This window comes from Haliotis rufescens, unplaced genomic scaffold (assembly GCF_023055435.1).
Source record: "Haliotis rufescens isolate VD_foot unplaced genomic scaffold, xgHalRufe1.0.p SCAF_10, whole genome shotgun sequence".
Classification (NCBI taxonomy): Eukaryota; Metazoa; Mollusca; class Gastropoda; order Lepetellida; family Haliotidae; genus Haliotis; species Haliotis rufescens.
Window position 1 is genome coordinate 22,618,510 of NW_025963780.1, and position 288,358 is coordinate 22,906,867.

At 40.4% G+C, this 288,358-nt stretch overlaps 15 protein-coding genes and 1 long non-coding RNA gene across 23 annotated transcripts in view; 9 read left to right on the plus strand and 7 right to left on the minus strand.

Moving 5' to 3' along the window:
• Nucleotides 1-916: 916 nt before the first annotated feature.
• LOC124130864 (coiled-coil domain-containing protein 177-like) lies at nt 917-33,873 on the minus strand. Its single transcript, XM_046493902.2, has 17 exons — nt 33,742-33,873; nt 32,299-32,414; nt 31,708-31,822; nt 28,260-28,361; nt 26,024-26,120; nt 24,695-24,784; nt 23,101-23,260; nt 21,669-21,854; nt 18,499-18,618; nt 16,431-16,484; nt 14,735-14,860; nt 13,784-13,857; nt 11,862-11,969; nt 9,663-9,765; nt 8,089-8,198; nt 5,271-5,379; nt 917-2,661 (listed from the first exon to the last, which is right to left on the minus strand). The coding sequence occupies exons 1-17, from the start codon at nt 33,788-33,790 to the stop codon at nt 2,497-2,499; spliced, it is 1,884 nt and encodes a 627-aa protein (XP_046349858.2). The 5' UTR covers nt 33,791-33,873; the 3' UTR covers nt 917-2,496.
• A 200-nt stretch (nt 33,874-34,073) lies between these two features.
• On the plus strand, nt 34,074-39,648 carry LOC124130874 (protein LSM12 homolog A-like). The gene is made up of 5 exons (XM_046493919.2): nt 34,074-34,226; nt 34,573-34,706; nt 36,020-36,129; nt 37,979-38,114; nt 39,107-39,648. Exons 1-5 carry the CDS (start codon nt 34,106-34,108, stop codon nt 39,194-39,196), a joined length of 591 nt encoding a protein of 196 aa, XP_046349875.1. The 5' UTR covers nt 34,074-34,105; the 3' UTR covers nt 39,197-39,648.
• Nucleotides 39,649-43,908: 4,260 nt separating this feature from the next.
• LOC125374615 lies at nt 43,909-44,562 on the plus strand. The gene has a single exon (XM_048385569.1). The coding sequence runs from the start codon at nt 43,909-43,911 to the stop codon at nt 44,560-44,562; it is 654 nt and encodes a 217-aa protein (XP_048241526.1).
• A 2,735-nt stretch (nt 44,563-47,297) lies between these two features.
• Nucleotides 47,298-82,987, plus strand: LOC124130841 (zinc finger protein 91-like). Its single transcript, XM_046493858.2, has 8 exons — nt 47,298-47,443; nt 52,832-53,941; nt 55,595-56,690; nt 73,345-73,384; nt 74,424-75,544; nt 77,634-77,799; nt 79,881-80,023; nt 81,099-82,987. Exons 2-8 carry the CDS (start codon nt 52,834-52,836, stop codon nt 82,159-82,161), a joined length of 4,737 nt encoding a protein of 1,578 aa, XP_046349814.2. The 5' UTR covers nt 47,298-47,443; nt 52,832-52,833; the 3' UTR covers nt 82,162-82,987.
• A 133-nt stretch (nt 82,988-83,120) lies between these two features.
• Nucleotides 83,121-86,831, plus strand: LOC124130882 (zinc finger protein 90-like). Of its 3 annotated transcripts, none has more exons than XM_048388261.1 (2): nt 83,121-84,394; nt 85,336-86,831. In XM_048388261.1, the coding sequence occupies exon 2, from the start codon at nt 85,453-85,455 to the stop codon at nt 86,491-86,493; it is 1,041 nt and encodes a 346-aa protein (XP_048244218.1). In that variant the 5' UTR covers nt 83,121-84,394; nt 85,336-85,452; the 3' UTR covers nt 86,494-86,831. The 3 variants fall into 3 exon arrangements, with proteins under 3 accessions (XP_048244218.1, XP_048244226.1, XP_048244225.1); XM_048388269.1 differs by having other exon boundaries at nt 83,121-84,274; XM_048388268.1 differs by having other exon boundaries at nt 83,121-84,270.
• Nucleotides 86,832-90,881: 4,050 nt separating this feature from the next.
• Nucleotides 90,882-95,415, minus strand: LOC124130843. Its single transcript, XR_006860578.1, has 2 exons — nt 95,304-95,415; nt 90,882-91,015 (listed from the first exon to the last, which is right to left on the minus strand). It is a non-coding gene; the product is annotated as an uncharacterized LOC124130843 (long non-coding RNA).
• Nucleotides 95,416-104,264: 8,849 nt separating this feature from the next.
• Nucleotides 104,265-128,310, minus strand: LOC124130847 (polypeptide N-acetylgalactosaminyltransferase 11-like). 3 transcript variants are annotated; one of them, XM_048388280.1, is made up of 13 exons: nt 128,166-128,310; nt 125,413-125,710; nt 122,285-122,366; nt 119,915-120,081; nt 118,358-118,485; nt 116,926-117,170; nt 115,168-115,285; nt 113,843-113,992; nt 112,862-112,993; nt 111,131-111,223; nt 110,092-110,202; nt 108,448-108,594; nt 104,265-105,549 (listed from the first exon to the last, which is right to left on the minus strand). In XM_048388280.1, exons 2-13 carry the CDS (start codon nt 125,669-125,671, stop codon nt 105,415-105,417), a joined length of 1,767 nt encoding a protein of 588 aa, XP_048244237.1. In that variant the 5' UTR covers nt 125,672-125,710; nt 128,166-128,310; the 3' UTR covers nt 104,265-105,414. The 3 variants fall into 3 exon arrangements, with proteins under 3 accessions (XP_048244237.1, XP_048244231.1, XP_048244238.1); XM_048388274.1 differs by lacking the exon at nt 104,265-105,549 and adding an exon at nt 105,582-107,445; XM_048388281.1 differs by lacking the exons at nt 104,265-105,549; nt 108,448-108,594; nt 110,092-110,202 and adding an exon at nt 110,611-110,670.
• A 436-nt stretch (nt 128,311-128,746) lies between these two features.
• LOC124130875 (polypeptide N-acetylgalactosaminyltransferase 11-like) lies at nt 128,747-153,228 on the plus strand. Of its 3 annotated transcripts, none has more exons than XM_048388291.1 (13): nt 128,747-129,052; nt 131,552-131,872; nt 135,092-135,173; nt 135,896-136,062; nt 137,274-137,398; nt 142,337-142,581; nt 143,001-143,118; nt 144,686-144,838; nt 146,292-146,423; nt 148,508-148,600; nt 149,706-149,813; nt 151,087-151,239; nt 151,690-153,228. In XM_048388291.1, exons 2-13 carry the CDS (start codon nt 131,602-131,604, stop codon nt 151,819-151,821), a joined length of 1,779 nt encoding a protein of 592 aa, XP_048244248.1. In that variant the 5' UTR covers nt 128,747-129,052; nt 131,552-131,601; the 3' UTR covers nt 151,822-153,228. The 3 variants fall into 3 exon arrangements, with proteins under 3 accessions (XP_048244248.1, XP_048244239.1, XP_048244244.1); XM_048388282.1 differs by having other exon boundaries at nt 128,747-128,859; XM_048388287.1 differs by having other exon boundaries at nt 128,747-128,845.
• An 8,116-nt stretch (nt 153,229-161,344) lies between these two features.
• Nucleotides 161,345-176,061, plus strand: LOC124130836 (vesicular, overexpressed in cancer, prosurvival protein 1-like). Its single transcript, XM_046493844.2, has 5 exons — nt 161,345-161,437; nt 167,586-167,614; nt 169,641-169,718; nt 172,953-173,085; nt 174,499-176,061. Exons 1-5 carry the CDS (start codon nt 161,384-161,386, stop codon nt 174,688-174,690), a joined length of 486 nt encoding a protein of 161 aa, XP_046349800.1. The 5' UTR covers nt 161,345-161,383; the 3' UTR covers nt 174,691-176,061.
• Nucleotides 176,062-187,172: 11,111 nt separating this feature from the next.
• Nucleotides 187,173-197,690, minus strand: LOC124130835. The gene is made up of 5 exons (XM_046493843.2): nt 197,506-197,690; nt 194,836-194,944; nt 192,743-192,856; nt 190,990-191,068; nt 187,173-189,151 (listed from the first exon to the last, which is right to left on the minus strand). Exons 1-5 carry the CDS (start codon nt 197,598-197,600, stop codon nt 189,060-189,062), a joined length of 489 nt encoding a protein of 162 aa, XP_046349799.2. The 5' UTR covers nt 197,601-197,690; the 3' UTR covers nt 187,173-189,059.
• A 1,942-nt stretch (nt 197,691-199,632) lies between these two features.
• On the minus strand, nt 199,633-206,778 carry LOC124130878. Its single transcript, XM_046493928.2, has 5 exons — nt 206,617-206,778; nt 204,728-204,836; nt 202,933-203,046; nt 201,097-201,175; nt 199,633-199,747 (listed from the first exon to the last, which is right to left on the minus strand). Exons 1-5 carry the CDS (start codon nt 206,718-206,720, stop codon nt 199,656-199,658), a joined length of 498 nt encoding a protein of 165 aa, XP_046349884.1. The 5' UTR covers nt 206,721-206,778; the 3' UTR covers nt 199,633-199,655.
• A 6,374-nt stretch (nt 206,779-213,152) lies between these two features.
• On the plus strand, nt 213,153-236,870 carry LOC124130889 (ATP-binding cassette sub-family F member 2-like). The gene is made up of 15 exons (XM_046493940.2): nt 213,153-213,289; nt 214,437-214,573; nt 218,655-218,870; nt 221,699-221,887; nt 222,483-222,607; nt 224,503-224,645; nt 226,017-226,119; nt 227,355-227,450; nt 228,563-228,682; nt 229,677-229,766; nt 230,279-230,389; nt 231,473-231,535; nt 232,393-232,521; nt 232,977-233,180; nt 234,412-236,870. The coding sequence occupies exons 2-15, from the start codon at nt 214,459-214,461 to the stop codon at nt 234,550-234,552; spliced, it is 1,845 nt and encodes a 614-aa protein (XP_046349896.1). The 5' UTR covers nt 213,153-213,289; nt 214,437-214,458; the 3' UTR covers nt 234,553-236,870.
• A 6,122-nt stretch (nt 236,871-242,992) lies between these two features.
• Nucleotides 242,993-257,652, minus strand: LOC124130851 (co-chaperone protein daf-41-like). Its single transcript, XM_046493884.2, has 8 exons — nt 257,530-257,652; nt 253,886-254,005; nt 251,861-251,930; nt 250,911-251,012; nt 250,027-250,113; nt 248,113-248,169; nt 247,341-247,371; nt 242,993-244,002 (listed from the first exon to the last, which is right to left on the minus strand). Exons 1-8 carry the CDS (start codon nt 257,577-257,579, stop codon nt 243,983-243,985), a joined length of 537 nt encoding a protein of 178 aa, XP_046349840.1. The 5' UTR covers nt 257,580-257,652; the 3' UTR covers nt 242,993-243,982.
• A 945-nt stretch (nt 257,653-258,597) lies between these two features.
• LOC124130883 (uncharacterized PE-PGRS family protein PE_PGRS10-like) lies at nt 258,598-259,692 on the plus strand. Its single transcript, XM_046493934.2, has one exon. It carries the CDS (start codon nt 258,598-258,600, stop codon nt 259,690-259,692), a length of 1,095 nt encoding a protein of 364 aa, XP_046349890.2.
• A 9,545-nt stretch (nt 259,693-269,237) lies between these two features.
• On the minus strand, nt 269,238-270,963 carry LOC124130873. Its single transcript, XM_046493917.2, has 2 exons — nt 269,771-270,963; nt 269,238-269,734 (listed from the first exon to the last, which is right to left on the minus strand). The coding sequence occupies exons 1-2, from the start codon at nt 270,944-270,946 to the stop codon at nt 269,342-269,344; spliced, it is 1,569 nt and encodes a 522-aa protein (XP_046349873.2). The 5' UTR covers nt 270,947-270,963; the 3' UTR covers nt 269,238-269,341.
• Nucleotides 270,964-282,004: 11,041 nt separating this feature from the next.
• The window catches only part of LOC124130877 (hornerin-like), a 13,945-nt gene continuing 7,591 nt past the window's right edge, over nt 282,005-288,358 (plus strand). For both annotated transcript variants that reach the window (XM_046493925.2, XM_046493926.2), the window contains exon 1: nt 282,005-282,795. In XM_046493925.2, coding sequence (XP_046349881.2) covers nt 282,027-282,795 — 769 coding nt within the window. In that variant the 5' untranslated portion in view covers nt 282,005-282,026. The remainder of the gene's footprint in view (nt 282,796-288,358) is intronic.

The following is a 288,358-nucleotide window of genomic DNA, read 5'->3' on the forward strand; positions in this document are numbered from 1 at the left end:
GTTTTGATGTTTTTTCCCCCCATGGAAAGACATTACCGTGAGCATGTAACACCGGAAATACCATGTCAACAAATCCATACTGAAGTACGCAAATTATTCACGTAATTACACTGTCTGGCTATAAAAAGTGTTCTTTGTATATCTGGACTTATATTTGTAACTTATTTCATTAATTTTATTCAAAATTCCTTTTAATATTGTTTTAATTAATTTCGGCGAAATCGTGTGTGAAACGATCGGAAGATCGCAAAACTCACCGTTATTAACAGCAACCACGGTCAGATTACCGCTATTGACGCCTTGAAAAGAACTTTAGTTGACAGAGAATGGATACATATATCATAAATGCCATACTTTGAATCGTTAAAAGTCATATTTGTTTTTGTTGGACGATTCTATGTCAACACGTAATTCTCGCGATCACGCGATCACGTGCACGGGAGCCTTGACGGTGAATGGTCAGACTGGTTCCATGTAAAAAATAATACCCGGCAATAACGATCAGCTGCTTCGCTTAGGGTTATTATTATTTTAAATATGTTCAGTAAAAGCTGCATCTAAATTAACAAGATATTGGAATATATTATTCCTGATAAAAAAAGAGTTTCAGATACAATTTTTACCGATCCTTGCATTAAAAATACTGTAAAGTTATATCATTGGGTGTGTCTTGACCAAATCACCGGTAGATTCCAAGAAAACATGTGTACAGCTGATTGCTGTGTCCGGCTTAGTTTACGAGAAAATACACAAAGTAATCTTAATCCCTGGATGTAAAACAATGCCTAGTAGAACAAGAAATACAATTTAAACGGTAAATCAACATGTCTGGTGATTTTTTATCTCAAATTTCGAATTTGTACTGACAAAGTTTCTCATCACCCGTTCGTTTGCCGGACTTTGCTGAAGGGGTACGGTGTAAAAAATTTCTGCGCCTAATATTCAAATTTCTTTTTTTTCAAAATCTTGACTCCGCTTGAGGGGGGTGCGCATTCAACATGGGTGCGCACTATACTCAAGAAAATACGGTAATTATTTGCTGGGCCTCTATGGGGTTAATTTGCCTTGATTGTGTAAAAGGGGAAACACTTTAAAATTATGTTTTAAACTTTCTCTCTGCTTCCAGTCGCCTTTTCAATGCTATATATTCGTGAGTTCACCGAGTTTTCAAAAACTGTAAAAAGAATATTCAAGTTTACCCAGATTTCTTAAGTTATCTCAAAACTGAATTTGTCCTTGTATTTGCATGTTTAACTTATTTGCTTTAGTCGAGGATATAATAACACAAGATACAAATCACCCAGGCAAAATACGACTATAATTTCAACAGTTCATCATAATGGAAACCTAACGATGACAGTAGGGCTGGGACGGGTAACTCGGATACTCGCGTCGGGTGGGTACTGAGTGAGTAGGACCCGGGTACCCATTGGACTACCCGGACCCGTGGTTAGTCACGTGATATATTGTTTAAAGACAAAAATTATCTTGAACTGTATGCTTAAACTACAAGTCACTGATGTTCGCAGTTCTGACTACTACGCCCATTCCTTCTGACCTTTTTTATGTTTGAATAAAAACAAAACTTAAACTTCAGTGTATACACCAGATCATTTCATACGTGTATCTAAACACATTATGCCAGGACTAAGTCAAACTTTTCTGAATCAGACAGTTTGAGACCTTGAGACCTCTTGAGACCTACTCCGGGTACCCAGGTAGGGTTGGGTTATACGGGGGTGGGTGCCCAGGTAGTAAACATGGACTCGTCCCAGCCCTAGATGACAGACACAATAAAAGTATGCAAACAATTTTGCTGCACAACCATAAATTGATTATTATCACAGATAATGTTTTCACAACAACTATCACTATGAATGTAAAACAAAATGAGTAAAACTATGTACAAACATCACTTAAAATAACAAATGACAACAAAACACATACATTAATATTTCTGAGGGGCATATTTTTCTGTATCAGCTAATCAGTAAAGAACGTATTCATATCAACAGATCAATGTATAAATTGTGTAAATGGAAAATAAATAGTTTCATCTTTTGTTTAACTTAACTTGTGTAAGCTGGAATGTACTCAAAGGCAAAAATCAAGCAAATATATAAAAGGAGGATATGGATTATCGGTACCTGATTGATATCAGTACACAGCCTGTTGTCAAGACAACAGTCATGTGATGACATTTAAATGAGTATTGGCATTAAATAGAAAGTCAAATCTCAAATTGTAGCTCTTATTTGGAATTAAAGCAAAAATATATCAAATTGGTATAAATTTCAATTTCAAAACTTAAAATCTTTAGAAAAGCCTAAAGGTGCATCTTCAGCTGAATTAAACATAAGTTCACTTTAAATTTTCACAGAAAGGAGTTTTAGATCACAAAATGATCAACATTCAACATTAATTTGGCCTTTAAGTATATTCTCTACAAGATCCTCAGCAGGAGTGATATATAATCAGCATTAGAGACTAAAGGCTTCATCCAAATCGAAAACTTGAGGAATTTTTAACTGCAGACACAACACCGCTCCCAATCTTGGAATACAGTTCAGCTTGAAGAGCTTTCTGACCGATTGTTTCATTGTCATACTTGTGCCGAACCTCATCTCTCAGCTTCTGCGTTGCCTCAGCTACTGCTCTTGTCTGAAAATGACAGTTATCACTATTACCGTATTCGACGTTATAAGCGCCAAGGGGGTTTTCAAATTAAGAAATAGGGGGCTTTTATTAGAATATTTTTTTGAGTTGAAAGATCGTAAATTTCGTGGTTTATGCTGAAAACCTGAAATGTTTATATACGACAGAAATACTTTTCCAGGATTTGATTGCCCATAATTAAGGGTGCATATGACATACGAGTGCGTATTATACACGAATAAATAAGCCTTGTGTACAGTTGGAAGGGGTGATTATTGAGATTGTTCACTAGCCAATAAATTAGCAAATTTCGCTGTAGGCACTTATTATGGGCGCTTAGTGCGGTATTTTGTATTTTAGATCAATCACAATTATGGAGTTTCCTTTGAACACATGCAAGATCATGCATAACTTGCTTAGATCATGCATACACATGTTTAGATCATGTATAGGCTACAGTAACACATGCTTAGATAATGCATAAGATGCTTAGCCCCTACATACTCATGCTTAGATCATGTATAGGCTACACATGCTTAGATCATGTATAGGCTACACATGCTTAGATCATGTATAGGCTACACATGCTTAGATCATGTATAGGCTACACATGCTTAGATCATGTATAGATCATGTATACACATGCTTAGATAATATATAGTACACATACTTAGATCATGAATAGGCTACACATGCTAAGATCATGTACAGGCTACACATGCTTAGATTATGTATAGGCTACACATGCTAAGATCACGTACATGATACACATGCTTAGATTATGTATAGATCATGTATACACATGCTTAGATCATGAATAGGATACACATGCTTAGATCATGTACAGGCTACACATGCTTAGATCATATATAGTACACATGCTTAGATTATGAATAGGATATACATGCTTAGATCATGTATAGATCATGTATACACATGCTTAGATCATGAATAGGATACACATGCTTAGATCATGTATAGGCTACACATGCTTAGATCATATATAGTACACATGCTTAGATTATGCATAGGATATACATTCTTAGATCATGTATAGATCATAAATACACATGCTTAGATCATGTATAGTACACATGATTAGATTATGTATAGGCTATACATGCTTAGATCATGTATAGATCATGTATACACATGCTTAGATCATGTATAGGATACACATGCTTAGATCATGTATAGATCATAAATACACATGCTTAGATCATGTATAGTACACATGATTAGATTATGTATAGGCTATACATGCTTAGATCATGTATAGATCATGTATACACATGCTTAGATCATGTATAGGATACACATGCTTAGATCATGTATAGATCATAAATACACATGCTTAGATCATGTATAGTACACATGATTAGATTATGTATAGGCTATACATGCTTAGATCATGTATAGATCATGTATACACATGCTTAGATCATGTATAGGATACACATGCTTAGATCATGTATAGATCATAAATACACATGCTTAGATCATGTATAGTACACATGATTAGATTATGTATAGGCTATACATGCTTAGATCATGTATAGATCATGTATACACATGCTTAGATCATGTATAGGATATACATGCTTAGATCATGTACAGGATACACATGCTAAGATCATATATAGTACACATGATTAGATTATGTATAGGCTATACATGCTTAGATCATGTATAGATCATGTATACACATGCTTAGATCATGTATAGGATATACATGCTTAGATCATGTACAGGATACACATGCTTAGATCATGTACAGATCATAAATACACATGCTTAGATCATGTATAGGACTAAGTAGATGTAGGCGGAACCTCTATGTCAGATTAATTAATGTGGGAGAAAAGCACAAAGTGACGCAGGTAACAGGAAAAATATGTCAAACCACCTGCAACACACTAGTGAATGAATGGACGTTGTTTTATGTCCAGTCAGCAATATTCCAGCTATATCAAGACACCCTGCTGTTTGCATGTTGTTTTACGCTGCAGTCAGCAACATCACAGGAAAGTGATGGTAGCCTGTAATATGTGAGTCTGGACCAGACAAACTAGTGGTTGACATCATGAGCACTGACCCACAGTTTGAAGACATGCAATCAAGTCACCAAATGTGAGATCTGATCCACGTAGTTGTTTCTTTGTGACCAGCCAAGGTTGCTGGGAACTTTGGAGATGTTTGTTTGTTTGTTTATTTACAAAATAGACACCCACTAAACATCCGTGGGGACATGGTCTCAGTTAAGACTAGGCCCCCATCTATCCAGTTTCACATGAATAATAGAATACAAATGAATCAGGTCAAGGGCCATAATTGTTTTCTTTGTTGTTTCACTATCAGCTATATGACCGCTGCCTGTAAAGAATCAAGTCAAACCAGACAAACCAGTGATTGATATTATGAGCAACGATCCATGTCATCAGGGTATGTTGACACGCCATCAACAAAGTCACCGTGACTGACCACCCAATCAATTAGGTCGCTTCTTACAACCAGTAAAGTTTGGCAAGGACCAATTCTAACCCGGAATCCCCACGGGGTAGGGTTTTACATTAAGCCCGCAAGCCTTCCATACAGACATTGGGACGTAGATCTACCTGCAAGATGGTGGCATCCTTCTCTTCCTGCAACATCTGGGACTTCTTGTCCTTCAGTTGGATCTCCGACCTCAGACCTTGCTCCCACTTCTGGAGCTCCTTATGCACCCTGCAACACACATATTGTCTCTGAACCACACATACTGGTTATATGACAGTGAATCAAAACATGACACAGATAAAATACAGGGAAACATCTTCACCTGAAACATATGCCTTCCATAACAGTCATAGCATGTAAGCACACTCCCTAGGCAATTCCATCTACCCTCAGGATACCCGAGACCAGATGACCCAGGATGCAGGCTAGTGCCAAGTTGCATCACTGAATATAATAATGTTACCATCATTCTGCCTAAACAATCATCTGATTTAATGGCTAAAACATTTATAAATTCTTTAGTAAGGCTTAAAAAAATAAAAGAATTAGTGCTCAGGCTAGGACTTTTGAAAATATCGTGCAGGCAGGTGGCGTTATTTTGGTGGGTTTTTTTGCTTGACACAAATAATATACAGGGAATCATCTTCACCTGAAACATGCCTTCCCTAATAGTGATAACAAGTAAGGACACTCCCTAGGCAGACTGTAATTCCATCTACCCTCAGGATACCATCTTCCCGAGGCAAGAAAGTTAACTGACTTTAAATGTCCAGTTTTCGCCCTCCCGAACTAGGCTGGAATTCCTGGGCTTGATCGTAGCGCCACCAGTGGCTATTACGAGTTATGTCCCTTCTAAGCCTCTCCTATGGACCAATCAAATTCCATCTCTCATTTCACTTTCATTTGTTTTAAACAAATTGGGGCTCCCAGTCAGGACGATCTGGTCAATGATCAAGATCCATATTGTGATAAAACAGGTCTTACATCGCAAAATGCATCAAATCACGTGAGCACCGTGTTTAAAGACATGAAAAGATTTGGAAAATATCTGTTGACAACGAGTTGGTGGTGCACATGTTTTGCAAATCCTGCAATCAACCAAAATCTGAATGACAGTTTACGAACCGGAATTTCGATTTCGTTGCGCGATGTTGATTGGACTATGCACAGACTCGTTAGTCCACCCAAAATGTAACTCCATTATACCAACCTAGTTCGGCAAGGGTGGAAACTGGACTTTCATAGTCAGTTAACTCTCTTGCGTCGGGAAGATGTCAGGATACCCGAGACCAGACAACTCAGGATGCAGGCTAGTGCAAAGTTGCATCACTGAATATGATAATGTTACAATCATTCTGCCTAAACAATCATCTGATTTAATGGCTAAAACATTTATAAATTCATTTAGTAAGGCTTAAAAAAATAAAAGGTGAGGTGAAATGGGGTTTAACATAGCATATAAGATTATTGCACTTATATAGCGACGTGCATGCACGTGTGTGTGTGGCTGCTTGTACTAGTCCGGACTCATGCCGATTTATAGTGCTAGCTCACTGAGATACCAGTTTAACATGAATACCCCACTCAAACACAGTATACTGACTCCGAGCCGACCAATCCTTGTTGCCTTAATGCCGAGCGCAAGACAGGGTAACAACAAGTACCATCTTTTTAACGTCTTTTGGTATGACGCGGTATGACCACAGAGGCGGTCTAAAAAAAAATCAAAATAAAAAAAATCAAAAGAATTAGTGCTCAGGCTATGACTTTTGAAAATTTCCTCCAGACAGGCGGCGTTTTTTGGGGTATTTTTGTTTGTTCAAACTAGTATGTAACCAAATATACAGTTGTGTACCATCAACCTGGGAAAGGGCCTCCCTACATAAACAAGCATACAAACTCCTATTGCTGCCATGACCATAACATAAGATGTGCAGTAAAGCAGTGCACATATATAGGGAAGTAACTGCATGCTATATTGGATCGCATTGTTTGTAAGTATTAGGATTTTCATATTTTGGGGGAAAATGGAAATAAAAACATGTGCAGCAGACTTTAGGATGTTGTGGGCAGTGCCTGAGAACCAATATATTTTATATATTTTTTAGCCTAAAATGACTAACCCTTGTTGAAATGACTAAACATTCCAGCCATTAGGCTAACAGCCTCGACTGAAAGTCCTTCACTTGACAAGAACATCAGGCAATCTGAATTATGCCTTGCTCCAAATGCTTTCACTTTTCCTAATTGACATTACGATATTTCCAATAACAACTCAGCACTGGAAGGCTGTGGTTTGGAGGCTTCTCACTCTGATTACACGCAGGCACAGCTAATGTCTCTGCTAGGAATGCTTAGGCAACAAAATCATGGGCATAAACTGAACTGTACCACGAATCACTTCAGGTGAAAAACTTGTCATTTTTAAATATCCATGAAGCAAACAGCTGCAGATAGGATTTGAGATGCACAAATGACTAATTTGACTGAGAAGTCAAGCTGTGGACATCACACAATCAGGCTGCAGAGGACGCATCTGTTGTCCATGGTTGCATCAGCCATTGTTGGTGATGGTAACCTTGGTTACAACTAGGATGTGTTTGGATGAGGTGTTTTTTAAAGCTGGAAACTTGTTTTAGGAACAGTTGCACACAATAATCAAAGAAGAAGGATGAAATGCAGTGTAAGATAGGATAAGTTTTAAATATTATAAATACTACTCAAAAAGAAGTTAAGAACACCCACTACACTTCTTTCATATTACTTAAGTTTATCTATCATGAGTTCACAAGATTTTCAGGTGTTATTTTGTATTCTGTTTACCATTTAAAACCTGCCACTTAGACTGTTCTAAGTGGATTTTCCGGGCATTGAAAACTTAAAAAACACTCGCAAACTTAAAACACATGTTTATATCCAGATTTTAAAACTACTAACTTCTTAATGTTGACTCTGTGCTCCTTCTCCTTGACCTTGCGTTCCTCCTGGAGCCTCCGTGACGTCTCTTGTCGCCGTCGCTCCACACTCGCACTAGCCTTCCTTTCCAGCTACAACATCATTAATAGATTGCAAGTGAGTCAGTGGCATTTGTGGGGCTGTCCAAGCCGTGTTTTTCACATAAACCAAAAAGAAATCAATAGGCCATTCCCACTAACAGACTGCTGCTTCTTGATTGGCTGATATTTGTATTAATGATTAAATATGCAGTCTGTGAAGCTTGTATTGTTGACGTACTTATTTGTAAGAATTGACTTCAAAAATGTTTTTGCCTTTCTGGAGGTATGAACGTAGCCTAAGTGTGCACTCTTTGCAGGTATACACAGTTTGCACACTGAATGTTCAATATATACCACCATAAACATTGGGGGCATGGGTGGCCCAGTCGTCTAAGGCGCCACGATTCGCTGTGCAGAATTGCGTTCCTTGGGCATACCAGAAACCTATGATTGTGGGTTCGAATCCCGGTTCGCCCCGATTATGTTTCTAGGTTTGTCAGCACCATAACCATGCTCATGGGTGTCACCGAAGTGATAAACGTCTAAGACCTGCATCACTTTGGGCTTTCCTCCCACATTAAGCTGACACGCAATGATATAAGTGGTATACTGTTAAAAGCGGCGTTAAACCCAACTCACTCACTCCATAAACATAATATATTTTCAAGTCAATTCTTAAACCAATTGTTTCAAACAGACATTTTCTCTATGAAATCGGATAATCATTAATTCTTTGATAAGTATACACACAAACAATGAGGTCTGCTCGGACTGCCGGACTCGGACTGCTCAAGTCTAGACCCCCGATAATCTTATTTCAATTTCTGAAGTCTGCTGATTTATTTGTTGATTACCACTACATTCACCAATATCCCAGCCATATCACAAACAAAGGTTACTTGGGACCTATTCTAAACCAGAATCAAGAAGGGGTCTGAAGTTATCTGAAACAAGAGTTAACCACTAACGAGGCTATATCCCCCGCCCCTGTTGCAGAATTTATGACATAATTAAATCTAAACAAACCCTAAACTTTTTTAACCGAGGTGGAACTTATCATGGAAATTGTTTAAAAAAGAAGAGTTTGGAACCTTAGTCCATCTTGCTGCCATGGAAACGTAAAAAATAAAAATTTCTAAAATTTCTAAATAGCAAAAGGCACCAGTTCAGCATGTACCTGACAAACCTGCAAAGTTTCATGGAAAAATATTGAACGGTTTATGAGTTATGCTCCAGAAACGAACCCTACCCTCACAGAACCTAAGTCCATATTGTTGCCATGGAAACGTAAAAAATAAAAATTTCTAAAATTTCTAAATAGCAAACATGGCAAAAGGCACCAGTTCAGCATGTACCTGAAAGACCTGCAAAGTTTCATGAAAAAATATTGAACGGTTCCTGAGTTATGCTCCGGAAACGAAACGTGACGGACGGATGGACGGAGCCCGTTTCTATATCCCTATAACACCCCTAAAGCCAGACATCACGATGAAGGATGAGGATTCAGCTTGTCACCTGTTTTCTGCGATGCACCAGATCCTGTCTCCATGCCTCCATCTCACTGTCCATCTTCTCCTGGGACTGTCGAGCGAAATCCTGCCGTTTCTCACGTTTACTCCTGTAAAGTTAGTACAATTCTATATTAAACATTTCCTATACATACTAGATAACCATAAATACATTCTTGGGGACATGAGCTCTGTTTGAAGTTGGCACAATCTATCCAGCTTGACATAAATCATAAAATACAAATGAATCAGGTCAAGGGCCATATTTATTTGTTGTTAAATGCCACAATCAGCAATATTGCAGCTATATGACAGCAGGCTGTAAATAATCAAGTCATGAACCACATAAACCAACGATTAATTTTTTGAGCAACTTCTCACATTGTCAGGGTACAATGACACACAATCATCTAAGTCCCTGAAATAAACACCCGATCCATTTAGTCTCGTAACTAATACATAGCTTGATTGGGACCTATTATAAACTGGGACCTCCATAGGATCAAGAGCCACTATAGCAAAGTAATACAAAGCAACATTCAAGTTATCATGACAACCTACAAATTATATCCCCAGCGTGTGATAGTGTGAACAAAAACTACATCATCTGTAGGTTGGTTGGTTGGTTATTTAACGTAACACTCAGCAATATTCCAGCTATATGACAGCGGTCTGTAAATACTTAAGGCTGGACCAGACAATCCAGTGATTAATATCATGTCCATCGATCCACGCATTTGGGATCGATGACATGCATCAACCAAGTCAGCAGGACTGAACACCAGATCCTGTTAGTCACCTCCTACGACAAAGCATAGTCGCCTACGGCATGCATGGGTTGCTGAAGATCTATTCTAACTCAGATCCTCATCATCTGTAGGTACTTCTTAAGTGACTATGAAGTGGAACCTGTCAAATTCGAACTCACACTAAAATCATAATGTGGATCTCTACAACTAAACCAAATTTATTGCATTAACTTGTCACTAAACTCAAATAATCACTTCCTTTACTCTGTTCTTAAGCCTAAAACTTTGACACAAAGGAGATACTTTTTACATAAGCAACCTTAGAAATTAATGCTAGCCCGTTAGCCCAAGACCAGTAAATTGTGCTGGGACAAGTAAAGATCCAAGGATGGCAGTAGTCCACACTGACCATGAGCATTTGCAGGCCATAGTTCTGAACCAGTTCTCAATGCTTCAATCTTGCTACAAATTTGAACTGAATAGGACTGACAGAATATGTAAACATAGCAACCGTTTTTTGTCTTTTTCAAGCAGGACTAACTACAAACTCTGAGGTCCACTGAAATAAGGTTTATTCTGGTCCTCTGGACTTGTCTTATAAATTTCTAACGCATGCAGGTGCAGGTGATGCTCCCTGATCCAAATTACCATTTCCTACGTGTCACTTCCACTACCAGGATCATCAATAAGCCTCCATCAATAGGGGGTAATGGCATAATAATATGCATAGAGCAGCAGCAGTAGACAACGCCATGTATAGGTTAGCACCCTCTTCCAGGGTAATATGGACTACAATGCATGAGGCGTCACTCCATATAACCCACTGAGATAGAGATAGCCAATTCATAGGTTAGGTTATGTTTGTTGTTTACGCCGCAATATTCCAGCTATATGACGCGGTCTGTGAATAATCAAACATGGACAAGACAATCCAGTGATTGACATCATCTACGCAATTGAGATACGATGACATTCTTCAACCAAGTCAGCAAGCCTGACCACCCGATCCTGTTAGTCGCCTCTTACAACAAGCATAGTCGCCTTTTACGGCAAGCATGGGTTGCTGAAGACCTATTCTACCCCGGATCTTCACGGGTCAGGCCAATTCATACCATGAGCACGATGCACTATACGCAAGGATGCAAATACAATGAACCAAGGCTTGCTCCCCTCTCGTCTGAATTGAATCGTCAAACCTATATTAATATTCGTGACGATATGGTTGCAAGACGAGGACATTTTATTTTAAGGATTAAAGGATACTTCTTTCAATTGATTTAACTGGTGTGTAAACATCAACAGGCAACAGACAGCTACAATATTTAATAAATATTGATTCACATGTGCCTTTAGTATTGAATTGTTATGGGGCCTATTCTTGCTATAATCTACCCCAGACCTCTGTCCAAACTGGACATTCAGTCCCACACCCCGGTAAAGACAGGATCTATACTCACTGGTTGAGCATCATCTCGTGATATTTCTGCTGCAACATCTTTTCAAAGTTTGACCTGGCCGACAAATGCTTCATGTCCACAGAGGAACACAAATGGTTACTTTTCTCTCTGAAACAGAAAGAAAACATTATTTTGCTAGACTGAAAATCAGTTTCCGACACAAACCACATCAGTATAAAGACCTTATTTGACTGCAGTTCTTTTGCACAAAGGAAATTCTTACACCCCAAATAAAATTTCAAAAACATAGCCTCTTAATGGTACTTAATACCATCGATGCAGGGGAGACAACTCTCACTTGAAGTTGTACTTATACTCTCCCTGTGATGTAGATCAATGTTGTAGTCCATGACATATCAGCATGCAGTCTTTAGAATTGCTAGGTCCTTTTTAGCAATCAACCTTCTTAGATATTTCATATGTTTTGAGGGAAAAAATAAATGCTAACTCTTTTTGACTTTTTAGTGCTGGACTATATTTACAGTAACGTGTATACACATGGAGTTAGTCATTTCAGAGACCATGATTAAGTATTAAACACATATGGTTGCAGTGGCTAGAGCCTATATGAAAATGCATTTAGTTATGATAACATTCACAATGCTAATAGTTACACTTTGCGAGTATTTTTTAGTAATTTTATCTTTCCTTTATCTATCTTGTCTACTCTATCAAAGATAGAAGTTGAGCAAACAAAAATAACTATAAATTCTTTTGTTTCATTTTCCAATCGTGGATTTTGGCTGCGGACAGGAATATTCGTAAACAAAACAAAAAGGGTTGCTTAAAGTTATCCTGTTGACAGAATCCTATAGTGTTTGTTTGTTTGTTTGTGTGTTTGTTAATCGCCACACTCAGCAATATTCCAGCTATATGACGGCGGTCTGTAAATGATCAAGTCTGGACCAGACAATCCAGTGATTGACATCATGAGCATCGATCCATGCAATTGGGATACGATGTCATGCATCAACCAAGTCAGCGAGCCTTTTACGGCAAGCATGGGTTGCTGAAGACCTATTCTACCCCAGATCTTCACAAGACAGAATCCCATAGTGAATCATGTAGTGAGTGTGTGAGTGAGTTTGATTTACTATTTACATATATCACAAGGTATCAGCTGTGTGAAGGAGGAAATCCCTAAGTGATGCAGGTCTTAGACTTTTATCACTTTCACAAAACCTACAAGCATGGGTATGGTGCTGACAAACCTGGCAACATAATGGGGCAAATCTGGTTTTGAAACCCATGATCATGAGTTTCTGGCTCAAAAAAGCACACGGCTTCTGGTGCCGGGAAAACTGGGCCATCAGTGCCCCCAACCCTTGTATAATGCAAAGCTCCTCACAGTGATATCCCGTTTGTGGAGCTCTATATATATATATATATTATCACTGCCACCAGTCAAAACTCCCCACAGTGATAGATGACCACAACCATGCTTGGAGTTGAACTCGCAACCGAATGACCATTATGTTTACAAACAAGTGACAACTGTCGTGACGCCAAATACACTTACCCCTGCTAAATTATTTTCTTTGTTTATCAATTTGAATTTCTATTTCATTCAAACTATAATGCAATTGTTATAGTAAGAATGTAAGAGAGAAGTTGATTGATTTTCCGTCTGTCTATCAGTGTATCTCGAACCAATCTGTTTATACAAACAACAAAGTAAATTTATCTGAAAAACATGGTCAGTCGTTAACCTTTTCAAAATTCACTATGATGGCATTCCCAAAGACATAAACAAAAGTATAAACGTTACTACATTTGGGGTTAGAGGGCAAATTTCAAGATTCTTGTAATGGCCGCGCCCACACAGGTGGCAGCGATGTTACCAAGAGTGTGACGAAGGTGTCACACGCTGGGAAGGAGCTTGGTATAATGCAAGGTTACCACTCACTAAACCTTCATCCTACCTGTTCAGTCTCTCAACTTGTTGTCTATTCTTTTCAAATATTTCTCTTTCCTTATGATTTTCCAGCATCTTTTTCTGAAAAAAAAGACAACAAATAGATATCATCCTGCTTCTTGAGCATCAACATCACAGAGTACATGGGTATGCTACAAATAGATTAGGAGATATTTTAAAATGCTTCACTGAAATAACACAGTATCACACATTTTCTAGCTTTAGTCCTGAAAAGCATGCAAATGTTGCTAATTGATACTGTGTGCTTGAGCCATGCAACGGCAGATATCCATGCATGTGACAGTGACAGGTTTATGGTGCTAGCCCACTGAGATACCATGCAGTTAACATGGATACCCCACTCAGACACATTATACTGTCTCCCAAGTCGACCAGTCCTTGTTTTATCACCTTAATGCCGAGTGTTAAGCAGGGTAACAACAAGCACCATCATTTAACGCTGTTTGATACGACACAGCCGGGGATCAAACCACTGACATCTCTGGGCAAACAGTCTATCCACTTTACTGTGGAGGCGGTCTGTCTCTTAATAAGCAAGAGGTGCACTGATCCTTTATTCAGTTTTAGTATTTTATGTTCACATATTGTTAGAAAAGATTTCTGGGCTTGTCAAAATATCAATTTTTTAAAATAAATGTTAAGTTTTAAAACAAGACAAAATGAAGTACGGTATTCCTTTCTGTACAATATTCACAAAACAATCAGTGAGTTTTACAACACAGGACACCAATATGTGTTACACATTGTACACACATGTGGCATCAAACCCAGACCATCGGAAGGAGGAGCAAGCACTGTCTAGGTGATCCAACTTCCCCAACCGACCATCAGAGCAAATGAGCAAAATAACAAGTCAAAATAATATTTGTGGATTTCCATGTTTTAGAAATAAATTATACTGAGATTTCATTCTTTGGCCACATGTGACCACACTGACCATCCTCTCGGCGTGGGCTCGCATCTCTTTCTTCTGTTCTGCATTGCGGATCTCAGCCTCCAGCCTCTGTTGAACAAGTTGTCCCACAGCCTCACGTTCCGTGGCACTCCGCTTCAAACTCAGATCCTGTATAAAGCAAGCCATTGTGCTTCAGGCTATTGATGGATTATTCTTATTATTGGAAATGTTTGTTTGTATATTACAACCGAGGTGCTGAGAGACAGAATGATATCACAAACTTAAAAATGCTTTTGTTTTTGTTTCTTTGTTGTTTAACGCCGCACTCAGCAATACTGCAGCTACATGACGCGGTCTGTAAATAATCGAGTCTGGACCAGACAATCCAGTGATTGACAGCATGAGCATCGGTCCACGCAATTGGGATCGATGACATGTATCAACCAAGTCAGCGAGCCTGACCACCAAATCCCGTTAGTCGCCTTTTACGACAAGCATAGTTGCCTTTTACGGCAAGTATGGGTTGCTGAAGACTTATTCTACCCCGGAATCTTCACGGGTCTAAAAATACTTTTATCACTCTAAAATGATAAAGAGCACCAGTCAATACATTTAAAAAATTAGCATCAAATAATTCTGTGTCATGAGTGAATGAGTTGGGTTTAACGCTGCTTTTAACAGTATTCCAGTTATATCATGGCATGTCAGCTTAATGTGGGAGGAAAGGCAGAAGTGATGCACGTCTCAGACGTTTACCACTTCGGTGAAACCTATGAGCACGGGTATTGTGCTGACAAACCTAGGAACATAATCGGGGCGAACCGGGATTCGAACCCACAATCATAGGTTCATGGCGTGCCCAAGTGACGCAACTCTGCACAGCGAATCGTGGCGCCTTAGACGACTGGACCACCCGTGCCCCTATTTCTGTGCAGAAATAATTACTTATGATATGGTCATTAAAAACAAACTGTCTAAATATATCCTGATTTGTGTTTATGCCTTTATTGTGTTTATGCCTTTATCGTGTTTATGCAGCTAAGAACTAAATACGGATGTATTTGTAAATATACTTTATGTCTGTTGCTGTTACATTATCCTATTTCTCATTCAAATTTTGTTTTGGGTACTGAAACTGCATTCTGTGAGACTGATGAAGATCCGGGGTAGAATAGGTCTTCAGCAACCCATGTTTGTCGTAAGAGGTGACTAACAGGATTGGGGGAACAGGCTTGCTGTCTTGGCTGATGCATGTCATCGTATCCCAATTGCGTGGATCGATGCTCATGATGTCAATCCCTGTATTTCTGGTCCAGACTCTATGATTAACACACCATCGTCACACAGCTAGAATATTGCTGAGTGTGGAGTTAAACAACACACAAAGCATACTGTGAGGTTAATTTTCTGTGTATATAATTGTGTTCTTGTTGTCTGAGGCCTTTTTAAAAATCATATCTCATTTTTCTCTCAAGTTGCATTTATATTACATAATGGTCAGCAACTTGAGACAGAAAGGAGAGATGATTTTTAATGAAGGTCTCAGACAATTAGAACAACGTTGCATTCATATTACATATTTGTGATGGGTACTTGAGTACTTGGTCATGATTATTTCCCTGACCCGAGTACCCGACCAGGGGAGATAACTCACATCTTCACTTCTTTAACACGTGATGCAAACATGGAAGTGACAGTGTCTGGGCATGTTTTGACTTAGATGATGCTATTAACCTACCTGCATGCTCTTCCTCAGTTTTTCTCTCTCTTGCTTCTCAACTAGTTGCTGTTCCTGCAAAAAACATGTTTCATCTCATATCAATTAACCCATTATGATACTTTGCCAACTACAAACATGATAACACCTATCTGGATGCAGGAATGATAACACCCATGTGGATCCAGGAATGATAACACCCATGTGGATCCAGGAATGATAACACCCATGTGAATCCAGGAATGATAACACCCACGTGGATCCAGGAATGATAACACCCATGTGGATCCAGAAATGATAACACCCATGTGGATCCAGGAATGATAACACCCATGTGGATCCAGGAATGATAACACCCATGTGAATCCAGGAATGATAACACCCATGTGGATCCAGGAATGATAACACCCATGTGGATCCAGGAATGATAACACCCATGTGGATCCAGGAATGATAACACCCATGTGGATCCAGGAATGATAACACCCATGTGGATCCAGGAATGATAATACCCAAGTGGATCCAGGAATGATAACACCCATGTGGATCCAGGAATGATAACACCCATGTGGATCCAGGAATGATAATACCCATGTGGATCCAGGAATGATAAAACCCAAGTGGATCCAGGAATGATAACACCCACGTGGATCCAGGAATGATAACACCCATGTGGATCCAGGAATGATAATACCCATGTGGATCCAGGAAAGATAATACCCATGTGGATCCAGGAAAGATAACACCCAAGTGGATCCAGGAATGATAACACCCACGTGGATCCAGGAATGATAACACCCACGTGGATCCAGGAATGATAACTGCCATGTGGATCCAGGAATGATAACACCCATGTGGATCCAGGAATGATAACACCCATGTGGATCCAGGAATGATAACACCCATGTGGATCCAGGAATGATAACACCCATGTGGATCCAGGAATGATAACACCCAAGTGGATCCAGGAATGATAACACCCATGTGGATCCAGGAATGATAACACCCATGTGGATCCAGGAATGATAATACCCATGTGGATCCAGGTATGATAATACCCATGTGGATCCAGGAATGATAACACCCAAGTGGATCCAGGAATGATAACACCCATGTGGATCCAGGAATGATAACACCCATGTGGATCCAGGAATGATAACACCCATGTGGATCCAGGAATGATAACACCCATGTGGATCCAGGAATGATAACACCCATGTGGATCCAGGAATGATAACACCCAAGTGGATCCAGGAATGATAACACCCATGTGGATCCAGGAATGATAACACCCATGTGGATCCAGGAATGATAACACCCATGTGGATCCAGGAATGATAACACCCATGTGGATCCAGGAATGATAAAACCCAAGTGGATCCAGGAATGATAACACCCACGTGGATCCAGGAATGATAACACCCATGTGGATCCAGGAATGATAATACCCATGTGGATCCAGGAATGATAATACCCATGTGGATCCAGGAATGATAACACCCATGTGGATCCAGGAAAGGCATAAAAGTCACTATGATTGTTGTAAGAGGCAGCGTTAGAAATTGGCACTAGTCCTGTAGTCCTTACCAAACTGCCCAATAGTGAAGGTATCCTAAGGACTAGTAGAAATTGGCCCATTTTAAGGGGTTTTGCTATATGTTGACATTATAAGGACTAGTGGAAAAAAAACCTCTTAGTTTCTAACCCTGAGAGGCAGTGTAAAAGAAAAGGAAGAAAGTCCAAAATCTGAAAATATTTGATGATGACAGCTTATTGATGAACATAACTACAGTAAACTACGGTTATAACCAACACGCTTATAACGAACTGACGGATATAACAAACTTACTTTTTGGGTCCCGACTATTTGCTTTCGTTATGCTGTATATATACTTATAACAAACTACGGTTATTACAAACTAAAATTAGTAGTCCCTTTGAGTTCGTTATAACCGTACTATACTGTATTCAGATTTCTTAATTTGATAAAAGCTGTTTCCAAGCATGACACTCCCCCATCTCTTGAAAATGACCCATATGGTTCTTCATCATGAGTTACAACCGCCACCATCTTTGACTAAGCACTGACCCTCATCTGCAGCTGCTTGTGTAGACTGTCCTCCCACTGTCTGCTGGACTCCAGGACAGACAACTCCTTCCCCCGTCTCAGTTCTTCCTCTGTCTTCCTCTTCCTCTTATCCGCTGATTGCTGAAATACCATCAACACCAGTGTCACTCTGTTCCCAAAACTGTGCCTACCTGCCCGCAATTGCCTCTAGCCATTAATTTCAGTTGTTTTTAGTGTTAATACTTAGAGGATATTAAATGAGGGTTCATGTAATACACAGTACCTAAATACCGGAATTTAGGCACGAGTGTCTTGAACATTGTATGACATGAACACAAATATATTGGTTGGTTGGTTTGTTGTTTAACGCCGTACTCAGCAATATTCCAGCAATATGACGGCGGTCTGTAAATAATCGAGTCTGGACCAGACAATCCAGTGATTAATATAATGAGCATTGATCCACCGATTGGGAACAAATATAATCTTCTATTTATTACCGAAGAAGATGTCTACATACAGAGACAAATTTTAGTGTTTACCTAAGGACAGCAAGTCACAACAGCAGTAGAACCACAATTTGTCGAATGACATCAACAATCTTCAGCTATGAAGTATCTAGTATGACATCATTCCAACCTCACGTCACAAAAAGATTTGAATGACATCAACAATGACGTCCGGATGACGGAAACAATACACTATTGTCTCGTGACTTGATATGACCCAAGGGCACATGTGTTTTTTTATTAACCTTGATATTTTTGCTCTCGTAGGTAATAAATATATATGCACTATCATTAGCTGGAAGTACAATGACAAAATGTTGTTTTCCAAACTCGGTCTTCGGACTCATGTCTAAGGTTACAGACAAATGTTACTGCATACAAAACCAGTGGTGGACAAGAACCCTTCACTTATACAAGAATCAAGAACCTATATATATGAAAAGGCAGTAGTTGCCTGGTCAGCTTAATGCAAGCGGAATGCCCAAAATGACAGAGGTTTAAGATGTTCTACGTCAGTATTGCACCGTCAAACTAAGAATCAAATCAGATCAAATCCATGAACATCAGTATTGCACCGTCAAGCTGAGAATCAAATCACATGAAATCCATGAACATCGTTATTGCACTGTCAAACTAAGAATCACAATCACATCACTTCCATGAACATCAGTATTGCACCGTCAAACTAAGAATCAAATCAGATCAAATCCATGAACATTGATATTGCTCTGTCAAACTAAGAATCAAATCACATCAAATCCATGAACATTGATATTGCACTGTCAAACTAAGAATCAAATCCAAGAACATTGGTATTGCACTGTCAAACTAAGAATCAAATCAGATCAGATCAAATCCATGAACATTGATATTGCACTGTCAAACTAAGAATTAAATCAGATCAAAATCCATGAACATCTGTATTGCAATGTCAAACTAAGAATCAAATCAGATCAAATCCATGAACATCGGTATTGCACTGACAAACTAAGAATCAAATCAGATGAAATCCATTAACATTGATATTGCACTGTCAAACTAAGAATCAAATCAGATGAAATCCATGAACTTTGATATTGCACTGTCAAACTAAGAATCAAATCAGATCAAATTCATGAACATTGATATTGCACTGTCAAACTAACAATCACAATCACATCAAATCTATGATCAAAGACCACAGCTCATGACATTAAGGGACATTCCTGTTGTTGGTTGTTTGTTTGTTGTATAACTCCGCACTCAGCAATATTCCACCTAGATGACGGCATTCTGTAAATAATCCAGTCTGGACCAGTGATTGATATAATGAGCATCGATCTACACAATTGGGATCGATGACATGCATCAACCAAGTCAGCGAGCCTGACCACCCGATCCCACCTTTTAGTCGCCTTTTATGACAAGCATAGTCGCCATTTATGTCCCCTACACAATAAGATAACAAACTGTGCTGTGTTCAGTTAACGAAGTTTTCTAAGCCCACACCATGTATAGCTGGAATATTGCTGAGTGCGCCGTTAAACAACAAACAAACAACCATGTATAAACAATCCTTTATAATCAAGGTAATAGATGTAAATCTTAGGATGTAAATCAGAAGAAGATGAAGCTGTTGTCTCTGCCAGGAGTAAGTACTTGCAAACAGTGTATGTCAGGGTTTGATATTGGCTCACAAGGCATTGACTAATTATTATCTGAAATGACCATAGGACGGACTCCTTCAAAACGTGGACCGCCTGTCTTCCCAGAGAGCTCTATCAGATTCAGGTCACGGGTGAAAATTAAACTGCGGCATGGCATCTCAGGGGCTAGCACTATAAAACTGCCATAAGTCTGGACTAGTACAACTAGCAGACACACAAGTGCATTCACATCACTTTATACTGAAAGTGCAATAATACAGAAAACATCCATGCACACTCACACATGCATGCACATCGCCATACATGTGCAGTAATGTTGATTGCAGTGTTAAACCCGATTTCACCTTTAAAATTGTCTTTTAACCAAAAACAGGTGTATATATCAAAGCCGACAAAAATGACGACATTGATAAACATTCCAGATGTAAGAATACATACTGTGGCGTGACATGAATCAGGTGATTGGCAAGAGGCAAGAAGAAGTGCAACAGTCAGACTCTAACGAACCGGGAGAAGGCGGCTGTTTCAAATGACATGGTCAGTTACCGCCAGATTCAAACACTAGTTCCCTGAGAACAGGAAGACACTGTTGGAAAAGATTGAGAAATGAAACCCGAAGACATGAAAGTTGTGGAACCGAGGCAAGCGGGGGAACAACAGGCGAACGAGTCTGCACGTTTGCTGTTTCATTCCTTCACTGCCTTCGGTCTCAAAGGGTTTTGTGGACAATGAATATGCATGAATGTCGCTAAATGTCCTGTGCATGACTATCGATACTCTTAAGCAGAAAGGGAATTCCCTCGAATGTAAGTTTGGGATTCCCCGACATTCCGTAGTAACGAAAGTAGTCTGCCTAGGTGGGCGTGGCTTAATTGTTTTACATTCATTGGGAAATGAATGCAATAACATGTGACAAATTCAGCTAATCAGAATGCAGGAATATCAATGAACACAACAAATATTTAATTATTGTACGTTGAAACAACATGGTAAAGATCTGAGATCTACTCCCCCCCTGGAACATCTTTCCCTTTACCTTCTTCATATGTCGGACTCTGTTCTCCTCCGCTAACAGAAGTCTCCTCTGTGTCTCGGCGTGGTCACGGATCTGCAGCTCCTCCCGTCTCTCATCGTCCCAGGCCACCCTCGCCTTCTCACGCTGGGCATACAGCTTCCTCTCAGTGATGCGCTTCTTCTTCATCAACTCCACAATCCGTTTATCCTGTGTAAGAAAAGTAGGAACCTTTCAACATAAACGATGCAATTGAAAAAGTTATCAATGTTTATGAAAGTCTTACATTTAGACAGAATTTTTCAGTTCAGAATAAGCAGCCTTTTGACAAGTATATACACTCCTAACAAAATCAACACTGAAAACCATGCAGCAACTGAAATATATGGAGTGGTTGAGTGAGTGAGTAGTTGAGAGGTTGCGTGGTTGGTTGGTGGAGTAAAGTAAAGAAACATTTTTTTTAAATGTTCGGGTTATATTATGAAAGTTGAGTGAGTGAGTGAGTGAGTGAGTGAGTGAGTGAGTGAGTGAGTGAGTGAGTGAGTGAAAAAGTCAAGTTTCCACCCTTGGCTAGATTTCCATAGTTAGTAACAGTTTGACTGGACTAACAAGTCTATTTATAGTCCAATCAAAATCTTGTATCAAGTAGGCATCTACAGACATTTTGAAAAACGTTTCATGTTTTAATCAAGGTGCTCAAGTTTTATTACAATATAGATCTTGATTATGAATCAGATTGTCTTGACTGCGTGTAGTTTGAAGCAACTGCAAGTGATACGAGAGCTGGAATCTGACTGGACAGTAGGAAGGACATAGAAGGGACCTAGCATATAATAGCCACTGGTGGCACTACGATCGAACCTGGAAATTCCAGCCTAGTTTGCCAAGGGTAGAAACTGGACTTTCAAAGTCAGTTAACGCCCCTGCCTCGGGGCGATGGTGAGTACCATGCATGGGTCAAAAAACAAAATCATACTAACAAACAACTTGACACTACAATCACACTTCACTGACATTTGTCTAGTGTCCAACACTACATCGGTTCTTCACAAAGAATCAAAAGGACAAGAAGTGATGACTGATGGACCTTTTAGGTCCATAGAATCTCGTCCTTTAAGGAATATATAAAACTTTCAGAAATCATCATGAATGTTATCAGATGCGTTCATGTGAATGAGAACTAGACGTTCATATCAACGCTTGTGTTGACATGAGAAACACTTTGCCCAGAGCTTATTTTCTTATATGTAGAGGGTACAAACATTTGGTAGAATAATTCATTCTTTTGGACTTGTCAGGACTTGCTTAAATATAGATTCCTGAAAAATTAAATCAATGCTATTTTTCAACGTTCTGACCAATTCTAGCTTAAAATTTTGACATTTCAAGAGGGTCAAAACAGCCCTCGTATCCTCCCACATCCATTCCCTTTCATTCAAAACAGCTGACATCTTACAGTTTCTGGTATTTTCACAGGTGATCTGCTTGTGTTGATCTTTGACCTTGTTGACCTTGTGGATGTGTTACTCCTGGTAGATGTGTTCCGTGATGACCTGGGAATGCTGGTTGCCGAGGTGTTTCTGGTTGGAGAGGTGTTTCTTGAAGCACTGCGATTTCTAAGAACAAAATTTGTTGAAACAGTGACTTTGCAAGAGACAAATGGCAATAGAATTTACCAACTATTGATATGGCATTCAGTACCATTAACAAATTTGAATGGTTAATGTTACTGAAAAAAACGTTTTGGATAAAAATCAGTAAATGTCCAAGAAAATGAACTGATCTCAAACCTGGTTGACACTGAAGCAAACATGTCATTTTCAACAACGATATTTTAGGAATAGAACTACCAATCATCCACTACAAGGGGTTATTGTTATAGATTCAACAAACCAATACAGCGTTTGACACTAACACTGGTCCGAGTCTAGAATATGAGGACCAGTAAAATTAAACAAATGCTGGTCCGATAGTTTCGGGGTTTTTTTATGAACAAGTTTATACGACTTTTGAAATCAGTCACAGATCAATCTCGTTGAAATCAAATCTTAGTTCAATGATAAGTTCGCGCTACCGCTTAACAAAGATCTGAAGACATCTCATTAGGGGTCACGTCAGGACCACCTTTCATCCGACCAATCAGAGCGTCGCTTACCAGATCATGAAAGTGACAGTCAGAATGTGATTTTTTATCATGCAACCTCGAAAACTTTAACACGGGTATTCTGAACAACATTACGGGCTAAAAAACTGAATCTATACAATCTAGACCATCCATTAGCCATTCCAGAATGTTCTTTTGTTAAGGTTTCAAATTTTTAATTGAGAATTTGTCAAAATATGTTTCTAGGCGTAGTCACCAATTTTAAATTAACGCCGAAAAGCACGAGAAAGCTGCCTTCTGATTGGCTAATGTCGACTTCTTGTCAGTCATTCCATTGGATGGTTAAAGTTCGCACAAGGTCGATCTGATGTGATTGTTTAACAGTAGTGAGAACTAAGATCTGATTTTTATGAGATTGGTGACAGATTGACCCTAAACTCTACGCAAGACCTGCAACCTGAACAACCCTGTGTGGTGCAAGGGTTACCTTCTTGCCAGGTTTCTCATGCTAATTGCAGGAGTACAACCTTCTAAAACTGTTTTAGATCAGGACCACTGTGCCCAGTAGAGACCCAACAGGACTAGTAGAGTTCCTTTGAGCTTGTCCTTTGCACAACAGACATATTTTGGCCAGTATCAAGCACTGCTATACATCATGTACTTGCCACTCGTGACTGAGACTGTCAAATATTTATAAGATCTGGTCTTCATCGAATTCAGCAACTGGTCTTCAGCAACCGATGCTTGTCATAAGAGGTGACTAATGGGATCAGGTGGTCAGACTAGCCGACTTGGTTGATGTATGTCATTGTATCTCAATTGTGTACATCAATGCTCATCATGCCAATCACTGGATTGTCTGGTCCAGACTCGATTAATTACAGACTGCTGTCATATAGCTGAAGTATTGCTGAGTGTGGTGCCAACCAAACAACAATGTACTTGCCTAACTGCTTTTGACTTGCTGGCTCGACCTTCTTTCCTAGAGAGCAGCTCATGCTTGAGTTTAAGGCTTTCATGGTGCAGTTCTTCAGCTCTGTAACCATGGTAGCAAAAGATTAACATCTCAGCAAATAACTTGATCTGCACAAACAACTTAAACAAAGTCAAAACTAGGTCACACTCCCCCTTTCGCAGCAGGAAGAAAACGTGAAAGCAACCACGGCAGCATAGATTAGGAAAGGAAAGGTACATTCAGACAATGTTCTGGTCTGTGTAAGTGACTTAAGTGGTGGTAGAATCTGTAGCAAACATATTCGTAGTAATTGTCAGTGGTGAAATTGGGTTTAATGTTGCGTCCAAGATTATTGCACTTATATAGCGACGTGCAAGCATGTATGTGTGGCTGCTTGTACTGATGCCGATTTATAGTGCTAGCCGACTGAGATATCATGCTGCAGTTTAACATGAATACCCTACTCCGAGCCGACCAGTTTTAGCCCCTTCATGTCCAGCGCCGCCGCCAGACAGGGTAACAACAAGTACCATCTTTTAATGTCTTTTGGTATGACGCGGCCAGGGATCAAACCCCGGACCTTCAGCTCTCCGGGCGGCGCTCTATCTCTATACCACAGAGGCGGTAATTGTAAGTGGCAGAAAATGATTTAACTACATGTACCAGTCAACAATATCAATATGTACCAGTCAACAATATCAATATGTATCAGTCAACAATATCAACATGTATCAGTCAACAATATCAATATGTACCTGGTACCAGTCAACAATATCAACATATATCAGTCAACAATATCAACATGTACCAGTCAACAATTTCAACATGTACCAGTCAACAATATCACCATGTACCAGTCAACAATATCAACATGTACCAGTCAACAATATCAACATGTACCAGTCAACAATATCAACATGTACCAGTCAACAATATCAACATGTACCAGTCAACAATATCAACATGTACCAGTCATCAATATCAACATGTACCAGTCAACAATATCAACATGTACTAGTCAACAATATCAACATGTACCAGTCATCAATATCAACATGTACCAGTCAACAATATCAACATGTACCAGTCAACAGTCAACTGCAGAGAACATGGAGAATGGAGGCTACTTGTGTGGATTTGCACGAAAACAAAGAGTTGCGCACATGAACATAGCAGGATTGATTGTTCTGGAGTTTCTGGGTTGGGACAGTTTCTATAAGGCTAGCTGTACCTGTATAAGAGTGATGAGGGCAAATCATGACATTTTCAAACTTTTCAAGGATATGGCTACAGCAAGCCATTACATCTCCATGACCTCACCTGTTCTGGACATCCTTGGTCGTGAGTCTCTTGTGGCCAACTGATGTTGCCCAGGCTGTCCTCTGTCTCTGTAGCGAGCCCTTGTCAAAACCAACACCTAGAATTGGGCAAGATTACAACAATATTTCTTAGATTGATTTCATGGAAAACATTGTTTGATCTGGTGATACATCTTGCTGATTTCATGGTTTCAGATATTTGACTAACACAATAACTTTTGTAGGCTGAAATAGAATGATATGCCAATATAAAGAAAAAAATGGGAGTGCTAAAAATATATGATAATTTTATGATAATGTAGGTTGATTACAATTACGTTCACTCACAATCAGGTTGCGATGTGTGAAAACAATGATGAAGTTTAGGGAAGATATAAACTGAACAGTCTCAGACCTGCTCTGGAATGAACCCAACCTATATTATGGCCATAACCATGTAACTGTGTCTAACTGGATCATCCGCTGATGCCATGAAATTGCCAAATATCGAATACTCAATCAATACTCCACAAACAACGAGGAGGCCCCCTTCAAGGAGACCTCAGGCTTAAGTCTTGTACATGTTAACAGGGTATGAAACTCCCAAAAATTTCAGCCAGACCACAGGACTGGCTAGCTGAAATACTTGCCAGCCCTGACCAAAACCTGCCTGCCCACTATAATCATATGTTTCTCAGGATAAGCTAACGGGGTTTCTTTTTGGTTACATTTTATCATTCATCTTTACATGTGAATTAATGATTATCATCGGGAAATATTTAGAATATTGTCACATATGAAATATAACCCGACCGTCGGGCAGGGGGATTTGAAAATCTGGCAGCCCGAGTTGAAATCAACCCGTCTCGGACGGTCGGGCAGGCAGGTATTTCGAACACTGATGTTAATCATGTTGGGAAAATCCAAAAACACAGGTATAGTTACTACCATGACTACAGGCTTAAACAAAATCAGGAACTCAACCAAATGAACAACAGATCCTAACAAATCATGAAAACAACACACAACACTCTACAGAGAATTCCAGCACTTTCAATCACTAGCAGGATGCATTCAAGATTATAGATTACTAGTACAGAGCTAGAGATAAGCTGCGTATTTGCATAAAATACCCCCCAAAACTATTCAAAACCCAATTACTTTCAATTCAAATGGAAAACTAAATTGTTTAAAAACAGCACGCGTAAAAATCCAATGAAACTTTTTCAGCATGTGTACAACGAGCTAATTTCCGAAACACAATTACAAACTAATTTACTTTCCGAGTCAAGCCTATATTTAGAACTATTATATACATCTAAAACATTATTCCATTTTTTTAAAATCTCAAAAAGCTTCCTCATTTTGGGAAAAACCCAATAGAGTGATGAAAAGATGAATGGAAAAATATTGTTTACCATATGAAAAATGTAATAACCCAATTAAAACAGAAACCTTCAAGTAAAATCTCAATTGCTCAAAAAGTTATCTGGAGTTCCGCTTGTATTCATAACTCAAACCACAGCAACTTTCTATGGTAAGACCAGCATCAGCGAATCCCCTCGTCATCAAACCTCGCAGTATTTCTCAGCAAAACCAAAACAGAGCATTATAGGGAGTATTCCATACCTGAAGTTCATGAGAATGTAAGCGAACTGGGTTTATGAAACTTCGATCAGTATTCGATTCCGTATCCGACGTAATAAATTCCCTGCTATGATAAGCGCCCACAGCGATATTTGCCAATATATTGGCTAATGAACAATCCCAATTAGCACCCTACTGATTGATCAATGTACACAAGACTTATTTATTTGTGTATAATACGCACTCGTGTGTCATATGCACCCTTAAGTATGGGGAATTAAATACTGGAAAAATATATCATGTATAATACATGTAATACGCACAGGCTTTTCTTTTGTATCATTTCAAGCTGTCAGCATAAACCATAAAATTTAACTCTTTAACCAATTTATATTCTAATAGGAGCCCCCTATTTCTAATTTGAGAGAGCTGGATGCTAATCATGCTTATTACATCTAATACAGTAGATCACTATCAGCTTGATGCTGGAGGAAAGCCTAAAGTGATGCAGGTCTTCGACATTTACCACTTTGGCGAAATCCAAGAGTGTGTGTATGAAACACAGTCGGGGTGACCCAGGATATGAAGCCACAGTCCTAGGCATGCCCAAGGGACACAACCCTGCACATTTATGAAGCAAGGGAGGTAATCACTACAAACACGTGACTCACCCGTGTTGATCCTGACTGTGTTTTTGTTTGTCCCTGTAGTGTTGTAATGTGGCTCTGTAGCGATGATCCGGTACCTTTCCTCCCGACACAGCTGAAGCTTGCCTGCAATAGGGAGACCACAAACACATCAATGAAGAAATGTTACATGTTCTGGTTATCTGGTACAGAATGAGCAAAATATACTGTCCTTAGACCAACCTCACCCCAACCCCAATAAATGACCAGTCCCTTAGTTCATTTCAACACATGTACGATGTTTGATACCTAACAACATGCATACCTTAAGCATGTAACTAAAGCAACTAAAATGTGTCAAAATGGCTGTTAAAATTTGTTAAATATTTAAATATTTGAAACATGAGGAAATGTAGATAAACATGATAAAGACAGTACAAAAATATGGCCCAAAAATTCATCTTCCATCACAAACTTGCTCAGAGATTTTCTGTTGAAGTTAACAAAATTGACCCATTCCGCTCATTTTAACATAGCCACAATATAACTGGAATACAGTTAAAAGCGGTGTTAAACCCAACTCACTCACTGTATACAGGTGTACTTAAAGTAAGGCTGGGACAAATCCAAAGTTACTACCCGGGTACACATCACCCTATTACCCAACCCTACCCGGGTACTCACTATAGATATTTAGAGATAGGTACAAACTGTCCGATTTGGAAAAGTTTGACCGAAGCCCTGGCAAAATGTGTTTACTTAGATACACATGTAAAACGATCTGGTCATGCATACACTGAAGTTTACTGCATGAAGTTTTATCTTTATTCAAACATATAGAAGTCAGAAGGAATGGGATGATCATTGACTTATAGTGTATGCCTAGAGGTTTAGTTAATTTTTTGTCATTAAACATCATGTGACTAACCACGGGTCCGGGTAGTCCTGTGGGTACCCGATCCTATTCAGGACCCGACCAACCCAAGTTACCCATCCCAGCCCTAACTTAAAGGGGCACTGATCTAACGCAATTCCCCGGACTGGTTGTTGCCTTTGTTATTGTTTTTTCCCCTTGAGTACCCGGATGATACGCAACGCAACTGAGCGTGACCAGAGACTGGGCTACCATCTGCAAGGACAGCTGAATAAACTTGGAGGCTGGAGGCAATATTTGTTTTACGCATTTTTGCATAAACACTGATTGGTTAACTGTGATCTATAAAGATTCCGACACAGGGCGCATGTTAATTAATTCCTTCAGCCTAAACAAACAGACAAAAAGAACGGCGGAGTTCATCGGATGTCCTCATTTGGAAATATCCCAGATGGTTATAGTTTAATACTTTAAAAAAGTATCCATGCAGTAAGAGGATTTTCGGATTTCGGATTGCGTCGATAATATGATTACTACTCCCTTGTTGTCATCCACGTTTTCTCGTATAACCCTACACTTGTGTATTTGTCGTCATTCACTTGATGCTCAGTTAATGAATTTATTACAGGTACAATTAGTGGTAGCACCACTTAGATTACCTGACAAAGGTTCACATTTGGCATTTATTGTGTCTGGGGTAATTATTCAATCTAAATCCAGGTTTGAAGTGAGGTGAAATGTGTGTTATGTAATATGCACGTGGCAGCCCAGCAAGAGATGAATGATCAGTTGATTTACTTTTTTTTGTAGTCATCAAAGGATTAACAGAAAATATGTTGATTGATTAATCACTGTTATCTTGCACAGTGGATATGTCAAAAGTGAGTGTTTACATGTGTAGGTTTACTAAAACAAAGGGAATACACTCATATCATGACGCGAAGTGCCGATGTAAAAACAACATACTTTGTTCAAAGGGTTAACTGATAATACGTTGATTGATTGATCATTGTTATCTATCACTCAATGGATTTTTTAGGAACCGTGGACGTTATGAAAATAGTTGTCACGTGGGCTTTCTCAGCCGACCCTTGAGACTTGACACCTATGTGAAACACCTGAAACAATCCAAGTGATCAGTTGAGAAACGATAACGGGTTATAATATCCCGAAACGATATATATCTTTTAAAATATTTGATTGTTACAGAGACACGTGACATCGAATAAGTTTCTTTGTACAGCTGCAGACGAGTGGGATATTGTTCCTTTGTGTGGATATTCACGGATACATTCCTCAAACAAGGAAGCTGCCTAAAATTTATACACATAAATTTGGTAGGTTGTAATTATGGTATTTGCATTTTGTTTTCCTTCATTTGAGCCGATTCGTTCTTGTTTCTCTAAGTCTTGGTTGGGAAATTCTTCAATGCGCGATAGACGTTGTTTTCACAGGTCTTTTCCTTTGTAAGCGTGTATATATTACCTTAAATTTGTAAAATGTGATTCTCTCAGGCAATTTATAAAATATGTAAATATTTCAGCCATTTTGACTAAAAAATCTGTCCAGATTGATTAAGACGATCAAAAGGGCATACAAACATCACAACAGATTATTATGTAGGATTAAAAGCCAAACAACATAGAAATGTACTTTTCAACGGAACATTTTCAGTCTCTTGGTGATGACATTAAACATCAAAATGTTTGGAATTCGTTATCATAATAATACAGATGGAAATGTTTTTCAGTCACTTTGTAAAATAACTGAATATTTATACGTTTAATAAATTTGTTACACATTTTGACAGTAAAAAAAATATACACACTATAAAAAAAGCAATGCTCAGGTGAAATATTTACTTTGTGTTGCAAGTCAAAATAGTGTAAACGAAAATCGCAAAATTACCACGCAAGTGACTTATCAAAACTTCGTCACCATTACCGATGCTACCCACAAAGATACCTACATTTCCTTATTATCTCGAAAACTGTATTTCATTTTGTTGATCAATGTGACCATACGCCCTTATTACTACCCATAAAAGTGACTAATGCGATTACGAATGGCGCAGCAGAGATCGCGAACTAGTCTAGATTTCTGCTATACATCCGGGTACTCACTGGAAAAAAACAATAACAAAGGCAACAACCAGTCCCGGGGAATTGCGTTAGATCAGTGCCCCTTTAAAGGTGCCAGAAGTTAAAAAATTGCAGTTGTGGACATGTAAGAAAGATAAAGGCTAGTTGTAAACCATTTGAGTGAGTTGGGGTTGACGCCGCTTTCAACAGTATTCCAGTTATATCATGGCGTGTCAGCTTAATGTGGGAGGAAAGCCCGAAGTGATGCAGGTCTTAGACGTTAACCACTTCGATGAAACTCCAAGCACAGGTATGGTTCTGACAAACCTAGAAACCTAATCGGGGTGAACCGGGATTCGAACCCACAATCATAGGTTTCTGGCATGCCCAAGGGACGCAACTCTGCACAGAGAATCATGGCGCCTTAGACTGGGCTACTCGTGCCCCCGACAACCATTTGAACATTTCTGAGATTTTCAGATTTGTCCTTTGCAAAATGTTCCTACATAAGCATGACAAGCAGCTTGTCTCTACTTACGGACTCTGGCCTGCTCGTGTTCATCGTAGATGTTGTAGATGGTACGGAGGGGGATGTCCTGGGGTAGCAGCTCCTCCTGGAACTCTGCCAGCGGCTTGTACAGCAGGTCCACTGGCTGGGGAATGAGAAGACGAGGCTTACCTTACAGTAAATACATCATGTTATTTCTTATCAAATGCCTTCAGGAATCAATACATCAATATAGCTATAAATGATCACACCTCTACACAAACTGCCAACACACCTTGAGAAGTATGTTACATGCATGATAACCTCAAGACAGGCATCATCTTCTATAATTTGCACTTGATAACCCAAGTCAGTTTTACCAATGTTAAAGGTATCCCAAGGGATAGTATATATTGACGCTGTTTAAGGTGTTTTCTCCTATATTATCACTATTTGTCATGGTAAAACTATTGAGGTTAAAGTACATCCCTGAGAGTGACTTTATTATAGTTTGGGTTGCAAATTGAATGAGAATGATGAATGTTTCTTCGTTTGCAGCAGAGCAAACCTAACTATCAAAATACCTAATACCTGACTGTCAAAAAACAGTACGGCAACTGTTAAAAAACGAAACCAGCTTACCTTTACTGAGAACCGTGAGCAAGCCTCAAGCGACCTTGGACTTGACAGCACATACTTGCTGTCTTCAAATTGAGGGTCTTCAAAGTTATTAAGATCAACCTTAATGGGCAGGTAAGCTGGAAAAACAACCAATGACAGTTTCTTCATGAACAAAATCACCTACATGACAAGCAACCTCACAGTTGTATTTGCTCAAAAGAAAATTATTATTTGAACACTATTAAGAGGCCCGTCATTTATTATAGGGGGGTTGCCGGTGAGATTGGAGATTGGAATTGTAAGCAAAATATGATGCAGTTCTAACTTATCTAAGACCACCCCCACATATAAATAAATGAATAGTCTCCCCTAACATGCATCTGATTGTGAAGTTAATGTATTAAAACAACTTCAGGGTTGGCTACTGTTGCTAAGTAAGCTTCAGAACGGTTGACATACTGACCCTCAAAAACTCCAAAAGGTAATTGAAAGGTGGAAATATATTCACAAAATATGTGAATTTCTCATGTCATAACATACTTTTGAGTGTTTTATGGTCAAATCAGCAGCTTTGTTGAGGTCATACCTCCCTTTATGATATAATGCGATAAATCATGACTCTATATTATCGCTTTTACTGGTAGATCTCGTAATCCACACCCCCTGTCAACTGTTTACAAATGTAAATCTAAGCACAATATTTCATTGCTTGGTCGCATACAGGACTTGTTGCGGTATGTCACGGCTACTCAGAAGTATACATGTTAACTTTTTATGATAGTTTCTGGAAAGATTTTGAAGTGGAATTGCCCCTACCTCCATTGTAAATATTTAGGAAAGAACTCATTTTTTTTTACCAAAACTGTGTCGTACACATACTGATTATGCAAAATCCCAAACAGGAAGTGGTGTAAACCACATAATCCACACATATCACACAACAAAAAAAGAGTTGCTCGTCCTTGAGTCAGTGATGACAGGTACCAAACGGATAAAGAAAATCAGCATGATCAGCATCGGTCAATCCTAATTGATGTGTCATAAAAGTTGGACAAAGAACAAGAAACATTTTCCGAATGACATAATTAATAGGTTAGAAAGCTTGCGCCAGTACGGTCCACTATAAATTAACTACCGCAATAACATAGTCTAGCGTACCATCCTGAATAGAATCTATGGCTTCAGTTTTATAACATATACAGGCCGGGTATGATTAAATTCTCATCATCCACAAGACCGTGCATCTAAAGTTCATAACATTCTGAAGTTTTCTTAACATGCTTAAAGCTATCGTAAAAAGTCTGCCATTTATATCCACAAAAGTTATGAGTTCTTCAAACGTTTTCTAATTTGCCGCCGAGAAAGAAAAGCATGCAGGTGCTTGCACTGGTCAAAATGTAAATATATCCATGAGATAGCTAAATAATAAGGTAATGCATTATACTAATCAACTATTATAGTTACCATTGTCATATCCCGATGTTTCTGACGTAATACTTATCCTCGTTGTCATCTTGTTTATGGAAAATGTGCCTAAAACAGCATCCAAAGCGTCATTCGACACACATAACAACCGAACGCCACCTTACGGTAGAGTAACGGGTTGAGTAAAAGGTGTAACGAGATTTTCTGGAAAAGAGAAAAAGCAAAATATAATGGAAACGCCTTAGCACACTCAAGACTCTGATATATATGGAAAATACAACAAAACTTGTGTATCTGAATATAGCACTAAGTGTTAATAGCAACGATATAATATGCTATTTACTTTGTGTTCGTTTGAAATATTCCTGAATTTAGTTAATGCAAGCCGGAAGTCGCATGAGAAATGAGAATGGCAGCCGAATACTTCAGTATCGGAAGTTCTGTTGCTATCACAACATGCCACAACATAGAATATAGAGGAGAAGTTCTTGCATTTGACTGGACGTCCAAAGTCCTTGCTATCAGTATCCTTTTTTATGTAACATTTATCATACTGTTTCTCAAAAAATGCGAACGAATACGTCACGGTGACTGCGTTCAGTTTTCGATCACTATGGTTACTCTAGATCATCTGAGCAGACATGTGTTTTGTGTTTGACCCCAGATCGTATATGTTTATTCATTTAAAGACATTTGTTATTTAGTCCGTTACCTGTGAGTTTTTCATAAGAATATTGTTTATTTTGTAGTTATATGTTGACTTGTGGTTGATTTCAGTGACAGATATGCCATGTCGAAGTTTAGATGTCAAGCAACATAACATGTGTCAATATATTCACATAATGTTTATATTTCTTTAACCTCTAAAAGAGTCTGACCCTACTAATGGAGCCAGGGGTCAAAGTGATGTCAAGCTCATCAACTTGGCCCTGGTCAGTGATGTGAAGGTCCTGAAAGAAGCTGATGATCCACCACAAGCCCTCACAAATCTCAATCTACCCAGAGTAAGATTATTATTGTGAAAGGAAGCCTAGTGTATTATGACAGAAGCTGCGACATCATAGCTTTGCATTGTGTACTGCTCTACTTTTGCTGTCCAAGATATATTGGTTGCTAAATCATAGAAACAAATTTTTCACACAGTATCATTTTGTTATGGAAGACAAATGCTGATTTTTTCATCAGTCTCAATGCTTGAGCGATTAATCTAGAACTGAGGCGAGTATTTTGTCCCCAAATCTGCACCTAATGTTAAAGTTGCCAAATTTTCATTAATAATCTCTGTATTTCATTGATATACAATGTGAAAGAGGTTTTGACACTTAATTGTACATTACTGAATGCAATTTGAATTTAAGAAACTAAGTACTTTGAATATAAGATATCCCAGTTTTGAACAAAATAGCGATGTTTTTCCTAATTTGCCTGCCAAGGGCACTTAGTTTGAAATGCCAGATAAATCTCTGCCATTGCACACAAATTGTGTTCAAATGCACGTTTGACATGTTGAAGAATATCATGGAAATAGGTATCACCCCCATCCAGTTCATCATGTTCATATACCTTTTTTGTACACCAAATAGCAAGGCCATTGATTGTGCCAGACTTTTGGGACTCCCATCTGAAAATATTTCAGTCAATGAGGGTATTGTCAAAATAAGAAAATAGTCCAATCCTGAAGAATTTCTTTTAAAATTTAAAAACATGTATATGCAAAACACTCCAAATGGTCTATCCCTTGAAGTACATTGATGTGGTAGCCTTGTAAGGTTGATCAACTATATATTCTGTCACGAACATTACCCAATGACTGATCATTTTGTATTACGGACAGTTACAGATACTAGAAGTCACATTGTTTTGATTTGTGAATTAAGTGTTTGTCATACTGATGTATTAAGTCTAAATAAAAGCAAAGGAATCTGAAGAAGTGATAAAAGGCAATGAAATTTTTAACCTGTTTTGCTCTCAAACAGTACCATCTGTCATGTCGTATTCAATGAAAATATGGTTTTACATAGATGAGTACTAAAATGAGCAGTGGGGGTAATTCAAGGTGTTTATGCATGGTGTATATTACCAGATCATCATGTTTGCTAATAGACCAATGAGGGGCGGTCGGGTAGCCTAGTGGTTAAAGCATTCACTCGTCACGCTGAAGACCCGGGTTCGATTCCCGACATGGGTACAATGTGTGAAGCCCATTTCTGGTGTCCCCCGCCGTGATATTGCTGGAATATTGCTAAAAGTGGTGTAAAATCAAACTCACTCACTCTCTCACTCACTCATTAATAGACTAATGAAATTGTTTTGACAGATAAAGAACCGATTGAGAGATAGTCTAGATGAGAAGCGGAGACAAGTTAACTATGTTGGAGTCGGTGTACCACCAGAAGGACAGAAGATCTTCTTTGCAATAACAAAAACGTAAGTAAATTTCCTTTCTTTCACCCCCAGTAGTGATTCCTGGATGACCATGACATGCTTCGATCTCATTAAATTCAGATCTTTGACTCTTTGGCGTGAAGATCTGACAATGACGTCCTCTCCATATAATGTTCTTGTTAACCAATCAGCATCGAGGCATCACAATTCTTGGTACGGATGGGCAAAGCATCCAGACGAGCACATCCGATTTCTGTATCTCAAAAGAATCTAAGCAACCATTCTGAATGCAGATAAAAAGGCTGTGCCTGCATTCACCATCAGAGATCTGGTCAGGTTACTGGGATATTTGTTATCATTAACATATATCTAAGATACCGAAAATTTGTGTCTAACAGATGCAACGTTTGAGACACAGATTGCAAAGCAATTTACTGAGGACACTAGCAGGATCAGGACTACATCTATACTTGGAGACATTTGTGGCTTCAAGTATTTCACCAAATTTAAGACAGTTGGATTGGGTCTAATTACTCTGAATATGTTTTTTAGCTGTGTTGCACATCAGACTGCATTTTTATTATGAAAATGTAAATACCAGGAAGAATCTAAGTAAACGTGATGTCTCATTCCTTTTGATAAATGGCAATTACTTTAGCGGGCAGACCAATGGATTGCCATGAAAAACAATTACCAGTACTGACCGTTATTTGGTGCTTACCTGAAATATTCATGTGTAGGCAATTGTCTTAATGTTGATATGGTAGCTATGCCACTGGCGAAGAAACAAGTTTCAATTGGAACTGTATTGACTGTTTTGTCACTGTTTCAACTGCCGAAGGGCAATTAAACTTTAAAATTCTACTTACCCAGCATAAGCTAAGGGGAGATGTGCAGAATAGAAATGACTAGTCTGCAGTTGAAAATTTATGATGCATCTTCGATTGAGACTTGTTATACTGGAGGCCTGGCAAAAAGTATTTAGGCAAACAGAGCTCCAGATAAGCTTTTGGTGTTGTGGGTATTTTACCCACGCATTTTAAAATCATTGGGTATCAGTAATTCTATCTGCGTATTCAAATTTCTGTTACCCACTAGTTTTTACACATGTGGGTATTTAAGTTAATATTTAAAAACACTATTCATCTAGTCCCTGCAAACTGGTGTCGTGTGGGTTCGAGGGCACAAGAAAGTGTGATGGCAAATGATCATGATGTAACTGTCATCGTGAAGTTTGGCAAGGTTGACGGAATGCCCGTTTATAATTTCAAAATAAGTTGCTGATTTGCTAATCGAATACGCGGGGTTACTTCACAATATTTTGATGATACGCACAAGTTTTATTTTTGTAGCTTATCTGTAATGTTTGTTGCGTATTTGATACGCTTGGATTTTATTTTACTGCATATTTCTGCATTTCTGATGCGTATTTTACGCAGATACGCAGCTTATCTGGAGCTCTGGATAAACATATGAAACAACCTTGTCATGCATACACTGAAGTTGACTGAAGCTTTATCTTTATTCAAACGTATATAAGTCAAGAAATGGGAACATTAGAGACATGTAGTGAATTTTTGTCATTACACAAGATCACATGACTAACCAGGGGTTCGGGTAGTCCTGTGGGTACCGGGTCCTAATCAGTACCCATCCACCTCGAGTACACAAGGTACCCATCCCTACTCCACCATATATTTCGTGATTGTGTGATGTCTTCGTTATGGCTCGTGTGTTTTGGGAGGACACCACAGCAAAAGGCACTGCTTGCAATTTTGCTTCAATTTTTTTGGCCCAGTCAGCAGTGTATTTGAACCAGGAATATTTGTGTGTTTGTTATGTTGAACATATTGAGTCTTTATTTTATTATGTGTGTGCCTCTGTGTGTCAGTATCAGTGATGTGCGGTGGGACGGCAGTAACATCATCGTCATGGACGAAGTGGTCATCAAACCCCCCTACAGATATGAAGACTGCAGCGCACGCAAGTCTGAGTCGTCACAAGCACTACAACACGTCAGAAAAATAGTAAGTTCAGTTCTACATTCATGTTGCTGATGGCAAGAGATTTTTCATGCCAGAAACCTGTGATTGTGGGTTCGAATCCTGTTTCGCCCTGATTATGTTTCTAGGTTTGTCAGCACCATACCCGTGCTCGTGGGTTTCACCAAAGTGGTAAACGTCTGAGACCTGCATCACTTCGGGCTTTCCTCCCACATTAAGCTGAAACGCCGTGATATTACTGGAATACTGTTAAAAGCGGCGTCAAACCCAACTCACTCAAATGGTTGACAAATAGCCTTTATCTTTCTTACATGCTCACAACTGCCATTTTTTAACTCACTCAAGTGCAGGATGTTTAGTATTTTGACTTACGAACTGAATAAACTTGTACACGAGGAGACTGAAGGTCAAGTGGTGTACATGAACATTCAACTTTTACAATCCTCTACGCCCTGGTAGTGACACACAAGTACAGAGGCCTATTTTCGGTGAAATATGTTTGTGTGACAATATCAGACATGCCTTACAACAGCCTGAGGATTTTGTTAAAGCGTGTTAGTTATAAACATAGTTTACTGAGTGATTAGTTAGAAGAGTGATTTTGGATGATAATGGAATCTCTTTCAAGTGTCTTTTCATATTGAATATATCAACACGTTGATAGAATTTTTAGACTCTCAGGCTTGTCTTTCATTACCTTGGTTTGAGATTCATAAACAAACGCATCACAAAACAGCCATATATATTCACAGGTGATCTTGTTCACTCGTCACACTGAAGACCAGGGTTCAATTCCCAACATGGGTACAATGTGTGAAGCCCATTTCTGGTGTCCCCCGCTGTGATATTGCTGGAATGTTGCTAAAAGCGGTGTAAAACAATACTCACTCACTCACTCACTCACTCACTCACTCACTCACTCAGAGGTGATCATGGTGATGGAAGAACTTAGCGTATACAAACCCTTGAAATATTGACGATGTTTCAGTGATGACAAAACTCCTTCTCTCTCACAGGTATCAAAGTTTCTCCAGGAGGAGAGCAGTCAGGCAGAAAGGAAATCCATGTCGCCATCACCTGCCCCTTCATCATCCTCATCAACATAGTAATCATCATTATCGTTGTCATGGATACCATAACATTGTGAGAGTGAAGAAACAAATATCACTTTACTCATGTGATGTTTTATCAAGGCAGTGGACAATACTTCAGTTAGTTGATTATTTACAAACACTGCATATACCAAGCTCCTCACAGCAATAGCCACCGTGGAGCTCTCCATATTATCGCTGCCACCAGTCACAGCTCCCCACTGTGCTAGGTGGCTGCATGGAGTTGAACTCGCTAAGACTGACCAGTATGTTTCAACAAGTGATGATTGTTGTGAACTGATATCTCACTTCTCTCCCCACCACACCCACCCCTTAATTGTTGTTTGTAAAAAAATACCATATTCGACGTAATAAGCGCCCAGGGTGCATTTAAAATTAGAAATAGGGGGCTCTTATTAGAATATTATTTTGGTGAAAAAAACAGAGTTAAAGGATAAATTTGGTGGTTCATGCTGACAGCCTGAAAGTTTATATGCAACAGATATATTTTTCCAGAATTTAATTGCCCATAATTAAGGGTGCATATAACACACGAGTACACAATATACGTGAATAAATAAGTCTTGTTTACATTGATCAATCCATTGGGTGCTAATTTGGATTGTTGACTAGCCAATATATTAGCAAATATCGCCGTGGGCGCTTGTTAGAGCGGGGCGCTTATTACGAATACGGTAGTCACTTATGGTTTCCAATATCATGTAATTTGTATAGTGAGACTGTACGGAGGATGTGTTTCTGTTGGTCTGCTATCTCGAACTAATATGATGAAACAAACTGACCTGAATTCACCTCAGAAGTAGTAAGTCAGTCTTCGACATTTTACGATTCACAATGATCCTGATAATGATTATCTTGGACAAACACAAAAATATGCATGTCATATCATTTCTTGTTGGAGGGAAAATGTTCAAGATTCTAGTAAAGACACTTCCACACTGGTGGCAGCGATGATACCGGAAGAGTTATGAAAGTGTTGCGCTCGAATGGACCTTGTGCGTTTAAGATCCAAGGGAGATAATCTGTTCGACCTTCCTTGTTGAAGACTCAAGGACTCGCATAGTATTGTGTTGTCCTCCAGTGTTCTACTGATTAATGACGCAGTCTGGTTAAGTTCTGTTCTTGGGGAGAGTGGAAAGTCTGCCAGAGTCCTAAACTGTTAAGTTGTATTTATTTTAGACAATTGTGATGTATGCCTGTGGTAAGACTATATATTCAGTATTGAGTTCATATGGCACAGTGATGGAATGCTTTAGCTCTTGTAAATAAGGAAATTGAATACTGGTCAAAGCAAAATTAGAAAGTCACCACTGTTTGGCTGTTATAGGTCATACTAAGTGTTTGGCAGATATTAAAAAAAGCATTGTAATGTGGTATTAATTTAATAGAATTACAATATTCCTGAATCAGGTTACGTGGAAAGAACTTTGGTGATATACTGATGTAAGTCTTCCAGTGAGTATTATTCCTGAAATAAATAAGAAATAAACAGAACGAGCCCTCTTCACAATATCAATAAGCTCATTTTTTGTTGTTATTTATTCCCTTACTGAAACAGAAGTTACAATTTGATGAAGTTACCAAGTTACAAGATTGAAAAGCGGCCTATTCATAATGTTAGTTCCTATGATGCATTATTGATGCATCTGGTGAGGATCTTTGTAAAAAAGGTATTGTGCATTGATTCAAAGACCTGACAAGCATTTTCTTTGTAATATGAGTTTATTTAAACTTTCAGTGCATTCTGAGTTTTTGATATTGGTAATGCATTTTTGACCATGTTGACTGATTATTCAAGGAAAAGGAAGACTTTCGTGTCATTAACTGTGTTGCAGTATTGTTGAATTGAGTAACTGATTGACTGGCATTCTCAAAGTTGACAAGTAAATCAGAAAACAGGCCACGTATTTGATAACAACTTCTAGTTTATTGCATTGAGCGACGTTCAGATGTAGATTCATATACCATTATCAAGCTCATCACCAATTTTTTTATCCATAAAGTTGTATCTTTTCTGATTGTTGAGCATGTCAAGTTTCTGTTCTCATAGCAGGAAACTAATAGTGGTGCCAATCATGTCAAGACAGTTCAGAGACGACCATATATGGCAGTGGTCATGAGATTATGTACCTCCTACTTTTGTCATCTCCTGTCTCTGTACACGTTCCCAGTTGTCTTAGGCGCCGCAACTAGGTGTGCAGACCATATATGGCAGTGGTCATGAGATACTGTACCTCCTACTTTTGTCATCTCCTGTCTCTGTACACACGTTCCCAGTTGTCTTAGGTGCATGGGTTCGAATACTAGATCCCCCTTGGGGTTTGCAAGCATCATACCCTTGCTGCTGGGGTCCATCAAAGGGGTAAATGCCTTGGACCTATATCATTAAGGGCTTTCCTCCCAGACTGAGCTCACACTGACATGCTGTGATATATAACTGAAATACTGTTCAAATGGCATCAAACCAAACCACAGGACTTTAAAGTTCTCAGTTCCTCATGAGCATGGAATCGACAAACAGTCCAAATGTCTCTTCTGAACGCTGTGACAAAGATCAACATTGAAAATCATGGTCTGTTACAAGCCCTCACTATATCCTACTAAAAAAAAGTTAGGACCCTCGATTCGCTCATATTACTTTAGTTACTGTCCTGCCATGACTCGCAGGATTTGCTATGAATGAATGCCGTGTAAAAATGTTTTCCTGTATTAAGAGGGGTAGGGAAGTCCTTAAGCTAGAAGACTTCCAAGTTGTATTGGAAATGGCACCAACAAGACAGGCAGAGAACTGGCATTTGATTGAATGGCTATTTTTAACTGTGTTGCAATCAAACTGACTCAACTGAAGCTGAGGTGTCGAAGGGGGATATAATGGATATGATATTTTGTATTATTGTGAATGGTGGTTATTTGACCGCAGTGGTCACCTAGGTGTTTGTAGACCTTGATGGATGAGCATCTTGCATCAGTTCTTGATATGTGGAGTATTTCTCTCTTTCTATGATAAAAAATATATCCATATGCATTGTCTTGCTTCATGTGCAGAAATATTGCCATTGTACTTTTAACAACATAATTTAAGAGAGTATACATTCATGTTTCTGTGAGTATAGCTCAAAATATTTTATATTGTCACAGCATGTATGTATCCAAAAGTAATGAAGGTATATTTTCTTACACTGGTAAGTTCAGAGAAAGTCAATTATGTCTTAAAATAGGTATTCCACAAACTCAGAATATTCTACAATTGGAATTTTCAAATCAACACATATTTCCTTTAAATACATATTTGTCAGTTCTCACTCCTTGCAAAAATTGTGTTTTTACCATATTAAGTGGTCCAACCTAATGTAACCTCCCTCTGTGAAGGGGGGAGTCCTGTCAACACCATGGGAGTGAATCTCCTTGCCAATTCACAATAAAACATTGCTTTTAAAAATGCTCCTGTCCCGAGTCCTGTGTTAATTCTTTTCTCCAGCAGAATCCCTGTGAGTCGAGATAGGTCCCTGGTCTCCATGGTAGCACGTGTGTTGATTTATGATGATCAATAGTCAGTCTCATTTCAATGAGACCTTTTACTCCATAACATATCGCCCGTGAATATCTGAGGACACCTCTATAGGACACCTTCAGTCATAATGATAAATGTGTGGCTTCTGGAGGTAACGGGTGGCACGGGTGGCCCAGTTGTCTAAGGCGCCGCGATTCGCTTTGCAGAGTTGCATCCCTTGGGCACGCCAGAAACCTATGATTGTGGGTACGAATCCCGGTTCGCCCCGATTTTGTTTCTAGGTTTGGTCAGCACCATACCCATGCTCATGGGTTTCACCGAAGTGGTAAACGTCTGAGACCTGCATCACTTCAGGCTTTCCTCCCACATTAAGCTGACACACGGTGATATAACTGTAATAATGTTAAAAGCGGCTTTAAACCCAACTCACTCACTCACTCACTGAAGGTAATTTGATGTCGGCTTTCTAAAACTATTCGGCTTCATCTATTAACCAGCTGGACTCCGTGATATGATCTTAGCCCAAAAAAACACACACAGAACACAAATTCAATGGTATACCAAACAAGAGGATGTATAAAATATCCACAACAATATAACAGGGCAGCTTTATTTACATTCATACATATTTACAAGACTGGTGGGTTCAGGATAACAGGGTTTGACTATGTTTTGTTTGTTTCTTTGTTGTTTAATGCCGCACTCATCATATTCCAGCTATATGACGGCTGTCTGTAAATAATCGAGTCTGGACCAGACAATCCAGTGATTGATATCATGAGCATCAATCCACGCAGTTGGGATCGATGACATGCATCGACCATTAGAAATGCTGTATATTTGGATAAAAATATTATACACTGAGCAAAATACTGGAAATGAAAAATGTTACATTGATACAAAAGTAAATATATGTGTTTATATACGAGGGGTTATCAAAAAGTTTTGAGCCTCACACAGTATTCCTGGTCGAATGGTACAATGCGCTACACCTGATGTACATGAATGTCTTAGCTACTGATGCTATGTAGAAACATATTGCTGGCTGCAATTATTTTGTCACAACACTTTGTGGTAGAGACCTACCTCTAGTGAATTGGCAAAATGGACAAATCTGAGTACAGAGCGGTGATAAAGTTCCTTGTCCTAGAGGGTCAATCTGCCAAACAGGTGGAAGAGCGATTGACTGCAGTTTATGGAGAGTTTTCCCCCATCGTCTGCAACTGTCAAACGGTGGGTGAAGGAATTTCAGCGTGGCAGAGAGAGCTTTGAAGATGATGCCCGGTCCGGACGGCCATCAACCAGTACCAGTCCTGAAAACATTGACACTGTACACAAACTAGTGATGGAAAACCGCCGTATTACTATCCATGAGCTAGAAGAAACAACAGGCCTATCATATGGATCCATACATAATATAATTCATGGCAAACTCCACATATCCAAAGTGTGTGGCAGATGGGTCCCGAGAATGCTTACAGATGACATGAAGCTAACTCGGTACAACGCCAACCCAGGTGATTTTTATTTTAGGATTGTAACCAGTGATGAAACCTGGGTTTATCATTATGATCCGGAGAGCAAACGGGAGTCGATGAAATGGAAACACGCCACTTCTCCAAAGACAAAGAAGTTCAAAGCCACCAGATCCACCAAGAAGGTTATGATGACAATCTTCTGGGACAGCAAAGGAGTGATTCACATCGACTACCTGCCCCATGGCACCACAATGAATGGGGAGTATTACGCCAAGTTATTGAACCAGGTGCGCCAATCCATCAAGATGAAACGCCGTGGAAAAATCCGTCGTGGGATTCTGCTTCACCAGGACAACGCACCAGTATACTAGAGCCGTGTTGCAATGACAGCTGTGCAGGAACGTGGCTACGAACTCCTCCCTCACCCACCCTATCCTCCAGACCTAGCCCCCAGTGACTTCCACCTCTTTCCCAGGCTGAAAAAACACCTCCGGGGCCGGAGATTTGAAGATGACGATGAGCTAACTGCTGCTGTGGAGGGTTGGTTAGGGGACCAGAATGTTGACTTCTACCGATCGGGCATCAGTGACTGGCAAACTAGGTGGAACAAGTGTGTGGAGTTGGGAGGGGACTATGTTGAAAAATAAAGTAGTAACAATCCAATTCTTTTACTTTTTCTGTGTGAGGCTGAAAACCTTTTTGATATCCCCTCGTATATACTCACCAAAAGAAACGCGAACCTGAGAAACAGAGGTATGTAACTTATATATATGTATGTATATATAAACAAGTGATTTCATCAGGTGATAAAGTATTAAATATATTTTTTAAAAACAGTCCAGATATTTGTGCTTGTAAAACGACAGAGAGGAGTGTGTACTTCAAGAACAGATGTTTCCAATGTGCACCACTAACGACAAAACTATCCATCAAGTGTTTCCACCGAGTGTCTTCCTTATTCCACACTTAACAGGCTAATCCTGCACAGGCAAATGGTGCATCGCGACTCATGGATCTATGACGTCACATGTGATGCGTTCCTGAGCGACGGTGCACAAAACTTAACAGGAAGGTCGTTTGTGCATCGAACTAATCTAATATCTCTTATATGAGTAATTCTTCATTTATTAACCAACATGTATGTTATTCACGCTGTTTTGGCGGTTAGTATAAAAATATATATAGATATAGTTATTGATATGATATAAATGTCATATCTATATTAGCACAAACAGTGCATGTACATATTTTTGCGAATCCATTTGGATAATGTATAGTTATTTGTTTGTGTCCGACCCTAACCTGAGCTATCCCCAACCACGACCCTCGCCCCCACCCACACGTCTGCACATCTATTTCTTGGATGGCTTCTTCCTCTACGACCGCCTCCGTGGTCAGTGGTAGAGCGTCCGCCCGGAGAGCGGAAGGTCCGTGGTTCGATCCCCGGCCACGTCATACCAAAAGACGTTAAAAGATGGTACTTGTTGTTACCCTGTCTGGCGCTCGGCATTAAAGGGCTAAAATAAGGACCGGTCGGCTTGGAGTCAGTATACTGTGTCTGAGTGGGGTATTCATGTTAAACTGCGGCATGGTATATATCTCAGTGAGCTAGCACTATAAATCGGCATCAGTCCGGACTAGTACAAGCAGCAACACACACATGTGCATGCACGTCGCTATAAGTGCAATAATCTTGGACACGACGTTAAACCCAATTTCACCTCACCTTCTTCCTCTACACCGCCCGCTCTTCATCCAGTATCTTTAATTTCTCCTCCCTCATCTGGAGCTGGCGACGTTTCTTCTCGTCTTTCACAGCTTTGGGATGCATTTCTCTGGCCAACTGTTGCCTCTGAACTTGCTTGCAAGAGATGATTGTAATTGGGACATGTCAATCAAATCGAACGAATGCACATAAGCATGTCAGTATCAGCGTTAATGAAGCGTTAGGTTTCATCATATAGTCTCACTTAAAGATCACAGATCATAATATTTAATAATAGGACTGTCTCCCTAGAAAAAGGTCGACCCGTGAAGATCCGGGGTAGAATAGGTCTTCAGCACCCATGCTTGCCGTAAAACGCGACTATGCTTGTCGTAAGGGGCGACTAACGGGATCGGGTGGTCAGGCTCGCCGACTTGGTTGATGCATATCATCGTATACCAATTGCGTGGATCGATGCTCATGGTGTCAGACACTGGATTGTCTGGTCCAGACTCGATTATTTACAGACCACAGTCATATATAACTGGATTATTGATGAGTGCGGCGTTAAACAACAAACAAACAAACTAGAAAAGGGTCATCTGTGACCCGAGAGATTGAGTCTCGCAATGGTTCGACTAGGCTGCTTTTCTTGATAAAATGCACCCTCATATATTATTCTGTTTAGGTATCCATTCTTCATGAATAACACCTGTCGACAGTTACACAGATGCCTTGAACAGTTTTTTTTAAAGCAGAATTAAACAAATTATAATGCAACCTGCCGCATTATTGAAAAGAAATGGAAAAAAAATCTAACAGTTAACACAGACAGCTATTTCGCAGCATAGTTGTATTGCTGAAATAACATTATCTTTTGTTGCAGTTAAAATGCCCGTAAAATGAAGTTACATGTAAAATATTTGAACTTCAAATTGTTCTCTGAAGGAACATAAAGGTGTATTTTATATGAATGCAAATATATCTTCGGATCATAGGTTTTCGCACGGCCACGTTTATCGCGATTACTCGCGCTATAACGGGGGATGTAGCATCACACAAATATTGTAAATACTCAGATGACGGCTTGTGTTTTTAGAGAAAGTTGTCTTTAATAAGTGAATGAGATGTTTTACAGTTATTCAGGTGATTAGAGTGAAAGCTACGAATGTTTCTTAAGTGTCCGAAGACCCATAACAAGGGCATATATTTACAAATCCTATATTCTAGATATAATTGGAGGTTGTTGAAAATATTCCTAAATACGTTTGTATGACTATCACATATATATTAACTTCGCGTACATAAAGAACAAGATCAGAGTGAAGGATTCGTGTGAATCCTCAACGCGGCCATTAGTGGTATTCCAAAGAAAAATAGGCTTACCTCCCTTAGAAAAAATATTCAGATGGATGGACTGACGTTCAGAATCATATTCAACAGGTCTGTGTCGATTATTGGAGGAATTCTATTGGCTCACCACATTCCCCCTTCCAGGGTAGAATGGTAAAAGTGTCATTTTATATTAATCTAACAACAATCAAATGGTAATTACAGTGAAGTAAATAACGCAGTACCTTTTCTCCTCTCTGGTTCGGCGCACTGTAGGAGCATGCCGACCTAAATTTTAATGCCAAGCGAAGTTGCACATGCGTATTAGACACCACTGTACCTGTTGGCTTTTTGTAACGTGTTCTGCGCCACAGAGTTAAGAAACCAGTTAAGTAAATGTCATGCGTGACCAAATAATTTCAACGCTTTGTTTAGTTGCTGACACAAGACGACTGTTGTTAGACTTATTAACTGCCACGCCCACTCCTATTCCATTTGATATCTGTGCAAGGTAACTTAGGCTTCTGGGCCACAGGTAGGCATCACTACATGCATGTGCACGACTCAACCCAAGCAGTTGTGATGCACACAAAACATCAGTCCTTGATGCACATGTTGTTTATCCACATGCAGTGTAATGTGTAATGGTTTAAACTCTGACGCCGCGATTCGTTGTGCAGAGTTGCGTCCCTTGGGCACGGCAGAAATCTATGATTGTGGTTTCGAATCCTGGTTCGCCCGATTCTGTTTCTAAGTTTGTCAGCACCATACCCGTGCTCGTGGGTTTCACCGAAGTGGTAACCGTCTAAGACCTGCATCACTCTGGGCTTTCCTCCGAGATTAAGCTGACACGCCGTGATATAACTGGAATAATGTTAAAAGCGCCGTTAAACCCAACTCACTCACTCACTCACTTTAAACTCTGAAATGTGTTTACATTTAAAAAACACTTTCATTCACATAGTATGATACAATACATGCCTCAAATAATCTTCACTTTATTGTTGACATTCACTAATTCAACTGAATAATTGAATCACAAGAATTTGTAACTTTACTGTTCACCGACCAGTTACCACCATTTTTGTCATGTTATTCGGACATATCCCGTGTTCTGTTGACTGTACTAATAACTTTAACTTTTGTGAAACTATGAGCAAGAGTGCTTATTTCTGTCCAGGAAATAAGATTCAGTTCATTTCTGTTATAATGATATGATAGGGAAACAAAACAGTGGAAATAGAACTTTCCAGTGGACTTACTGTACCAGTTATCGCCATCGTCTTTACAGCACGTGCCCCATGATCACGAGCACCGCTTCAGTTATACAAATTACATGTATTTTTTATTAAAATGACTAAGAAATGCTATTATCAATTTATCGTCTGCAAACTGACAAAAAAATATTCCCCAAATTCGATCTACACATGCTTATCCCTAACACTATGTACTATGGATTTCATGATATATACAGGTTATGCAGTTTTGGAAATATAACTCTAATAGGCTTCAGAATTGTATTTTCGGGATAGCAACAAATGACTCAATCTCATTAAAATCAGATCTTTGTTCTCGCTATCGCTAAACAAAGATCTGAGGACATACCATTTAGGGTCATGTCAGAACGACCTTTCATCCAACCAATCAGAGCGTCGCTTACTAGATCATGAAAGTGACAGTCGTAATGTGTTTTCTAATTTATGCAAACACAAAATATTTAACACAGGGTATTAACAACGCGTTGGTCTGACATTGATTAATGAACAATTTGCATACTCGTATATGCAAGAGGCCTACGTATGGTTCTCAGTAGGAAGTGACAACTTGGAGACGATGACTTGCGGTATATACAGTTTTACTTCATACATGTAGATATATACATACAAAAGACACTTTGTGCCAGGTCAGCACATAGTGGTTGTGGTTGTTGTCTTGGTGTCTGGAGCACCCAGCCAAACCTAGCTAGGCTAAGGGTAAGACCTTTCTTTCTCTCCTCACTGGACTAAGGCTTATATAGCCAAGGTCACCTGACATTTAGTAAGTAATAAATATAAATGTAAACAGTAAATCATCAGTGACATACTTGCACATCTCGTTCTGGATGACAGGCGGTCGATGTACACAAAAATGGGGATTAACAAATAGGATTAGCATCTTATAAATAACAGCAATTAAGTGTTTCAAGGCATAAAGATGTCATGGCTCCAGGGTAATGAGCTTTTGCAATTAAATGTTCTTCAGACAATGGGTGTCGTAAATCAGTTGCTATGACAGTATTCCAAACAACAGTTACAGATTTTATGATTATATCCATACAATCTAGGCCATCTATAAGCCATTTAAGAGTGTTCTTCTGATCAGTTTTAATTTTTTAATCGAGAATACGTCAAAATATGTTTCGAAGCTTAGTCGCCAGTTTGAAACTAGTGTCGTAATGCTCGAGAAAGCTGCCATCTGATTGGCTAATGTTGATTTCTTGTCAGTCATTTCATTGGTCGGTCAAAATTTGCGAAAGGTCATTCTGACGTGACCTGTAATGAGATGTCCTCAGATCTTTGTTTAGTGGTAGTGAAAACTAAGATTTGATTTTAATGAGATTGCAAATAACTGAAAGTTCATTGTCATGTTGTTTGATTTATATTTTCGCGTGAATTAGACACGTGACCGCCCATGTGCCTTTTCTTAAGTTGTATTTGAGCAAGGTGATAATGGTGGGATTTTTTTCAAATATTTCCTCACAAGAGCCTGTTTTGTTAATCATTTTTGGATAAATAGTTCTCTTTTCTAATGAAAACAAGCAATAGTAAAATGGAGATGCGATCATGTGTGCGTTTTAACAGGGAGTTAGGCGATAATTGCTCCTTGGCGATAACTGGTCGCTAGCCAGTACACATATATAAAGATTAATTTATGTATTAACCATGTGAAGGAGGGTACATAAGTTGTAACTAATAATATTTTTATTTGTGTATAGCCAGAAACCATAAGTCATACACAAGTCATAAAATAAGTCTCTGGTATAGCTGATATTTCATGTGGGTTTTTGCATTAGAGATGCAGTGTGACGCATGTTTGTGCATTGCGTCCCTGTTTGGTTGTCAAGGTAGGCCCCTAGTAACCTATGCTTGTCATAAGAGGCGATTACGGTAAATGGATCGGGCAGTCAGGCTCAGTGACTTGGCTGATTGTATGTCATCGTACTCTACTGACATTGATACATTTCTCATAAAACAACCACTGCGTTAGGCCCGTTGTCTGACCCAAGTCATGGTATTGTCATAGCAACCGATTTGGGACAACCATTGTCTGAATGAACATTTACTTTCAAATATAGGAAAGTCTCGCCCTCAGCCTAGCTAAGGTTAGGCTAGGTGCTCAGGGGCACCAACAAAACAACCACTACCACTTTGTGCTGACCTGGCACATAGTGCTTCTTGTATATATCTACTTGTGTAAGTAACATTTGTACCCACATGCTACCTGACTTGCCACTTCCTATCTACAATCATACACAGACCCCTGCATATAGGAATGTGCAAATTATCAAATTACTAACATTACATGTGTCTTATGCATCCAGCCAATGAGTTGTTAATATTGTTGACTGCATAATTAAACAACAAACAAATTCTACATAACATAATACAACATTTTAATATGTAACAATATTTATTTACAAATAGGTGTTAAGAAGTGTTGTAATTCTTTCTCATCAATGTCAATATTTCATATGTCCACAACATATCCCAGCTCCCAATCAGTAGATACTCTCTTCCCTGGATGCCATATACCCTAATCAGTAGATACTATCCTCACTGAATGCCATGTACCCTAATCAGTAGATACTCTCTTCACTGAATGCCACATCCCCCAATTAGTAGATACTCTCTTCCATGGATGCCATATACCCTAATCAGTAGATACTATCTTCAGTGGATGCCATATCCCCCAATTAGTAGATACGTTCTTCCATGGATGCCATATACCCTAATCAGTAGATACTATCTTCACTTGATGCCATATACCCTAATCAGTAGATATCCTCATCCATGGATGCCATATCCCCCAGTCAGTTGATACTCTCTCCACTGAATGCCATATCCCCCAATTAGTAGATACTCTCTTCCATGGATGCCATATACCCTAATCAGTAGATACTATCTTCACTGGATGCAATATCCCCCAATCAGTAGATATCCTCTTCACTGGAAGCCATGTACCCTAATCAGTAGATACTATCTTCACTTGATGCCATATCCCCCAATCAGTAGATATCCTCTTCCATGGATGCCATATACCCTAATCAGTAGATACTCTCTTCACTGAATGCTATATCCCCCAATTAGTAGATACGTTCTTCCATGGATGCCATATACCCTAATCAGTAGATACTATCTTCACTGGATGCCATATCCCCCAATCAGTAGATATCCTCTTCCATGGATGCCATATACCCTAATCAGTAGTTATCCTCTTCCATGGATACCATATACCCCCAGTCAGTTGATACTCTTTTCACTGGATGCCATATACCCTAATCAGTAGATACTCTCTTCACTGAATGCCATATCCCCCAATTAGTAGATACGTTCTTCCATGGATGCCATATACCCTAATCAGTAGATAGTCTCTTCACTGGATGCCATATCCCCCAATCAGTAGATATCCTCTTCCCTGGATGCCATATACCCTAATCACTAGATAGTCTCTTCAATGGATGCCATATCCCCCAATTAGTAGATACGTTCTTCCATGGATGCCATATACCCTAATCAGTAGATAGTCTCTTCACTGAATGCCATATCCCCCAATTAGTAGATACATTCTTCCATGGATGCCATATACCCTAATCAGTAGATAGTCTCTTCACTGGATGCCATATACCCTAATCAGTAGATACTCTCTTCACTGAATGCCATATACCCTAATCAGTAGATACTCTCTTCACTGGATGCCATATACCCTAATCAGTAGATACTCTCTTCACTTGATGCCATTTACCCCAATCAGTAGATATTCTCTTCACTGGATGCCATTTCCTCCAATCAGTAGATACTCTCTTCACTGGATGCCATTTACCCCAATCAGTAGATATTCTCTTCACTGGATGCCATTTCCGCCAATCAGTAGATACTCTCTTCACTGGATGCCATTTACCCCAATCAGTAGATACGCCAATCAGTAGATACGTTCTTCACTGGATGCCATGTACTCCAATCAGTAGATTCCTGGAAGACATAATATCTTTTTTCCAATCATTATTTTTTTAAATTTTGTTCTTTTTATTTTTGAAGAAAATATTTGCCTATCAAAGTGCTATGTTGTTAAGCTCTCTTTTGTTTGATGTTTTAAACTGTAAACCAGATAAGATACAGAATGCTTGACATTTTTTCTTTATTGGAACTAACCCAGTCCCCATGGTTATTTCGTGTTCGAATAGGTCCCCAGCAACCTGTGCTGTTCATGAGAGGCGACCAAATGGATCAGGTCGTCAGGGTTGATTTCGTTCATCGTACCCTGATATTATGGATCGATGCTTACAATATCGATCACTAGATCATAAAATGAATAAGTGTGGACCTATTTTCTTTCTTTTGTTACAGATATGGCCACTGACCAAGCAGTGTGCTCAGAAGATGAAACGCTGCAGGAAACAGAGGATGCAGACAAGGAAACCTCCAGTGATAATAAAATACCCAATGATAAAACAAGCAGGAAGAAATTATCTATGGACAGTAGAGAGAAAATCAGGGCTCTCCTTCAAGAAGGTTTAACTCAGCGACAGATTGCCAAGCACATGAATGTTTCTTCCTCAGTGATTTGGAGGTTTGAGAAACGATTGAAAGAAACAGGCGGAGTTGAAGACAGGCACAAGGGACGTAGACCTAAAAAGATACGCGACCCTACCGAACACTGGATAGAAATTGGAGGAGAAAGGAAGTATCAGTGTACACATTGTCAAAAAACTTTCGTGCACTTTTCACAAATTCATGAACATGTAAGAGTTCACACAGGGGAAAGACCATTTAAATGTGACCAGTGTTTCAAAGGATTTGCCCAGTCAAGCGCTCTGAAACGTCATTTGATCTGCCACTCAGATGAGAGACCATTTATGTGCGATTTCTGTGCGAAGTGTTTTGCGGATCCAGCGTCCCTTCGCCTTCATGTCCGCACCCATACAGGAGAAAAGCCGTACAAGTGTAGATTCTGTGACCGACGTTGCACGACAGCTGGGAACCTCAATGCCCACATGAGGGTCCATCGAGACCAATATGACAACGAGAGCAGGACCCACATCAGGATGACAGAAGGGAATTTGACTCAAATCAAGATGGCCGAAAGAAAGGAAGTGATGTTTGATAATGAATGGGGGATGAAACAAGGGAGGGATGAAGACAGTATGGCCAACGAGGAAGATGCTGTAGGCAGTGAGGATGAAGGCATAGATGATGAGGATGAAGGCATGAATGCATGTGTAGGTAGGAAAGAAGGCGTGATTAGTGCACTGAGGGAGGAAGATGGAATGGATAGTGTAGGTAGGGAGGAAGAAGGCACAGCTGCACATGTAGGCCGGGAAGAAGGGATGCACAATAGTGGCTATGAGATGGCATCCACAGGGATCAATGAAGGTTCACAGCAGTATTTAGGCAAGGAAAGGGAGACAGTCAGTATGATGAGAGAAGATGGGTGTCCGATTAAACAAGAACCACAAGGTATGCATTGTATAATCATAAACAGACATGTGTAAGTTACCGGGTATTTGTCTAATTTGCACATCAAAAACAAATTACCTGAAATATATGAAGCGTTTGCACACTAACTGTGCCCATTATTAGATGACCAAAAAGAATTCAAACACCAGAAAATAATTAATGTACTTCACCTGTGATAGAACTTAAATGAATTTGTATGCAATGGTCGAAGAATTGTATCTGAAATTATTGTTTTATCAGGAATAATATATTCCAATCTCATGTTACTTTAGTTGCAGCTTTTACTCTATATGTATTTAAAATTATAAAAACCACAAGCGTAGCATTTTGGTACTGGTGATTGCTGTTGCAGGATATTTTTACGTATGGAACAATTTGACCAGTCACCGTAGGGACTTCCCGCGCGACAGGTATTTCGATTGCGAAAATGTTATGTTGAAATATATTAGCCAAGTTGCCACAAATATGACTTTTAACGAGTCAAAGTATGTCATTTTTAATATATGTATCCATTCTTTAGCAACTAAAGTTCGTTTCAATGCGTCAAAAGCGATAATCTGACTGGTTGCTGTATCTCTTCACACACGATTTCACCTAACTTAATGAAAACAATATTAAATGAAGGTTTGAATAAAATTAATAAAATATATTACAAACACATGTCCAGATATACAATGAACACGTTGTAATAGGAAGATGGTATAATGATGGTATTGAATTGCGTACTTCAGTTCGGTTTTGCTGACTGGTATTTCCGGTGTTATTTGCTTGCGATGATCAGCTGATAATGTTTTTTGAGATGGGGAAAAACATCTATCAGTGTAAAACCTGAGCTTATCAGAAATGTAAGTACGTTTTGGGGAGCCATGCATTACTGCGCGCTATAACTAAGTTAGCGGTTTATTGAAAGGCACAATAGCGAGGAAAAGCTGTACTTGAGATTTGCGTTCCGTATCGTGGCATATCGATAAATGGGCCCACGTTTATCGTATATCGTACCATGGGTCAAGTTTCGCGATGCATCGGAATATCGGTGTATCGTTTCACCCTTATTAAATTGTACTCATCCTGGTCGTAAGTTGAACTGGAACCCGATGGGATAGTTTAAAACTTAACTACCAGATGCCCCTGGATGAATACAGTCAAGTTTCGTTAATCCGACACTCGTTAATCCGACAATCGGCTTTATTCGACACTAATGATGGGAACCAATCAGCGCTATTTAGACCCGTTAATCGGACAGTCTTGCACTCCGACTCCGACACAGCTAATTTGCAACAAATTACCAAAATCACTCATCAATCAGTCTTGTTAATCCGACACAGTGATCAGCGTACTCTGTGGTCATCTGCCCGCGAGTACACAGCCTGTGTTTTGATGTGAGACGAGTCGGCTGGTTGCTGCATATTACAAAGCTGCAGAGTATAAACTTTGCTTAACAATAAACAAGTAATGCTTTAGATAAAGAAAACAGGATTAATCACATGCTTAGATTACCTCAATCTCATTAAAATCAGATACAGGTTCTCCATATCGCATACTATCGATATACTCGTTAATCCGACATAATCATATGCAACCAGCCATGTCAGATTAACGGGAGTTGACTGTATATTGGACTTGAAAATGCTTTGCTATTCCTGTCTGTTTCAGAGATGAGCACAGACCATTCAATGTCTGAAGACGAAGGCCATGAAGTCCTCCTGAAGGAACCAGAGGTAACATTCTCTGTGCTACCAGAACCATCGAAAACACCAGGCGTCAAAGCAAGCAGGAGAAGACTCTCCATGGATGACAGAGAAAAGGTCCGCGCTCTCCTACAGAATGGTACATCCCGACAACAGATTTCTCGGATCATGGATGTATCCTTCTCAGTCATCTGGAGGTTTGAGAAACGGTTGCGAGATACAGGCAGTGTGAAGGACCGCCACAAGGGAGGGCGACCTAAAGCTGTTTATGAACCATCCGAGCATTGGACGGAAATCGAGGGAGAACGCAAGTTTCAATGTAATCACTGTCGAAAAACATTTGTTCACTTTGCGCAAATTCATGAACATATTCGAGTACACACAGGGGAAAGGCCATTTAAATGTGACCAGTGTTTTAAAGAGTTCGCCCAGTCAAGCTCTCTGAAACGTCACTTGATCTGCCATTCAGATGAGAGACCTTTTATGTGCGATTTCTGTGCGAAGTGTTTTGCAGATCCAGCATCCCTTCGTCTTCATGTCCGCACCCATACAGGAGAAAAGCCATATAAGTGTAGATTCTGTGATCGTCGTTGCACGACAGCTGGAAATCTTAATGCACATACGAGGGTACATCGAGATCAAATCAACGAGGAGAACATGGCTCGGATGATTATGGCTCAGATGATGATGACAGAGGAGAGCGTTGCCAAGATGGATGAAGTGAAGGCTTCAGCAGCTGATGATGATGAAGTCAAACAGGAAGATGGAAAGGAAGAGGGAAGGAAGGAAGTTGATCTTGTAAGTGAGGACGAAAATAGATGCCCGGAGGAAGGAGGAAGAGGTACTGCAGACGAAAGCATGGGCAAGGAAGAACATGTTGGCAAGGGAGAGAGTTTTTGTAATGAGACAGGAAGTGAGAGTTGTGAAAGTGACATTGAAGTCGAAGACAGAACCCAGTCAAGGGTGAAAGGTCAAGGAATCGATGGCGAGGCCTCAGTCGTCGAGATAAAGCAGGAACCCCCTGATTCAGAGTGTGTGACCGAGCAGTATTCGCATGATCAGTAACAGACACACAGATAAAAATGAACATTATTTATTATTTGTGCTGTGCACAAGCTTATAAGTTAGCACCTGCTATAGTCAGAACCACAATTCTAAACAGTTTAGCCAGTGTTAGAATTATATTTTTAGATCATCTGGCCTGCAAGGCCATCTGAGCTTATGTTGTTGCAAGTCATCCGTTTTGTGTGGATGTTTGTTCCTCTAAGGGAGGGGAGAATCAAGTTTGTTCAAAGCATCAAAATTGGGATTTCAGTATGGTCACCAGGTAGCCATCCTTGACTTGAAACAAGCAAATTTAAAATTCCTTTTCTTAATAACTTAAAAAGCAAGAGGCGTGAAACTCAGAGTCAGATTTTGCTGCCAGTGGCAATACAACGAAAGTCATGAGTTTGTCAGCGTCTCATCAGAAACCACTGGACCAATGAAGCTGAAACTTCACATACGTGTTTCCACCAATGATTACAGCCCAGTTTGTTTATATAGTATTTATGTGACGAGAAAGAAATCAATATTGTATTCAAGAAAAGCACGAGTATTTTGGACTGAAATGTCATGTAATCTGCGATAAATTCATTAGTTGATACGCGATATTCTCTCATCGGTTTTGCAAAAACATGAATGAAAATTATTTCTTACGGTGAACAACTTTCCTTTAACTTGTTGGATGGCTGCCAGTCATCATTTCCGCAAAGATAAATCGACCGGAACAACGATGAAAACTGTTAGATTTAATGCATCGGAAACGCATTCGAGGACACAGCAATGCTCCGATGCCATTTTGACAGCTTGCGGGTATAGCCTCGTTTTGGAGTTTAACCTCGTGGTCACGCATAAATAATGAGTCGGCTATTACACCCCAGTTTGTTCAAGAGGTACAGCAGGTCATTGCTCAATCATTCAGTATATGCATCGTTAGTAGTGGGGTTTAACATGTATATTGCAGGGTCTTTTTTAACACTATATTCAATTTTGAGCTTGATTTGACCTTTGCACTGAAACTTATAATGGCCTTCACTCAGTAATTTTGTTTTAATATCTATTGATATTTGGTATATGTGTAGTTGGTAGTGGGGCTGACGATATATCTTTCATTTTTAGCAATAGTTTGAAATTCTACCTTCGAACTTTGGAAGATGCTCTTTAATCCTCTGAAAGGGCATTTCCTCACACTGTAAACATCATCTCCTCAGAAGCCACTGGACCAGTGAAGCGGAATCTTCCTATGCTGGTTCCCACCAATAATGACAACACAATTTTTATCTTGAGGTTTGAATAAAATTTTCAATATGGCCACCACGGCCGCTACATTGAAAAACACTTATTATGGCCACTGCTTTTCCATTTCTGCTCAAGATGTACTGTAATGCTTTTAAATTCCCTCAAAATGCTTCTGCTTTTTGCTTCTGGAAACATCTCTTAGATTGTCAGACTGAGGAAGCAGCACCTTAGCATGTATGGTTCACCTAATAATGACATCATATTTTGTTAAAATCATTGGGATTTTACTGTTTTTGTGAATTAATTGTATGACATTAGAAAAGATTCTCTTTAGAAGGTACAGGCTCACACAAGAGTTGTAACTTTGTATGACCTTAACCACGGACGTACATCTATATACGTCTTTGCCTAAACTCAATTGTTGTGTATTGCAACAGTGTTGTACAGTAGTACATATTTACGTACCACTGCTTGTTATATGTTTGTTCTCAGCAACTTTTTCATATTAAATATTTGGCACGGGTGGCCCAGTCATCTGAGGCGCTGTGATTCGCTGTGCAGAGTTGCGTCCCTTAGGCACACTAGAAACCTATGATTGTAGGTTCGAATCCTGGTCCCCCGATTATGTTTCTAGGTTTGTCAGCACCATACCCGTGTTTGTGGGTTTCACCGAAGTGGTAAACGTCGAAACCTGCATCACTTCGGGCTTTCCATCCACATTAAGCTGACACGCTGCGATATAACTGGAATACTGTTAAAAGCAGCGTTAAACCCAACTCACTCACGCAAATGAAACAAAGATATCCTGGTGAGCTACAGTGACGTGGCAATCACAAGTTAGGTGTGCCCTTTGAAATTTACATGTGCCTAACTTAATTCAATATTTGGGGTTCTAGCTTGAAGACTTGTCACACGCAGCTCCAGCACTTGCTTGCTCATTTCACTAATTTAGTAGGGACGGTCGGGTAGCCTAGTGGTTAAAGTGTTCGCTCGTCATGCCGGACCCGGGTTCGATTCCCGACATGGATACAATGTGTGAAGCCCATTTCTGGTGTCCCCCGCCGTGATATTGCTGGAATATTGCTAAAAGCGGCGTAAAACCATACTCACTCACTCACTAATTTAGTTTTTTTCTGTCATATCAAGTTTTTTTTCAAAATTATTTGAAAACTGGTTAGTTGTTGGGCAAAACAATGATAAACCAATCATAAAGACTTCAAGAACTGACCTCAACTTTTGATATGGTCACCATGGCGACATTGTAACATGCAGAAGCTAATATCATACAATGGAACCTTGCTAGACTACCTGTATTATTATGTATTGACACATATGCTGAAGGTGGTTAATTGGAATAAATGTATATCAGTACATGATAAAACAAATTTCTTGTGTATTTTCATCTTTGAGAACACATTTGGTCTGCAGGAGGCAATGCAAGATTTAGAGAATAAGTTTCAAGCTTCAAGAAATTACCACAAAATATATGAATAATCTTATTATTGGCAAGAGATGTTTAACATTGATCATTTGATATCTGGTAGTTCAGGTTGCAAGCAATCTCATTACCGCGAGAACTAAGATCTGATTTTAATGAGATTGGGTTGCAAGTAGGTTGTAAATTTATTACCCATAGTCTTAGGGCTGGGACGAGTCCAAATTTACTACCCGGGTACCCGCTGTTGGTCTCAAGAGATAGGTCCAATTGTCCGCAATGGAATAGTTTGGCTGTAGCCCTGGCAAAATGTAGTTAGATACACGTATAAAACGATCTAGTTATACATACACTGAAGTTGACTGAAGTTTTATCTTTATGCAAACATATGAAGTCAGGAGGAATGCAAGCATAAGTCACTTATAGTGTAAACATATAGTTCTAGATAATTTTTGGCATTAAACAATATATCACGTGATTAACCACGGGTCCGGATAGTCCTGTGGGTACCCGGTTCCTACTCAGTACCCACCCGACCCGAGTACCCGAGTTATAGTAGTAAGAAATGGGGAAAAGCCCGGAAAACTATGGCTTTGTGAAATGATGAGGTCAGCATTCAGGTTTTTGTAAAACGTTTTATCCTTGTTTGTTTCCTAGACATGCTCTGACCTCTACAGACATGACACTCAATATTAAAGATTAAATACAAATCCTACCATGTCACAATCATATCTACACCGCCTCCATGGTCTAGTGGTAGAGCGTCCACTGGAGAGCGGAAGGTCCGGGGTTCGATCCCATACCAAAAGACGTTAAAAGATGGTACTTGTTGTTACCCTGTCTGGCGCTCGGCATTAAGTGGGGCTAAAACAAGGACTGACTGAAAGATAAGATGCCACATCAAGCGTCCATCTTGTGAGCATGGAACCCACTGACAAAGCTGGCCCCAGGAAACTATTCATGACCAACTCGTCCCTTTCTGGGACAAGCCGAATGTAAAGGTTACGGAAATATGCCAGTGGTGACGAATGCCCAGGAGACATTATGGCTCTCACAGTTGACTGGGGTTGCGTGTAGTCCTCCTTCAGATCAACCTCCACAGAGTGGGAGTCAGTGTTTGTTTGTTGATTAACGCCACACTCAGCAATATTCCAGCTGTATGCAGCGATCTGTCAATAATCAAGTCTGGACCACCCATTCCAGTGATTGATATCATGAGCATCGATCTAGGCAATTGGGATACGATGACATGCATCAACCAAGTCAGCGACCCTGACCACCCGATCCTGTTAGTCACCTCTTACAAGCATTGTCGCCTTTTACAGTAAGCATGGGTAGCTGAAGACCATTCTTCCCTGGATCTTCACGGGTCATTGGCGTGGATGGAGTCAGTGATGGAGAGGGACACAGAGGTGCACACAGGGTGGAGTGTGAGGGACGGGCAGTTGGGGCAGGGGTTCAGAGATTTCATGTGCCTCCCAGTAGAACGTGAATCGGAATGTCAGGAGTCATACATAAATAGTGATGAAGATGATGAATCTCATGGAATGTACGGTACTGATGTTAGTTAATCAAGAAGGTGATGCAGGCTAACGTTTATCAAAAAGGCAGTGGCAGTGAGATAAAGTGGACTGTCCGGTGCATGACAGGTTGATGTAGGCAGTGCATGTACTTACTATACGTGTACTTTCTGCAATAGCATTATTACCATTTTGACAAGTATGTGAAACTAAATGTGGAAAAAAGAAAGAAATTAGAATGGTATACTTCATTTTGACATTGACATTGTTCTCTAAACCTATATTTTGTTACGTGTCGATTCCTAAAAGGAAACAATAGGTTAACCCAGAAATCTGTTCTTAAAAAAATTAGTGTGAAACCAACAAACAACCAGCAAGTGGTAAACAATCAACAGTGTATTACAGAATTAACTAGGTTTATAAATCAGTGCAAATTACTGCACAGCAATTACAATGGCAGTACATAATAGAGTGGTAGTACAATATTCAGTGACAGTATATAATATGATGGCAGTGGTCAATATCAAATACAAAAATACAGTGGTGATAGCAAAAGTCAGTGATAATAATATATTCACAGCTACAGTGGTCAGGCTTCCGAGAAAGGCCAAGGCAGGGAAACAGGGGTGATGAGTGATCATCACACGAAAGCTGGTCTTGATGTAATGAAATGTGTGAGAGAGATTGTCCTCTTATATACAGTCTTACCAGCTACTGGAAATTTCCACACAATGCCGTCACAACACATTGCATCTAAATAAAGTAACTTCCTCAAAACTGCATAAACTGTACTACATTCCTAACAACTTATCACTGTCCAAATACAATGCAATGAGCTTCTACGGAATCTGAACAGAAACAATGTAATACAGTTACAATCATTGTTTAACAATAAAATACACTGTAATATAACAAGTTAAACTTTAGCTAATACTTAATGTGCCAAACCCACTTCCTAAAGCAATCTCAAAACACTACATTATTACCCTGGTCAAAATATCAGTGTCAAATAGATTTTTCATTCTCAGCTCCCTGTGGAGTATACAACCCAAGCTGCGCTAGAAAATTAACAGTCCATCTCATTTACCGGGTACCCATTCACTGCTAGCACTAGCACTTGACTATAAGAAAATATTTGGTGTGAAGCTGCCGAAGACGTCCCCCAACTAACTGCTCTCCAACTACTTCATCTGATTTGTGACCTGTGCCCTTTACACGGGTCCAAGTGTCGCCATTTATTTTACAACAAGCGTAAGAAGTGATTCAGCATCATTGGCATTGTATTTGGTGAACTACAAATTGTTCAGAAAAACAAAGGATATTCTTTGTAATTTATGTTCTGTGAAAATATATACATACATTTTTATCTCACTTGGTAATGATAGAAAATGACCACTATGACATATTCATAGCCAGTTAACTCTCTTGCCTTGGGAGACCCGTGAAGATCCGGGGAAGAATAGATCTTCAGCAACCTATGCTTGCCGTGAAAGGCGACTATGCTTGTCGTAAAGGCGACTAACGGGATCGGGTGGTCAGGCTCGCTGACTTGGTTGATGCATGTCATCGATCCCAATTGCGTGGATAGATGCTCATGATATTAAGCACTGGATTTCTGGTCCAGACTCGATTATTTACAGACCGCCGTCATATAGCTGGAATATTGCTGAGAGCGGCGTTAAACAACAAACAAACAAACTCTTGCCTCGGGAAGATGTATCAAAGAAGTTGACATCCAAACAACAAACAAACAAACAAACATCCATGAACTCTCTTCCGAAAAAGAAAAAAGTCGGGACGTTTGAAATAGTTCGTTATAACCGTTAGTATGTTATATTCTTGTTTGTTTGGGTTTGGGTTTTTTCAAAACAACGTTCTACTGTAGATCAAGGACTTCCTGATTTAGGCAAAATAAAAACACACCAAGAAACCCACTAAAATGTTAACACTGAACAGAAATATTCTAAGAATATGTATTATTTGGCGACTCACGTGTCAGTTTATTTTTTCCCATCCCTTCCTGTTATATTTTTCAGTTGTCGACGGTAAAACTGGATAACCAACAACTATTCTAACAAGAAAATAGTGATGCGGTGCATCAAAACCAATCTCATTGAAATCAGATCTTAAATTTAGTTCTGGCTATCGCTAAACAAAGATCTGAGGACATCCCATTACCGGTCACGTCAGAACGACCTTTCATCCGACCAATCAAAGCGTCGCTTACCAGATCATGAAAGTGACAGTCGGAATGTGTTTTCTAACCATGCAACCTCGAAAACGTTAAAACGGGGTATTCCGAACGACAGTAACGGCCCGTACGACTGATTCTGTCAGTTATCGTCTGTCTCTCGCTTCCGTGGGATAAACAATTGAACGGAGGAGGCACAGTACGTGGGAAGTACTGCCATACAATCGCAACCATATATTAGACATTCCGGAATGTTGGTTTGTTCAGTTTTCAAAATTTTAATCGAGAACTGTGTCAACATATTTTTCAAGCGTAGTGTGAAATGGAAGTCGCCAGGTTGAAACGAGTGCCATAAAGCTCGAGAAAGCTGCTTTCCCATTGGCTGATATCGACTTCTTGTCATCCGTTTCAGTGGTCGGTCAAAGCTCGCGAAAGATTTACTTGTTTGTTTGTTTGTTTGTCTGCTGTTTTACGCCGCACTCAGCAATATTCCAGCTATATGACGGTTGTTGGAAATAATCAAGTCTGGACCAGACAATCCAGTGACTGACATCATGGGCATCGACCTACGCAATTTGGATATGATGGGATGCATCAACCAAGTGACCAACTCTGACCACCCGATCCCGTTCGTCGCTCCTGACGACAAGCGTGGGTTGTATATAGCTTAGTGCGGCGATTCAACAATGCTGAATGTCACAACAGGTCATTACGACCAGATTATCAAGTACATTGCCCTACAATTAAACGCCGGGTTTCCAGACTTGGATGAGCCGGGGACATAGCTGGGAATATGCTGTAGACCCGGCGTTAATTCCTTAATCACACAATGTGCAAATGAAAACAAGCAAACAAACCTACTTAACAAGCCGGTCATTAAGCTTTTACTGCACGTGCATGTGGTGGGAATGGATGGACCGGCCCCTTTGACAGCATTTTCTAGACCAATGAACAAAGGGAGACCACTCTTGTCACACTATTTTCGCGGGTGTATGAGTGGAGATTTCCTAGAGAATTTCGCTGGCTGTCCTTCCGCAACAATATGTGCAGCAGTCCCGGTAATCGTAAACGCACATCACGTGCGACACACCAGCAAATAGTTCCCATTTAACATGAACGGTCTCTACCAGCAATTGAATAGCCAGTTAGCCAGTTCATACTCGGGCTCAAAACACTGAAACTGCACTTCTTTTTATCACCGACGGAAACCATGACAACGGCCGCCACACCAGCATCTTCTTCGTTTTGTTGAGTCGTTTGCTATTGCGCCGAAAGTGAAGTCTTTAAATTTCCCGAGTGTCCATGGAATGTCTCCACTGAATGTGGCAACAAATGGCTCCGTCCTCAGGTGCTGGCATCTTCCTGTATTTCGCCATCATGTAAGTTGCATATAAACCCGACATTGAACTGCCAGTCATACCCCAGACCCTAACTTAAAGATTGCCACTTCTGTTGTTTCTGTGGTAAAGTTAGGAAATAGCGATAAATTTTGCTATAAACGTCAGTATTCCTGACTGAAAATGAATGCTTAATCATACTTATTGGTAGTAATATTAGCACGGATTTGGAAAGTGATTATTGGGGCTAACAACGAACAGAGGCGTGGTGAACTATTATATTTTTGGCGTTTGAAACATCGAGTCCGGAGTGTTTAGCCCCATGACGTGCAGTTAAAGCTGGCCGTTTGGTCTTGCCGGAAATGGACGATGACGCCTCGTTTTGACATGTTCTCCGTAACGTAGTTACCGTTGTTGTGGCCAACGTCCCCTCTGTTTCTAACAGATTCACTATCGCTCTTGCTCGCTATCGCTCTGCAATTCGTTGACTACAGCGTCGTTTCGAGTATTTCTACTGACAAGATGTTTACTAGGCTGCATATGCAAGGTATTTAAGAAGGCGGTAATTGTATTTAAAAGTGTTTAGTACGTAAATTAGTACTGAAAATGGCAGTAATTTGACAGCAGTATCGGTGGTGATGACATGGCCGCCATTTGCAATTTTCAAAATTCACAAATATGCATCTTTTTAACGTCTTTTCTGCTGCTGAAATGACTGTTGTCCATTTATTGATATGAAGGATAATGTTGTTTAATCATTATAGATGAAATCTATGTATATGAGATCTAGTTTTTGGTATTCATTGATTGGTAAACAGCTCTTTCAAACGTACGGCATTAAATAAATGGCCATTTGAATTCTTTCTCTAACGCCTTCACGCCTGAGCGTGTGTCCGTCCGTCCGTCTGTTCCAACATTTAAATACAGAGCAGTAAATAAGAACTGTACAACTTTCTGTAAAGGTGTGCAGTGTGTATTATATTTTTTGCCATCAAATATTCACTTGTGTTCAGATCTTTTCACGTTAACTTGCATTGAGACCTTTGTCAACCTTTTTGGAATGTTTCTTAACGACACATTCATGTTTATCGTTTTATTAGATTTAACTTGTCAATTAATATTCTAAACGGATCGTCTGTTTTGTCAGAACTGATGATCTGAGGCTGATAATTTTCTAGGAGATAAATGGTCCAGTGGTCGTTGCCTACCCTCAGATTTAAATTTGGATTCACTGATTAATTCTGGAATGGAGTTGATAAAACAATAGGACAGCCCAGCGCAACTTGCCGTAAAAGGCGACTATGCTTGTCGTAAGAGGCGACTAACGGGATCGGGTGGTCAGGCTCGCTGACTTGGTTGATGCATGTCATCGTATCCCAATTGCGTGGATCGATACTCATGACGTCAATCACTGGATTGTCTTGTCCAGACTCGATTATTTACAGACCACCGTCATATAGCTGAAATATTGCTGAGTGCGGCGTAAAACAACAAACACAAACATTGATTCCCTTTCCAATTCAAAAGGGTTTAGTTATATTAACAGTTACTTTTGTGGATCTAGGCCTTTTTGTGAATATTGTGGTTTGCTCCCAGATTTTTGGAAAAGTTAGTTTTCTGTCAGCTTATTTTCGACCTTAGATATATCTTGTATGCCTTTAATCAATGAGGTATTGGTTTTCCAGTGCTGTATGGCGCTGTAATAGAATCGATTCGCCAACCAATAAGTGATCAATAGTATCATAAAAACTCGATATATCCCAATCTCAAGAAAAATAATTTAGTATATTCGATCTTAGTTGTGTTAGGGTTAGTGTGGGTGGTCACGAACTCTGTCCCTAGCCCTAGGATCCTTGAATGAAAATAGTGGCGAACATATTCTATAGCAAGGTAATGGATGTTGGTTTCTACTATTTTAATAATTGTTCAAAACGTATACACAATCGATTGCCCCAGCTCCTGAAATTAAGCATTGTTCTGGGATCCATATGGATTTTATTGTTTATTTTGTAATGATATTTTTTCAAATAAGATTTATTGTTTATTTCTGTGACTAGATCTAAATGTTACTCAAGGATATCATTCTTTGAAAGATCTGAAATTGGTGTGTCTTCTAACTACGATTTTTGATATCTTAGGAGTAACTTAGATCTGAAGAAAGTTCCCCCTTTGTCTATTATAAGCATGGGGTTCTCTTAGTGAGAAAGGAACCTTTAAAACCATATAGATCAGAATTATTCAGAGCTCCAGATAAGCTTTTGGTGTTGTGGGTATTTTGCCCATGCATTTTAAAATCATTGGGTATCAGTAATTCTATCTGAGTATTCAAATTTCTGTTACCCACTAGTTTTTGCACATGTGGGTATTTAAGTTAAATATCTAAAAACACCATTCATCTAGTCCCTGAAACCTGGTGTCTTGTGGGTTCGAGAGCTTTGTAGGACTCAAAAATACCACGATACTTCCACAAGAAAGTGTGATGGCAAATGATCATGATGTAACTGTCATCGTGGAATTTGGCAAGGTTGAGGGAATGCCCGTTTATAATTTCAAAATAAGTTGCCAATTTGCGAATCGAATACGCAGGGTTACTTCACAATATTGTGATGATACGCACAAGTTTTATTTTTGTAGTGTATCTGTAATGTTCGTTGCGTATTTGAGTATTTCTGATGCGTATTTTACGCAGATACGCAGCTTATCTGGAGCTCTGGGAATATTTCCAACTATCTGACCCAGAAGGGGCCACCAGCCACGGTTTTAATATCGTAACAGCTCCTATAGAACATTGGGATAAGCAATCGATGTCTAAAACAACTGTACGAATGTTCACATGTTTCACATGTCTTATTCTGAAAATGTACAAAGTATGACCACTCGAAAGTTGTACTCACCAGGGGCAGAACAAGTTATTCTGCTGAGCATCACCAAACACAGACCACATTTAAGTTATTAAAACTACTACATACAAGCCTGGCCTGTATCATATATTACACTGGAGAAAGTGCAGAATGGTTTGGGCGAGTGGCAGACATTGTCCCTGCTCACTGGCAAAGGTGTATAAAAAAACTAAATGGAACTAAGCTTGTTTAGTTCTATATGTCTAAACATAGACTGTTTTCTTTTGTTGAATAAAGCTAATTACAATTACATCACTGCTTTCTGAACACATGACAGTACTTTAGTCCAGTATACACCAATACACTGCTTTCATCCCAACCTTTAGCAATGTTAATTGACAGGTGTAGTGCAATCTCATTAAAATCAGAGCTTAGTTCTCGCTATCGCTAAACAAAGATCTGAGGACATCCCATTAAGGGTCATGTCAGAACGACCTTTCATCCAAACAATCAGAGCGTCGCTTACCAGATCATGAAAGTGACAGTTGGAATGTGTTTTCTAATCATGCAACCACGAAATATTTAACACGGGGTATTCCGAACGACAGTTACGGGTGTTATGATTATATCCATAGAAGCTAGGCCATCTATAAGCCATTCCAGAATGTTCTTCGAATGTAATCGAGAATACGTCAAAATATGTTTCGAAGCGTAGTCGCCAGTTTGAAACTCGTGACGTAAAGAACGAGAAAGCTGCCTTCTGATTGGCTAATGTCGATTTCTGGTCAGTCATTTCATTAGTCGGTCAAAATTCGCGAAAGGTCGTTCTGACGTGACCCGTAATCATCAGGATCAACGGGATCACGGTAAAACGTTTTCGACCTCCTGTATACTGTCCAGTTGATCCTGTGTCAATTATCCTTATTTAAGACTCCCATTCCTTCTTTCCTGACAGCTGCTGACCTCGTGATCAGGTTCCCCTTGAACTTTGACATCTGGGCCCCTCCTCGCCAAGTGCGTGTTTTAGGGAATCAGTAATGTACTAAAGTTATTGTAAAACTGAGAGTGTGTCTTTTGTTTCACGAGTGTATCAGCTTAACCAATTAATCTGTTGCATACGTAGTAACGCCAAACCAACACATACATTATTGATTTGGAAACTATTATGGTATATATGTGCAGTACTAACCACGTTTCCTAATCCCTGAGGTTCTTCTAACATTATTATCTCTTAATCAATCAATTTAACAACTAATCTCTTTCTCTACTTCCATCTTCTGTCACTCCCTACATGTCCTTCTCTCCCTCCCTGTCAGCGTCCTACTGGAAGATATATGACCATCCTTGAACCCCTGTCCGTGCTGCCCGCCCCTCCCACCTCCACCCCAGCCCCTCTCTCTGCCTCCGTCCTCCGTGATGCCCCTCACTTCGTCGATATCGACCTCCATGATGACGACACCCCAACCCAGTCCTCAGTTCGAGTCTTCCTGTCACGTGTGTCTGGATTCTTGAGGAGAGTGTTCCGTGTCAAGATGGACGCTTAGAGTGACATCTTGCTACCTTTTGGACCGTGTGTCACATAATAATTAACCACCATGTGCGTTTGACATTTTTCGACATTTCGGCCCTTTTTTTATATTTTACCTTTCGGCCATTATTTGCTTTTGGATTTGTATCATAAAGAAACGTATATTTAGAAACGTATATTTTGAGTTGCATATTTTGGCCCTTTCGGACAAGGTTTTATCTTTCATTATGTGATCATTAAAGCGATCACCACCTATTAAATACTGTCTTTCTAGCTCCTTTGTTTTATCTTTTGTTACATAACACACGACTTTTGTTTCTTATCAGACGCCTTGACAAATAATACAGCAGCGCGTTCCGTGCTGAGATTACACATAACGTTTATATCATCATCTATATGGACCATTGAGACTCATCACTGGGAGATAGCTATGGGTTCCAGCCCATTTCTTTGCATCTGTCTCAACATGTTTGATAGAGAGTTAGTTCCACCTACAATATTCTGTCTTTTAACATAGCCTTACCAAACTTGTAGCACTAAGATGAATATGTGCATACAGTCCCTGAAGCCTGTTTGCTACACCACAAGCGAAGATCAATTCGAAATCTTGTGGCCCTCAGTCAGTCAAAGATTAGTTCTGTCCTGGTACTGCTGGAAAATGGATTATGATCAAACCGAAACGACAGTCGTGATTTTCAAGTTGCACAACCGAGTGAGTGAGTTGAGTTCAATACATCTTTAAACAGTGTTACGAGTCGATTTCCAAATTGAAACAATACGGTAATCCAGAAATTTGTACCAATAACTATTTAGTGTGAAGCACCAAAGAAACAACAAATGGCATACATTCAACAATTGTATTCCAAAATTAACTTGGCTTACAAATCAATACAAATTACTGCACGGCAATTACAATGGCAGTACACAATAGATTGGTAGTACAATATTCAATGGCAGTATAAAATGTGAGAGCAATGCAAATGACAATGACAAGAATAATTATCACCTCGCCGCAACAGTGGCCAAGCTTCCGAGATAGGCCTGGGCTGAACATCAGGGTGAAAAGTGATCTTCACACGAAAGCTGGTCTTGATGTGATGTCAGATGAAATGTGATCTTCACACGAAAGCTGGTCTTGATGTGATGTCAGATGAAATGAGAGATGAAACAGGCACGTACCCGCTCCACTTATATCGTCTAACTAGCTTCCATCACTTTCCACACAGTGTTAGACCAGTCCAGTGTCATTAGAGTGAGTGAGTGAGTGAGTTTATGCTTTGCGTCACATTGGCAATATTTCAGCCATATCGTGACGAGTGTCATTAGAACATCACAGAATAGTCTATGTTTCTATTACGCTTACACATCACTCTAGCGTCTAAATATAGTAACTTTCTCTCCACTGCTATCATTAAATGGTACTTCATTCCTGACAACTAATCATTGTCTAAATACAATGCAATGAACTCCAGAATCTCAACAGAAACAATTAATACAGTTACAATCATTTATTAGCACTGTTTACACTGCCAAATAACAAAAATATATACTGCGTGTCGGATTAATGTAACAGGAAAATGACACAGGCCTGCACGTTTGCCAATATGGGGAACTCACAATCATTGGTATGGTGCTGACAGAACAAGAGTGAAATTTAGATTCGAACCCAGGATGGTCGGGACCTGACACGGCGCAACTGCACAGCTACCAAACACCCCCTTGGTCACTCATGCCCTGTTGCATCACCGACATGTAATGCCCATTTTTTCTTCAACAGAGAATACTTAGTCACTATGATGCACGCATAAAACTGCTGCCTAGTTGTGTACTTTGTTTCAAATGTATCTGTAAGCATATAAGTATTGTTCTTGATATTTGTTAAGGGTGTATTACACATCGTTCGTAGTTGGGTTCAGAACAATCAGCCACCCCCTTAGGTTGCTTAGGAGCATAAGTAAGGGGTAAGTACATCTTCCCGAGGCAAAACCGTTAACTGACTTTAAAAGTCCAGTTTCCACCCTTGCCGAACAAGCCCGACATTACTGGGCTCGATCGTAGCGCCACCAGTGGCTATTACCAGTTATGTCCCTTCTAAGCCTCTCCTAAGACCAATCAGATTCCACCTCTCGTATCACTTGCGTTTGCTTCACACAAAATGGTTGCGCCCGGTCAGGACGATCTGATCGATAATCAAGATCTATATTGTGATAAAACGGGTCTTACATCGCGAAATGCATCAAATCACGTGTGCACCTTGATTAAAAACATGAGAAGATTTGGAAAATATCTGCTGACGAGTTGGTGGTGCACATGCTTTGCAAATCCTGCAATCGACCGAAATCTGCTTGACAGTTTACGAACCGGATTTCAATTTCGGTGCGCGATTTTGATTGGACTATGCATAGACTCGTTAGTCCAGCCAAAATTAACTCCACAATACCAGCCTAGTTCGGCAAGGGTGGAAACTGGACTTTTATAGTCAGTTAACTCTCTTGCCTCGGGAAGTATAGGTTAATAAGTGTGGAAAACAACGCCTAACAAATGCACTTTTTATATCAGACAAGCATTTAGTTATACTGTAGCAATAGTCAGTGTCAGTGTCTGTACATGTGCTATCTACTCAAGATTGTGTCACAGTAAAGTTATTCATAATTTCCGTCTGTTCACACGTAGCCCTCCTCTCGCTATGTACCAGTGAGTAACCTTCGTCATCAGCTGATGTGTATCGCGCCTGTTATAAACACGTACCAGTGAAATGTAATAAAATCCTACAGTGAAAGCTAAACTTGTGTGTGCTTCTTCATAGCTTTGTTCAAACAGCTTAGGTGTAAATCACTTGTATGAGTGAGTGAATTGGGTCGAACGCCGCATTTGCCAGTCTCTCCGTTTGACAGCTTTGTATGGGAGCAAGTCCTGAAGTGATGCAGGTCTTCGATGTTAAGAACTTTAGTGAAACCCACGAGCACGGGTATGGTGCTGACAAACCAAGAATCATACTCAGAGCGAATCCAGGATTCGAACCTATAGTCGTGGGATGCCGGCAAGCCATAGGTTCTCTTGGAAGAATTTTCCAGCATGCAAAGCAAAACCTCTGGACAAATTCATTTCTTCTGTCATTGTTTGGAACGACCGCCTCCGTCAGTGGTCTAGTGGTAGAGCGTCCGCCCGGAGAGCGCAAGGTCCGGGGTTCGATCCCCGGCCGCGTCATACCAAAAGACGTTAAAAGATGGTACTTGTTGTTACCCTGCCTGGCGCTCGGCATTAAGGGGCTAAAACAAGAACTGGTCGGCTCCGAGTCAGTATACTGTGTCGGAGTGGGGTATTCATGTTAAACTGCGGCATGGTATCTCAGTGGGCTAGCACTATAACTCGCCATCAGTCCGGAATAGTACAGGCAGCCACACAAACACACACACGTACATGCACGTCGCTTTATAAGTGCAATAATCTTGGACGGGACGTTAACCCCAATTTTACCTCACCTCACACTGTTGGGAACGCAACAGATTTTCATTTTAACCTCATATTTATTCACCACTGCTTCGTTTTGAGCCGGATTCGAATGACCGGATGTTAAAAAATTAGCCGTCCAATCGAATTACACTCATGAGCGAGTAAGAGACTGCAAAGCATCAAAATATCGCCGCAAATAGACATCAGTATATAATATATTATATGGTGCTAAAAAAACGTTTGGAAAAGCAAACAGATTGAAACAGTCCCTTAATTTTGGATCACACTGTTCTCAAAATGTACCATTTCAGTTGTCTTGTTTGACCAGAGTTTCACAACTTCACAATTCACCTAATTTCCACGTGAGTCGACTTGCTTGGGAAAAGCAAAAGATGAAAGCTTAACAAATCCGGATTAACAAAGATCTCTTTACTTATTTTGTTTGTTTGTTGTTTAACGCCGCACGAAGTTATATTCCAGCTACATTGTATATGGTTGCGGTCTGGACCACACAATCAAGTGATTGACATCGTGAGCATCGATCTACGATGACAAGCATCAATCAAGTCAGCGAGCCTGACCACCCGAACCCGTTAGTCGCCTCATACGACAAGCATATATAGTCCTCTTACGACAATAGAAGCGTGGATTGCTGAGACGTATTCTAACCCGGAACTATAAAGATAAACACTCTACTCAGGTAGTGTATATCCTTAAAATATAAAAGATATTAGGCTTCAGTAAAAAACGCAGCAATGCACAGTCTCTTTAGCTGTGGTGCCATATTCAAAGACAAACTCGTCGATGGCCTCAAAATATCTAGATTCAGTTTGGAGAAACGTTGGAAACGTAAGGAGTATTTTATCAGAAATTAATAGCCACGTTTTCATTTGAGGTTCACTAAATTCCACTGGTAAATGCTGACTGGTCTCTTGCCTCCTTAGGCGCGTAAAGGCGCATGAGCGAACTGTGAAACCAGTTTAAGGTCTTTGGTCATCATATTTTTTAGTGGTACTCCAAAATAGCGAATATATCGGGATAACCTCCCTTCGAAATTGACGCTATCTATTACCCCAACAACAATGATTCTTCACAGACAGGTCATATTGACAGTATTAACTTATTTCAAAGTTTGGTGGCAACAGAAGAACCAGAGCAGCCCACTGATCAGGTGACCTCTCCCTCTCGGTCCACTCTTTGTGTGGCAAAAATGCTTTTTATTTATTTTACCACAGTGACACTGATCTTGATACTTCACAAGAATCGAAATGTCGAATGTGAGTAAGCATATATGCAGGTCGTGTGGCTTTATACCTGTATGGTGTTGTTATGGTAACTAGGTATTCGTCACCTCAACTGATACTCGTAAATTACGCCTCATGCGGTCCATTCAGCACTAGCTCATGCAGGTAACGACTTGGTAACAGCTGGGAGTTTCTCATACTTAGCCCTTTGATCCTCTTTCCTTGGAAGTGAGCACCCCTATCAAACACCCCCTTACCATAGGGTCATGTCTTGACTGGGGTACCGCCTTCGTGGTCTAGTGGTAGAGTGTCCGCGCGGAGAGCGGAAGGTCGGGGGTTCGATATCCGGCAGCGTCATACCAATAGACATTAAAAGATGGTACTTGTTGTTTGCCTGTCTGGTGCAGTGAGGGACTGGACTTCTTACATAACTACACAGACATGTTTATGAGACTATTTTCTCCCTTCTTTCCACAGTAACATCGGGGGCACGGGTGGCCCAGTCATGTAGGGCGCTGCAATTCGCTGTGCAGAGTTGCGTCCTTTGGGCAAGCCAGAAACCTATGATTGTGGGTTCGAATCCCGGTTTGCCCCGATTATGTTTCTAGGTTTGTCAGCACCATACCCGTGCTCGTGGGTTTCACCGAAATGGTAAACGCCTGAGACCTGCATCACTTCGGGCTTTCCTCCCACATTAAGCTGACACTTAAACCCAACTCACTCACTCACACCACAGTAAGATCAGTAACTCTGATTCAAAATGATTAAATCTAACTGTCCCACCTTTTTGTCACTAGATGTTCATATGCATACATGACACTTTTGTATGGATAACAACTTCTTTATCAAGAGGTTATTTAAGGATGTCAGCTTCTATATTATGAGGAACACAACATTTTGAAGTATGTGCTTTCTCCTTCTTTCCAGATAATGAAGAGCCTGAAATGTCATGAAATCATACAATAGATTCCAGTGTTAAGACCACAAGCCACTGCCCATCTGGTGCAATATATCAATCCTAAAAGAATGCCAAGTCAAAAAACTATAAAGCATACATCTAGCCCTAAAAATGAAACTTGTAGTGATGAAGCTAGAATACCAAGTCCAGAAACTGAAAAGCCTATTGAGAAAAAGTGCAGGAGAAGAATGTCGGTGGAAAATAGAGAGAAAATCAAGGCACTTCTCCACGATGGTACATCTCGAAGGCAGATTTCCAAAATCATGAATGTTGCTCCCTCAGTTATTTCAAGGTTTGCAATACGACTGAAAGAAACGGGTGGAATTGAAGACCGACACAAGATAGGGCGACCTAAGAAATATCATGACCCTACAGAACATTGGACTGACATAGGAGGCGAACGCAAGTATCAGTGCAAACATTGTCAAAAAACTTTTGTACACTTTGTACAAATTCAGGAACATATTCGTGTGCACACAGGAGAGAAGCCATTCAAATGTGACCAGTGTTTCAGGGGGTTTGCCAGATCAAGCACTCTGAAACGCCACCTCATCTGTCACTCCAATGAGAGACTTTACATGTGTGACTTTTGTGCTAAGTGTTTTGCAGAAGCTTCATCACTAAGGGTTCATGTCCGCACCCACACTGGAGAAAAGCCGTACAGATGTCGATTCTGTGACAAAGGCTGCACGACTGGGGGGAACCTCAATGCCCACATGAGGGTACATCGAGATAAAATCAACAAACAGAGAGGGATACGTATCAAGAAGCCTGAAGAGACCATTATTCGAAGAAAAATCATTGAAAATAAGGAGACACGAATCAAAGAGGCTGAGGAAAATATGACTCATATCGATATTTCTGAAATGATTGAAAAGGCAATAAGACAGGAAGAGCAAGAAAAAAAAGGTCATGTCACCAAGGAAGAAGATGTGAACACTGGAGAAGAAAGAAGAGACGATGCAGAAGATTGTCATGGCAGTGCCGAGGTTCAGAGAGAAAGGAATAGCTGTGAACGCAAAATGGTGGATACTTGTGCAGAGAACACGCAACAGGAGAGTTATCCTGAAGATGTGTACCAAGTTGAAATAAAACAGGAACCAGAAAATACGATGGAGGAATGTAAATAGTTTATTTGCATCTTCCCGAGGCAAGCGAGTTAACTGACTATAAAAGTGCAGTTTCCACCCTTGCCGAACTAGGCTGGAATTCCTTGGCTTGATCGTAGCCCCACCAGTGGCTATTACGAGTAATTTCCTTTCTATGCCTCTCCTATGGACCAATCAGATTCCACCTCTCGTATCGCTTGCATTTGCTTCAAACAAAACGGTGGCTCCCAGTCAAGACGATCAGATCGATAATCAAGATCTAAATATTGTGATAAAACGAGTCTTACATTGCGAAGTGCATCAAATCACGTGAGCACCTTGATTAAACACATGAAAAGATTTAGAAAATATCTGTTGACAATGAGTTAGCGGTGCACATGCTTTGCAAATCCTGCAATCCACCGAAATCTGCATGACAGTTTACGAACCGGATTTCAATTTCGGAGCGCAATTTTGATTGGACTATGCATAGACTCGTTAGTCCAGCCAAAAGGTAACTTCATAATACCAGCCTTGTTCGGCAAGGGTGGAAACTGGACTTTCATAGTCAGTTCACTCACTTGCCTCAGGAAGATGGTTTAGTTGATATTTCAGTGTAAAGCAGTATCACTCAGATGGAACAAATATTAACCAAATGCATGTTGGACCAAACAATGAAGCTATCATCACCTGTCAATCAAACAACATGATTGTCACATTGTTTCAAGAGACAGTTTGAGAGTTTCAAGTGACACAGAGTCCACAGTTTTGCCCCACAACTTTAAATCTATGACTGTATTTATAACAATCGGTGTTACGTCAACTTTCATGAATGTTTTTCTGTACAGTACAATGGTTATATACATCTAAAACATTATTTCATATTTCATATTTTAAAATGTTCACTCTTTGGGGGAAAAACCCAATAGAGTTATGAATAGATGAGTGAAAACATATTGGTTGCCCATGAAAAATGTAATAACCCAATTAAAATAGAAACCCTAGACTAAAAACTCCAATGCTCAAAAGGTTATCTCGATCTCAGTATTGTTGTTTATTTTAATTTCATAACAAATTCTATCCATTTTAGCTATATTGACGGTAACACTATTTTTCAGGGCATTATTATTTGCAGAAGCCCTCGGTCCACAGTTATTGGAAGACCTTGGGCTTCTGCAAATGATAATGCCCTGAAAAATAGCGTTACCCTCTGTCTTTTCAACTGCCCTCCTTCGTCAGGGAGTTAATGGAAGACCTCGGGCTTCTGCAAATGATAATTCCCTGAAAAATAGCGTTACCCTTATTTTATTGATACACGTAATGATGGGTAAAATGTGTCCAACATGGTCGGTCACACTGTGGACCACATCATTATCTCTGGCAACGTAACATGTTAAGTATACAGTTGAAACAGACATATACGCAGATGACTAATTCTCACCTGAAAGTTGGGAAGAGTAATAAAGAATGTTAAGTGTGTAAATGGTACACAAAGCATTGTGGTGCAGTATTATTGTTGAAGAAAGCGCTTGATCTCACCCAAGCAATGTCTCTAGTTTTGGGTGATACATTTTCTTTCATCCTTGTTTGTTCATGATGTTAGCTGGATCCAGTGTTATCATGGTTATTAGCTTGGTGAGAGGGACAGTAGAAATAAGCTGTTGTCTTCAACTATATTTATTGTTCAACAAAAAAAATCAAGGACCTACCTCATGTGAGACAGCTGGCCATGAATGAGATGCTGACTCCCTTGTCTTGTATGTATAGACATACATAACGAGTCATTGAAATAAATGTGTGAACCTACATTCTTAATCATGTTAAATGTGTTGAGTGTATAAACAAAGAAATGAAAGAATGACATGATGATTATCAAGTAGTATCAAACTTAAAATGTCTCAAGCAGACTACACACAGCAGGCTGATTCAAACAGACTGAAGACCCCTGCATCAAACAGGCTGCCGACCCCCTGCGAGAAACTGGCTGCAGATACCCTGCGTCAAACAGGCTGCTGACCCCCTGCGTCAAACAGGCTGCTGACCCCCAGCGTCAAACAGGCTGCAAATCCCTGTTTCAAACAGGCTGCAGACCTCAGTGTCAAACAAACTGCATACCCCTGCTTCAAACAGCCTACAGACACCCCGAGTCAAACAGCCTGCCGACCCCCTGCTTCAAACAGGCTTCAAGGAGACAATACACGGATGGCTGCTTCAGACAGACTGCAGACCCCCTGCTTCAAACAAATTGCAGAACCCTGCTTCAAACAGGCTTCAAGCAGACTATACACTGATGGCTGCAAGCTTCAAGCAGACTACACACTAATGACTCTGTTTTAAGTAGCCTGGTTAAGTCAGTATGGCCACACACATTGGTCAAAATGGCCTCAAAAGAAGTCTAAATGGCCACAGACCCCTAGTCAAAATGACCACATAAAAAATGCCCAAATGGGCGCATTCTTAATGTATAAACAGAGACCTATACACAAAGAAAAAAGTTAAGCACATCCCTATTTCTGAACCATGACAAATGGCAAAAATCATGGCATGGGATGACTGACCACAGGAGTTGGGCGATACCAATGTCATCGGATAGAACGAACATTTGACAACAAATAAAGAAGATATTGGTGAGTTGTGATTGATATTTGCTAACAAAAACATCATGGTAACACAGATACTGTTTTTGACCTTAGACAATACCTAAAAAAAGTATGGAGCTGCAGGATTAAGTAAACGAGTTACGTTTGATGTTTCATGTGAAAATGTTCCTTAAAGTCTCTACTTGACATGACACGTGAAACAGATCAGAAGCGGGTATAACGGCCACGTGCCCGGATGACACATTCCACCCTACGTCTCATGCCTCCAGTCAGACGTTGGATCTGTTGATGGCGTAAATCTTGTACAGGAGGATCTCTTGCCTGTATGCGCCGCCCCAGAATATCCCAACATGTTCAAAGGGGTTCAGATCTGTGCTCATTGCTGGCCAGGGTAGAGTTGTTATTGCATTGGCCCTCATGTAATCCGCGACTGCATGCGAACGCTGAGGCCTGGCATTGTCATCCATGTCCTGAGGTCGAGTAGCAAGAAGGTGGTTGTCAACGGCGACTGGCCTCAAAACGTACCGGATGTTTTGAGCGCCTGTTAAGTTGCCCCTTATGGTGACCAAATCCTGCCTGCAATCATGAGTGAAACACCCCCAAACCATTACCGAGCCCCCGCCGTATGCAACAGTCGTGTTCCGGTGCCCTCGTTCTTCCATCAGTGACCTGGAGCAGACAGCGACTTTCGTCTGACCAATGGATCCGTTCTCAGATTCCAGTTCTGTCGCGTAATACACCATGCTAAACGAGCACCTTTGTGGTGATCTGTCAACAAGGGACGCTTTATGACTCGCCTTGCCCGCAGTCCTGCTGCTTTCAGTCGGTTCCTGGCGGTTCTGGTGCTGAAACGACAATTGGGCAACCATAGCTGTTTCAGACAAGTACTAGTTAAAAAGTGTTCTCGGCGTATGAGACGAAGAAGGTCTCTGGTATAAATAAACATTTCACACACAGACACTTTGACACAATCTTTGGAAACGTGGATGGATTGGGGTTTTTTATCAGACACTAGGTTGCATCTTTCTTGTGGGATTCGTTAGGGGACGGGTTTTTTTCTTTATTATTGTGGGTGGTTGTGGTCTTTCTTTCTCTTGTACATTTCTTTTCTTACCCTTCCAAATACTAGTGTTTTATTTTTTTATTATGACCCTCCCCTTGTGACTATAATATTTATTTAGTGACCCTCCCGTTTTTCCCTCTGACCCTCCCCTATTATAAATGACCGGTCCCTAACTACCTCAGCCTGAAATCCACAAGTAAATATTGACAGGGCGCCTGTCTACCAAAACGTGTAAAATCGTTAAATGTGCAGCGCGAACGTGTAAAATCGCGAGAAATTATCGAAGCGTACGTAAACATTATTTTAGTGGTATCCAAACTGTAGAACATTTCTGGATAACCTCCCTTATGCCTCTTTTTCCAGATCGGTGAATTTTCTCAGACATCCTATGTGGTGCACAGGCATTATACCCGACAAATAACGCCTTGAATTAAATACTTTCGTAAGTAAGTGTAATTCTTAGTTGATGAATATACTATATGTTTGTTGCAACGTGACCCCGACGGATATCACTGACGAGGTTACGACGCACCATTATCAGCTGATTATGTTTATCAGTGTTCATGGTAGCCTACTTCTTTTTTCGAAGGTGATGACCAATTTCCGATGTTTATGAATATTGCTTTGATATTCAAGTTCGATGTTTAATTTATTAAACCAAAGAAATGCAATCGTAGTCATTTGTTCTGCGTATTTTGGGCTTTATCGCCCCAGTTTGCAAATAGTAACGAAGTCGCGTCAGCGTGTGGCACAATTATAAACGAACATGGCGGACAGCACTCGCCTACCCAGAGTTCCATGCCACCAGCACAGAACCACTGCCGGAGTGTGGGCGGACAGGTGCCTGCAGTGTACCGGTACCTGCTTTGGCATTATTGCTAATAAATACGTATGTGTATCGTCTATGTAGTGTTTGCTTTAAGGCAACCACATTGTTGGATATGTATCAAAATATGCCCAAAAATAAAGGTGAAAAAAGTTGTAGTGACATCACATATCATGTTTATCCAAAGAGATATAGATACGTCTTTGGTTTATCAAATGTACGTAATGAAGTCATTGTGATTATATGACCGCCTTTATGAATGTGAAACATCCTCAAATACATTTAAAGTAATGTTCAACTTAGCAACTTTATGTAACCAGTCCTTCAAAAGCCCAATATTAAATACAATTTTGAAAAACTGCTAGAATAAAGAAACAGATACCTTCTTCTGTATTTGTAAGGAATGTGCACGAGCTGCAGGGTTAGAACTAAACTCAAAAGCTTCACTAGCCCTGGTAAAGATAAAATGAGTTTGTTATGTTAAAACAATGGGGAAATTTGGAAATTTGTACTAGCCTGAATGAATTTGTACTAGCCTCGGGCTAGCGGGCTAGTGTTAATTTCTAACCCTGAGCTGCTTCCTCAGTAACATTTTCTCATTTTTGTCCCCACCATATTTTGCTGTATACATGCATTACATCACGAACACAACTTAAACTAAATGCTTTACTTAAGTTATCTTTAGTTAAGATTATTTTTTATACTTATTATGTAAGAAACATTGTTTACTAAATAACAAGATTCAGTCATTTAACAGGGTTTTAGTATGTCTGCCGGTCACTATTCAGTGTGTCTACCTTTTGCTAAGCGTAAGATCAGTAATTTTGATTCAAAATGATTAAATCTAACTGTTCAACCTTTTTGTCACTAGATGTTCATATGCATACATGACACTTTTTTTATAGATAACTTCTTTATTAAGAGAGTGTTTAAGGATGTCTATATTATGAGGAACACAACATTTTGAAGTATATGCTTTCTCCTTTCCAGATAATGAAGAACTGATGGTGAAACCAAAGACTGAAATGCCATGAAATCATACAATAAGTTCCAGTGTTAAGACCACAAGCCATAGTCAGTCTGCTACAATATATCAACCCTTAAAGAATGCCAAGTCATAAAACTGTGAAACATACATCTAGTCCTAAAAATGAAACTTGTAGAGATGAAACTAGAACACCAAGTCCGGAAACTGATGAGCCTATTGAGAAAAAGCATTTGAAAAGACTGTCGATAGAAAAAAGAGAGAAAGTCAAGGCACTTCTCCAAGATGGTACATCTCGAAGGCAGATTTCCAAAATCATGAATGTTGCTCCCTCAACTATTTCAAGGTTTGCAATACGACTGAAAGAAACGGGTGGAATAAAAGACCGACACAAGACAGGGCGACCTAAGAAATATCATGACCCTACAGAACATTGGACTGACATAGGAGGTGAACGCAAGTATCAGTGCAAACATTGTCAAAAAGCTTTTGAACACTTTGTACAAATTCAGGAACATATTCGTGTGCACACAGGAGAGAAGCCATTCAAATGTGACCAGTGTTTTAGGGGGTTTGCCAGATCAGGCACTCTGAAACGCCACCTCATCTGTCATTCCAATGAGAGACTTTACATGTGTGACTTTTGTGCTAAGTGTTTCGCAGAAGCTTCATCACTAAAGGTTCATGTCCGCACCCACACTGGAGAAAAGCCGTACAGATGTCGATTCTGTGACAAAGGCTGCACGTCTGCGGGGAATCTCAATGCCCACATGAGGGTACATCGAGATAAAATCAACGGAAGGAGTGGGATACGTATCAAGAAGTCTGAAGAGACCATTAATCAAAGTACAATCCTTGAAGAGAATGTAACTCGTATCAAAGAGGCTGAGGAAAATATGGCTCATATCGATATTTCTGAAAAGATTGAAAAGGCAAAAAGACAGGAAGAGCAAGAAAAAAAAGGTCATGTCACCAAGGAAGAAGATGTGAACACTGGAGAAGAAAGAAGAGACGATGAAGAAGATTGTCATGGCAGTGCCGAGGTTCAGAGAGACATGAATAGCTGTGAACGCAAAATGGTGGATACTTGTGCAGAGAACACGCAACAGGAGAGTTATCCTGGAGATGTGTACCAAGTTGAAATAAAACAGGAACCAGAAGATACGATGGAGGAATGTCAATAGTTGAAGGGTCACAGACATAAAGTTTATTTGATGATATAACAGTGTAAGAGTAAAAACGCAATTGCTCAAAAATTTATCAGGAGCTCTGTATTGTTGTTTATTTTTATTTGATATAAAATTCTTTCCATTTTAGCTATATTGACGGTAACACCATTTTTCAGGGCATTATTATTTGCAGAAGCCCTCGGTCCACAGTTAGTGGAAGACTCTGGGCTTCTGCAAATGATAATGCCCTGAAAAATAGCATTACCCTTATTTTATTGATACACGTAATGATGGGTAAAATGTGTCTGTCATGGTCGCTCACACTGTGGAACACATTAATATCTCTGGCAACGCAACATGTTAAGTGTACAGTTGAAACAGACATATATGCAGATGACTAATTCTCACCTGAGAGTTGGGAACAGTAATAAAGAATGTTAAGTGTGTAAATGGTACAGCTGACCAGCTTCAGTGGCAGAAAGATTAGTTATGTCATTTGATAATGACGTCATGGTAACCAGTGACGGTCTGCAAAGCATTGTAGTGCAATATTATTTGTAGAAGATAGCGCTTGATCTTGCCCAAGCAATATCTCTAGTTTTTGGTGATACATTTTCTTTCATCCTTGTTTGTTCATGATGTTAGCTGGATCCAGTGTTTGTAGCTTGGTGAGAGAGACAGTAGAAATAAGCTGTTGTCTTCAACTATATTTATTGTTCAACAAAAATAATCAAGGACCTACCTCATGAGAGACAGCTGGCCATGAATGAGATGCTGACTCCCTTGTCTTGTATGTATAGACATACATAACGAGTCATTGAAATAAATGTGTGAACCTACATTCTTAATCATGTTAAATGTGTTGAGTGTATAAACAAAGAAATGAAAGAATGACATGATTATTGAGTAGCATCAAACTTAAAATGTCTCAAGCAGACAACACAGGCTGCAGACCTCCTGCTTCAAACAGGCTTCAAGCTAACTATACACTGATGGCTGCAAGCTTGAAGCAGACTACACACTGCAGACTGCTTCAAACAGACTGCAGACCCCTGCATCAAACAGCCTGCAGACCCCCTGCTTCAAACAGCCTGCAGACCCCCTGCTTCAAGCAAACTATACACTGATGGCTGCAAGCTTGAAGCAGACTACACACTGCAGACTGCTTCAAACAGACTGCAGACCCCTGCATCAAACAGCCTGCAGACCCCTGCTTCAAACAGAGTTCAAGTAGGCTACACACTGCAGACTGCTTCAAACAGACTGCAGACCCCTGCATCAAACAGCCTGCAGACCCCCTGCTTCAAACAGCCTCAGACCCCCTGCTTCAAGCAAACTATACACTGATGGCTGCAAGCTTCAAGCAGACTAGACACTAATGACTGTTTCAAGTAGCCTGGTTAAGGGTTAAAGTCAATATGGCCACACACATTGGTCAAACTGGCCTCAAAAGAAGTCAAAATATCCACAGACCCCTAGTCCAAATGACCACATAAAAAAATCCCAAATGGCCACATTCTTAATGTATAAACAGACCTATTTTATGGTCTCTGGTATAAATAAACATTTCACACGCAGACACTTTGACACAATCATTGGAAACGTGGATGGATTGGTTGTTTTTTTATCAGACACTAGGTTGCATCTTTCTTGTGGGATTCGTTGGGGGACGGGTTTTTTCTTTATTATTGTGGGTGGTTGTGGTCTTTCTTTCTCTTGTACATTTCTTTTCTTACCCTTCCAAATACTCGTGTTTTATTTTTTTTAATATGACCTTCCCCTTGTGACTATAATATTTATTTGGTGACCCTCCCGTTTTTCCCTCTGACCCACTCCTATCATAAATGACCGATCCCTAACTACCTCAGCCTGAAATGCACAAGTAAATATTGACAGGGCGCCTGTCTACCATAACGTGTATAATCGTTAAATGTGCAGCGCGAACGTGTAAAATCGCGAGAAATTATCGAAGCGTACGTAAACATTATTTTAGTGGTATCCAAACTGTAGAACATTCCTGGATAACCCCCCTTATGCCATTTTCCAGATCGGTAAATGTTCTGACACCCAATGTGGTGCACAGGCATTATACCCCACAAATAACGCCTTCAATTAAATACTTTCGTAAGTAAATGTAATTCTTAGTTGACGAATATACTACATGTTTGTTGCAACGTGGCCACGACGGATGTCACTGCCGAGGTTACCACGCACCATTATCAGCTGATTATGTTTATCAGTGTTTATGGTACGTCTATTTTCGAAGTTGATGACCAATTTCCGATGTTTATGAATTGCTTCGATATTCAAGTTCGATGTTTAATTGTATTTAAGCATAGAAATGCAAGCGTAGTCGTTTGCTCTGCTTATTTTGAGCTTTATCGCCCAAGTTTGCAAATAGTAACGACGTCAGCGCGTGGCACTATTATCAAACAAACATGGCGCCCAGGTGCCTGCAGTGTACCGGTACCTGCTTTGGCATTATTGCTAATAAATACGTATGTGTATTGTCTATGTAGAGTGTTTGCTTTAAGGCAACCACATTCTTGGATATGTATCAAAATTTGCCCAAAAATAAAGGTGAAAAAAGCTGTAGTGACATCACATGTGATGTTTATCCAAAGACATTTATAGATACGTCTTTGGTTTATCAAATCTATGTAATGAAGTCATTATGATTATATGACCGTCTTTATGAATGTGAAACATCCTCAAATGCATTTGAAGTAATGTTCAACTTATCAACGTTATGTGAAAGTCCTTCAAAAGCCTAATATAAATACAGTTAATAACAGTTTCTCATTTTCTCATGCATTACATCCCAAACACAACTTCAATTAAATGCTTTACTTAATTAAAAATAATTATGTATGTTTTTAGTTAATATTTCATTTTGGACATTTTATGTAAGAAAAAATGTTTGTTTATAACAAGTTTCAGTCAAAAGGGTTTTAGGATGTCTACTGGTCTCTATTCAGTGTGTCTACGTTTTGCTAAAAGTAAGATCAGTAATTTTGATTCAAAATGATTAAATCTAACTGTCCCACCTTTGTGTCACTAGATGTTTATATGCATACATGACACTTTTTTTATGCATAACTTCTTTAATAAGAGAGTATTTAAGGATGTCAGCTTCTTTATTATGAGGAACACAACATTTTGAAGTATATGCTTTCTCCTTCTTTCCAGATAATGAAGAGCTGATGGTGAAACCAAAGACTGAAATGTCATGAAATCATACAATAAGTTCCAGTGTTAAGACCACAAGCCATAGTCAGTCTGCTACAATATATCAACCCTTAAAGAATGCCAAGTCATAAAACTATAAAACATACATTTAGTCCTAAAAATGAAACTTGTAGTGATGAAACTAGAACACCAAGTCCAGAAACTGAAAAGCCTATTGAGAAAAAGCACTTGAGGAGACTGTCGATAGAAAAAAGAGAGAAAATCAAGGCACTTCTTGAAGATGGTACATCTCGAAGGCAGATTTCCAAAATCATGAATGTTGCTCCCTCAGTTATTTCTAGGTTTGCAACACGACTGAAAGAAACGGGTGGAATTGAAGACCGACACAAGATAGGGCGACCTAAGAAATATCATGACCCTACAGAACATTGGACTGACATAGGAGGCGAACGCAAGTATCAGTGCCAACATTGTCAAAAAACTTTTGTACACTTTGTACAAATTCAGGAACATATTCGTGTGCACACAGGAGAGAGGCCATTCAAATGTGACCAGTGTTTCAGGGGGTTTGCCAGATCAAGCACACTGAAACGCCACCTCATCTGTCACTCCAATGAGAGACTTTACATGTGTGACATTTGTGCTAAGTGTTTTGCAGAAGCTTCATCACTAAGGGTTCATGTCCGCACCCACACCGGAGAAAAGCCGTACAGATGTCGATTCTGTGACAAAGGCTGCACTACTGCAGGGAATCTCAATGCCCACATGAGGGTACATCGAGATAAAATCAACGAACAACCTAAAGAGACCATTAATCAAAGCAAGATCCTTGAAGAGAATGTAACTCGTATCAAAGAGGCTGAGGAAAATATGACCCATATCGATATTTCTGAAAAGATTGAAAAGGCAATAAGACAGGAAGAGCGTGAAGAAAAAGGTTATGGCACCGAGGAAGAAGATGTGAACACTGGAGAAGAAAGAAGAGACAATGCAGAAGATTGTCACGGCAGTGCAGAGGTTCAGAGAGAAATGAATAGCTGTGAGTGCAAAATGGTGGATACTTGTGCAGAGAACACGCAACAGGAGAGTTATCCTGGAGATGTGTACCAAGTTGAAATAAAACAGGAACCAGAAGATACGATGGAGGAATGTCAATAGTTGAAGGGTCACAGACATAAAGTTTATTTGATGTTATTACAGTGTAAAGCAGTATCATTCAGATGGAACAAATATTAACCAAATGCATGTTGCTCGGGTGATAGTCTAGCTTTTTTGTTTGTTGTTTAATGTATTTGTTTATCAGCAGTATTCCAACTGTATGATGGTGGCCTGTAAATAATCTATACTGAACCAAACAGTCCAGAGAATGATGTTGTGAGCAATGATCCATGCCATCAGCATACAAGGACATGCTATCAACCAAGTCACAAACCCTGACCATCCGATCCATTTGGTCGCCTCACATCACCCACATGTACTGCTGGGGGCACGGGTGGCCCAGTCGCCTAAGGCGCTGCGATTAACTGTGCAGAGTTGCGTCCTTTGGGCACGCCGGAAACCTATGATCGTGGGTTCGAATCTCTGTTTGCCCTGATTATGTTTCTAGGTTTGTCAGCACCATACCCGTGCTCGTGGGTTTCACCGAAGTGGTAAACGTCTGAGACCTGCATTACTTTGGGCTTTCCTCCCACATAAAGCAGACACGCCGCGATATAACTGGAATACTGTTAAAAGCGGCGTTAAACCCAAGTCACTCGCTCACTCACTCACATGTACTGCTGGGGTTCTGTTCTTACCACACGGGAAGGTTTATTGAGGGGGATGGTGTCTTTTGTTCTGTATATGTCAAGCCAAGCATGGCTTTTTGGTTGTCACTGACGTAATGTTAAGCTTGTCAAATTAGGTGTCTTCTGTTAATTACTTGAAATACAGATCTGCCATATTATGCAATTTACATTCTGAGAACAGACTTCTTATATATTTGTATCTTCCAGCATTATCAGTAGATTATCTTTGCCTCTTGTGAGAGCCGACTTAACTAAAGATCAGAAGACCTGGCTCTGTGACTTGGTTGATAGTGAGTGCTTCAATGATGTACATTGTCAATTGACACACGGGTGATATTTTATATTTTCATTCTTCCAACTATTTCAGTTTGTCAGCGGTAAGAAAGAGTGCCTTGTGTGTAAATGGCACAGCTGACCTGCTTTAGAGTCGGGGAGATTTGTGATATTATTTGGTTATGACGTCATGGTAACCAATCATGTCACAATGGTCTGCAAAGCACTGTGATGCAATGTTATTGTAGGTGATATTGCTTGATCTCACCCAGGCAATATCTCCTTCATCACTATTTGATACCAGGATTCAGTGTCTGTAGTGGACAGTAGCTGTTGTCTTCAACTATATTTATGTTTCAACAAAGATAATCAAGGACCTACCTCATCTGAGACAGCTGACAGCTGGCAATGAATGTGATGAATGTGACTCATTGAAATAAATGTGATTGAACCTATATATATTCTTAATCATGTTAATTGTGTTGAGTCAATATACAAAGACATGACAAAATGACAAGACAATTGTCAAGTAACATGAAATTTAAATGTCTCAAGCATACTACAGACTGTAGGACACCTGCTTCAAGTGAACTACAGACTGCCTGCTTCAAAGAGACTACACACTGCAGGTTACATGCTTCAAGCAGACTACACACTGCAGACTGCCTCCCTCACGCAGACTGCCTCCCTCACGCAGACTACACACTGCAGACTGCCTGCTTCAAGCTGACTACACACTGCAGACTGCCTCCCTCACGCAGACTACACACTGCAGACTGCTCCCTCAAGCAGACTACACACTGCAGACTGCCTCCCTCACGCAGACTGCCTCCCTCACGCAGACTACACACTGCAGACTGCTCCCTCAAGCAGACTACACACTGCAGACTACCTCCCTCAAGCAGACTACACACTGCAGACTGCTCCCTCAAGCAGACTACACACTGCAGACTACCTCCCTCAAGCAGACTACACACTGCAGACTACCTCCCTCAAGCAGACTACACACTGCAGGACACCTGCTTCAAGCAGTCTATACACTGCAGACTGCCTCTGAAGCAGACTACACACTGCAAGACACCTGCTTCAAGCAGTCTATACACTGCAGACTGCCTCCCTGAAGCAGACCACACACTGGAGGACACCTGCTTCAAGCAGTCTCTACACTGCAGACTGCCTCCCTCACGCAGACTAAACACTGGAGGACACCTGCTTCAAGAAGACTACACACTGCAGACTGCCTCTGAAGCAGACTACACACTGCAAGACACCTGCTTCAAGCAGTCCATACACTGCAGACTGCCTCCCTGAAGCAGACCACACACTGCAGACTGCCTCCCTGAAGCAGACTACACACTGCAGACTGCCTCCCGGAAGCAGACTACACACTGGAGGACACCTGCTTCAAGAAGACTACACACTGCAGACTGCCTCCCTGAAGCAGACTACACACTGCAAGACATCTGCTTGAAGAAGACTACACACTGGAGGACACCCGCTTCAAGCAGACTGCACACTGAAGGACACCTGCTTCAAGAAGACTACACACTGGAGGACACCTGCTTCAAGCAGACTACACACTGCAGACTGCCTACCTCAAGCAGACTACACACTGGAGGACACCTGCTTCAAGTAGACTACACACTGGAGGACACCTGCTTCAAGCAGACTACACTCTGCAAGACACCTGCTTCAAGCAGACGACACTCTGCAAGACACCTGCTTCAAGAAGACTACACACTGAAGGACACCTGCTTCAAGCAGACCACACACTGGAGGACACCTGCTTCAAGCAGACTACACACTGCAGACTGCCGACCTCAAGCAGACTACACACTGGAGGACACCTGCTTCCAGTAGACTACACACTGCAAGACACCTGCTTCAAACAGACAATGGAGGACACCTGCATCAAGTAAACTACACAATGGAGGACACCTGCATCAAGGAGACAACACAATCTCACGTTCGGCTATTTCCATCAAGCTGAAGAACAAATATATCCATGGAATTTGAAACAAAGATGGACAATCATTGGCAAGGCTGGCACAGGATTAAAATGGTCTCATCAGAGTCTCTCTTAAGGAGAACTGGAACAGTTCCGATTAGTCTATCGATCTACGGTCAGAAATGTGTTTGACAATAAGAATTTCATAACCAAACCGACCTGTATATCGATGTAAAGGCAAGGCTCATGTTGAAATTTCTATTTTTTAATGTTTGCGTTTCCATGGCAACACGTCGGACTATACGTTTAAATGAGCGTAGGGTTCATTTCCGGAGTTAAACTCGTAAGCTGCTGTGAAACGTTGCATAAAATTCAGACAAGACTGCAGAAATTCAATTTGCTATTCATTTTTATTTCATACATTTCGCGTTCACGAGAATTGGACTTCGTTCGAATGTATAGGGTTCGCTTCTGGACTATTACTCGGATATAAACGGATCACTATATTTCCAAACACTGTACATATTTATATGCAACTGCTAAATTGGTGTCTTTTGCTATTCCAATTCAGAATTTGTTTGTAAATGTTTAGGTATTTTTTACCAATTCACTTTCCACCAATTAAGAACCTCTTATATGAAGGTTCCACTTTTGTATGTTGTAGTTGTATGCCTTCCAGACATCCATCTTTTGGACAGACTCGCTTATTTTTCTTAGCACTTCAGATGAATTGTGAACGTGTCAGTCAATTTCTTGTGAACAGGTCTGTGAAAAAAACCTTTTATGATAGTGTTTTATTCTTGGTAAGTGTTTTGTTCTAAACAACCCTTACAGAATGGTACTTTGCCACCACTGCTACTGTTTTAGCATGTATAAAACACGATGAAAGAGTAGAGACGAATGTTAGGATCTTCCCACAAAACACTCATCAAGAGGATGATACACAACACTTCCAACTGTTTCATGAGCGGTCGGGTAGCCTAGTGGTTAAAGCGTTCTCTCGTCACGCCGAAGACCCGGGTTCGATTCCCGACATGGGTACAATGTGTGAAGCCCATTTCTGGTGTCCCGCGTCGTGAAATTGCTGGAATATTGCTAAAAGCGCCGTAAAGCCATATCCTATCACTTCAACTGTTCATACCTTTGGGTCTGTCCGCACCACACCAGTGCTGGCGGGTTTAACCAAAGCGATAAGCGCCTAAGGCCTGCGTCACTTCAGGCGTTCCTCCCAATCAAGCTGACACGCTGTGATATAACTGGAATACTGTTAAGAGCGACATTAAATTACTGTAAAATCCAACTCACTCACTCACTCACTTATTCATAGATTTGGCATGCCGGAGTCCCATGACCATATGTTCGAATACCAGATTCGCTGTGATTATGTTTCTTGGCTTATCATCTCCTAAGCATCTAAGCATCTAAGACCTAAGGATTTTCTCCCACACAAAGCTAACACAAACACACTGTCGAGAGAGGCTTTCGACCCAATTCACTCGCCAAAGCATTCTTGAACAGAGCTCTGAAGAACACAACAGTTCACTGTAGGATTTTATTACATTTCACTGATACGTGTTTATTACAGGCGCGATGGACTATCATTCACATCAGCTGAAGACGAAGGCTACTATCTGGTACATCTCCAGCGAGGGGAGGGCTACCTGTCTACTACCTGTGAACAGACAGAAATTATGAATAACTTTAACTGTGACACAATCCTGAGTAGATAGCAATCCTACTGACAGCTTTCTCAAAAGTCTGATTATTGCTACAGTATAATCAGATGCGAACTTACCTCCAAAATGTTCATATTCTAACTGCCCCCAACGTGGGGATTCCGGGATAGAATTTGTCCCCAGCAACCTATGTGGGGTGGCTGAAATGTTCTGAACTTAACTACGGAGTATGTGTGGTACTCAAATAACACTTTGCACGTATTAACAGCAGGCGGTATATTTATGCTAGGTATGGGTCCGATCCCATATCAGGACCTGGGTCCCATCCTGGATCCGAATCTTAAGTTCACTCATGTCATGTCAGCACCAGACCCGTGCTCGTGGGTGTCACCTGCATCACTTTGGACCTTCCTGTTACATTCACCCGCCGTTATATACAGGGACAGTATGGATAACTCAGTGCTACTAGTATTGTACGTCTATGTTAAAGGACAGAATATTAGAGTTGGACCTGGCACCCTATCAAATATGTTGTGACACATGCAACGAAATGTGGTAGAATCCACGGCTGTTATATTTCTCACAGTTGTAATGAGTGAGTGAGTAACCTCCCCGTAGTGTGAGAACAGGACCCCGGCAGTACATGTGAGTGAGTGAGTGAGTGAGTTGGGTTTAACGCCGCTTTTACCATTATTCCTGTTATATCACGGCGTGTCAGCTTAATGTGGGAGGAAAGCCCGAAGTGATGCAGGTCTCAGACGTTTACCACTTCGGTGAAACCGACGAGCATGGGTATAGTGCTGACAAACCTAGAAACATAACCGGGGCGAACCGGGATTCGAACCCACAATCACAGGTTTCTGAACAGCGAATCGCGACGCCTTGGACGACTGGGCCACCCACCCGTGACCCCCAGTTGTAATGAATCATAGATGATGATAAAGATCGTATATGCAACTTCTTGGTTTCAAGATACAAAAACAAATGTCGTGTGTTATATACAACAAAGATAAGACAAAGGAGCTTGGAAGACAAGACAGTATTTAATAGTTAATACTGACTTGTAATCGATTTAATAAAATAATAACTAACGTTAAACCATGTCCGAAAGGGCCAAAATGTAAAACTCAATATACGTCCAAATATACGTTTCTCAACGTATAATACAAATCCAAAAGTATCAAATGTCCGAAAGTTTAAAAAAAACGTCCGAAATGTCCCAAAATGGCACAAGCATGTTGTAATAGAGAGGTAGCACGATGTCACTCTACACGTCCAACTTGACACGGAACACTCTCCTCAAGAATCCAGACACACGTGACAGAAAGATTCGAACTGAGGACCGGGTTGGGGTGTCGTCATCATCAAGGCTGATATCGACGAAGTGAGGGAGGGAGAGAAGGACATGTAGAGAGTGACAGAAGATGGAAGTAGAGAAAGAGATTAGTTGTTAAATTGACTGATTAATAGATGATTATGTTAGAAGAACCTTAGAGATTAGGACACGTGGTTACTGCATATATATACCATAACAGTTTCAAAATCAATAGTGTAAGTGTTGGTATGGCCATGTGTTCGTAACAGATTGATTGGCGAAGTCCATATACACACGTGAAATACAAGACACTGTTTTACAATAACTCTAGTACATTACTGATTCCCTGAAACACGCACTTGGCGAGGAGGGGCCCAGATGTCAAAGTTCAAAGGGAACCTGATCACAAGGTCAACAGCTGTAGGGAAAGAAGGAATGAGAGTCTTAAATAAGGATAATTGACACAGGATCAACTGGACAGTATACAGGAGGTCGAAAACGTTTTAAAGTGATCCCGTTGATCCTGATGATCACCTGTCAATTAACATACACATTTAAACGTGAATGGGATGATTATATCACCGGATCAAGTCTGAACACCCTATAGAAATAGGACTGATCATCACCAATACCAACTTCTAAGTAATGTTTTGAAGATTAGTACATGCAGGTTGTTGTAGATATAAATTACACTATCAATGATGATGTAATATAACATCAAATCACACAAACCTTTGATGGATAATCTACACTGTATTAATAGGCAAACTGCTTTGGAACATGTAGAGTTGCATTAGAATTATGTACGATATTTGATGACATAAATATATGAGTGGACTGCTCACTAAAGGTTGGGCTGAATGCAGAAATGTATATAGAATATTGCTGTAGACTGAACGTACAAGCATAAAGCAGTTACGCTAATGTAATTATTTTTGTTCAACAAAAGAAAGTGTTCTTCAGATTTATGCTACTCCTAAGATTTAATCATAATTAGGCCTAGCAGACACAACTTTTTCTTTTCTTTGTTGTTTAACGCTGCTCTCAGCAATATTCAAAATATATTACGACGGTCTGTAAATAAGTGAGTTTGGACCAGACAATCTTGTGATTGACATCATGAGCATCGATCCACGCAATATGGGATACGATGACTAGCATCAACCAAGTCAGCCAGCCTGACAACCCGATCCGTTAGTCGCCTCTTACCACAAGAATGGGTTAGCAGACACAATAGTTTCACAAATTCACACCTCTGATGCTATCAATGGAAGGTTACGCAAAATAGAATGTTACCCTTGTCTAACATCTAGTCCAAAAAATAAATAATAAATTCTAACTAAAAATATATATTTACAAAATAAAATTCAAGTGGAGCCCAGCACAATCTAGACTTGGGTTGGATTTATTGCTTAATGTACTCGCTAGGGTCTGGGAAACTATGAATACATATGGTTTGTTTGTTGCAAAATAACTGTTTATAATAAGACTAAACAGGACAGGCAAACGAATCACTATGAGTTTAGGAAATTATATTGTGTATTGTACTGGTGTATTGTCCTGCTTAATCAAATCACTAACATTTTAGAGAGTTAAAATTTACATCTGACGCTAACCAAGGATCACAAAACCATTCATTTCCGAGAAAATAATCCGCCTTAGACTATCAGTCCTGACAGAACTCAACTGACAAGTCGTTTAGAATACTCAAATTAAAAAAATAACTTTAATACAACGATAAAACATGAATTTGTTGTTTAGTAATAGACGGAAAAGGTCTTAATGAAAGTTAAAAAGATCTTAACATGGGACAAATGTCATATTTGATGGCAGTATACTCGGACCCCATGGTACCGCGGCATTCATCGTATCGCGGCATTTGTGATTTCCGATAGTTCACGCGGGACACGCCTCTTGGCAGCTGTCTATTAATGCAAATCAGTAACCAGGAAGTGCACACTTCGTAAACAATTTCAAATTCCTCGGAATGTTCCGTCTGCTGTAAGTTAGGAGTTATTAATGCGTTGATACATATTTCTGGCATCTTTTGTAATATTGCCTTACCCCCATCTATCAATGGCCAACGATATAACCCGTAGTTCCCAAAGTAAACTTTCTCTATTGACCCGAACTAGATCATCTGCATATTCATGGCGACTAATGAGGTAACGGAAGTTACGTAGTCCGCACAATTTTTCCCGCTCTGTGCCCAGAAACTATTGGGAGATCATAAGGGCCATAATGCCAAACTTAGAAATACGTTCTTCACTAGTAACCAAAAGATAAATACATACTTTGGGCATACTAGGAGTGCTTTTTAAATATTTATTGTTGACTTTTAACATTTTTCCAATTTGTGACAAATTATTGTCATCCAATTTTTTTTAAACAATCTTAAAATGTCATTTCTGATATTTTGATGTTGACTTATAAAAATATTTTTCTCTTACTTTTCGGTAAACACGCATTGAATACCTATTGCTGATAACACATTTAGAATTTGACTTGTGCTGTCTTTGCACTTGTCTGGACAAATCACTGATGTCTGGCATGATCATACCAAGTGGTTGGTAGAATTATGTCCTCTTTTTGTCCAATTCGGACCTCCATACACAACTTTTCTCTGTACCGCGATACGATGGAGTTCTCTCCCTTGTCAAACTGAGCGCGAGGCCCGGCTTTTACTCGGAGCTACTAATGTAAATAATGAACTTTTATCAGTAAAATATGCATTGTTTGATAACATGAATGATATCTGATACAGAGAACACGAATAAACATAAAGGTTAGTGAGTGCATTTTGTTCCGTTTAGCATACATGACAAGTACCGCGATACCCCGAGGTTGCAGGCTATATTCTGGAAGTTTCTTTTCCAAAGGCTTCTCCAGATTTAAATTGTAAATATACTGGAAAGGTCATAAAAGAAAGGGGGAAAAAAGAAATAACTTATTTAGAAACAAAGATATACCTTGGGAGTATGCGCTCATGGTGTTCACAAGCGAAGATGAGCAAAACAGGAGGCAAATAGCAGCAGGAAAGTAGCAGTGTGATAGCAGTATGATAATCACAACAATGGCGATATCAGTAGTGAAACTGTCGTCATGACGACGTCATAAATCTCGCGTGACTGTCATAGCATCACGTGACGTTAACAGTCCGACGGGTTGTCTTCCTGCTCTACGCAAGTCAGGATCCCAGTCATGTTTCCAGTTGTAGGGTGGGTCAATTTTGTTTGTTTCTTGTTTACGCCGCAGTCTGCAATATTTCAGCTGTATGACGGCGGTCAGTAAATAATGGAGTGTGGACCAGACAATCCAGTGATTGACATCACTAGCATCGATCCAAGCAACTGGGATACGATGACATGCAATGAACCAAGTCAGTGAGCCTAACCACCCGATCCATGCATTAAAGTCTCGTAACTTGCAAGTGTCCAATGTTTTACGCTAGTTCGAAACGAGGGAGTTAAATAGAATGTCTGCATATCAGACAAAAAAATAATCTCTCTGAGCATCAAAATCTAATCGCAAATATGCACCAGTATGACGTTAAAAATGTTTGTAACAGAAAAAAAACAAATTAATAAATTGAAACAGTCATTTTGACTACACTGTGTACTCTCCGGTGTATATGTGTGTAAAACTCGACCTTCGTATTAGAAGTTGTGAATTTGAAGGTGGAGTGAACTTGGTAAAACACCCAAACAGAATGAAGCACCTTTTATTATAGTCAGTTAATTCCTTTGCCTCGGGAAGATGCCTTCCGAAGTATCAAGCAAGCCCCATATGCTTATTCGAGGATTTATTTAGTTTGAGTGAGGACACTATCTCATTAAAATCAGATCTTTGTTTTTCGCCATCGCTAAACAAAGATCTGAGGACATCCCATTACGGGTCACGTCAGACCGACCTTGTACGACCTTTGACCGACCAATGGAATGACCAATCAGAAGGCAGCTTTCTCGTGCTTTACGGCACCAATTTCAAATTGGCGACTACGCTTCGAAACATATTTTGACAAATTCACGATTACAAATTTGAAACCTGAACAAAAAACATTCTGGAATGGCTAATCGATGGTCTAGATTGTAAGGATTCACTGATTGGTCGGATGAAAGGTCGTTCTGACGTGACCCTTAATGGGATGTCTTCATATCTTTGCTTAGCGGTAGCGAGAACTAAGGTCTGATTTTAATGAGGTTGAGTGAGGACGCTGCCATTAACAAACACAGGCCATGACGTGCTCAACTGTTTGACCAAGCTAAACCCTCTAATGAGGCCTTTACACAGGGTGGCGACCTTTGTGCCTCGCGTGTGCGACCATAAAATTTGCCAGGTCGTCGTTGGAGGCTCAGAGGAGGCAGAATGGTTGCCTAGGTCGTTCCAAGGTGGTACACAGGAGGTTCAGACATCGCCATTGATGCCATGGTCGCCGTGAACTTTTGAACATGTTCAAAACAGTCGCACAAAGGTCGCTGAGGAGGTTGGTTGCTCAAAGGAGGCAGAAGGGGACACGTGCATTGCCGTTGTTGCAGAATGAAGGTACAGTGGTCGCCCAATGGTCGCCAGGTAATAGATGCGCTCTGCAGCCAATTTTTCCGTTAGTCCTGGGCAGTGCTTCTGCCTCCCTTGTGCCTCCTTTGGGCGACCAACAGCGTGCATTGAACGATGACTGGCGACCGCCGTGCCTCCATTCGGCGACCACGGCAACCCTGGCAATGCCTCTTTTTTGCCTCCTTTGAGCTACCTGTAGTGCCTCCTCAGCCTGCCTATGAATAGAGAGCTTGTACCTGCAGTGTTTCATTGTGGTTACAGACGCTGAACAACTCGAGCAGTTACTGCAAAACAACTGCTGGACCAGTTACATAGATACAAGATTTTCTGGGTTCAGGCGACCATTGAGCGTCCTGGCCAGTTTTTGATCGTTCAAAGGTAGCTTTTAATATGTTTCAGGGTGTAAAATACATGATTTTCCATTGACGAAACAAAACGTCTCAGACCCGTAGCGTGTGTTCGTCTCTTGCACATTCACTGCTCTGCTACAATAAGGCAAACATAATATATCAGGGAAGTGCTCAACTGATGTCCTTTTCTAGTCAGGATATTGGTTCAAACTTGGCGTTTCCGGGGCAAAGAAATTCGACCTTGTTCAAATGTTATCAGGGTTCGTTTTGGAACATTATCCATTAACGGTTCATAACTAGTGATGCTTTATTAAAACCAATGTTGAACCTTGTGTTTTTCTGGATTTTTTTAACGGTTTTGCACTACGCTGGCAGACATTTCAAGTGAGAGTAGGTTTATGTCCAGTGCCGAACTGATAAACGTTTTTAGTGTTTTTTTAGTGATATGAATCAATTATTTCATTGTGAGAACTGTGTCTTGTTTCAACAACTTTCTGTATTGCGTCAGCCGGATTTGCACACACGTCATGGCGCATTTCGCATAGATATCCACCTTGTGTATGAGGTGGTTGCTACTGTTTGGGTAATATTAACAAATTCACTTAACATTCCACCGATTTTGACAGCCTCTTATATGTTTGTTTGTTTTACGCCGCACTCAGCAATATTCCAGCTATATGACGGCGGTCTGTAAATAATCGAGTCTGGACCAGACAATTCAGTGATTGACAACATGAACATCGATTTACGCAATTGGGATCGATGACATGCATCAACCAAGTCAGCCAGCCTGACCATCCGATCCCGTTAGTCGCCTCTTACGACAAGCATAGTCGCCTGTTATTGGCAAGCATGGGTTGCTGAAGACCTGTTCTAACCAGGATCTTCATGGGCCGCCTCTTAGATGAACGTCCAGTGATATTAAGCTACCTAACAGTGTTGTCCAAAATGAAGGGACTGTTCCCATTATGTTTATTGGTTTATTTCATTTGTGGGGCTTTCGTAATTTTGCCGTGGTTTTATATCAACGCACAAGAGTAAATTGTTAACATTAGAGTTTATAAGATTCGTTTACGTTTGTGTTCAATGTGGAATACTGCGTACAACCATCGCGGTATACAGACAACGTCTAACAAGGCGCTTGACTATGATAATTATAGTTCGGTTTCTATGTTTCAGTATAAAGAGACCGCCTCTGTGGTCTAGTGGAAGAGCGTGCGCCCGGAGTGCACAAGGTCCGGGTTCGATCACCGGCCAAAAGACGTTAAAAGATGGTACTTCTTGTTACCCTGTCTTATGTTCAGCATTAAGGGGCTAAAACTAGGACTGGTCGGCTTGGAGTCAGTATACTGTCTGAGTGGGGAATTCATGTTAAACTGCGGCATGGTATATCAGCGGGCAGCTGGAGGCGGTTTGATGCTAACAGACCAAACATGTCACAACATGGGCGAATTTTGATCAAACTTAAGGGACGCAACTCCGCACAGCACATTTCGGTGTTTTCATCCTGTTTCGGATCGTTGACGTGTGATTCCTGTTACGTTTGTTGGCATATGCAAGTAACCAGAATGTGTCACCGTTGAGTGAGTGAGTGAGTGAGTGAGTGAGTTGGGTTTAACGCCGCTTTTAACAGTATTCCAGTCATATCACGGCGTGTCAGCTTAATGTGGGAGGAAAGCCCGAAGTGATGCAGGTCTCAGACGTTTACCACTTCGGTGAAACCCACGAGCACGGGTATGATGCTGACAAACCTAGAAACATAATCGGGGCAAACCGGGATTCGAACCCACAATCATAGGTTTCTGGCGTGCCTAAGGGACGCAACTCTGCACAGCGAATCGCGTCGCCTTAGACGACTGGGCCACCCGTGCCCCGTGTCACCGTGGAGGGCACGTGCAGTGTGATAAGTCTGAGCCAGTTTGAGACACCTTCAGTAACTGTCTTGTGCAACAAAACTGGCCATTTCATTCTTATAGCCAAAATGATAGGGGCTCCCTAAAATATTGTTCCTCCAACATAATAATCATTCCTATTGGATTCACTGGGGACGAGTAATAAAAACGAGTAAGTCAATGCTATAAAATAGTTTATTCCCTATTATATACAGCAATTATATACCCTGCGGCTACATAGCACCTTATGCTGAGGTGAGTGACACAGTGATAGGCACACCAACACCTCAGAATACACCCCATACATCAAAGACAACAGTTCATTCACACGATGAACCCTTACTGGTTCCCATAACAAGGTGTTCATATATCACGGCAAACATATTGTAATTAACATATACGGAAGACCTTTTTTTTATCTGGATTATAGATTTGTCAGGGTAGACTGAAATTGGAATATATTTTTGCCCCAACATGTAGAAATAAAGAAACATTTCATAGTTCTTGGAATGACAAGTAGTGAGTTTCTTCCCCTCTGACATTAACCTACTTTGAAGCATTTATATTACAGAAATATTTTAAAACACTTGATAAAAACCTCTCCCTAAAATGATAATTAGATTCCGCATTTCCGAAAACTTGGTTTGGCAGATCTGTAGACCAATTAATAAAGAAATAGTGCAATACCTTAACAAACAATGAACTGTGAGGCTCTCCAAGGCTGCATAAAAAATGTTTCTTGGGCACATTTAAAAAATGAAAGAGAGGGAAAAACACTCTTTACTTTTCCCCCACCAAGAATATCAACACACACACTAGGCAAGAATGGAAAACAGCATCTGTTTAATTTGATTCAGGAAATTTGAATTTATTGTCAATAAGGACTGACCCGCATGCTGATGCCCAATAAACATTTGTTATTTTTTTAGCCTATAGTGAATAAAAGCATAAAATCACAAGGGTGCGCTAATCCGTAAGTCCGATGTGGTAGGAGTTGTCTTTGAAAACCAACATGAAAATAGTGTGCACAGAAACTGGTACATCGCAAGCATCAGATCCTGTCTACAACTTCATTCTAACATTGGGGCACCATGGCCTGTTTGGTCTTCGTGGTAACAGATGTCCATAGATTGTTGTTTAACACCACACTCAGCAATATTCGAGCTACATGACATTGAGGCTGTTAATCGAGTCTGGACGAAGACAACCCAGTGATTGACATCATGGGCAACCATCCATGCAATTGGGATAGATACGATCCAAATCAGAGAGTTTGACCACCCGATCCCGTTAGTCGCCTCTTATGACAAGCATGGGTTGCTGAAGACCAATTCTAACCTGGATCTTCAGCAAAATATCTCCACACTGACCTCTGAATTTAAAAACTACAAATTATGTATCAAATGCAAGAGGAATTAGTTACATGTACAAGTCATAAAATCAGTCTTTCATCTTCAAGCTACTGCCTCATAATACTTTTGATAGAGTAAGTGAGTTCAGCTTCATGCTGCTTTGAACAGTATTCCAGTTATATCACAGCATGTCAGCGTTATGTGGGAGGGAAGCCAGAAGTGATGTAGGTCTCAGATGCTTACCACTTTTGGGAAACCCACGAGCACGAGTACGGTGCTGACAAACCAAGAACCTGGATTTTAACCCAAGATCATAGGTTTCTAGCATGCCCATGAGGCAACTCTGCACAGTGAATTGGACAGCATCTTAGACAACCGGGTTTAAAACTGGTTTGAAATGTGTTCCAGTTATATCACGTCATGTCAGCTAAATGTGGGAGGAAAGCCCGAAGTGATGCAGGTCTCAGACATATACCACTTTGGTGAAACCCACGAGCACTGGTATGGTACTGACGACCTTGAAACAGAATCCGGGATTCAAACCCCATTCTCAATCTGAAACCTACGGCACATGTAGGTATATTGAAAAGCAGGGATACTGCTGACAACACAATGAAAATATCTGACAAAGTGGTTACAGAATCTCACATTCCTATCTATATCACAGAGATACAGACCCCAAGTTGAGGCCAAAGGAACAGCTAGGACAATTGGGCTCTTACACTGGCATTTAAAAAAGAAAGTGGCAATCACTAGTATCATGATTGCAAGTTTGGTATCTTTTGAACGCACGAATGATTAAAATAGTGAAATTGTTTGCCATTTTTTTCCACTTTCAAACATCCAGATACAAAACTTCCGATTCCTTTGATTGCATTTTATCACACAGCACTTAAAAATGTTAGACTAAAATAATTGAGTCTACATGTGTCAATACCCATTGTCTAAATTATTGCCGATAATCTTTTCACAAAATTTGCAATATAATTCAAGTGTTTGTATGGACAGAATTTGATTCAAAATATGACTCCGCCAAATTGCCATCTCGAGTAATAGCAAAGGTTGGACCTGTGCCAGACCAGTCCCTCGGAGTGATCCTTAACTTCTTTTGAGTAGCATATGTAATCAGCTGCCAGGGGTGTGGCTGAGGCAGGGTTCAAGTATAGGCAACTTGTGATGCTAATGGGTTCTCATGGAGTACACTTGTACAGTAAAGAAATTACAGTTGATTTAAAGAGGGTTATTTTCTGTGACTTTTCTACAGAAACCATGGTAACGGAAATATCACACATAAAATGTATCGGCATTAATACTGATTGCACTCATGCACTACGATATCATCTACGGTAACTTCTAAACTACAATTGAGTGAGTGAGTGAGTTGGGTTTAACGCCGCTTTTAACAGTATTCCAGTTATATCACAGCGTGTCAGCTTAATGTGGGAGGAAAGCCCAAAGTGATGCAGGTCTCAGACATTTACCACTTTGGTGAAATCCACGAGCATGGGTATGGTGCTGACAAACCTAGAAACATAATCAGGGTGAACTTGGATTCGAACCCCCAATCATAGGTTTCTGGCATGCCCAAGGGACGCAACTTTGCCCACCCTTGCACCCTCTCAACTAAAACTTGCCTGGGACTAGCTTTCACCAGCGATTTATTTATGGTCTCTGCTTTCACACAATCATTTACTACCAACTCTCCCTCATTATTTGATTTGATGAAGACTTCCATATCACATATATTTGAAAGAAATCTTTGAACAATCATTTGAAGAAGATATTTACAGAACAAAGGTTCAAGCTTCATGTCAGACAAGCTATTATTGTCTCTGTTTACAAAAACTAAAATCAAAACATTCCTTTCGTAAAATCGGCCAAAATGCACCGCATAAAGTATTAACACACATATAAGAAAATGTACACGGGAATGTTATCTGTGGCCAACATAAACATGACACGTCACAGTCTCCACCACTAAGCATGCCTCATGAGACACCTCCACAGGGTTGGTTTGTTGTTTTACGCCGCACTCAGCAATATTCCACCTATATGACAGCGGTCTGTAAATAATCGAGTCTGGACCAGACAATCCAGTGATTGACATCATGAGCATCGATCCACGCAATTGGGATTGATGACATGCTTCAACCAAGTCAGCGAGTCTGACCACCCGATCCCGTTAGTCGCCTCTTACGACAAGCATAGTCGCCTTTTATGACAAGCATGGGTTGCTGAAGATCTATTCTACCCCGGATCTTCACGGGTCACCTCCATAGGTAGAAGTCCATAGTGGAACTGATTTCATTGTAAAAATAACACAACAAAACACACCGCTGGCCACTAAAACACAATATGATAGTGAGGGAAAAAGTTGGGTTTAACACCTCTTTGAACAGTCTTTCTAACTACATCCTGGTGTGGTGGGCGGTCGGGTGGCCTAGTGGTTAAAGCGTTCGCTCGTCACGCCGAAGACGCGGGTTCGATTCCCGACATGGGTACAATGTGTGAAGCCCATTTCTGGTGTCCCCCGCCGTGATGTTGCTGGAATATTGCTAAAAGCAGCTTAAAATCATACTCACTCACTCACTCACATCCTGGTGTGTCAGCTTGATGTGACTGACTGAGTATGGTATACGCCGTTTTTACCAATATTCCAGCAATATCATGGCGGAGTACACCAGAAATGGGCTTCGCACATTGTACCCATGTCAGGAATTGAACCTGGGTCTTCGGCGTGACAAGCGGACGCTTTAACCACTAGGCTACCCGACCGCCCCCAGCTTGATGTGGGAGGAAACTTCGATTTGATGCAGGTCAAGACGGTTACCTCTTTGATGAAACCCACACAAACCTGTAATCGGCATGAACGGAGATTAGATCCTAAGTTCATAGATCATAGGTTTCTGGTGTGTCAAAGGGACGCAACTCTGCACAGTGAAACGCGGTGCCTTAGAAGACCCATGAATTTGCCCCATTCTCTGTCATGAGTGAGTGAGTGAGTGAGTTGGGTTTAACGCCGCTTTTAACAGTATTCCAGTTATATCACGGCGTGTCAGCTTACTGTGGGAGGACAGCACGAAGTGATGCAGGTCTCAGATGTTTACCACTTCGGTGAAACCCACGAGCACGGGTATGGTGCTGACAAACCTAGAAACATAATTGGGGCGAACCCACAATCATAGGTTTCTGGCGTGCCCAAGGGACGCAACTCTGCACAGCGAATCGCGGCACCTTAGACGACTGGGCCACCCATGCCCCCCTCTCTGTCATGATGAGTTGGAGATGCATTAGAGAGGTGACACAATACAAACATTATTATTGCAAGTACAAGTTTGACCTGTTCCAAAGTCTTACTGGTATTCTAATTTCTAGTTACACAATATTACAGTCAGTGTTTCAAATAAGTTTTAAGCTGTAAGAACCAGCCAGGTGAGCAAGATAGGATAGGCAACATCGTTCGACACTCTTGTCATTCAGTAATTGTGATCATAATAGAAATTTGGAAATTCAGAAAGTTTGTAAATGTGAATTAAAGTACCATCGTAATTGTTGTTTGTAATTGTTGCTTTAAACCAAAATAAAACTTTTGTAAATGATTTAGTGTTCTTTGCCTGCCTATTGCACTGGTAGTGTTTCTGCTGACCATAGCGGCGGTCGGGTAGCCTAGTGGTTAAAGCGTTTGCTCATCACGCCGAAGACCCGGGTTCGATTCCCGACATGGGTACAATGTGTGAAGCCCATTTGTGGTGTCCCCCGCTGTGATATTGCTGGAATATTGCTAAAAGCAGCGTAAAACCATACTCACTCACTCACTCACTCACTCTGCTGACCATAATCATGAATTGCCTGTCAATGAATACAACTTTCTAAATCTATGGTTAAACGTAAAACGCTAAACGTACAGTAAAATGACTGTATAGACTGTAATAACTTTAACTCGTTATTCTAGGTTAGAGTTAACAACTTAGGTGAAAACCACACTTAATGTAATGAGTGAGTGAGTAAGGTCTTACGCTGCTTTTAGCAATATTCCAGCAATATCACGGCGGGGGACACCAGAAATCGGCTTCACACATTGTACCCATCCGGGAATCGAACCCGGGTCTTGGGCGTGACGAGCAAACGCTGTAACCACTAGGCTACCCGACTCCCCCCACACTCAATATGAAGAATATTCTGATGTTTCACTAAGTCAGAAGTAAAAGGTTATGTTCATAACACTGGCAGATCCTGTAGAAGCATGCAATGGCTGTGCTCCTCAAGAAAGATCTGGCATTCTGTTACATATATCATTTTGCCTACTTTATCTTGACCCACTGACCAAGGCCGTGTTCTACAAAGCAATCATAGCGCTATGACTGTCAAGAGTACGTGAAAGTATAGGAGTTCTGATCATCTTAGCGCTATGACTGTGGTAAGTCTATGTGAAAGTATAGGAGTTCCGATCATCTTAGCGCTATGACTATCGTAATTCTGCGTGAAAGTATAGGAGTTACGATCATCTTAGCGCTATGACTGTTGTAAGTCTATATGAAAGTATGGGACTTAGATTCATTTGTGGACCAGGGCCTTGGAAAATCCAAAAGACAAGCAAGGACATTCAATCAACACTAACTTATTGCTTTGTAAACAAAAAGCTATTCCTCAAACGATTCAGTTCTAATTATCTTCTTAATTATTCCATTACTTTGTCCCTTTGTCAGTAAAATACATAACCCTTGTTGAGGTATATGCAATAAGTTACTAATTATCATCATCTGAAATTTCAGCTTTTTTAATGATATTCACTGCAGACTTGGTGCTAAATATCGTCCTCTGAGAACGTCTGGATGAATCACTTATGTGAGCTGCTAATCCACGACTAGACTGATTTCAGGGGATGATGATGTTGAGCTTGGTAGGTGTGACGTGACTTCTTGTCATCGAAGTCTACTCTGTCACAAGATCAAAATTGAGCAGCGGATGGTCAGAGCAGATGACGAGCTTGAGGAAGGAGTTGGGTTCTATCCCCGTGGCAGACAAACACTTCCCACTACCGGGGTTGTACAGCTGGGACTTCCCTGACTGAAAGGTAGAGAGACGTATGAGTGAGTGAGTGAGTTGGGTTCTATCCCCGTGGCAGACAAACACTTCTCACTACCGGGGTTGTACAGCTGGGACTTCCCTGACTGAAAGGTAGAGATGTGTGAGTGAGTGAGTGAGTGAGTGAGTGAGTGAGTGAGTGAGTGAGTTGGGTTCTATCCCCGTGGCAGACAAACACTTCCCACTACTGGGGTTGTACAGCTTGGACTTCCCTGACTGAAAGGTAGAGACGTATGAGTGAGTGAGTGAGTTGGGTTCTATCCCCGTGGCAGACAAACACTTCCCACTACCGGGGTTGTACAGCTGGGACTTCCCTGACTGAAAGGTAGAGACGTATGAGTGAGTGAGTGAGTGAGTTGGGTTCTATCCCCGTGGCAGACAAACACTTCCCACTACCGGGGTTGTACAGCTGGGACTTCCCTGACTGAAAGGTAGAGACGTATGAGTGAGTGAGTGAGTGAGTCGGGTTCTATCCCCGTGGCAGACAAACACTTCCCACTACCGGGGTTGTACAGCTGGGACTTCCCTGACTGAAAGGTAGAGAGACGTATGAGTGAGTGAGTTGGGTTCTATTCCCGTGGCAGACAAACACTTCCCACTACTGGGGTTGTACAGCTGGGACTTCCCTGACTGAAAGGTAGAGACGTATGAGTGAGTGAGTGAGAGAGTTGGGTTCTATCCCCTTTGCAGACAAACACTTCCCACTACCGGGGTTGTACAGCTGGGACTTCCCTGACTGAAAGGTAGAGACGTATGAGTGAGTGAGTGAGTTGGGTTCTATCCCCGTGGCAGACAAACACTTCCCACTACCGGGGTTGTACAGCTTGGACTTCCCTGACTGAAAGGTAGAGACGTATGAGTGAGTGAGTGAGTTGGGTTCCATCCCCGTGGCAGACAAACACTTCCCACTACTGGGGTTGTACAGCTTGGACTTCCCTGACTGAAAGGTAGAGACGTATGAGTGAGTGAGTGAGTTGGGTTCTATCCCCGTGGCAGACAAACACTTCCCACTACCGGGGTTGTACAGCTGGGACTTCCCTGACTGAAAGGTAGAGACGTATGAGTGAGTGAGCGAGTTGGGTTCTATCCCCGTGGCAGACAAACACTTCCCACTACCGGGGTTGTACAGCTGGGACTTCCCTGACTGAAAGGTAGAGACGTATGAGTGAGTGAGTGAGTGAGTTGGGTTCTATCCCCGTGGCAGACAAACACTTCCCACTACCGGGGTTGTACAGCTGGGACTTCCCTGACTGAAAGGTAGAGACGTATGAGTGAGTGAGTGAGTTGGGTTCTATCCCCGTGGCAGACAAACACTTCCCACTACCGGGGTTGTACAGCTGGGACTTCCCTGACTGAAAGTTAGAGATTTGTGAGTGAGTGAGTGAGTTGGGTTCTATCCCCGTGGCAGACAAACACTTCCCACTACCGGGGTTGTACAGCTGGGACTTCCCTGACTGAAAGGTAGAGAGACGTATGAGTGAGTGAGTGAGTGAGTTGGGTTCTATCCCCGTGGCAGACAAACACTTCCCACTACCGGGGTTGTACAGCTGGGACTTCCCTGACTGAAAGGTAGAGACGTATGAGTGAGTGAGTGAGTTGGGTTCTATCCCCGTGGCAGACAAACACTTCCCACTACTGGGGTTGTACAGCTGGGACTTCCCTGACTGAAAGGTAGAGACGTATGAGTGAGTGAGTGAGTGAGTTGGGTTCTATCCCCGTGGCAGACAAACACTTCCCACTACCGGGGTTGTACAGCTGGGACTTCCCTGACTGAAAAGTAGAGAGATGTATGAGTGAGTGAGTGAGTGAGTTGGGTTCTATCCCCGTGGCAGACAAACACTTCCCACTACCGGGGTTGTACAGCTGGGACTTCCCTGACTGAAAGGTAGAGAGACGTATGAGTGAGTGAGTGAGTTGGGTTCTATCCCATTAGGGGTCACATCAGAACAACCTTTCGTCCGACCAATCAGTGCGTCGCTTACCAGATTATGAAAGTGACAGTCGGAATGTGATTTCTAAACATGCAATCTCGAAAACATTAACATGGGGGTATTCCGAAAGATAGTTACGACTGAATCCTTACAATCTAGACCATCTATTAGCCATTCCAGAATGTTTTTTTTGTTCAGGTTTCAAATTTGTAATCAAGAATTTGTAAAAATATGTTTCGAAGCGTAGTCGCCAATTTAAAATTTGTGCCGTCAAGCACGAGAAAGCTGCCTTCTGATTGGTCATTCCATTGGTCGGTCAAAGTTGTTCACTCAAGGTCAGTCTGATGTGACCCGCAATGGGATGTCCTCAGATCTTTGTTTAGCGGTTTCGAGAACTAAGATCTGATTTTAATGAGATTGTCATCCAGTTCTGAATGAAAATGATAAAGGCCATCCATTATATTGTTGTGGATACGTCACAGACTCTGTTCTTGCCACACCCAAAAGGGAGTACCATCAAAGGAATAGTTGTGTTCGGTGTGGGCATTCTGTTCTTAAAATCAAAACTTCCAAATTGAGGTGGCAAATAAATGAAGCTAGAAAGCTCATGTTTTAGAAAGCTAACATCTGATTGTCTCATGAACCCACACATCCTTTTTTTAGACTGGGCAAAGTTTGCTCAGGGTTTTGTCCTCAAATCTTCACACTGAGGGGGATTGTGTCAGAGTAAAAGAGCTGAATTTAATGATAAGTACAGGGCAACATATCTTCTTTAGGTTGAGAGGCAAAGAACAGGGGGAAAGCAAATAGGAAAATTAAAATAGCGTTCATCTGATGCAGGAAAAACAAAGTAAAACTTCTCCCAGCTTCTGTGAAAGTCATGATTTTCTTAAACTGACACAGAGTCGCCTGTATTTAGAACAATCTTGTTCCCCATGTCATCCCCCACCTGCTTGCTCCACACCCATTGCTGAGAGGAGAAACCGCCACATTTCATAATCCGTCCATAGATGGCGCCACCATTCCCCTTGTCTTCAACATCCAGGCACAGCAAGTTAGCCAGACGGAAGTCCTTGTCCACCGTCTCAAACCAAACCTGTAACACGCAGAACTCAGCTGAGTTATACAACACTGGAGATGTCTCAGATCTATCCCATCATCTTTAACTGCATAAACCTCTCCATCAACCTCCATGACTAAAAGAAAACTAACAGAAGCAGTTCTCATTCATCACAAGCCATCAATCAACAGAGATCAAGGCTATTTCATTCCATCCGCCTACAATAAACTCATTCAGGAGATAAACATACTGTGTTTTTAATGTAGAGCTAGGTTACCTGTAGATTTAACCTCGCTAAATTGAATTTGGAACCGAACACACAGCGTGAGGTTTCAAATGTTCAATTGCGGCATGGGTTGAGTCCAGTGTTTTTAGTGGGTTATCGATCTGAATTACGGATTCACCGAAAAAATAGGGTGCTGTATATACTCAAGCAGTTTGTTTACACCGAATTACTTTACTCAAACATATGACATGCATTGAAAGCATATAAGCACGGCAGCTTGGTAAGCTAACATGAGGTGGGCATCCCTAAAGAAAACAAAGCAAGATTTGCAAGGCTTTTGCTCTACATTGCACATCACCATTATGACATCATATTGCTCTTTGTGACGCAAATGAATGACGTCACAGTCGTATATAGAAAAGCGCCAAAATTCCAAGCTCTCTATTGTCTCCAAAACGTAAATACACTCCGTTAGTAGATTTCTATCGTGCTTCCTGCATAAAATGTATTGCCACACATCCTTTGAATATTGTAGTAACTGCATCTGTGCATTTTGTAACCTGTAATTGTAGATATATTTATTTAAATATATGGTAGAATAAGCAATAATCACCCCATCTTTGAATTAGCTTCCTCCTCATGTGTTTCCTGTCTAGCATGTTGGTACAGTGCTATCCTTCTGTTGTTATCATCTGACCAACTCATGTTTATGTGTCTTATGTTTGCAAATTGTCAGTACTGTTAATCCTCCACCTACCACATTAATTCTGTACCATGTTCATTATTAGACTTGCTTGACAACGGTATAAGGATCTATACAAAATGTCGCTATTACAGTAAAATAAAGAAGTCTACTTTATCATGAACCACACAGTCACTGTTTGTTAGTTTATGTGTAGTCTGCTTTCTGTCATGTAAAACAGGATCATTATCATGGCAGGGTGAGACTTGAACACCAGCCCGCTAGTGTGTGGCTTGTACAAATTCCTGCGAACTAGTACCAATTTCCAAATTTCGCCATTGTTTTAACGTTACAAGGGCATTTTATCTTTACAGGGACTAGTAAAGCTTAAGTTCAAACCCTGTCATGGTATTCATCACCATCAGGTTTACAATTACTTCAACAATTTAAAGTTAGTCAGGTGAAAGCATGGTATATCACAGCTGCCTGTAAATGTCACACATTTAGCAAGGTCACACATTGTAGCTACTTGATTCTTATTTTGGTCTGCTCTAACAAGAACTGGGTCCTATTCTGCCATCATCATCATCATCATCATCATCATCATCCTAGTGAAGCTACCTACCTGATCTTTACTCTCTGCGGTGGACCTACACACAGCCAGGTGCAGGAGAGACTTCTTGTTGAATACTTCTTCCTCCGACTCCACACACAGACCCGAGGCCATGTGCTTCAACTGGGGGATAAATGTCAGATTTGTCACTCTCTTTCCCACAACCAATAAAACACACAGATCTGAGACCATGTGCTTCAACTGGGGGATAAATGTCAGATTTGTCACTCTCTTTCCCACAACCAATAAAACACACAGATCTGAGACCATGTGCTTCAACTGGGGGATAAATGTCAGATTTGTCACTCTCTTTCCCACAACCAATAAAACACACAGATCTGAGACCATGTGCTGCAACTGGGGGATAAATGTCTACTTTGTCACTCTCTTTCACAGAACCAATCACACACACTGACCTGAGGCCATGTGCTTCAACTGGGGGATAAATGTCTACTTTGCCACTCTCTTACACAGAACCAATCAAACGCACAGATCTGAGGCCATGTGCTTCAACTGGGAAATAAATGTCAGATTTGTCACTCTCTTTCACAGAACCAACCACACACACAGACCTGAGGCCATGTGCTTCAACTGGGAAATAAATGTCACATTTGTCACTCTCTTACACAGAACCAATCACACACACAGACCTGAGGCCATGTGTTTCAACTGGGGAATAAATGTCAGATTTGTCCGTCCCTTTCACAGAACCAATCACACACACAGACCTTAGACTTTGTGCTTCAACTGAGAAATAAATGACAGATGTGTTACTCTCTTACACAGAACCAATCACACACACAGACCTGATTCCATGTGCTTCAGCTGGGGGATTAATGTCAGATTTGTCACTTTCTTTCACAGTACCAATCACACACACTGACCTTAGACCATGTGCTTCAACTTGGGAATGAATGACAGATTTGTCCGTCCCTTTCACAGGAACAATCACATACACAGATTAACATACTCTGGGCTAAACACGGAACAAATGCTTCATGGAGTGGGTCAGAAGCTGTCTACCGGACTGCTTGTTCCCCATCACGCTTACCATTCCAGATCTCTTGGTCTTCGGCTGCTGGAATGTCCCAAGTTTGTGCTTATTGAAAAACACCTGGTTTCCACTGTGTTGACTTGGCAATGACTGTCAACACAGACATTCACATTTACCAGAAAACAATATACAAGCCTGAACTTAGTTAATCATTTGACAGGTTTCCAGGAATCAATATTCATCGCGATGATTGTTTTTTTCACCTGTTGTACTTGCATTGTACAGCATATGCAATTAGTGACTGACTATAGTTTTACACCACTCATAGCAATATTCCGTAAATATCATGACAGGGGACATCAGAAATGGGCTTCACACATTGTAGGATGGTACACCATATTATCAAGGTAGTTAATTTATAATGGATTGTCATGGCGCATGCTTTCATACACAAAATGTTTGTTGTTCTTTGTTCAACTTTTATGATACCACTCTACCCCACACCGCTCTACCCCACACCGCTCTACCCCACACCGCTCTACCCAACACCACTCTACCCCACACCACTCTACCCAACACCACTCTACCCCACACCGCTCTACCCAACACCACTCTACCCCACACCACTCTACCCAACACCACTCTACCCCACACCGCTCTACCCAACACCGCTCTACCCCACACCGCTCAACCCAACACCACTCTACCCAACACCGCTCTATCCAACACCGCTCTACCCCACACCGCTCTACCCCACACCGCTCTACCCAACACCGCTCTACCCCACACCACTCTACCCAACACCACTCTACCCAACATTGCTCTACCCAACACCACTCTACCCCACACCGCTCTACCCAACACCGCTCTACCCAACACCGCTCTACCCAACACCGCTCTACCCAACACCGCTCTACCCCACACCGCTCTACCCCACACCACTCTCCCCAACACCGCTCTACCCCACACCGCTCTACCCAACACCTCTCTACCCAACACCGCTCTACCCTTCACCGCTCTACCCAACACCGCTCTACCCAACACCGCTCTACCCAACACCGCTCTACCCTTCACCGCTCTACCCAACACCGCTCTACCCAACACCGCTCTACCCAACACCGCTCTACCCTTCACCGCTCTACCCAACACCACTCTACCCAACACCGCTCTACCCCACACCGCTCTACCCAACACCTCTCTACCCAACACCGCTCTACCCTTCACCGCTCTACCCAACACCGCTCTACCCTTCACCGCTCTACCCAACACCGCTCTACCCAACACCGCTCTACCCTTCACCGCTCTACCCAACACCACTCTACCCAACACCACTCTACCCAACACCGCTCTACCCAACACTGCTCTACCCAGCACTGCTCTACCCCACACTTTTGGTTGGCTGAGAGCGGAAACGCACACATTGTGTCATTGCTCTGACAAACCTACCAGCTGTGGGTAGACTCTACCCAACACCGCTCTACCCAACACCACTCTACCCAACACCACTCTACGCAACACCACTGTACCCCACACTTTTGGTTGGCTGAAAGCCGAAACGCACACATTGTGTCATTGCCCTGACAAACCTACCAGCTGTGGGTAGACTCTACCTAACACCACTGTACCCCACACTTTTGGTTGGTTGAAAGCGGAAACGCACACATTGTGTCATTGCCCTGACAAACCTACCAGCTGTGGGTAGACTCTACCTAACACCACTGTACCCCACACTTTTGGTTGGTTGAAAGCGGAAACGCACACATTGTGTCATTGCCCTGACAAACCTACCAGCTGTGGGTAGACTGTGTCCAGGTACCACTTGAAGGATTTACAGTTCAGCTGCTTCCTCAGAGCTTTGCGGTCTGAGACGTCGCCGGCATCAACATCTTTGGCACCAGGACTGATCTTGTAGTAATATTTCTGAAAGACATGATTTATTGTGACATTCGTGTAGGTGTGACAGCTTCACCATTGCAGTAACACTGCCATGGTGTGAGAGTACCTGTCTCACAATGCTATGAGTGATGGACTTGGCGTTACATTGTTATGACAATAGTTATATCACAGTATGGCAGCTTGTTGTGGGAGCAAAGCCAATTATGGTGCAATCTGTAGAAGTTTATCACCTTGTAGACTAATAATATAGCTCATGTTTAGTCACTTAAATGAAAATATTAAAAGATATAAGAGTGTGTTAAATTGTCTTTTAATATGTAGCAGAAAGGAGCAGAAGGATTCTATTCATGAAACTGAAGAAATCAACACTTGCCAAAATATTGTAGACTTGCTTCAGAGTGCTAGGATTTTTTTAAGGGTTTGTATGAGAGACTCATTGTTTTGGTGCAACTGAGAGTGAGTTCTTGGTGAAACTATCAACTTATATACTGCCTTTGTTGTCTGCTTACACCAGACGTCGGTGACGTCACTTACGATATAGTCATCCATCCACACCAGGGCCACTTGGAGGGAGTTCTTGGTGAAACTATCAACTTATATACTGCCTTTGTTGTCTGCTTACACCAGACGTTGGTGACATCACTTACGATATAGTCATCCATCCACACCAGGGCCACTTGGAGGGAGTTCTTGGTGAAACTATCAACTTATATACTGCCTTTGATGTCTGCTTACACCAGACGTCGGTGACATCACTTACGATATAGTCATCCATCCACACCAGGGCCACTCGGAGGGAGTTCTTGGTGAAACTATCAACTTATATACTGCCTTTGATGTCTGCTTACACCAGACGTCGGTGACATCACTTACGATATAGTCATCCATCCACACCAGGGCCACTCGGAGGGAGTTCTTGGTGAAACTGTCTCCTCCTGGTCCGCTGTATGGCCGCCGCTTGCGGAAGATGTGCCCGACACGCGAACACGGGATGATCTCTAGCTGCCCGCCACACATCCAGATCTGACAACATCACGTCATTAGACAATCTCATTAAAATCAGAGCTTAGTTCTCGCTACCGCTAAACAAAGATCTGGGGACATCCCATTACGGGTCACGTCAGCACGACCTTTCATCCAACCAATCAGAGCCTCGCTTACGAGATCATGAAAGTGACAGTCAGAATGTATTTTCTAATCATGCAACCTCGAAATATTTAACAGAGGGTATTCCTAATGACAGTTACGGGTTTTATGATTATATCCATACAATCTAGGCCACCTATGTCATTCCAGAATGTTGTTTTGGTCGGTTTTATATTTTTTAATCGAGAATACGTCAAAATATGTTTCGAAGCGTAGTCGCCTGTTTGAAACTAGTGCCGTAAAGCTCGAGATAGCCGCCTTCTGATTGGCAAATGTCGATTTCTTGTCAGTCATTTCATTGGTCAGTCAATATTCGCAAAAGGTTGTTCTGACGTGACCTGTAATGGGATGTCCTCAGATCTTTGGTTAGCAGTAGCGAAAACTAAGATTTGGTTTCATTAGACAGGTTAAAGTTAATTATCCCTTGGAGCTTTGCTACTTTAATCATCCGATGTTGTTGTTGTTGTTGTTATTTTTATTTTTATCATATACCGCATGTATCCAGGTACTACTCAAATGCGGTTTTATTTGTTCCCCGACCAGTGGATCCGTTTGCATGAATACCCCACTCAGACACAGTTTATGACTCCGAGCCGACCAGTCCTTGTTTTAGCACCTTAATGCCGAGCGCCAGACAGGGTAACAACAAGTACCATCTTTTAATATATTTTGGTACAACACGGACGGGGATTGAAGCCCAGACCTTCCGCTCTCCGGGCAGACATGCTACCCCTAGAGGTAAGCTTCAACTGGTGTTGGCATCTCTGTGGGCTATCATAAAATTTTGTGAAAACTGTTGGAAAATCAATACAGAATAAAAAAATGGATACATGGGTAGTTGTATCATGTATCATAGTGGCAGGTGAACATTTGTGATGTATTGGTACAATGGTGAATCTTGACAGGTCAAATACATAAATATATAAATAAAACAGAAATAAATATTTTGAACAGACCAGTAACAATATGTATTTTTGGATATTTTGAATTGTTTTCACATCATTTGACTTTGTCATGCTTTGTTCTCTCCTGCTGTTACCATGGTTACTCACCCTGAAGGAAATCTCGAGATTCTCTCCACCCCACACATCCATCCCCGAGTCGTACTCTCCCATCTGGTGGAAGTACATTCTGTCTATGGCAAACAGGCCTCCCGCCATCGTGGGGGACCTGGAGGGTGAGACAAGCTTCTACACATGACTGAACACTTGACTGAACACGTGACTGAACACATGACTGAACACTTGACTGAACATGAGATTGAACACTTGACTGAACACGTGACTGAACACGTGACTGAACATGAGATTGAACACTTGACTGATCAGGTGACTGAACACATGACTGAACACTTGACTGAACACATGACTGAACACTTGACCGAACACTTTAATGAACACATGACTGAAAACTTGACTGAACACTTGACTGATCAGGTGACTGAATACATGACTGAACACTTGACTGAACACTTGACTGATCAGGTGACTGAACACATGACTGAACACTTGACTGAACACATGACTGAACACTTGACCGAACACTTTAATGAACACATGACTGAAAACTTGACTGAACACTTGACTGATCAGGTGACTGAATACATGACTGAACACTTGACTGAACACTTGACTGATCAGGTGACTGAACACATGACTGAACATGTGACTGAACATTATGAGGACAATCACTTGTTGCAGGAATATATATGGATTATTCTGATATGACTTAAGCATGTAAGCAAGGGGATAAAGTGTCAAAGCATGTACTTGGTATTATGATGTAAAAACGTTGTGATGTGAGTGTGAGTTGGGTTAACAATGCTTTGAACAGCATATAATGGCGTGTCAGGTTAATGTTGGAGAAGGCCTGAAGTGATGCACGTCTAAGACATTTTCCACTTTGTGAAACCCACGAGCACGGGTATGGTGCTGACAAACATTATCAGGGCGAATCTGGGATTTAAACATACAACATAGGTTCCTGGCACACCTAAGAGAGAAAACTCTGCATAATGAACTGCTGTGCTGAAGACCACTGGAACAGCCACTCCCCCTTCCTGATATTGGATCAGTACGCCATAAAATAATAATAACCATTTTGGCAAAACCAATGTCACTGACAGACCAAAGGATCATAATAAAGGGACAATCTGGGCTTCAAACTCATAAAAAGCACCTTAGACCACTTGGCTACCATGCCTCATTAATAGTTACATTTTGTTTGTTTGATGTTTAACGCCGCAATCAGCAATATTCCAGCTATATGATGGTGATCTGTCTGGACCAGACAATCCAGTGATTGATATCATGAGCATCCATCTAAGGACTTGGGATACGATGACATGCATCAACCGAGTCAGCGAGCCTGACCACCCGATCCCGTTAGTTCCCCCTATGACAAGTATAGTCACCTTTTACGGCAAGCATGGGTTCTTGAAGACTTATTCTAACCCAGATCTTTATGGGTCATTAATAGTTAGTGAGTGAGTGAGTTGGGTTAAACTCCGCTTTTAACAGTATTCCAGTTATATCACGGCGTGTCAGCTTAATGTAGGAGGAAAGCCCCAAGTGATGCAGGTCTCAGACGTTTACCACTTCGGTGAAACCCACGAGCACGGGTATGGTGCTGACAAACCTAGAAACATAATCGGGGCGAACCGAGATTCGAACCCACAATCATAGGTTTCTGGCGTGCCCAAGGGACGCATCTCTGCACAGCGAATCGCGTTGACTTTGAAGACTGGGCCACCCGTGCCCCCAGTTATAATAAGACAAACACACACTCTGGCTGTGAATTTCTCCACATACTTCATTGGTTTGCTGTTTGTAGCTTGGTTGTCCACGACACTCTGAGGAAGTTGGTCCCAGCGGAAGTGCATCCCCCAGTTGAAGCCTCCGCGCACCAGCGGCGAGGCCTCGTAGGCGAAGGTGTCGGGGCTGATGATGTCGATTATGGGGATGACAACGTTGTGCTCACTCTCTGCTACCCGCTCCAACAGCGGCTCCAGCCAGTTGACATTCACCTCACAGTGACTGTCCAGGAACACCAACACCTGGCGAGAGTGAGTGAGTGAGTGAGTGAGTGAGTGAGTGAGTGAGTGAGTGAGTTAGTTCGGTTTAGCGCTGCTTTAAACAGCATTTCTGTTATCTAACAGTGTGACAGTTTTACGTGGAAGCCGAGTGAGTGAGTGAGTGAGTGAGTGAGTGAGTGAGTGAGTGAGTGAGTTGGGTTTAGCGCTGTTAAACAGCATTTCTGTTATCTAACAGTGTGACAGTTTAATGAGTAAGCTGAGTGAGTGAGTGAATGAGCGAGGGAGTGAATAAGTGAGTGAGTAAGTGAGTTGGGTTTAGCGCTGCTTTAAACAGCATTTCTGTTATCTAACAGTGTGACAGTTTAATGTGGAAGCCGAGTGAGTGAGTGAGTGAGTGAGTGAGTGAGTGAATGAGCGAGGGAGTGAGTGAGTTGGGTTTAGCGCTGCTTTAAACAGCATTTCTGTTATCTAACAGTGTGACAGTTTAATGTGGAAGCCGAGTGAGTGAGTGAGTGAGTGAGTGAGTGAGTGAATGAGCGAGTGAGTGAGTGAGTTGGGTTTAGCGCTGCTTTAAACAGCATTTCTGTTATCTAACAGTGTGACAGTTTAATGTGGAAGCCGAGTGAGTGAGTGAGTGAGTGAGTGAATGAGCGAGTGAGTGAGTGAGTTGGGTTTAGCGCTGCTTTAAACAGCATTTCTGTTATCTAACAGTGTGACAGTTTAATGTGGAAGCCGAGTGAGTGAGTGAGTGAGTGAATGAGCGAGTGAGTGAGTGAGTTGGGTTTAGCGCTGCTTTAAACAGCATTTCTGTTATCTAACAGTGTGACAGTTTAATGTGGAAGCCGAGTGAGTGAGTGAGTGAGTGAGTGAGTGAGTGAGTGAGTGAGCAAGCGTGCGTGCGTGCGTGCTTGCGTCATGGCATGACAGCTTCATGTGGAAGCGCCAATGTCCTAGATGTTTGCCACTTGATCATGAATTGAAACCAACGTGTGAGTGAGTGAGTGAGTGAGTGAGTTGGGTTTAGCGCTGCTTTAAACTTTAATGTGGATGCCTCAAGTTATGGAGTGAGTGAGTGAGTGAGTGAGGTGAAATGGGTAAACTGGGGTTTTGTGTCATGTAACAAAGTAATGCCAAAAAAACCACTTATAATGCTAACAAATATCTGACATATGTTCATCCGCTTATTTACAAGCTCAACTTCATCCTACCTCTCCTCGGGCCTTCTTAGCTCCAAACATCCGAGCCCGAATCAACCCTGACCTCTCCTCCATCCGGTACACCTTTACTTGCGGCAGGTTGATGTGGATATAGTTAAGGAAGTCTCCCCTCAGTTCATCTGTCAAACAGGTGAGGCGAAACGAGGTTTAACGTCACCACCAAGATGACTGCACTTATATCGTGACATGCATGCATGTGTGTGTAGGGCTGCTTGTACTAGTCCGGACTGATGCCGATTTATAGTGCTAGCCAACTGAGATACCATGCCACAGTTTAACATGAATACCCCACTCAGACACAATATACTGACTCCAAGCTGACCAGTCCTTGTTTTTGCCCCTCAATGCTGAGTGCCAGGCAGGGTAACAACAAGTACCATCTTTTAACGTCTTTTGGTATGACGCGGATGTTGATCGAACCCCAGACTGTATGCCTACTCAGTCTTTGTCAACTAGTCCTTCACTTTGTTTGTTGATTAACGCCACACTCAGCAATATCCAAGCTATATGACGGCAGTCAGGTGTGAACCAGACAATCCAGTGATTGACATCATGAGCATTGATTTGGGATATGGTGACAGCATCATAGACCCTCCCATCCCGTTAGTTGCCTCTTAAGAGAAGCATAGGTCGTTGATGACCAATTCAAACATGGATCTTCATGGGGGCAGTCCTTTACCTAGTACACCTGACTAGGTCACTGTAGTCATTGATCAGTATAATCTCATTGAGAAGGTGTTCCGGTGATCGGGCTATCACAGTGTGGATTGTACACCTACCTAGGTCACTGTAGTCATTGATCAGTATAATCTCATTGAGAAGGTGTTCCGGTGATCGGGCTATCACAGTGTGGATTGTACACCTACCTAGGTCACTGTAGTCATTGATCAGTATAATCTCATTGAGAAGGTGTTCCGTTGATCGGGCTATCACAGTTTAACTGTACACCTACCTAGGTGACAGTAATCATCGATCAGTGTAATCTCATTGAGAAGGTGTTCCAGTGATCAGGCTATCACAGTTTAACTGTACACCTACCTAGGTGACTGTAATCATCGATCAGTATAATCTCATTGAGAAGGTGTTCTGGTGACCGGGCTATCACAGTGTGGACTGTACACCTACCTAGGTCACTGTAATCATCGATCAGTATAATCTCATTGAGAAGGTGTTCTGGGGTCCGGGCTATCACAGTTTAACTGTACACCTACCTAGGTCACTGTAATCATCGATCAGTATAATCTCATTGAGATGGTGTTCCGGTGACCAGGCTATCACAGTGTGGACTGTACACCTTCCTAGGTCACTGTAATCATTGATCAGTATAATCTCATTGAGGTGTTCTGGGGTCCGGGCTATCACAGTTTAACTGTACACCTACCAAGGTCACAGTAATCATCGATCAGTATAATCTCATTGAGGTGTTCTGGGGTCCGGGCTATCACAGTTTAACTGTACACCTACCTAGGTCACTGAAATCATCGAGAAGTATAATCTCATTGAAGTGTTCTGGGGTCCGGGCTATCACAGTGTGGATTGTGCACCTACCTAGGTCACTGAAATCATCGATCAGTATAATCTCATTGAGAAGGTGTTCCGGTGACCGGGCTATCACAGTGTGGATTGTGCGCAGCAAGGCAGATCTGGCTTCGTTGATGTAGCAGATGATAACGCTAGCTGTCGGCAGGTTACTGGAGAACACACTGTCCCTGCACCTGAAACAGGAAGAAGAGTCTCAGTCTGAAAGTCAGGAACAGGAATTTACCTGGGTCTATTAATTTGTGAGCCCATGGAACTTTCAGTAAAAACACCAGGGGTCATACGCATGGAAATGTGGGTTTCAAGTGACCATTGTACTGACAACAAATACAGCGTAAACATTTATGAAGCCTTCATCTTCCTGAGGCAAACGTGTCCACTAGCCTATATCAAAGCCTAGTTTCTACCCTTGCCACATCAAGGCCACTTTTCTTTGCTCCACCCTGGCGCCACCTCATAATGTGCCCTGAGTAATGAAAACCCGATATCCAATCAGTTCGCTGTTCTTATCTTGAGTAGCTTCACAAAGGTGGTGACAACCATAGGCGACGACCTAGTCGATCAGGTAACAAAAACATTTACAATTTCATCCCTGAAACAAAAACATAGACATTAACATGAAAATGACATATTCGTGTCAACAAAGACAGGCAGCAATAAATCACTTTCAGACGAAGGTGTACTAGTCGTGGATGTTGATTTTGTGAAACACTCTCTGATTGGACTATCGATATGTATGATAGTCCAATCGTACTTTTCACAGGAAAGTGGGCTTGATGTGGCAAGGGTGGAAACAAGACTTTGATAAAAAGGCTAGTGGACGCTCTTGCCTCGGGAGTGAGTGATTGAGTATGGTTTTACGCCGCTTTTAGCAATATTCCAGCAATATCACGGCGGGGGACACCAGAAATGGGCTTCACACATTGTACCCATGTGGGGAATCGAACCCGGGTCTTCGGCGTGATGAGCGAACGCTTTAACCACTAGGCTACCCGACCGCCCCTCTTGCCTCGGGAAGATGTGAAGTATTATGATTATTACTGAAATGGATTTCCTCTTATGGACCCATACTTGACAGTGTCTGTGAGTTGGGATTAACATGGCTTTGAACAGTATTCAGTTAGTTGTGTTTGACACGACTGGGACACCCATGCCACCTTGTTGAAATAAACAGTTTGAATATTGATAATGTTTTGTTTCTGAATAGATATGTGCATGAACATAAATTTTACATGTTTGTCTTTTCTTGTAATAGGTGGAAGGTGAAATGGGGTTTACACCTGGTTCAAGATTATTGCCCTTCATTAAACACAACAATCTTCCCCAGGCAAGCCTGTCAAATAGCCCATATCAAGACTAGTTTTCTTCCTGGCCATTTTAAGCCTACCTTTCTATGCTAACAGAGACATGATCGGGATTGGACAATCGCACATATCGACAGTCCAATCAGAGAACGTTTTACAAAATCAGTATCCAGGTTCAATGTGTCAAATTTGCTCTGAAATCATTCAAACAACAAATATTCTAGAAGGCATCTCAAGTTATCAATCAGCAGGCCCATGCAGTTAGTGCCTTTTATATATTTGTGTGCAAACTTCATTGTATTTGAACGACTAAATGCTTATCGCAGTGACTGAGATGCAATGCTATTTTTAGACCACCCATACTGCCACCCTTTTCATGTAACTGCAATGTGCTGTGTTACGTGATAATATGGAGTCTGTGAGTCTCCATTATCGGCAGAACAAAATCTGACATTTTGTTTGTTTTACAGGGATCAAATCTGGAATTTGTTCATTATCTGATCGACCAAAATATTCAAAACAAGAACAGCAAACTGATTGGATATCACATTTTCATCACAAGGGGTACAACTTGTGTTTGGGTACAACTACTGAGCCAAGAAAAAGTAGGCTTGAAATGGCATGAGCAAGACTTTGAAATAGGCTAATGGACACTCATGCCTCATCTTTCAACGTCTTTTGGTACGACACGGCCGGTGATCGAAACCCAGACCTTCCACTTTTTGGGCGGACACTTTACCATTAAACATATCTTTAACATATTTGGTATGATGCAGCCGGGGATCAAATCTTCTGCCGTACAGGCGGACACTGAATCCACCAGACCAACATGTCTGTCACATGTTTGACCAGAAATGTAGACAGCCATAACACATCTGCTGAGGGTCAAATGAAAACATTTTTTGGCTCTTCCTTTCAGAAAAATTACATGTCTTGAAGAAGTGACCCAAAAAATATATTGTCTGAGAAATATGAGGTGCTGAGGACAAATTCAGACCCAGTATGTCGGAATTCAGGAGTCCACGATGGAATCAGTGGACAACACGGCCATGGCACTGTGTTCGTGTATACGTACTGCGGGTTCCTCGTGTCGGGGATAGGTCGTACATAATCAAGTCTGTCGCTGATGAGGATGTTGAAGGCATGGCGGTGGTAACCTGAAACAGTCATTGACAACAGCCTTGTCAAGAACATCGTCAGGATACGCATGGTATTACCACAGACATGTTTCTATACAAAACTTAATGCCATACAGTCAAAGAATCCAATGTTTAGCTGCTGTCATCCGTCATGCCAGGTGAACTTTCTTATCACTCAATCAGACCCGAGGCAACTAAAGTCTTTGCATGAGTGAGTGAAGCATCCAGACAATTTGATTTCTGTATCTCAAAAATGAATATAATTGGGGAGTTCAAATGCAAAAAAATAAAGCCATGATAATATACCTTTGCAGCTATTTATTACATCCTGCTGTTTCCGAGTGCCAGGGCATCTTCATACAAAGGGTGTACTACAAAGGGCATATCTGTGTTTATATGGGGTTTTCTGAATTCTGAATAAAGGTGATAAAAAAATTAGGCTGAATTGATTTAGAAAGCTGAATTCTGACTGGCGCATGAATCCATGAATCTTTTGCCTATTTGGATTAGGTTGTCAATTTTCCCTGAGATACAGCCTCCTATGGAGATGTTGTCTGATATTACAGGCAGAGCAGTGTCCAAAACAGCTGCCTACTGCTTTCCCATGGATGGTTACATTTCTGTTGCGACAGGTAAAAAAAATTGCAGTAATCATTGTATTTATTTTTACTGTTTGTGTAGATTTTGTAATTATTTTTACTATTTCTTAAGATTTACTGTGTTTAATAACATTTGCTTTACTGCAAATCACGACTGAACTTTCTCCTGAGTCGTGTCAACACTGACTGGTTACAAACTCATCAAGCATGCATCTGATTGTGAAGTGGAACCTGACCACCCAATGTTCTGGTTGCCTCTTATAACCCACATAGGTTGCTGGGCCTGAGATGAGTCCAAATTTACTACCCGGCAACCCCCACCCCCCTATTACCCAACCCTACCCGGGTACCCACTGTAGGTCTCAGATGTCTCAAAATGTCCGATTAGGAACATTTTTAACATAGCCCTGGCAAAACATATTTTGATACATGTATTTAACAATCTGGTCATTCATACACTGAGTGAGTGAGTGAGTGAGTGAGTGAGTGAGTGAGTGAGAATACTGCTTAACGCCGCATCAGCAATTTTGCAGCTATTTGCGGCAATCATACACTGAAGTTCAATCAAGTTATATCTTTATTCAACCATATGAAAAATCAGAAGGAATGGTTGCATAGTCAGAAAGAAATGCGAACATTAGTGACTTGTAGTGTAACAATAGAGTTCTAGATAATTTTTGTCATTCAACAATATATCAAGTGACTAACCACAGGTCCGGGTAGTCCTTTAATATCACAGCAGAGGACATCAGGACTGGGCTTTATACACTGTAACCTTGCACAACAAGGAGTGAGATTGTACCCTGGTCTTTGGTGTGACTAGACAGGGATGTATCTAGACCTGCTCAGAGGCCGATATTTGGTCTCACGTCTGCAAAATGTCTGTATCGATTTTCAAATTGGATGTAAAAATTTCTTAACCAAATGAATTACTCTTCTTGCCAGGAGAAATTTAGAACTGATCATCTACTTTTTGCCAGTTGACCATGATTTCAGTTTTCCAGGGGCAACTGCGATGGGGGACATTTTCCAGGGGCGATCGTACAGGGCACACATTTCCTGGGGCAGTTGTACAGGGGGCACTTTTTTTGGGCAATTGTATAGGGGGCACTTTTCCAGGGGGCACATTTCCTGGGGCAGTTGTATAGGGGGCACATTTCCTGGGGCAATTGTACAGGGGGCACTTTTCCTTGGGCAGTTGTATAGGGGGCACTTTTCCAGGGGGCACATTTCCTGGGGCAGTTGTACAGGGGGCACTTTTCCTTGGGCAATTGTATAGGGGGCACTTTTCCAGGGGGCACATTTCCTGGGGCAGTTGTATAGGGGGCACATTTCCTGGGGCAATTGTACAGGGGGCACTTTTCCTTGGGCAGTTGTCTAGGGGGCACTTTTCCAGGGGGCACATTTCCTGGGGCAGTTGTACAGGGGGCACTTTTCCTTGGGCAATTGTATAGGGGGCACTTCTCCAGGGGGCACATTTCCTGGGGCAGTTGTATAGGGGGCACATTTCCTGGGGCAATTGTACAGGGGGCACTTTTCCTTGGGCAGTTGTATAGGGGGCACTTTTCCAGGGGGCACATTTCCTGAGGCAGTTGTATAGGGGGCACTTTTCCTGGGGCAGTTGTATAGGGGGCACTTTTCCAGGGGGCACTTTTCCTGGGGCAATTGTATAGGGGGCACTTTTCTTGGGCAATTGTATAGAGGGCACATTTCCTTGGGCAATTGTACAGGGGGCACTTTTCGTTGGGCAATTGTACAGGGGGCACTTTTCGTTGGGCAATTGTACAGGGGGCACTTTTCCTGGGGCTGTTGTATAGGGGGCACATTTCCTGGGGCAATTGTACAGGGGGCACTTTTCCTTGGGCAATTGTACAGGGGGCACTTTTCCTTGGGCAATTGTATAGAGGGCACATTTCCTGGGGCAGTTGTGCAGAGGGCACTTTTCCTGGGGCAGTTGTACAGGGGGCACATTTCCTGGGGCAATTGTATAGAGGGCACTTTTCCTGGGGCAGTTGTGCAGGGGGCATATTTCCTGGGGCAATTGTATAGAGGGCACTTTTCCAGGGGCAGTTGTGCAGGGGGCACTTTTCCTTGGGCAGTTGTGCAGGGGGCATATTTCCTGGGGCAATTGTATAGAGGACACTTTTCTGGGGGCAGTTGTGCAGGGGGCACTTTTCCTAGGGCAATGGTACAGGGGGCACATTTCCTGGGGCAGTTGTCCAGGGGCACTTTTAATTGGGCAATTGTATAGGGACACTTTTCCTGAGGAGTTGTACAGGGCGCACATTTCCTGGGGAGTTGTACAAGGGGCAATTTTACAGGGAGGCAGATGCCTTCAAATCAAGAATGTTATTTTGGGCATAAACATGACAAACACACGGTAGAGGGGAGTCAATCTTAACACCATGACCTACTTTGGTGCAGACGAACATTTGAAGAGTACATTATCTTCTTCGTTTTCTTACCTTGGTCATGTTTACGCTGGTCGTCTGGTGTCTCAATCCTCCCTATGTCATGGAGATGCCCGAGACTGTACTTGGATAGTTTCCCATTATCCGCCACATCATCAGGGGGCAAGGGCATAGGAACTCCCTTGTGGGGCCGTGGTCGGAAAAGTCTCGGGTGTCTGTTGATGTCGCTGGCATAATGGTGTAACAGGAAGTAGATGAGGCAGAAACCGATGATGACGACCACAGGCAGCTTGATCTGACGAAGACGGGGCATCACCACGTCACAACACAACTGTCAGGACTCAGTCATTATCTGTAACAATTGTGGGTTGTATTATAAGTGCTCCACAACTCCAGATAAGCTGGGTATTTGCGTAAAATATGCAAAACAAATCACAATTACCCAATAAATTTGATTTGTTGTTGGTTTGTTGTTTAAGTCGTACTCAGCAATATTCCAGCTATATGACTGCGGTCTGTAAATAATCGAGTCTGGACCAGACAATCCAGTGATTAATATCATGAGCATCAATCCACGCAATTGGGATCGATGACATGCACACATCAACCAAGTCAGCGAGCCTGACCACCCGATCCCGTTAGTCGCCTTTTACGACAAGCATAGTCGCCTTTTACGGCAAGCATGGGTTGCTGAAGATCTATTTTACCCAGGATCTTCACGGGTACAATAAATTTGAAGTTGCGTACAAACATACATGAAAAGTTTCAGAAACATAACAATATAACAGTCTTCATAATTACCCAATGTTTCCTTCACAACTTACGACCTGTGAAGTCCCCAATGAAAGTCCAGTTTCCACCCTTGACGAATTATGGAGTAATATTTTGGCTTAACTAACAAGTCTATGCATAGTCCAATCAAAATCATATATAAATATTGACACTCGGCAGATTTTGGTTGATTGCAGGATTTGCAAAGCATGTGTACCGCCAACTTGGTGTCAACAAATTTACCCAAATCGATCAGATCGCCTTGACTGGGCGCCGCCATTTTGTTTAAAGCAAACACAAGTGACATGACAGGTGGAATCTGATTGGTCAATAGGAGGGACATAGAAGGGACATAACCCGTAATAGCCACTGGTGGCGCTACGATCGAACCCAGAGATTCAAGCCAAGTTCAGCAAGGGTGGAAACTGGACTTTTATAGACAGTTACCGGTAACCCCCTTGCCTATAGGGAAGATGCATCTCCTCAGAAAATCAGCCTGGGTCAAACGTTCAAGGATTTGCTCATAATGAAATATTTGAAAATGACTTCCTGAAAAACCTCTAACCTCAGCCTTTTTGACACATTTTAGCCTTACCTATACATTCAGTGCTGCTGTAAGACCCAAAATGCAATGTTAACTCGACAAGTCAAATTCTCACTCTTATGAACACATCTCATAACTTTCAAAATGATCTTTTAACTATGCATATCTCATGGGTCCCTATCATACATTGACCTTTCACCAAATTACCTGTATACAACCTGCAACATCGCCAGAACAGCAGACATGAAAAAATTGTTTATTGAACATCAATATCAACAAGATGGTGAAGGATAACTACCAACTCTGTGTTTTGAACAAGCAGTAACAGACTGAATCAGACAATACAAAATCAATGCAATTATTGCAGCTGTTCCCAAGTTCAATGTTTATTTCTAAACAAGCCAAGGAACTGGGGTCACCTGGTGCTGTTAGCATTGATCAACATGTAGGCTTGCAGGGATTCACATGATGCATAATTCCTGCTTATTTGAACCAATAATTTTCCTGCAAATACTCGCAAACATTTTTGAATACAAGTCCTAATTGACACAATAAAAATTTGCGGAGGAAATCTAAATATTTTTTTAAAGTAATGACGACTAATCCACTAGTTATTGAAAATAAAACAAATGTTCAAACTTTCAGAATTAAATGAGACCAAATAACTATCAAAAAAAGAGAAATTTGGAATTTCCACTGTGTATATATAGAGCACTGTTGCACTGCATTACTGCTATGACTACACACCAGCCAATCAACTGTGTGTGTTTCTATCTAGCATTTACTACAGTCACAGTGTATTTGACAGCAAACAAGTATAGCCAGGCCAAAAACAGAGGGGTCTCATATTGTTTGCATCAGTGTAAAGAAAATAATGACTCCCAAATTCAAAAAATGAACCCAGCTCTCCCCCCTCCCCTCAACCCCCTAAAAAAATACATTATGAAATTTTTAAAAATTGAAAAGTAGTGAGTCATCATCACTCCAATTCTTACAAGGTTATGTGTAAAACCCTGAATTTGTGAAACCATATTCCTTCAGTTCTTGATGTTCTTGTGATGTGGCCCTCAATGACAAGAATATGAGATATGCGTACAACTAAAAATCACTCTGAACATACAGATATTCAAAAAGTAGTTGAAATAGACAGATAGGACCAAGGACATCTATTAAACATCCGTGATTTAAATAAGGTATTGTTGTTTTAACACAGTACTTAACTGCTCAGTGATGTTTATTTTATATAGATACACACCTTTATATCAGCAAGTGATGCAATAGGTGATCTGAGGCACCAACACATAACTTTTTATAAGGAAAGCATTTGGGAATCGAACCCATAGGTCTATGGTATGATGAACAAACACCTTTACCACTGAGCTTACCAACAAACACTTGAAACAGCAATCGTGTCGCAATTGTTCGCAGTTAGTTGAGCAAATTATAATCACATTAATGTTTTCTTCAGGTTGATATTCAAATTCATACTCACACGTCTTCTGAACCATCAAACACTTGTTGAAACGTACTGCAATACATTACTGTTCAGATATTTCCACTTCCAATGCCAAACATCACATAGACTGGTCTCGCCACTCTGCGTTTCCTTATAGTTGCCACTTTCATAGACAGAACTCAGTTTGGAATGTGTGTTCGTTAAGATAAACTTGTAGAGCTAGTAACTGATGAGTTTTAAAATAGTGAATATATTTGAATTTATCGCAGTTTCAATATAATCGATATATTATCAGAGAGAAATACATTTTCGGATATTACGTAGTCTTTTTCAGAACATCCAGGACCTATTTCTTTAATGTATATTGAAAACATGAATTGTTAACGGATCAGATTGGTTAACCAAACGGAAAAGACAACGTACCTTGTTTGCCACTTATATCATACTTAAAAACTAGTTTTTGGCTATATTTACAAAAGAGGTTGATATTCATTCTTTTTTCATCTTCTTATTCTGTTATCTGTATATCTCATTTGTCGCACCTTATGTCTGATGTTAGTATATGCCTGTGAATATCTTACGGATGTTGTCAGCGACTACACGTGTGATATCCGGTCGTTACTTCCGTCAACAAAAGCACATGGGATCCAGCCCACCCGCAAGAGAAACATGCTCTTGTTGACTTACTTCAGACGAAGGATGCTATGCTTTGACATGTAAGGCATTAAAAGTAAGACGATACGAAGGATGCCACGCTTGTATTTGAGACATTTTTCAAGAGAAGAAAGCTACACAGCGTCAAAAAGGCCGTCACCATGAGGAAGCGACATCTGGCATGACGAAAATGAAACCTTGAAATGTCGTAGTAGAATTACCGTGTGTAGGGTTTTGTGTTTTTGAACGTAAACCATCGACATCTTTTAGTGAGCATACGTTCTCGTTTATAAATAATGTCAAGTAACATATAACTGTCACCAGCTGTCTAAAAGACAGATCAGAAATACGTTGCCTAACGATCCTTATATTTCAGTGAACATGGTGAATGACACACCAGGTCATCAGCAACTTGGGTGCAGGCTAAAACGTCACCGATTTCTCTGGCGAAAACGGCTACTATGTGTCGGGCGAAAACGGCACCTCTATTTTTAATAATGATAAATGTAGTAATATATATGGTATATACATGGTCAGCACCATGTTAGGACTCTTAAAAACAGTTTCCATTTAAATTGAGTAAAGGTACTTAAAACTTAAAGCGTAAAGTGTTTTCACATTAAGTTAACTGAGCCTCCCAATCAGTCGGCGAGTAAATTGGAGTATGGGTCTAATTTCTTACTTGTTTTATTTCACAATTTCACAATTATTTGTGTTTGTAAGAGACGACGTGAGTTTAATTTCTATTATTTTTCTTCAAAGCATGTCATGTTTTCACGATAAGTTGTGCTGCGTATAAGCTAAGTTGGATTATAGTTGGAGTAGAGGCTAATTTCTAATGTAAACTTGTTTTAGCATCTCACAATTATTGGTGTTTGCAAGTTACCATATAAGTTTAATAGCACATATTTGACCAAGGTACAAAAAAAATAAGGTGTAAATAAAATAATAGTAGCCGTTTTCGCTTGAGTCAAGGTGCCGTTTTCGCCAATCGGTGACGTTTTGCTGAGGTGCTGTTTTCGCTATAACCCAGCAACTTGAACCATTCTGATACCATGGTATATTTCAGTCAATTTTTGTGTTGTTTTGTTGAGCATATAGTTTGCTTGTTACTAATCCTGTTTTCTATCACTGTCTATAATTGTGGATGTAAAGTATGCTTTTAAAAAATAAAATGTTCCAAGAGACAATCTATACAGTTGCAGTATTAACCGATTCAAACTAGGACATACATTAAAGGTCTTGCTTAGACCAGTATGTAATGCAGGTTTATTTTACAAGAAGTGGGTAATTTATGATTCAACAGTATGTAGTTCATTTACCTAACTATGAATAGCCAGAAGTCTGCTTATAAGTTATTAAGAGACCAGGGCCCACTTGCAATCTTAGCACTAAGATTATAGTAAGCCTATGTTAAAGTATGGGAGTTACATTCATCTAAGCGCTAAGATTGTTTTGTGCAATTGGGCCCTGGTCATGAAATTATGCATGGACTTCACAACCTGTCACAGTGTTTCAGGAATATTTATTACCCTAGCTTCATCAAGTTGTTTGTTGTTTAACGCTGCACTCAGCAATATTCCACACTATATGGCAGTCATCTATAAGTCCGTATAGTAAGTCTGGACCAGACAATCCGGTGATTGACACCATTAGCATCAATCTGGGTTATAGCTAAAACGGCACGTCAGCAAAACATCACCTGGCGAAAACGGCACCGATTGGCGAAAAACGACACCTTGCCTCAAGCGAAACGGTTACAATTGCCTTGCGAAAACGGCACCCTATTTTTTTTTTTACCTTGGTAATATAAATGAAATTAAACTTACATGGTCGCTTGCAAACACCAATAATTGTGAAAAGTTCAAACAAGTTTACATTAGAAATTAGCCCCCTGAGTCAGCTACTATCACAATGCTCGGTGGTACATGGGCCGATATTGTAAACTGTGATGAAGATGAAAACTGAAGAACTGTATATATGTGAATGTATGTAGTTATCTGTGAACAACTGGAAAACAGGAAATAACATGTAAATACATCAAATAATATGTAACAAATAACATAAATTGGATATACTACTTAAGAAATCGTTATTAGAAATAGAGGTGCCGTTTTCACCCATCACATAGCAGCCATTTTCGCCAAATGCAGTGCCGTTTTCGCCAGAGAAATCGGTGACGTTTTGCTGAGGTGACGTTTTAGCCTGCACCCCATCAATCGCAATTGGGATCCAATAACATGTATCAACCAAGTCAGCAAGCCTGACTACCCGATCCTGTTTGTTGCCTCTTAAGACAAGCATGGGTTTTCTGAAGACTAATTCTAACCTGGATCTTCATGAGATGCTTCATCAAGTGAATGATAGAGCTATTGCATGTTTTAAAAAATATACGGTCAGATTATGTTTACAAAGGATAGGAATAACATATAAAGAACACAAGAAAGTCATGATAACGATAACTATAATTATAATAATTACCCAATGTAGCCTTCTCAGCTTGCGACCCTGTATGTTACTACAGATCTTTATTTACTAATCAAATGCAGGCTTCACCTATTCATAAACTCTACTGCAGTGAATAATGTAAATAAGTGTAATGTATCACTGTTGTGAGCTTGTGTTGTATTTGATATACTAGGGGCCATTCATCACCACTCGCCCCTTTCTGTAGCCTGCAAGAAGACTCTTGCACCCTTAATTACGGGCAATTAGTTAAGTCGAATACAGCATGTGTGTGTGTAATATGATTTTCTGTTTCTATTCAGGTGAACTGGATAAGACATATACCCCCTGTGAAACATTTCTATAAATAAAAATGTTGTGGCGACTCTGCTATCAAGCTGGAATAGTTTGTATCGTGGCATATTTGACTTTAAAACTGATCCAGACAGAACAGTTCGAAACCTTTTCAAATAAGGTTCTGATTCCGAAGTTAAATGCAGTGTTGAATATATTTGAGACCACAAGGAATGAACATTTGGCAGACACACATCAAGTCAAAGCTGTCTGGACCAAAGAAGATGACAGAGAACTATTTAAAGTTGGTATGGTGAGAAACAAAACGGATGAAATAACATTAGCTGAAGGTAAGTCCCCAAGTCATTTGTTCAATCTTATTCAAATCAGATCTTAGTTCTCACTATCGCTTAACAAAGATCTGAGGACATCCCAGATCTCGTCAGAACGACCTTTCATTTGACCAATCAAAGCATCGCTTGCTAGATCATGAAATTTCAGTTGGAATGTGTTCTCTAATCATGCAACCTCGAAAACTTTAACACGGGGGATTCCGAACGGCAGTAATGGCCCGTACGACTGATTTTGTCGAAATTATTGTCTGTTTCTCGCTTCCGTGGGATAAACATTTGAATGGAAGAGGCGTGGCACAGTATGTGGGAAGCACTGCTATACAATCTCATCCATATACTAGTATAAGACATGTTTGTTTGTTCAGTTTTCAAAATTTTAATCAATTTTAATTAATTTTAAATGCGTGCACATATTTTTCAAGCGTAGTCTGAAATTGAAGTCGCCAGGTTGAAACGAGTGCTTGAAAAAGCTGCTTTCTCATTGGCTGATGTCGAATTCTTGTTAGTCATTTCAGTGGTCGGTCAAAGTTCGCAAAAGGTCGTTCTGACGTGACCCTGATGGGATGTCCTCAGGTCTTAGTTTAGTGGCAGCAAAAAACTTAGATCTGATTTAATGACATTGGTCATTTGTTATATCTTGCGTTAACTATTAATATTAATAGTAATTGTGGTTTTGGTTTTCATTAACAAAGTATGATTGAATCTTTGGAAATTTTGTTGATGTCATGGATTGAGAAGTTTATAGTTTGGCCAAAATAAATCGGTTATTGTGTTTTCATTCCTGCCTGCCTCATATAATTTTGTTGTCCTCAATTACCTTCTGACGAAGAAAATCTCTACGTGTGCTCCTCCTTCACTTGGTGGAATAGTCGACCCAAACATTCATGCTTCATGTAGATCTTAGCAGTTGAGGATTTTCATAGATGCCTTAAACAGTTTGTTTATAATATCTAACAAATATGCAATGCCTCCCACCTCATACCCTTCAAAATTTTGGATGAAAATCCATTAAAGGGCAAGTTCACACGGAAATGAACCTATTTTTCTTGTACTTTTTCCACATTTAAAGTGTTAACATAGAAGTGTCATAGACAAAAATATAAAAATATCACAATTAATTAACATATTTTTCGCATTAAAACGATTTATATTTTTCACATTTACCAAGTGTTCTATTTCCACAACAAAAACACCATGGCTTATGCCCCTTGCAATATGACGTCATTGGTGCCAATTGATAAACATTATGACGTCATCATGCTTTGTTAGAGCCGCTTCACGTGGTGTAGGTCCAGGTGTGTGATTCTAGCGTCTCAGATGCCAGCCAGCATAGTGTTATGCTGAGTCACCACTGCTCCGGAGTGTGTCGTAGGCCATGTTGTTTTACCGCAAACTGGTACTTGATATCTTTTGCGTTGAGAATAGACAGGGACCCAGTTGAATTGGCACCAATTACGTCATAATCTAAGGGGGATAACTCAGGCCTGTTTAGCTCGAAAAACGAAGGCCTCATAACGGCATATCATTTTCATACTATTGTGAGCTTCCTACGTTCACTGTGAAAAAAAAGAGTGTATATTTTCAAACACAGATACTAATTAATTCTAAAATTGCGTTTTGTTTAGAAAAAGAAAGAAAGTGATTTTTGCGTGTACACTTCCCCTTTAAGGTATCATTGTTTATTGTGGCCTCAGATCGAAATGTAAACAAAGTTGTTTGCCTGTACACACCACATTAATCATGATAATTGCTGACTTAAATTATTTTTTTAACCTATTTTTGACTACAACAGTCGTTGATCACAAAAACAGAATTTGGACTATCGATAAAATGAAAATTATCAACAAAACTGTTAAACTTTGAGTATGTTTAGAATAGGGCTGGGATGGGTATTTCGGCTACTCGGGTCGGGTGGATACTGAGTAGGACCCGCCGGATCCGTGGTTAGTCACGTGATATATTGTTTCATGACAAAAATTCACTATATAACTCATGGTTACACGACAATTTTAAGTCTCAAATTTTTGCATTTCTTCATGACTATGATCAAGTTCCTTCTGACTTATATATGTTTGAACAAAGCTAAAACTTCAGTCAACTTCAGTGGATGCATGACCATGATGTTTTATACGTATATCTAAATACATTCTGCCAGGGCTACTGTCAAACTATTCCCAATTGGCCATTTTGTACCTATCTCTTGACACCAACAGCGGGTACCCGGGTAGGGTTGGGTAATAGGTGTGTGGTAGGGCTTGGACGGTTCCAAATTTACTACCCGGGTATCCACCACCCTATTACCTGACCCTACCCGGGTACCGGCTGTAGATGTTTAGAGATAGGTACAAACTGTCCACTGAAGTTTAATGCATGAAGTTTTATCTTTATTCAAACATATAAAAGTCAGAAGGAATGGGTGCATTGTCAGAAAGCAATGGGATATCAGTGACTTATAGTGTAACCATTGAGTTTTAGATAATTTTTGTCATCAAACAATATAGATCACATGACTAACCACGGGTCCGGGTAGTCCTGTGGGTACCCGGGTCCTACTCAGGAACCACCCGAACCGGGTACCCGAGGTACCAATCCCAGCCCTAGTGTGTGGGTACCCTGGTAGTAAATTTGGACTCGTCCCAGCCCTAGTTTAGAACTATGTTGGGATATATATTGATTTGTCAACAGGATCAGTCATGTCTATAGTCACCTTTGTGTCAAACTAATAACCTGAAGAAAAAGTTTGACTTAAACAAGTGTTAGTCAAAAGAGTAAGTCAAACTTGTCATACAAGTGTTTGGTTATTCATTAAAGGATTATTATAGAAACAATGAATTTGTGTTTTGGCATCGAAGGCAATTTTGTATTTGTCATTTGGGACCCCAAAAGTTCAACAAAACTGGAAATTTGAACCTCCGATTGGACATCTCAGAAGTCCAATAATAATAAAATTAGCTAGGACAGAATTATCACCTTTACATATATAAGAGTTCAACACAGCAGTGGACCACTGTATATGGTTGGACTTATTGTTTTGAAGGTTTTTGTTTCAAAACACTGTGTTCGGAATGTTCAGTAAATTTTCAATAAAATTTGTTCAATAAATTGATCAAATGATCATTTATATGACAGATATTGATTCAAAGATTCTAAATTGCATCTCTATTCAGAATGAATTATTTCACAAGAACTTCCCACTGTATTCATTGTTTCCGACAGGAATGGCTCGCCATGGTTTTAATGAGCTGCTCAGTGAGAGGCTTGGAGAGATCAGACCAATCAAAGACTCCAGGAATAAATTGTGAGTTCTATGCCAAGAAGGCGGCATTGTTGGGAATAAAACAAGATCTTGGTGTCGGAGTCTCTGTTGACCTCATGATCCAACAAACAGATCCAGGATTTGACAATAAAGTGGTGCATGCTGTATTCCAAAGTCTTGAAGTGAACTAAACACAACTGATAGGTTGGCATGTTATTTGAAAGGGGAACTGCCAGTGATGTACATCATTATTGTTTATTTGTTTGTTTTCATGATGATAATTTGTATTTATACTGAAAATGAGGGTAGTGCTCGTTTCTGGAGCAGAACTCCAAAACCGTTGAATATTCTTTGATTAAACTTGCAATGCAGATCAGTCTAGTGGGGAACTGTGCCTTTTGATGATTTGGGATTTTGAAAAATACTGAACAGCAGTATTTTTTTTCTTCATTGGACTGAAGGTATCCAATGGCAATGAACCAATAGTGCTCTGCTCATTTCTGGAGCAGAAATCCAAAACTGTTGAATATTCTTTGATTAAACTTGCTATACAGATCAGTCTAGTGGGGAACTGTGCCTTTTGATGATTTGGGATTTTGAAAAATACTGAACAGCAGTATTTGTTTTCTTCACTGAACTGAAGGTATCCAATGGCAACGAACCAAAAGTAGGGTACAAGTAGCCACACTCCATTTCCAAATTGCAGCAGACCGGGATGATATGTCATGTTGTGATGACGCTTGTATAATAATGTCTGCTGTCAGGTGTCGGGAACAGCAGTACCCCCAGGACCTCCCCGAGGCCAGCGTGGTGATGTGTTTCTACAACGAAGCCTGGTCAACCCTCATCAGATCCATACAGACGATACTGACACGGACCCCCGCAGTGTACCTGCATGAGATCGTACTGGTGGATGACGCAAGCACACTTGGTTAGTCAGAGTTCTGTATTTTTTTTGCTTGTTTGTTCCTTTGTTGTTTATGCCCCACTCAGCAATATTCCAACAATATGACTGTCGTCTGTAAATAGTCGAGTCTGGACCAGACAATCCAGTGATTGGCATCATGAACATCGATCCACACAATTGGACCACCTGATCCCATTAGTCGCCTCTACGACAAGCACAGTCGCCTTGTACGGCAAGCATGAGTTGCTGAAGACCTATTCTCTACCTGGATTTTCACAGGTCTCTGTATTTTGTAATCTGATCGATGGTAAATGGATAAACATCTAATTAAATGAAGTGAGTGAGTTAGTTGGGTTTTATCAAATACTGTTGGAAAATCAGGCATATGTCCTATTGTTGACAAAGTTTACATAAGTGACAAGTCAAAACTAAAATTCAGAAATTAGGAACTGATTCATGTGATCAGAAAATGTGTAATTGGAAAAGGGAAACCAGTCGCAACAAACTTCTTGTATATGCTACGACTCAGTAAAACATGTGGGTTATTTTTATTTAGGTTCAGAACAAAGAATGCATGCAATATATTGTGGTACGTACCGCCATACATGGATGATTAATGCAATATGAAAGTCAGGTCAGAACCCATCACTACTATGTGTACATGGTCATCTTCCCGAGGAAAGGGAGTTAACTGACTATAAAAGTCCAGTTTCCACCCTTGCCGAACTAGGCTGGTATTATGGAGTTACATTTTGGCTGGACTAACAAGTTTATGCATAGTCCAATCAAAATCGCACACCGAAATCCGTTTCATAAACTGTCGTGCAGATTTCGGTCGATTGCAGGAATTGCAAACCATGTGCACCGCCAACTCGTCAGCAGATATTTTCCAAATCTTTTCAGGTTTTTAATCAAGGTGCTCACGTAGTATGATGCATTTGGCGATGTAAGACACGTTTTATCACAATATAGATCTTGATTATCGATCAGATTGTCCTGACTCGGCGCCACTATTTTGTGTGAAGCAAACACAAGTGGTACGAGAGATGGAATCTGATTGGTCCATAGGAGAGAATTAAAAGGACATAACTGGTAATAGCCACTGGTGGCGCTACGATCGAGCCCAGTAATTCCAGCCTAGTTCGGCAAGGATGGAAACTGGACTTTTAAAGTCAGTTAACTCTCTTGCCTCGGGAAGATGGTACATGGTGTGAAGAATGATACGTCTGTTGCAGACCACCTCAAGGCTCGTCTGTCCAAGTATATACACGGTCTGTCGAAGGTGAAACTTGTGCGCAGTACAGAGAGGCTGGGACTGATTCGAGCCAGAATACTGGGGGCAAGACAAGCCACTGGACAGGTGGGACAATTCAGTGGAAAAGGGAAACTTTAGAACATTTAAAATCTGTTAGAGTTAGGGGAATAAAAAATAGAATTATTTGTAAGATGTTAAATGAACATGAACATACAGAAGACCCATGAAACTAGAATAGATTCTGGCAATGTCTTGCATCAGTCAGTGTTTTTATACTCTGTAGGAGGACTGGCAGGCCCAGTCATCTATTCTCTGTTGTGTCCTTCATGAATTGGTCGTGCAATGATCTTTGGTTTGAATCCCAGGTTCCCATATTTTGCTGTCTCACGTTGATGTAGATCAGCATACTGCTGAATATGGCATTTCACTCACTCTCACTCACTCACTCACTCACTCACTCACTCACTCACCCACCCACCCACTCACACACTCACTCACTCTCTCACTCACTGTAGAAAGGTTGAAATGACTTTCATAAAAATAACCTGAATATTTAAAAAAAATGTTTCTTTACTTTATGTAAAGCAGAGTAAAGTTATTTTTCGTTGGAATTTGAAACTTCTTCCAAAATGTTGTGGTACCCCACCAATGGACTTAACAGGTATCCATGAGAGAAATCAAACCCAGGACCTTGGCATGACAAGCAAACTCTTTAATCACTAGACTACCTCACTGCCCCCTAAAAACAATAATGAAATAAAGCCATGGTTTATGGTGACTAACAGCTATCAGTGTTCAAATTTGTGTGGGTCCTAAACTAACATTTAATCTCTGAAATCTTATATTACACAATATCCTTCTTGACTCTAAAAACTTAAAAAAAGAATTCCCTATGCTGATTGTGGAATAGAGCTCACAGTAAGCTGCAGTTTTTTTTAATTGAGGCCTGAAGACTTTAGTCAGGGCCTGCAGCTTCTATATTCTATGGGTCCTGATGTCTGTCTGGCATGTGTTTTACTGTCAAACACTGACAGCAATATATATATATATATTAAAACAAAATGGAATTATTGAAACAACACAGTCAAGTATGTTTATAACAAACGCTTATAACGAACTGATGGATAAAACAAACTGGTCTTTTTGGTCCCGGCCATATGCTGTATAAACGTTGCATATATGCTTATAACGAACTGATGGATATAACAAACTGGTCTTTTTGGTCCCGGCCATATGCTGTATAAACGTTGCATATATGCTTATAATGAACTGATGGATATAACAAACTGGTCTTTTTGGTCCCGGCCATATGCTGTATAAACGTTGCATATATGCTTATAATGAACTGATGGATATAACAAACTGGTCTTTTTGGTCCCGGCCATATGCTGTATATATGTTGCATATATGCTTGTAACGAACTGATGGATATAACAAACTGGTCTTTTTGGTCCCGGCCATATGCTGTATAAACGTTGCATATATGCTTATAACGAACTGATGGATATAACAAACTGGTCTTTTTGGTCCCGGCCATATGCTGTATATATGTTGCATATATGCTTGTAACGAACTGATGGATATAACAAACTGGTCTTTTTGGTCCCGGCCATATGCTGTATATATGTTGCATATATGCTTATAATGAACTGATGGATATAACAAACTGGTCTTTTTGGTCCCGGCCATATGCTGTATAAACGTTGCATATATGCTTATAATGAACTGATGGATATAACAAACTGGTCTTTTTGGTCCCGGCCATATGCTGTATATATGTTGCATATATGCTTGTAACGAACTGATGGATATAACAAACTGGTCTTTTTGGTCCCGGCCATATGCTGTATAAACGTTGCATATATGCTTATAATGAACTGATGGATATAACAAACTGGTCTTTTTGGTCCCGGCCATATGCTGTATATATGTTGCATATATGCTTATAATGAACTGATGGATATAACAAACTGGTCTTTTTGGTCCCGGCCATATGCTGTATATATGTTGCATATATGCTTATAACGAACTGATGGATATAACAAACTGGTGTTTTTGGTCCCGGCCATATGCTGTATATACGTTGCATATATGCTTATAATGAACTGATGGATATAACAAACTGGTCTTTTTGGTCCCGGCCATATGCTGTATAAACGTTGCATATATGCTTATAATGAACTGATGGATATAACAAACTGGTCTTTTTGGTCCCGGCCATATGCTGTATAAACGTTGCATATATGCTTATAATGAACTGATGGATATAACAAACTGGTCTTTTTGGTCCCGGCCATATGCTGTATATATGTTGCATATATGCTTATAATGAACTGATGGATATAACAAACTGGTCTTTTTGGTCCCGGCCATATGCTGTATATATGTTGCATATATGCTTATAATGAACTGATGGATATAACAAACTGGTCTTTTTGGTCCTGGCCATATGCTGTATATACGTTGCATATATGCTTATAATGAACTGATGGATATAACAAACTGGTCTTTTTGGTCCCGGCCATATGCTGTATATATGTTGCATATATGCTTATAATGAACTGATGGATATAACAAACTGGTCTTTTTGGTCCTGGCCATATGCTGTATATACGTTGCATATATGCTTGTAACGAACTGATGGATATAACAAACTGGTCTTTTTGGTCCTGGCCATATGCTGTATATACGTTGCATATATGCTTATAATGAACTGATGGATATAACAAACTGGTCTTTTTGGTCCCGGCCATATGCTGTATAAACGTTGCATATATGCTTATAATGAACTGATGGATATAACAAACTGGTCTTTTTGGTCCCGGCCATATGCTGTATATATGTTGCATATATGCTTATAATGAACTGATGGATATAACAAACTGGTCTTTTTGGTCCCGGCCATATGCTGTATATATGTTGCATATATGCTTATAATGAACTGATGGATATAACAAACTGGTCTTTTTGGTCCTGGCCATATGCTGTATATACGTTGCATATATGCTTATAATGAACTGATGGATATAACAAACTGGTCTTTTTGGTCCCGGCCATATGCTGTATATATGTTGCATATATGCTTATAATGAACTGATGGATATAACAAACTGGTCTTTTTGGTCCTGGCCATATGCTGTATATACGTTGCATATATGCTTATAATGAACTGATGGATATAACAAACTGGTCTTTTTGGTCCCGGCCATATGCTATATATATTCTGCATATATGCTTATAACGAACTGATGGATATAACAAACTGGTCTTTTTGGTCCTGGCCATATGCTGTATATACGTTGCATATATGCTTATAACGAACTGATGGATATAACAAACTGGTCTTTTTGGTCCCGGCCATATGCTGTATAAACGTTGCATATATGCTTATAATGAACTGATGGATATAACAAACTGGTCTTTTTGGTCCCGGCCATATGCTGTATATACGTTGCATATATGCTTATAACGAACTGATGGATATAACAAACTGGTCTTTTTGGTCCTGGCAATATGCTGTATATACGTTGCATATATGCTTATAACGAACTGATGGATACAACAAACTGGTCTTTTGGTCCCGGCCATATGCTGTATAAACGTTGCATATATGCTTATGATGAACAATGGTTATAATGAATTAAAATAAGCCGTCCCTTGTAGTTCGTTACAACTGTAGTTTACAGTACTTTGAAAAAAAAATTTCTTAACATGCTCAACAATAAGACTTGACAACCAGTTGGACACAACTGAGAATCAGAGTTCATCACAATAGTGTTCAACTGTATGTACGGAAGCTTGAAGGATGACTCTATGTGTTCGGAGTTTAATATGCATTAGTGAGTGAGTTGGGTTTAACACTGCTATGGACAGAATTCATGTTATATAACAGCATGTTGGGTTAATCATGTTAATGTAGGCGGAAAACCCTAAGTGATGCAGGTCTGAGATGTTTACCATATGGTGAAATCCTCGAGCACGGGTACTTTGCTAACAAACCTAGAAACATCATCAGGATGAAATGGGACACAACTCTTCACAGCAAATTACGGTTCCTTAGACAACTAGTCAACCTGTGCCTCCTTAACATGCAATACCGTATTCGATGTAATAATCGCCTAGGGCGCTCTCAAAATTACAGGGGCGGTCGGGTAGCCTAGTGGTTAAAGCGTTCGCTCGTCACGCCGAAGACCCGGGTTCGATTCCCGACATGGGTACAATGTGTGAAGCCCATTTCTGGTGTCCCCCGCCGTGATATTGCTGGAATATTGCTAAAAGCGGCGTAAAACCATACTCACTCACTCACTCACTCAAAATTACAAATAAGGGGCTCTTATTAGAATATAATTTTGGTGACAAAAAAAACCAGAGTTGAAAGATCGTAAATGTCGTGGTTTATGCTGACACCCTGAAATGATACACGAGACCGCCTCCGTGGTCTAGTGGTAGAGCGTCCGCCCGGAGAGCGGAAGGTTCGGGGTTCGATCCCCGGCCGCGTCATACCAAAAGACGTTAAAAGATGGTACTTGTTGTTACCCTGTCTGGCGCCTCGGCATTGAGGGTCTAAAACAAGGACTGGTCGGCTCGGAGTCAGTATACTGTGTCTGAGTGGGGTATTCATGTTAAACTGCGGCATGGTATCTCGGTGGGCTAGCACTATAAATCGGCATCAGTCCGGACTAGTACAAGCAGCCACACAAACACACACACGTACATGCACGTCGCTATATAAGTGCAATAATCTTGGACGCGACGTTAAACCCAATTTCACCTCACCTTATTATACACGACAGATATATTTTCCAGAATTTAATTGCCCATAATTAAGGGTGCATATAATACACGAGTGCGTATTATACACGAGTAAATAAGTATTGTGTACATTGATCAATCGGAAGGGGTGCTAATTGGGATTGTTCACTAGCCAATGTATTAGCAAATATCGCTGTGGGCACTTACTAGAGCGGGGCGCTTATTATGTCGAATATGGTATCACATGTCTGAGGAAATGCAGATTCAGTACACTGATGGTTTGTTTATTAGGTCCTAGTGTTTCTTGACAGCCACATTGAAGTGAACAGGCAGTGGTTGGCGCCGCTTCTCTCCCGGATCAAGGCACAGCGGACTACGGTGGTGGTGCCGGTCGTGGACATGATCGACTCGGAGACCTTCATGTACCGATCGTCTCCCCTTGTCCGTGGAGGATTCACATGGTCCCTGCTCCACAGATGGGACGGACTGCCCCCGAGATACCAGAACAGTATTGATCAACTTATTGATCCCATTGAGTGAGTATTAGGTTGTGAAAAAATGTCTCTCACCAACATGTGGGTCGTAAAAAACATGGGCAGTGGGGTATTGGTTAGAGCGTTTACTTGTCATGCTGATGGCCCAGGTTTGATTCCACACATGATTTCATACTTTTATTGACCAAGTTTGTTATACATGTACCTGTTTATTCACCTGAAGTCTTTGAAGGGATACGATAACGCTCATCAATTATTTGGACCCCGAAGGTAGCGTTGTTTGTTTTTTAAAATGTCCGGACAGAAAAATTTAAATGTCCGGTAAGCAATATTTTAAACCGGACATTTGAGATTCCCAATCGTACTTGTCTGGCGCATATCACCGTTTCCGGACCCCTGGTGTATACAGTACCACAAAGTATTGATGAAGATAACCAAGTGTGATGTATGTTGCCTTCCAGGACACCAACTATGCCGGGTGGATTGTTTGCCATGGACCGATCTTACTTTTACGAGCTCGGAGAGTATGATTCTCAGATGGATGTTTGGGGAGGCGAAAATATTGAAATATCTTTCCGGGTAAGAAACATATATCATAGTGTCATCTTTGATTGAAGTTTGTGATGTATATTTTATACATTTGTACAAAGTATTTAAATGTCTTCAGCTTGTTAAAATGTTGTTGTATAAAGTCTTCGAAGCCTTCACAACTTATAATTGTAATTTCTTGAAATTACAGTGTCTAGTTTTGCATCAACTTGAACAAGGTTCAAAGGTTTTAGATTCACACACGTTTAGCTCTGTCTTACCAGGAGTAAAACTAGACCTGATAATAGGGTGATATGCTACCGCAAGAGACGAGTGCCGCAAGATTCCTTAAAGTATGATGTCCATGCATAATGTCCCCAAGTCTGCAGCAAGTTCCACAATCTGAATAAAATCAGATCTAAGTTCTCGCTGCCTATAAACAAAGATCTGAGGACATCCCATTAAGGGACCGACCTTGCGCGAACTTTGACCGACCAATGGAGCGACCAATCAGAAGGCAGCTTTCTCGTGCTTTACAGCACTTATTTCAAATTGGCTACAACGCTTCCAAAAACATATTTTGACAAATTCTTGATTACAAATTTGAAACCTGAACAAAAGAACATTCTGGAATTGCTAATAGATGGTCTAGATTGTATGGATTAAGTCGTTAAACCCGTAACTATCGTTCGGAATACCCCGTGTTGAAGTTTTCGAGGATGCATGATTAGAAATCACTTTCCGACTGTTACTTTCATGATCTGGTAAACGACGCTCTGATTGGTCGGTTGAACGGTTGTTCTGACGTGACCCCCTACTGGGATGTCCTAAGATCTTTGTTTAGCGATAGCGAGAACTAAGATTTGATTTTAATTAGATTGCAAGTTCCAATGAACATACCTAAATTGAAATTACCAATTTCCCAAATTTTAACTAATTTTATGGCTTCGTAGAAGTGACTTGTATTTCAATGACCAATTTCATAAAAATAAAGGCACTTGGTTTGGGATCCAGGATAAATACCTGACTGTATTGTATCTAGGTTGAAGGGGACATTGTGCAGGGTCGTCTTACGTTAAGAAATGTTGCGGCACTAGTCTCTCTTTCACTTTGGGGGGGGGAATGGGTGGCCCCGTCGTCTAAGGCGCCGCGATTCGCTATGCAGAGTTGCATCCATTGGGCACGCCAGAAACCTATGATTGTGGGTTCGAATCCTGGTTTGCCCTGATTATGTTTCTAGGTTTGTCAGCACCATACCCGTGCTCGTGGGTTTCACCGAAGTGGTAAACGTCTGAGACCTGCATCCCTTCGGGCTTTCCTCCCACATTAAGCTGACACGCCGCGATATAACTAATACTGTTAAAAGCGCGTTAAAACCAACTCACTCGCTCATTCACTTTTGACGTTTGTAGGAAAATAATATTGTGACCTTTACTTCAAGACAAGTGTTCAAAAAACACAGGTCGTTATTTTTATTTAAAAGGATTGAGTGGCTGTTAACTGTGTTAACGGGATAACAGGAGCTCTGGCATGAAGACTAAAAACTCGTGGTGGTGTTCCGACAGTGTATTTTCCTGTCTGATGACCTCACATGACCTCTGTATTACTGCACCTCTAGATCTGGCAGTGTGGGGGTCGGATGGAAATAGTCCCCTGTTCTCGAGTGGGTCATGTATTCCGACACTTCCGACCATATGGTTCGACCAATGGAGTCGATACAACTACACGAAACTCACTAAGGGTGGCTCTGGTCTGGATGGACAAGTATAAGGTAATCTGAATCAGGGCTAGTCTGTATGACAGTAGGGCCCTAAATAAGCCCTCTGATCAATGATTGTGTTTTCTTCAGAAGAATATAACTCTTTCAACTATCTGCTGTGTCCATGGATCTGTAGTTATTTTTGGACAATTTTACATATTTATTAAACGACACCACAACAAGGACACAGTATATCCTTTTGTATTCTTTTTCTTTGAAAATAATACAAAAAAATTCTAAGTAGATTTTGCTAAGTATATTTTTGTAAAACTTGCTAATTCCCTTTTTTCCTAAAAATCAGATTTTCATGTAATTTTACATGCTGCATGCTTGAGAGGGAATATCGGTACATGTCATCCTATCCCATATATTGATGCTCATGATGTTAATCACTTGATCATCATGACTATTTACCGACTACTGTCATACGGCTGGAAAACAGCGTTATACAACAAACAAGTCGTAACATCCAATTCTAAAGTTTTGTGCTTGAACTGTTTTATTGTAATGGTTTTATGCCAGATATATCTGTCTGTCATTTCACATCAGTAATTGAGTGACATTGATGTACAATATTGATGTACAATTTGTAGTCAACCTTTTCTCTTAAAGCTCTGCCATCTACACCCAAACGGAAGTGCCACCGAATGAATATTTGTGTTCTTCATGGGTTTTCTATTGTTAGAATTGAATTTTCTGAATCGAAGTGGTAAAGAAATGGAACTGAATTGGTTTAGAAAACTGCCTGCCTCATGAACCCACGAATCCTTCATTTACATAGGCTGGTCAACGTCATCTTCCCTGGCAAGGGAGATAACTGACTGTTAAAGTACTGTTTCCACCCTTGCCGAGCTAGGCTGGAATTTCTAGGCTCGATTGTAGCGCCACCAGTGCCTATTACGAGTTATGTCCCTTCTATATCTCTCCTATTGACTAATCAGATTCCACCTCTCATATCACTTGCATTTGCTCCAAACAAATGGCGCCCAGTCAAGACGATCGTATCGATAATTAAGATCTTTATTGTAATAAAATGAGTCTTACTTCGCAAAGTGCATCAAATCATGTGAGCACCTTGATAAAAAACATGAAAAGATTTGGAAAATATCTTTTGTCACGGAATTGGTGGTACACATGCTTTGAAAATCCTGCAATCAACAGAAATATGTACGGCAGTTTTTGAACCGTATGTCGATTTTGTTACACAATTTTGATTGGTCTATGCATAGACTTGTTGGTCCAGCCAAAATATAACTCATAATTCCAGCCTTGTTGGCCAAGGGTGGATACTGGACTTTTATAGTCAAACTCCCTTGCCTCAGGAAGATGGGTCAAAAATCACTATGGGTTCCCCTGATGGTACCTTCTGTGTAGGCGTCGTCAGATTTGTGGGTGGAAAGGTAACGTGTCGGTGTAAATGATCTGATTTAACCAAGGATTTACTGTTATTTTCTGTCTGTGACAGGAATATTTCTATGACCTGAAGCCCCTGGCCCGGGATATTGACCCAGGGGACATCACAGAGAGGGTGGAGCTCAGGGAGCGGCTCGGGTGTCGGAGCTTCAGGTGGTACCTGGACAACGTGTATCCAGAACAGGTGGGTAGATCTACCTGGATAGCAGGCACACAGAACAGACGGGAAGATCTACCTAAATAACAGGTACACTGAACAGGTGTGTAGATCCACCTGGATAACATGCACACAGAACAGGTGGGTAGATCTACCTGGATAACAGACACACAGAACAGGTTGGTAGATCTACCTAGATAACAGGCACACAGAACAGGTGGGTAGATCTACCTTGATAACAGGCACACAGAACAGGTGGGTAGATGTACCTGGATAACAGGTACACTGAACAGGTGGGTAGATCTACCTTGATAACATGTACACAGAACAGGTGGTTAGATCTACCTGGATAACAGGCTCACAGAACTGGTGGGTAGATCTACCTGGAGAACAGGCACACAGGACAGGTGGGTAGATCTACGTGGATAACAGGCACACAGGACAGGTGGGTAGATCTACCTGGATAACAGGCACACAGAACAGGTGGGTAGATCTACCTGGAGAACAGGTGGGTAGATCTACGTGGATAACAGGCTCACAGGACAGGTGGGTAGATCTACCTGGAGAACAGGTGGGTAGATCTACGTGGATAACAGGCTCACAGGACAGGTTTGTAGATCTACCTGGAGAACAGGTACACAGAACAGGTGGGCAGATCTACCTGGATAACAGGCACACAGAACAGGTGGGTAGATCTACCTGGATAACAGGCACACAGAACAGGTGGGTAGATCTACCTGGATAACAGGCACACAGAACAGGTGGGTAGATCTACCTGGATAACAGGCACTCAGAACAGGTTGGTAGATCTACCTTGATAACATGTACACAGAACAGGTTGGTGGATCTACCTTGATAACATGTACACAGAACAGGTGGGTAGATCTACCTGGATAACAGACACACAGAACAGGTGGGTAGATCTACCTGGATAACAGGCACACAGAACAGGTGGGTAGATCTACCTGGATAACAGGCACACAGAACAGGTGGGTAGATCTACCTGGATAACAGGCACACAGAACAGGTGGGTAGATCTACCTGGATAACAGGCACACAGAACAGGTGGGTAGATCTACCTGGAGAACAGGTACACAGAACAGGTGGGTATATCTACTTACATAACAGGCACACAGAACAGGTGGGTAGATCTACCTTGATAACAGGCACACAGAACAGGTGGGTAGATCTACCTGGATAACAGGCACTCAGAACAGGTTGGTAGATCTACCTTGATAACATGTACACAGAACAGGTTGGTGGATCTACCTGGATAACAGGTACACAGAACAGGTGGGTAGATTTACCTTGATAACAGCCACACAGAACAGGTGGGTAGATCTACCTGGATAACAGGCACACAGAACAGGTGGGTAGATCTACCTGGATAACAGGTAACAGCTGTGTAAATGTACATGAATAACATCCATCCAATAGATACAAAAGAACAGGTTTATTTGTTTGTTTAATGCCATAATTTGTAAATGAAGTACATATACCGTATTCGACGTAATAAGTGACCCACTCTAATAAGCACACACAGTGACATTTGCTGAGATATTGGCTAGTGAACAATCCCAATTAGCACCCCTTCCGATTGATCAATGTACACAAGACTTATTTATTCGCATATAATACTCACTCTTGTGTTATATGCACCCTTAATTATGGGCAATTAAATTCTTGAAAAATTCTGTCGTACATAAACATTTCAGCATAAACCACAAATTTTATCTTTCAACTCTGTTTTTTTCCACCAAAATAATACTCCCACTGAGATCCCACTTAGTTGATTGCATGTCATCAGTGTACCGTGACAATGTGGAATGTCTGGTCGTTTGTTTATTTAATGGTCCCGATAATTTACTGACTGCCATCATGTAGCAGAAATACTGCTGAGTACGGCATTAAACAACAAACAAAACAAACAAAGAATACCTCTGAAAGTAAGAATATTAAAACATCAATTCCCAAGTTTGGACAAAAAATGTATGTTTTTCATAATTCTCCCCCAAGAGGCATTTAATTAGAGATCCGAGATAAATCCTAAGGACTCGGGGGACCCTACAGTTCCCCTTGACTGTTGTACAAGTTCTGTGCTCTGCTTGCAGGTGGTTCCCGGACAAGCAGCCAAATATCCAGGTATGCTTGGAACACCCGTCGACATGACCGCTGCCAAACCTCGAGAGCTGCAGAGAGGCCAGGTGAGTACAGGTAGTTGGTTTACATAAGGCCAGAATCAAGTAAATAGTAGATTTTCATCCCAGCCTGCCTCACTAAAAAAACACAGCCTCTCCAAGTATCTTCAGAAAAGAAAATCGCAGTTTTATATCCTTCTTTCTTTACTTGATGAAAAATTCCAGATATCATGATACAGACATCCATCAACACTTCATGTACACAGATGCCTTGAACAGTTCATTTGAAAAATGTTTTTTGGAAAAATATTATGAAAATCTATTAATTCATATTATGGCTTTAACCTAGAGAGGTACTTGGTGTTATTCTTCGGAAAGACGTTGGATACAACCGGTGTTATGTTGTTAAAAGTTGTTGTTATTCCTAGTCAGTCACCCCACATGGCTTCAGTTTAGTTTTACTTCAGAGCAAAATAATTAGTGGTGATCCGATCACTTGACTATGCTTGTGGTAGGAGGCGACTAACGGGATCGGAGGGTCAGGCTCGGTGACTTGGTTGATGCATGTAATCGTATCCCATTTGTGTGGATCGATGCTCATGATGTCAATCACTGGATTGTCTGGTCCAGACTCGATTATTTACGGACCGCTGTCATATAGTTGGAATATTGCTGAGTGTGGCGTTAAACAACAAGCAAACAAAAACTTGAAACAGTCGAAGATGGAGCAGCAGACCCAAGCAACCAAGTTGTCAAACACATTTTTCCATAATCAAGCACAAACGATTATTACCCTCTCTCAACCTAGAGGTTTTTTCACTACTTACTACATAGCGCTTGAAGAAAAAAGTGACGCCATGGTCTATTCTAAAATATAAAGTACTGAAGTAGGTATTTGTGTTTGTTTTCGTTATATTTGATCTAGTTTTACTGAACTTAACTTTGAAAAAAGCAAAATGACTAACTGATTTAATTTGATTATCAATCAATAGGGATGATTCAGCCATCCCACTGTAGTATTTTACAACCAACTCCGAAACTAAAATAATGCAAATTTGACATCCGAGTAACACAATATTTCTCCCCAAATGTAAATTATTGTCTCTACTGCATAAATGCTTCAAATGTCAGTTGTCTGTTTGACCTTACTGTGACCATGACCCCTGTTCAGTTGAAGCACCTGACCTCTGACCTCTGTGTGACCCCTGCACAGGAAGGAGGGAAGAAGAGATTCCTTTCACTGCAGAAATGTCACCCTCGGCCAGAACAAGCTCAGCAGGTTTGTAGAAGTTGTGAACTCAGTGGACACAATTAAACATACTTTAGACCTACTCTGCCCCGAAAGATCATCTACAAAGTCTAACCACCATCTCATGACCTCACATATGTCCGTCTCCAGGGGAGGGTCACCCAAACATATGTCCGTCTCCAGGGGAGGTCACCCAAACATATGTCCGTCTCCAGGGGAGGTCACCCAAACATTTGTCCGTCTCCAAGGGAGAGTCATCCAAACATATGTCCGTCTCCAGGGGAGGGTCACCCAAACATAAGTCCGTCTCCAGGGGAGAGTCATCCAAACATATGTCTGTCTCCAGGGGAGGGTCACCAAAACATATGTCCGTCTCCAGGGGAGGGTCACCCAAACATATGTCCGTCTCCAGGGGAGGGTTCATGTTCTGGGTGGTGTGTGAATGTTGAGAGTGAGGACGTTTCATTATTTGTCTGGAATGACCTCTCCCAAAATGGTTTAAATACCACGTGTTCTGTGTAACTTGAGTTCTTCAGTATTGCCAGTCACTGGTCCTGTCAAGGTTTCACCAGTCAAACTTTTAAACATGCTAATTGCTGAATAAAAAATAAGAAAAAGGCTCATTGAGACATTGCTCTTGTCATTACTGGCGACACTGGCAAAACTTCTCAGTTGTTATAAGCATGCATACTTCAACTATATTATGTTGGTTCCAGGTCTGGAATTCCCTGTCCAAGATATATTTTACCTTTAGTCACAAACCTATAATTACCAGTAAATGAAAAGCTGTCATCTTTGATTATCCAGTGTGTTCTGTCCTTTCTATACTGCTGGGCAAAAAAAGTGTACAACCATGTTTGATGATGACTAAAAATGAAATAAACCAGAAATGTTTATTTGATGGTGATGTATTTGATAAGGGTATTTTGGACCTGCAGTGTTTCGGCAACTGCTTTCAGCCTAATAACGTTTTGATAATGTTTCATACTTTTTAAGTCACATCCAATTTTCAAGCATATACTTTCTTTTGCCGACAGTTTATCATGATTACCCTGTACAATTCATAACTTAAGCTTCACTTTGAGTCTGGATTTGAAATAGGTGATGATAAAAATAGACATCTAATCACATTACACTCATTTGTAAGAAACATTCTGTCAGAAAAATTATATCAAAAGTGACATCACTTCCTTAACGAAACTAAAGCGGCAAATGTGTCTTCAACAAATACAACTTCAGTCCTTAAATAGAGATATGATAACCCGGATAATTAAGTATGAGGACCTTTTTATTTTTTTTAAAGATCTGGCAAGAAATGGCTGATTACCAGCTTCTGGTCATGTCTACACGCCTTTGCCTGGAGAGCTCCCAGAAAAGGGGAGATAACCTCGCTCAACCGATGGCTATGAAGTGTCACAAATCTGGGGCAGCGCAGGTGTGGATCTGGTTGAATGAGGTTTGTAGTCACTATCTTGGCACCATGCTAGTTGAATATAAATGTTGACACCCACTTATGTTAATTGGATGTTCGACAAATGAGCCATTTTCACTAACTTTAGCCATACTTGTGTACCTGATGATGTCAGAAGTCTAAAATTTGCTAGTGTAAGAAAGAAATCTAGTCAGAAATTAGATTTTCCAAAATGTTAAAATTTGACATTTTCTGTTGGTCGAAAAGGGTTTTTATCCTGCGTTCAATTTTGTAAAAATCTACATCAATGCTAGCCAAGCCTAGAAAAAAAAACATACACTTGGAGAACTATGTTATGATTGACTGAGATATATCAGAAGCTTTGTCTTGAAGAATCATAAATATACACTTCTGTCAGGACATTTTGAGAACTTTGCTATATTATCAAATTAATAATTCCCTCAGTTGATCTGACAGGAGTGTTGTGTATTTCAGGGGGAGGTAACTCAGCTGTACAACCCTGCCAGTGGAAAGTGCCTGTCGGGAGAGGGGCAGTCAGGCTCGAACCTCCAGCTCAATATCTGTAACAATGTATCGGATCAACACTTTATTCTCGACAGCTCATGATTGTTTAAGATTCTTCAATCTTCTTATCATATACCTACATCTGTCGCATATGTGCTCATCGCTCTTGAAAACAACATGAAGGCGATCACCATTATGGGATAAATGTATAAACACAATACAATAAATTGATCCTGCTTCTCAATGCGAAGTAGTCACAGATTCTGGAAACAGTTACGAGCTACAAAGAATTACACATTATCTGTCCCGATATTATATATATGTAGTCATGCTATTAAGAAATAAGACGTGTTAAGGCATTATCTGTGGTCTAATAGGTGACGATTAGGCCTAAAAGATATAAAGGATATTTTTTTTCTATTCTGCTATTGCCTGTATTGTTTTATGATTGATTTTATAAATTTAAATTTTTAAGTTATTTCAAATGACCCCGCTGTAGCCTGAGATCACCATTATGGGTTTCAGATTTGCATCAACATGATAAATGCCCAGACACATCTTATTTCTTAATATTATGACTGCATATATATAATATCGGGACAGATAATGTGTAATTCTTCGTAGGTCCTAACTGTTTCCCAGAATCTGTGACTATTTCGTATTGAGAAGCAGGATCAGTTTATTGTATTGTGATTATACATTATCTGTGGTCTATTAGGTGACGATTAGGCCCCGAATCAAGAATATTTTTTTCAATTCTGCTATTGCTTGTATTGTTTTATGATTGAATTTATAAATTTAAATTTTTAAGTTATTTCAAATGTATTAATGCCGACCCCACTGTAGCTTGGACACAGTGACCTGTGTGCCGTTGAGATAACTCTGCAGTTGCACATGCTGTCATCAATGGAGGGGGTTTACGTGACAATGTACAGTACTATTTGTTGTCTATTGGTGATGAGCAGCGCCTTTGATCCCGCCTCCTGCTATGATAGAATACTAAATATTACCCTCAAATCTGAAGGGCGGGCGGGTAGCTAGTGGTTAAAGTGTTCGCTTGTCACACCGAAGACCCAGGTTCGATTCTCCACTTGGGTACAATGTGCGAAGCCCATTTCTGGTGTCCCTCACCGTGATATTGTTGGAATATTGCTAAAAGCGGCGTAAAAACGTACTCATTCACTCACACAAATCTGAAAACAAATAAGCTTCAATTCCCAATTCTCCTTACTTCTGTACATGTTTAAGCGTTACTGTTAATCAATGGGCATTAGTGTGATGTGTTTACTGGTGGTATGCATGTCTGTCTGTTATTACTGCCATTAACCCCAGCTGAGTACTAGAAGCAGAGCCACGTGGGTCCCACTGCACAAGCCAGCTTTGGGTCATGACGACTGTAGGTGTTGTAGGTAAGGTGAAATGGGGTTTAATGTCGCGTCCAAGATTATTGCACTTATATAGCGACGAGCATGCATGTGTGTGTGTGTGTAGCTTCTTGTACTAGTCCGGACTGATGGCGAGTTATACTGCTAGCCCACTGAGATACCATGCCGCAGTTTCACATGAATACCCCACTCTGACACAGTATACCGACTCCAAGCCAACCAGTCATTGTTTTAGCTCCTTAATGGCGAGCACCAGACAGAGTAACAACAAGTACCATCTTTTAACGTCTTTTTGGTATGGGATCGAACCCCGGACCTTCTGCTCTCAGGGCGGACGCTCTACCACTAGACCACAGAGGCGGTCTGACTACTGTGTTAACGAATCAGTGTTAACGAATGAAACAGTCATTGTCCATGTACAAGATGCCATTGTACCTAAACGTGATCCAGTACCCTTTGTTTGTTGTCATACAAGATGCTTTAAATGCAATCTCATTAAAATCATATCTTAGTTCTCGCCACCGCTAAACTAAGATCTGAGGACATCCCATAACGGGTCACGTCAAACCTTGTGCGAACTTTGACCGACCAATGGAATGACCAATCAGGAGGCAGCTTTCTCGTGCTTTACGGCACTAATTTCAAATTGACGACTACGCTTTGAAACATTTTGACAAATTCTCAATTACAAATTTGAAACCTGAACAAAAAAACATTCTGCAATGGCTCATAGATGGTCCAGATTGTAAAGATTCAGTCGTTTAACCCGTCACTATCGTTCAGAATACCCCATGTTAAAGTTTTCGAGGCTGCATGATTAGAAATCACATTCCAACTGTCACATTCATAATCTGGTAAGCGACGCTCTGATTTGTCGGAAGAAAGGTCGTTCTGACGTGACCCCTAATGGGATGTCTTCAGATCTTTGTTTAGCAGTAGCGAAAACTAAGGTCTGATTTTAATGAGATTGCTTTAAATGGGGACTGGGCTGGTGATGGTTTATTTATAATAATATAATGGTGGTTATAATAAAACAAACTGCTGTTTGTTCTGTTTTGTTTTTGGGTGATGGGGTGGGGAACAAGAAAGGTTTCTTGACAACACTAGTCATTGACGTCTTTCGGGGTTGAAGAGGCCTGGATTTGTTTGTGTTTGTGTCTTCCATGAACCCTACAAATCATGTATTGTATGTTTTTGTCATGAACCCTATAAGTCATGTATTGTATGTTTTTGTCATGAACCCTATAAGTCATGTATTGTATGTTTTTGTCATGAACCCTATAAGTCATGTATTGTATGTTTTTGTCATGAACCCTATAAGTCATGTATTGTATGTTTTTGTCATGAACCCTATAAGTCATGTATTGTATGTTTTTGTCATGAACCCTGTAAGTCATGTATTGTATGTTTTTGTCATGAACCCTATAAGTCATGTATTGTATGTTTTTGTCATGAACCCTGTAAGTCATGTATTGTATGTTTTTGTCATGAGCCCTATAAGTCATGTATTGTATGTTTTTGTCATGAGCCCTATAAGTCATGTATTGTATGTTTTTGTCATGAGCCCTATAAGTCATGTATTGTATGTTTTTGTCATGAACCCTATAAGTCATGTATTGTATGTTTTTGTCATGAACCCTATAAGTCATGTATTGTATGTTTTTGTCATGAACCCTATAAGTCATGTATTGTATGTTTTTGTCATGAGCCCTATAAGTCATGTATTGTATGTTTTTGTCAGTCTACTTAATTCTTGTATCATCCAGTTCTCATTGTCTCTCAGCAAATTAGAGACACATTTAAACCTGAATAGGATCTTATTGCAACTTAATATGTATCTCAATATGTATCAAATGACAATTCAAGTATCGCAATTTGTATCTTATTGCAACTCAACTATTGTGATATATTGCAACTCAAGTATCGTGATATATTGCAACTCAAGTATCATGATATATTGCAACTCAAGTAACATGATACCCCTGGCATATTGCAACTCAAGTATCATGATATATTGCAACTCAAGTATTGTGATATACTGTATTGCAACTCAAGTATCATGTTTTGTATCATATTGCAACTCAATTATCACAATATGTATCTTTTTGCTACTCAAGTATCATGTTATGTATCATATTGCAACTCAAGCATCGCGATTAGTATCCATACATGAGGTAGGTGTATTGCGAAAGCCCTAATAAAAACGTAGGTTCATGGACCCTACTTCCTGTATTGTTTGTCATTATATAGATGGTTTGGGGGCCTAGTGATCTAATGCAAAGCAATTCACTGTGCATGTCAGGATCTCCAGATCCAGGGTTTGAATCCCTGGATTTGAATAAGTCCCCAGTAACTATGTTTGTGATTAGAAATTGGAGGATCAATAAAGTAGATACAATGTTTGACCTGTCTGACCTGTGCCATGGATCATTGCTCATACCGTCAACCATGTTCCCAAGGCAAGAGAGTTTATTGACTATAAAAGTCCAGTTTCCACCCTTGCCAAACTAGGCTGGTATTATAGAGTTACATTTTGGCTGGACTAACGAGTCTATGCATAGTCCAATCAAAATCGCGCAATGGAATCGCAATCCGGTTCGTAAACTGTCGTGCAGATTTCGGTCGATTGCAGGATTTGTACAGTATGTGCTCCGCAAACTCGTTGAAGACATATATTTTCCAAATCTTTTCATGTTTTTAATCAAAGTGCTCACGTGATTTGATGCACTTCGCGATGTAAGACCCGTCTTATCACAATATAGATTTTGATTATCGATCGTTTTGACTGGGCGCCGCCATTTTGTTTGAAGCAAATGCAAGTGATACGAGAGGTGGAATCTGATTGGCCCATAGGAGAGGCTTACAAGGGACATAACTCGTAATAGCCACTGGTGGCGCTAAGTCGAGCCCAGGAATTCCAGCCTAGTTTGGCAAGGGTGGAAACTGGACTTTTAAAGTCAGTTAACTCTCTTGCCTCGGGAAGATGACCGTCAACCAATAATTTGCCTGACCCTGATTCTTTTTTCTTGATCTCAATATAATTTTCTTGATTTACTTGTAAAGATTTAACAAAATATCATCTATTAACTGATGCTGTTCTAAACATTATTAAAGACCAAGAATTTATCTAATGTTAGATAACATTTGTCCAGTTGTCTAAGGCGCTGCGATTCGCTGTGCAGAGTTGCGTCCCTTAGGCACGCCAGAGACCTGTGATTGTGGGTTCGAATCCAGGTTTGCCCCAATTATGTTTCTAGGTTTGTCAGCACCATACCTGTGCTCGTGGGTTTCACCGAAGTGGTAAACGTCTGAGACCTGCATCACTTTGAGCTTTCCTCCAACATTAAGCTGACACGCAGCGATATAACTGTTATACTGTTAAAAGCAGTGTTAAACCCAACTCACTCACTCTAATGTTAACAACATGATCCAATCAGACGCAATAAATACAATGGATGATGTATAAATATCAAGAACTGTCATGTATGAAACATGAATAAAACTGTTGTGGCAGTAAAGATATTTGTTTTTCGACCCATGAAGATACGGGGTAGAATAGTTCTTCAGCAACCCATGCTTGCCGTAAAAGGTGACTATGCTTGTCGTAAGAGGCAACGAACAGGATCAGGTGGTCAGGCTCGCTGACATGGTTGATGCATGTCATCGTATCCCAATTGTGTGGATCGATGCTCATGATGTCAATCACCTGTTGTCTGATCCAGATTGAATTATTTACAGAACGCTGTCATATTGCGGAGTGCGGCGTTAAACAACAACAAAACACGGTAAAAAAACATGTAAGTATATTTGTAGTGATTGTCATTGGCAGCGAATGGTAAAATATCGGCGGCAGGGAGTGGAATATAGAGTTACCTCCCCTTGTTAATAATGGAAGGCTCAGTCCAGCCAGACTGGGCTTAATCGTTTTATAAGTTTCGGGATGGGCTCAGTTTCTATAAGGGCAATTCGAGGGATTTTACGGCCTGACATGCGTCTTATCTAGTTGCCAAGTGTGGAAGGAATGCCTGTCTGAAAACACGGAATTCCTGCCAGCTTTCAACACTATTCTTGATTCTGGATTGCACTGACATGATAGTGTAGTGTCCGTTACTTTTTGCCCTTGGTCTTTCACTGACAGATTCATATATTTTGAACTAATGGTTCTGTCAATCCCGCTGACAATACACCTTCAAAAAGGTGGAACTTTAAAAAGGCCAAATAATCCTTATTCCAAACATAATGTACAACATGCACAGCCGAATGACGTTAAAATCACAAGCGCAAACGCGAGACGTACTTTTAAACAAGATAAACGCCAATCCTTGAGGAACTATGTATCAAAAATCAATTCTCGCACACCCATGTCCAAAGTGTGGAACATGATTCAAAAGATAAGGGGCAAGGGTTAAAAATCTGGAGTTCAGATATATAACCTAGAAACATGGTATTTAAGAGATTTGCATGAATGTGGATTGAGGGGCAGATTACCTCAGTTCATGTCTCGATTTCTAAACAAAAGACAGTTGCAAGTATTAGTGAGCTCTACCCTGTCTGATCATTTCGATCATAATCAGGGCGTCCCTCAATAGCATCCTATCTGTCACACTATTTAACATCAGAACTGATAGTCTCACTAAAGTATTGAACACGGGTGTTGATGGGTCACTTGTGGACGATTTCAATGTTTCTTGTCGTGGTAAGAATATGCATACAATAGAAAGACAGCTACCGGTCTGTCTTAACAAAATCCAAAAATGGACCAACGAAAATAGCTTCAAATTTTCGAAATCCGAAACAAACTGCATTCTCTTTTGCCGTAAATACAAACCGCACAAGGATCCAGATATATTCTAGATGGTACTCCTGTCAAGGTAGTATAGAGGAGGCCAAATTCCCGGGCCTCACCTTTTACCCTCATCTCAAATTCTTATCACACATCAAATATCTAAAGGCAAAGTGTCTGAAGGCTCTCGACGTTTTAAAAATCGTTTTAAATGCCGAGTAGGAAGCGGATCAGACAACCCGCCTTCACATGTACAGGTCATTAATACGCTCTAAACTATAGACTACAGTTCCATTGTCTATGGTGGAGCGAGCAAAAGCAACTTGGAAAATCTAGACACTATACACCACCAAGGCCTAAGCTGATGAACCTTCCCCCGAACAACGCCGCATTAAACTATCACTACAATACATCACTAAATTGCATTCCTAATTTCCAAACAATAAAACCCAGCATACAATTGTGTTTTCAACTCTTCGTATGAAAACCTGTTTCGAAATTTGTCAAACCTGGTTCCATTACTTGGAATCAGAATTCAACCACAAATCACTACAGCTGAAATTAGATCTAATAACTATATCACTTTTCCGACTTTTGTCTTCTCCCTGGCAGATGGTGAAGTCAGAAGTAGACCTAACTCTCACCCAGCTCAAAAAGTCCAAAACATATCCTTTGGTATATCAACAAGAATATAACAAATTACGAACAAAAAATAATTCTCATAGAACCATTTTTACAGACGGGTCCAAGAATTGTGGCAAAATTGCAAGTGCCGCCATCATTTATCCAAACCTGTCTCCTCAAGAATTCCAGATAATAGTTCAATCTTTTCTGCTAAGGCCAAAGCTATCTTAACAGTAGTCCTGCACCATGACCGTGGAATATATTTATTTTATGAAAATAATAACCTAGAAATGCATACAAAAGCAAGTCTAGCCAGCTCAAGCTAGCTCTGAAATCAGCATAGGGAATTTTTTATATATTTTTAGAGTCAAGAAGGATAATGTGTAATATAAGATTTCAGTGACTAAATGTTAGTCTATCTTAACAGCTTTGACCTATATTAAACAACAAAATCAATGTAAGCACTTCATCATCTTCTCAGATTCATTGTCTTGCCTTCAGACACTTAAAAGTGTCTCCCCGAATCGCCCTATAATCCTAGATATTTAGAACTTTGCAATGATCTTTCTACTGGCTAATTTGACATCGTCTTTTGCTGGTTGCCAAGTCATGTTGGCACAGCAGGGAACTCAAAAGCCGATGCTGCAGCGAAAGAAGCTCTTGACAAACCGTTATCTCCACTCCTTATCCCGTACAGAGATTTCAAACCAACCATCAAAAGTTATACACGGGATCTAATTTTGAAAAAGGGGGACACCCAGCTAGGAATCACTAAACTTCACGAATTTAAACCAAAACTCGGTCATACCTACTTGGGTCGTCAGTCAAGACATGATGAGGTCGTTTTACGACGATGTCGTATTCGCCACAGTCGGCTTACCCACGAATATCTGCGTTAAACAAATGAACCTAATTTAAGTGTATCCCTTGTGATGAAAGGTTCACCGTCAAACAGATATTGCTTGACTCTGTGGACTTTGCAATCGCAAAGGATTCACATTATCGCACAGTAAATCTGAATGATACCGTGTAAGCGAGCATCTAATCTTAAGCTGTTTGAAATAAATTGTCCTGTATCATAAATTGTAAATATGTATGTGAATAACTAATTGCTTGTTTGCAAATTTGGTGTGATGATTTTTTCAACAAAGGTTAATGAAGGCTCTGTCCAGGTTAAAATACCGTAAAATGACTGTCCCCAAGTGTGACACGTAATTCCTATCATAATTGATGTAATTATCATCAACCACTGTTTTTTAAACCAACTCATTTCTGAGGGACCACTGTAAGTTCCCATGATGCTCAGCGAGATGGCCTTGCTTTGGTTACTGGTGGCTTATAGACCGTGTTATAAACAGTTGCAGATATTATTATGTCGAAATAGGTTTGACAAATTTGTATTAAATATAACTTTGTATTCATGACTCAACTGTGTCTCATCGCTATATGGCTGAAATAATGCCGATGCGACTTTACATTTAAACTCACTCACTCACTCTAAGAGTCGACTAATATTGATTGCGACGGGGTTGGCTCATTGTGTGCACATGCTATCGTATCCCGATGGCGAGGTTAGTCGCTAATACTCTCATTCAATGGTTTGCCTGGTCCAGAATATATAGACCACCGTTATATAATATAGCTGGAATACAGTGCTGAATGCAGCGTATACCTCTTGTGCTCCACAGTCTCGCATGGGTATTTTAGGCCCGTAAGTGAGTTGGGTTTAACGCCGCTTTTAACATTATTCCAGTTATATCAAGGCTTGTCAGCTTATAGTGGGAGGAAAGCCCGAAGTGATGCAGGTCTTCGGTGAAACCCACGAGCACGGGTATGGTGCTGACAAACCTAGAAACATAATTTGGGCGAACCGAGATTCGAACCCGTAATCATAGGTTTCTGGCGTGCCCAAGGGACTCAACTCTGCACAGCGAATCGCGGCGCCTTAGACGAACAATATAGCTGTTATATTGCTGAGTGTGGCGTTAAACAACAAACCAAACCAAAAAAGGTTTGAAGTCCTTTTGACTGATTTTTTCGAGCCTTTTTTCATGTACTTCTCCAAACATATATTTGTTTATAAATTTCATAATGTATCCCCCTGAAAAATGCTAATATATATATATATATATATATATATATATGTGTGTGTGTGTGTGTGTGTGTGTGTGTGTATTCCGGAGCCTCGGGTGATGGGGTATACTAGAAGTACGGGCCTTAATATTTAAAAGTAAACATACTACAACACTAGAATAACTAATTCGATGAAATATTATAAATACAATTACATATTATCACTGACAAAAGTTGCCAAATTACAAACTACATGTAGACAACATCAAATTTCCAAAAAGCTGTGTCTTTGCTTGGCTTAGGTTTCCACGAAATAATGGGGTCTTGTTTTTCTGTAGAATTGGTTTGTATTTAATTTTCATTTTTATGAACGCTTCCGACAGTTTAACAGATCGCTGACTCCTCTGTTGTTCGTTTCGCTTCGGCTGTCATACGGGGGAATCGGGTTGTGGAGCAAAAACAGTTGTTACACAATATATAAACAAAACACAAATCCCGAGGCATGACCTCAGGTGCCCGACAATTTAGACCAATCAAAATACAGCAGTGTGACCAACTTGCTTTTACTTTTAATGCTGTCCCCCCGTGTACATAGAAATGAATATAAAGAGAAAAGGATGTCAGATTCTTGCGAATATGTCATTTAGCTATTGGATCAACTGTACGATCCACGGGTTCACACTTTCGCAATAGTTTAGCACGTATCAGCTTCTCTGTCCACCAAATTTGTCTTTCACAGTTAAGGTAACGAGGAAATTACGTATTGATCAGATGATTTCAGGTCAAAGGTCAAACCAAAATGGCGGCCAAAACATTGGGACTGACGATATCTGCTACAGTATGCGTGTCAAAGGTACGTTTTTAACGATGTGGCAGGGCATTGTATTAGTTTGTGGTTAGCGTTTGGTTAGGATCTTCTTAATGATGACAATGAGTTGTCGAAACGGGATCGGTTTTCCATTGAAAAGGGCGAATGTGTTAGTCAGTTGCTACCATTTCTTCTTTAATTTTCTCAAAATAAACACCCGAAAGGCTGGACAAAGGCTTTGTTTCCTGTTCTAAATGTATATAAATTTTAACACTATTGTTCGTAACCTAAACATTACAACCAGCACGATATTAAATAAAATGAACGTATGCTGTACAGACACACTATTATTTTACCACGTGAACAAATGGTGACCATGACTTTCGGTTGTGAAATCTTTCATCAACGTTTCAGACATTCTGTCCTGATTATGGTGACGTTTAACATTTGTCCAGGGTTTGTATTACTTGTTTTGATATATTGGACTATGGCACCAGGTTCATCATAGTATGACTGAATTTGAATAAAATCTTGTTAGCTGGACAGTGGTGGTGGAAGTATGATTGACTGATTTTTCAAGCACAAAAATTCGGAATTGTAGCTCTCAGACTAGTGTCCTGTGATATTTGCAGCGTTAGAAATTGGCACTTGTTCTGTAGTCCTTGCGAAAGTGCCCAATAGTTAAGGTATCATAAGGGCCAGTAGAAATTTGCCATTTTTAAGGGTTATGCTATTTGTTATCATTATAAGGACTAGTGGACTAAAAATGTTAGAACTTTTCTACCGCTTTGTCTACTGATTTGTCAATATGTGTGCTGGCAAAATCAAAGGTCACTATTTCAGGGACTCGGAACAGTTTGTAACCATAATATTAACTGAAGTGTCCTGAAGATTTTGTCCTATAAGAACATCAAGGATGTTGGATACAAAATTAATAGAGCCGTGAAGGGTGCTGCTTCAAACATCTCGTAGCTAATTTATACTTAACATGCATAGCAAAACATTGATCAGGAGACAGAAGACAGGACACAGACATAGACAGAGAGTCAAGTCATCTAAGGTCAAGGAATTCAGATGACAGATTACAAGTCTTGATTATGCAGTCACTTGACTGTGGATCTTGAGTCATATTGTTTTGTCTGTCTTTGAGTAAACATATTAATTAGTTCACAGATTAAGTGTCAATGATCAGATTAACACCTACCCTGTATATAATTTGGAACAGGTTTCAACAACATTTTCATTCAAGATATTTATTTTATGCCATATTATCTTTAATCACTGGAAAAACTTATATAAACTGCAAAGAAATATGAAGGGTTTGTGAGTGTGTACGATCTTTAGTTATTGGATGACAGTACTGTACCACTATTTGATTGCAGTTCTTATTACTTCCTGCAAAAGCAGTAACTAAAGTTGGTTTGTTTGTTGTTTAACACCGCACTCAGCAATATTCCAGCTTTATATAACGGTGGTCTATAAAAAATCCAGTCTGGACCAGACAATCCAGTGATTGATATCATGAGTATCGATCCACGCAATTGGGATCGATGACATGCATCAACCAAGTCAGCGAGTCTGACCACCGAACCCGTTAGTCGCCTCTTACGACAAGCATAGTTGCCTTTTACAGCAAGCATTGGTTGTTGAACTTTTGTTTGAAAGGTTTATTTTATAAATTTATGATTGCCTTCTCTATGAGTTCCTGTGTTTTATTTGAAAACCACCTTATGAAGTTCTGTTATCCTTAACCAGCATTATAAATTGGCACTCCGCCTGTAGTCCTTGCGAAAGTGCCCAATAGTTAAGGTATCAGGACTAGTTGAAATTTGTCATTTCTAAGGGTTTTGCTATATGTTAAGAACTAGTGGATTAAAAATGTTAGTTTCTACCACTGCTTTAACATGCTGTGAAATTTCTTATCAAATACATTGGTAATTCGAATTTCAGACCAAATGTTGTCCATAACTAAAGCGTATTATAAAATGCACATGGATTAGTTTCAAACTATCAAGGGGATATATACCGTGATATATTAGACAATACAAACTTTATTTTCATATGTACTTGAGTGTGTGAGGTGTAAACGCTTGGTTTGTGGAATACAATCAAATTTATCATGTTTATAGTAAAGAATAATACTTCTGAGTACAACATGTTTATTTCCCTGAAAATCAATCAATGAGTATGTTCATCTGTGACGTTTCATTTACTTGAATATGTACAGATGCAAGAGGCCTGTTTTGGGCAATATGTTTGGGCTGTTTTCACCAAGCTCTTGGAGTCATTTTGACATTCACCTGTTGTGAGGATCTTAAATGTCTTAATGCAATCTGCTGCTTCATATACTTGTCATATTCTAAGACTAACATCTTATGAAAATGTCTGTGAAGATTTGGTCTTCTGCAACCCATGGTCATCTTCCCGAGGCAAGAAAGATAACTGACTATGAAAGTCCAGTTTGTCAGCAGATATTTTTCAGTCTTTTCATGTTTTTAATCAAGGTGCTCACATGATTTAATGCACTTCGCGATGTAAGACCAGTTTTATCACAATGTAGATCTTGATTATGGATCAGATCATCTTGACTGGGCGCCGACATTTGTTTAAAACAGTTGATACGAGAGGCTTAGATGGGACATAACTCGTAATAACCACTGGTGGCGCTACAATCGAGCCCAGGAATTCCAGCCTAGTTCTGCAAGGGTGGAAACAGGGTTGTCATAAGCATGATAAGAGATGACTAACATGGTCAGGTCGTCTGACTCGCTGACTTGGTTTGATGCATGTGATTGTATCCCAATTGCATTGATCCTTGCAAATTTCAATAAGATAATCATGATAATATGGTTATACCGTTGAATAGGGATCTGCACTTCCTGATTGCATTATAATCAAAATGGGTGCAGGTTTCTTTGTCATGTTTATCATGGTTATAAGGGCCTCAGGCTACACTTAGCAATCAATAGCCTTACCATGCCTACTAGCATGACTATGTTTACTTTGTTTTGTCTATCACAAATGTTCACACCTTGCATCAACCAATGTTAAGTTGATATATGAGGGACATAATTTCTCTGCGTGTGACAGATTAACAGCTTGAAGTACTTTGGGTTGTTTGAACTTTACAAGGTACAATTGCATAATCTCTGTGTAATTATTTGCAGTCATCATAAACAGCAGTAGTAAACTCTCAGTGTGTATTAAATATGCAAGATCAGCTTTGTTTTCTCTGTGCCAATATTTTTTGTATTCTAGTAGAGAAATATTTCATCACAAGAACCATGACTAAACTCTCGTTGTATGATATTACAAGATGGTAACACACTCAGCTATTAATCTTTATGTATTTCTATGGGGTGAACTTTCTAATGAACCGACCAACCAGTCAGCGAATCAGGCTTCTAAATTTTCAGTATGAATGTGTAATGCATTCAAATAAGCATACCGTATTCGATGAAATAAGCGATCCGCTCTAATAAGCGCCCACGGCGATATTTGCTTATATATTGGCTAGTGAACAATCCCAATTAGCACCCCTTCTGATTGATCAATGTACATTTATTTTTTCGTGTATAATACACACTTGTGTGTTATATGCACCCTTAATTATGGGCAATTAAATTCTGGAAAATATATCTGTATAATATGCACAGACCTTTCTTTTGTATCATTTCAGGCTGTCAGCATAAACCACAAAATTTACGATAATTGCACTCTGTTGTTTTTTTCTCACCAAAATTATATTCTAATAAGATCCCCCTATTTCTAATTTTGAGAGCGCCCTGGGCACTTATTACGTCGAATACGGTATCTGATTTTTGTATCTTAATAAGGAATATTATCAAGGAGTTCCAAAAGCATAATGATAAAACTGAACTGTAATCCTGTTGTTTCTGAGTGCCATGGTATTTATGTCCCAAAGGGAGTACCATCCAAGGAATATTGTTATGTGTGTATTTTCATTTGTAGCAATCAAAAATAGACAAAATACCCGATTTTCATTGTGGTAAACAGATGAAGCTGAATCAGAATAGAAACCTGACATCCTGTTGGCCCATGCACCCTTCGTTTAGATTTGATGGCCAGTGTTTGCTCAGGTTTACCTGACGTGACCTCCTATGGAGGTGTTATCAGGCCTGCCATGCAGAGCGGTATATTATCAGAGCAGAACATCTGATTTTAATGAGATTGCCACTAGTCATGAGGCGAACATAGAATTTGGTTTCATTTGCGATCAAAATGAGCATCAAATACCGGTAACATAAATAATTTGAAACCTTTGTGAAGAGATTGGTTTCCAGGTCATGTGTCAGGGAAACAATTTAATTTGAAACTTCTATTTTCTTTTTCCTACCTATGATAATGTGCATGTTAATCACAAAAAAACCATTTATTTGTACAATCTTAAATTACAAGTCTGATCATGCTGACAAGAACCCAAATAAAAATTTAAAAAACATACTTTTTTATTTTGCACCTCCAACATGTCCAACCAGGATTTTACTTGAAAAAAGCTGTAAACCAAAAATAGTATGAGCCTTATCTATCGGGTTGGTGTTGATAGGGGACAATGACACAGTTTCTGCTCTCAGATAAGGCTGAGAGATTTTCCATGAGGGTCATTCCAGTACTATTTACATACAGAAGCCATGTTTAATTGCCTTGTGTGAGTACCCAGGATCTATTTTGCCCCACTTGACCTTGAGTTGAACATTGTTTGCCGATGTCAGTAATATCAAAGCTGTATGGTAGGCTGTAAATTATAGACTGGTGTCTTGGCCAGGTGAAAATAATGGGTGATAGCGGCGTATAAACTTCAGATAAATTCCAGCCAGGCTGGCAAGTCTAATGAAGTGTCGTGATTGCTTTTACACGGGCAACAAAGACAAATTGAAATAACCAGAGATAATAATAATTTATTTTTTGATTGAAATACAGAATAAAAATTGAGCCAATCAGGGATGAGTTTAAAGTTGATAACATTCAAATATCATCAGCTGATCATGCATCGATGATCTCTGTGAAATAATGATTGCCATGTTTCGGCGATATATTAGTATTGAGTCATTATCTAAGTGCAAATCAAGATATGATTATCTTTTCTTTTTTGGGTTAAATTGACAATAAAATCATAGCCAGGCCATTAGGTGAGTGAGTATGGTTTTACGCCACTTTTAGCAATATTCCAGCAAAATCACAGCGGGGGACACCAGAAATGGGCTTCACATATTGTACTCATGTCAGGATTCGAACCCAGGTCTTTGGCGTGACAAGCGAACGCTTTAACCACTAGGTTACCTGACAGTCCCCAGGTCATTTGGTCATGTTTTAATAGTTTTCCATCCAAGACAAACACAGTTAATTTAGTGAATGAGTGACTTTGGTTGAACGCGGCTGTAGTCCATTTATGTCTTGGTGTGTCAGCTTAGTGTGATGCAGGTCTCAGACATTTACCAATTTGGTGATCCCACAAGCACGAGCATGGTGCTGAGTCCTGCTGACAAACCTAGAAATACAATCGGGGCGAACCGGGATTCAAACTAACGATCATAGGTTTCTGGCATGCCCAAGGGATGCAACTCTGCAGAGCAAATTGCATCACCTTGGACGAATGGGCCACACATTGTTATTATTGTTAATTAGATATGTGTATCGCTGTTGTGAGTCTAAGCGACATGTTACACACTTGGGGCAGCACATGAACAGAATCAAATTAAATGTCAGCTGAAACAGCATTTAAGAATTATCAAAAGAAACGTCTACTCATTGGTGTAAAAATTCCCAACAGACTGGACTCAAGGGAGTAAAGATTTTGAATACCCAAAGAAAACTATCAGTACCCAATGTGAATGGATCTTGTGTGTTGATACTTAATGGTCCAAAAGTTACCTGGATCCCTGAACCTGTGAAGATCCGGGCTAGAATAGGTCTTCGGCAACCCATGCTTGCCGTAAAAGGCGACTATTCTTGTCGTAAGAGGCGACTTACGGGATCGGGTGGTCAGGCTCGCTCACTTGGTTGATGCTTGTCATCGTATTCCAATTGCGTGGATTGATGCTCATGATATTAATTGCTGGATTGTCTGTTCCAGACTCGATTATTTACAGACGGCCATCACATCGCTGTAATATTGCTGAGTGCAGCGTTAAACAACAGACTATTGGTTTCATCTTTGTTTGTTTCATTACAGATTGCAGCCTACTACTGTGACAGTGACAGGTAAGATCAAGAATTTATGTTGGATTATTTGTGGGGAGTCGACCGCGTCCTTGGTCTAGTGGTTAGAGTGTCTGCCTAGAGAGCGGAAGTTTGATCCCCAGTGTCTTCATACCAAAAGACATTAAAAGATGGTACTTGTTCATGTTGTTGTTACCCTATTTGGCTCTCAGCATTAAAAGATGAAACAAGGACTGGTCTGCTCGGAGTTACTGTACTGTGTCTGAGTGGGGTATCCATGTTAAACTGCAGTATGGTATCTCAGTCAATCTCATTAAAATCAGATCAAAGTACTCGCTGCCGCTAAACAAAGATCTGAGGACACCCCATTACGGGTCATGTCAGAACGACCTTTCGCGAACTTTGACCGACCACTGAAATGACTAACAAGAAGTCGACATCAGCCAATAAGAAAGCAGCTTTCTCGAGCTTTACAGCACTAGTTTCAACCTGGCATCTTCCATTTGAGACTACGCTTGAAAAATATGTTGACACAGTTCTTGATTAATATTTTGAAAACTGAACAAACAAATATTCTGGAATGTCTAATATTTGGTTGAGATTGTATGGCAGTGTTTCTCACATACTGTGCAACGCTGCCTCCGTTCAAATGTTTATCCCACGGAAGCGAGAGATAGACGACAATTGTGACGGAATCAGGCTGTAACTGTCGTTCGGAATACCCCATGTTAACGTTTTCGAGGTTGCATTTATTAGAAAACACATTCCGACTATCACTTTTATGATCTGGTAAGCGACGCTTTGATTGGTCGGATGAAAGGTCGCTCTGACGTGACCCGTAATGGGATGTCCTCAGATCTTTGTTTAGCGATAGTGGGAACTTAGAGCTGATTTTTATGAGATTGGTATCTCAGTGGACTTGCACTTTCAAACTGGCATTAGTCCAAATGCGCATTGCTATATAAGTGTAATAATCTTGAGAGTGACATAAAACCCCATTGACCTCACCTCACCACCATATTTTGGAATGTTTGAGGGGATTCCAGGTTAGAATACTCTGAATAGGTCCCCATAAGTCTGTAAGAGGCGACCTAATGAATCTGGCTCGGTGGCTTGGTTAATGTGTCATTGTAAGCAGAGGGGGTGGGACTTTGATCATTAACATCAAATGTTTTACTCCAGTTGATACCTGTTTGTGTGAAGGGCTAAGGACACCAGGATCATGTCTAAAGAAGGCTCTCTGGTGAACCCTGGGTCACCTTTCACATCCCAATCTTTATGAAGGATGAATGGGTCCTTAGTCAAACAGATGCTAGCTTGAAAAAAACAATTTGGATTCACTTTAAGAAGAGAAAACAACCAGGATACAAATATTCCTTCTCCCTTTTGGGTGTAGATGCCACTGAACTCAGGAACAAGCAGGTGTATAATATAGGCACCAATATGATGGCACGGCCATCAATTTGTACATTCAGGAAAGGATGTTGAATTTCATCAAATCAGATATGCTGGCCTGAATGATTGGCTCATCATACTGAGAATTTTTGAAGCCTCAAAGTTGATTGGCCGATTATGAAGTTCACCTGACATGACCTTCTATGGAGGTGTTCTCAGATCCTCGATCACTTGTATCAGAATAAGAGATCCTATTTTTAAGCAATTGTTACTTATGTTAATTGGATACTGTTAACATCAGTGTCCGACATAACTGCCTGCTCGCCTGCCCGCCTGCCCGCCTGCCCGCCTGCCCGTGGCTGGTAACTTTTCTGTCTGGTTGCATGACATTTTCCTCCTCCTGCCCGACTCTGGCAGATAATTTTAAGACTACTTATAATTCAGTTTAATTATGACTCCTTGTAGATTCTCAAGTGATTGCATTATTTTAACTGAATTAAGATGAAATTTTTGTTGTTTTGATTTTTCATTATTAATAATGTCTGAATATGTTGAATGCGAGCAGGTAACTTTTAAGATGGACCGGCAACCCTTATGTCACCTGTCACCTGTCTCGTTGGGTTTTACAATTATTTGAAACACTGGTTTCCATGTATACTTTGTTGAACTACAGATGCAGTGAGGATGAGTACTGCTGCGGAGACAACCTGTGTTGCACATCTTACAAGGTGTGGGGACTCTGGTATTTCTGGTACGTGACGATCTCCTTCAACGTTCACAAATATATTTATGTTGTCATTGATCCACCAACCTCAGAATCAGCCATGTAGAGGTAAAAAAAGAAGTAGTGCATGATTCTCGTCCGACGTACAAAGCCACAAACATCCTGGTGACACTTACACAAAAGTGACTAAAAAGATGAAAATAGATAATTGAAGGTTGTTCTTTAATGTATCCTACTAACCCTATTAACACACATGCACGCACACATGTTTTATACCTTGTGATGATGTCATTATTGAAACCAACCCGTGAAGATCTTGCTAGAGAATAGCACCCTTGCTTACCGTAAGAGGCGACTATGCTAGTCGTAAAAGGTGACTAATAGCATCAGGCGGTCAGGCTCACTGTTTGGTTGATGCATGTCATCGTATCCCAATTGCGTGGATTGATGCTCATGATGTCAATCACTGGTTTGTCTGGTCCAGACTCTATTATTTACAGACCCCTGTCATATAGCTAGAATATTGTTGAGTGCGGTGTTAAACAAACAAACAAGCAAATTTTATTGAAGCCTCTGATCAATGCACTTTGGCACAAGTAAACAGAAAAGCACAAGTGAAGACATTTACAGAATAGTATACTTCTCTAAATAAAGCTTGGGATTTAGAAATAGACAATCCATGACACGGAAGGGCGCAAATGTAGAGCACACTTTAAAAAACAAACTTTTCGATGCCTGAACACTTTTGTCTCAGTTAATGTTTTAATTCTGCATCGGTTTATTATTTACAAAAATTAGCATTATCCAGGCCTGATAATTACAAAATTCTGAATCTGATTTGATAGTTCTATCAGAATTGACCGTAACCAGTTAACTGGCTGAGAGCCAAACGTCATGTCAGCCAGGCCACATTGACGATTTCATGTGAAGATGGTGTAAATTAAGTATTACGTTTCATATATCTCAACTCAAGTATCATGAGGTGACAAAAACGAACAACTTCATGGATAACAACTTGATGTTTATTGCATACAGCGACAGTTCAATGTAGATTCTTACACCATTATCAAGCTGGAGTGTAACGGTGTAAGAATCTACATCGAAATGCAGCAAACCAGAAGTTGTTAACAGGAAGTTGTACGTATTTCTTATTTATTTTGCCAACTTCTAGAATGTCAATCAAACAGTGATCATGGGGTGGGCATATTTTGGCATCCCTACTGTATGTTAGTGATCCAAAGCTATTTATTTCCCAGTTTAAAGAAAGAGTGTACAACTTTTCTTTGCAAGAATGGCATGCCTCCTTAGACTCAAATGTATTAACCTTTTATAAGACCCAGAAATCATTGTTAGATTGTGAAAAATATTTTTATCTCTCCAAATGTCCTGGGAGTACAAATGTCTATTAACAAAGTTTAGAATTGGCTGTAATTCTTTCGATGTGCAGCATCTACGTAGGGGTTTATCAAAATTGACCGATGATAATGTTCTGTGTGACCATTGCAACCCAATTGAAGATGAAATTCATGTTTTATATGTCTGTAAACATTATGAAGACAAGCGTAAACTGTTATTACCTAAATTGTCAACTAAGCAGTATTATTCACTTAAAAGCCTAAGTACTTCGTCAGATATTAACCAAGTTCTTGACACATCTTTTTAGAACGGTTCTGCTTAATAAGTAATTTTTTTAATTTGAGTCTGTATATATTCATGTGGTTACTCAAATTGTGATGCAAAAAGTTTTGTACTTTAGGTCACGTGGCCTTTAATGCAAATAAACCTGTCTGTCTGTTTCTGTCTGTATGGCCTGGTATAATCGGGTTTGCCATTGTTTTTCATCAGATCCTTATCAAATAGAGTATTGGGTTCCCCACATAGAAATAATGACACCGCTGGCTGTTTTTCCTGGTTGTCATATCGAGCATGTTTTGGTCACATTGTGTTAGGCCAATGAGAAGTACTGAGGTGACAAGATATTGATGAAACTACCCTCATTGAAAGACAACCAGTGGCGATAATTCATCTGTTGGATATTTTTGAATGAAAGTCTCTGCCAAGTGTTGTTTCACTTTCACGACACGACCTAATACAGTGAATTCTCGCTACGTAGAAACCTTATAAGTGGACAAACCTCTGTAGATACTTTCCTTTGGTCCTGACACAGTCGCTATACTGTTTTATATCTGATAACTAGAACCCTTTAAGTAGAAAAAAGGGGGCGGTCGGGTAGCCTAGTGGTTAAAGCGTTCGCTCGTCACGCCGAAGACCCGGGTTTCGATTCCCGACATGGGTACAATGTGTGAAGCCCATTGCTGGTGTCCCCCGCCGTGATATTGCTGGAATATTGCTAAAAGCGGCGTAAAACCACACTCACTCACTCACATTAAGTAGAAAAACCTATATAGATACATTTCCTTGGTCCTCAGAGACATGTCATATAGTCAATTTTACACGATAAGTGGAATAAGAGGGGTAAAAGTGGTTGTAACCGACAGACATTTGCGCGTCTTGTCCCCACTAATTTCGATGTTGATCCCTAATCCACAATGAGTTGACATTGAGTTCATCTTGCTAATGAGCTGTTGTTAGCACACAGTCAGTTGCTTAACTTGAAGACCTGTTAAGTCACGTTTTATTCCAGGTCATTTCATTTTCTGCTTGGCAGTTTCACTGTATATTTATTACTTTAAGTCTAACTGATTGAATGTATTCTGTAGGGATTAGATAATGTTTACTAGACAAAAGGTATACAGCATTTCTACCAGACTGAGGGACCCGTGAAGATTCCGGGGTAGAATAGGTCTTAAGCAACCCGTGCTTGCCGTAAAAGGCGACTATGCTTGTCATAAAAGGCGACTAACGGGATCGGGAGGTCAGGCTCGCTGACTTGGTTGATACATGTCATTGTATCCCAATTGCATTGATCGATGCTCATGGATTGTCTGGTCCAGACTCGATTATTTACAGACTGCCGTTATATAGCTGGAATATTGCTGAGTGCGGCGTTAAACAACAAACCAACCAACCAACCAGACTGAGGGACTGACAGCCCTTGAATTTCCCAATCAAGTCATATTTTACCATGAATATACCAGAAACACGGAAATAGAAAAACAGGGTATGCTGGTGTTAGTTGCCCCAAATCAGTGAAAATGATACGAAAAATATTGTGATCCGTTCTCTTTTGTCTTTGTCCACCGATACCACAAATGATTGGCGCCATTGTCATAGTGATGTACATGGTGTTTGTGTTTACAGGTTTGGTCTGGTGTTCTTCTTGATCCTCCTCTCCATGTGCACATGTCTATGGCGCTTCCGGCATCCCGGCACCGTCATCATCAACAAATACAACTACAGCCCTCTCAGGCAAGATGGCAACACCCTTCACTGCGTGAGTTTTCATGTTTGACTGTCCTCTCTGTTAAAAAAATTGAATTTATTGACAATTACACAATGTGTTTAGAGTGGCTGTTTATGATTGCAATCCAATTGTAGTACAGTTGAGGGCAAAGGGCCTAATTGTCCAGAATTACTTTACAGAGTTGCATCCCTTTGTGATGCTGGGATCTGCTGATCATGTGTTTGAATGCTTGATCCACCAAGTAACATTGCTTTTGGTTTACACCAACATGACCAGCGTGCATCCACGATTATCCAGTGTATTTAAGATCCATTCTATTTAAGAAATAAACGACTTCTTATATGAGATATCAGTATTATGTACAGCCTCTTTACGGATGATGATGATGATGATGATGATGATGATGATGAAATGTACAAGCTTTAAAAAAAATGTATCCATATTAAATAATGATGACTCCCTCAATAGAATCCAACCTCTGCAATGTCGGACAGGTCCCTTTTTTTTGCACAGTTGGGTATTTTCCGCGTATTCTCACAAACTTCACGTCGATTACCTGTACCATTTCTCTCAGTACTAATTGTCATATCTCTCCCGCTTTTGGATGCGATCATTCGGCCATCTCGTTTATCTGTGTTGCCAAGCTACATTTATTGGGAACAACTCTAGACACTCCCCTCTAAAAAATAACGTCGTCCGATCGTTGCGATCGCATGTTTGAATCTCCAAAAATGAAGTCATGAAAGTACAATGTTTTATCGTGAAATAAACCACACTTTGTTCTTTGCGATTTGTCACGCAGCTATCTTATATTGTACTTAATAAATGTTTTGACACATTCGCCAACATAGTTTCGTTTTGTGTCAATTCGACACCAAAAATTGTCAAATCAATGCATGAGAGAAATTCTGTGGGAAGTTTCCCACATACTGCTATGTATTTATCAAGAATAAATGAATATAGCCTTTATAGAATGTAATAATAGCTGGGTAATCGAGGGTGATAAGTGTGGCAAACGTATATGTCCCGTGTCACTTTGGCACCTCCCTTGGGCACACCAGAAACCTATGATTGTGGGTTCGAATCCTGGTTCGCCCCTATTATGTTTCTAGGTTTGTCAACACCATGCCTGTGCTCGTTGGTTTCACCGAAGTGGTAAACGTCTGAGACCTGCATCACTTCAGGCTTTCCTCCCACATTAAGCTTACACGCCCTGATATGACTGGAATACTGTTAAAAGGGGAGTTAAACCCAACTCACTCACTTCATGGCTACTGAACCTACTTTGTTAAGATGGTTACTAGAATGTGGAAAAGGAAATAAATCATTAGGTTCATATGTGCTCAATATTTGGAAATAACAGCACAGACGATTCTACTGGTACAGCAAGACCACAAGAAATTTTCATTTAATCAAACATTCATTGATGCTTTAATTTTTCAGCGCAACAATTCTGACCAAGAGTATATAGGTCCGGGTGGTACGTTCTTCGCATCAGCAACACACCCGCCTCCCCCATACTCCAACTACTCCCCCGTCAAATCTGCCCCACCCTCTTCCCTGGATCCCCCGTCGTATGTAGAGGTGGTTAGCGGACCTGGCGTACCTGGACACAAGACATACCGCAACAACTGAAGATGGGACCACAATGCACCTGGGGATGTTGTCATGGTTATGTTACAACCATTGGATACTCTATGTATGATCTGTTAATGTCAAGACGAACATTCATGAAGTGTCTCCTCGCTACTGAACATAACAAGAACATACTTAAACATAATGCACTGATGCTAAAGTGCATGACGATCTGTTAAACGTTATCTAATGTTTTTTACAAATCGGAATCTACGCAAAATGAATATTCCTTACATCGAGATATTTAAATGTCCACAGTAGCTATATAATGTTGCATAGATTGATGACAAATGGCATAAAAGCTCAGAAGTTTTTGTTCATCACTGAACTTTTTTCAGTGTATATGAGCGAAGAGAGAATGAAGATATGTGTCACTGATCATTATGAAAGTGTTTCATGTGTGTGAGATGAAACTACTGGCTTTAGTTTGTTTCATACTTCAGAGTTTTTGGCTGATGAAAAAATGCCCTACTTTAGGATTACTGTTTCATTGCTCACCATCTGTGTACAGTTGATGGGACATAAAGCTCCCCTGAATTTTATTTGGTATGATTCAGAAACAAAGTATATCAGTGTCTGCTAACTCCCCATGCAGTAGATATTGCTTGTATTAGGCCAAAATACATTTACTGTATTTATTTCATTTGCAAAAAAAAATCAAAATAGCCGAGAATCAGTAATGCGCTCTCAGACCGGTGACACTTTTACATAGGGCATGCAAAGTTATTTCATATACACTTCATTGACTTTGACCAAGTACGCAAAAAAACGTTTTTGATGTCTCCTTTTTCAAAAGGGTACCCTGACTATACCACAGTGCTCATTTCGAATATTGCATACCCATACTCGTCGGTTTCACCGAAGTGATAAATGACTGAGACCTGCATCACTTCGGGCTTTCCTCCCACATTAAGCTGTCACGCCGTGATATAACTGGAATACTGTTAAAAGCGGTGTTAAACCCAACTCACTCACTCACTCATTTCAAATATTGGTCAGGAAGTTGTAATTAGTGCCATGTGAAACTGAGTCATCGTCTCTGTGTAATTCAAGAATTAGGCCAGGCGTTTTATATTTTTCAGATTACGGACCCACAGACTCTAATTTTTTAGATTTCCATTTTGTTTTTCCAGCCGATAGCCGAGTAGTCAGTTATTTTATTTGTTAGCATCACCTTTTAGTAAAAAACAAATGAATTTACCGGTGTAAACTAGTAAAGAGATACATAATTTATCTTTGTTGATCTCGAAGCCGAACATGAATAGTCTCCCTTGACAATTGTCTGTGTTGTAAGTGGTAGAATTTTTATTGTTACAAGGGGCTTTATCATCACAAATGGTGGTCTTTTAAAAGAAAATGCACCTCGCTCCTCCAACCCTGGACATTGGGGCTGCAAAATCCGTAATCCTAAAAATAAGAAAAGCCTGGCCTCAATTATTAGCTGCTTGATTGAAATAAAATTTGAGTTTACAGAGTTAAGTTTTAACAGCATGCAGGGACTCTATTTTCCTGGGCATGATTTTCCTTAAGGATTACAAGATGGGGTGGGGAGGGTTATCCTCTTGGGTAAGGAAACTTTACTACGCAAATAGCAATTAGGTGGCCTGACCCATACCCACAGTAAACTGTAAGTATCCTAACTTCATGTTTCAAGATAGAATTCTGAAATTCAGGATAATTCCAATTGAGTAAACTTTAGCATGTGATTTAGCAAAATCATTATTAATTATATAAGGGGTTTCAAGGAGTGTCAGATAGTAGTTGTATGGGTACCCGGTGGTGAATATATGAATCTGACCCAGTCCTAGACAAGCTAGGCGTCAATAGGGCATATGTAGCAAAGTAGTTTACGTCATGAAAAGTGAGAATAATGTTTTCTTATAGTTGTGGGTTGCTGCAGATAATATGCTGGGGGAACAAATTTCTTTAGAGAGTGGGGGAGGCACGGGTGGCACAGTCTAAGGCGCAGCGATTGATTGTGCAGAGTTGTGTCCCTTGGGCATGCCAGAAACCTATAATTGTGGGTTCGAATCCTGGTTGTTTCTAGGTTTGTCAGAACCATACCCATGCTCGAGGGTTTCACCAAAGTGGTAAACGTCTGAGACCTGCATCGCTTCGGGTTTTCCTCCCACATTAAGCTGACATGCCATGATATAACTGGAATACTGTTAAAAGCGGCCTTAAACCCAACTCAATCATTCACTCACTTTAGAGAGTGATCAAGATGTTTGGTTTTGTCGAGTAAAGATATGGTTTTAATACAATTTTATTAATTATGCATAGATGAATTTCATGATTGTCTTGCCCTTCTCACAAGAAGATCTCAGCACAACGTAGTTATAACTCGGATACTGTTACAGCCTTACAAAAGTTGTATTCACCATGGAACGGTTCCCTGAATTATGACAGAAGAGTTATCTTTCCTTTGCTGCATAATGCCACCTTGGGTTTTGCCTAGCAAGAAAGAAAGAATAAAACAGTACCTAGTCATTTTCAAAATAAGGTTATGATGAGAAACATTATTTATTTGGTGATGTCTAAAACTGTTGTTGGACCTGCAGGGGTAGTGTGTTTTAGGTATTGGAAATGGTATAGCTTCTTGGGCATCAAACTCTCAAGTACACACAGTGCTATGTGAATAGATACAGCCGAATTTTGCCATAGTCATGTGACCACTATTTACTGTGACAAACCTGTTCCTGTGTCAATATGGTGGGAATTGGTCCTCATTGCTTTTGAAATCCTTGTCTCAAACTTAATTTGCGTCCAGCATCTGTTTTAATCTCTGTTTTGTGTTTTGTGAAGCTCTCAGCACTTGATATTTAATGGGAATCATATGTTGTGATAATCATTTGACCCCCGCAAGACTTGAAACGAAAAAAACTGGTTAACAGATTCTGCTGCTGAAATGAAAAAAGGGTAATCTGAAAAGCAATATATTTTTATACAAACTAATAAACAACACAAACAATTGTGCAAACTGCAAGACTAGGGTCCCATTCCACAAGGCAATCTTAGCTCTGTGATTAACATAAGCCTATGTTAAACTGTGAGTCACAATCATCTTAGCGCTAAGATCGTTTCGAGGAATGGAGCCAGGCATGTTAACCTCTACTAACACTGCCCATGTATGGCAACACACATTCAGAATTTTCATATTATTTTTTTTTATCTTGAAACCTTGAAATGAAAAAAGCCTGGGCTCAAGGTCAAGACTGAACTAGGTCACAAATGGATGTGGTTTTGTATCAGGAATTTTGAAGATTCATTGCTTTCATATATCTTACTTCGCTTTATTGTTAAGTATGTTGAAGGGTTTTTTTAATTTACTTTTTTCTTATACTGAATCATGATTGTTGTAAATATACTACTCAAAAGAAGTTAAGGATCATCCGATTCTTTCATATTACTATAATCTGACATAGAATGATGGATTAACTATTGTAATATAAAAGAAGCGGGTGATCCTTAACTTCTTTTGAGTAGTATATAAATACTCTCAAAAACTTCCATTGGAGAATACTTAGTTCATTTCCTGCATTAAGCAATACTGACAGGTAGAATTCACTGTTTTCTATTTGATTTTTCTTGTACCAGAATCATCTTCCCCCCCCCCCCCCCCCCTCCATTAATATGATACAAATAAGCCAGTGCTGCCCTGATGCCTAGACAGATCACTAAAGATCAATCAAGGTTGTGATAGTTATTAGACTTTAGTAATAGTGGTGATAATTTAGAAATCACTTAACAGTAATCTAATAGTGTTGTATGACTATTAAGATGCTTAGTTTTAGACAAAATCTCACTAAATGTCCCAGTTGGTTCTCTTATATCTATACAACTACTTCAATTTCAGTAATACACATTCTCTGTTACAGTGTATTTATTGTTTATATTACATACGTTATTACTTTTACAAAATTGTTACATTATCACACAGTTATGATGCAATTAACTAGTTCAATTATTTACCTACTTAACTCAACCCCCGATATTCTATACCCAAAAACAAAAGTCAAGCATAGCCCTGAAGTATTGTGCGAGATAATATGCAAGATTAATGACAGCGAACCAGCTGTGCAGACTTTGGAGGAACTGGTACAGGTGTTAACTAGTGAACCTGCTCACCTTGGTCCAATCGCATTAAAATCAAATCTTAGTTCTCGCTATCGCTAAACAAAGATCTGAGAACATCCCAGTAGGGTTCACGTCAGAGCGACCTTTCAGCCGACCAATCAGAGCGTCGCTTACGAGATCATGAAAGTGACAGTCGGAATGTGATTTCTAATCATGCATCCGTCGAAAACTTTAACACGGGGTATTCCGAACGATAGTTACGGGTTTAACGACTGAATCCATACAATCTGGACCATCTATTAGCGATTCCAGAATGTTCGTTTGTTCAGGTTTCAAATTTTTAATCGAGAATTTGTCAAAATATGTTTCGTAGCGTAGTCGCCAATTTGAAAGTGCTTAACTTTTGTTGATAAGTATAATACCGATTTTTCACATGCACAGACGGATAATGCAATATGTATCAGGGATGGATAAGATGGAATGTTGACTAACAGAGAAAAAAGAAATTTTGTCATAACAGAAGAATTCAGATTTGAGAAAATACAAAATCAAAATGTCCAACTAAACCTTCATGCTGGAATTGGTTTGATATTCCTCAAGATGGATATGATATGTATTTTTCTGTTCAGGTTTTAGTGAACAAATCCAAGAGGGACCATTAGGTGGATTACTTTGTATTCTGTATGAGATAGTTTGTACATGTTTCTTCAGTTATTGAGAGAGTATTATGGAGTAGAAAAGTCCCATTATGTTATTTAAAACAATCGATATATGACAATTCAAAATGTTTAACTTACCAATTTGTTCTTTTCAATCTAGTTTAGTTCGTATTCATGTTATAATATTGCATGTTATAGTGTATAAACTAGAAAATGGATTAAGATTGTTTGATCATTTTCTTACAAAAAAGGGAAAAAGTATAATATTTTTGAGAAATTGTGAAAAAAGAGTTGTAATCTTTGTATATACTGATATCATTTTCGGGTGTATTTATGTTTTGTCTCTGTTTTTTAAGATGTTTATGATTGTCTTTCAATGAAAAGAATGTATACATCTCAACATTTGCTAAAGACCACACAAGATGACTTGTTTGGTCCTTAACAAAGTGAGCTGTAAGAGTTTCATCACCAACAACTTGTATATTACCATCTTATAATTTTCCTCCCACTTGTTTCTTACGACAGATACAAGTGTCATGGATGCTTATCCATCAAGTGTATCTTTACGAAATGTCACAGCATTTGCTGAAATTGCCATCCCTATTGTCATGGTTTCTGATAGCCCCTGTTACTGACTGTGTTAGTTATTGTTGGGATGGGGTTCTGTTTGCTTCTTTCACCCAAAAAATTCATTTGTTGGAGCAAAATTATTTAAAAAGGTACCAAATAATTGTTGTGTCTTGGATGTAAAAAAACCTGTGTCTGCTCATATCAGGTTAAAAAAGGATTTTTAGATAAAAACTATCCAAGGTATAATAGGTCTTCAGCAACCCATGCTTGCTTTGCTGTAAAAGGCGACTATGCTTGTCGTAAGAGGCGACTAACGGGATCGGGTGGTCAGGCTCGCTGACTTGGTTGATGCATGTCATCGATCCCAATTGCGGATCGATGCTCATGATATTAATCACTGGATTTTCTGGTCCAGACTCGATTATTTACAGACCACCGTCATATAGCTGGAATATTACCGTGCGGCATTAAACAACAAACCAAACCAAACGATATGAACTGTTAAATTATTCCTTTGGAATTCCTTGAGTTTTTACATACACATAACTTTGTGAAGCATAATTTGTAACAGTTTGCATTGTGTAACTATCACCTTGTCATAGTTGATATTATAATCAGACATCACGGTAATCAACAAGATCTTTTCTAAACAATCTCTTTATATGTGACGTCTGCTGTGTGAACTGAAAATTTGATTGTATTGATGCAAATATGACATTTTAAAGTGTGTCATGATACAATGTCATCAAGATCTGTACATGTATACTGATACGACGTTACTTACCGATATGATCCACATCTAATATCTAGGAAGAATTTAAGAAAGTAGGGGGTCTAAATTGTAGAAAGTGGGGGTTCAATATGATGGCTTTGCAAGTTACGTTGTACCCCATTGTATGTTGTATCCCACGTCTTGTTGCCATGGTGTTTTTGTTTAAATGTAGCTGCATTGGTGGAAACACCTTTCTTTCACTCATAAGTGTAACTGTTGAGTAAATGATTTCTTACATTTCCTTTCTTGAATTAAAATCAAAAGTTAGGGCTCCAAAGTTAGAGAATGTGAAAAACTTTACTGACTGAGGTACAAACTTTGAACCTTCTGATAGTCAATCTTTTGACATTACCGTTTTACCACCGGCGCTAAGTGCAGGAAGAAGTATTTGGATACTCTACTTTTGGCACCTTCGTAAACATGTAACCATTTGAAAATAAAATAAGTGTTTACTTATACTTAAATATAAGTAAGATACACCAATACTTTCATCAATAATCCAACTGTTGCCTACATGAAAGCCATGACAAAACTCATGATGTAATGCCGAAACTTCTTAAAAGCATAAAAGTATAACTCATGTTATTTTATTTGGAAATTCACTGCCAGGCTTATATGTTATTTGTTAAAGGGAGTTCTGTTGTTCTGGATATGGCGTTGTGTTTTGTGTAAAAGTGTGAGATTATGCCTGATAGCCGATTCAACATTGAGGGCTATTCTGACCTTTTTAGTTGATTACCTGGCTTGAAACAAAGTTTGGTTTGTTCTTAGGCCAAGGGGGCACAGGTGGCCCAATCGTCTCAGGCGCCAAGATTTGCTGTGCAGAGTTGCGTCCCTTGGACACGCCAGAAATCTATGATTGTGGGTTTGAATCCCGGTTCGCCCAATTATGTTTCTAGGTTTGTCAGCACCATACCCGTGCTCATGGGTTTCACCGAACTAGTAAACGTCTGAGACCTGCATCACTTCGGGCTTTCCTCCCACATTAAGCTGACATGCCGTGATATAACTTGAATACTGTTAAAAGCGGCGTTAAACCCAACTCACTCACACACTCACTCACGCACTCTTAGGCCAAACTGATTGCTACTTTGACATACATTGATTCATACAAATAGTTTATTTAGGTTATACAGAAAGGTTGTACCGCTTGTGATATTGTGGCACAAGTATCGCAGTGCATCAACACGCAGAGAAATCATGACACCCATCCATTCCCTGTCTGTGATCATTACTGTACATAGTAGAGAACCGTTGTCTAGTTTGTGTGATTGTCAAGGTTTACCCTATCATGTATGAGAAAATGTGCTGCCAGAACGAGGGATTATGTCGGAAATGAAATGACCTTGACCTAAGGAATCTTTTATTTCTTAAGCCTGGCTGGTGGCTTTGAGAGTATTGGACCTTTTATCAGCTGAAGTGCATGGTGGGATTGGGGGCAAGAGTGTCCCAGTCGTTTAAGGTGCTGCAATTCGCTGTGCAAAGTTGCCTCCCTTAGGCCTGTAACCAGAAAACAAGGGTTACTGCCAGGAACCAGTGATTGTGGGTTCAAATCCCGGTTCATCAGTTATGTTTCTTGGTTTGTCGGCACCCCTAAGTCCCGGGTTTGATTCTCCAGATGGGTACAGTATGTGAAACCCGTTTCTGGTGTCCCCTGTTGTGATATTGCTGGAATATTGCTAAAAGTGACATTAGGCTCTTGCTGGAGTTGATACAGAAAACATTTTGATTTTTATGACACTCTCATAACCACCATAACATGCTTGCACGATTTGCTAAGATTCATAAGTAAATCGCAAAATTAATACCAGCACATCTTTTTGGTTTATCCCCACTAAATCAGTCCCTCATATGTGACCATTTGCATAGATTTTAGTTGGTTTGCAATTATGTTTCTTTAGTACATATTGGTTAACCCTTGATGATAAAAGTTTCACATTATTTATGACATGTTAAGTTAAAGATATATTTTAGTATTGGTGGCTGAAACAGGAAATATGATTATCAAAATTATTATTTTATGACAAGAAATTGATGTGGACAGAAACTTGGTCAATAATCTGGCCTAATATCGACTCTCCACTAGTCTCAGTCTCAAACAATCAGATCAGATACCTCTCCAATACCATGCCTCTCTGCATCAAGATCTGAGGACACTACATTTCTGGTGTCCCCCGCCGTGATATTGCTGGAATATTGCTAAAAGCGGCGTAAAACCAAACTCACTCACTCACTCACTCACTCTGAGGACACTGCCATAGGAGGTCGGGGTACAAGTGGCCAAGCTGTCTAAGGCGCAGAAATCCGCTGTGCAGAGTTACATCCCTTGGGCACACCAGAAATCTATGATTGTGGGTTCGAGAGTCAGTTCACCTCAATGATGTTTCTAGATTTGTCAGCACCATACCCGTGCTCATGGGTTTCATCAAAGTGGTAAATGTCTGAGACCCCACTTCGGGCTTTCCTTCCACATTAAGCTGACATGCCGTGATATAACTGGAATACTGTGAAAAGCGGCATTAAACCCAACTCACTCACTCTTGGCTGATTAGAAAGTCCACCTGACACAGCCTCCTTTGGAAGTGTTTTGATATCTTCACTCAGAGGAATCGTATCAGAGTAAAAGAACTGATTATAATAAGATTGCTCTTGTCTCAGTATATTTCGACAATCACTAGGACTTTGAGTCAAGAGGGTTTACTAATTCTGATTTCTTTCAGCTGTGAATGATTGGAATATTTGGTTAATTGTGATTTCATTTTAGATGAAAGCAAATATGTTAATTTGAAGCAGTAATAATGTGTTCAGAATATGCATTTATGGCATTTGTCCAAGCCTGAATAGAATCGCCCCGAAACAGTTGTGCATAGCTATTTATCTTCCTGTACATTTATTTCAATTACCTTATTCGACGTAATAAGCGCCCCGCTCTTATAAGCACCCACTTGTGAACAATCCCCATTGCACCCCTTCCCATTGATCAATGTACACAAGACTTATTTATTCGTGAAAAAAATGCAGTTGTGTGTTATATGCACCCTTAATTATTGGCAAGTAAATTCTGGAAAATTATATCTGTCATATATAAACATTTCAGGCTGTCAGCATAAACCACGAAATTTACGATCTTTCAACTCTGGTTTTTTTTCCACCAAAATAATATTCTAATAAGAGCCCCCAATTTCTAATTTTGAGAGCGCCCTGGGTGCTTATTACGTCGAATACGGTATTCCCAAAGATGATTTGTGGTTTTGGTATTTAAACTTTTTCATCGTTGTATGGATGTTGTACATACCTTAAAGTTCTCTCCATGTAAATATATTTTTTGCACATTTGTTTCCATTGGCTGTGCTTTCCATGTATGAGTTTGTTAGTGGTCCTCAACTTGCTTTGACTGAGTTATCCCCCTTGTTTTCGCTAAGACTGTCATAATTCCTGAACTTTACCATTGACTTGTGACACAGGCCATATACTGATATGGCAGTCATAGCATAGACTGCTCTGTTTCTTCTAAAAGGAGCTTATTTAAGTAATTTAAGGACTGCAAGTCCAGATTGAAATGTTTTCTTCAGAATAGTCTTGAAATATTTGTGTCAAGTATGTCATCTGCTGCGTCTTGTACTTGCATCTGGCGCATGGGACGTAGTCAAGGCCTTACTGACTGCAGCTTAAAGCATGCTTTTGTAACACTGGAATTTCTTTTTTCTTAAGAGATGATTTGAGATTTTGTGGATTAGACTTCATTAGAGTTACCATAATGAATGAGATTTGAAGGAAATTGTTAGTTCGTTAAAATGGTTTTAGAAGTGATTAAATTACATTTTATTCATTGTTTAATTGAAAGCAGAAATATGAATGCAAATTGATCAAATCCAGTCCAAGTCATGATTATAGTTTAACTGTTTTGAATCGATTATCCTAAACATGACATTTGGCATTATTTACAGTTCAGTTTAATATTATAAATAGAATGTTATTAGCTAGGTTTTAACTTGACGTAAAGAATTTCACTACAATGAGACTTTGGGGCCGCTGCTTTTTCAAGGACTGAATATGAACCCAGTAAACCAGGATAGAATTTTTAAAAACATTTATTATTGCAAAACTGTTAGACAAAGATGGTCGTCTGTCAGAAGTTGAAGGTGCTATGTCCATTTCTTCCTTTAATAGTTTTATAGGTGGACATGTTGTTGCAAATGTTGTTCATTTTTTCAACTTAGATGGTCTTAAATTTGGAGGTTAGTGTGCTGTTCAAAAGTTCCATCTCGGATAAGCATCTTTATTAAGCTGAGCTTTCTAGACTGAAGAGAATACTACACTCAACTGCTCATGCGTTTCATATTTTTACTTCCATCTCCTCGGTCAACTGGGGCACGGGTGGCCCAGTCGTCCAAGGCGCCACAATTCGCTGTGCAGAGTTGTGTCCCTTGAGCACGCCAGAAACCTATGATTGTCGGTTCGATCCCGGTTCGCCCTGATTATGTTTCTAGGTTTGACAGCACCATACCCGGGCTCGTGGGTTTCCCCTAAGTGGTAAAAGTCTGAGACCTGCATCTCTTCGGGCTTTCCTTCCACATAAAGCTGACATGCCACGATATAACTGGAATATTGTTAAAAGCGGCGTTAAACCGAACTCACTCACTCACTCCCCAGTCATCTTGACAGACATTTGAACTGGAAAGTTCTGCTGCACCACCAGATTAGATCATTGTGAAGTAGGTGCACTAGCTAATGCTTAGGAGTAGCTGGTTATACATCCCATCTTTGAGGATCTTAACATGTTTTCAGTGTAGTTTTGTAGGGGTAGGTAATTGGAATTATTTTTTTATCCTACATGGAACTTTTGAACTGCTTCCTTGTTATCATCCTCGATTATCCAGGGTGTTTTATCCCCATTTTATTAGATTAATACCCTCGACCCTTTTGCCACCATAGCTTCATGTTGGAAGTGACATAACCAGGTCCATCTCTCTTCTCAGCAACTTAGCACAGAATTAATCTCGCTCATGAGCTTGAAATCAACCAATGTTGATTCTTAACACATCTACCTTCAAAATAGCAGCTTCATCCAAGCGAGCATTTGATGTATATAGACGTAGGTCCAGGGGGCGGTCCGGTTATATTTGCAAAGTCACAAAAAAGTTGAAACAAGTTCTGGTGATTCATGAGCGAAACAAGAAGCCGTAAGAACAGTTTCATTTGACTGGACGTCTATTTTTAGTGTCATGTCTTTCAAACTGTCACAAAACGAAGTTAAGGTTGAGATTAGGTCCAGGGTACACATCACAATAAAATGGTGATATGATACGCTAGATAATCAAGGATGCATTATGAATATATTTTCTAGGCACGGCCTAGTGATTCGATTGTGTAGCATAATCTGGTTTGTTTGACATTGCAGATGAATTAGCATGGTTTATGAAGTGTAGATACCATATGGCTGTACATTTATACTTGCATGTATATGGACTGGTTGGTAAGAATGTCTATGTTTTGAGAGCTGTTCAATTTGTTGTATGTTTTTTCACAGTTTATATATATATATATATATATACATCAATTGATTGACACAATGTACATATTGTACAAAGGGAATAAAGTATTCATCTACTTCAAAACACCTGTCTGTCTTATGTCGTACTAGCATGAACAGTTGAATTTACCGACTACATGTGTCTGCCCGGAAAACAGAAGGTCGGTGGATCAATTCCCCTGGCCATGTGATACCTAAAGATGTCAAAGATGGTACTTGTTCATTCCCTGCCTGGTGCTTGGAGATGAAGCAAGGAATGGTCAGCTCAGGGTCAGTACGTTGGTGGTGTGACAGATTTGTTTTCCTTTGTTTGACTGCTCTTGATGCACTTTGTAGTTGAAACCATTAGTGCTTGGTCAGTTACTTTGCTTTTAGAAATACTCCAGCAATATCACGGCAGGGGACACCAGAAATGGGCTTCACATATTGTACCAATGTCTGGAATCGAACCCGGTTCTTCAGCGAGACGAGCAAACGCTTTAACCACTAGGCTACCCGACCGCTCCCATCTGTGCTTGGACATCTCAATGATATCATATGTACAATTCTTTAATACAATGATGTGTCAATACTCAAGCTCATAACCTGAAAAGATTTTGTTTAACACCTCTGGAGAAGGATTTACTGAAGATCAAGCTTCCGTAATCTTGTATGAGGTTGCTGTAGGCATGCATTTAACCACAGCAAGGATAATGGTATGACACTGGAAAGGTATGTAATGAGTCCTTGGGCTACCTTGCTTCTTGCAAGTATTAGCAAACACTTTTCTAGTTTCGTTCTCATTTTCACCTACCAAAGTTAAAATATCAACGATTATTGAACTGAAGAACCTTTAAATGCACGACCACTGAAATCAATGACAAGATACAAATTCTTCAAAACATTTAATTTAAAGTATCAAAAGTACATCCAAAGATATTCATACACACATCTGTACTAGATCTGACCAACATATACAAAATAATCTATCAAAAAGCTCTGCTGTAAATACTCTTCATGTATTTGAAGTCTAGAAGAAACAAAAATTTCAGATTGTGTATTTACAATAATTATTTGTTGAGATTTTGAATGGATTCCTCACAAGGCTTGTTATTTGTCAAATGTTAACATGGTGAGTCATCATGGTAAATTTGACCAACCAAAAGCAACTTTTACATAGTAAGCCCCTTTGGATGATATTCCAGTTATATCCCTGGGCGTCGCCACAATGTGGGATGAGAGAAGGTGATTCCATTCATAGATGTTTACCACTTTTGTAAAACACAGACCATGAATTTGAAGGCAAATCTAAGATTCTGACATGCAGATCCTGGTACAACAAAGGGACATTACTCAAAAAGAGCTTGCAATAACAGTAAAATGTATTGGAGATGTCTAACAGCAAAATGTTAGTAAGAATACCAGTGGAGACATGTTGTGGAGATGTAAATAAAGCAAGCACGGAAATTCAATAATTTTTTGGACTTTGAGTGATGGTAGTAACAGTATTGCCAGAACATGTCACCTTCTATGTGGAGAAACTAAACAACTAACAATCATGTCAAAAGAATTGCATACAATGCTAACAAGAGATCACTGCCCTTGTCATAAATCTTTATCAAGTTTTCTCATATTCTCACACACAGAAATCCACAGCTGCACACAAATAGACACATAAGTTTTCACAACCCCTGTATCATACAAGGCCGAAGCATATAGTGGTAACCAAAAAATACATTTTTAGTTGTGTACAGGTATAAATACCTGTGCTTGAAATAAGTACAAATTGCAGAGAAACACATGGCAGCAACATTGGTGTGAGAATGAGGTATCATATATCCAGGGTTTGCCCTAGGCTCTTAAAACTGGGGGCCATTATGACTCCTTAGCTGAACTATAGGGAGTCATATGTTTTTCGAAGGGGGTCATTTTAACAAAATACTAATTGATGTTAGATTCCGTAATGAATTCAATTTGTAATACGGCGATATTTGCTGATATATTGGATAGTGAACAAACCCCTTCCGATTGATCAGTGTACACAAGACTTATTTATTCGTGTATAATACGTTAGTTATAGGCATCCTTATTTATTGGCAATTAAATTCTGGAAAAATATCTGTCATATATAAACAATTTCGGCCTGTCAGCATAAACCACGAAATGTACGATCTTGCAACTCTTTTTTTTTTCACCAAAATAATATTTAAATAAGAGCCCCCTATTTCTAATTTTCAGAGCGCCTTGGCTCTTATTATGTCGAATACGGTATTATCTTGTTTCTCTAATCAAGCTGTTAAAATTATGTTTTAAGTACTTATCTACTCTCTTTACAGATGTCAATCTAATTACATGAAATTTGTAATGTCCAATGTTTGTTATTATATTCGCAGATAACGGATTGATATAGACTGATAAAGGTGACAGTGACTGACAGGAAATACAACCACCCCACTAGGCAACTATTGAAACTTCATTCTCATTGGCTGCAATCGAGAGCTTGCCAGTAGGGCTGTTCCATTTTTAGATATTAGGTTTACCAACATTAGGTGAAGCTGACATCGGTCATATTTTATTGTCAAGGGATATGTCCATTTTAATTAATTGTGCAAAACTGACTGACGCAATGGAGATAATATTACGTATTTTCTCTTTAGATTATGTCAAATACACAGGTTTTCTGCGTCGGGTAAACCCTGCATATATCCCCATTTTAGATAACAACAAGCAGAAGGCATGGGCCAACATGTCTTACACATCCAACATGGTATACGTTTGTTTAATATTTTTTACAGTTTGCTGAGGAAAACTGTGTACAGGTGCTGTCACTGGCCGTCTCCTTGTAGCCTTGAGATTTGTCAAGTCCAGCCCCTTCAAGAAAAAAAACAAAAAGTTAGAACAATGATAATAGGTGGTGAGGTGAAATGGGGTTTAACGTCGCGTCAAAGATTATTGCACTTATATAGCGACGTGCATGCACGTGTATGTGTGTGTGTGTCTGCTTGTACTAGTCCAGACTGATGCCGATTTATAGTGCTAGCACACTGAGATACCATGCCGCAGTTTAACATGAATACCCCACTCAGACACAGTATACTGACACTGAGCCGACCAGTCCTTGTTTTAGCCCCTTAATGCCGAGCACCAGACAGGGTAACAACAAGTACCATTTTTTAACATCTTTTGGTATGATGCGGCTGGGAATTGAACCCCGGACCTTCCGCTCTCCGGGCGGATGCTCTACCATTAGACCAAATGATAATAGGTAAAGTTGTATGAGATGATGATGGTTAAATCAGGTACCCGCATTGGGGTGAGGTGAAAAAGTTAATGTCACATTCAAGTTTACTGTACTCACATAGCGACAAGCATGCACGTGTGTGAGTGGCTGCTTGTACAAGTCTGGACTTTATAGAGCTATTATAACAGGGATACCCCATCAGACACAGTATACTGACTAGGGCTGGGACGAGTCCAAATTTACTACCTGAGTACCCATCCCGCTATTACCCGACCCTACCTGGGTACCCACTGTTGGTCTGCATACTGAAGTTGACTGAAGTTAAATCTTTATTCAAACATATAAAGTCAGAAGGAATGCGTGCAGAGTCAGAAAGAAATGCAAACATTAGTCACTTATAGTGTAACCGTGGAAGTTCTAGATAATGCTTGCCATTAAACAATATATCACATGACTAACCATGGGTCGGATTAGTCCTGTGGGTATCTGGGTCCTACTCAGGAACCACCCAACCCACCGGGTACCCGAGTTACCTGTCCCAACCCTAATACTGACCCAAAGCCAACCAGTCCTTGTTTTATCCCCTTTTGCCGAGCTCCTGGCAGGGTAACAGACTTCTACACCTTGGAGATGTGGTTGGTAACTGCCATGTGTTTTATATCTTATTATTAACTCCTATGAATGAGTGATTGAGTTACAAGATTCAGTCCTTATCTTTGCGGCCTGCAAGTTTGGGTGACCCTAAGTCTCATTAGTTGCTATGTACTTATATGTTTGTATGTTGTTTAACGCCGCACTCAGCAATAATTCTAGCTATATGACAGCAGTCTGTAAATAACTGAGTTTGGACCAGACAATCCAGTGACTGACATCATGACCATAATTCTACACAATTGGGATACAACAACATACATCAACAAAGTAAGTGAGGCTGACCACCTAATCCCGTTAGTGGCCTCTTACAACAAGCATGGGCTGCTGAAGACAATGATTAACAACAAACAAGGGATACTGGGAGACATTGTTAACAGGCATTGCAAACTGTTTTCACTGGAATATCTAAGCAGGAATCGTTTCCTTCAAAAGTGAAATACCGTATTCGCCATATTAAGAGCCCTGCTCTAATAAGCGCTTCCTGACACAATTCTAGACCAACCTGTAAGTAATCTTTGTAAGCACCCCCTACAAAGACTGAAACTCTACATGACAGTCCATTTTTTTGTGTGTATATTACATATCTTTTTTGTTTAACATAAAATAGTGGCGTAAGGGGTATATAATTGTCTATTCACTATCATCAAAACCTTTTTTGTTTCATCAATATTCAAACTAATTTGTCCACAACTGCTCAATCTATGAAAACAACAATAACTTGTGTATTGTTTTAATAATCATCCCCTTTGTCAATTATCTGAACGCTTAGGTACTTATTACAGCGAATACGGTAGGATGCTATGTTACAGCGTACCGACAATGAGGTTGTGGAGATTGCAGTAGTTTGTGCCGAAGTCAAGGACAGCATACCAGGTCTCTGACGTGCTGTCTCCCTGGGAATAAATGGACAGGTGATATATATAATTCTGGTATAGGTATACAATGCTTATCATTTGTATTTATTGTATACTGAAACACTTTAAAACACATATTCAAAACTTTGTAATGTTCGACAAAATGGCCACAAAAATCAAATTAAGTTGTTCTGTGTATTTAGGCATGAGATAATCAAACGATGTCATCTTGACACACTGTAATCATTGGAAATTAAGATGAGGGTATAAAATAATCACAGCTACATTCCACAACAGAGTCCAGAAAATATTAACTTGAGGAAGGTGAATCCTAAAATTACCAAGGTCATCTTAAAGGAGATCTATTGCAAAAAGACTTATTAAAACATGTTCAATAGTCTTACAAAATACATATTTACACCAAAAAAAGAATCATGTGATTTCATTGTTATCTAAAAAGCAACAAACAACTACCCTGATCCCACAACCGACACGTATGCATACTGAAATCCCATCTAGAGGCCTAGTTGTAGCTGTGATGTCACAGTGGATAGACGTCTGCCATTTTGTTTTGTATACAGTGCATTAATCTACATGACAATGAAGTGAATTTCTGTTATTCTCGGCATATTGAAGTCGCAAAATTGGGTATTTTGTGGGCGTAGGGGTGTACTAGTTCATCAAACAAAAGAATTTTTTTGAGTGCCATTTCTTGAAATTTCCAACCGAAAAGGCCGATTTAGTGAGGGGATAGTTTAGGTAAAGTGATGTCAGCGAGGAGGGAAATAAAATTGACTGGACATGACATTTTTTGTTTCTTGCATTTTGAGGCATCTGTCTATGAGAGAGATCCACACAAACTCAACAACCTTTGTTACGAAAATAAATTTAGCATTCATTGTTACATTTAATCCATGACTGGCTACCCTTGTACAACAATTGTAAGTCTATTTGGAGGCACCACACGACTTCCAGATCTTGTGGTAGCAGTCACAACGGTAGACGATGTAGTGTTTGTACATATTATAATAACTGTTTACACGGCAGTATTTAGTGAACCAACCATCACTAGACAATACAATTTTAACACATAACATTCATTTGTATAGAAAACATATTTAGCTTAAATAGCCCTATGCTAATTGTTTGCCATAAAGACAACACTATTAACAATGTGTCGACAATGCTAGGTGTCAATCTACACCTGGCACATTTTAGACAAGAAGAACTGTCTTACAAATTATTTTGTATTGACAAACATCCATTTTGTTTAGAAATTTCAGGATAGCGTTAACCATGAAAATGTGTTACCAAGTCTTTCTTTATTTACATCAGACTGATTTTCTTCAATTGGTAGATCTTCCTCGCTTTCCTCGCTGCTGTCAAGACTACTTTGATTAACCACTGGCTCATATCGATATGGGCGAATATGTGTAAGGACATAGAGTGAAAACTCAATGTTTTCATCGACAGCAATGTCAGGCGATGCCATAACTAACGCTAGCTAATCTACCAAACACTATAAAGAAACAGTGATCGTCTGCAAGTCAAGTCTCCACTATGACGTCATGTCACATGATGAAAACGTTTAACTTTTTTTTTCACAAATATTGCCTTTAGAATTTTTTCTTCAAAATACCTGTTTTAATATGCCTCATAAATGATGTAGTTTACTGTAAATCCCCTTTAAGCAACCTTCAAATCAGTACTTACATTGACATTGCAGACGTTGGTGGCCTGTGAAAAGGTGAAGGTCAAGTCATCAACGTAGTGTTTCTTAGGGGTTTCGTGGGTGGCCTTCACCTGTGTGGTCGTACTGGACACCAACTGAAAGTTGACAAGCATGAATACAACAGAGGCTGGGATTTTCTTAAAAAACATGCATTTTCTGAACCGTAAGCATGGTGAGCAGAGACAGGATTTTATCAAATATTCTTAAAAAACAACAACATTTTATTGCAAAAATGATGCCATGTTCCTAATGTGGGACTAATCACCATGATCTGGTGGCCATTATTCATAGAATGATTTATGTGAGTGTCCTTGCTGACATTGCGACATTTCAATTTAATTAGGACTGAGACTAGAAAGGAAGATATTATTCAAACTTGTCAGGGATTAGGTGTTATGCAATAGACTGACAGATGATGAATCAGTGAATAGGTCTTTATGCCAGTCAGCAATATTCCAGCAACCGTCATCTTTGCGAGGAAAGAGAGTTAACTGACTTTAAAAGTCCAGTTTCCACCCTTGCCCAACTAGCCTGGAATTCCTTTGCTCGATTGTAGCGCCACCAGTGGCTATTACTAGTTATATCCCTTCTGAGCCTCTCCTATGGACCAATCAGATTCCACCTCTCATATCACCTGCATTTGCTTCAAACAAAATGGCGGCGCCAAGTCAGAACGATCTGCTCGATAATCAAGATCTATATTGTGATAAAACGGTTCTTACATCGCCAAATGCATCATATCACGTGAGCACCTTGATTAAAAACACGAAAAGATTTTGAAAATATCTGTTGACAACGAGTTGGCGGTGCACATGCTTTGCAAATCCTGCGATCGACCGAAATCTGCATGACAGTTTACGAACCGGATTTCGATTTCGTTGCGCGATTTTGATTGGACTATGCATAGACTCGTTAGTCCAGCCAAATTGTAACTCCATAATATCAGCCTAGTATGGCAAGGGTGGAAACTGGACTTTTATAGTCAGTTAACTCACTTGCCTCAGGAAGATGGCAACCGTAATCGCTCCAATACGTACAACCCCAGCCTACCCTGACCAACTTCTATACCAATCTGTAAGTAATCTTTGTAAGCACCCCTACAAAGACTGAACTGTACATAAGTCCATATTTTCTTGTGTATGTTACTGATTTATTTTTACAGAAAACAGAACTATGATGGTCCAAAACCAGTTGATCACTGAAAATAAACTAAAACTTGTTGTTTGTGGTTTTAGTAACAGCCCCCCACCTTTGTCGGTTTTAGTGGCCAAGGCGTTTATTACATCGAATAGCCAATATCCCAGCATGCAAGCTGAGTATGGGAGGAAAGCCAGAAGTGATGCAGATATTAAGATATGAACCACATGAAACCCACTAGCTGACAACCCAAAGAAACATCAGGGATTCAAACGCACTATCAAAGGTTTCTGCAGCAGACAAGTGGGCCACCCTTTCCCCAGAGAATTGACAAACGCATAATTAGCCCCAGAATGAGGATATGAAGTCATGCAATGGTCATGCCACTAATTTTAACCACCAGAACCTCATTCCTCTGCATTTATTACCACCACCAGAACTCCAGTTAAGCTGCATGTTTGCATAAAATACTACCCCCCCTCCCCCCCCCCCCCCGAAAGAAATGTGAACATTAGTGACTTGTAGTGTAACCATATAGTCATTAAACAATATATCACATGACTAACAACGGGTCCGGGTAGTTCTGGGGGAACTCGGGTCCTTCTCAGTACCCACCCGACCCAGGTACCCGAGTTACCTGCCCCAGCCCTAGCAAGGACTATAAGTGAGTGAGTGAGTGAGTATGGTTTTACGCCGCTTTTAGCAATATTCCAGCAATATCATGGCGGGGGACACCACAAATGGGCTTCACACATTGTACCCATGTCGGGAATCGAACCCGGGTCTTCGGCATGATGAGAGAACGCTTTAACCACTAGGCTACCCGACCGCCCCCAACGTCTATAAGACAAGTGCCAGTTTCTATCAATGATGTGGAGACCTGAAAAACTGAAGAAATAAATGATAGTTTAGCCTAAACATGATGTTCTGCTTTTACCTTGTAGCGACATTTCTCTCCTCCATTAGCACATCCCGCATCACCCTCCCATGTTCCTATCTGTTTCACAATGGCGCTGCTCACATTCATGCACGGCAGTGAAAACGTCCTGAAAGAGTTACGCAGACATAAATAGTGGTCAAACAATACAAGAGCAATGGTGTCACGCAGGGCTGGGACAGGTAACTCGGGTACCCGGGTCGGGTGGTTGGTTAGTTGGTTTGTTGTTTAACGCTGCACTCAGCAATATTCCAGCTATATGACGGCGGTCTGTAAATAATCGAGTCTGGACCAGACAATCCAGTGATTAATATCATGAGCATCGATCCACACAATTGGGATCGATGACATGCTTCAAACAAGTCAGCGAGCCTGACCACCCGACCCTGTTAGTCGCCTTTTACGACAAGCAGTCACCTTTTATGGCAAGCGTGGGTTGCTGAAGACCTATTCTACCCCGGATCTTCACAGGTTCCGGGTCGGGTGGGTACTGAGTAGAACCCGGGTACCCACAGGACTACCCGCACCCGTGGTTAGTCACGTAATAATATTGTTTAATGGAAAAGATTATCCAGAACTCTATACACGATAAATGATAAATGTTATCTTTCTTTCTGACTTTGCACACATTCCTTCTGACTTTATATGTTTGCATAATGATAAAACATCAGTCAACTTCAGTGTATGCATAACCAGATTGGTTTATATGTGTATCTAAATTTATTTGGACAGGAGTACGGTCAAACTATTTCGAATCGGACATGTTTTACCTATCACTTGAGACCTACAGTGGGTACCTGGGTAGGGTCAGGTATTAGGGGTCTGGGTACCCGGGTAGTAAATTTGGACTCGTCCCAGCCCTAGTTTCAGGACCCATAGAACAATTTCAGAGTGTTGCATCGCTACACAAACCGCATGTTTGAAAAAGAGGCACAAAAATATTGACGTCAGATAAGTTCATAAGGAACAGACCAATTGATATTCTGTCTTTTTTTAATCGAGATGAGATATTTTTTCAGCTACAGCTACAAAACCAGATATTGCTTAATGAATAACTGTGAGCCTGAATTATTTATAAGAAAAACACCTTACACAATGTCATTTTTGTGGCAGACAATTTCTTTTTTTTTTCAATAACGTGAAGCATAATTATATTTTCTTCAAGAATTTTTGGGGACAATTATCTCGACAAAGGCCTGGGTTTAATTCCCCATATGGATACAATGTGTGAAGGCCATTTCTGATGTCCTCAGCCCTGATATATTGCTGGAATACTGCTAAAAGCAGCGTAAAACATACTCAGTCCCTCTTCTATGACATATAAATGTGACCCGCCAGGAGAAAAGGGACCTTATGGGTGCTATGATACAGTTGTGCTGTGACGTCATAAGACGTTTGAGTCAACTTACTTCAGTGAAAATCGCCATGTGTGTGGCCTGCACAAAAGCAGAGCTCCAGATAAGCTTTTGGTGTTTTAAAATCATTGGGTATCAGTAATTCTATCTGGGTATTCAAATTTCTGTTACCCACTAGTTTTTACATATGTGGGAATTTAAGTTAAATATTTAAAAACACGATTCATCTAGTCCCTGCAAACTGGTGTTGTGTGGGATCGAGAGCTTTATAGGACTCAAAAATACCACGATACTTCCACACGAAAGTGTGATGGCAAATGATCATGATGTAACTGTCATCGTGGAGTTTGGTAAGGTTGACGGAATACCCGTTTATAATTTCAAAATAAGTTGCTGATTTGCTAATCCAATACGCAGGGTTACTTCACAATATTGTGATGATACGCACAAGTTTTATTTTTGTAGCGTATCTGTAATGTTCGTTGCGTATTTGATATGCTTGGATTATATTTTACTGCCTATTTCTGCATTTCTGATGCGTATTTTACGCAGATACGCAGCTTATCTGGAGCTCTGCAAAAGTAACTTATTTCTCTCTCGTTAGTTCATAAGGTAAACATTATTTTAAAACCTTTCAGCATACATGTCTACCCTCAATTCATCCGACATTACATCTAAAAACTGCAATTATCACATAAACAGTTATAAGTCGGAAAATGAATCATAATATTTGATATGTATCTCTGTAATGAATACGAACTGAAGCTTGTGGTTTGGATTTTTGTGTTCCAAAGATACTGTAGTTTTAAAATATAATTGAAAGTCAAAATGTGATTTTTTCACCCATAAGGTCACTTAAATTATCTCATGGTTGGTCACATATATGAGAATGTACTTCTCTGAAACTTATTAGAAGATTCATCGAAATTTTAAGATGTTATGTTAGATTTTCAAGTTTTAATATTGATATAATATGAGTTCTAAAATGATAGGATAAAACTAATGCCAAATATGAAATGTTCTGCTGTTGTCATTTACAGGTGCTTCGTTCAATATGTACAGTAAAGAGTTACTTCCCTTTAAACGTGTCCCATTTCCGATCACATGTTCTCCTTGATTGGCTTTCGTAATCAACACCAAAGAAAGACTCCTGAAACCGTCACTGAAATTTGTTGTATATTACTCGGTACCATAACCGTATTACTGCCATTACCTCTGGCAACAAAATATACGTACTGTTATGGCGTAAACAAGAATGATACATGAATTCACAAAACTCCGTCTTGGAAATCCGGGTTCGGAAAGACGGACTCACCAGTTAACTTTGCACGAAGCATGAATGGGGCCGAACAGAGCGCCCTCAGTTGCAACGACAAGGCAAATCACCGCTAGCACTATAAACGACTTCATTTTCTCGTTCCAAAGTCAGAAAGTGTTGAATACAGCCTATTCTCTCGTTATGCAAGCCTGTGTGTCATGTGATTTTGCATGTGACCGTTGTGATCACGTGACTCTAAACTTTACACCCGATTGTTATATATTATATATCAAGATGTCATAGAATTACATGTTTTATTTTGGTGAGACGATAGTGATGGTATTTATAAGAACGCGGGTTATATCAGTTATTATATATGACGTATGAAACGACGACAGGTTGATTGATGTATTCTCCTGGGATAAAAATCAAAGGCAACATCCGGCCCCAGAGAGCAATTCCCCGAGAATTTTGAGAGTAATTACCCAGGACTGATTGTTGCCTTTGTTATTGTTTGTTTTTTCCGTGAGTACCCGGATGATATAGCAGAATTCTAGACTAGTTCGCGACCTGTGCTGCGCAATTCGTAAGCGCATTGTCACTTTAGGGCGTATTGTCACATTGATCAAGAAAATGAAATACAGTTTTGGAAATGTAGGTATCTTTGTGGGTAGCATCAGTATTGGTGACGAAGTCCCTTGCTTGGTAATTGTGCGATTTTCCTTTACACTATTTTGACTTGCAACACAAATGATATATTTCACCCGAGCATTGCTTATTTCATCGTGTTTATAGTTTCACTGTCAAAATGTGCAAAATTTTCACTTAAGTAATTTATTAAACGCCCAAATATTCAGTTATTTTACAAATTGTCTGAAAAATATGTCCTTCTTTATTATTTTGATAACGAATTCTAAACACTGTTACTCATCACCCAGTGACTGAAAATGTTAGGATTTGAAAGTACATTTGTATATTGTTTGTCTTCTAATCCAGGCATAATTAATCTACTGTGATGATTTGACCGTCTTAATAATATTTAGTCAATCTGTCGAAAAACGGAGAGATTTTTCAGTCAATTTGTAAAATTAGTTCATGAAAGGCTGAACACGCAAACACGTTGTGTATATCTGTATAGACTTTATATAGACACGCCATACTGAGTTACACGTTGAAATACACCAGTGGGGACCCCGAGTAAGAATATTGGCCCACAGTAAGCTGTGCTTGTTGTAAGTGAGTGAGTGAGTGAGTTGGGTTTAACGCCGCTTTTAACATTATTCCAGTTATATCGCGGCGTGCCAGCTTAATGCGGGAGGAAAGCCCGAAGTGATGCAGGTCTCAGACGCTTACCACTTCAGTGAAACCCACGAGCACGGGTATGGTGCTGACAAACCTAGAAACATAATCGGGGCGAACCGGGATTCGAACCCACAGTCATAGGTTTCTGGCGTGCCCAAGGGACGCAACTGTGCACAGCGAATCGCGGCGCCTTGGACGACTGGGCCACCCGTGCCCCCCCACCCATTTTGTGGATTGGCAAACGATGGTGTTATCCAAGCATACATATGCTACATGTTCGCCACGATATAGTGGACCCGTGAAGATCCGGGGTAGAATAGGCCTTCAGCAACCCATGCTCGCAGTAAAAGGCGACTATGCTTGTCTTAAGAGGCGACTAACGGGATCGGGTTGTCAGGCTAGCTCGCTGACTTGGTTGATGCATGACATCGTATCCCAATTGCGTGGATCGATGCTCATGATGTCAATTGCTGGATTGTCTGGTCCAGACTTGATTATTTACAGACCGCCGTCATATAGCTGGAATATTTCGGAGTGCGGCGTTAAACAACAAACAAACAAACAAACTTCTTCCCGAGGCAAGGGAGTTAACCGACTATAATAGTCCAGTTTCCATTGGACTTTTAACGTCAGTTAACTCACTTGCCTCGCGAAGATGTCGAACGATGCCGAAAGATGAAAGTACCGTTTGACATAAATTCGTCACATCGGACGTCATATGACATCAGTGTTATAACGACCACGTGGTATGTATGTGTATAAAAAAAACGTGCGCCCAAAATAGTACAGCAACCATGTAAGCCTAGGATGTAAGTTTGGGATTAAGCAGCGCTCGAAACGGGCCATCGATGACTACCTTTAACATATTAACAAACAAAAAAGTTTCTCTCAGAGGATGGGTTTCTTTAATGAACAGCGCAGTCCCGCTTGCTGTACTGTGTACATATTTTGTCACTTGTCGTCTCGGAGTATCCCGCTGTCTTCACCAGTCCAGCGCCTACGAGGAAATAAAGACACACAGTTAGCATATAGGTGTACGATATACGTATAACAATACAGGAAGCATATAGTATAGGATGGAATTTTCTAAACATGATACCGTGTTGAGAACAATTATCTTTATTTACGTTTCACCCAAAGGCGATAAACCAGCATGAGATTGATAAACCAGTAACCAGTTTATAGTATGAGTTACGGTTTGTATCGCTGGGTCTGTTACTTTTAAAACAGCTAGTCACTGTATGGAATCAGTGAGTATTGAGCAGTATTACAGTTATATCGCCGCATGTCAGCTTGATGTGGGCGAAAACCCGAAGCCATGCCGGTCCTAGGCGTTTACCACTTTCATGAAACCCAGGAGCACACGACTGGTGCTACCAGGATGAAACATAACAAATGTTGGATTCGAACCAACAATCACTGGATACTGTCACGCCTAAGACGCGCATCTCTGCACCTGATTTGCAACTATCTTAGACTACATGCACTACAAATCTCGTTATAATGAAAGCCCATGCTCCAAATACATTTAGGGATGGTGGGTTTGCCCAGTGGTTAACAATCTCATTAAAATCAGACCTGAGATCTGAAGACATCCCATTAGGGGTCACGTCAGATCGACCTTTCATCCGACCAATCAGTGCGTCGCTTACCAGATTATGAAAGTGACAGTCGGAATGTGATTTCTAATCACTCAACCTCGAAAACTTTAACATGGGGTATACCGAACGATAGTTACGGGTTTAACGACTGATTCCTTACAATCTAGACCATCTAATAGCCATTCCAGAATGTCTTTTGTTCAGGTTTCAAATTTTTAATCGGAATTTGTCAAAATATGTTTCGAAGCGAAGTCGCCAATTTGAAATTAGTGCCGTAAAGCACGAGAAAGCTGCCTTCTGATTGGTCATTCCATTGGTCGGTCAAAGTTCGCGCAAGGTCGGCCTGACGTGACCCGTAATGGGGTGTCCTCGGATCTTTGTTCAGCGGTAGCGAGAACTAAGATCTGATTTTAATGAGATTGAGTGGTTAAAGCCTTCGCTCGTCACGCCGAAGACCCAGGTTGGTTCGCTGGTTGGTTGGTTCAGTGATCTGAGGCGCCACAATTCGCCGTGAGGAGTTGCGTCCCTTGGGCCAAGATCCTATAATCGTAGGTTGAATCCAGGATTCGTATTGATTATGATGCTTGGTTTGTCGACAAAGTGAACGTGAGTTTCAAAGAGTGCAAACTTCTCAGGTCGGCACCACTTGGTTTTCTTCCCACATTTATCTGTCACGCTGTGAAAATATTGTACAATGCAGCGTTTTCTTCAAGTGGCTTACCAAGATACTGTATTAAGGACTTACCATCAAGGAGATTGAACAAGTTGCAGTAGTTGGTGCCGAAGTCAAGGACAGCGTACCATGTCTCTGACGTACTGAATCCCTAATAACACACAAACAGGTAGTACTATACACTGATTATTCCATGGCTATAAGAACCTCTACTAAGGAAAGTGTCTATTGTACGATTCCGACAATATCATATGTGTTTATATATCACTATCAAATAGTGATGATCCCAGGTGTTCGCGAAATGGTGAACGTACCCTGCCGACGGCACCCATAACAAATACAGGCAAAGGCAGGGCAATTGTTCTATTTCTGTTTTTCTGTTGTTAACGCCGCTATATTTGAACTATAGGACATGTAAGTAATCGTGTCTTGACCAGACAATCACGAACAAGGAGCCACGTAATTGGGCTACGATGTCATGTTATCAACCAAGTCACCGAGCCTTACCACCCGATCATTTAGTCGCTTCTTGCGACAAACATATTCTTACCCGGTATCCCCACTGGCGCATGAACGAAAACAGGACATTAACCCGATTGATTCGCTAACAGTTCACAGTGAGACCGTTTTTGTTGAACAGTTTCAGGAATAAAGAATCATTGGTACTTGCAGCAATGTCCCGTATATATGCACATGTCCTATAATCGTGTTTTGCATATTGAGTATTTCAACAAAGAACGAATATATCATCCTGCATGACGTCCTTGCATTATTTATCTGATTTGGTCGACCGCCTCCGTGGTCTAGTGGTAGAGCGTCCGCCCGGAGAGCGGAAGGTCCGGGTTTCGATTCCCGGCCGCGTCATACCAAAAGACGTCAAAAGATGGTACTTGTTGTTACCCTGTCTGGCGCTTTGCATTAAGGGGCTAAAACAAGGACTGGTCGGCTCGGAGTCCGTATACTGTGTCTGAGTGGGGTATTCATGTTAAACTGCGGCATGGTATCTCAGTGAGCTGGCACTATAAATCGGCATCAGTCCGGACTAGTACAAGCAGCCACACACACGTACTTGCGCGCAATGATGAGCGCAATAATCTTGGACGCGACGTTAAACCCCATTTCACCTCACCTGATATGGTCAGTATTGCAAATGGTTCGTCAAACGTAGTAAAGGGTGTACATATGCGATAGGATAAGGACCCTTCTTGGTCCGGTATAGTGTCAAATTTTGAAGTTATTTAACATTTTAAAATATTGGTGTGGAACTAATGTTTTTTAATAACTGAAACTAGCCTTACTTTCTTACATGAAATTTTTTGAACACCCACATAAACAAAAACACAAGTGTTGCTAAAATGAGTGAAAAAAAATTACTTTACAATCTAACAATCAAGTCCTTCTCTATACCTAAGAATTACAGAAAACGTTTTCTGAAAACCTTTTGACATACAGTAAACTACGGTTATAACGAACTGACGGATATAACGAACTCACTTATTTGGGCCCGACTATTTGCTGTAGTTATGCTGTATATATGCTTATAACGAACTACGGTTATAACGAACTAAAATTAGTAGTCTCCATGAGTTCGTTATAAGCGTAGTTTACTGTACTATGACCTTAACTATATTCACTTGTTTCTTTCATAACAGTTTCTTAAAGATGTGGTAATTTCGTAAAATATCCACATCATGTGAAGGTCCTTTATCATACCTTGACCTTTAACCACTATATAATCGCTATATCTTTGGCATGGCAACAGCAAACAGGTTCACGTATGTCCGATTCACTGACACACTTACTTGTTATCAGTCACAATATACGTATATTTGGGAAGGTGGATTTTCATGTGTTTACTCGATTAAGCCCTTGCCATCGTCACAATTCGACCTTCACCTCTGTACTTACGTGAACTTTGCACATGCTGGCTTCCTGTGTGAGGGTGAAGGTCAAATCGTCCACATAGTGTTTCTCACGGGTTGTTCGAGTAGCTTTAATCTGTGTGGCACTGCTGGACAGGAGCTGAAATTATATAAAGTTAACTACGTTTATAACGAACACGCTTATATCGAACTGACAGATATAAGGAACCTAATTTTTTGACCCGACTATATTTGCTGTCGTTATACTGTATATATGCTTAAAACGAACTACGGTTATAACGAACTAAAATTAGTGGTCCCTTTGAGATCGTTATTACCGTAGTTTACTGTATTTGATTTCTTATTTTTCACCGACAATTTTCTTTTGTGCAGCTTACATAGGTCTTCTGGTGCCTTGGATAACACTTATTTGTTGTTTTACGCCGCACGCATAATTATTCTTGAAATAATCGTGGGCGACACAATCCTACAGTTGATATCATGCATGAACAACGATTCGCGCTGTCAACCAAGTTACGGAATCTGACCATTCGAACTATTAGGTAGCTTCTCGCGACCTTCAGGGGTAGGGGACCAATTGTAACACAGAATCACATGGTAGTGTATCTCAACCTGTACACATCTCTTATGACATTTAACCAGATTCGTCATTCAAATTTTGTTTAAAAATTCCTCTCTCATCATGCAGTGTTTCGAACGCGGACAAAACATATAAAAAATCAAGCTCGACTCCATTCGACTTTGGGACCGCCTCCGTGGTCTAGTGGTAGAGCGTCCGCCCGAAAAGCGGAAGGTCCGGGGTTAGATCCCCGGTCGCGTCATACCAAAAGACGTTAAAAGATGGTACTTGTTGTTACCCTGTCTGGCGCTCGGCATTAAGAGGCTAAAACAAGGACTGGTCGGCTCAGAGTCAGTATACTGTGTCTGAGTGGGGTATTTATGTTAAACTGCGGCAGGGTATCTCAGTGAGCTAGCACTATAAATCGGCATCAGTCCGGACTTGTACAAGCAGCCACCAAAAACACACACACGTACATGCACGTCGCCATATAAGTGCAATAATCTTGGACGCGTCAAAGATTATTGCACTTATATAGCGACGTTAAACCCCCATTTCACCTCACCTCACCATTCGACTTTGGAAATCGTGGCAGAGCGTGAATAGGCGTAGAATACCAAGTTCCAAGTTTCAAAGTTTATTTCAGAAGTAAGGCCACGTACAATAAATTACAAACATCAATTTGGAGACAGATGTGCGTTTTGTCTAACAAATAGAGAGTTGTATATAAACTTTGCACAATTAATCAACCTCAATTGCTTATTGCATGATCCGATCTTATTGAAACTGCGAATCGGAGTAAAATATTCAATTTGCCCTCGGAAAACAAGAATTTTAAACAAAAATTAGAATTGCATCTCTTTGTAAACATTTCGTTTGTTGCAGAACGTCAATCCTGGCGGCAGCTGGGAAATACATCGAAAGACAGGAATTTATGGTTTTTTTACTTAATGTATATTAGATCGCAACTATCCTGTAGTCGTTGTGCTAACTTGATCTTATACAAAGACAGCATTGAGCGAACGGTCAATAGGATTTTGCTTCAGCTTTGAACAAGTCCATTATTTCATGGCGCGCCCGTCATCTGAATGTGCGTGGGAAGCCGAAAGTGATGACGATCTTAGACGTGTGTGATATTACATGGTAAAACGATCAGATTTTCTGATGACGAAGGATTGTAATCGGGGCAAAAATAGGATCATATTATCCTGGCACGCCCAAGGGACGCAACGCTAACATTGTTAACAGAGTTGTCTTTTACCTTGTAGAGACACTTCTCTCCAGAGGTAGGGCAGCCAGAGGTGTCCTTCCAGATCCCGATCTGTTTCACAATGGCAGCCTCTATGTCACTGCACTTCATCGAAAAAGTCCTGAAATGTGTATAAGTTGACACAGTGTGTTTAAAGAAATTATACAGAAGACACGCGCCTTTGTCTTGTCTTGTGGTGACAATATAGAACAGTCTACATCTTCTCTCTTTAGGGGCGGTCGGGTAGCCCAGTGGTTAAAGCGTTCGCTCGTCACGCCGAAGACCCGGGTTCGATTCCCGACACGGGTACAATGTGTGAAGCCCATTTCTGGTGTCCCGCGCCGTGATATTGCTGGAATATTGCTAAAAGCGGCGTAAAACCATACTCACCCGACTCTCTCTCTCAGTCTCTATCTCACGCGCACATCCATTTTGTGCTTTAAAGGGATATACAATATGGTAAGACTTTCCTATTCGAAAACAAACCTGGAAACAGTCCCTGAATTGAATTATTTGCGGAGGACCCTTCACGATCAAGCTATTCTAATACACTGGTGTCGAGGATTCCGTGGCAAATTAACATTGTATATTTGTTTTTTTATTTGTTTGTTGTTTAACGCCGCACTCAATATGCCAGCTATATGAAAGCAGGCTGTAAATAATCGAGTCTGGACCAGACAATCCAGTGATTGACATCATGAGCATCGATCCACGCACTTGGAATACGATGACATGCATCAGCCAAGTCAGCGAACCTGACCACCCGATTCCGTTAGTAGCGGCAAGCATAGTCGCCTACTTGCCTACTGCAAGCATGGGTTGCTGCATGAAGACCCATTCTACCCCGGGTCGTCACGGGTCTCATTGTATATGTACGTCTTCTGGAAAGACGTATGGAATATAGAGATCGTGTGGCCACAATGGGTGCTACTATGCTCGTAGATGTGAATTTGTCTCAGATGGATGGTCAGTATTAACAAAATGGGAATCAAATTTGACGTGGATCGATGCTCATAGCTGGTGCTCTGTTAACTAAGAGATACCACTAAAATAAGGTAAGGATCAACCGATTCTTTCATATATTTATATGGAATAACTCGGGTGTTCTCAGCTTGTTTTACTTCCACATATCCAATATCCATAGGGTGGATGATTAACCAGTTAATCAACATTCACTGGAGGACTCGTTCCGCCGATAGCACTGTTTTGATATACAGTACAACAGTAAAATGTGTGAATCCCATTGCTGGTGTCCCACGCCGTGATATTGCCATCTTCCCGAGGCAAGGGTAACTGACTTTAAAAGTCCAGTTTCCACCCTTGCCGAACTAGCATGGAATTACTGGGCTCGATCGTAGCGCCACCAGTGGCTATTACCAATTATATCCCTTCTAAGCCTCTCCTATGGACCAATCAGATTCCACCTCTCGTATCACTTGCATTTGCTTCAAACAAAGTGGCGGCGCCAAGTCAGGACGATCTGCTCGATAATCAAGATCTATATTGTGATAAAACGGGTCTCACATCGCGAAATACTTCAAATCACGTGAGCACCTTGATTAAAAACATGAACAGATTTTGAAAATATCTGTTGACAACGAGTTGGCGGTGCACATGCTTTGCAAATCCTGCAATCGACCGAAATCTGCATGACAGTTTACGAACCGGATTTCGATTTCGTTGCGCGATTTTGATTGGACTATGCATAGACTCGTTAGTCCAGCCAAATTGTAACTCCATAATATCAGCCTATAGTTCGGCAAGGATGCAAACTGGTCTTTTATAGTCAGTTAACTCACTTGCCTCGGGAAGATGTGATATTGCTTACGCAAGGCATTGCTAAAGCCGCGTAAAACTAAACTCACTCATTACAACAGATCATGAAAGTTATACGAACTGACCAGTCGACATTGCAGGAAGCGTGAGAGGGTCCTGAAGTTAGAATGAAGCTCTCGGCTGCCACTGCGAGGCACGCCAACGTTACGACTGCGTACGACTTCATCATTGCTTCTCTAAAGTAACAAGAACGCCACCACCGCAAAATCACCAATTTAGCAGACAGGACGGGTCATGTGATTACAAGTGCTGCGACTCGCCACCTGGAGCCTAGGTCACGTGACTCCTACAGGTGGGGCCCCTCTCTGTCTTATCACGGGAATGACTAAGAATTTATAGTTCATGGGTACTTCACGATATTAGTTTGCTTTTAACTAAAAATGATGTTGGTTATATTTTTAATCTAAATATCAAAAGGTACGTCATGCTTGTCGTAAGAGCTTGTGGATTGGATGGTCATAATCAGACTATTTCCCGTATGCCACAGTGGCGCGGACCGTTACACATACTGACACATACGCGATTATTTACATAGCTTGAGCAGCGGTGATAAAATCTCGTGTATTTTTACATTACGCTATAATTGTAAAATAGAGTCGGCTTAATGGGAGACACCGCCCAAATTTGCTCGCTAGGTGGCGCAATTGTACTTATGGTCACAAGCCGCAACCGGAAGTCAGCTTTTAAAGTGGCTCGTATCGAACATCATTTCGACCGCTAAATGATTCGCAGCGCATTCTAATCGCGGAACCGTCACAGATTATAACCTCTAGTACACGCACGCCCCTGTGGATTAGTACGACGGTACTCCCCATTGTTTTGGGTCAAAAGTCATTTCCTTCTTATTTCAGTTTGTCTTCTTGTCGGTCGGTCTCGTAAACCAACTAAATATAAAAATAGTATAATGCCTCATTAATGTTTTATTATCTTATAATGGCTAGTGATATCGATGCTATAAGCCAATCCGAAAAACTTGGTGTCAAATATGGCAACCATCGGTCGGTAAGCTGTCCCGTTCCTAAACCTCGGAACCCTCCGCCTTCTCTAGGAGCTTCCGCTGTACCTGGTGATACCTCTAACACCACTTTTGAGATTTCTACAACCGACCTGGATGTGGAAATTCCTTTATCTCCAGTGTCTGGGGTTTAACCTCTTTGGTCATATGGACAAGGCGTCCGACCTGTGATCAGAAGGTCCGTGGTTCGAATCCCATCACGGGAATCGGAAATTATATGGCCGTTACATTGGCGCACAACATGGGGCTGAGCACGTTCATATCAAATTTGAGCAAAATAGTCCCAGTACCCTACTATGCGGCCTACTAAAGTTCCCTGAAAGGTTTCTGTAGAAAAAAAACATCACTTCAATTCATTTGGCACTATATATACCATTCGTCACGATTCGCCCCTTTCCGTAACCCGCTATTTGCTTGTCCCGGAATAACACGAGTTGGTCACGAATGACATGGAACGGTTCACTCAAACAATGTATTTATACGCGAGAGCTACTTAATTGAATATTTGTGTGTTTCTTTGTTGTTGTTTAATGCCACACTCAGCAATATTCCAGCAATATGACAGCGGTCTGTAAATAATCGTGTCTGGACCAGACAATCCAGTGATTGATATCATGAGCATCGATCTACGCATATGAAATACGATGACATGCATCAAACGCGTCAGCGAGCCTGACCACCCGATCCAGTCACTCGCCTCTTACGCAAGCATGGGTTGTTGAAGACCTATTCTATCCCGGATCTTCACGGGTAACTTAATTGAATGAAATTACGTCTTAAACATCGCTTATAATGTAATAATGGTATGTGATAAAACGATTATTACCGTCGCCTGGTTCATTACCGTAAATACCATATATTAGGAATAGAAAATTTGTATAATGCTCGCCAACGGCGGTATTTACGACACGGAAATAAGCTCGGCTAATAATCTTATTTATTTCCCATACAAATCGTATGTGCACTGGTATAGTGCAAATACCGCTTAACGCACAGAGTGTTTAGTTTACGTCATCCGGGCGGCATTGTTGGCATTCGAATCGTATTGTGACGTAAGGTCGAAATGATGCCACACTAGAAATTAGGTCATAGCTGGACGTCATTCGACAATTGTGGTTTTCTGAGTCGGCGGTCGTGGTCAGTGCATTTTTTCTGAAAGGGAGATCAAAGATATTAAGAAAGAATGGGTAATAATTGAATTATTGAATTACTGTATTACCCATAGGGTTAAAAGTAACCGAGTCCATAAAAATCGCCCATTTCTGATGTCGCCGGTCGTGATATTACTGGAATATTGTGGCGTAAAACAATACTCACTCACTCATAATAATCGTTTGTGCACTGGTGCAAATATCGCGTTATGCGCAGCAGTATATTGTTCACGTCGCCCTGACGGCATTGTTGACTATCATTCGAATCGTATTGTGACGTAAGGTCTAAATGACGCCAGACTAGAAACGACGTCATAGCTGGATTTCGGTCGTGATCAGTGCATTTTTCTGAAAGGGAGATCAAACGAATTAAGTTAGTTGGTTTGTTGTTTAACGCCGTACACAGCAATATTCCAGCTATTTGACGGCGGTCTGTAAATAATCGAGTCTGGGCCAGACAATCCAGTGATTAATATCATGAGCATCGATCCACGCGATTGGGATCGATGACATGCATCAACCAAGTCAGCGAGCCTGGCCACCTGACCCCGTTAGTCGCCTTTTACAACAAGAATAGTCACCTTTTACGGCAAGCATGGGTTGCTGAAGACCCATTCTACCCCATCTTCCCGAGGCAAGAGAGTTAACTGACTTTAAAAGTCCAATTTCCATCCTTGCCGAACTAGGCTGGAATTCCTGGGCTCGATCGTAGCGCCGCCAGTGGATATTACGAGTTATGTCCCTTCCAAGCCGCTCCTATGGACAAATCAGATTCCACCTCTCGTATCACTGGCATTTTGTTTCAAACAACATGGCGGCGTCAAGGCAAGACGATCTGATCTGTAATCAAGATCTATATTGTGATAAAACGGGTCTTATATCGCGAAGTGCATCAATTCACGCGAGCACCTTGATTAATATCATGAAAAGATTTGTAAAACATCTCTTGACAACGAGTTGGCGGTGCACATGCTTTGCAAATCTTACAATCGACCGAAATCTGCACGACAGTTTACGAACCGGATTTCGTTTTTTGTTGCGCGATTTGATTGGACTATGCATAGACTCGTTAGTCCAGCCAAAATGTAACTCCATAATACCAGCCTAGTTCGGCAAGGATGGAAACTGGACTTTAATAGTCAGTTAACTCTCTTGCCTCGGGAAGATGGTTCTACCCCGGATCTTCACGGGTCTCACATCAATGTTATACTGATTTTACGAAACTCGTGTAAGAATTCACATGTTACCCTCGCTCTCGCCCGGGAAATACAAGAATTCTAACACTCGTTTCGTAAAATCAGTATGACACATAAGGGTGAAACGATACATCGATATTCCGATGCATCGCGATACTTGACCCACTGTACGATATACGATAAACGTGGGCCCATTTATCGATACGCCACGATACGGAACGCAAATCTCAAGTACAGCTTTTCCTCGCTATTGTGCCTTTCAATAAACCGCTAACTTGGTTATAGCGCGCGGTAACGCATGGCTCCCCCAAAAAGTACTTACATTTTTAATAAGCTCAGGTTTTACACTGACAGAAGTTTTTCCCAATCTCAAAAAACATTATCAGCTGATCACCGCAAGCACATAACACCAAAAATACCAGTCAGCAAAACCGAACTGAAGTACACAATTCAATACCATCATAATACTATCTTGTTATTATATATATATTCTTTATTCCTCCATAGGAGAGTTACAAACATATAAATACAGTATTTACAAGTGTACGAAAACAGGCATTTTTATGTTAAGTCTATCCCTGCTCACATGTCAGAACATATAATGTTTCTTCACAAGGTCTATATATTTCTTCAATTGGAAGAGACCTATGACTGCAGCTTTTGCAAAGTTCTCTACCATCTCTGGACTTGCTGGGATCGGGGGCGTACATGCTAGGAGACAGCAAACTAACTCAATTTCCTGCTTGTTATGAAGAGCCACGCTGACTTCCACTGGACAAGTGTCGACTATGCTACACCACAAACTGTCTCTGAGTTGCTCTGTCTGTGGACATATACACACAACATGGACGAGCAAGTCCTGGTGGGCAAACATACACATGTCACACACTCCCTGGACTTTCCCAGGTCTCCAGACTGCGCACAAGTGGATCACGAAGGTTGCAGCTTGTTTCAGATCTGGGTTTCTTCTAGCAATTTCCCATGCTTTGTGAGGGGAGATAACCGGATGAATTTGTTTAAAATGCATTAGGTCTGGATCAGAGTTTATGCGTTTTCTCCAGGTTTCAAGATCATTCGCTTTAATGGCATCTTTCACAATTTTCTTCCAGGTATGACAGCTGGGGAATGTACCATGGGTACTAAAGCTGCTCAAGAATTGCTCAAGATTATATTTAGACATAATACGTTTAATGTCAGGAACATAACCCAGGGAAGTGGTAGAGCAATAGTAATTTGAGAGGGAAAGCCTAGTACTGAAAATTCTTCTCGGAAGGAACGTTATTCTACTATTGCATAGGTTCCCTAGAAACAGAAGTTTTCTCTTGTCTATTTCAGATTCCAAGGGGGTCCATCCAATTAGGGCATTACAAATATCAGTCCGTGTGCTTCGAGGGAGACCTTGTGCAATTTTTAATGCAGCTCTCTGGGCACGCTCTAAAGATAACAGTTCAGCTTTGCTTAAGCCACACCACAATTCACATCCATACAGGGCTCTTGGTACACAGACGCTCTTTAAGATGTTGGAACTCACCAGAGGGTTCAGTCCTCTTACGTGGACTCCTGTTCTTAACAACGCCATTGTGGTAGACCTCACGCAAATCTCAAGTACAGCTTTTCCTCGCTATTGTGCCTTTCAATAAACCGCCAACTTGGTTATAGCGCGCGGTAACGCATGGCTCCCCCAAAAAGTACTTACATTTTTAATAAGCTCAGGTTTTATACTGACAGAAGTTTTTCCCAATCTCAAAAAACATTATCAGCTGATCACGGCAAGCACATAACACCAAAAATACCAGTCAGCAAAACCGAACTGAAGTACACAATTCAATACCATCATAATACTATCTTGTTATTAAAACGTGTTCATTGTATATCTGGTCATGTGTTTGTAATATATTTTATTCAAACTTTCATTTAATATTGTTTTCATTAAGTTAGGTGAAATCGTGTGTGAAGAGATACAGCAACCAGTCAGATTACCGCTTTTGACGCATTGAAACGAACTTTAGTTGCTAAAGAATGGATACATATATTAAAAATGACATACTTTGACTCGTTAAAAGTTATATTTGTGGCAATTTGGCTAATATATTTCAACATAACATTTTCGCAATCGAAATACCTGTGGCGGGGAAGTCCCTACGGTGACTGGTCAAATTGTTCCCTACGTAAAAATATCCTGCAACAGCAATCACCAGTACCAAAATGCTACGCTTGTGGTTTTTATAATTTTAAATACATATAGAGTAAAAGCTGCAACTAAAGTAACACGATATTGTAATATATTATTCCTGATAAAACAATAATTTCAGATACAATTTCTTCGACCATTGCATACAAATTCTTTGAAGTTGTATAACTGGTGAAGTACATTAATTATTTTCTGGTGTTTCAACTTTGAATTGTTTTGAAGGAAAGTTAGAGAAAGTTCCACTTTGAAGCTTAACAACTTCAGTTGTCTTGTTATTATAAAATAATGTTGACTGTTCCAAAATCATGAAAGGTTCAATCTTGACATGCTTTAAGTCTTGTTTTTGTATCATTGCGTTTCGAGATACGTATCGTATCGTGACCAGAATATCGAGATGCGTATCGTATCGTGACCTTCCTCTATCGTTGCAGCCCTATTGACACACATGCACGAATAATAATCTATATTTCTCTAAGGTTGTCGAAGGTCGACACTGCCACATTGGCTGCTGAATCATCCGACTCGCTTAAATAATAAAAGATATTATTATATTATATTATTATATCCCAATTATAAGGTAAAAAGATTTCATAAACATCACTTTCATGATTTTTGTTCATTTATCTTCATAAATATATTTTCGGATGTTATGCAAACATTAATTCATTCTAATTTCGAAGTGAGGGAAAACATTTCGTTTTTGTTCCTTCAGGACGTTTATGATATGATAAAATTACATATACCACTAATGTGTGCTATAAATATAACTTAAATAGACTGGCAATACTATTATGTTTATTTCGTGTCTCAGTGCCTGATAAACCATGAGCCTTCAAATCTACACGACTTATATTTCACAATCTGTCGTTCTTTAATGCTTCTTGGCTCTTATTCCGGATTATCTGTATATCTTTTGTATCAACCCGAGACGTAAAAATATACTTGCGTTGTATTGGTTTAAATTACAAAAATAAAAACCCAAAACATTTATTAGATACATGCCATAAATATCCATCTATATTTGTAGCGTACATACAATTAAACTGTCATGGGGGTTATATAGAAAACCTATTTACAGTTTCGGTATGAATGCACTTCCGGTACTGAAGCATGTGGAGTTGACATCCCGCTCTTACACAGGTGTCGATCAGGGATTGTCACACTTTTAGTTCGTTTATTTCACAGGTAAGACGCTTGTTTCTCAAACTAGTCGGTAAAGTCAAAGAAATAATCGTTTTGTATAGTTCTGCTGAGTGTAATAAGCCATTTTTGTGTATGTGAGGCAAAATTTCATTTTCTTTTCCTGTGAAGAAACGACGTATTTCAATGCTTATTCAGAATACCATGCCGGCGTTGTGAAATACCAAGTTTGGGTTCTGTTTAGTTTTTTTAACCGAACTTGATTTGTATTCTAATTTTGTTGGTAACTATGAAACCTAGTTACCGAGAAATATCTTCCCATATTGTGGAAACCAATCTTCTGTGGTAGTGAAATACCGTTATGACGTCATAGTTTCTATCCTGTATGCTTAGTGACAAACCTACGTCCTTTGTCGCGAATAACAATACGTGGGATATTAGCGCCTCACTGGCTTCTTTTCAGAGTAAATTTGTATTCAGTTTTGTTATTTTATTTGAAATAGGACAGTGAACTTACTTCGACGTTATTTTATCACAAGATTCGTGTCGGCAAAATAAGTGAAAAATAAAGTAAACACTCAATGTCTCTTTAGTCAGCTGTAATTTTTGCTTTGAAATCCTATCACCATATGTTTTGTTATCTAGGAGTTTTTACTAAATTAGGAACGATTGAATATGATTACTGAAGTGATATGTTTGAGCATGTTCAGTGCTCTTTGGACGGATATTTTTCATTTGGGGGACTGGTTTTTTAATGGTCCCTGTAAATATTCAGTTCACCATAAGCAAGGTAACGCCTGAAAGACACCTTGAAAATAGTCGAGTCAGTAATGCCTCAATTCATGCTATTTGTCCTTTTTTTGTGAGTATGGTGATAGACAAGATTCATCAGAAAGAGTTGAAGTAAAACCTACTTAACCTACCTGTAAATATTTCACATGATCTATTCAGATTTCAGTAACACAGTAAACATGGTAAATAAAGTGCTCTCAATGTTTCAACATATCCCAAAGATAGTAATGTTAAGCTAATAACATTATGATCAATAATTTTATAATGTTCAAACTTAATGAGGAACTAATGGTCAGAGTAGTTTAAATTTTTGAACAGATACTCTAATACTAAACATGCTGAAGGAGATATACCATGGTTCACAGTATGAAGTTGATTTATAAGTCGAATATGATTTCAGAGATTTACAAACCCCAATCACAATGCCATCTGACGCCAAGAAAAAGCGTGATGCTAAGAAGAAGGAAGCTCAACGTAGCCGTGGAAAGAAACCCCAGGAGAATGGGGAAGAAAATGGTGTAAAAAATGGAGCTACTGGTAAGCATGAAACTTTTCAGTTTTGGTAGCAATGGAATTTAGATATTTACACCTTGTATGGATCTTATTTGTTTTAAAAGCATTGTTTCTTCAACACACATCATATTTTACTTTACTCGGCATCATGTCAACACAAACACCTTTACCAAGAAACACTGCACTAACAATATGCCTTTTAAGTTTAACATGTTGAAACCTTGTCTTTTCTACATTTTATCAATATTACATGGCCCATCTGAGGATATTTTGTGCTGAGCAGAGTTGCATCCCTTCAATATGCGAGACACAACTGAGGACCGGGTAGAGAATAGTTTTTCAGCAACCCATGCTTGTCGTAAGAGGCGACTAACAGGATCGGGTGTTCAGGCTTGCTGACCTGGTTGATGCATGTCATCATATCCCAATTGTGTGGATTGATGTTCATAAAGTCAATCGCTGGATTGTCTGGTCCAGACACGTTTATTTACTGACTGCTGTCATATAGCTGGAATATTCCCGAGTGCTGCGTTAAACAACAATCAATCAATCAATTTGCGAGAAACCCATGATCATGAGTTTGAATCCCATATTCACCCTGGTTAAGTTTCTAGTGCCAACACCACACCTGTGTTTCACTTGATGACCCCAGCAACCTTGTTGCTAGGCTGACGTCACATGACATTGTTTCGCTGATGGATCTTGCAACAAAATTCCACAAATTACGTCATCAGGTATTGTGACGTTATTGTAAACTTTGAGGTGCAAGGCCCGTTTCACAAGGCGATCATATTGTAGTGCAACGACAGTCGTTAGTCTAAGTTAAAGTATGTGAGTTGCGATAGTCTTAGCCCTACGATAATTTTGTGAATTCTAAAGGTGGACCGTTTTGTGGTATTAAATTCATATGTTTCAACTTTTGACGTGTTTGAAGTATTATTCTGTTAAACTCAATTGGACTATGCCGTGGATCGTGTAGGTGTCAGCCTATTCATACTCAACAGTATAATTCTAAAAACGTTATAAATGGCAAGTAATAAATATAATACTAAACTCGCTCCCCTGTAAAACCAGTTTTATGAAACTCGTGAATAGTTGTGGTATCTGACTTGCTTTCGTCAGATACCACAACTATTCACTCGTTTCATAAAATTGGTATTACACGGGAGCTCGTTTAGTATTCTATATGTAGTATACTGTACTATATAAGCATGATAAGATTTTGATAAATCATTATTATTTTACAGGACCTTTATATTTCTTGTCAAGAATTGTGTACAATGAATGTTTGTGCATCCTCTAGGATGCAATATATAATTTTTCTGCTTCCATTCTGTATATTTGTGTGTAAGGGACATACATTTCTGCATCAAGTAAAGCACTGAATATACTAGTATACATATCAATATTCCCACCAAAAGGTTGCATAAATGGTTCATTTTCCTATTTGGCCAATATAACTGGGGTCAAGGGTTACATGACTGCTGAAAAAGTGTCGCTTTTTGGAAGGCTTGATGCCATATGCGTTTAACATTGTTAATGAGCTAAAATAAAACAAGTAAAATTCTCTTGCATAAAGATGGTCAGTAAATTACAAGTGATTCCATGGTGATTTTGGTTTATTAAGCATTTTCTTTTTGTGTTTCCATTAACCTATGAAATAAGGCAATACTCAGTAGCTGATTGACAAGCTGATAGCAAGTGGGCAAGGCTTGTGTTGCATAATTTCACTGAACTTTGTCACTGGTTTCGTATCATTGTCTACAAATACAATATCTTTCTGTTAATAAAAGCAGTCTGTGAAGTTATTTGTTATGAGAATTGATTTCAATATATCTTTGAAGTCAGTTCTTAATAATAAGGTGAAAATAGGGAAAATTACATTGGACACTTTGAACAGTGCTGAGTAGGCAGGATAATGTGCTGCCCAGCGGTTGGCTGAATGGCAACAGAAATAATTATGCTGTTTATTGATATATTTTCACAAGGAACATAAATTTGAAGCAAATGACTGACCATGTACCTGCAACTCCCCGTCTCAAATTAAGATTGATTTAAGCTGTTTTTCAAGCTATAGTCACGATAGTTTGTAATTATTAACCAGTGGTGAAGTTATTGATTTTCTGCAACAGCTGTGGACTAGTAATGGTACTTACTGAAAGATGTACATGATGTATGCCTGAACTGCCACTCTCCTGGTAGGAAGCATAACTGGCCGAGCCAAGGGCATACACGGACGTACAGCATGGCGGCACTTTTACCATTCATCAAATTGAAATTGGATTAATGTATTGTGAATTATATATAAAACTAGTTTAATACCTGTAATGGAAGGTGGCGACTAATCTATTGTGTGCATTTTAGTGAATTTTGAACTTGGTTCAGAATGTCATTTTAGTCTTAGTCCCTGGATCATACATTTTTCCCTTCCGCCCTGCCCTTAAAATGCTTACTGTAATGCTGTAACTTAAAACCCCAAATGAAGCAAGTCTGGATGTTCTACAGGTTCAGTCTCTGAATTTCCCATCTCACTGGAGTTCCTTTTCAATTTAGATAGTTGTTTGTTTCTTTCAAAATTATATTTTTTCAGAGAATAATCATAATTCTAATGTTCTGTATATGGCTGATCATGCTGAAAGCGACATGGTAATTGGAAATGGATGCAGCCTGTCTGCTTGTGAATATACAGTGAGGCGTGATGGCTCACTGACAGCATCATTGTTGTACATAGGCTTAGTGAAGCCTGTACTGGTTACGTTAGACTAACATTTAGTCTCTGAAATCTAATATTACACAATATCCTTCTTGACTCTAAAAATAAAATAAAATCCCTATTCTGATTTCAGAATAGAGCTAGCTTGAGCTGGCTAGACTTGCTTTTGTATGATTTCTAGATTGATTTTTTTTCCATAAAATAAGTATATTCCACGGTCATGGTGCAGGACTATGGTTACGTCATTAGACGTGATTACTGTGCATATTTCATAGATATCATGACGTTATGGCTGGTATACTGTAAATCAGTAGGTTACGGCAAGCATGAAGTTCATGTGAAAAATGAGTGTCCCCTGCTCACATTAATAAAGTGACACATATTTATTCCGCCCTTTTGTCAGGTGTGGTCAGTTTGTCTACACAAGGTTGTCCCTGTTTGCTGTAAAAGGCAACTTTGCTTGTCGTAAGAGGCGACTAACGGAATCGGGTGGTCAGGCTCACTGACTTGGTTGAAGCATGTCATCGATCCCAATTGCGTGGATCGATGCTCTTGATATCAGTCACTGGATTGTCTGGTCCAGACTCGATTATATACAGACCGTCGTCATGTATATAGCTGGAATATTGCTGAGTGCGGCGTAAAACAACAAACCAACCAAAAACAACAACACAAGGTCATCAAATAGTTACGACAGTCACCAACCGTCTATGACGGCATGTTTGTTCTTTGCAATCTGGTCAAGTAGTCTTTTATCCAGGCAGAATACTGCTCACCCATGTAGGAAACCTGTCTAGTATTTCTAGCTTTTGATTTCACGGAGGTTCCCCAAGTCAAGCAGTTGAAGTTACTTTGTAATGGTCAGATACGATCATTTTCATTTCATTTGTTTGTTGATTAACACAGCAATATTCCAGCTATATGACGATAGTCTGTAAATAATCAATTCTGGAACAAACAATCCAGTGATTGATACATGAGCATCAAACCAAACAATAGAGATACAAAGACATGCATCTGCTAAGTCAGCAAGCCTGACCACCAAATCCCGTTAGTCGCCTCTTATGACAAGCATCGGTTGCTGAGGACCTAGTCTAACCCGGATCTTCACTTGTTAATATTCAATCAACAGCTGCCACCCCACACTATATCATGGGATTCTAAGCCTACAGTCTTGGTGTTATTGTTAGCTGATCTTGCTGATGGGTCTTTAAAGTTCAAAGGGAGGGCTAGTTGGATTGATTTCATGACACATTTTGAGCCAGGGTTCGACACTTGTATTAATTTGGTCAGGGATTTATTTCAGCACACAATTAAACAACACGAAATATATAGAAACGGTATAGTTTCCAGTAGTGAAATGACTGACACTGTTTCATGTTGTATTTTCAGCTAATGGTGTGAGTGAAGTGACTGATGGTCTGGATGGCCTTGACCTTGCCTCCAAGTACCGCTCCTGCACAGGTGTGTTGGCCTCGCATCCTGACAGTCGAGATGTCCACATCCACAACCTGGCCATCACTTTCCATGGTGTGGAGCTGCTGCAGGACACCAAGTTCGAGCTCAACGTGGGACGGCGATATGGCCTCATTGGCCTCAATGGATGTGGTAAGCTGTAGGGATGATATAGCCTCATTGGCCTCAATGGATGTGGTAAGCTGTAGGGATGATATGGCCTCATTGGCCTCAATTGATGTGGTAAGCTGTAGGGATGATATGGCCTCATTGGCCTCAATGGATGTGGTAAGCTGTAGGGATGATATGGCCTCATTGGCCTCAATGGATGTGGTAAGCTGTAGGGAGGATATGGTCTCATTGGCCTCGATGGATGTGGTAAGCTATAGGGAGGATATGGCCTCAGTGGATGTAGTAAGCTATAGGGACGATATGGCCTCATTGGCCTCAGTGGATGTAGTAAGCTATAGGGACGATATGGCCCCAGTGGATTAAGCTTTGGGGACGATACGGCCTCATTGGCCTCAGTGGATGTAAGCTATAGGGACGATATGGGCTCACTGGCCTCAGTGGATGTAGTAAGCTATAGGGACGATATGGCCCCAGTGGATTAAGCTATAGGGATGATACAGCCTCATTGGCCTCAGTGGATGTAAGCTATAGGGACGATATGGCATCATTGGCCTCAGTGGATGTAGTAAGCTATAGGGACGATATGGCCTCAGTGGATGTAAGCTATAGGGATGATATGGCCTCAGTGGATGTAAGCTATAGAGTCGATATGGCCTCATTGGCCTCAGTGGGTGTAGTAAGCTATAGGGACGATATGGCCTCAGTGGATTAAGCTATAGGGACGATATGGCCTCAGTGGATGTAAGCTATAGGGACGATATGGCCTCAGTGGATGTAAGCTATAGGGTCGATAAGGCCTCATTGGCCTCAGTGGATGTAGTAAGCTATAGGGACGATATGGCCTCAGTGGATGTAAGCTATAGGGATGATATGGCCTCATTGGCCTCAGTGGATTTAAGCTTTAGGGACGATAAGGCCTCAGTGGATGTAAGCTATAGGGATGATATGGCCTCATTGGCCTCAGTGGATGTAAGCTATAGGGACGATATGGTCTCATTGGCCTCAGTGGATGTGGTAAGAGGTGACTTGTATTTCACTGACAACAGGGCTAGTAAGTACGATCAAAGTCTTCAACAGGTTTAATGCTTAGTTTCACACTATTGCGTCAAATGCAATGTTCATGTTAAGATACCTCCAAATTTAAGAATGTTGAGCAAATACAATCCCTTTTTTAAAAACACACCAATTTTCCCCAATATTGCTTGCCCTTATGTTTCGAATCATTTCAAGAGGGGTGAGAATCTTGTGCGAATTTTAATGGTCACAAATTTGTTAAAATCATGTGGCTTCCCCCCTAAACACATCCAAATTATGGACCATGCACCATTGCAAAGATGTTTCAGCTGACAAGGAAAATATACATTCTCATCCCTGTAGATAAATCCCTGGTTATGATGTATGTATTTTGTCATTGACATGGAATATATACCACTGTTCATGCTGTTTGAGAGTCAGCTGTACATGTGAAGATTGTCTAATTACCAGGCTTATGTAATGTATAACATCAATGATCCATGTGTTACTGAATGTATCAACTACATTGTGTCATGAGAGCGGAGCTAATCAGGGTGTATCTGTAATCGGATATTAACGGTTCTACTACAGTTGATTGCGTAATTGGTATAGAGCATCATGGGTGGGCTTAGTATGTAATTAGGTCCAAATGTGCTGATTTCTATTATTCAGCCTTACACCATCTGGTACATACTCGTCTTGTCTATCCACTAGTTTATCCACTGGTATGAAGGACCCGTGAAGATTCCGGGGTAGAATAGGTCTTCAGCAACCCATACTTGCTGTAAAAGGCAACTATGCTTGTCGTAAAAGGCGACTAACGGGATCGGGTGGTGAGGCTCGCTGACTTGGTTGATGCATGTCATCGATCCCAATTGCGTGGATCGATGCTCATGATGTCAATCACTGGATTGTCTGGTCCAGACTCGATTATTTACAGACTGCCATCATATAGCTGGAATATTGCGGAATGCGGCGTAAAACAACAACAAACAAACTGGTATGAAGTCTGCCTAAAGTGTTGCAGCTGTCCAATCGAGACACTCTGCTCTTACTATCCAAAGTTGCTGTAGTCAAAATAGCAACTAAGCAAGAAAAGATATCAAGTTTTGGAACTGTAGACGATTCATAAATTTGTCCGGGTTTTGTGTCCACTCCTGAAGGTCATAACAAAATTATTAAATACTTATTGTAATTTGGGGAAGTTGATGGCTATGCACAGTTGGAGTAAGTTAGAAAATTACACCCTCTTTTCAAATATGACTGTTATTTGTGTAATACAAAGCCAGTATGATGATGTCTAGCAAAACAAATCTGTCTAACATATGAATATACAAGCATGCTGACAGACAGTATGATTCAGCCATAAGATAAACTTGGGGATTCAGTCTCAATGAAAAGGAAGAAGTCAAACTTTGTAAACAGGGTAGAAGATGGATTAAAAAATCTGCTTCATGTTCATGTTGGTACATTTGAGTTCCAAAGTGTACACCCCTTGTGGTGAATCTGGTGATTCCAGGTTGGGAAATGGGCCCAGCCACCTATGCTGGTTGTAAGTGGTGCCCAAATAATTGGGTGGTCAGTCTTTGTGACTTTGTTGATAGTGTGTCATTGGGCCCCTGCCGCATGAAACATTGTTCACAATATCAATCACTGGTTTGTCTAGTCCAGACTCGATTGTTTACAGGCTGGTGTTATTCAGGTTGATCATTTTTTAGTTTGGCCCTAACAAACACTAACAAGCGTGCATCTAAGCAACCTTGTCAGTGCCCCGTTCCCTGCTTGAACAGAAATACATTTCTATCCCTCACTGTGCTGACAACTTATTTTCACAGGCAAGTCGACGCTGCTCGCAGCTTTAGATCTACGAGAGATACCTGTCCCTCAGCATGTGGACATCTTCCTGTTGCGTCGCGAGATGGCCCCAAGCGAAAAAACAGCTCTTGAGAGTGTCATTGAAGTTGACGAGGAGAGATTGAGACTTGAGAAGGAAGCTGAAACACTTGGAGCAAGAGACGACCCAGGTATGCTATTTACTGGGCTTCACCGGAGCAGTTGTGCAGCCTAACTGACAGCAGCTATCACAGGAATTATACTTACATAGGGTCTTTATTGTAAAAATAACCTTGGCTATAGGATTTCCCATTAAGATAACAACCTCTTGGTGCCTGTTAAAAAGGAATTATTTGAGTTATTGAAGACATGTCAAATAGGTGAGGTAAATTAGTCGGAATCTTTGGAGTCAGAAATTCAGTATAAATCAAAAGGATTTCTGGTTAGATCTATTTCATGGAGTAGGAAAAACTGTAGACAATTTGTTGTGCAGTATATCCTATCTTTGTTCTTTTTTATATAAATACCCTGGGTCCTTTCACTTCAGTATCTTTCATTTTGTCAAGTCAAATTACACTCAGAGAAATTCTGTATTGTAGTTAGGTGGATATTGTGTCATCAGTTTGAAATGAAGATATGGTCCTGATGGTGACCAGTGTTTAGAGTGTAATTGTCATTGAGATACAATATGATGGATAATGGAGGATGCTGTAGACTTTGGTGAGGAATGTGTGTCCCGTTCATTCATACTATGTGTACCTCAATACCTTCTCTCTCACTGTCCAGAGTCCCATGAGCGTCTACTGGACGTGTATGAGCGCCTGGACGAGATGGACGCTGACAACGCTGTGACAAAGGCTGGCTACATCCTCAGTGGGCTTGGTTTCACCAAGGACATGCAGCACACAAAGGTAGCCATACTTGTTCAAAACTCTATAGGGGCGGTCGAGTAGCCTAGTGATTAAAACGTTCGCTCGTCACGCCTCCCACATTAAGCTGACACGCCGTGATATAACTGGAATAATGTTAAAAAGCGGCGTCAAACCTAACTCACTCACTTGTACATATTAAGGCATATTTTGGTGGCACATTTGAATATGACATAAACAAACACGTAATTATGTAGTGTGAAAAGAATCAACAACAAAGAGATAATATTGCTGTCACTGAGACATAAAATGTAACAGTATTTTAATTTCTAGCCTCTGGGACGATTCTGATGAAGTGACATTGCTTGTACATTCAATATCAAACATGGAATCTTTGTTGAATATGACTCCTGAATCACTTTTCTTATCCGTATAGACATCCGCACTTGTCAGTGCGGTCGGGTAGCCTTGTGGTTAAATCGTTCCCTCGTCACGCCGAAGACCCGGGTTCGAATCCTGACATGGGTACAATGTGTGAAGCCCATTTCTGGGGTCCCCCGCTGTGATATTGCTGGAATATTGCTAAGAGCGGCGTAAAACCAAACTCACTCAAAACTCTATACCTGTGCTGACACACCTGTGCAGAGTAATATTTACAGGTATTTTATATCGCTGTAGCTGGATCTTCATTCAGTGATCTGTACATTTAATAAAAGTATTCCTTTCGAATATTATGAATTGGAAAAAAAAGAAAACCCTTTATTGAGCATGTTTAGTGTCAAATTACTTTACACGAGTGGTGAATCCTGATAAATATTCATGTTCATGCAAGATGTATTTGTTACTGTGTTAACTGCATGTTATGTGCCCTCCCTTGATATTTCTGAAATATTGCTAAAAGCATCGTAAAGCCATACTCTCACTCACTCATGACCCATGTTATTTAACAAAGTGCGTAGTGTCTACAATGGGGACAAGTTTTTTCAAAAACTGCTGAAGTTAGCTTATGTGAGAGATACTTATCAAGACTGAGTTTGAGAATAAGTGCCATAAATTATTTTTTCCAGATAAGTGGCCTTTTGTGTGTATTAATTTCACATTTAATCATGTTTTGTGATGACATAAAGCGACCCTAGTGCCTATCTCTTCTTAAGGCTTTATAGGACTTTTAAAAAAAGTTAATTCACTACTGCTTGAACAAACAAAATTCTACTGGTCACCATGGCAGAGGATAGTGATAACACTGTTTTCTTGTTTCAAATTGTTTAATCCCTGATGTTGAAGGCGAGTCAAACATCTTTTGTGCTGTCATCTAAGGTGCCAGAATTCATTGTACAGAGGTGCGTTCTTTAGCATGTTCGGTGTGCCAGAAACGTATGATCCCGAGTCCCAGATTTTCTGATTATATAGGCCTGGCATACTATACCAACTTGCAATCCGACATGTATCACAGTACAGTTGTAACAGTTGCTAAATCAAACATTTATGTTAAGAATGAGGGGCGGTCGGTAGCCTGGTGGTTGAAGCGTTCGCTCGTCACTCCGACGACACAGGTTCGATTCCCCACGTGTGTGAAGCCCATTTCTGGTGTTCCCTGCCATGATATTGCTGGAATATTGCTAAAAACGGCGTAAAACCATACTCACTCGCTCACTATGTTAAGTATGATTATATTTACTTAGTGTGTGACTTTGATCAATACTTATGCCGGGAAATGAAAAGTCACGATGCACCGGTGTATCGTCCCTCCCCTACTGGTTATGTTGATAGGTTTGTCAGCACCAAACACTTTGGCTTCACCAAAATGAGAAACGTGCATCACTTGCAGTAGACACGTTGTGATATAACTGAAATACTGTCAGCAGGGTTAAACCCAACTGGTGCTCTCATAACCAAATCTTGAACAAACATGACAGTTGTGACTGCTTATGCTTTAGGTGAAGGATTTCTCCGGAGGTTGGCGTATGCGCATAGCTCTCGCTCGTGCCCTGTACATCAAACCAGCCCTGCTGCTGTTGGACGAGCCCACCAACCACCTGGATCTTAATGCATGTGTGTGGCTGGAGCATGAACTAGCCAGGTAAGATTTACATTACAGATACGCTACAAAAATAAAACTTGTGCGTATCATCAAAATATTGTGAAGTAACCCTGCATATTCGATTAGCAAATCAGCAACTTATTTTGAAATTATAAACGGGCATTCCGTCAACCTTGCCCAACTCCACGATGACAGTTACATCATGATCATTTGCCATCACACTTTCTTGTGGAAGTATTGTGGTATTTTTGAGTATAAAGCTCTCGAACCCACACGACACCAGTTTGCAGGGACTAGATGTATAGTGTTTTTAAATATTTAACTTAAATACCCACATGTGTAAAAACTAGTGGGTAACAGAAATTTGATTACCCAGATAGAATTACTGATACCCAATGATCTTAAAATGCATGGGTAAAATACCAACAACACCAAAAGCTTATCTGGAGCTCTGTACAATTGTCTTTGCACTGCTTTGTGGAACTGGGTCCAGGTATTCAGAAGTACGAGGGGCGTTCTATAAGTTTTGCAACTTCAATGTTAGACCAAGTCGCAGAATATCTTTTGCACTTTTATTTTTCAATATAATCTCCATTCACCTCAATACACTTATTCCATTTGTCCTTCAAGCTTTTAATACCACTTTTATAGAAATCCTAAAATTGGCCCTCCGACCACGCCTCTGTGGCACCCCTTATGTCCTCGTCATCCTGGAAGCATCTTCCACATAGGGCAGATTTCATTTCAACGCTCCAGTTCACAAGTCGAGAAATGCACAGGCCGCCATATGTGAATGTGGATTCGAACAAGTAAACCACCCACCCTACAGCCCAGACTTAGCCCCCAGTGACTATTTCCTGTTCCGGCAAATGAAATCTGCCCTACGTGGAAGATGCTTCCAGGATGACCAATATGAAAGATATTCTGCGACTTGGTCTTATATTGAAGTTGCAAAACGTATTGAACGTCCCTCGTATGTGAGGCAAGGACATGGCATCAGGGTTCTAGGTTGCTGGCCGACACTAGGAACATTCAGGAAGGACTAACATTCACACTCCGTCGCAGTGGTGACTCAGCATAACACCACTGCCACAGGCTAATTTGCATATCACGTGACCGGACTTTTCTCTTGTTTGTAGACAAACGCGCAAGTAGATTTTTACGTATTTGCATACTTTCTCAATGAAAGGGAACCATTCCCTGACATTTGTTTATGAAAATGTGTAGACTTGTCAAACATGAAACGGATGAAAAGCATATGCAATTTCTTGAATGGACTGTGAAAGATGTGACAAATCGGCCGCATGGAACTCTGGGTAGGAGAGTGACTAACACTAACACAGAATCCCAGTGATTTAAGTGATATTTGATTGGTTCCAAGTGTGTGAATTGCGCTCTATTTGATTCCAGCTACAAACGTATCCTGATAATCATCTCCCACTCTCAGGACTTCCTCAACGGCGTCTGTACCAACATCGTGCACATGCAGCTCAACAAACTCAAGTACTATGGTGTAAGCGCAGAGATGTACACAGTCTTAATGTTGTCTGACCCATAGGGATTCAACACCCAATGCTTGTTGTGTTAGCCTGTTGATGAGGATTGGTTGGTCGCAATGTGTGGCTGGTGGTGTGGTATGGTTACCATGGTTACCCGACTGCATGTCTCCATGTTGTTATGCTGTCAACCACTGGTTTGCCTTTTCCCGACTGGATTAAGGGTGACTTTTGGGGCTATTTTCACCATTGCGTTATTTTGTCAATAGTATTATACCAACTTCAAGGCTTGATAATTATATTAATCAAAGTTATACAAATGAATGAACTATTACTGACAATATCAAAGTCGACCATTTTCCTCCCCGTCTCTACTCGAACTGTAGGGAAGTAACTGTAATCTGAAATTGTTGTAATTCCTGCCAATGAACACACAACAGGTTTGAAATTTGACTGTAATACTGAGTTTTCTGACTTATGTGATATCTGTTCGATTTTTTTTAAATAGTTGCAACTAGTATACCATTGTGGCTTGTAAGAGCTAACGAACTATTACAATGACGGCTTGGGTTGGAATAGGTCTTCAGCAACCCATGCTTGCCGTAAAAGGCGACTATGCTTGTCATAAGAAGCGACTAACGGGCTCACTGACTTTGTTGAGGCATGTCATCGATTCCAATTGCGTCGATTTTTGTTCACGATGTCATTCACTGGATTGTCTGGTCCAGACTCGATTATTTACAGACCACCGTCATATAGCTGTAATATTGCTGAGTATGGCGTTAAACAACAAACAACAAACAAACAAACAAACAAACCTGGAATAATTATTAAGACTGCTAGGACCGCCTCTGTGGTCTAGTGATAGAGCGTCAGCCCGGAGAGCAGAAGGTCCGTGGTTCGATGCCCGGCCGCGTCATACCAAAAGACGTGAAAAGATGGTTCTTGTTGTTACCCTGTCTGGCGCTCGGCATTAAGGGGCTAAAACAAGGACTGCGGCATCTCTTTGAGTTAGCACTATAAATCAGCATCAGTCCAGACTAGTACAAGCAACCACACACACACACACACACACACACATACATACATGTGCATGCACGTCGCTATATAAGTGCAATAATCTTGGACGCGGCGTTAAACCCCATTTCACCTCACCTATTAAGACTGCTGGGATACAGCTGGACTGAGACTGCTGCAGTGTTAAGAATCACTGACTGACATGTGGATTCATTGTCTGTTTCTTGTTGATCAGGGCAACTATGACACCTACATGCAGACCCGGATGGAGCTGGAAGAAAACCAGATGAAGAGATACAAATGGGAACAGGATCAGATCTCCCACATGAAGGTGAGTTACCTCCCCTTGGTTGTCACACAATAACACGACCCTGTTGGTCTGTTCAGGATTTAGTCTATGACAGTAGTTTGGAACGTGATGACATAAAAGGCCGAGGTTCAGTACAGAGTTCTCTCCCTTGGAGATTGATGCTTAGTACAATGGTCAAACTTCCGTAGCGATTATTTTCTGATTCCAAACTACTGACAAACTGAGATAAGCATCCACAAATATTTGTTTGAAAAGAAGTACTTTCTTTATTTTGCTGAATGCAAACTTACTTTTTATCCTATAGTAGATGAATAGGTTGCCATGGTTACCATAGGTTACACCTCAAGACAAGCTTAGCTAACACTGCATATATAACACTATCATATTCAGATAACAGAAGAACAAGAAGAATCTGAAATGCCTTTTAATTTTTTTATAAACATTTTAACATTTTCACATAAGTCTGTAAAACCAAGAAATACAAATGCCTGGCCTTTGTGGAATGAACATCCATAGGTGTAACCTGGTAATAATTAAACACTACTTCTCAAAGGCACTTTGGAATGCCAAGATTAGGTCAGCCTGTTCTAGGGTCTGTTAATTTATTAATCACTCAAACAATAGTGATGTCTGTTCACTACTGACCGAAGTGCTTGTTACTGTGTAATACTGAACTGCAAGCACCCTTGATTCAACGTATTATAAGTATGTTTTGAAAGTTTGGAACGTGATGACATAAAAGGCCGAGGTTCAGTACAGAGTTCTCTCCCTTGGAGATTGACGCTTAGTACAATGGTCAAACTTCCGTAGCGATTATTTTCTGATTCCAAACTAGTGGCTAATACAAATTCGATCCCAGTTTTATTGAATTTGTTCTGTGTAAATATATTTACTTTGTATTAGAAATTGGCATGGTCAGTAGATGAATTGTTGTGAATAGTTTGTTAATTGTTGTTAATGACTCGATTATTTACAGCTTGAATATTGCTGGAATATTATTGAGTGCAGTGTTAAACGACCAATCGTTGTCAATATTTCAGCACTATCGGCCGCTAGTGGTATTTTTACATGGCATAAACGGCTCTGTTTTCACAGACTCTATTAGGGGACTGAAATGAAATGTTTGTTTTCAGAACTACATCGCTCGGTTTGGTCATGGCAGTGCAAAGTTGGCCCGCCAGGCGCAGAGCAAAGAAAAGACGCTGAAAAAGATGGTGGATGGAGGCCTCACAGAGAGAGTCACCTCTGACAAGGTGGGATGCACTGTTTGAGGAGTCTCCCTTCTCATCTACCAGTCATCGAAATTATGAACAAAAGTCATGAGGTCTTTGCCATATCGCTAATTGTGAAAAAGTGAACACGTTGGTTGTCCCTATTGTCTGTCATACAGGGGGCGGTCGGGTAGCCTAGTGGTTAAAATGTTCGCTCGTCACGCCAAAGACCCGGGTTTGATTCCTGACATGGGTACAATGTGTGAAGCCCATTTCTGGTGTTCCCCGCCATGATATTGCTGGAATATTGCTTAAGAGGCGTGAAACCATTCTAACTCCACTCCACTCCACTCCACTCCACTCCACTCCACTCCACTCCACTCCACTCCACTCCACTCCACTCCACTCCACTCCACTCCACTCCACTCCACTCCACTCCACTCCACTCCACTCCACTCCACTCCACTCCACTCCACTCCACTCACAGACCCTGAAACAAATTTGTCCCATACAGCCCACAGAAGTCTATAATATTTGGCAAGTCTAGTATACTGCAGTATGAAAATGAAGAAAGTGTCTGGTTTCCTTTTTATTATATTTTATAACTATAATTTAACAACTTTTTGCTGTAAAATAGTTCATTTCAGAGACTAGATGTTAGTCTAGGGTCCCTAGATTTATGTACTATTGCAGAAATCCCTCTTCTTTTTTCAGACCCGTGAAGATTCCGGGGTAGAATAGGTCTTCAGCAACCGATGCTTGCCGTAAAAGGTGACTAACGGGATCGGGTGGTCAGGCCCACTGACTTTGTTGATGCATGTCATTGTATCCCAATTGCGTGGATCGATGCTCACGATATCAATCATTGGATTGTCTGGTCCAGACTCGATTATTTACAGACCACCGTCATATAGCTGGAATATTGCTGAGTGCGGCGTTAAACAACAAACCAACCAACCAATTTTTCACTCTTTATAATAGAAAGAGATTTCCATGAAATAATCCAACTGAAACCTTGGACATTGCTGTATTCCAGACGCTGTCATTCTACTTCCCAAGCTGTGGGAAACTGCCACCCCCTGTCATCATGGTGCAGCATGTCAGCTTCAGATATAATGACAAGAAGGTCAGTCTTTATTCTGCATCCTTGTAGTGTTGATAGGTGCAGCTGGGATCTCTGATTTACCACCTCCCATGTCGTCATATACCGTATTCAACGTAATAAGCGCCCAGGGCGCTCTCAAAATTTGAAATAGGGGGCTCTTATTAGAATAAAATTTTGTAAGTTGAAAGATTGTAAATGTCCTGGTTTATGACAGCCTGAAATGATACAAAATAAAAGTCTGTGTGTATTTATACACGAATAAATAAGTCTTGTGTACAATCGGAAGGGCCGCTAATTGGGATTGTTCACTAGCCAATATATTAGCAAATATCGCCCTGGGCGCTTATTAGAGCGGGGCGCTTTTTACGGTGAATACGGTAGCTTGAATATTGCTGGGTGCGGCGTTAAACAAAAAAACTAGCTTGATACACAAATTTTATTAAAGGTGATTTTGTAAGGCTCATTTAGGGCTGCTAATGCTTATGGTTGAATTTGACATTGTGTTAGCATTAATGCATGCTTTGTGTGTGCAGCCCCACATCTACAAAGATCTGGACTTTGGCGTTGACTTGGATACCAGAGTGGCTTTGGTGGGACCCAATGGAGCAGGAAAGACCACTCTTCTCAAGCTGATCACAGGAGATGTAAGATTGTTCTCTTGATTAACTAGCAATTAAATCTTGTGGCTGTGAAGAGGATTTTAGATCATGTTATAGAATGTGGACCGCCTCCGTGGTCTTGTGGTAGAGCGTCCGCCCAGAGAGCAGAAGGTCCCGGGTTCAGTTCCTGGCTGCGTCATAGCAAAAGACGTTAAAAGATGGTACTGGTCGGCTCTGATTCAGTATACTGTGTCTGAGAGGGGTATTCATGTTAAACTGCAGCATGGTATCTCAGTGAACTAGCACTATAAATCAGCATCAGTCCGGACTAGCATGCACGCCTGACGTTAAACCCAATTTCACCTCACCTGTTAGAATGTGTCCATTGACCGCCTTAAGTGAGCCCATTACATCATGCAATAATGAGCCACTAGATGACTCTGGGTATAATGTTCTCACAGAGTCATCTAGTGGGGCGTTGGGGTAGCCTAGTGGTTAAAGCGTTTGCTCGTCATGCCGAAGACCTGGGTTCGATTCCCGACATGGGTACAATGTGTGAAGTCCATTTGTGGTGACCCCTGCCGTGATATTGCTTGAATATTGCTCAAAGCTGTGTGAAACCATACTCACTCTAGTTTTACTTGCCACTGAATTGGTTGTTCACGTGGTTCACATGGTGGCATGTGGTACTGTGTACAGTGCAGAGTCACAAATCAGGTGAAGTCAAGCAATATTGTTCGCAGCGAGCCCTTGGATGGGTGGCCGTGTTCGGCAGCTTGGCTCCTGAGAGTTTCTCAACTCCTGCCCCACACTAAAGCACATAGAATATGTGGTGTCTCATTGGGAAAGTGACTTTGTTCGAAATGTGCCTCTGTGCACCAAACAGTGAATGGGTACCCGGTAGGATGAGATGGACATGTGGCTGTTAACCTTATAGCGCCTCCAAGGCAGTTTGGGTTGTATACTCCTCAGGGAGCTGAGAATGAAAATTGAGTGCCCATTGATCAGGGTAATAATACACTTGGAGCATGATATCCATCATGGAAAAAGTGTCATACAAATGGACGATGATGATTTTATTTTTTTTTTTAATTTTAACTTTTATCTTTATTATTATTTTTATTTTAGCTTGTGCCAACAGAGGGTTTGATACGTCGACATTCGCACTTGAAGATCGGCAGATACCACCAGGTAATAAATGAGGCGGACCAGCTTACACTTGGTGTGATCTACCCATGCTTTCATTACGTGTTCACTGGACTAAAAGATTTAGTGAGGTGATGGCATGGCCTGCCTACCTGCAATCCCGTTGGTGATCACCTTCGAAACAAACAGAAGCTGAAACCTTTTCCTATGAATTCATGAAATTGTACCAGTCTTAGGTTGTGCAATCAGATTTGTCAGTGAATGTCTTTTGACTACCTATTAGAATGCTTATACCTTGTGTGATATAGGTTAGTGTAGATCCGGGGTAGAATAGGTCTTCAGCAACCCATGCTTGCCGTAAAACGTGACTATGCTTGTCGTAAAAGGCGACTAACGGGATCGGGTTGTCAGGCTCTCTGACATTGCGTGGATCGATGCTCATGATATCAATCACTGGATTGTCTAGTCCAGACTCGATTTATTTACAGATCGCCGTCATATAGCTGGAATATTGCTGAGTGTGGCGTTAAACAACAAACCAACCAACCAACCAATGCTGTAAATATTTTCAGATCTGGTCCTTATGATCAGCTTTTCATAGGCTTTGTGCAAACAAATTGTTACTGTGACAACATCAAGAGGATAAGATGATTGTGATTTCGCCTTGTGGTCTGACTGTTCTGATGATGTCCAAACAACTTTCACACTAACTCCCTTAGAGCGTTGGGGTAGCCTAATGGTTAAAGCGTTTGCTTGTCATTCCCAAGACCTGGGTTCGATTCCCCACATTGATACAATGTGTGAAGCCTATTTCTGGTGTCCCCAACCGTGATATTGCTGGAATATTGCTAAAAGCGGCGTTTAACCCACACACGCTCTCACTCTCACTTCTGTTTGTCCAGCATCTCCATGACCAACTGGACGTGGAAATGTCCGCCCTGGACTACATGATGAAGTGCTACCCTGACATCAAGGATAGGGAGGAGATGAGGAAGATCATCGGACGCTTCGGTCTCACCGGACTACAACAGGTAGAGACACTATTGCAATTGCATGATCATTTTCAAGCAGATGAACTGTTATTACAGGGCTGATAGGTTGGTCCAGTGGATGCTGATGGCCGCTCAGCCGTTGTCTGGCTGTACTGTGTAGTATGCTAACAGCTGGTTTGATGAAACTTGACCATTGGATATAAAAAAAATAATGTTATGATCAACGATTTTTACTTTTAGCATCATAGAAAATGTAACTTGCAATACTGTTTTTAAGGATTTTTATCGAATTTTATCTGTAAACCATGTAGAAAAATCTGTAGGGCCTAATGAATGTGAGTTATAGCTTTATGGAATCTGTGTCATAGCCGCAAATAGCTGGAATGTTGCTGATGCAGCTTAAAGCAACATTTACTCACTCTAAAGTCATCCGACTTATCACTTTATCAAAAGTGTTTGATTTGTTATTTACAACACTATTGGTTGTGTTTCAGGTGTGTCCCATCAAGAACCTTTCTGATGGTCAGAGATGCCGTGTGACCTTCGCCTGGTTGGCTTGGTCGTGTCCTCATCTGCTGCTGCTTGATGAACCTACCAACCACTTGGATCTGGAGACCATTGACGCACTTGCCGACGCCATTAATGAGTTTGATGGTGGAATGATCCTCGTCAGTCACGACTTCAGGCTTATATCACAGGTAGGAGGGATTCTCTTCATGACTGGTTTCTTTGTTTGTTGTTTAACGCCTCACTCAGCAATAGTCCAGCTATATGACGACAGTCTGTAACTAATCAAGTCCGGACCAGACAATCCAGTGATTGACATCATGAGCATCGGTCTGTGCATTGGGATGCGATGACATGCATCAACCAAGTCAGCGAGCCTGACCATCCGAGCCCACTAGCCACCTTTTACAGCAAGCATTGGTTGCTGGTCTCTGTTTGATGGATGGGGAATGCTTTCGTTGGTTTGGAAGATGAAGCACTCAAACTTTTTATAACAACTGGAATATATTCGGTGACAGTTGTAAGGTACTGACTGCATTGTTGTTTGTTTTCAAGTTAGTGACTTGAGATACAGAAGCCTGGAAAATGGAAAACAATGTTAAGTTTCCTTTTGTGGTCTTGAATCTCACACATGCTCAAAAAGCACTGACAGTTACCCGGGTATTCCAGTTACATGGCCTTATCATTTCGTATCTCTTGTGTCATTCTGTAATCTGCTAGTTTTGTATACCTAAGGCCATTCAGTTGGAAAAGAAATATATCAAACATAAAAATATTTATTTTTATTATGTCTCCCACCTGTATAGACCCTCTTATAAAATGTTCTATATCAGTTCCATGTCTGGCAGCTGCAGTTTTAACTCCATGGCAGAATGACTTGTCCTATAAACGACTGTCTCAGACAGGCTTCTATTATATGGCTAGAGTATTGGTGACTGCAGTGTCAAACTAGGAATGGTCTGTGGGAAAAGGGGGCCACGGGTGGCCCAGTCGTCTAAGGCGCCGCAATTCGCTGTGCAGAGTTGCGTCTCTTGGGCACGCCAGAAACCTATGATTGTGGGTTCGAATCCCGGTTAGCCCTGATTATGTTTCTAGGTTTGTCAGCACCATACCCGTGCTCGTGGGTTTCACCGAAGTGGTAAATGCTTTCCTCCCACATTAAGTTGACACGCCGTGATATAACTGGCATACTGTTAAAAGCGGCGTTAAACCCAACTCACTCACTCACTCACTCACTCTATGGGAAAAGAAGTGCTCTTGTATCATAGCATTTGACTATTATTGTGTACTGTTGACCTGTGTTTCAACTGATGTATTTTTTTTTAGCTGAATGACAACCCACACTTTTCTTGACTGTAACATGTATGGTATTTCCAGTCGATGTTCTCAACTTAAGGTCCATATTTTGCTTGTATTTCTCAGGTTACAGAGGAAATTTGGATCTGTGAGCACCAGAAGGTCACCAAGTGGGACTCTGATATCTTCTCATACAAGGAGCACCTTGCCAAGAAGGTTCACAAGGATATGGCAAAAGCAGCCAAAAACTTGAACGTACGAAAATGATGACGGCTTCCATTTAGGAAATTTGTGTGAATGATCTTTGGTAATTCTGGTTTCAAGTCTCCAGACTTCATCTGCATATTCCAACTTTTGACAAAAAACATTGAGGTGAAACTTATGCTCGCATTTCAAGCCATGCAGGTCTGTCGTGACCCTTGATCTTGCAGTGGAATTTTTGTCCAAGGCAATATTTACCTCATTCCTGGACAGTTATGTTACACTGAGTCTGAACCTAAAGAACACTATTTGAAGACAGGAGGAAGGATGGGAACTCTACCTTATCAACAGTTACAGCTACCACATTGTGGAACTAATTAAAATGGACAGGGGAAAAAAATGAAAAACTAGTCACACCTGTTTGAAGGATGATCCAACAGTGACTTGAAAAAAAAACAAGAATAGATTCAGTGCATGGTTGGGGCTTCTAGTATGATTATATGGTGATGACTTATAAGCACATCAGTGATGTACTGTGTCACAAATATACAGTGACTTTCTACAGTGTACTTATTGATACCGAAACTGTCTTCACTGCAACTTTCCGGCTTTACAAGTCGAGTTGGGAAGGGTTTTGTACATAGCCGAAAGGGAGGTGCCTTCTTTGGGCGTTCCAGATCACACATGATGCTTCTATTTATTAACTTATGAACTACGCCATCACTGCATTTGCTGCATTGCTGTCAACACCTCCACCTACGCATGGGATGTGAAGATACAGACATCTAGCCAGTGTGGTGATACTTGGTGCTGACAACAGCATGGATGTGTTCTGGATGTCAGTGCTTCAACTGCCAGCCTGCACGTTCACATTGATGACAGTGGAACGGAAACCCAAGCCTGCTTAATGCTATGACGGTCATTACTCCTATAATATAACTTCAAGCATTTTATCTCATTGTGTGTCCTTTCCAAATGCATGTACAACACATACTAAATTGAAAGTTTTTATCATGCAAAAGACATAATTAGCTGTGCTTAAAGTGGCATTAGTAATTTGTGACTACATTTTCGGGGTATGAGGGTAGTGCCTCCTAAATAAGAACTTGGCGTTGCCTCACGTTAGAACAATACCTTTATATCCTGTCGTCTTTCTGTCTGTTTCTTACAGTCTTAGCATTTGTAAAGTTTTAGTCCCAGAAACAAATTTCAAACCTAACTTGATGTAACAGTTTTGTTTCTTGTAAGTATTTGTTTTTGAGCATGGTTCACTGAGATGGCGACTAGACTTTGCTGTTATGATGTTGCAAAGGGCTGTGATTCTTCGTTTTCCTTAGGCAAGTGTTGACATATTATTCTATGACCATGAATGTAGCGTTGTCACAGCTGGCATAGTTACACGGATTAGCAGATGCTGTCCAAGTGGGGTTTTATTAAAGTTGGTGCCGATCCTGCACAGCATGTATTCTATCTAGATGACCTGTGACCTTGCATCCCTTGTCACTACCCTGGACTGCCTCAAAAGAACAAAACCTCTAGTGTAATATATTGTTTTAGGTCTCGCAAGGTCTCGTGTCTCAGTCCATCTCAGTGTGCAATTTGGATTGTACATAGTATACACAGTTGCGAAATAATCTATTGCCAATAGTTTTTAGTTATGTTGTCGTGAACCAAGACGTGAACTTGTGAGACCTAGTCACCTTATCATTGCTTATGGTTTTTATTTCATCATTGCCTATCTCCACACACATATCATTTTGGTGCCAGCAAGGGTTGAATGTGAAAATGTGTTTCTAAAAAATTCTTATTTTTATCGCATAAATGTAACATCATTATCTTAAAGATATCGACGTAGGTTTTCAGTTAAGGTATCATATATTAAATTTTTAAGGCAGTTTTTGATTGAAAATGTCACATTTTACTTGGAATTCCCCCCAAAATCCAAATTTGAAATTATTCCCAGTGTATAATACTTTTAAAGGTTGTTTTGCTGATTTGGTCAATAAAATGGTAAATCTAATGTTTATATAAGGATATGATGTTTTAATCATGTTTTCAAACCTTACAAGTGTCATCCTTTTTTTTCACTTAATCGAAGTTTGGGCTGGGGTTTATTACGACCTTTACGAATTGTAAGATTTCAGAAAACGTATTTGTAAATATGGCTATTTGAATGTTGGAGTTTGTCAATACTCTTTAGGGCAGTTCAGTGCTTGTGTTCCCAAACACAAATGTGATATTTTAGGCCTATATACAATTTACATGTTTCTTTGTTTTATTCCAATTCCTGTAAATCTGATATTACTAAATATATACTAATTCTTGTTTAAAGTGAAATCTATCAAATGTAAGGTGAAATTAAATTAAATTTGGTTATAAAGTTACTGCTGATTGTGTTACATTTGTGACGTTTTCTGGTTAAGGTCTTGTATGACTGGGTCACCCATGAAGGCAAAGGCCCTATCACTCTTCCTGATTGTGATTCTTGGTTTGTCAGCCTCATACCTGTCCTCGTTGGTTTTCACCAAAGTGGTAAACATCTGAGACATGCTTCACTTTGGGCTCCCCCTCACCCCACCCCCCCATTGAGCTGACATGCTGTGACATATAGAGGATATTTCAAATATCTACTTTTCCCCGTCACAAGATGAGAGAAACATGATATTTCATGAGAAACACAGTATGTCCTATTTTTTACATACTTTGTGTGTTGTAAATTCTCCCTACCTTACATATATGAACATTCACCATCCCTTCTAATTGTCCCCCGCCGCGCGAAAGCGCGAAGCGGGGGATATAGTATTCACGACCGTACGTCTGTCCCACCTGTTTGTTGCCGCGATATCTCAAGAACTAATCGCAGGATTGTCTTCATATTTGGAACTATGGTGTATATAAAGACACCAGTCGGTTTTGGTGACCTTGACCCCATTTTCAAGGTCACAGCAGGCAAATCTGCTTTTGGAGTTGGAAAACGGTGTTGCCGCGATATCTTAAGAACTAATCGCAGGATTGTCTTCATATTTGGTACTATGGTGTATATACAGGCGGGGGACATTTCGTCACTTTGTGACAAATACTTGTTGTGACTTAAAATAGTTTTGTGTTTTGTAAAATCTTAAATATAAACAAAAGTAGAAAAAAATATTTAGGCTCACGAAAATTCTTCATAATACATTTGACCCGATCGGGCATAGAATAGGTCTTCAGGAACCCATGCTTGCCGTAAAAGGCTACTATGCTTATCAGAGGCGACTAAAAGGATCGGGTGGTCAGGCTCGCTGTCTTGGTTGATGCAAGTCATCTATCCCAATCGTGTGGATCGATGCTCTTGATGTCAATTACTGGATTGTCTGGTCCAGACTCGATTATTTACAGACTGCCATCATATAGATGGAATATTGCTGAGTGCGGCGTTAAACAACAAATCATAATAATTTCAGATACAAAATCAACTTAAACAAAAAATATTCTTGAAAACTAGAAGACCGCTGTTGGAAGCGAAAGAATACTCACTGGTCAAGTAACAAAAATTGCTCTTTTCGAAACGAAGAGTCTGTTATGCATCCTAACCACAGTGAACAGAGACATAGGAAGCTCCTGTAAAGATGAATTGAAACTACCAATAGAAGCAACTCTTGCCCACTTGATCCTCGTCCCATAAACACCGAAATACCCGGTCAGAATTCTGTATATGAGCAGCACAGCCCTTGGAACTAGCATCTGAGAAAACAGTCAAAACTGGGTAAACATTATCTCTCCAGAATCCAGTTCCAAAAAACACAGGGGGTCATCTGGACTTTGCTTTCTATCTCAACTTGGGTATGGTTTTACGCCGCTTTTAGCAATATTCCAGCAATATCACTGCGGGGGGGACACCAGAAATGGGCTTCACACATTGTACCCATGTCGGGAATCGAACTCGGGTTTTCCGCGTGACGAGCGAACGCTTCAACCACCAGGCTACCCGACCGCCCCGTGAAACAATAAAAACGTTGTGTAGACTTTCAACTGACCAAGAAAAGCCTGTGTTGACTAGGGTGAATATCTATGTGGTGATACCGAGACTTAAGATCATTCGTGTACATACATCCACAAGGTCTTAACGAAATCCAAAGCAACCTTGTAATCCCCAAAGATCTTTCCAAACATATTTATTTACAATTCTTAAGTCTAAAATCAACCTTTCCTTACCAGAGCTTTGAATTGAAACTGATAGGGGGTTCACAACCTGAGGTGAGTCTATGACTTCAATAATAGTTGTTTAACATGAAATCCTGGAGACAAAGTCGCTATGTTTTACAGCAGAAGCCTTGTTCGTACTACAAGACAAGGGAGGCGATGCCACAAAGGGGATGCTGTAACCTTCAAGCTGTGAAACATCAAGCTGTGACCTACTACTAGGCTGTTTTGAGATTGAACGGGAGACCTGTGGCAAATCCATGCTAGTTTTTCTTTGAATACTTCTGCTTGAGGTCTGATCCCCTGAGTAATCACTGCTCCTCTGCAGGCTGAAGTCCTTGTGGTGGGTTGACATTACTTGACTGTGATGACCTCTGGGCGGCTGCAAAGGGACATGTGGCTCTCCAGTGCCCGAAGTCTCCGCAAAAGTAGCATTGTTGGTTTGGAAGTAGTGTTTTCCAAGGTTGAAAACAAAAGGGCTGGTTCTGCTGAACCTGAGGGGCCTGTCAAGGTAATTCGCTGTTAGGATTAGGGAAATTTGCAGAAGGATGAGGACTATAGCCTCTACCATAAGATTTGAAAGACGTAGGGCGCTTTCTGCGCTGTGCCTTACTTTCTGCTCTCTCGAAACCTCTCTCTTCATGCGAGTTTGAAGCCAACTCATCCCCTTCCAACTCCGAGACTACTGCCCAACAGACTGGAGATCTGTCTGCAAGTCTAATGTGCTTGTTTCTTTTTCTTATGTTAGAGCTAGATAGATGGTCATCTGTTCTCAATATCTTGTATTGCCCTCATTTGAGTTCATAACTACGGTTGCCCATAAGGGACACGGAGTCTGTTTTTCAATATTTTGATATTTCACTTACATTTATCGTAACCTTTTGCAAATTAACACGATTTGTCTTACAAATATGTGATAAATCATGTGTAAAGAAGATATTGAATCGCCGAAAAACGAAACGAAAATGTCAAAAACTAAAATGAAAATGTCAAAAACACAAAACGAAAATGTAAAAAACGAAAATGAAAATACCGTATAATGGCTCTAGTCGTGGCAACTTCCAAACTTTCGGGAAGTTGTAATCTATCGGACCGTCATTCGGGCGATGTTTCTGACAGATCACGATCTGAAGAATACTATCATGAAAGTGTATCCCGTGGATAAGCCGACCCCTTTCTACAGAATCTTTTTTCTGGTCCTCAAAATTCGGCTTATACGCGGTCATATACGGTACAGAAAACTATTTCTACCGCGGTGATAATATTTACACCGAGGTGAAAACTATTTCCACTGCGCTGATAATATTTACACCGCGGTGGAAATAGTTTTCTGTGTATTCATTTTAGTTTTTGACATTTTCGTTTTGTGTTTTTGACATTTTCATTTTAGTTTTTGACCTTTTCGTTTTGGTTTTTGACATTTCCATTTTAGTTTGACATTTTCACTTCACATTCCAGCGACTCAAAAGCTACTTAAAAGTACACTTTCTATGTTTTCGGATGTTTATATACATGATTTATCACATATTTGTATGGCACATTGTGTTAATTTGCAAAAGATTTAGATAAAAGTAAGTTAAACATCAAAATATTGAAAAACAGATTCCATGTCCCTTATGGGCCACTGTACATAACTGACTGGCATCATCGTCCCATAGAAGCAGTCAGATCATGAATTGTGGCCAAACTTGTGTACGTTGCAGTTGTGGCCATGCTCTGTGACCTTAACAACGTTGACGTCGATGCAGGTCCGTCAAAATGACACCTCGAACTGGTCGTCTAGCGCGAATACCTTTGTTGGGTAAACGGTTCCTCATTGTCTGTGCTGATATTCTACGCAATCCAGGTATTGTCGTTGTAGGGCTGGCCGTGGTGGTTCTTTCTCATAAGTGACGTAGCCGTATGAATCTCTGTCCCGTGCTCCTGGAGTGAACAATCTGATCTGGAAAGGTCCCGTGTGTCTGCAATGGTGCTTGATGCTACGTGGAAAAAAGTGGCTACGGCTGAAGAAGATCCTCCTGTTTGCAGACGGCTGATGGCTATGTTGCGTTTGGCTTCCGTCGGTCCTGGCATGTCTTCGATGTTCGCTTGCTGAAAGATTGTGAGGGCATTCAAATGAAAACCCAACGTTTTTATAGCCCTAGTGATGTTACACGTGCATGTTGGTGTGTTTTTGCGATTTTTACATCTTTTCACCAAATATCTCCAGTAACTCACTCTTTCCACAAAAATCCACCACAATCCATGCAGAAAAAATAACCAATTCATCTTGGTATTGATATCGGTATAAATATGGAGGTCGGCAACACTGTCAGATATTTACTACTTTTGCGATTCTGTATATTTACAATGCATGGTACACGGCTCTTCATAATTTCGTGGGGTCCAAAACAGTTTATTTTGTCAATCGCTTGCACGTTGAAAATACATGACGGGGATTATAGGAAATAAAGAGCCCTGAAAAAGGATATGTGTTTACCTTATTTGTTTCTCCTCATATTTTATGTAATTGCTTACAATATGAACATTGTTATAGGTAGCCTGATGTGTAATTTTTTCAGCTGAGGTTTATGCAAATATTTAAAAATATTTAATGTTTCATTTCCCAATGTAACGTCATGTACCCGAGATCAACTATAAAACGTCCGCAAATCACAGAATGCGGGTTCGAATCCGCCCGAGACACACATTTATCGGAAAATGTGAAATTATACACTTGTCAAAATATGTTTAAAAATAGTTCCGCCTTTTCAAAGTGTAAATGAATTGAAATGTTGGTTCAAGATAATGAATAATTGACAAAACAACCCTCTCCATTTATGAAAAGTAATGGAACACTTAAACAATAGAATGACGTCACGGATGTGTTTTACCACTGTCAGGCCTCCACTAGGTCCAACAGCAACGTATTATATATGACTCAGGGGATTTCTTCTATAGCTTGTAACTGATTTCATAACATTTTGTTTTTATCATGAAAGTTGTTGAAATATCTGTGGGCATGGACTGGGCCTATTATTGGAATGACCCCATCCAGCACTGCTTTCAGATCCTCCTCCTTTGGAAATTTGACATCATTGTGTCATTAAATGCTTCACAGACATCTCTCGGGCACTTCTAGACAGTTGATTTCACAACTCCAAAGAGATTTGCAACGGTCCTGGACTCGGCAGAGGATGCAAGCCAGTAGACTGCTACAGCTACTTTATGGTCAATGTCTAAACGTTCCCGAACTGGCACAGACTCATTGGACAGGGATTCCTGCAGTTCCTGACAAAGGAAGTAAAATGTTCCACCCAATCTTTGGTTTAAACTTTCCTATTACGATGTCATTCGATCAGGCTCTGGACCTCTGTTTTACCCAGTTTTCTCACCCGAGTGATACCCAGTGCTAACCCTCTTGTCTTCTCTTCACAATGAGTAACGTGTTCAGCTTGGTTTTGAGAGTGAGTGAGTGAACTACTCTGAAACTTACACCAGCATATATATTTTGCACACAGTGCAAAGTATATTTACTTTTGCTTATTTGTGCAAATTTATTTCACATGTTAAGATACTCCAGTGTATATATTTTGGCATCTGAACAGGTGTAAGATGAATTAGGTAGTGCCATGGTTGAGTGCCAATGCAATGTTAATTTGATTAAATTAGGCAGTGGTGACACGAGATGAGGAAACAACAGCTGTTCAAATGAGCTGAGGATAACTTGTGGTGTCATATGACACAACTGTAAACAACGTGCAGATTCTAGCTTCGTAGCAGGGAATAAGGGATTTATTCTCCAGCTCAGAAATCCATGTGCAGCCTGTTTTCTTCCTGGTGAGTATAGGGATTTTTTCCCCGCTCAGCAATTTACTTCCTGATGTCCTGATGACTGATGAGGTGACCTGATGGATTGGGTGGTCGGTCAGGCTAAAAAGTGACTTGGTTGATTGCGTTGTTCTCAGTTTTAACCACTGGATTTTCAGACCCAAACTTCATTTTTTACAGGCCATGGTCATTTAGCTCAAATACTGCTGTGTTGCATTAATCCACAAGCATGCACGCACGCACACACAATTTAAACCCAGTTAGGCAGTCATTTAACTCATACATATTTTCTCAAAAATTCTTATATATAATGATTTCAATTTTTAAACCATCTGCAATGAATATATACTCACCACAAAAAGAAGCATGAAACATATCTTAACAAACATCCTTCTCTATATGTGTATATGGTTCATGTTTTTTTTTGCGGTGTTGTGTGTCAGGGAACAGATTGATCCTCATGAGTAGACCCCTAATGCACCTTACTCATTCATAAAATAAACAACATTTTCAATTTCACACAATCACTTTTTATATCATAATTTTTTTTACTGTTAGGAAAAGCGTTCTAGTAACAATTTGAATCTTAAAAATACAATAAAATACAAGTAATGTAGACTGCAATTGTTAATGAGACTGAAAGATTAAACAAGGAACCGAAATTAGATAAATTGATCCTTTTGATTTACCAGTAAACTTAAAAAGCACCACTGAGAGCTGCAAATGTGAACAGAAAGAGCAGCTCACACCTCATGCTTTCACAAGAGTTGCAATGACAAACTGCTAAAGCAAGTACTGAAAAAACCCAAAGTGAGTCAGAAACGTTATAGAAAACTCTGGTTGCAGAGGATGCTGCTGAAGACGAGAGAACTTCTCCAAACACATCCCTGTGGTTCAGGAAAGTTCAGTCTTTTATACAGTGTCTCTTCATCGATGGACCGTGGGAGCATTATGCCACACTCGCAGGATGTTGGTTAGTCACAGTGAACTTGTAATGTCATTGAACATGATAATACTTTCCTCGAACTTCAGGCCTCATTATGTAATCAATCAAGAGTCCTCACAAAACAAGCATGGCACTCGATATTTTCTCAGGTACATAATGCGCAACTTTAGAGATATGTTGAGTACAGTGAAACCTTGCATAGCCAAAAAAGTTAAATTCTACTGACATAAATCTCATGTTGGGCCAGCAATTAACGTCTGAAGTACATTCTCAAATATCTTACTGGTCCAGTTAATATGTATTTTTGTAAGTTTCCTTTATACAGCCAAATCCTGGAGCTACGTATTGTTGTTCCATGTCTCTACAAAGCCATGGATTAATAACAGAACATTTCTACCGGTTTAAAGCTATCCAAGGTGCCACAGTATATGCCATCACAGTTTGCGGTGACAGAACAAGAGCCTGAAATAGGGGGAATATGCGATCGTGGGTCTTCAACCAACACTGGGACATAGCTCGGCATGATTCACAGGTCTTTCCTCCATCCCAGTGGTATTATCATTGCAAGTCTGGTAAATCTGAAACACAAACAAGACCATTATTACTACAAAACACAGGCTATGGAAAGGTTTTACTACACATTGGGAATGAATAAAACTCTCAGAAATAGGTGTGGTGAAATGGGGTTTAACGTCGCATTTAAGACTATTGCACTTACATAGCAACATGCGTGCATGCGGCTGCTTGTACTATGACTGATGCCGATTTATAGTGCTAGCTCACTGAGATACCATGCCGCAGTTTAACATGAATACCCCACTCAGACACAGTATACTGACTCCAGGCCGACCAGTCCTTGTTTTAGCCCCTTAATGCCGAGCGCCAGGGCAACAACAAGTACCATTTTTTAACGTCTTTTGATATGAGGCATCCGGGGATCGAACCCCGGACCTTCCGCTCTACCACTAGACAACGGAGGCAGTCTGTCAGAAATAGGAAAACATTATTGTCTCGTCAAAGCTGGATTAGCAAAAAACTCTGTGGACTAGTGAAATAACGCTTCCTAGTGAAATAACGCTTCCACAAGTCGTCTGGACTAGTCTTGAAAAAGACGAAATTTTGACAGTTATTATAACCAGCCACACGTATCAGCATGTTCAAATCCTACAAGATTTACACAGTTGGATACCATGACGCAAATATAAAGATAGTTCAAAGAGAAGTCAAATTATATAGTGTTTAGGCCAGACCAATTTAATTGCTAGGATTACGGATTTTTTCGGGTAAAGTGGCTGAATGGAGGAGGGAATGTAAAAAAAAAAAAAAGTCCTTGAGAGAAATTTTTTTCGCAGGTATTACGGATTTTAGGAGGCAGGAATGCTGATAGGAGGAAATAAAAAAAAAAAAAAAAAATCCCTCACTTGTGCCACAGAAGCTACAAAAGTATTTCAGTATAACCCACCACGCATGTTGCAAGCAATGCAAGCAATGAAATACTCTGTCCAGTATAACTTTATCGTGTTAAATGATCAGGTAACACTCATGCACTTAAATTAAATAGCCCTGTTTATTATAGATTTTGCCACCACTGTCACATAATTTAGTCCAAAGTCTGCTAAAACTTGCATAGGTGTTGTAAGTTCGACAATATTCCCGTAGGAACCAGCCTTAGATTCTGTTGCATGCACCCCTGAATAGAAAGTCCATCTCCATCGCCAAATCACCAACTGTGTCATCCAGTTGACTTTTCATGATTCGCTTTGATAAGCACAAACTACCTTCAGAACGCTTACGCTGAAATACTTTGCTGACATTGTCGAAAGACACCAGATAATAAAAGGCATTAACACCGAGTTCCCAGAGAAGCTTGTGTGATAGATGAAGCCAACATTTATCAAAGAAAATATCTGCTTGTAAAATATATTTTCTACTACATGTTATACACCATTTGAAAGGTCTGATCCTATGGTTTATAAATATGAAAGTTGTGTTTTTCACATTATTTAAAATAATGCATTTACAACTTAATTAAGTTCGTTGTATTAAAATAAAAAATGTAAGCTAACACGTTGTTAACATCCAGATTAAGGACCAAGGAAGCGAAAACATTTAATAAAATCCACTTGCCTATTTCTGTTTTATTTTCATTGTTTACGTAATTGGAAAAACATTTTAAAAATAATTTATAAATAGTTTCTGTCATCACCCATCTCCCGATAACAGCGGCTGTCCGCTCAGTAACATGAAGAAATACCGCCGTTTTCGAGGCTTCGTATGAATAACACATTAGTCGAAGAATGGCATATGACACATCGCTAGAAAGCTTATTCCTTCATCTACACGCTCGTAACATCGTCTGGTTTTTTTCCGTAGTTATAACAAGCGATTTCATTGGATTAAAATTGGTTTCTAATGACGCTTTCTTGTCGAAATCTGCTACAAGTTTCGTGATTGGTCAATTTTGAGCACATGACCTAATGCAGCCAATCAAATTACAGCTGTGGTACCAAGCTCGTGTTTTATACATATTAGAAGTTGGCGAAAGATTTTTGTTAAATCGTGTTATTCTGAACGTTTTAAGCCGGAAATCACGATATATATTAAAAATATAAAACTTCGTGAATGTATCGTGCTAGGTTACGAGCTGTGACAAAGATTTTTCACACATATATTTTTGCATTAAACATCGTGTCTGAGCCGAGAATTCAAGGCGACGAAAGCCGAGATGTCATTCGACATACATTAGCCTACAAGCGATCGCACGAAAAGATGGAAATAATAACTTAGATGTAAGTTTGATTACTTTTAGATATATTTTTGTTGATTTTATTTATTACTTTGTATAATATATTTAAAGATTTGTTTAGAACCTCTTTATTTTGCTCTTTGACATATTCGATGTGGACCCGTTGTCGAAATTTGTGTCCGAGAATTTTATTTCCAATAACACCGCGGGAGATAGTGAATAATTTTTTAATGTATCGATTAAAAATGATAAAGTGAAATGGAATACGTATTTCAGACATTGTGAAATGTTATAAGATTTAATAAATGAATGACATCACAGGTAGGTCCATAAATATATATATTATTTTGACGTGACTACGTCTGGGGACTCGATGCTTCTTGGCCGGATAACCGGCCTACGGTGTTGAAAGAGTTAAAACACCCAAACTGACACCCCATGTCCTACACATGGTCCCGGCATATTCAATACACGCTGTGCGCATTGAGAGTACGCATTCGATTGGCTATGTTCGCGTGGAACGACTAATGGAATTTGCCGACACATTTGCGTAAGGAATTTTAGTTAAAAACTAGAGTTACTTCCCCTTACATGTATTCTCTCACAACAAGGCTTATCGATCGATGTCGGATGTCGGGTAGAATATTTTAAAAAAAAATGATAGAATTTCATTTATTTTTTTTCCGATTTGGCGAAAAATGGTGTCGGCGGATCCGTAATCCTAGCAATTAAATTGGTCTCGCCTTACTATATTGTTTTTAATGCTGTTATAAAGAATCTATCCTATAAGTCCTGACTCAGTGTATGAGTGAGAGTGAGTGAGTGAGTGTGTTTTTACGCCGCTTTTAGCAATATTCCATCAGTATCACGGCGGGGGACACCAGAAATTGGCTTCACACATTGTACCCATGTGGGGAATGGAACCCGGCCCTTCGACGTGACGAGCGAAGGCTGTAACCACAAGACTACCTGACCGCCCCTATGTATGTTAAGTGAGTGAGTATGGTTTTAGGCTGCTGTTAGCAATATTCCGGCGGGGGACACCAGAAATGGGCTTCACACATTGTACCCATGTTGGGAACCGAACCCGGGCCTTCGACGTGATGAGCGAACGCTTTAACCACCAGGCTACCTGACCTCCCCAATGTATGATAAGAAAAGGATACTAACCTTCATCATCACTATCTTCATCAGGTTCCTCCTGTAAACAAAATAATGTCAACCATGTCATGAAACAGGATGAATGTGTTAGGACTAAAACCTAGATAAACACTCTCGGTGTACACAAAAATCACTACACCTTGGTTCAACAATGTTTAAGTTAGTACGAAAAATTTCCAACAATCATCAGGGCCAAAAACAACACAAAAACACTGTTGCAGGATTACCGAATGACCCGTATCTGTAAACCTCATTCTCGGTTTTCTCGCGTTTCACCATCTTGTAAATGTCCATATTTCATGCCTCGCACAGTAATTTGCTGCACATAACTTTAGACAACCCTGTCATCTTTGGCTCTGACATACTGCTAATTACACAAACAAAAACCCACCCCCAATTTTTGGAAAGACTACAACAGGAAACACATACTTTTTTGTGTCATCTAACAAAGCTACACTAAATTGTTTGATAGGCATTACTTAGAAGCTGACGGTCCATGACAGATGAGAAAATAGACACAATTTATGGATGACAACTTCCTTATTTACTTAACGGCGTTGTTTCGGTAGAGATCCTTATACCGTTGTTAAAGAGACAACGGTTAAAGGATCTGTACTGAAACGTCGCTTTTACAGTAAATAAAGAAGTTGTTATCCATAAATTGTATCTACTTTGAAAGCGACACTAGGGTTTTGTCAAAATCAGTGACAGGTGTGACATGCACAGTGACTGTATCGACACCAGGAGGAGTGTTCACAAAGGAAATACTCCGGCTACTGACCTCTTGCTCCAAGCCACCAGCTCCTCCTCCTCCTAGTCCACCCATGGAATTCATCATCTGTAAACATCAAATCAGCATGTACAGATATACATATCTATCACTTCATAGAGAAGAATGATGAGTGCTCATTATCAGTGAGTGAGTTGGGTTTTAACACCTCTTTAACATAATTCCTGTTTCATCATGGAGGAAAAGTGGGAGGAAAGCCCCAAGTGATGCGGTTCTCAGACGTTTACCACTTTGGTAAAACCCACAAGTATGGGTGTGGTGCTGCCAAACAGAGCTACAGATAAGCTGCATATTTGCGCCAAATACCCCTCCCCACAAAATATAATATTCAAAACCCAATTACTTTCAATTAACTTGCGTACAGAAACGCATGCATTAAATGAAAAACTCAAATGTATAAGAACAGCACACGTTAACACCCAATGAAGCTTTTCCAGCATGCGTACAAGGGAGCTAATTTCCGAAACACAATTACAAGCTAATTTACTTTCCGAGTCAAGCCTATATATTTAGAACAGTTATATACATCTAAAACATTATTTCAGTTTTTTAAATCTTAAGATGTTCACAATTTTGGGAAAAGCCCAATAGAGTGATGAATAGATGAGTGAAAAAATATTGGTTACCCAATGAAAAATGTAATAACCCAATTAAATAGAAACCCTGAAGTAAAAACTCAATTGCTCAAAAAGTTATCTGGAGCTCGGTGCCAAACCTAGAAACATAATCGGGGCTTATTATTAAATATTCTACCACTGACAAAATGGATCTTCAAGATGGTTACCTCACTACGAACATGAGAAATTTCAACAATACCAACATCCAGTGTATTATATCTCCATTCTATAATTTGCCAGCATAAGATTCTGTTTCATGTGACATGACCATCTCCATCTCTCCTAATACTTAGCATAGAATTTCTCTCATTTTGAAAGCATGTTTGAATTTGAAACCAAACAACCAATGAAATGCTTCTTCAAGTTCCGCATAGATCTTAACTCAAAATCATGGCCCAATCCGAGCCAACCTTTGACATATTTAATTGAATCTGGACAATTTACAAAATATTTTCCAAGCTGGGAAGTTTCCTAAGTACTTAGTTTGCGGGAGGTAATACAAGACATTCCGACTGTTAAGAGATGTCATGTAAATGTAGAATCGAGTACAGGTGACATTGCGCTTGTTACTTGAAACAACAGAGTAACTTGATTGGATGTCTATTTGTCATGTCTCATTGAAAGTGGACTAAGCTATGATGGCGAATGGGTCCAGCTTATTAATCATAGTGAGTGAGTATGGTATTACGCCGCTTTTAGCAATATTCCAGCAATATCACGGCGGGGGTCACCAGAAATGGGCTTCACACATTGTACCCATGTCAGGAATCGAACCCAGGTCTTCGGCGTGACGAGCTAACGCTTTAACAACTAGGCTACCCGACTGCCCCTCTTATTAATCATAACAGAATGGAGATTTAATACACTGGATGCAGTACAAAAAATATATGAAGCTTTAATTGTCAAAAATATGAACTGTACCAGAACCCAAATCACCTCATCACAAAGCATGTAGAGTATCACACTATTTTCATTACATTGAAGAAAATACAATCCTTGTACTGCAAATTTAACATTTCATTTTAGAGTTGAAAAACATACCACAAAAAGTCAATGCATCTACTCCCTTACTCACATGAAGATACTTCACAACTGACAAAACATTCATAACTGACAATTTATTCACTTCTAACCAATAATTCATTACAAACTTATTATTGACAAACTCCTCATTTCTGATATATCATTCATACATTCACTACAGTTCAGAAAATGACCAGTTACACATTGGTACAAGCCTTGAGTCCTAGCTAGCAGCAGCATCTGAACATATTCTGCAAGTTTATACCTGTTCTAAGTTCATATCCTCGTTGTCATCAGCATCCGAATCATCCTCGTCCCGCCATTTGTCAAAATCTGTCTTCAAGAAATGAACCTGAAACATAAGTAGTTTCAGTTTCAGTTTAACAATGATAACATATATAAATTTATATAGCTCCAAATTTCAGATTGGATCTGCTTAAAGGCGCTTTTGCATCAGTCTGGTGGTCAAAGAGAGACTTCAGTGAGGGTTGTAGGCGGATGGAACAAATAGGTTTTTAACAGTCCCTTAAATTGGTTCATATATTTGGCACTTTGGATGTTGACGGGAATGTTGTGCCTGAGAGTTGGACTGGCCTTTGCAAAGCATCGGCCACCAAGTGACATAGTTAAAAGCTTACAGTAATGGGAAATAGCTAAAATGGATAGAATTATCATTAAACCGCCCAAATGTTATCAGAAATGAGCGGGCCACTGTAACTTGATAATGCCCTCATACTGCTTGATGACGGGTCAATATCACGCCCGTTGTTAGGTGACGTCATAGGATAGGGATAGGTGACGTCACCTAGTTTGTTCTATGACGTTCCATATTTGTAAAAGTGGGTCGGAGACATTCGTGTTGATTGCAGTTAATGATTCAAAACCGATATTGTTGTTTCTTTTTATTTGATAACAAATTCCATCCATTTCAGCTATAATAATGGTAACGCTATTTTTCAGGGCATTATCATTTGCAGAAGCACTCGGTCTTTTTAACTGTCCTCCTTCGTCGGGCAGTTTGGAAGACCTTTGGCTTCTGCAAATGATAATGCCCTGAAAAATAGTGTTACCATTATACTTTCCACATGATCACTTAAAGTTAAACATCCATGCCTCATCAGTGCCTGCACTGGCAGCCAAATATCTCACCTTTTTGTTATCTTTGAGTAACCTTGGCCAAAATCCTTTTTCCAGTTCCTTCTTCCTCAACATAAAGATGATTTCCCTGCCTCCTATTGTGTACTTTGATTCCTGAGGAACAGCAGGGAACACAACATCAGTGATAGAACACAAAATGATCAATCCATACCAAACAAACAATAGTCATGATTTTGTTTGTACTCACAGCCATGTCACCATGGTCATTGCACAGGGTTGGTTGGTGATGGTTTGTTGTTTTACGCCGCACTCAGCAATATTCCAGCTATATGACGGTGGTCTGTAAATAAACGAGTCTGGACCAGACAATCCAGTGATTAATATCATGAGCATCAATCCACGCATTTAGGACCGTTTGTCGCCTTTTACGACAAGCATAGTCGCCTTTTACGGCAAGCATGGGTTGCTGAAGACCTATTCTACCCCGGATCTTCACGGGTCCATTGCACAGGGACTTAGCTAGGATTCTCAACTATTGAAGTGTGTGTTTGTTTGTTGCTTACAATGCACTCAGCAATATTTCAGCTATCCAGCTGTCGGTAAATAATAGACCAGACAATCCAGTGATTGACACTATGAGCATCGACCTACACAACTGGGATACGATGACATGCATCAACCAAGTCAGTCCTGACCATAGTTTGGTGTGGACTTATTCAGTACCCCAAGGGGTTCCAGATCACTGATATGAATGGGGCTGAAAATCGAGAATCCTAGTCAGGACAAATCTTGGATCACAATTTTCTGACTAAGGGAAGCAACTCTCAACAAGGAATTGCTGCACATTGAGTCAACTGAGCCAGCGATGCTTCCGATGACAACAATGATTACCCTCATACTACAATATTTCATGGTGAATCGTGTATAGTATGTTATCTTTTAAGTTAAAAAGCCTACAGTATACAGAGCAGTGTGAAACCATGGTTACAAGACATGCTTACCTCTGGAATGATATCATGATAAAACTCCAGTGTGGCTTCATGCATAACCTTTTCAGGCCCACCAGCACCCCTGAAAACAAATTAAATAGTAACAATCTTGTTGGCTTGTCACACTTAGTGAAGGGAAAATTTCTGGCAAATGATAGTTATAATTAGTACTTCATGCATTAATCATGATCATATGTGTATGAACATAATGAAATAAGTGAGGTGAGGCAAAATGGGGTTTAAACATGATTGCACTTATATAGCAAAATGCAGGCATGTGTGCGTGTGTGGCTGCTTGTACTAGGCCAGACTAATGCCAATTTTATAGTGCTAGCCCACTGAGATACCATGCCACAGTTTGAACATTGATACCCCACTCAGACACAATATACTGACTCCGAGCGACCAGTTCTTGTTTTAGCCCCTTAATGCCAAGCGTAAAGTAAGGTGACAACAAGAACCATTTTCTGACGTCCTTTGGTATGACGCGACTGGGGATTGAACCCTGGGCCTTCCGCTCAAGATTATGTTGGTCCATAGAACCAGTTAAACTTGTGAAAAGGGTACAGCAGTTATACATAAAAACAGAAATAGTCGCCAACAAAAACTGATGAAATTGCTATTTGGGGAATCATGCATTATCCAGGGTAAACAACTATATTGTACAGCTTCAGGTGCACAAAATGCTGAACGAACACCGGTCTACTGGTGATCCAGTCAAAAATTACCTAATATATATAATGTAACTTAAAGAATTATGATGCAATGACTAGTTCAGAATAAATTGTATCTGAAACTATACTTTCACCTGCAATAAAATATTGTAATATTATAATATCTTATTTATTTACAGCTATTAGTATTACTACATACAGAGCTCCACATAAGCTTTTGGTGTTGTGGGTATTTTACCCATGCATTTTAAAATCATTGGGTATCAGTAATTCTATCTGGGTATTCAAATTTCTGTTACCCACTAGTGTTTACACATGTGGGTATTTAAGTTAAATATTTAAAAACACTATTCATCTAGTCCCTGCAAACTGGTGTCGTGTGGGTTCAAGAGCTTTATAGGACTCAAAAATACCACGATACTTCCACAAGAAAGTGTGATGGCAAATGATCATGATGTAACTGTCATCGTGGAGTTTGGCAAGGTTGACGGAATGCCCGTTTATAATTTCAAAATAAGTTGCTGATTTGCTAATCGAATACGCAGGGTTACTTCACAATATTTTGATGATACGCACAAGTTTTATTTTTGTAGCGTATCTGTAATGTTCGTTGCGTATTTGATACGCTTGGATTATATTTTACTGTGTATTTCTGCATTTCTGATGCGTATTTCACGCAGATACGCAGCTTATCTGGAGCTCTGTACATATTTTTAAAATAAAAATAACATAAACGTAGTACTCTGTGTCCGGGTACATTTCCGGAACATGTATGTAACAGTTTGATGTGTGATTGACACTACCTTCGGTCTTGCTGTTTTGATTGCAAAAACAACATGTTGATATATACTAGTCAAACTACAACAAATATGACGTTTAACAAGTCAAGGTACAGCATTTATGACATGCATCCCTTGTCTGCCAACTAAGGTTTGTTTCAAGGCATCATTATCAGTAATCTGATCGTGGTTGCTGCAAATAACGCTGAGTTGGTGCGATCTGCCAATTAGCTCACACTCGATTTTGCTGAAATAAATGTAACCAATATTGAATGTAAATAATGGCTACGTGACCTTGTTGTTATCCAGGTAGACTAAACATGCTAAAAGGCGAAAGCTCTAATAAGTACATTCAATGGTGTTTACCATTAGGGTTTTTAATCTTATTGAATACATTTATTATCATGATTATGCGACCAGTAAAAAATAGTCAGGACCTGTATTTTAAATAACTGACAGTCTGTTGGACAGGTAATATAAAAAATGAAAAGAAACACTGAACATTGTCATTCAAGGTAACATTTCAAAGCAAACAATGGTGACGTAACACTACATTGTACAGGGAAGTGCAGTTTCAAACTTACTTGAAGTACAAACTATTTTCTTTTAGCTGGATGTCTGGTTTTCCACAATTATCTAGTCTCACTGTAACCCATAACTTGTCCTTCCTTTGGGCCCATACCACAGCAGGATGGGGTAAGATGCTGAAACAAATGACAACAATAGTTATGAGTGAGTGAGTGAGTTGGGTTTAACGCCGCTTTTAACTGTATTCCAGTTATATCACGGCGTGTCAGCTTAATGTGGGAGGAAAGCCCGAAGTGATGCAGGTCTCAGACATTTACCACTTCGGTTTAACCCTCGAGCACAGGTATGGTGCTGACAAACCTAGAAACATAATCGAGGTGAACCGGGATTCGAACCCACAATCATAAGTTTCTGGCGTGCCCAAGGGACGCAACTCTGCACAGCGAATCGTGGTGCCTTAGATGACTGGGCCACCCGTGCCCCCAAAAATAGTAATAATAATAATAATGATTCATAACCAATGATATATTTAATAGCATGCATCTCTAGCATAAAATGAAAGTCAAGGAACAGGTCGGACTAGTAGACATCAAAGGTTCTGGCACAGACTGGGTACATGAGGGTTTTATTTCCATGTTTTACGTCATGAGTAGGTTACTAATCTTTCAAACTAAATTGATTCTAATGACGTATGTACACCTCTTTTCGACCTCTAATTGCCCGGGACGTGATAAGTAAGTAACACTTTTGTTAGAAATTAAGGTGGTCCTTGGGGCATGCTGCTATATTATCTAATTCTAGCATGTCGATACATTCCTAATTATTAAATTTTTAATATTATGGTTACCATGGTTACAGCAATGACCCCTCGAGGTCCATGCTATCTTAACAAGTGCATTCAAAATGAATCATTTCTGAACACTGGTCTGTCTGTCTGGGTTCCAATAATTACAGGTTGACATGATATAGCCAGGATTATGCTGACTTTCAACAACAAACAAAACAATCCCCATTAGGAACCTTATAGGCCAAGCATGAGATAATGAGGTACTACAGTGGAGTCATAGTGTTAACCCAGGGATAGAAATTGGAACATGCCCACAAAACAGCAAGTTTGTCTTTGGAGTTGATAGAATTTTAAGGCTGTTAGGTAGTGGCTTATATTTTATCAGTAATATCACAATTTGGGCCAGTGAATGTTCTTGGGCATTTCAGGCATTAATAACAACATATAATTCGCACCTTTTCTTTTCATTTAGCATAAAACCCTTCCAAAATCTGAATCTCCATGCTTATTTTATGAATCATACTGTGAAATATGTGTTCATATGGTCCCCATGTTCCATATTTTCATCCAGTTTTCTTGTCAGAAAGTACATTTACCACTTGCTTTATCATGTTCATCAATCATATATACTGTATTTGCCATATTAAGTAACACCCTGCTCCAATACCCACGTCCCAACCAACTTCTACACTAATCTGTATGATCTTTCTATCGTCCCCTTACTAAGACTACACAGAAGGTGTATAATCAAAAACATTTTAGTTTCATCCACGTTTGACTTAAGTTTGTTCACTGCCGCTCAATCTCCGATTCAAAAGTTGTGTATGGTTCTAACCATCTTCCTGAGGCAAGAGAGTTAACTGACTTTAAATGTAGTTTCCACCCATGCCAAACTAAGCTGGAATTCCTGGGCTTGATCGTAGCACCACCAGTGGCTATTATGAGTTATGTCCCTTCTATGCCTCTCCTATGGATTAATCAGATTCCACCCCTCATATCACTCGCATTTGCTTCAAACAAAATGACAGTGCCCAGACAAGACGATCTGATCGATTATCAAGATCTCTATTGTGATAAAAATGGTTCTTACATTGCGTAGTGCATTAAATCGCGTGAGCACCTTGATTAAAAACATGAAAAGATTTGAAAAATATCTGTTGATACTGAGTTGGTGGTGCATATGCTTGGCAAATCCTGCAATCGACCGAAATCTGCATGACAGTTTAAGAAACTGATTTCGATTTCATTTCGCGATTTTGATTGGACTATGCAGACTCGTTAGTCCAGTCAAAATCTGACTCTATAATACCAGCCCAGTTCGGCAAGGGTGGAAACTGGACTTTTATCAATAGTTTGTTAATTCTCTTGTTTCGGTAAGATGGGTTTTAACAGGCGCTGCATCTGTCAATTTTCTAACTGTCCGTACACGTATATATATTATATATATGTATGTATAATAAAGATAATCAAAAGGTATTTTTGTTTAAAAGCAGAAGCTAGAACTAAGATCTGATTTTAATTTGATTGGAGATATCTTATTAATGTTAAAACCAATGAATATGATTAACTATGGCAAAATACATATGACCAAGAATATGAATTGCATTTTGAAGTGATACAGGTAAGCGAGAGAATGATTATGACCAGTTTTTAAGATATATATCTGAATTGATAGTTTCCTTATTTATCCTATATCTTGTAAAGAGCTGGAGATAACTTTTGTATTTGCATAAAATATGCAAACTAAATCACTATAACCATGATAACCACAATTAATTGATGAGTGGCTTGCATCCAAATACGTACGAAATAATTTGATAACCAAATTAGTGTAACAACATTGTGTGTAATTACCCAAGAAAACTGTTTCAGCTTGCGCACTTGTATATACGTCTTTACTGATCTTTTCTTCCTGACTGAACATTTGCTGAACGGGCAAGGATCACATATTCATGAACTATACAGAAGTGAATACTGCACATATGTGCAACATCTTGCTTACTGTACATGCTGTAACTTAGACATGTATTACTGTTATGAGGTCATGTGACATGATACTCACAAGCTGAGTTACCTGACCAGAGTAAAAATAAACTGAACAGTAATCAATAGCAAAATAAAACTATCAATACCCAATATTTGGGTGAGTGCGAAAAGAAAAACAGTCTCTAAAAAATGAAGACAATGCCATTTCAAAGTTCAACATTATGACCATATTCATACAAGTTTTGACATGTATCACACATGATACACTTCCCTGACGAATGTTTCTATGTACATTAATTTTATTCACCGAAATAATCAATGTAACACTGTTATCGTTAGTTTTAGTTCTCAGTGCATTGTTTCGGATATCAAAATGCTAACACACTGAAAATCAAGGGGAGATAATCTTGAGACAGTAACAATGCTCGGTTAATAATCACGCAGTCAAATAACTTCGGCCTAACTTCATTTGAATATACATGTGAACTGGATAACAAGTTGAAATCAATTCGTTGAAGCCAACTGTCTACTACATGATAGATAAGGAAGAAAATCCGTAGTCTAAATTTCGAAGCGTTGAAAGGGGACATCGTAATGTCTGCCCTACATATATTTAACAATTCACTGAGTGGTTTGACAGATTTGTGATAGAAGATTACACAAGATGAACTTTAAACGTGAGCATACGAGTAAGCAAAGCTTGCCAGTAACTATATTACTGTACCAAACACAAGTAATTTTGAATGCGTGAATTTTCGGTTCGAGAAAATTCTAGGAGGATCGTGTTATGCTTTTATGTATGAGTCGCATTTAAAAGGATCGTGTGAAAGTCAATAATGTATATCATCATCAGTGCAAACAGAACTCAAACAAATACTACAAACATGCAACAATTCAAATATAGGCGAGCGTTTTTATATTCCATACCTGCCGGCTTTTTCGCCTGTTGTCTGTGACGCCATTTTGTGTTCAAGCATGCTCCTCGATCACATGGCACGGCGGAAGATCATTAATTTGGAAATGTTTTCACACAACTAACGCAGAGACCAATACATGTAACAATTACAAATATCCAATAATGTATGATATTAATTATAATATACCGTTTTCGTCGACACCATTGTGACGGGAAAATGCGATGATACACGGACAGTGACGAAGCTGTTTACGACCGCTTGTTTCAATGACGAAAAATCTCCACGACCTCCAGGATTTTACACACGCAGCTATCAACTCTGAGGTGTAACTTAGCACATTTTTTGCGATTACGCTTTCATTTTAAATTGAGGACAGATCCAGGTTACAATATATTTATTGAACGATATTTCAATCGTATCAATGTTTGTCAGCTTGACATATACATGGACGAATATAAAACTCCAATCATACGTATAACTTATACAGAGATCTTGTGTAAATATATAGAGAAAACAGTAATCCGATAAATACATCTGTCTTAATGATGTATATGTTAGGCACAAGAGAAGAAAATAGTACTTGTCCTTCAATATTATTTAGGCTGCAAATTTATGTATACTGTATAGTATATGATTAAAACCGAAATTGTCATTAAAACTATTTTTTTAACTTTCTTTATGTTCCTTCAAATGAATTATTGAAAATCACAATTTTTTCAAAACATACATTAATATTGACACACCTCAATACGGCTTTCCTCGATCACTAAATGCGTAAGTAACGAGCACATTCCACATTGACAGTTTCATGTGGTAATATGATCGGGTGAAATATGACCAATTATCGGCTAATATTGGGTAACGACCAATAATTAAGCTAACCGTATCCGAAATGTGTGTTAACGCTTTGCAAGCATGGAGGAAGTCGTTACGAATCACCGGTGAATTCGCCAGAGGTTAAATGACTTGGGGCACCTGCAGAATTAATAGCTCCCCCCACTCCCCGTCAAATGTGGATATAACCCGAGTCGGACCAGTGTCCAGTCACAATCACTTGGTCAGCCAGTCCAGAATAACCATGGTCCATCAACTCGTCGTCGCTGTGTGTGTGGTGTTAGGGCTCGCCTCTCACCAGGTGTGTGCTCAGTGGTCGGGTATGGGCCAAGGTCAAGGACAAGGTCAGTTAGGAGGATGGAACAGCGGTGCGTGGAACATGGGCCAGGGTCAAGGTCAAGGATTTGGTCAAGGTCTTGGTCAAGGCCAAAGTCAGTTTGGAGGATGGGGCGGTGCTTTGGGCATGGGACAAGGAGGAGGATGGGGACAAGCGTCACCAGCTGGTTTAGGAATGGGAGGCATGTTCCAACAGGAACCTAACCAGTATCAGACCTGCATCGCCAAGAACTCAAATGGGGACGAGATGAGAGTCACCTTCAGCAGCAGCAACAACAACCCTATGTTTGGAAACCGATTTGGCAACGCCTTGCGTCTCACTGCTCGCATCTCCTCCAACCAAGCTGCAACTCTCCAAGGTCAATTCCAGTTGGTCGTCACTGAATTCTCCCGCACCGAGGAGGTGTGTTCCAGCCGTGCTCTCGGCGACATCCTGACCGACCGTACCTGGTGGAGCCAGTCCCGTACACCCCGCGGCATCGTGGGCACCCCCGTCACCATCAACCAGGGACAGACCGCCACCTCCTCTGAGACCGTGGAGAACCTGGCCTTCGAGGAGCTGACCGGCCGTGGACTGGCTCTGTGTCCCTCTCACCAGATCTCTGGCTCCACCTGCATGGACGTCATCCCTCTGTGCTGCAAGATCGGCTTCGACAGTCAGCCTGCCACCACACCATTCACCGCCCAGAACCAGCTCTTCGGCCAGGGACTTCTCGGCATGCAGAACCCAGGTAGCAACAACGGTTTGGGAGGCGGTTTCGGCCAGAGGATGCCCGGCGGGATGGGAGGTGGTTTCAATGGAGGACTCGGTGGTGGGATGAACCTTGGAATGGGTGGTGGTCTTAATGGCGGCGGCTTGGCCGGACCTCAAGGTAGAAACCAGGGATTTCCGGCTGGCGGCCAGGGCATGGGACAGGGCAACGCCGGACCTCAAGGTCTGAACAACGGTCTCAACAACGCAGGTACCGGGAACATGGGCGGTCTCACCTTCCAGAGCGTGTAGGAACTCCACACTGCTCATGTGGATGGCTGTGGTTCCGTGCTGAGATCACTATACCCCACAACAACCAGTAGTAGCATAACAGTGTGCAGAGCTACATCGGTGTGTTCTTTACCACTTGTTTGATGTTATGATGAATATGTTTATCCTACATTTGCTTTCAATAGCTTTACCTTATTCAAATCATTGTCACTGCTAACATGTTTAACCAAAATGACGTCTTGTCATAGAACCTGACCAAGTTTACTATATGTACATCATTCGGATACGAAAACGAATTTGAATAAAATATATTTATTTTAAAATGTATATGTTTGTTTCATGTTACATTAACTGATAATTGGGGGATGGGGGTGTTGGGCCCTTAGGTTTGCCAGAAACTTATGACAGCCGTACGGGATTTATGTATACTTGATATTAGTCAGCACATTTTCGAGAGCATTCGAGACACTTTGGACGATAATATCAGCAACAACAACAATATTTATTTCGCTTCAAGGACATATCAAGGACATAGCGAGCGAGAACATTTAAAATTGGGCGTGGTGGCACACGAAGCACTAGATATTTTACAATAATTCAAACCTTGACGGCTATTCGTGTTGATAAAGCTTTTTACATTTCTTTATCAAACTGTGTCGGTCTTCTAAATTCTGACAGATTAGCAGTATTTAACAATAATTGATCAACTTCGATTACATTCGACCTTGTAAAGTTTATGTGGAGGATACATTTTGTAAAGAAGAGTATAAAAATGGACATATATGATAAACAATCGTATTGTCTGCGAAGTCATTCTTATTACAATGGTTACAAATTATGTCACGCGCTATATTTGCTCATGGTCCCTTATGTATTAATGAGTGTGTGAGTATGGTTTTTCGCCACTTTTAGCAATATTCCAGCAATATCACGGCGGGGGTCACCAGAAATGGGCTTCACATATTGTACCCATGTCGGGAATCGAACCCAGGTCTTCGGCGTGACGAGCGAACGCTTTAACCACTAGGCTACCCGACCGCCCCTATGTATTAGTAATCTGTGGTTAGTGGAAGATTTGTGGGAAGCGATAAGAAATAACTTTCTAATTTTATTTCATGTTTAAATATTCTATTAAATATTGCCTTACGATAATTTTCTTATAAACTTGTCCATGTCTGATATTGGCAATGTGCTTGTCTCGAATATACGGAGTATTCACGGGCCGAGAAGCAGTATTGTTATAATGGTTAAAAGCGGGAACAAAATATACTCTTCAGGGGATACTCGGAAATATCCTAAAATTGCCAAAATTGCAAGAGTTTTTAGTTTCAAGTAATAGTTTCATATGATTATAAAGATCACAGGAGTCCGTATCTAAAAATAGACGCCCTCATGCATATTCATGACCATCTCCACACGAAGGGCTCGCGTGTGGAGATGGTCATGAATATGCATGAGGGCGTCTATTTTTAGATACGGACTCCTGTGTAAAGATCGAACTGGGAACACGTCACAACCGGTAGTGAAGTATGATAGTAGATGTTATGACCGCAGTTCCACACAAAGTGCTACAGTAGACACAAAGTTCCACAATAGACACATAGTTCTACAGTAGACACAAAGTTACCATACTTTAGTACATTTTTCAAGTTGAAAAGCCACAAAATTGAACTTATTTCACCGAGTGGTATACTGTTATGTTCATCGACTTCAGGAAGAAATTCATAACACTATACATCCCCATTGTTACAAGGTGTTATGACATGGCTGAATTACTACAACCCAGCTACTTTTCAGCAAAAATCAAGATGTTATGATCTTAAAGAACGATAGGGGTATGTCCGGTAATTAAAGGTTTATTTTTCATGAAGGTTCAACAAAATTGACGGAAAAGGTTTTTTAATGCATTTCACTGCCTTGATAGGTCTACTTTAAGAAAAAAAATAGTTTACCAAATTTGACTTGGGGAAACACCCAAAATAGGTCAAATCCAAGATGGCCGCCATCAATACAAACGAAAATCGAAAAAGTAAAAAAAAAAGAATCAATCAAAATATAAACATGGATGAGGACTCTATTTATAATCAACTTCATAGGATCAAGACAGGGGAATATATATTTAACAATTTTGAAGTGAAATCTTACACAGAAATAAATTACAGCTGCCCGAAAAGTGAAAAACTGCAATTGTTCCATATCGGACTACAAAATACTTAACACAGGCTTATAAAGAGGGAATAACCCTGCAATACTACAGTTTACAAGTCAAACTTACTATCAATTTAAATGTCTAAAGTTCAAGACAGTCTTTATATCCACACTCATATACTGGACATGAAGAGACGATTAGTCAGTAATGTCAGAAAAGTGATGACTTGGTCCATTTGAACATGTCATCCCTTTGCATTGTCCACATGCTGAGGTACACTGTAGACATTTTTTTCTGCATGAGCATGTGTTTTCATCCACACTTTCCAATGCAATTGTATCTGATTATTTTCAACAGAAATTTAGGAGTGACAGCTTGGTGCCTTGTGATTGGTTTCAATATAGTGCCCTTGTTGCTCTTTCGAAGCGTCCAGCCCCATTCTGTCGCATCCATATTGTTACCTAGCCAGGTCTGCACTTGGAGTCAGACTCGTTGGCTGGGCAATCTGGCAGCATCTGATGTCGGTGGAAGGTGTCGAAGGGGTAGGTAATTTGAGCTTGATACATACCTTCTCAGTGAATTTCGTCACAGTGTCACACGTTCAAAATTCAAATCCAAGCCAGGTAAAGGATTGCAAGTGCCTGATTACCAGCCTGCTCGATTTCTGCATGGTTTCCACCTGTCACCATGAAAACCTTTGAATATTCCTGAGACCATCCCTATGCCATATGGCCTCGATGTTGTGTCACTCCCTGACAATGCATGTACAAAGAGCAAAGAATGGCTGAGATCCAGATCAAGGATCATCTGTAGGATGAAGATGTCAATGATCTCTGTACTTGTCTAAAGATAGATGGCCTCATGGTATCGGGTCTGATAGTGTGATACTTTATCAAACTTGTCGAGGAGGCAGAAATGATGGGGATATGACGAATGCATTATTGCCTGACCCAATGACGCAGTATGGAGTTTACTGTTTCAGCTGTTGATGATAGCTTGAAGGAGGATGCGTAATGCATGTGGGAGGTAATCAATGCCGAGATACACATCAACATGTTTCGACATGCTCTCTAACCTGCGTATGAATGTAATCTCCCCAAACTTTTATCAAACTGTCCATGTCGTATTTGTCCACCTTTGCAACATTTTCATATGCCGTAAGAGATGCAATGTTAGGTTGTTGCCTGATTGTAGTTATGAATACCTTGTTCCCATAGTGATTCATGAATTCCCTTTTCAGCTGAGATGTAGTGTGTAGTTGATCATCACTCAGTGCACTTATTGACTTCACAATGTGATGCAAATTGTCCAAAGGAATCGTTTCATCATCATTCTCTTCCAAGTAATCAATGGCAATCTCAAATGCTGTCATCTAGGACATACACTTCAGTCGACCAAGTCTCCGATTCTTTGGTGGAGCCTCCTCATGTTCAATATAAGCTGCAGGTATACCTGTCCCTCTCCGAAAATTCTTATCACAAGCATGGTGATGGATAGCTTCTTCAGCTGGTAGATCGTATATGGGCACGATACTTGACTGTACCATCTTGGCCCAATCATCTTGCCTGTTGACACAGTATGTTGCAGACATATGTTGAGTAACTTCCTGGAACTCAAGAGCCATCGCACGGCTGAAGTACACTTCTATATGGATGTTTGTATGCAACATCTTGGTCAATACAAGTACCACATAGAAAACAGTGAGTTTTAAAATTTAAGGCTTAAACATATGATCGAAGAGTTTTCAGCTACTTTGATTCTCTTTGGATTTACATGCATACTTCGACACTGTCTGTGTACCAACAGGCTACAGTTGTATATGATGTCAGGTGCATCTAATTCGTGCAGTCTGTTTGCGTTATTAATGCTACATCAGCATTTTGCAGTCAACTTCACATAATCCTGGGGTTTGTCCAGGTTAACTGGTTCCATACATAGCAACCAAGTCGCCATCTGTGATCTACACAGGACACCTTCAGTTGAGAATAGTCACCTGCGAATATAACAGTTGATAGAAATATGGTTGACATGTGTACAGATACAAATGTTGCTTTTCCGATTATAGCAAATGCTTTTTGTGCTAAATGACTTGATTATATCTTCAGAATTAACTTTTAATCAAAGTTTCTGAGAAGCTAATACCATTTGAGAAAAATAACTGCTTCCCGGAGTTGGGATTATCTCCCTTGATTTTCCTTGAAACAAATGTTGATGTTAATGGCTCTGTTTCAAATTTTTTATTTATATTTGTTCATATTTTCATCAGTTATTCCCCTCTAGAGCCAATATCAACTATATATTATACAAGTTTTCATTTTAGCTATAAAAGAAAAATAGCTTATACATACCTTTATGTTCTTGAGGTCTATCTTTAAAACATTGTTTGCTCGGCCACCATTTTGAAGAAGGGGATACTTTGTTTTTTTTCAATTATATTTGTTTCTAACTTGATTATTTATGTGAAGACAATAAACTGTATAATTTTATATGTAAAAAGTCAACATTATAATAAATCGGTTCATGTTGATAGTTCTGTTCTGAAAGAATTACTCATATTAACAAATTTATGTACGTTTTCGTCATTTTAAAGCATTATTTTAAATTTCCATGTGAATTTTCCTTTCAAAATTGTTAAATATACATTCCTTTGCATTTATCCTGGCAAGCTAATATAGATAGACTCACCATAAATGTTTTTATTGTTATTGGTTCCACGTTTATGACTATTATTACTTTTGTTGGCGTCCATCTTGGATTTGACCTTTTTTCGGATGGTTCCCCATGTCCGATTTTGGTAAACTATGTTTTATTTAAATGCATATGTGTCAAGGCACCAAAATCCAGCAATAAACCTTTTCCGTCAATTTTGTTGAACCTGGACCTTTTAAATACTGGACTAGGGAAATTTCTTAGTTGACGTTGTTAGATCAGTAGCCCGCAATACCGGCACGATTTGGCATACATTCATTCACTCGATGATGCATAGGGCGTTTCGCTCGTTCACACACAAACAATGAATGGAATCAAATAAATCAATATAAGGCCTTATAACTATGGTGTACATATAGCATTTGATCCTTGCATGAGATCTTTGTAGTATTAAATGTACACACAGTTCGGCCCCTTCTTTGATTTTAGAACTACATTAATCCTAATTATTTGCATACTCATCCTATTTCCCTGCGAAGGTATATTATTTTTGACCAAAATATGTTTTATTCATTGCAATAATACTTCATGGTTTTTTTTATGGCAATGTGTGTATTTTTGCTGTCTCTTTTATCTGTAACTTATTTTTTATATTTTTTTCATTTTCTAAATGAGAAACTTGCCATATATTTTGTGCAACATGTGCTATTTACATGATTTGATTCTTAAACAACTTCAAATAATGACGGGTGCCGTGGGGTAGCCTTGTGGTTAAAGCGTTCGCTCGCAACGCAGAAGGCCCGGGTTCGATTCCCCACATACAATGTGTGAAGCCCATTTCTGGGGTCCCCCGGCGTAAGACAATGCTCCCTCACTCAAATATTGAAAGAAGTGTTAAACAACACATTTATCTACCAGCATATTCCTCAACAAGATATGGTTTAGCTTTTTTTATGGTTTAGTTAATTAAACTCAATGATTCAGCTGTACAACATGTATATGGTCTGAGTGTTGAGTTGAGTGAGTATGGTTTTACGCCGCTTTTAGCAATATTCCACCAATATCACGGCGGGGGACACCAGAAATGGGCTTCACACATTGTACCCATGTCGGGAATCGAACCCGGGTCTTCGGCGTGACGAGCGAACGCTGTAACCACAAGACTACCTGACTGACCCTATATGGTCTGAGGCAGCCATCTTGTATATTTTGTATATGTCTGAGGTTCACATCGTCCTATATATGGCACGACGTATCTATGGAATCCTGGAAGGGACATTGTCGCGTTGTCGCATTGTTTGTTTGTTGTTTAACGCCGTACTCAGCAATATTACAGCTATATGACGGCGGTCTGTAAATAATCGAGTCTGGACCAGGCTATCCAGTGATTAACATCACGAGCATCGATCCACAAAATTGGGATACGATGACATGCATCAACCACGTCAGCAAGCCTGACCACCCGATCCCGTTAGTAGCCTCTTGCACAGAAGCATAGTTGCCTTTTACGGCAAGGTTGGGTTGCTGCATGCAGACCTATTCTACCCCGGATCTTCACCGGTACGTTGTCGCGCTTTGCATGTATTTTTGTCAGAGCTAAATGCGACAACGTTACGATGTCCGTTTTAGGATTCCATACGTATCGGACAAACAATGATAGCAGAAATTAGCAATTAATTCCAGAGCCGGTATTCTAAGGTCCTCTACAAAACAACAAGAGCATGCATTGGCACAATTTGTTATTTTAGTGTTAACTTTTGAAGATATATGGATTGTAGATTATAATAATAATTGTGATTTTCCGAATAATTAACAACGCTCAACATTGCTATCCACTCGACTATTTCTTTTTAACTGTAGATCGTTCCACGCCCACTGAACAGCTAATAGTTGGAGGCGCTATATAAATATATAGACCCGGGTACGAGTCCCCACAAGGGTATACGTGGGAAAACCATTGTTCGTGTCCCCGCCGTTATGTTGCAAGATTATTGCTAAAGCGACGCAAAACCATCACTTGCCCGCACGCTTTATTTAACACACAATAAATACAATCTTGGGGTGCACGAGATGACATACTAATTTCTATATTTGTATTGATAAGGGGACATTTTGTTTGCAATATGTATTTCCTATTCATAAGAAAATACACACATAATTATTTAGCCAGACAAACATTGCTTATAATACAGATTTGTCAAATGAATCCATCGATCTTACTTTTATCAAATAATGGTATCATGGATGAAAGGCATGTCGTAAAAATGACAGATTTAGTTACACATAATTAATTGAAATTAATTACTTTGATTTGGCCAGAGGGACATTTGAGGAGTGTTGCTAGACACACATAAAATGATTACTTGGCGGAGACGACCCGACACCATTAGATTAAAGGGAGTCTCCCACTATCGCCTTAAGCCATGGCCTGTAGATAAAGCGAGGTAAGATTGAATAACTCACGTAGACAAGGTGTGATGTCTGGCTCTTTGACTGTTACTATCCAGGGCGTAAAGACTATATTTTCAATATAAGTTACTGATCCGTGAAGTGAGTGAGTGTGGTTTTACACCGCTTTAGCAATATTCCAGCAATATCACGGCGGGGGACACCAGAAATGGGCTTCACACATTGTACCCATGTGAGGAATCAAAGTCGGGCTTCGGCGTGACGAGCGAACGCTTTAACCACTAGGCTACCCCACCGTCCCTTACCCATGACGACTTTGAGTGGGAAAAGGAGAAGAAGATTACTTTTATTGTCACATATTGCATACAGTGACAATCTCATTAAAACCAGATCTTAGTTCCCGCGAGAACTGGGATCTGATTTTCAATGAGATTGATACGATGATAGAATACAAAACAGTATATTGCTTTATCCGGTCAATAACGCCTACGATACACTAGTATGATCGTATATGCACAATATTTATTAAAAGTTTTAAAAATACACATGAAAAATACATTTATGAAATACTTAATACAAATATTGCATTGTATACCAATTCCACATACGACCTGTGAAGATCCGGGGTGGAATAGGTCTTCAGCAACCCATGTTGCCGTAAAAGGCGACTACGCTTGTCGTAAGAGGCGACTAACGGGATCGGGAGGTCAGGCTCGCTGACCTAGTTCATGCATGTCATCGTATCCCAATTGTGTGGATCGATGGTCATGGTGTCAATCACTGGATTGTCTGGTCCAGACTCGACTATTTACCAACCGCCGTCATATAGCTGGAATATTGTTGAATGCGGCGTTAAACAACAAAAAACCCAAAACAAAAAACCCATGTATGGATGATGCATTGTGATTCATGTCATTGTAGTGCAAATACTATTCTGTTATAATATCGGTGTTCAAATATTGGCCTTGTTGTAGGTCCAAGATCAGTCATATTGGCCCAAGGCAGGCGGTATTGCTCTCCAGTGCTTCTAAGTGATGCGGGCCGATTTCAGCGTATATTACGGACAGTCAATTAATAAGACCCGGCCATTTGTGGTTATTATGTATTATCAGTGATATGGTTATTGATAATTGATCACCGTTTAAAAGTGCGTCATGTGTTGACAACTCTTGTTCGAAGTCTGGCAGTAGTTGGGCTATCAGATTCTCGAGGCAAGGGAGTTAACTGGCTATAAAACGTTTATGGGGTAGTCTCGGAAGTACCGTTCCCATGTCAATGAAACAGTTTCAAAGACTGCGCAAACATTTGTCGTTATTTACACATAATATATATTATTAGTCGAGTGGTTTCGTATCGTAAATATTATATGTTCGGAATAAAAATATTGTATTATGCGAGTCTTTGGCGAGGGTAATAAATATTGTTTATTGGTAATATATTACATATATTTACGATACGGAAGCATACGAGGGCAATACTCACTTTATCATATTATGCTATTCTTAAAAAAATCAAAGTTTAAGACATATTGCTATTTACTATAGCAACGTTATATAAAGCCTAAGCGAACCGCGGGCGGTCGGGTAGCCTAGTGGTTAAAGCGTTCGATCGTCACGCCGAAGACCCGGGTTCGATTCCCGACATGGGTACAATGTGTGAAGCCCATTTCAGGTGATATTGCTTGAATATTGCTGAAATCAAACTGAGTGAACCGCCCAAATTATGATAATAGGCTTTTAGCAAGTAAACCCTGCATCTATGTACAGTGCTTACTAAAAATGTAGTTCCGACAAGGTGACCTCATTTTCATATTTATGTGTTCGTGATCGTGATACCAAGTTTGATTGGTTTCTCACATCGATAGGGGGTACGGGGAGCCAAGTCGTCTAAGGCGCCGCAATTCGTTGTGCAGTGTTGCGTCCCTTGGGCACGCCAGAAACCTATGATTATGGGTTCGAATCCCGGTTCACCCCGATTATTTTTCTAGGTTTGTCAGCACCATACCCGTGCTCGTAGGTTTCACCGAAGTGGTAAACGCATGAGGCCTGCATCACTTCGGGATTTCCTCTCACATTAAGCTGACACGCTGATATAACTGGAATACCGTAAAGCGGCGTTAAACCCAACTCACTCACTCACTCTCACATCGATAACACGAACCTTTATATGATAAACTCTATTTAGGCCTAGTTACAGATAATGTGATCAACACTTTCTCTTAACCAATGCATCTCAAGTAAATATATATACTGACATGTAGTCGCCCCGGGCGCCTCTAGTCGGTATGCAGAGTTGCGTCCCTTAGCCGTTACTCAGCTGACTGATTTCTGACAATAAGAAAAAAGCAAAACGAATGTAATGATAGTATTTAGCTTTATTCCCACAAAAACGATAGATTAAATGCTATCAATTTGATATATAGACTTTCATCAAAAGTCTAACATGACCGTTAGATTGCCGAATCTAGAAACCGCCGTTCAACCCGGAGGGGGGTCCCTGGTTCATACCGCCGTTCAATCCGGAGGGGAGTCCCTGGTTCATACCGCCGTTCATTCCGGAGGGGAGTCCCTGGTTCATACCGCCGTTCATTCCGGTGGGGAGTCCCTGGTTCATACCGCCGTTCATTCCGGAGGGGAGTCCCTGGTTCATACCGCCGTTTATTCCGGAGGGGAGTCCCTGGTTCATACCGCCGTTCATTCCGGTGGGGAGTCCCTGGTTCATACCGCCGTTCATTCCGGTGGGGAGTCCCTGGTTCATACCGCCGTTCATTCCGGTGGGGAGTCCCTGGTTCATACCGCCGTTCATTCCGGAGGGGAGTCCCTGGTTCATACCGCCGTTCATTCCGGAGGGGAGTCCCTGGTTCATACCGCCGTTCATTCCGGAGGGGAGTCCCTGGTTCATACCGCCGTTCATTCCGGAGGGGAGCCTCTGGTTCATACCTGCTTGAGGTCCTTGGTTCAAACTTAGCCCACCTGCAGTGTTCATGTTACCGTCGATTGTTGAGGTCCTTCCAACATCGGTATTAAAGACACCTCCCATCCCTCCGGGCATCCTCTGGCCGAAACCGCCTCCCAAACCGTTGTTGCTACCTGGGTTCTGCATGCCTAGAAGTCCCTGGCCGAAGAGCTGGTTCTGGGCGGTGAATGGTGTGGTGGCAGGCTGACTGTCGAAGCCGATCTTGCAGCACAGAGGGATGACGTCCCTGCAGGTAGACCCAAAGATCTGGTGAGAGGGACACAGAGCCAGTCCACGGCCGGTCAGCTCCTCGAAGGCCAGGTTCTCCACGGTCTCAGAGGTGGTGGCGGTCTGTCCCTGGTTGATGGTGACGGGGATGCCCACGATGCCGCGGGGAGTACGGGACTGGCTCCACCAGGTACGGTCGGTCAGGATGTCGCCGAGAGCACGGCTGGAACACACCTCCTCGGTGCGGGAGAATTCAGTGACGACCAACTGGAACTGACCTTGGAGAGTTGCAGCTTGGTTGGAGGAGATGCGAGCAGTGAGACGCAAGGCGTTGCCAAATCGGTTTCCAAACCACGGGTTGTTGTTGCTGCTGCTGAAGGTGACTCTCATCTCGTCCCCATTTGAGTTCTTGGCGATGCAGGTCTGATACTGGTTAGGTTCCTGTTGGAACAAGCCTCCCATTCCTAAACCAGCAGGTGACTCTTGTCCCCATCCTCCTCCTTGTCCCATGCCTCCCATTCCTAAACCAGCAGGTGACGCTTGTCCCCATCCTCCTCCTTGTCCCATGCCCAAAGCACCGCCCCATCCTCCAAACTGACTTTGGCCTTGACCCAGACCTTGACCAAATCCTTGACCTTGACCCTGGCCCATGTTCCACGCACCGCTGTTCCATCCTCCTAACTGACCCTGTCCTTGGCGGAGACCTTGACCTTGGTTTGTGCCCCACGCACTTGTGCCTAATTCTCCCATCTGACCTTGACCTTGACCAAGACCTTGACCAAGACCTTGACCCTGACTCTGATCCATGCCCGACCACTGAGCGAATACCTGTTGAGAGGCGAGGCCTATCACCACACACAGAGCGACGACGATTTGATGGACCATGGTGACTCAAGACTGACTGACCAAGTGTTTGTGACCGGACACCGGCGGGTCTCGGGTTATATGTCTGTCCAGATGGAGGTGTGGGAAAGTCCCCCAGCAGCCTATCGCCCGGGGGGTCGTCGTTCTTCTTCCCAGTTCAAGGAGCGTCCGTGGTAACAAACGAAGCAAGGACCATAAACTTTGTCCTTATCGTAATAGGGTGTGATGTTAGGTGGCGTCCGAATTGGAGATTTTTCAACTGTCTGTTGAGGTTGAAAATATATTACTAGAATTCGCAAAAGAAAGGAAGCCAAAACCTGATATAAGAGAACTACATTTGGTTTTCGGGGAGGGGATCCGCTTATTGGATTTATTCACTACTCTTTGCTTAAAAAAAGAAAACAAGTGGACTGTGATGTAACTTTACCTACTTTTATTGTCGACATTTATTATCAAGTGACATATTGTCAGTTTTCATTTATTGTTTGAAAGTGTCAAAATGTGTGTGATGAGTAGAAACGTATATTCTTAGACTCCCAGATGAGAATACTAAGCGTAAACTCGGTTATAGAACACCGTTTAAATTTATCAACGAACATACCTCTTTTTAATGCTCACTGATACACGTAATCTGCATCTGGGAAATATTTTTAATAATGTCGCTGTACCATGGTGGTATCGGTTGTAAAGAACATTTGAACTAATTTTTCTTTTTATTATTTTTTCCTTATACGATACCGTTTGTCTAGTACGACGTTATTGGTATATTATATTAGTTACTAGTTAGAATAAACAGTATGCTGTATGCTTTGGCATGGTCTATTTCACTTCCAAAACAACTCTCTTTCAGAATTGAGTAGGATAGCCTAGTGGTTAAAGCGTTCGCTCAAGCCAAAGGCCCGGGGTTCTGTTTCCTACATGGGTACAATGTATGAAACCCATTTCTGGTGTCCTCCACCTAGATATTGGTGGAATATTGCTAAAAGCGGCGTAAAACAATACTGACTCAGTTACTCATTACTCACTCAGAAATGAGTAAGTGAATGTTGTTTTACGCCACAGACAGAATATTCCAGCTATGTCACGGCGGCCTGCAATTTCGAGTCAGGAAGACCAATGACAGGTAGCAAGAACAATGACATACGTCATCTAAGTATAATGATAATCATTCCACTCGGGGGCAGACTGTAACAACCCGAACCCGATCCACATTGGACCTGGATCATCGTTAGTGTTATCTATTCCTACATCGTCAGTGTCATCTGCCACTGCATCGTTAGTGTTATCTACCACTGCATCGTTAGTGTTATCTACCACTGCATCGTTAGTGTCATCTACCACTGCATCGTTAGTGTCATCTACTACTGCATCGTCAGTGTCATCTACCACTGCATCGTTAGTGTTATCTATTCCTACATCGTCAGTGTCATCTACCACTGCATCGTTAGTGTCATCTACCACTGCATCGTTAATGTTATCTATTCCTACATCGTCAGTGTCATCTACCACTGCATCGTTAGTGTCATCTACCACTGCATCGTTAGTGTTATCTACCACTGCATCGTTAGTGTCATCTACCACTGAATCGTAAATGTTATCTATTCCTACATCGTCAGTGTCATCTACCACTGCATCGTTAGTGTTATCTACCACTGCATCGTTAGTGTTATCTATTCCTACATCGTCAGTGTCATCTACCACTGCATCGTTAGTGTCATCTACCACTGCATCGTTAGTGTTATCTACTCCTACATCGTCAGTGTTATCTACCACTCCATCGTCAGTGTTATCTACCTCTGCATCGTCCTAGTTATCTACTCCTACATCGTCAGTGTCATCTACCACTGCATCGTTAGTGTTATCTACCACTGCATCGTTAGTGTTATCTATTCCTACATCGTCAGTGTTATCTACCACTGCATCGTCAGTGTCATCTACCACTTCATCGTCAGTGTTATCTACTCCTACATCGTCAGTGTTATCTACCACTGCATCGTCAGTGTCATCTACCACTTCATCGTCAGTGTTATCTACCTCTACATCGTCCTAGTTATCTACTCCTACATCGTCAGTGTTATCTACTCCTACATCGTCAGTGTTATCTACTCCTACATCGTCAGTGTTATCTACTCCTACATCGTCAGTGTTATCTACCACTGCATCGTCCTAGTTATCTACTCCTACATCGTCAGTGTTATCTACTCCTACATCGTCAGTGTCATATCTACCTCTACATCATCAGTGTTATGTACTCCTACGTCGTCAGTATCATCTACCTCCTGATCGTCAGTGTTATCTACCACTACCAAAATAAATAAAAAATGAATACGGCGAAACTGGACCACCTGCTGGCGACCCCATCAATTCACCAAAAAGATTGGAAGTGGCTGTTTTGTGTAATACAAGAAGTTGCGTTGTAAATCATTTTACGTTTGTTTGTTCGTTTGTTGTTTAACACCGCACTCAACCCCATTCCAGCTATATGACGACGGTCTGTAAATAATCGAATCTGGATAGGACAATCCAGTGATTGACATCATGAGCATCGGTCTACGCATTTGGGATGCAATATCAATGTGACCAATATTTGAATTGTATATAATACCGAATCCTAACCCTTCCAGAACTTTTATCTGTATCTTTTTAGATTAAGTCGAACGCCCTTTCAAAGTCTATAAGTTATGACATACCCGGCTTTTCGTTCTCTTTTGTCTCAAAGGTAAAATCACATACATTTCATCACTAATACATCTACCTGGAATATAGCAAATCTACCATAAACTAAAATATCTCAAACAATCTTAATTTGATCAACCTTTATTTTCTAAAATTCTGAGGTATTTAAACATTGCATTCAGTGTGCTAATGTAAAACTATATATTAAAAACCCCTCTTCTTTATTGGGCCTGTTATCAGTGAAATACGGTAACCTCTACAATCTCATTAAAATCAGACCTTAGTTCTCGCTACCGCTAAACAAAGATCTGAAGACATCCCATTAGGGGTCACGTCAGACTGACCTTTCATCCAACCAATCAGTGCGTCGCTTTCCAGATTATGAAAGTGACAGTCGGAATGTGATTTCTAATCATACAACCTCGAAAACTTTAACATGGGGTATACCGAACGATAGTTACGGGTTTAACGACTGATTCCTTACAATCTAGACCATCGATCTATTAGCTATTCCAGAATGTTTTTTGTTCAGGTTTCAAAATTTTAATCGGAATTTGTCAAAATATGTTTCGAAGCGAAGTCGCCAATTTGTAATTAGTGCCGTAAAGCACGAGAAAGCTGCCTTCTGATTTGTCATTACATTGGTCGGTCAAAGTTCGCACAAGGTCGGTCTGACGTGACCCGTAATGGGATGTCCTCAGATCTTTGTTCAGCGGTAGCGAAAACTAAGATCTGATTTTAATGAGATTGTTACCTCTACAAAGTCATAATATAAGACATAACTATATTAACAGGAATTGGGAAATTTTTACTTCCGATTTGAGAATTTTGATGGACATTTGCTGCAGACTGAATAAGAACCTCTGAACCGCTCTAGATAACCCTTGTTGCAGCCAGTAAATATATGAGTATGTTTAATGCTGCTGTCAGAAATATTTCATCAACATTGCAGTATCCAGTCAATAATAAATCCTGGATCATGAAACCTGTTTTGTTTTGTATGTTTGTTTGTTGTTTAACGGGGGGTTGGGTGGGTGGGTGGGTGGGATGTGGGTTTGGGGGGGTGGGGGGGTGGGGAGATGATCCAGGTCCAATGTGTATCGGGTGATTACAGTCTGCCCCCGAGTGGAATGATTATACTTAGATGACGTATGTCATTGTTCTTGCTACCTGTCATTGGTCTTCCTGACTCGAAACCATATTCACTCACTCACCTCCATTGTAATATGTAAGTTGTTGTTATTGAAGGATTTAGTCATGTATTTGTGGACCCACATCCAACAATCTTTTCAAAAATCTTCCCAAAGATTAACCTGGAATGCCAATGATGTCAGACATTCTTTTCTAATGTCTTTTATTGCCTTGGATAATTCTTTCACACATATTGTCCGTTCTAGATGTTTATATTGTTGAGGATTTGAGATTGGAGCAATTATTCTGTGTAAAAAGTCCTTAATATCGATTGTTCTTGTTGTTTGCGAAGAGGGCAATAACAAAATGACGTCATATGAATGTATTGTAGCAAGGTGACGCCATTGCATGTGACGTCATGCATTGTTCATTACATCACGGATTCAGCTGATGATTCCACTTGGGCTAAGGAAAGCCACTTTTGTCTACATTTAATAAATAGTCTATAGGTAACATAAAGAATAACCTACTCGCAACAGGGCCGGTCGGGTAGCCTAGTGGTTAAAGCGTTCGCTCGTCACGCCGAAGACCCGGGTTCGATTCCCGACATGAGTACAATGTCTGGAGCCCATTCTGGTTTTCCTCGGCGTGATATTGCTGGAATATTGCTAAAAGCGGCGTAAAACCTCACTCACTCACCTACTCGCAACAACGATTTACGGATTTCTGAACCACTTGAATTAAAGTAAGAAGACGGAAATTACAAAATGTATTAACTCAGGACAGATAATCCGAAATTCCTCGTATGTTTTCTAAAAATTTCTGAAGAGGAATAAGCGAGTTTGCCAGTCTTGATGCAGTGATAGTTAAGCTACAAGAGATACAGCCTAAAGGCTTCACAGTGGCAATCGGCTGGTAATTAGGTTCTGACGTCACGCTGTTGTAGGAGGAAGACCCACACCTAGGACAGATTTATGACCCCGCACCTCGACAGCCGTGGATATAACCCGAGTCTGATCAGTGGTCAGCCATTCTCACTCGGTCAGTCAGTCCAGAATAACCATGGTCCATCAACTCGTCGTCGCTGTGTGTGTGGTGTTGGGGCTAGCCTCTCACCAGGTGTGTGCTCAGTGGTGGGGCATGGGTCAAGGTCAGGGTCAAGGTCAGGGTATGGGTCAACTTGGAGGATTAGGTGGCGGTGCGCTTGGCATGGGACAAGGTCAAGGTCAAGCTGGAGGGTGGGGAAACAATCTCTTCCAACCGTTGAGACCCAGTATGCAAGACAATACCCTGTACCAGACCTGTATCGCCAAGAACTCCAACGGCGATGACATGAGGGTCACCTTCAGCCTTGGCAACAACAACAACTTCAACAACCCCATGTTTAACCGATTCGGTGGAGCCCGTAGCCTACGTCTCTCAGCTGTCATCGCTTCCAACCCTGCTTCAACTTTTCAAGGTCAGTTCCAGTTGGTCGTCACTGAATTCTCCCGCACTGAAGAAGTGTGTTCCAGCCGTGCTCTCGGCGACATCCTGACCGACCGTACCTGGTGGAGCCAGTCCCGTACTCCCCGCGGCATCGTGGGCACCCCAATCACCATCAACCAGGGACAGACCGCCACCTCCTCTGAGACCGTGGAGAACCTGTCCTTCGAGGAGCTGACCGGCCGTGGACTGGCTCTGTGTCCCTCTCACCAGATCTCTGGCTCCACCTGCATGGACGTCATCCCTCTGTGCTGCAAGATCGGCTTCGACAGTCAGCCTGCCACCACCTCTTTCACAGCCCAGAACCAGCTCTTCGGCCAGGGACTTCTCGGCATGCAGAACCCAGGTAGCAACAACGGTTTGGGAGGTGGATTCAACCAGGGAATGGGAGGCGGACAGTCTCAGGGAATGAACCAGGGACTCCCTGCAGGACTGAACGGAGGATTCGGTCAAGGTGGACTCCCCTCAAACAACGCTGGCTCCCAAAACATGCGACTCTCCTTCTAGACTGGACTTATGTAGACTTGTCAATAGAATTTTAGTCATTAAGATATTTATTTAGCATTCATTTAGCATATTAATTTATTTATCATTACGATTGCTCAAATACTTAAATGCCATTACATTTTAGCAACGGGTGGTCCAGCCGTATAAGGCTCTGTAATTCGCTATGCAGAGTTGCCTAACTTAGCCGTCCCAGAATCCGGTGCTCTTGAGTTCGAATCCCAGATTCACCCTCATTATTATACTTGTGTTCACGGGCTTCAGCAAAGTGGTATAAATGTAGGACCTGCATCCCTTTGTACTTTCCTCCGATGTCAAGCGGACACGCCATCATATAATGGCAATGCTGTTCATTATCTCATAATCATTGTGTGTACGCAACTGTTTTCTTAATAAACGCATCTCTCTTTATATATGTTGGTTCTCATCCTTCAGTCACGTGGTATGTATGTCCATATTTGGCGCGGGGAAGTCGGGTAGCCTAGTCGTTAATGCGTTCGTTCGTCACCCCGTAGACCCGGGTTTGATTCCTGACATGATTACAATGTGTGAAGCTCATTTCTGCAGTCCCCCGCCGTATATTGCTGGAATATTGCTAAAAGCGGCGTAAAACCATACTCACGCACTCCCATAATTGCTGCACAAGGCGAACAATGTTCCATTCCAAGAATAATATGTAATCAAATATATACAAAAGTCTTCTGCACCATTTAACTAAAACAATACGGAAGCCGTTGACCACGGTTGAATGGGCACTGATGATCGTTATAAGATGTTACTTGTGAGTGAGTGAGTATGGTTTTACGCCGCTTTTAGCAATACTTCAGCAATATCCCGTCGGGGGACACCAGAGATGGGCTTCACACATTGTACCCATGTCGGGAATCGAACCCGGGTCTTTGGCGTGACGAGCGAACGCTTTAACCACCTCCCCTAAGATGTTACTAAAGTCTGAAACAAAAACTGCAGATGAAATATGTATGCTTGAGTTTCTCTTTGGCGAGTCTTGACTTTTTGGCGTACAGCGACACCTTGTCAATCTGGACGGCACCGTTTCCTTGGAAATCTTCAGGATTAACAAAGTTCCGGCTGAAAGAATCGTTGACAAGGAGTGAGATGACAGCTTCCACGCATACCAGACCATATTAATCAAATATTCATACTATCCTTAGTTTATACCCTTTTGACCGCCTATGTGGTCTAGTGGTGGAGCGCCTGCTCGGAGAGTGGAAGGTCGGGGTTCGATCCATGGCCGCGTCATACCAAAAGACGTTAAAAGATGGTTCTTGTTGTTACACTGGCGGCGCTAAACGGTATAACGGCGCTTAAACAAGGATCTATCCACGCAATTGGAATACGATGACATGTATCAACAAAGTCAAAGGGCCTGACCACCCGATCCCGTTAGTCTCCTCTTACGACAGGCATAAGCGCCTTTTAAGACAAACATGGGCTGCTGAGGACCTATTCTAATCCGGATTTTCAAGGGTTCCGAAAACCAGTGGTGACACCAGGCGCCCTCGAAAAGGGCGAGCATCCCCTGCATTACTTCTTCACGGGGACGGGGTCTAAGGGGGGGCCAGTCGTCTAAGGCGCCGCGATTCGCTGTGCAGAGTTGCGTCCCTTGGGCACGCCAGAAACCACTGTGGGTTTCACCGAAGTGGTAAACGTCTGAGACCTGCATCACTTGGGACTTTCCTCCCACATTAAGCTGACACGCCGTGATATAACTGGAGTACCGTTAAAAGCGGCGTTAAACCCAACTCACTCACTCACTCACTCACTCACTCACTCACTCACTACTTCTTCACGCATGAAGGAAAAAAGAAAATGTTAAAAAGGATCTAACTGAATAAGGAAATTGTAGCTTTGGTAAAACTGTTCCTTACTGGTATAGATATTGGTATCTATCCAGATCTAGTCTGTCATACAGACCCTGGTACAAATATATCCGATACAGCCCATGCAATTCTAGATTACTGCTGTGTCTGAAAATGAAGAGAGTCTATGGGCTTCTTTTGATATATTATAATTAAGAAAATTTAACAACTGGGATTTTTTGCTTTAAGATATGTTCATTTCAGAGAAAGTTTCTCTCTACTTGCCCGCTATGCCAACGAACGACTTTTCAAACACATGTGTGACGTCTTTCTATTGTTTAAACTATACATAAATTTTCAGGAATCGACACATTTTTGTCAATGATACATCCTTTTATACAGCAATTTCTTCCGTCTGTAACACGTGCTTCGAATTTGTTTTAAATCATAAGCCCTGACTTGAAGTATTAAAACATATGTATGGTTCTTGTTCTGGTTCTGTCCTGGTTCTGGTTCTGGATCTGGATCTGATCTGATCTGATCTGATCTGATCTGATCTGATCTGATCTGATCTGATCTGATCTGATCTGATCTGATCTGATCTGATCTGATCTGATCTGATCTGATCTGATCTGATCTGATCTGATCTGATCTGATCTGATCTGATCTGATCTGATCTGATCTGATCTGATCTGATCTGATCTGATCTGAATCTGGTTCTAGTTCTGGATCTGGATCTGGTTTGGATCTTGATCTGGTTCTGGTTCTGGTTCTGGATCTGGATCTGGATCTGGATGGGGTTTTGGTTCTGGATGGGGTTGGTTTTCGGGTTCGGGTTCGGGTAAGGATGTCCTTACCCAGGCGGAATTCAAAGCAGGGGTTACGGGCTGAAATATTGCCGTTACATACACTCTTCAAAAAAAAGAAACGCACTGGTAGATTTTTTGTAGATTTATTGTACCTAATAAAGTCGATATATTTAATTTAATATCATAGATACGAATATGAAATTTTGGTGCTCGATAGTCACATGTTGTCGTTGTACAAAGGTATTGAAAACTGTTCATTGTCATGTCACATAAGGCTACGAGGTCGCGCTTAACTCAATATCTCGTGTGACCGCCCCGGGCAGCAACCACGGTTCTGCATCTCCTCGGCACTGACTGGATAAGTGTACGAATTCTGTCCTGCGGAATTCTGTGCCATTCTGCTTGTAACGCGTTGGCCAGTTGTGGGAGTGTCTGCAGCGTGTTCTGACGTTGACGTACACGTCGATCGAGTTCATTCCAGATGTGTTTGATTGGGTTGAGATCTGAAGATCTCGAAGGCCAGGGCAAGGCGTTGATGTTGGCATTATGAAGGTAGTCTACCGTGACACGGGCTGTGTGCTGTGGAGCGTTGTCCTGTTGAAACAGCTCCCTCTGGCGGTCAATGATTGGAATAAGGTGAGGTTGAAGAATTTGATTCAAGTTGCGATTTGCTGTCAAATTCCCCTGAACCACAAATCTCGTGGTGTAGGATATGGCCCCCCACACCAGGACACTACCGCCACCAAATTTGTTGAATTCACGTACACAATGTGGGGCAAAACACTCATTTCGTGAAGAGGAAATTGAGATTCATCGCTAAACCACACTCGTCTTCAGTTACTCAAATTCCAAGGCTGTAAGGTATGGCACCAACGCAAGCGTCGCTGTCGATGGACCTGTTGCAAAACAAGGACGATAACTGGTCTGCTGGGTCGGATTCCAGCCTCGCGAAGATGGTTCCTGACAGTCTGGTCCGATATCCTCCTAACACCAGGGATGCTTCCTGCAGTCTCTGTAGCTGTGACATTGCGATGACGTGGGTTGAACAGTCGAATGTAGCGATCTTGTGCAGGGGTGGTAACTCTTGGTCGACCGGTTCTCGGACGATGTGCAGTTGAATTGAACTGTCTGTATCGGTCACAAAGGCTGCAAATGGTGTTGTGGTGGACTTTGAAGTGGCGTGCAACAGAAGTCTGCGATCCCCTCTTTGGATACGACCTATCGGCAGCGCTCAGTCTCGGCATTTTCGAACTTGAAAAATGTTGATAATTGAATGACAAATTATTGGCTTATGCTTGCCTTTTCATAGCCACTACCACGAGTTATGAATGCCATAACTTGCACATGCATTTTGCTTTACTGTTTTCCTACATGACATTTTTGAACAAGTGTGAAAACAATGCCGTTTAAGACATTGCAAATCGACAGTGGCTGCGTTTATATACCGGATCTTTTTTGTAGTCAGGTTAAATGAACTACATACTACCTGTGCGTTTCTTTTGTTTAGAAGTATATACCGAAAATCTTTGCCGAAAAAAACTAAAAATCCGAAAAATATATAGATATTCTTGTTCTGGGCTCTATATTTCTTATGATACCCGTCTACACTATTTCAAAATGGGTATGCAATTGATAAAACACTGGTTTAGGACCCCGTGTAATTTTAAAGAGCCGTGCAAATTGCATGATAAAGATTAGCTTGCGACGAAGCTTGACGCACGTGAAACAGCGTCAGAGAACACATTTCTCGTGCAGCACGAAAGGGTGACTCACACAGTATAAATACACAAACTACCAAAAAATCTGGTTTAACATTTGAATATTTTCCAAAAGAGGAATCTTTTCTCAAAGTCTGAAATCAGGAATGTGTTTTATAAGGGAATATCCTCGTAACTCTCCATTCCATAATTATAATGTTTGTTTCTTTGCTGTTTAACGCTGCAATATTCCAGCTATAAGACGGCGCTCTGCAAATAATCGAGTTTGGACCGGATAATCCAATGATTGACATCATGAGCATCGATCCACGCAATTGGAATACGATGACATGCATCAACAAAGTCAGCGAGTCTGACCACCTGATCCCGTTAGTCGCCCCATTACACCAAGTATAGTTGCCCTTACGGCAAGCATGGTTTGCTGAAGACCTATTCTACCCCGGATATTCACAGGCCCATAAATATAATGAGTTACTCGGACATTCTCCTCTATTAAGTTACCACTAATGAGCAGTCGATTGGCATTTTCTTTCTTTTCCCTTTTTTAACAATTTGGTTTCAGGTATCTCATACATAATACACTTTTACGTTGTTTTTTCTTAACACACGTCTTTCTTTTAAGGCCCCTGTCGCGTTCTGATTTGATAAAAGTAATATTATTATTTCATGAGAGCCTAAGAAAATATATAAACATAGTAGTTTTTCCATATTTGAGATGACGTTTGATGGTACACGCTTCGTTGAACACGGAAAATACTCAGTGGGACAAGTTACGACAGTCGCCTTAAGGGGGTAGTGCAACAATCAGCTGGTAATTAGGTTCTGACGTCACGCTGTTGTAGGAGGAAGGCCCACACCTAGGACAGATTTATGACCCCGCACCTCGACAGCCGTGGATATAACCCGAGTCCGATCAGTGGTCAGCCATTCTCACTCGGTCAGTCAGTCCAGAATAACCATGGTCCATCAACTCGTCGTCGCTGTGTGTGTGGTGTTGGGGCTAGCCTCTCACCAGGTGTGTGCTCAGTGGTGGGGCATGGGTCAAGGTCAGGGTCAAGGTCAGGGTATGGGTCAACTTGGAGGATTAGGTGGCGGTGCGCTTGGCATGGGTCAAGGTCAAGGTCAAGCTGGAGGTTGGGGTAACAATCTCTTCAATCCGTTTACACCCAGTATGCAAGACAACACCCTGTACCAGACGTGTATCGCCAAGAACTCCAACGGCGATGACATGAGGGTCACCTTCAGCCTAGGCAACAACAACAACTTCAACAACCCCATGTTTAACCGATTCGGTGGAGCCCGAAGTCTGCGTCTCTCAACTGTCATCGCTTCAAACCCTGCTTCAACTCTCCAAGGTCAGTTCCAGTTGGTCGTCACTGAATTCTCCCGCACTGAAGAAGTGTGTTCCAGCCGTGCTCTCGGCGACATCCTGACCGACCGTACCTGGTGGAGCCAGTCCCGTACTCCCCGCGGCATCGTTGGAACCCCCGTCACCATCTACCAGGGACAGACCGCCACCTCCTCTGAGACCGTGGAGAACCTGTCCTTCGAGGAGCTGACCGGCCGTGGACTGGCTCTGTGTCCCTCTCACCAGATCTCTGGCTCCACCTGCATGGACGTCATCCCTCTGTGCTGCAAGATCGGCTTCGACAGTCAGCCTGCCACCACCTCTTTCACAGCCCAGAACCAGCTCTTCGGCCAGGGACTTCTCGGCATGCAGAACCCAGGTAACGGTTTGGGAGGTGGATTCAATCAAGGAATGGGCGGCGGACAGTCTCAGGGAATGAACCAGGGACTCCCTTCAGGACTGAACGGAGGATTTGGGCAAGGTGGACTCCCCTCAAACAACGCTGGCTCCCCTAACATGGGCGGACTAGGGTTTTGAATTGTTCTCTAACAGTCTCAAACAGTCCCTTAAATTTAAAAATGTCATCCCTTCAAATATGTTCTTAAAGAAAATATTTTTTATTTATTGATACCATAAAACGTTTAATTTGTTAAATTTATTTATGGCCTTCCTCTTCTGTAAAACTATTTATAGCCAATAATGCGTTGGTAGTTATGTTGTAATGCTGAAGAAGTGCATTATTATGTTAGATAAACATTTGCACTGATGTGTATGACTTCATGGTTTTGTCAGTAAATATATTATCCCTGAATACAGTGTTTCTTGTCCCAACGAGTGGCCATTCGTCAAAAACGGTGCCATTTTATGTGCAGAGTTGCGTTCCTTGTGCACGCCAGAAAACTACGATCGTGTGTTCGAACTCCAGTTCGCCCCGATTATGTTTCTAGGTTTGTGAGCACCATACCCGTGCTCGTGGGTTTTACCGAAGTGGTAAACGTCTGAGACCTGCATCACTTCGGGCTTTCCTCCCACATTAAGCTGACACTCTGTGTTATAACTGAAATACTTTTCAAAGCAGCGTTACCCAACTTTGGTATCATCCCAAAACATGGGATTTTGTTACTTGGTCTCTCTCTCTCTCTCTCTCTCTCTCTCTCTCTCTCTCTCTCTCTCTCTCTCTCTCTCTCTCTCTCTCTCTCTCTCTCTCTCTCTCTCTTTATCATAGAATGTGAGGATGAGGAATATCACAAAATTGACAAGACGCGATTGATCATAAATAACCGTAGATCGAAATACAATGTATATAGTACGTTTCTTAGCAATTAATTTATCCGGCATGGATAAAGTTCAACTAGATAACACATTTCAGGACCCGGTTATATCAATCTTTAAGGATACGAAAAGTTATAATTAAACCTCCATTAATTAATGTGCCATTAAATTAGGTTATATCAAACTTTCAATCACACCATCCGCACATTAACGGGTCATTACATTAATGGGGGTTTTGAAGTACAATTTATCTACATTTAATCCACACATGCCTAATAATATGCGCTTATACGTTGATAAAATACAGTGGTCTGAAGTTGAAACCTTCTGTGTTGCACAAACTTATTTGTTTGCTAATACGAAATTGTATGGAACATGATGGAGGAATACTCTAATTGAATGACGCGGGAAGGGAAATTATATACTTAAAGTCCTATTAGTTAATGATAGTTTAAAGACGGCTTTGTACAACCCGTTTTAATTTCGCCATTTACAAACGAAACATGAAAGAATTTGATAGCCTCTACGAACAGGAAATTACGAAACACCCAGGTACAAAAAATTAGCTGTATCCATATAGGTAGGTAGTGTCCTTGTATCCATACAACACATTACAATACAGGTAGGTATATTCCTTCTGTCCATACAACACGTTACAATACAGGAAGGTATATTCCTTCTGTCCATACAACGCGTTACAATACTGGTAGGTATATTCCTTCTCTCCATACAACACGTTACAATACAGGTAGGTATATTCCTTCTGTCCATACACCACGTTACAATACAGGAAGGTATATTCCTTCTGTCCATACAACACGTTACAATACAGGAAGGTATATTCCTTCTGTCCATACAACACGTTACAATACAGGTAGGTATATTCCTTCTGTCCATACAACACGTTACAATACAGGAAGGTATATTCCTTCTGTCCATACAACACGTTACAATACAGGAAGGTATATTCCTTCTGTCCATACAACACGTTACAATACAGGAAGGTATATTCCTTCTGTCCATACAACACGTTACAATACAGGAAGGTATAATTCCTTCTGTCCATACAACACGTTACAATACAGGAAGGTATATTCCTTCTGTCCATACAACACGTTACAATACAGGAAGGTATATTCCTTCTGTCCATACAACACGTTACAATACAGGAAGGTATATTCCTTCTGTCCATACAACACGTTACAATACAGGAAGGTATATTCCTTCTGTCCATACAACACGTTACAATACAGGTAGGTATATTCCTTCTGTCCATACAACACGTTACAATACAGGTAGGTATATTCCTTCTGTCCATACAACACGTTACAATACAGGTAGGTATATTCCTTCTATTCATACAAGTAAACGTCTGAGACCTGCATCACTTTGGGCTTTCCTCTCACAATAAGCTGATACGCCGTGATATAACTGGATTATTGTTAAAAGCTGCGTTAAACCCAATTCACCCACTCACTCTATCCATACAACACGTTACAATACAGGTAGGCATTGTCCTTCTCTCCATACACCACGTTACAATACAGGTAGGCATTGTCCTTCTCTCCATACACCACGTTACGATACAGGTAGGTATATTCCTTCTCTCCATACACCACGTTACAATACAGGGAGGCATTGTCCTTCAATCCATACACCACGTTACAATACAGGTAGGCATTACAGATACAGCATGTCACCATATAGGTAGATATCTTCATTATATCCATACAAAATGTTACCATATAGGTAGGTATATTCCTTCTCTCCATACACCACGTTACAATACAGGTAGGTATATTCCTTCTCTCCATACAACACGTTACAATACAGGTAGGTATATTCCTTCTGTCCATACACCACGTTACAATACAGGTAGGTATATTCCTTCTCTCCATCCAACACGTTACAATACAGGTAGGTATTGTCCTTCTCTCCATACACCACGTTACAATACAGGTAGGTATATTCCTTCTGTCCATACACCACGTTACAATACAGGTAGGCATATTCCTTCTCTCCATAGACCACGTTACAATACAGGTAGGTATACTCCTTCTCTCCATCCAACACGTTACAATACAGGTAGGTATATTCCTTCTGTCCATACACCACGTTACAATACAGGTAGGTATATTCCTTCTGTCCATACACCACGTTACAATACAGGTAGGTATTTTCCTTCTCTCCATACACCACGTTACAATACAGGTAGGTATTGTCCTTCTCTTCATACACCACGTTACAATACAGGGAGGCATTGTCCTTCTATCCATACAACACGTTACAATACAGGTAGGCATTACAGATACAGCATGTTACCATATAGGTAGATATTTTCATTATATCCATACAACATGTTACCATATAGGTGGATATCTTCATTATATCCATACAACATGTTACCATATAGGTGGATATCTTCATTATATCCATACAACATGTTATCATATAGTTAGATATCTTCATTATATCCATACAGCATGTTATCATATAGGTAGATTTCTTCATTATACCCACACAGCATGTTATCATATAGGTAGATATCTTCATTATATCCATACAACATGTTATCATATAGGTAGATATCTTCATTATATCCATACAGCAGGTTATCGTATAGGTAGATATCTTCATTATATCCATACAATATGTTATCATATAGGTAGATATCTTCATTATATTCATAAAGCATGTTATCATATAGGTAGATATCTTCATTATATCCATACAACATGTTACCATATAGGTAGATATCTTCATTATAAACATACAGCATGTTATCATATAGGTAGATATCTTCATTATACCCATACAACATGTTACCATAAAAGTGGATATCTTCATTATATTCATACAGCATGTTATCATATAGGTGGATATCTTCATTATATCCATACAGCATGTTATCATATAGGTAGATATCTTCATTATATCCATACAACATGTTATCATATAGGTAGATATCTTCATTATATCCATACAACATGTTATCAAATAGGTGGATATCTTCATTATATCCATACAGCATGTTATCGTATAGGTAGATATCTTCATTATATCCATACAACATGTTATCATATAGGTAGATATCTTCATTATATCCATACAGCATGTTATCAAATAGGTGGATATCTTCATTATATCCATACAGCATGTTATCGTATAGGTAGATATCGTCATTATATCCAAACAACATGTTACCATATAGGTGGATATCTTCATTATATCCATACAACATGTTATCATATAGGCGGATATCTTCATTATATCCATACAGCATGTTATCATATAGGTAGATATCTTCATTATATCCAAACAACATGTTATCATATAGGTAGATATCTTCATTATATCCAAACAACATGTTATCATATAGGTGGATATCTTCATTATATCCATACAGCATGTTATCATATAGGTAGATATCTTCATTATATCCATACAACATGTAATCATATAAGTAGATATCTCCACAATCTCATTAAAATCAGATCTTTGTTCTCGCTATCACTAACCAAAGATCTGAGGACATCGCATTACGGGTCACGTCAGAACGACCTTTCATTCGACAAATCAGAGCATCGCTTACCAGATCATGAAAGTGACAGTCGGAATGTGTTTTCTAATCAAGCAACCTCGAAAACGTCAACACGGGGTATTCCGAACGACAGTTACGACACTATCTCTCGCTTCAGTGGGATAAACATTTGAACGGAGGAGGCGTTGAACAGTGTGTGGGAAGCACTGCTATACAATCTCAACCATATATTAGACATTCCAGAATGTTCGTTTGGTCAGTTTTCAAAATTTTAATCGAGAAGAGTGTCAACATATTTTTCAAGCGTAGTCTGAAATGGAAGTCGCCTGGTTGAAAAGAGTGCCGTAAAGCTCGAGAAAGCTGCTTTCTAACTGGTTGACGTTGGCTTCTTGTTAGTCATTTCAGTGGTCGGTCAAAGTTCGCGAAAGGTCGTTCTGACGTGACCCATAATGGGATGTCCTCAGATCTTTGTAAAGCGGCAGCGATAACTAAGATCTGATTTTAGTGAGATTGATATCTTCATTATATCCATACAGCATGTTACCATAAAGTTAGATATCTTCATTATATTCATAAAGCATGTTATCAAATAGGTAGATATCTTCATTATATTCATACATCATGTTATCATACAGGTAGATATCCTCATTATATTCATACAGCATGTTATCAAATAGGTAGATATCTTCATTATATCCATACAACATGTTATGATATAGGTAGATATCTTCATTATATTCATACAGCATGTTATCATATAGGTAGATATCTTCAATATATTCGTACAGCATGTTATCATATACATGTAGGTAGATATCTTCATTATATCCATACAGCATGTTATCATATAGGTAGATATCTTCATTATATTCATACAGCATGTTATCATATAGGTAGATATCTTCATTATATTCATACAGCATGTTATCAAATAGGTAGATATCTTCATTATATTCATACAGCATGTTATCAAATAGGTAGGTATCTTCATTATATCCATACAGCCTAATAATAATGATAACTCGTGAGGGTGTTGGAAAGAAATATTCCGTTACTGAAAATGCTTGAAAAAAATAATTGGTCCTCAGGTGTATAATGAAATAACCGAAATCATTGATATATTGAAAAT

Bases quoted from the DNA above. Each gene is read 5' to 3' on its own strand.
- LOC124130851 (XM_046493884.2), bottom strand. From the start codon at position 257,579: ATGCTTGAACACAAAATGGCGTCACAGACAACAGGCGAAAAAGCCGGC. The intron at 254,006-257,529 runs GTATGGAATATA...CATTTGTTTCAG, and splicing joins ACAGGCGAAAAAGCCGGCAG to CATCTTACCCCATCCTGCTG. The intron at 248,170-250,026 runs GTATAAACTTGC...TGATGTTTACAG, and splicing joins AGGATATGAACTTAGAACAG to ATGATGAATTCCATGGGTGG.
- LOC124130847 (XM_048388274.1), bottom strand. From the start codon at position 125,671: ATGCCCCGTCTTCGTCAGATCAAGCTGCCTGTGGTCGTCATCATCGGT. The intron at 113,993-115,167 runs GTGAGTAACCAT...TGATGTTGTCAG, and splicing joins ATCTCGAGATTTCCTTCAGG to ATCTGGATGTGTGGCGGGCA. The intron at 107,446-108,447 runs GTGGGGGATGAC...TCTACCTTTCAG, and splicing joins AATGGGTGTGGAGCAAGCAG to TCAGGGAAGTCCCAGCTGTA.
- LOC124130883 (XM_046493934.2), top strand. From the start codon at position 258,598: ATGGTCCATCAACTCGTCGTCGCTGTGTGTGTGGTGTTAGGGCTCGCC.
- LOC124130889 (XM_046493940.2), top strand. From the start codon at position 214,459: ATGCCATCTGACGCCAAGAAAAAGCGTGATGCTAAGAAGAAGGAAGCT. The intron at 218,871-221,698 runs GTAAGCTGTAGG...TTATTTTCACAG, and splicing joins CATTGGCCTCAATGGATGTG to GCAAGTCGACGCTGCTCGCA. The intron at 227,451-228,562 runs GTGAGTTACCTC...GTTTGTTTTCAG, and splicing joins ATCAGATCTCCCACATGAAG to AACTACATCGCTCGGTTTGG.
- LOC124130835 (XM_046493843.2), bottom strand. From the start codon at position 197,600: ATGAAGTCGTTTATAGTGCTAGCGGTGATTTGCCTTGTCGTTGCAACT. The intron at 192,857-194,835 runs GTAAAAGCAGAA...GTCAACTTTCAG, and splicing joins GAGAGAAATGTCGCTACAAG to TTGGTGTCCAGTACGACCAC. The intron at 189,152-190,989 runs GTACGCTGTAAC...TTTTTCTTGAAG, and splicing joins TCTCCACAACCTCATTGTCG to GGGCTGGACTTGACAAATCT.
- LOC125374615 (XM_048385569.1), top strand. From the start codon at position 43,909: ATGGAGAGTTTTCCCCCATCGTCTGCAACTGTCAAACGGTGGGTGAAG.
- LOC124130878 (XM_046493928.2), bottom strand. From the start codon at position 206,720: ATGATGAAGTCGTACGCAGTCGTAACGTTGGCGTGCCTCGCAGTGGCA. The intron at 204,837-206,616 runs GTCAGTTCGTAT...TACACATTTCAG, and splicing joins GCTTCCTGCAATGTCGACTG to GACTTTTTCGATGAAGTGCA. The intron at 201,176-202,932 runs GTAAGTACAGAG...GTGTGTTATTAG, and splicing joins CCAGCATGTGCAAAGTTCAC to GGATTCAGTACGTCAGAGAC.
- LOC124130874 (XM_046493919.2), top strand. From the start codon at position 34,106: ATGAGAATGGCAGCCGAATACTTCAGTATCGGAAGTTCTGTTGCTATC. The intron at 36,130-37,978 runs GTAAGTAAATTT...TCTGTGTGTCAG, and splicing joins TTCTTTGCAATAACAAAAAC to TATCAGTGATGTGCGGTGGG. The intron at 38,115-39,106 runs GTAAGTTCAGTT...TCTCTCTCACAG, and splicing joins TACAACACGTCAGAAAAATA to GTATCAAAGTTTCTCCAGGA.
- LOC124130841 (XM_046493858.2), top strand. From the start codon at position 52,834: ATGGCCACTGACCAAGCAGTGTGCTCAGAAGATGAAACGCTGCAGGAA. The intron at 53,942-55,594 runs GTATGCATTGTA...TGTCTGTTTCAG, and splicing joins GATTAAACAAGAACCACAAG to AGATGAGCACAGACCATTCA. The intron at 73,385-74,423 runs GTGACCTCTCCC...ATCATACAATAG, and splicing joins CAGAGCAGCCCACTGATCAG to ATTCCAGTGTTAAGACCACA.
- LOC124130882 (XM_048388261.1), top strand. From the start codon at position 85,453: ATGCCAAGTCATAAAACTATAAAACATACATTTAGTCCTAAAAATGAA.
- LOC124130864 (XM_046493902.2), bottom strand. From the start codon at position 33,790: ATGACAACGAGGATAAGTATTACGTCAGAAACATCGGGATATGACAAT. The intron at 18,619-21,668 runs GTAAAGGGAAAG...ATGGTATTTCAG, and splicing joins GAGTCCGACATATGAAGAAG to CAATCAGCGGATAAGAGGAA. The intron at 16,485-18,498 runs GTCAGTGCTTAG...TGTTTTTTGCAG, and splicing joins ACAAGCAGCTGCAGATGAGG to GAACAGCAACTAGTTGAGAA.
- LOC124130875 (XM_048388291.1), top strand. From the start codon at position 131,602: ATGTTGTGGCGACTCTGCTATCAAGCTGGAATAGTTTGTATCGTGGCA. The intron at 131,873-135,091 runs GTAAGTCCCCAA...TGTTTCCGACAG, and splicing joins TGAAATAACATTAGCTGAAG to GAATGGCTCGCCATGGTTTT. The intron at 149,814-151,086 runs GTTTGTAGAAGT...TTTTTTTTAAAG, and splicing joins GGCCAGAACAAGCTCAGCAG to ATCTGGCAAGAAATGGCTGA.
- LOC124130873 (XM_046493917.2), bottom strand. From the start codon at position 270,946: ATGGTCCATCAAATCGTCGTCGCTCTGTGTGTGGTGATAGGCCTCGCC. The intron at 269,735-269,770 runs GGACTCCCCTCC...GGTATGAACCAG, and splicing joins TGAACGGCGGTATGAACCAG to GGACTCCCCTCCGGAATGAA.
- LOC124130836 (XM_046493844.2), top strand. From the start codon at position 161,384: ATGGCGGCCAAAACATTGGGACTGACGATATCTGCTACAGTATGCGTG. The intron at 161,438-167,585 runs GTACGTTTTTAA...GTTTCATTACAG, and splicing joins CTACAGTATGCGTGTCAAAG to ATTGCAGCCTACTACTGTGA. The intron at 173,086-174,498 runs GTGAGTTTTCAT...TTAATTTTTCAG, and splicing joins ATGGCAACACCCTTCACTGC to CGCAACAATTCTGACCAAGA.